The sequence below is a fragment of the Oculina patagonica genome, chromosome 10 (assembly GCF_052425735.1).
Source record: "Oculina patagonica isolate OP01 chromosome 10, crgOcupat, whole genome shotgun sequence".
NCBI classification, from domain to species: domain Eukaryota; kingdom Metazoa; phylum Cnidaria; class Anthozoa; order Scleractinia; family Oculinidae; genus Oculina; species Oculina patagonica.
The window spans coordinates 11618706-11901058 of NC_135767.1; the positions used below are offsets into that span (position 1 = coordinate 11618706).

Sequence of the window (282353 nt, forward strand, 5' to 3'; positions counted from 1 at the left end):
TGATGGTAGCAACTATCTGATAACAGTAGATGCCTTCAGTGGGTACTGGGAAGTTGACGAGATGCTGCAAACCACATCTCCAGCAGTCATCCACAAGACCAAACAACATTTTGCACCGTATGGCATTCCAGACAGAGTGTACACAATCATAACCGTGTCGACATAAAAAAAATGATTCTCAAAGCAGGTGGTATTTTAAAGCAAAAGATATTTCAATATGATTAGAAGCATTTTGATTTTTAGACGTGATCTTATAGCAATATTGTTTGTCATCATTATATTATTGAAAGTAGGACACTAATTTCGAAACCAAAAAGTGCGTATCACAAACATTGATTAGCAAGTTTAAATTTAGCGATGACACTAAAGCAAAGTGTATTTTTTGAAATTTGATATTAATACTATCCAATTCACGTAGACTGATAGCTAATTCGCTACGAACTGCAGTTTAGTTAAGAACTTTCAAACTATTTTTATAACCTGTATGTCTTTTTTGGCCTTTGTATCTTAGGGCAATTAATATTTATCTTGATCAGCTTCGATAAGAGAAGACCGACTAATCATTGCGACTACTCTTCAAACCTTCTTATTTATCATAAATTATCGTCGATAATTGGCTTCCGTCGAATTCATGTACATTCTTTCCTTATTATAACATTATTGAAATATATTTTCTTGGAATTTGAAGCCTACAATCTCAACTTCATTTCTACTTGTAAGAATAGCTTGATCGTTCATTTTTTTGGCAAAAAATAACCTGAGCAGAAAGAAAAGAACGTCCTTTTTACCGGGAAATGTTCATTAAAGCAGAAGCTGCAGTCATGGTACTCGTTTCACGCACGATTTAAACACCTAACTTAACTATCAAGCTAGCCGGAGATGTGATGCACCAACTTTTTTGCGGGCTTGCATATTGTGTTGTATTGTGTAATTGCTGTATTTCTCGATTATTTATATTGTTAATTTTAAATACATAGACTTGCAGTTGTAAATATATATTAGGTTAAATTATATTTTTAAATCAATTGTAAATATGCTATGTGAATATTTAACAAATAAAGAAGCCTAAGCCATGTTTTATACTGTCATAACTGAAACACGACGGGCATTTGAGAACACGAGGGAAATGTAGAAAACATGAGCCGCAGGCGAATGTTTTCTACATTTTTCGAGTGTTCTCAAATGCCCGGAGTGTTTTATGACAGTTTAATATACAATCTTCGTTCACTGTCCAAAATCCACGCGCGCAATTGGTTAAAATAGATCACGTGATTTTGCTTTACCTGTCGTCAGCAAACTCAGACAGTGCAGTATTGACAATAATGCACGAAAATCGTGCATTATTGAAGGTGTCTTCAGCTTCAAAGCTTGTAGAAGTGGAAGAAAAGTATATTCCTCAAATTATCAACGATCCAATACCAAACAAAATCGAAGAGGATAACAACTTGAAGCGCTTTCATGTTCAAAGGTAAACTGCAGCTCAATAAATACATTTTTGTGTGCGATTGACTTGCTTGTAGTTGCTTGATTGTGAAAGCCATCGACTTGCATTGAACAAGCTTCTCGCTGACTGTATTTATGAACGACCACAGCTGATGGACGATTTTATGAACCATTTTAAGTTTTATTTCTGTACGGCTAATTTGTGATTTTTATATTATTGATGTAATCCCGTGTAATTATGTACTACTACACTTCTTATTTTTAAACATTAAGTTTCAGTGTTGTTTGAAGTTCGTTAAGTCGATGATCGCTTGCAGTTCGATGCAGTGTACTCAGATTGTATATTAAAAGGGTTAGAGTCTGTTCGTTCGTGTTTTGTTGACAAATACACGCACTTGCTGGCCTCACAATGAACTCAAAATTTTCAATACTGCACTCGGCTACGCCTCGTGCAGTATTGAAAATTTCTCGTTCATTGTGCGGCCAGCACGTGCGTGTATTTGTCAACAAAACACTCACAACAGTCTCTAACCCATAAATAAAACATGGCTTAGGCTTCTTTCTTTGCTTTATGATATAGATTTTAGACACCGCGAGTGAAAAGTTTAATTAAAAATATGTACAACAAGAGCGAGTAAACAAAGATGAAAAGCAGAAAATAGTTTACGGGAAGACTAGAAAACTGACACAATTTCATTCAGTATTCGACGTAAAATAAGGCTAAGTATTTCAGGTAAGTTTGTTACCTTTTAATCGTGATCTTGTCTTTTTGAACTTCGATAAACTTCACCGACTGCACCGAGTGCAATTTCGTCTCAGCATAATATAGTAGTCTCGATGACATCCGTCCCTTGCTTCGTTCGACTTGAACAAGGCGTATAATTTCCAGAAAAGCTATTGCTTCAGATATTCCCGTAAACCTTAATTGTTGTCACAATCAAGTTCCAGCATGAACAGACGATTTAAGAGGAGATTGTCGAAGAAAATCTTCGAAAGAAAACTCTCTCGCTCGCTTTCCTTGCGAGTTTCATTCAACTCAAGCAGTGGACACCGCGCCACAATTTTTCCCGCCTCACTTCGTTTACATCAAAATGAAATGTCCAGTAGATTTATACTTAAAAAGGAATTTAATAAAAAAATTATTCCATTCGCCCTTGTTGGATACGAGTGGTTATAGCCAACGAACAGTCAACGACGCGCGAAGCACTCGAGGAAAGCTGACGTTTTTTTTTTCTATGTTTTATACTCTGATAAAACATAGGTTTTTAGCCAATCAGAGCGCGCGTAGACTCCTATCTATATTATAAAATGTAGTAAAGTAGCCACTGTTTTACAGACCAACTTATGAGGGTCTAAACTAAGCTTTTTCAGCCCCCGCATCCCACCATCCTTTTTGGCTCTTTCCCGCTACCCTTTACTCAGCAGCATCATTCTAATGCCGCCTGCTTATAAGACAAGCGTGAGCTCGCCGACGTCTCAATTCATTGAATACTTTGCCCATAACATGATGGGAAAGCTTATTGGACTCTACTGACCAGGGGAAACAAGTGATTACCGTGTGTTTATCACCCGAAATGGCGCGCAAGTCATACCATCTAGCGATATAGTATAATTAGTGGGTCCGGAAGCATATCACCTGGATGTTGTGCTTCTGGTGGGTCGTATAACTTGTCCTTCTCCTTGCTGCAGCCAATCACATTTCACGTAGTGAGAGATGCACGTCAAGCTATTGATTTTAGTAGAAATTTAACATGATCATCACGGGAACAACGTTCGTCCATCAGCAAAGATCGTGCCAGCTGAGGTCGCGTTACTTGCGGTATTTGATTCTCATACCGCCATCAATTTGAAAACATTCCTCTTCCCGAAAAAAAAGAACTCATCACGTTCTACCGTAAGATAATTTCATCCCGTACACCGCCCTATAATTTCCCGTCTGCCAAAAACCAGTTATTCTATGTCGGTCTAATAAGTCGCGCCGAAGATATGACAAAAACAAATGCCTGCATAACAACGCTCGGAAACCTAGTTGGCTAGTGTACGCGATATTGAATCGAGCGGCTCGGGATCGAGACAACCCCCCCCCCCCCCCCCCCACACACACACACACACACACACAACCTCCAACCTCTTCCCTCGTCCTGGGAGCTATTACGTTACCGGCCTCTCTTCACCCAGCAGGAGTGTTATTGAGCACCGGCGAATTAAATGCAAGGGGGTAACGATTGACCAGCATCCCATACAGAAAAGTACGTGGAAATACTCCTAGTCGCTTCACAATACTGAAACCGGAGCTTACATTTTACCTCGTTAAAGTGTACCTCCATTATCGATTACAACACCCTTCTGTAACAGACCCAGTGGAACCCGACCCAGTGGATTATTTTCCCCTACCCAGTGAAAATTTAGTCTCCCCGGTACCCAGCGAATATTTTGATTTTACCCGCCTATTTGTTGTGCTTCCCCAGTGACTGTGCGTTGTGACTTATGCATATGTCGAATAAACCTATTTAGAAACGAGCCCAAATAAGCCAACCCAGTGGGAAATTGGCCAACCCAGTGACTTTTTTCAGATTCCACTGGGTTTGTTACAGAGGGGTGTATTACAACTAATCTCAAACCATCTTTACCTTAGTTATTACCTCATGAACTAAGCTAGAGACATTTACTACTCAGAAACTGTGTATGATCATGAAAATCAAATAATTTTCATAAACAATCTTAGTAAATGACCGTTCGACACTAATATAATATAAGTCATGTTATATTTCTGAAATGATCACAGTTGTAATACTCAAGATATCTGCATGGTGAACACAAATCGTTTTACGCATTCTAGTGGGCACAACTTCAGTTATATAATTAACACGACACTTGAAATGCACAGACTCGAAGTATTTTGCAAAACAAGTGAGACTTAATGTCCTTTTTTGGGACTTAGGATTCTTAGATACTCACGCTGCTTTTTAAATGCACTACCACTGATTTTAAATTGAAAGATTTTGCACCAAAGGTATCCCAAGTTAAAATATATCCCATTTGGCTTCACAACAGATTGAAGGAGACAAGAGGTAAGTTAATTTAATCCTTTTAATTTACGTTTGAAGGTAAAATGAAATTAACGTTATGACAGTACACCTTAGAATCGACCACAAATAAGCGTGTGGGCTCCCTATGTTAAAACTTCAACTTTAATCTCTGAATTATTTTTGTCTAGCTTTTTTGTGGGAGGGGTACAAAAAAATGATATCAAACAAAACGAGTTTAACCGGCGCACGAGCATTTCTCAACATACCGTTATATGAGCAATTTATAATCAAAAGCAACTAGTAGTTTTCTTTCTGTATATTAACGCTTTATTTTCGGATGGTTTTTCATGGTTTTCGAGATTGGGATTACCGGAATTTCACGGTAAATTATAAATGCACGTGTCCATTGTTTACATTTGATCAGGTGGTACAAGTCGGAAGCCCAAGGGCCCAACACTGTGTGACGAAGGACTAAGAGAAACTAGCTGCGTTATTTTTGTTGTGGGTTGTAAGGTATTGAGACGAACCATAGCACGTCTTAGCTGGCTGGCAGATATCCTGAACAGGCGAACAGTCTCTGGAAGCAGACCAGAAAATCCAACTCGAGGAATCCTTCCAAGTTGATCGAACGATAGCTCTAAAAGATAAAAAAAATGATAGCCTAATGCACATGTTCATAATATGGACCTGCAATGTATTTTAAGAGTTCAAACAATACGTTGTCATGCAATTGCAACAAAGCAAAATCACAAGGTCCTAAGTAGAATAAAGTGTTAGGGTATGTCATGGTTTGATTTGACATCTCTCTGGTTGCCTTATTGCCGTTAGGTGTGCGATGTGTCACCATGATTTAGCCGAGCCAAGCCAAGCCAAACCAAGTCAAGCTAAACTAAATAAGCTTTATAGTCAAGTCTGGACGCCTGAACGTGCTGGACATCATTCCCAGGTTCAGATCATTCACATTGAGAGACGCGTTTCTCAACTGTTAGCGTTGAGACAACGTTGCAGGAACTCGTTGCAGCGACGCATGCTTTCGCAGCAACAAAATCACTTACTGTTCACAACAACATTTACACACCCTATAAAATGTATCAAGGTACGTTTCCATGCAACATGATCCCTGCTGTGTCAGCTGTTTTAATTTTATTTTCAAGATTAATTCTGGGGAAGTTCCCTGTTTCAAGAAAAATACTAAGTAATTGGTATTTATCTTACTTGCTAAAAACGTTTCCACTTTTGCATAGATCCGTGCATCCTGGTAGACCACTCTAACTCCGCTGGGCTGCCTGTTCAAATCGATCAGCTGCCGAGGAGTGTAGCTTGTGTTGTAAACGTTGCCATCGATATTGGGGAAGTGCGCGTTTTTATGAGCACTGCTTCTGCTCTGCCAGTCGTCCCAGATCTTATCGATCATTCCATGATGAAGGAAAAATTCAGGAGCGGCCGCTGCGTCCACCGAACACATTGTTCCACCGATGAGACAGTGCACGTTGTTATGAAAGATAGTACGAAGATCCTGCTCAAAGGTTTCAAATTGAGAAGCCGGTGTTCGTAGCAGTTCTTCCACAGCCACCGCATCCGGTGGCATTCCATCGAAGTTTCTAGTCAGGCAGTCTTCTGTTGCTGATTCAGGAAGGCTCCACCGGTCTTTTCTGAACAGTCCCGTTCTTACGCAGTCATTAGGTGGCATTCCGTTGCCACCCATACCAGAGCTACCACTGTGCCAAGGACTGGGTGCGGATGTTTGCCAGGGGTCAGCTGACACGAGGCTCCAATCCCAGAATGCTACTGTGAATCTATAAAAGTAAAAGAAAAAAGAAAAAATCAGCCTCATAATTATGAAGACAGAGCTGCCTTTTCACTGTTAGGATAGTAGCAAAGAGAAATTATGCGAGCAATATTCACTAATACTATTTAATTTGTGGTCAAATAGGGCGGAATAGTTAGTTCTGCAGTATTAAATGGTCACTATAGACTAGATGCGGTGTCCGACAAATGCAGGCAGACCTGCAGATTTCCAAATCTGCGGGCTTGCAGATCTGCAGACCTGCAGACGTGCCGCTCAAGTTAGCCTGCAGAATAACGTCCCCGAGCCGGTTGTCCAAGTAACGCTCCAGGTAGCCTGTTGTTGTACTAGTAGATAGTCCACGTCTGCGAGTCTGCAGTCTGCATTTGTTGCACAATGGAAAAGATTAGATGTCCATCTTATCATGTAAGCAGATATTTAAAGTCTCTTAAAAAGGAAAGGAGGGTTATACAGAAATAAAATTGGTACCTGCAGTCGATCCTTCTCATTAGGTTTTCGTACTGTAGTAAATAATACCTATGCCAAGTCAAGAAGTGGTCTCGCTCGTGAATTCTTGTCCGAAAAAGCCTTCGATGTTCAGTAATTAGATTATCATAAGTCGTTTTGTATCTTGGATCAGTTGAGGCTGTGTGGATGGTTTTTACGTATCGTTCCCTTTCAGAAACAGACATGGATGTGAATTCTTTCCGAATTCGCGTGCACTGTACGGGGAAGTTTCCTAGGCAAAGGCACCGCTGACCACACTGATCATAGACGAAGCGTCTATAGCCGTAGCGTCTATTTCTTTGACAACCTGAAGAATTGCAAGGCTTCTATCAGTATATATATAAAATAACTGAGATTATTACTCACGCACTAGTTTGTCCAAAAACTTATAAACTATTGTACCGGTAAAAAGCAGAAAAACCCGAGACCGACAGAAATTTCCTCTACGCGAGAGAGCGAAGGATTGCCCACACTAAGTTCAGTTTAATGTTAATTTGGTTTGTTAGTTGATAAAAACATAATTCCTCAATAATTCTTCTGAACGATTAAAGTGTTAGCAACTTATGACTATATACATGTCTTATAAACGTTGTCTTTGCTTTGATCCATGTATTTTGTGGGGGAGCTGAACCAGCGCTTTTCAGCTCTTTTAACCGCTATGATGATTGAGCTACCAAGTCAGCTACCGGACTCAACATTTACCATTATTTCTTTCCACAAACATTTTCTCTTCTTCATTAATTATTTAACCAGGCTTTTTTTATTTTATAGCCGAGAATGCGACCACGAAAATCGTCTAGCCTACGATTTTGATGTTTTGACAGGGCCACTCGAAAAAAAAGAGGGGGTAAGAGAAGTTTACTGCACATTTTGTCGTAAAGGAATTTTTAAAACAGATCTGTCCGACAGATTTAACGCGGCGTAAAATCTCGCCGCATATTATTTTAATAATTAACATTACGAACTTAACATGTAGAAATTTGGAAGAATGTACGAGCAATCCATGCACAGCCAGTCGGATATGATGAGATACAATAGGAATTGAAGTTCATCAGCCGTGTGAGAAAATTTTAACTGCTGAACAAAACTCGGAGTATTTTCGCAACAAGCAAAACGCTTAGGTCACCCATAATTCTATTATGGGCCCTTCCCTTTGTTCATTCTGACCGTTTGTGTACGTTAACTTTATGGTATCCACGTGTGATAAATAACCAATACCTACCATTTCTTCGACTATCGCATGACACAAGCATAGATGCCAAAAGAAAGGCAATACAGGCCACTTGGAACCAAGTTGTTTGTTTCATCTGTAAGGCAAAGAAAGCAATACAAAGTTAGTTACGTTAAAGGCCTGGCCCCTTTTCTTCGAAAGCATATTTAAAAGAACGGTAACCTCGGATTACTGCTGACAAGTTTTAAAGGTTTTTTTGTCTTTTAGTTTTGATGTATTTGTACAGTTTTAATGTTCAAGGCTGTCAAATGCAAAAATACAATGCACTTCCGCTTTTGGTTGCATGAAAGTTCGTAAAAGCTTGAAGCGAAAACGTACAAGGCCTTTGCAAGAACGTGTTGATGGTGGCAAACCAAATTATGGGAACTCATCTTTGAGATACTGTCTTATATTTTGGCTTGAATATGCAGGATTTCACAAAATTGAGACGTCAGCGTCAGTTTTCAGAGGAACTGCACAAATGCAAAGCGCGTCTCACCCCTGTGAATTGTTAATGGGGAGGAGCCAAGATAAAAAAACGTCTCTTGCAGTGCTTTGCTTCCATAAATTTACGGCATTTTACTAGTCACAATCACTCATGCATTGAGGGACTGCAGTAGTAGTTTGCAGTGCAAATGGAATAGGAGGAAAAGAAAACAGAGAGACCGCGTTTATTAACCAACGAGATTCTTAAGAGCATATAGTTATATTAGTTTTTTGAACGTTGTATACAACGTTCAGCATTTCAGTCAGTGTCAAACCAGTTAAAAAAACTTTGTCAAGCATATAGTAATTTGGCGTTTATGAAGTTTTGCTTTAAAACGCCAATCTGTCAACCGTAAGAGAGCATTATCTGGCTACTTTAAGCACACGATGTAATGCCTGATGACCCAAAAGCATAATTATATCAATCTGTCTGTTATATGCCTGAGATCTGAATGATATCATAAATGTGCGTACAACGTTTATCTACCTGTTACTTTATTTCTTCTTATTTAAGAATCAATCTTATCATGATTAGTAGATATAAGGTATATTTCCATCAACATCTCTTTGAGAGAGCTTTGCTGAAAAATTCAGGGTCACTCGGGATCTTTTTTCCTGCAATGTTATATTGTGTTAACGTACGTTGTTCTCTTGTGTGATCACAACAAATAAACCATTTGTTAATTAAGTGGAGTCTGCCAACTGCGGTCTGACAACATAAAAATGTCTTATCAATTGAATTATTTTGTCAGTACTCGTTCGGCTCTGATCATTCAAAAAAGAATTGTGGGAAGGGATGGCGAATGAAATTATTTAGGTAGTGGGGTTGAAGAAGAACGAATAGGCAAAATACCGACTGACTAACGTTACAGGAAGGTTCGGCACAACCATCGAACTCAAATACGGCAGGGTATCCAACATACGTATCCCTAAAAGATCGAAACGTTTTTCCCTAGCGTTTGTGATTAAATAAAGATAAAAACAGCGTTGACATTAACTGCACAAGAGTCCAAAACTGGATCAATGTAATGCTTCTTAAGATCATTTACATTCTGATTTTTTATGCGACTTTCACCGTCTTGCGGTTTTTTGTTGCCCTGCAACTCCAACTCGCGTGTGTAAAGCTCCAGCATGCTAATACCACCCTTTTTTACAAGACGTGTTTATTTTTTTTTTTTTTTTGTTTTTTATAAATTTTTTTTTTTTTCTTTCTTTTTTTTAAAAAACGTGCTCAGATCGCGCTGGAATTGCACCTGACTTCGAAAGTGCGAGCTCGACAAAAATCGGTGTTGAAATCGCAACCAAAAACACTTAAAATCGCCTGTGTAGATAAACTGTAGTCCTTCAGGTTTTTGCTAATTGCAAACGCGCAAAAAGGACTAAATAAAACGTACTGGCATAATTACCTGTTATGTAGTTTTTTTGTTTCGACGTTTTCTTCTCCTAGTTGGTAGTCAAGGTTTATTCAACCTTCGAATATTACTTGTTACTGAAGCACTGAAACAAATTTGTGTGTTAATTTATCCGCAAAGCTATTTGAAATCATTCCTTCAGTTCATCTTAACATCTCGTGTTACATGCACTTCATACATTCCATGGAATTAAAAGGAAGTTTAAATGACCGACCGACCGAAATTGTCCCTTATTATAACGTATTACGTCACGCTTTCCTCACGGAGTAGTCGAGGACTGCGATTGCACAATAATAACCAGAGGAAAGTGATAACCCAATCGGCCATGCAACCATCTCCCCTTACATAAAGAAACTTACTGAGCTCCAAGATTTTTTCGGCTACTATAGTAATCGATAGAGAGCAATCTAAAAGTTTGAGTAAAGGCAAGTGCCTGATCTGTTAAACATAGAATATTCATGAACATATTTATTAACAGTCTTAAGAGTCTTATTAAGAATTGTGTTACTGCTCATTTGTTTTGACCCCGTTTAACCTAAAGAGGTCAAAGAGCCGATGTGATGTTTTTTTCACATTGGTGAAAACCTTGAGCTGTAAGCTGATATTGCTATTTCTTAAGTCCTTACAAAGTTCCTTCTTTATCAACTCAATACGTTAAGCTGTTTATATTGTCGTTATGCGCGCTGATAGAAACTACACCGTAGCCTTATTGGCTGTCGCGTCAAGCCCGCTACGCATTATGCTACTTCACTGTTTCTGCTTTCTTCGAAAGAAGGTCAAAGAACGTTTAGAAAGAGCGAAAGTATTTTTGTCTTGGCACAAGCCAATGGAAGCATCAAATATAAATAAGACTGTGACTGTATTATTAAGGGATTTTGAGCCTTACTGAGGACTTTTGTTTCGGCTTATTTGTTTTGACTTAGTTTTAGTAATTTCCAATAGAATATATTCAGTTGTACTTCCTAAAGAGAATAAGTGAGACTCTCCATCTGCATTACTGAAAGCCCTTTTCGATCATGATCAAAATTTTACTTTTTAACGCATTTGCATTTAAGCGTGTTTAGTTTTGTAATATGGCAAAAACAGGAGCAGATATAAAAACCAGAGGAGCTATACTTGCTATCGCCACCCGCCTGCTACCATGTGATTTTCACTTTCTTCAACAGAGTTAAAGTTCCGGAGGAGGGGTCACTCTGTATATATATGATATTTTTTTTTAGTGGGGGGGGGGGGGGGGGGGGGGGAGGGGTTCACTCTGAATATTTTGGGGGGGGGCGTGGAACTCTGAAACCCTTACCCAATATCAGACCATGTTCAGCTTATTTTGCAACCCTATACTAGACTAGACACAAACTGAATCCCTACCCTATCCCAGACTTGCATAACTGTATAACTATCAGTGTTTTTAATGGGAACCCTTCTGCCAGCAACGTTGTTTTATTCACGTTTAAGAAAGCCTCTTTCTCTTCCGAGTTTCTATTTCTATTCTGAACTTAATTTGTCATATCACTAATCAGTTGCCCGGCAAATGATAGCCTATTCTAGACCAAAACTCTCTGATTTCTGTACCTTATCCCAGACTAAACTGCTTGAAAACCATACCCCTTCACGGCGGTGCATACCTTCATAGCTCATAGATTGGAGTGCTCCGGGATTAAATAACCCGAACTTTCAATCTACAAAATCGCACGTTTGGTTCAAATTTTCTTACTAAACTGAAGTTAGACAAAAATTGTTTAGCATTGCTTAATAATGTTATTATTATCAATTATTTCTAATCTTATGCTTACAGTACGACTTACCTTGTGCTCTGCATTAAATACGATGCGGTGTATATCCATAGAAAATGAAAGATAATCCGAATATGTTTACTGTGTCAGGATATTCAGACAACAAATGAAAAACCAAGGTTCGAAAGTAGTTTTATTTTAGTATTTACAATACCATCATTCGACTAACTGAATATTCATATATAGTAGTCTGATGATGGTATAGTTCATACCGAAATATTACTGCTTTCGAACCTAGTTCTTGTCATTTGTTGTCTAAATATTCTGACAAAATGAACATATTCGGAATATCTTTCATTCTTTATGTACTGAAACTGTCAGTAGGTACTGGGTACTGAAAGGGTTCTCAGAATCATAAAAATATGATATAGCTATGTAATCAAATCAGTGCCATTGAGCTGTGCGTGGAGATAGAAAATATGCGAAGGTTTGCGTGGTGTAGGAACGGGCCGTTTTATTTTTGAGAGAGGGGGGGGGGGGGGGGGGGGGGGTTTCTTGAAGTAAGATTTTTTTCCAGCATTGGTATTTTTTTAAGATTTTTTTTTTACCAGGTGGGGCTCGCCTGATTATTTTTCCCCGTGCTACTTGTGCATGATTTTTCTCTCCTACTTTTTTTTTTTTTTTTTGCAACAATTTGTTTTTCTTCGTTCTTGCTCGTACAATTCGAAGAAAGGACTGTAAGCACGCGTTGTTGTTTCTGTTAAATTCAAAATAAAAGTACATAAATTATAAGATAATTAATGGAAGAAGTCTTTTGTTTATTTTTAATGCATTTCTTTTTGTAAGCATCTATTTCATTTTTATTCCCACTGACAAAGCGATCGGAACCATGCGTAGTTATTTGTTTTCTACATCAATCAATCATGAAAAAACATCAGCCTTGCACAAGTTATAAAAGGCAATAACCTAATGGCAATTTAATTCACATAACAATATATGCGAATTATTATTTAATAAAGACGTATGGGATTCGAACCGAAACAAAACGATACCAATTGACAAACGTAACTCTACAGAAGATCGTGAAGCCTTTGATCTTCTTTATAATTAAAGCATGACCTTGCAGTAGCAGCCAATTAAAAAATAATAATAATAAGTCGTCCTCTCCTGTTTAGAATACGATATTTGGGGGTTATCTCCCCCACGCTTCTGGAGCGAGGAAGAATTATGCGGGCAAAGAGACTGACAGTTAACTTTAATTTGGAGTGCAAAAGAAACAGAATTGAAAGATCTATTTTCCTGTCAAAAAATTATTCGTTTTAAGAGAAGCAATTGGAAATCCTAACGATTTTTCCATCGAGTTTGTACTGCCAGGGAGTGTGCGGGACAGCGGCAGGAGCTTCAGACCCAGTCTTCTAGCTTTCTCCACTTCCGCTTTAGAGACGCTAAACAGCTTGATGGCTTGTTCACTCAGAACGGAGAAACGGCCTCGAGGAATTCGACTTAATGCACTCATGCTCAATTCTAAAAAAAGCGAGATAAAGCACTGTTAAATGATACACATGTAAATTAATGATGATCGGTCGAGAGCTATGGCCAGGGAGAGCAAATACCATGAAAAAAAAAGCAATCATAAAGACAACGTAAGGAAAACTTTTGGTAAACTTGAGAAATTGTCATAACTCTTCCTTACCCTCCCACCCCCTCCTTCCAAAACATTCGTTGGCTTCAAGGGAATATACCGCGCTTTCGAGCTGTCGCAGCGTCCGATTTCGCACCGATTTTTCGTCTTATTCGTTGGTAAATTTTCGGCGTTTTGCACTATTGTGCTATTGTATTAAATTACAGCATTGCATACCATGGGAATGGCACACAAATACACACATTTTTGCAGGGAAACCACACGTCTGCGACCTGTGGGTCCACTTGATGATATTTTTTTTCTATCTTTAGAACTAAAATTAATGTTTAATTACCTCCTAAACGCCTGAGCACACTTCTCAACTGTGGATTTTGTGTAGCCTGGTACTGAACCCGTACCCCTCCTGGTAATCGCAAATTGTCTAAAACTGCTCTAGCATGGAGATTACCAGTTCCAGGCATGGTTCCAGCGACTGAAGGATAGTGAGCATTCATATGCGCGTTGCTTTGTCTCTGCCAGTCCGTCCAGATCTTATCGACAAAACTATGGTGAAGCATAAACTCTGGAGCTACAGCTGAATGGAATGAGCACATGTGACCATTGATCAAACAGTGGACAGTGTCGTGAAGGTTTATTCGCAGACCAATTTCAAATGACTCGAAATCTGAGGCACGTATCCTTAGGACCTCCGCAACTGCGACGGAATCAGGTGGGTTGTCGGTTAAGTTGAACTGACGACGAAGACACCCACCGCCGGCTGACGGCACTACGTTCCAGGCGCCTCGCCTGAATGGACCACTTGTAACGCATTGCTGTGGTGTTTGCTCTCCATTCCCACCCAAACCACTGCTCCCTCGGAACCAAAGGTCTGACGGACCCCCACGCCACGGAGTCTGTGACACTACACTCCAATCCCAGTAAGGAACTGTTACTGTACAGTCGATACGTCGGAGAAGATTTTCATATTGCAAAACATACCAGCGATGCCACGGTAAAAAGTGATCACGCCCGTGAATTCCTGTTGTAAATATCGTTCTGTGTAAGGTGATGAGACTGTCGTAGTCTGGTTTGTATCTTGGATCTGTGGATGCGGTTAGGACAGTTCTTACGTACTTTTCACGATCAGGTCTTGGCATGGTTGTGAACTCGCGTCTGACACGTGTGCAGTCAACAGAGCGGCCACGTAAGCATCTACACCGCTGGCCACATCTATCAGTCACGATGCTTCCCTCAATACAACCTGCAACGCAATCAACAAGACACACTGCCGGTGTAAACGTGATTCTAGGCAAGGAATCGAAGATATTCTGAAAACATGTTTTACATCATTAAGCACCTTATATTAAAAAGAAAAAGCCTTGCTGTCATAAATCCCATTAGGTGAGTCAAAGGGTACGTTCGTGGTTCATGATCAATTGTCACTAGCTACATATGTACGATTTTTGACTAGTTTCATTTCGGTGTTGTTTTTGGTCATTTAACCATTTTGTGGATACTGAAAAAAACTAGAAACATGTCCCCAGCCTCTTGTTGTTGTTGTTGTTGTTGTTGTTGTTGTTGTTGTTGACACCACTACCCTATATTGACGTGATTATCAACCTAATGTTGATCCTTTAATGTTGAAAAGCTACACCGGTGTCAATCATATCTTTCGTGTAATAAGTTGGTATTTTGCACCATTAATCTACACTTTATTATTAATTTCAATGCTCACAACAGTACAGTACACCTTACCTGGACAGCGATTTGTGTTACATTGCCGGGCTTGAAAGGTGCTTCCTTGGCAGTTGGCACCTCCATTCCTTGGTGGGGGCCTGGTACATGTTCTTGATCGTCTCTGTGATCCCCCACCACAACTTCTGGAACATGAGCTCCAGGGTCGCCATAGTGACCATCCGCCATTTACTAACAAAAAAAAGTTATAGTATAGTTCGTGAAAATGTCTATGAAAGGTAAATTTCTGCAGTAATAGATTCCTGTTTTTTAACATTAACAGATTGAATTGGCCATACAAGACGATGTCTTATATAACTGATTACATTTTATTGCTCACATAATGGTTGATGATTATCCCAAAGCAAAAGCATTATAGGAAGCCATACGATGTTTGTATTTTTTTTTTGTAATCCCAGAACGATCGTTCGTTGACGCCGCGCAAACGGTAAATCCAAAGAAGTTGGTGAAACATGCCAAGTTTCCGTAATGTGATAGGATATTTTTTTCTTGTTGCCTCGTGTAGAATCGTCTGGATAATTTAAAGGTCAAATTGTCTTTAGCATCATGAACATGTAACTTTTATTTTTCGTATATGAATAATTTTCTCCAAAAGAAGTTGCATCAAGTTGACATTCTGTCAATTTTAAACCGTCAGCAACGTAGTAATAGTCAGTATGAGTGTGTCCGGGCAGCTTTTACCAACCTGCACAATTATTAGAACCACATCTTCGAGTCTGAGAATTTGAACCTGGGCAGTTAGCTCCTCCGTTTCTGGGAAAAGGGTTGTTGCATGTTCTGGTCCGTGTCTGTGATCCAAAGCCACAATTTCTTGAGCAAGAGTTCCATGGTTGCCAAGAGGACCAGCCACCATTAACTGTGGACATAGAATCATCATCATCATGATCGTCGTCATCATTATCTTTATTTACAAAATCACGGAGTCACGTTCATTAAAAAAAGGTTTTCAAGTGAACCGTTAGCTCTAAAACTTAATTGAAACCAAATTATTGCTACTTAACTATGATTACTTACTGAGTACGTGGCTTTCTTAATGAGCGTCAAAAACACATAAATAGTCAGAATAAGTGTGTCCGGGCCAGTTTTACCAACCTGGACAATTATTAGAAAAGCATCTACGAGTCTGAGAATTCCAACCGGTACCCGGGCAGTTGGCTCCTCCATTTCTGGGAGAAGGGTTGTTGCATTTGTGTTTTGTAGTTTTTTTTTTTTTTTTTTTTTTTGTTCTGTATTAGAAAACGACTGTCGAAATGCATCCATAGATAACTAAATTAAAAGCTCGACTAAAGCAGCCGCAAAAACAAATCGGTCATATATCGGTCATATATCGGTAAGTGTAGTTAAGAGCAAGGAATATTTTATTTCACATGTTTAACGAACCCTAAAAATATTATATTGAAACTTTTCAAAGGTACAAAATGTTAAAAAGGGAGAGAAAGGAATTAGATTAACGTTACAAAAGGTGCATTGTTTTACCAATATCGTTATACTACTACAAGTACTAAAAGCCAACATAGCGACTTCATGTTTTACAACAAATTTGCATGCTTAACATTTTAAAACGCATTTTAAATTACGTCCAAATATTATCTCACAGTGGAATCATACTTACTTGGACCTTGGCAACTATTGGTGTTACATCTCTGTCTTTGAAACCGAGATCCGCGACAAGTGTTGCGGAAAGTGAATGGTGAACGGTTGCGGCAGCTACGCACGCGCCATCGCGTCCCTCCACCACATGACCTGCTACAGGACCTCCATGAGGACCATGATGACCAGACGGCTGGTACTGATAACACACAGAGAAAAAATGACAGATATTGACAGAAAAGCAACAGGCATGACAACAAAAACAATAACACTCATCCCCACAACCAAATTTTATTTTCTACAACTGGGTCTACAATTCGAGACAAGAAGATGAGTAACACCCAAATTTATGAGCTGCTCCTCTTTCCTCCTTAGCTCTTCAAAGCTTTTTTGGTCGCAACATTGTATGGACAATGAGGGATCTGTAACCTTCATCGGTGAATGCGAATTCCACAACTTTTGGTGCGAAAATGTAGATATCTAGCGAACACTCTCTTAGTTGTGTACTTCATCTAATAAAGACGAGGTCAGAAGAACGTTTGCCTTGAATTGTAGGTGATGAGTCATGTGGACTGTCCTGTAGTACATGGAAGACAATTTACTCTATCGATGCCTCTCTTCGACTTGGTGTATTTAAATAGATTGAACCATTTCGTTAAAGAAGAGTAACATAACTCTGAGCTACAACTGGACACGATCTAGCAGTAGCCTCGAGAGAGAAATCAGTAGTATTACTGTCGCTCTTAGGACATCGAATCATCATCAAATTGAAATTACCTTTCTTTAACTTTTACTTAGTTACACATAACCATTCAACCCATACCTGTTATTTGGCAGCGGTGTCTGTTGCAAAGTTGAGTTTCCGAGATTGCTCCACGACAGTTTGTTCCACCATTGGACGGCGGAGGATTAGTGCAACTGCGCCTTCGTGAGCGAATTCCCCCATTGCATGTTGTGCTACATGAACTCCACCGAGACCAATTCGCCCAATGCCCATTTACTAATAAAACACAAACAGGACTTCAGCAATAGTAGTGACAATGAAAATAATGACAGCAAGGCACTACTGGCATGAAGCATTTTAGTAGATTGGGAGAACTAGATACAGAGGTTCTTATGAAAGGAGCTCTGCATAAAATGGATGAAACCTCTCACATTTTAAACTCTTTTGGACGTGATAATTTGACACTGTGAAATAAGGCGTCATACAAACTGAACATACTTCAGAATTCCCCTGCTACAAAACATAAAATATGATTTACGAAAAGATGAACGTTTATTCGTTTATCGCACGATAGAATTCCTTTGAGGTGTTTGATCGAGACGTTTAGGCTGCTATACTGCTAGTCTTCACCAGGCGATTAAACGTATACAGTCAACTTTCTCTTAACGGACGCCTCCATAAGACGGGCACCTGGTGTTGGCTCGGTCCCTGCCGTTTTTTCAGTCATTTTACTGTAACTTAACTCCCTATGAGACAGACACCTCTCTAAGACGGACAGTTGAGCCGGTCCCGAGTGTCCGTTTTTAGAGAGAGTCGACTGTAAAAGTTAATCTTCCCTAACATACACCACGATGAACAATGATGAACAATGAATACATCTTAATATGATTTTTAACTACTTGATGTTTTAACCGAATTCTTAGAATTCTATTAGCGACTGTATTTGAAAAATCGCAGGGTGTCTGTCATGTGTTAAAGCTTTGATGTTTGACTGACAACCTGCCTTGAGAATGACCAGGACAGGCCAGACCCTCCTATATAACAGAACGTCGTATCTTATAACAAAAACACAAACCTGGAGCTGAATTTCCAACTCTGAAGACGCTTCCAGAACCGATCCATCCCAGTCCTCTATAGCAATACCGGCCAAGACCATATTTGGCATAGTCTCGTTCAGCGTTCGGACCCCAACGACAATCCGCAAAGTCCTGAATTGAGAATATTCGGTATCCCCTAGCAACAGCTGCCGCGGCACACGCTCGTATGATATGGTTGCTATCTGGCCACCATCTCACGATATTGACTCGTAGAAAGACAGTGGAAAATACAGCTTGGCCTGGTTTTGTGACTCGGTCTTGGTAGCATCCTAATGACGTCACAGAAGCTGACCCTGGTAATACAATATAGATCAAGAAACAGGATTAGAATCTTGTCGACTACACTAGAAGTTAAAAGCTTAGCAACTTCTCTGGTGAAAACAATACAGAGGTTGGAGGTTGGTAAAAATTCAAAGAGCCCATAGCTAATCTCTATCACGGAAGATAGTATACATTTTCTCCTGAAATTTCCAATTACATTTTCACTTTATTTTGTTCATTTATCTTTTGATGCCATTAATTTCATATCAATAGCTCCCTGAAAACTACTTCGGTGAGCAGGGCCTCGTGTCTAAAGATTATCTTTATTATTACTTGTAGCTAGCAATTTTTGAAATTAGTGTATGGCTAGAACTTATTTCAAAAGATATATAATCGGCCAAAAGTCGGGGCCAGTTTTTCTCATAATGCCCACGGCCATTATGAGCGATGTTAATGGCGAGCTCGCTGGTAAAACGTGGGCAACAGCGCAGCAAGAGAGCCCTATAATAAGCCTTCTATTAACTGTCACTATATAAGGCTACAATAGCTCGGAGCCCCGTCTGGGAGAATATCGCGAGGTTTGTACCACAGTGAAGGACCTCACATACTTCTTCCAGCAAGTCCCTCACGCTCGTTTAATAAGAAGAATTTAGTATGGTTTCCATTATTAAATTAAAGTGTTTTTTTTTTGGTCCAGAGTTCCTCTAATTAAGGAAAACGACATTATTTAATTAACTGTATCACTTTCGACACCAACATCGCTCTTCCTTTAAATTAAACTTGTTGAGTGGCCGTGGCTTTTTGTGGTTTTCGTCATATGTGGTAATTTTAAGGATTTCTTTTTCATGCGTCCCCACAAACAATTTAATATCCAGGTTGGATGTCAGAATCTATTTTCCGCTTAAAATATATCAATACACATATCAAAGGACATGTAGGTCGTGATAATTGAAGAGAATATAAACAAAGGGAAATCGTTTTCATGTTTAGGCATAATCTCAAAGAGTCATGGCCTTAAAAATAAATTACGGGGACCGATGACGAGAATTTAAAATGAGCTGCATTTGGACTTAAAGGTTGATATTGACTATATTGGTAGGTTATTGGAACCTTGCAATGGATTTACATCAGTTTTACTTCCCATTTTTCTTTGTTTCTTTTGATTCTAGCAGATCAAGGCAGTGTACACAACTCAAATACAATAAAGTATCGATCATCTATGTTTAATTCCTATTTGCCTTTGACTAATTAAATTTTAGTTGAAGTTTCTAGACTGATCGCCGAATAAGATTTTAATTGAGCGATATAGCTTTTACATTGCCGAAGGGCAAATATAATGTACTCTTGGGCAGTTACAGACGTCAACAAAGGTTATGTTATATCGGTGATTTACTTTTGACCTTCGAAAGAAATTTATATGCTTAAGTTCATTCGTTTACGTACAGTGGTAAGCTTTTCAATGTACTCCCAATGTGCCCCCAGAGCGTGACGTCACGGCAGCCATATTGAATTGGTGTACTCTCTCCTTTGGGAAATTACTTCTAATTTTGTAAGACTATTATCCTATAATGTTTCAGAACTTATTTGAAAACTTTTCATTAAAGAAGAGCTCCTTTCTTTGCTGCCACTCAGTAAAAGTCAATCGTCGGCTAATCTCGCCTTACTTTCAAAGATGACAATAAAAAAAATAGTCAATAAAAGCGTTGAAAAGTTCGTTAGTTCTTGAGATTCAGCAATATCGCGAGGATGGTGAATGGCGGGATTCACCGCGGTCAAACGTCTCAGCCAGGAATTCTTTCTATTTCGCCGTTTTTTGTTCAAATTGAAGTGTTATTACGAGCAAGGATAGATAAAAATAGTTGCCGAGTGAAAGCATAATCCCATTCCCTCAGGTAAACCAGTGTTTTTACTTTTTAAATGTTTCGCATCCGAACCAAAGGTGCTTTGACAAATGGCGCCGACAAGTCCGCAGATCGCTATTTTCAAACACGTAGAACTTTTTTAGTAAAGCTCCAAAAAACTTAGTAAACCCTTAGGATACCGGTTATGTATCGAACTTTGAACTGTGAAAATTAAAACCTTATCTTTGCAGTACTTTTCTTATTTTTTGCATATTTCTGTCGTTTGACCGCGGTCGAATGGCGGGAGCTGTAGCCTTGTGTAAAGCGGAATTTACAGAGTTTTCTTCGCAATTCAGTGCAAAAGTATTACGAGAAGGCTGTTTCTCGAATATTGCGCGTTCCGTGGTTTTTTGATATATATATTTTTTAAGATAAAGAAATTCAAGCAAGTACGGAAATCAACCCAATAATCGAATAACCGTTAAAAAGAAGGAAAGCCATGCTGCATTCTTGTATTCCCCCTACGCGTTTTATTTCAGGCTAAAATTTCCTCAGTAAGCTCTCAAGGGCTTATTTTGGTCTCATGTTAATATAACATCCCGCAAATCGCCTCAAATCACAACAGTGTTATAATTATGATATTGAATACATTACCTCTTCTCTGTGAATTAACATCTCGGCAGGCCGTGAAGAAAATCACCAGAAAACACAAGAACTTCCGAACAGCATTAAATTCCATTCTGCAGACAATCTAAGAAAGGTACATTTTGACAAAAATAAAACGGGTAAGCGTTAATCTAAAGTAAATGCTAAAAGACATTCATGACAAGAAAATGCTACTTTATAGTCACGCAAGATGATTCGTCAGAAAAGCTGTCCAGAAGATTCCTTAACATACTCTCTCTTCATTTGCCGTTTAACTCTGGTAAATACGTGAATATTTCATTGTAAACGAAAACTGATCTATTTATGATGGAAAAACTTCTAATTTGACGTTCCTTTGCCAAAAGATTATTTTGAGGTTCAAGCACAGCTATATCCTAATGGTTTAATTTCCAATCCATCGGATAATCTCCTATATCTAAATTACTTCCGTTGAATAATGTAGAAGTATCCAATTAAGTAACAATGAAACCAATAGCACCTATAATAGTTTTTGAATTGAGCCTATTAACACTACTTCTATTAGAAACAAAGCATGTAATTCAATAATGTAAACTTACCTTATACAGTTCAAGCTACAAAGTTCTTCAATAGAATGAGATCCCAAAGTTCAAGCTGACTATATACATCAATGTCAATCAGTACTCATAGCCCTCCAATCAAAACGAAATCATAGGCGGGAAATAACCTCCACTTAAAATGCTAAAAACAAGTGACATATATAGATCGTATTTTGGTAAACGACTTCTCGGTTTTACCAAATGTTGTGAAAACTTGTAAGGATGCACTTTAAATCTGACGCACAAACTGTTCGTTTCAGTCGTGAAAGATTCCTATGCTATTAATATTGTACAATATTTACCTTTTCACTGTATCATTATGTATATTTGAACCCCCTGAAAGAGTCGATATTGGGAGTATGCTGTTGTACACAAGTTCTTTCAAGATTGATTTAATTATATTTTATTTTATTTTATTTTAAGATTTGACCAAACTGATGTGGCAGGGAGGTTCAAATATTTCTCTGTCTTGATGCAGCTATATATAGCTTGTACAAGTTTCTTCGGGTGCTAGAACTAAACTTATCTTGTGTTTCTTGGGAATTTTTTCTTTATTTGACTTCATTTTGAAATTTAACCAGATGACAGCTTAAGAGGTACAGCCTACCCCAACTCACTTGACTTATATTATCACGCAAAAATTGAGTCTAAAGTTGAATGGTTTATTTGTGAGGAAATCGAATATTTCTAAATTAAGTTAACGGCTCCAGACCTTTGTGAGAGTAAAACACTTTAGTCTTAGCGAAAAGGAAAAGACGAGAAGTTTAAGGCAAAAAAACGATAGGGTAAGCAATAGTTAGCATTATATGAAGCCAATTTTCTCTCTCCAGGTTCGACTTCCTTTGATAAAGGGCTAGCACTTGAAATGTCATGTTCACCAATCCTAGAAAAAAAAAAAATAATTTGATCACAGCCTTGTAATAAACCAAGTCATTGCCGGCCAAGAGCGATTCACAAAAAAAAAAAAAAAAAAAAAAAAAAAAAAAAAACGAGTGGCAGTAGTCTTATTGTTTTAGGAGAAACTCTGAACTAGTTGCAGATTCTGATTGGCTTAAATTGATCACGTGACACGATTGCGTTCATCGGCGTAGAGACAATATCAGCCTACAGTGCCCGTCCGAGAAAAATACCCGGGTGGATAGTACTCGTCCGGGATTTTTTTTTGTAAGCAAGCGGGCCTACAGTCATAAATGTCCACCAAATTCACTGCATTTAGTGATTTTCATGTCTGGTTTTGCTTCGTTTATTACATTTCGGCTTTCAATTAAGTCCTTTATCCTATAAAGTAGAAAAAAAAAATACAAGATGCGTTTTTTTTAATGGCGCGAGGAAAACAAATTCAGTAGTGAACAATAAAAGCGATAGAGTGTTTTTGCCTGGCTCGGTACTATCAGTCTAATAGTTGCCCCTTAGATATTTAACGTTCTTAAAACTAGCATATTAGCCCGAGAAGCGAAGCTTTTAGGTCTAACTTTGTTCCAAGAGCATCAAATTTCCGTGGGGCAACTATCAGCCGATAGTTCCTCGACAGAAACACAATACTATTTTAATAGAATACAATGGTAGAACCAATCAGATTCGCAGATTCCCCATAGAACACGGCCGAGTTTCTTCCAATAAAATATACGCCATATCTAGCGATTCCTTGTAATAAGGAAGTTGTGGTAAAAAAAAATTAATATTACGAGCAAAATGTTTGCTATATCTGTGTTCCCCTTCGGAAATATAGTAGTTAGCGTTACAAGAGACTCTTTATAGTTGGAATAACGTCAAAACATCGAATTTAGTCTCAAGGAGCATAAAAATCTACTACGAAACATTGAGAGAGACACTTTCTTTTTTAACGTCACCACATAGTTTCACTTTTAGCTGATAAAGAAGCGATCGTTTTAATATAATCAGCCAGCAAAATATTCCTGTTTGAAATGGCGTGTGCAAGTGGCAGATTTATTTTCAGGTTAGGCTGTATTTAGACGCAGTCAACACTTGAGTGGCAGACATTTAGGTCCTCGGTCTATCTTTCTTGTCTGAGTGTTTGAGATATTTTACTTTCACTAAAGGTACGGTACTTCCTTGTCACTTCACTTCGACACAGGGAATTAACCCACGTTATGATCACGCTGATGGGATTATTCACTATTAAATATACGCGACACGTAGCGTTCCTTGTAATAAGGAAGTTGTGGGCAACAAATATGCCGAGAAAATTGTTTGCTATATCTGTGTTCACCTTCGGAAATTTAGTAGTTAACTTTTCAAGAGACTCTCGATAGTTGACTGTCATATCGTCAAAACAACGAATTTAGTTTGAAGGAGCATCACAAACTAACACGAAACATTGAGAAAGTTGCGCTCATTTGAACATCAGCACATCCAAACATCCGTTACGCTTTCCTTATTTTCACATTTTTTAGCTGATAAAGAAATAATCGTTTGAACATAATCAGCCAGCAGGGTGCTTTTGTTTGAAACGGCGTGTTCGAGCGGCAGGTTTATTTTTGGGTAACTGTTTTCGGACGCCCTTTTGAGTGCGTCAGAAGAATTAAGTGTTTAAAAACATTTAATTAAGTGGCAATTTTTTTGGTACCTCTATCTTTCTTGTTAAAGTGTTGAGTTATTTTTACTTTTACTAAAATTGCAGTAATTCTTGGCTTCTAAAAAACCAATTTGCGATTGGCGAAGCTATAAAGACGCAATACCGTCCGTGCTGGCGAGGGGGGAGTGAGGTGATAATCATCCGTATAAGCTATATAATTTATAGGTGTGTGCGACACTGGACAATATGGTTTTGAAGCTGTTTATGTCCGAAAAAAAAAAAGCATCTTAAGTGACTTTGATATTAAATTTGGCAAAAGTTTCAGTCTTAACTAACTTATAATAAGTTTTTGTTCATCTCTCTTGCTTAAGTGAAGACAGGTTTCGCTGTATGATAACTGCCTAAAATAAATAAATTTATTTGCATTACGAGAACGGCAAGCGCGCCGGCTCTTAAAAGAGTTGTAAAAAAAAAAATAGAGTAATATTCCATAGATGTCTGACTGGAGCTCGGCTGCGAATACTGGCTTAGGACTGAGTCTCAGCAGGTAAACGATCCTATTGATGCATATACGTTTATTTATGATTATAAAATCTTTAGCATTTTGTGTTATAACCTTTGCAATACTGAAATGCCTCCCAGTCACATGAGATCAATTGGAAAATCATTGTCTCTTGTTGGTGAAACAACCATTTTTGAGTCTAATGCTTGCGTGCGCTTTGCGCATGCGCATTAGACTCTTTGTTATATGAAAAAAAGCTGTTAGCAATCCCAAGAGAATGGTTCGGGATCGATAATCGTTCGCTGTAATGTAGAAAACAATGATCAGCTGCAAGAACGGACTCCGTACGGACACGCACGATTAGTTTCAATTAAAAACAGCCAATCAGCGACACGTGTTCCCACGCATAATTAAAAGTTCTTTCTCAAGTCACGATTATTCAACACTTGAACAGGACGTAATAATTTTCCAGTTAAGACATTTGTAAGCTTTTTGTGAAAATAAATCTTCGTTTTCAGTTCAGTTAAGCACTTGTGTTTTCGTCTTGCTTAAAAAGCAAGACGTCTTTGAGAAAAAATATTTCGACGGCGACTCGCGTTTATTTACACAATGCGACCAAATATTTATTTTGTTTTAAAAAATAGAAAACTTTACCTCGTATTTTGTATTTAATTCATTCGAATTTTGACCAATTTTTTCTTTACAGTGCAAACAAAAACCTTCAAAAATAAAAGATGTACATGGATAAATGTAAATCAAGTTACGCGACTAAATCAAAATGCGTTTGTTTGGCCGCTTTGCAGTATTACACTGTCCCGGCCTTTGCCATACACTGAAATCGAATTTCATGCTTTTACGACTCTCAGAGATCTTAAGTTCTTCTTACAGCTAGAAAAATCATAAAATGGTTACATTGATATGGAAGTGATGATTCGCGAAATTTGTACATCATGATAAACAGTCTTCGCTCCTGTGTATGGTAGCTCGATAATAAATGCCTAGTTTCCAGCGTTCAAAAGGTCATCATTATATTGACGTGAGCATTTACACCCGTTTTTAGGAAAATCTGTCACTAAGTGCTTACAGTACAATGGAGTAACAGTCACTATTTCAAGTGTTTTTATTGCAAAATCTGTTTCAAGAGTCATCATCAAAATGGTGAAAAATCTGAAAGAAAACGATGTGAAGTTCTTCAACCCTTGTTGTAATGAACATGCTTTTTGTAAATCGTCACGCAATCTTGTCCAAATGTTTAATCGTTTCTGCTTTTACGGACAATACGGAAGAAGTAACATCAACTCCTGTTCATACTTTAAATTTTGTGAAGCATATAACATTTATGACTGTTTCGTTTTCATCCATAATCATCCACGATGCCCCTAGCTTGCTATAAGCATTTTAAATTAAACTCCCGAACACAAACCTCTAACCAATTTTAACCGGCTTACGAAAACCGCGCAATCTGTATCACTATGCCATACGGCATTAGACTCATGTCACCCTTGGTGACCTATTTTTTTTCAATCACAGAAGAGGCTTAAAAAAACATTAACCTAAAAATAACATTTTTATGCAATTGCAAAGTATGCGTATTTTGCATTTATGTTAGAAATCACATGACGTATTTTTCCTCAAAACATCTGATTTTTTTTTTTTTTTAAAAAAAGATGTACATGACAGGCAAATGCTGCTTAGACACAACAGTCTTTTCGTAAAAAACTTGCTTTTGTTCGGATGTCTTAAGAAGCATCTGCAGCAATTCAGCCAGCGGGAAATTTTTATGACGTCGTTATATATCGGACAACGTTAAAAGAATGAGTGTCAGGCTTTATATATTATTCCTTTTTTTTTAGGTTGCCCTGCATTGTGACGCACTTAAAACAGTTTAAATTTGTGATCAGCAGGATATTCTTGTTTGAAATTGCGTGTGCAAGTGGCTGATTTATTTTCAGGTTAGGCTGTATTTAGACGCAGTCAAAACTTGAGTGGCAGAAATTTAGGTCCTCGATCTATCTTTCTTGTTTAAGTGTTTGAGATATTTTACTTTCACTAAAGGTAAGGTACTTCCTTGTCACTTCACTTCGTCACAGGGAATTAACCAAGTTATGATCACGCTTATGGGATTATTCACTATTAAATATACGCAATACGTAGCGTTCCTTGTAATAAGGAAGTTGTGGGCAACAAATATGCCGAGAAAATTGTTTGCTATATCTGTGTTCCCCTTTGGAAATTTAGTAGTTAACTTTTCAAGAGACTCTTGATAGTTGACTGTCATGTCGTCAAAACAACGAATTTAGTTTGAAGGAGCATCACAAACTAACACGAAACATTGAGAAAGTTGCGCTCATTTGGACATCAGCACATCCAAACATCCGTTACGCTCTCCTTATTTTCACATTTTTTAGCTGATAGGAATATAATCGTTTGAATATAATCAGCCAGCAGGGTGCTTTTGTTTGAAACGGCGTGTTCGAGCGGCAGGTTTATTTTTGGGTAACTGTTTTCTGACGCCCTTTTGAGTGCGTCAGAAGAATTAAGTGTTTAAAAACATTTAATTAAGAAGCAATTTTTTTGGTACCTCTATCTTTCTTGTTGAAGTGTTGAGTTATTTTTACTTTTACTAAAATTGCAGTAATTCTTGGCTTCTAAAAAACCAATTTGCGATTGGCTAAGCTATAAAGATGCAATACCGTCCGTGCTGGCGAGGGGGGAGTGAGGTGATAATCATCCGTATAAGCTATATAATTTATAGGTGTGTGCGACACTGGACAATATGGTTTTGAAGCTGTTTATGTCCGAAAAAAAAAAGCATCTTAAGTGACTTTCATATTAAATTTGGCAATAGCTTCAGTCTTAACTAACTTATAATAAGTTTTTGTTCATCTCTCTTGCTTAAGTGAAGACAGGTTTCGCTGTATGATAACATTTCTTTGCATTACGAGAACGGCAAGCGCACCGGCTCTTAAAAGAGTTGTAAAAAAAATAGAGTAATATTCCATAGATGTCTGAGTGGAGCTCGGCTGCGAATACTGGCTTAGGACTGAGTCTCAGCAGGTAAACGATCCTATTGATGCATATACGTTTATTTATGATTATAAAATCTTTAGCATTTTGTGTTATAACCTTTGCAATACTAACCTGCGATCAGGCGTTTTTTCTTTTGCAAAGATGAGAGAGGGGAAAAGAACGCCTGATTAACCGGCCGCCAACCGCCCCCAAATTTAAATAAACTAAGGTGTCGTAGAACTGTCAAACCACTCTTTGTAGATGGCGGCAAATTCGGGTCTCGGATTTCCACCAGGCGTGAAAAACGTCTGCAGAATAATTATACATGTACAGCCTGTATTAAAACTTCGCCGTGCTAAAATAAAAATGCTTTCAGTAGCACGGAGAAATGACGCTTGCGAATATATATTTATCAGCGATAGACGCCTTACAACTCACAAAAAAAGGAATTTACAGATGAGCTGTTTCACGGCGCGGATAGCATCGTGTAGCTTCTAAGTAAACACTGTAAACATTCCAACACCTCTGGAATATTGTTTGGTGAATTTGTTTTCCCGAAACTCATTCAATGAACTGCCAAAACACCGTCACGAAAACAAATTACGCATTGTCAAACACTCTATCTGTTCCGCATTCAGAGAATTACACTTGAAATTTGTCAGGGCTTCAGCTAAAGTAGAAGAAAAATCGTCCTCGAAATTAACACGCCTCGTCTAAGCCATTAGCACCAGCTTTTGACCGGAAGTTTCGTTGAAATACTACAGCCAATCAGTCCACACCGCTTCATTTAGTATTGTTTCTCGACCAATCAGAAGAAAAACCAGAATTCCTTTCCGAGCAAATTCTTGGCGAACAAGCAAGACAGGTATGGCGAGCGAACTGGCTTTGTGTACATGTTTCGTGTGGAACACACCAAAAGGACTGTAGTCAGGCTGGTTGCCGATTGGGCAGAATAATACAAAGGGAATACAAAAGATTTTTCTGCCCAATCAGGAGGCAGTATTCAGAGAGCTTTTTGAACTGGTCTGGTAAGACTCTTTCCCAAGGGGCACTTTCAGTCAATACAACTTTTATATACTGATTTTTTTCTCTCGCAGTTTCGCGCTATTTTCTACCCGCATTTTCACGTTTCCCTCGCCCCACTAACTGCCCCTGGGTCTCCGAGGATGAGGCTAATGCTGCTTAGACACAATAGTCTTCTCGTAAAAAACTTGCTTTTGTTCGGATGTCTTAACCCTATTCAAACCGGGGGGGGGGGGGGGCTTTTGAGGCCCGCGCTGAATTTAAACTTTTATAACTTTTTTAAGATTTAACCAAACGCTGCCAAACTTTCTGAGTTTTCCTAAATTTTATCTGGCAACAATTTGGTAGGGTTGGATGATGTGTCAGGAACTTGACATCACGATGACAACGGCATTTTGACAGGCATGTTTTCTCAAATTCGTAATTTTGCGTGTTTCTGTTAATAAAAATCAACTTGAATGGAATTATTTTTACATTTTTACGGGTTTAACGCACATTTTTATTTATTTTGAGTACTTTGCAGTGATTTTGGGTGGTTTTCTGGCATTTTGGAAAAATTTTGAAATCCAAGATGGCGGATCCAAGATGGCGGCTGTTTTGACATCATGATGTAATTGTCACGTGATGTGACGTCACCATACCACGTGACGTATACCAAAAGAAAAAGTTTTGGACATACAATACATCCTATAAGATTCATGGTGATTGCTTAAATATTCTGGAAGTTACATAGGGGGGGCTTCCGAAGCCTCCCCCCCCCCCGGTCTGAGAAGGTCCAAAAAAGCCCGGTCTGAATAGGGTTAAGAAGCATCTGCAGCAGTTCAGCCAGCGGGAAATTTTTATGACGTCGTTATGTATCGGACATCGTTAAAAGAATGAGTGTCAGGCTTTATATATTACTCGTTTATTTTTAGGTTGCCCTGCATTGTGACGCACTTAAGGTGGCTTAATACAGTTTTGAGGAGATAAGTGAGCCCAACTTTTAACTCTCTTTAAAAATATTCAGGAAAGTTCTTTCTTTCTCTTATTACTCTTTTTTAAAGCATATAGCCATCATATGCGACATTTGACCAATAAAAATTTTAATGAACAATCAATAAGGGGCCAAAATGAATGGCCGAGCTGCGTAAGAGGGGACTGGGCACTAGTTGTTTTAACAGTGTTTTTCTCAAAATCTACCCGTACGACCCCACCTCAAAATTTCAGAAAATACAAATTGGCTTTGATTAAACATTCATGCAAAGTAAAATAAAAATCTGAAGACAGATTTTTCGCAAAATAGGAAAATGTGATATTTTGCCCCTTTAAAAAATAGCTCAAATTCTGCCTTACAGATTTTTATTTTACTCTGCATGAATGTTTAAAGCTGATTTCCAGTCCGTACTGCGCAGACTCGGGGTTTGTTTTCGTTTTTGTTTTGAATTCGTTGAAACGTTACACTTCGGTGACAGCATACATGAAGTTTTTTAGTCCGCCATTACAGTTCGTTTCGTTCAAGAATTTCCGATGAGCTGAAACGTCGGTTTGAAATAGTGTCTAGGTTCTTCTACTCGCTATTATTTGTTCTGCAAGGATATCTGGCGTTAACAATGAAGAAAAAGGTAAGTTTGTCGCGGAATGTTTAGTTTTGCTTGTAAACATTCCTTTCGTGTGGGCTCACATAAACATTGCAGCCGAGATTGCGCAGTACCGACTGGAATTCATCTTAGCGTGTTGTGCTTTGTCATTTACAAGGTTTATGTGTAACATAACATGGGTTCAGAAAATCAGTCCTATAGACTGTTGGAATCGATAATGCCGAAAGATAAATACATTGATGATGTATACATTGCCTAGAAAAAACTGTAAAACATCTTAAGAAAATTCGTTCAAACCTAAAGGTTTTAATTTTTATTTACATATTTGCATAAATTATGTATGTTTATCGGTTACCTTGGAGACAGATGCACATTATTTGTTTATGTTTTGGATCAAAGAATGGTACACAAGATTTTTATTTATTACCAAAAATAAGGTTTGTAGATCTTGAGTGTCGCAGGTACGAGGAAAGACAAAGCGTTTTGAATGCATTTCAGGTCTTTATTGTCTTAAAATGGTTTATTTATCAATCTAGTCATCGTCTTTCTCACAAATGTACATTAACGCATTATGACATTGGAAATCATTCCAGACTCCAATTTGTGGTTCACCGCCAGGCCAAAACACTCCATTCGCAATCTCAGTGCAGTCCTGCTCATCATCTTCGTCATTCGGTTGTTCATCTGCCCAATTCGTATAACTTGGACTTGTACCATCTGCCCATTGAAATGATCCTTCCTCCTCCTTATCCGTCAGTCCAATCCACGCTTCTCGGTTAACTTCATCTTCCGGAATTTGTAAGAATGTGTTCAGGATGAAATTGTTTTCATCTTTTGAGCCAATCTTCGCCAAATAAGCCTCGTTTCCTGCGCACGACGTATTTGCATCATTCCATGATTTCTTTTCGCCAAACGATTTGAAGCAATTGTTATCGAACGATGTCCATCCTTCGTCGCATTCTGTAAAGAAACAAAGCTAAAACGTAGTCGCTTATTAATGATGATGATGATGATGACGATGATGATGATGATGATGATGATGATGATGTGATGATGGTGGAATGGGAATGGGAATATCAATGTCAAAGGCAATGGAAATGGTAAGGATAAGGGTAAGAGTAGCGGTGAGGATAAGGGTAATGATATAATGTTGCATTTAACGATGCTCAATGCGCTTATTATCGGTTAGGAAAATAATAAAAAAAATTGTTTAATCTGATGGTCCTACAAACTGTAGAGATGAAATTGATGGACGCTATATATACAAACAGTTAAAATAGCATTGTGGGGCGGTTCAAAACAGAATTAAATAAAATTCAACTTCAGTGAAATTTTCTGAATCTGGCTTAGGCATTGTTTTTCTAATACTCTTCGGAATTAATAAAAATGCAACGAATGCAAAATTGTCTTGGTATTGCTTCGGGCTTTCCACAAGTTGCTCGAGATTTCCCAAAAAGGTTGCCCGTGATTTCTCAAAAAGTTGCTCAAAAGTTGCTCCAAAAATCAAAAAAGTTGCTTCTGATAACAAAAGTTGCTCGAAAGTTGCTCCAAAAAAATCCAGAACGCTGCTTCTAATCAAGATAATTCCTCTAAATATATGCTTATTTCCCTTTGAGGGTAAGATTTTTTAAGCAGTTTTATGCAATTTTACAGCAAAAAAAAAGTATCTAAATAACATATTAAGGGGAAAATTCGGTTAAATAACAAGGATTTCTTTAACTGAGAAAAATCGTGAAGATATCGATGACGTCATGTTTGCTGACGAGTTTTATAATGTTTTAATGTAGAATGAGCCGAAAATTGAAACGTCTTCAGATATTCGTCGAAAGTCTTCGGCAAATTTCCTAAATCTTCGGAAACGTTCGTATTGCCCTTGAACAACACTCGAATAACCTTCGGAGATCTTCGGTCTGTTTGAAATTGCTCAAAATGCAACAAGTTGCTCGAGAGGAAAAAAGTTGCCCGAAGGTGAAAAAGTTGCTCGAATCAAAAAAAGTTGCCAAAAAGTTGCCGAGCAACTTGTGGAAAGCCCTAGTCTTGCTGTAGGAGAGAGAGACCCTGGGGACGAGGTTGGGGATGGTACTGTAGTAAGAGCATTCGCTCCCCACCAATGTGGCCCGGGGTGAGTTGTTTGGGTTCAGTTTGTTGTTGGTTCTCGTCTTTGCTCAGGTTTTACTCATTCAAAATCGATCTGTAAACAGTGCATGAAGAGCCACTCTGTGGATATACAACTGTAAATAATTATTTATTTAATTAATTACCTGCTGCGCAGTTCGCTACAAGTACTGTCAATATAATTCCAAGGAACTTCATTCTTGCGTAAATCTACAAGAGAGAAACTGTGATTTTTTTGGCTCTTTTCCCCATCAGGGAACATCTCTGCAGGCTAGAATAAAACCTGTCCCATGCAGGTGGTACCCGTTGAGGTTGGATAGTGTTATGCCGGTGGGTCGGCCATCTTTTCTTAAAAAATATTCGTTTATTTACTTCAATTTATGCCTTGAGGTGTTGAAATGCCTTGAGGTTTTAAAACGTTCAAAAATTATACATTGTAGTGTCGATTTCGAGAGCTACGGATAATTCTGAATACAATGCCAGGCACAAAATGTTCTTGCACATCGACAAGGAGTTCTCGTGTCCACTTCCGCATTAAGCGAAATACACGGAGCATTATTTTACTTGCCCGTCATCGCAACATTTTCTTTGAAAACTAATTACTCTGTAGACCCAGAAAAGCACCCGGCAAAGTAAAGTTTTAAAAGGTATATCCAAAGTTGAATGAGCATAGAACCGTAAAAAGAAGGAGAAATTATTAGTGCTTATTACCTTTAATTATTTTCCATCACTTTACTTTAGTCGATAAACAAGCTTAGGATTCATGTCCCCGATGTTTAGAGTTGAAATGTAAACTAACTTACTTAATTTTTTGCTTGTTCTCAGTTGTGCGATCGAGGGGCTAAAATAATTTTTGCCATACAGTCGAAGCTCTCTAGCGGCCCGGGGGGGGGAAAAAAAAGAGAAAAAAAAGCGGGAAGGGGTAGTAGCTTTCTATCCTTATGTTGATCATTAACTTAGCTCTTATTTAAAGGTAAATCAACCAGCATTTTTTATTCAAACAGCTGTAGCTTCGAGTGTTAGGCGCTCAGTCAGGTTTTCCCGCTGTTAGTGCTGACTTTACTTTTAAAACGAATCCGTTGATAGATTTTATGCTTGCATAGCCAAACAGATCAAGTTGTACCAGGAGTTATATTGCTTATGAAAATGAACCGGTATAACACGATTCTTTTTATAATAAGCTATTGATCTGACCTCACAATCCGTAAGTAAACAAATTATAAGACGCGGGTCAAACCCCCTGGATACATATTTTGCAGAAAGATATGACCAAATATTTAGCTAGTGTGAAACAATATAGGATGCTTTCTACGTTCTTACAATAACAAATTTTACTTCAAGTAAGGGTACTTGATCGCAATGACCTTTTCACTTAACCGAGACAAATAATCTCGTCGACGGTGATAACAATACTACTACATTATTATAACCATACAATAAAGTGGAAACTCAGTCATAACTTTGAGCGGGTTTTCGATCCTCTCATCCTTTAAATGTAAGTTGTTATAGATCTAAGCCAAGGGGAGTTATATTTCGAAAAGTTATGTACTGGTACGCGACAAAATAAACGTAGCACGAAGTTCAAACAAGCAACTGTTAAACAACTCACAGTTATTATTATGTAGCACGATAATGTATAAAACTATTCGTTTATGATGCAAATTATCTCTTTTGTTGAACGTTATGGCAAGTTCGGAAATTTATCTGTTTGACTGCATTTGATATAAAGACTTGATCTCCTTCGACTACGTATACAATTAACGCGCAGTATTGATATTTACTGCTTTTATGACGAAACGTCTCTTAAAAACGGTAGATGAACCATTTTCAAGACGCAAAACTCTCATAATAACATTATCTCTTCGCAGAAAATTAGCAAAATAAAAATCTTGCAAAATTTTACCTTATAATCGTACCTTGGAAAGGTTATGTCCTTGTAACACGGATGTAATTCTTTGTCTTTTAATGAAATATAACATTCAGGACTGGCATAAAATAAGTAATTCAGTTCTACTCTAAAAATTTTAGCCGTATGCCAATATCTGTCGCTGAATGAATCAGGCCACCGGGAAAAAGAACAAAAGGAAAATCGACATTTCTTTTCTGGTCTAAAACAGTTCGATAGCTTTAAGTAAGACCACCAGCCTGACTAGTACTCAATTGTATTTTCCATTTTCCTATATTCGTTCCTCGCCAATTTTAAATTAAAAGTGTAAACCTTATAGTAAGTGATGTTTAAAGTGGAATTTATTTAATTTGGACGGGTACTGAGCAAAGGGTTTGATCATGTGCTACAATTTGACCTAAATTTCGTCTGCCGTGCAGCTTAAATAACATTTATTCTTTATTTTCTTTTTCTTGCACGGGAAAATAGGTTTGCTTACTCGGTGCGGGCCATGATTTACAATAATAATTTAACCTAAATCAATGTTTGCTGTGAAGTAATTGTGATATAAAAGCAGACACGTGTGTTTACTTAAAGGTGCAGTATCACCAAGACTTGGTGCAATTTGAAAATATCGTGAAGGTGTTGGTATGAAAAGTAAATCCACTCACAGAGGTCTAGCCTCACAAAAACGTACTTTACAAGTCTTAAAAATTATTAAACTTTGTTTGGGTCTTTATTCTTAAAAAAAAAACATTGATTGCGGTTGATTTAATGTAATTATTTTTACTTTTTCAAATGGTTTAAAACCTGTCGATGTCGCAATTGACCGGTTTGGGAAAGAAAGGGAGGAGAGGGAGGGGGCAGAGGGGCTCGCTTATTCTAGATATTCCCTTTAAAGGGATGGCCGTTAAGGCTATCTTGAAAACATGCGGGTTCTTATATGCATATTTTTACTGTACTTCAACTTGTGAAATCCCTTACCCTTTTGTAATTGTATACCCCCAGCCAGAAAAGGTACCTAACCACCTTTCAAGAGTAGTAAAGTAGTTGGCATGGTCGTTCGTCATAGAAATTTAACAGCTTAATGTATCCGCAATATTATCATACAGTATATTTACTTGAGTAATCATTTACTTTTCTTCTCACATAAATACATAAGTTTTGCATTACATTGGTAATCATTCCAAAGCCCAACTTGAGATAAGCCGCCAGGCCAAAAGACGCCATTCACAAGCTCTACACATTCCTGCCCTCCGTCCTCGTTGTTAGGTTGTTCCTCTGCCCAGTTGTTATAAGTTGGACTTGAGCCATCTAACCAGACGAACTTCCCTTCCTTCTTCTTATCCGTGAGTCCAATCCAAGCAGAAAGGTTCATCTCATCAAATGGAATTTGCATGAATGTCTTCAGCAAGAAATCATTTAGCTTTTCCGATTCGATTTTGACTAAGCGAGCCTTGACCTTTTTGCACGACTTTTCTGCATCCGGCCATGATTTCCTTTCTTGGAACAGTTTAAAGCATTTACCATCAAACAATTTCCACCCGTCATCACATCCTAAAAAATGAGTGAAGCAGAACGAAAAATGTTTGTTCATTAAATAAAGGAATATATTAAATACACCAAAAAAAATGCAAAACCAATAAAATACACCGATTTAACATTTATTTAGGAAATGTAAAACTCATTCCGTGTTTCTATCTAGTTATCCCTTTCACTCCCGAATTTTCCCCCCAAACCCTTTTTTTTACCCCCTAAACTCCTTTTTTGGTTCTTGAATTTACCCTAACGTTGCTAAGGAAGCACTAATTTACACTTTAGCAACATATTGATAAAGAATCCGTGTAAAAATGTACAAAATCTCACTTTGGTGCATGGGCGCCAAAATTTGGACTTCTGTTTATTTAGGAGTGAAAGGGTTTATAAGGACACGAGTGGACGTTTAGTGAAATCACTCTAATTTTCTAATTCCGAAACACGAGCTGCAAATGTTTCTAACAGTTTTCACAGAAGTGGACACAAATATGTTTAGGCAATATATATTATCATTCGATGCAATTTTTCCTTTCTTTTCATTGGCCAAGAGCCCACCACGTCATCTGCAAAGTAACTGCCTACAAATAATGGTTTGCTCGTGCGTATTAGCGTCTGACAGTGATTTTGCTACAAATAATATTCTGCTCATGCGTAGTTGTGTTCACTCCCGAGAAAAATGGCAGCTCGTTTTCCAGAGTTGGAGAGCGGTTTAATTTGTCTGCTAGACCCGAAGGAACAGAGCGGGAGTGCAAAAAAGGCAACGGAAATTTCCTTCAATGTATTTCGGCAATATCTGAAAGGAAGAGAATGGGATGAAGAACAGCTCGTATCATCAAAGTTCTGCTTTCGTCTGCATTTCTTAACAAGAAAGCGCACAGTTCCTGATTCCCGAAGTTAAGGGTTATACAAAAACAAATTCAGTGATCGAATGATAAAACAATTATTGAACTCGGTTTTCGCAAAATATCGTGATTTTTCAGGGTCTCGCAGATCAAATAATTGATCTGCTCAACCTCGTACCAATAATTGTTAATTATTTGCTGCAAAACCAGTGACAAACGGTAATAGGTACAAGAAAATCATTATTAGTTTGTAGGCATAAATTGGTAGCTCATTTCGTCGGGTTTCGCTCAAAAACAATGAAGAACGAATGCATTGAATGATTATTTAATTAGCCATCTTACCTGCAGCCAAGTTCACTACAAGAACTGGTAAAAGAACAGCAAGGAGCTTCATACTAGTACAAATCTGCGAGATAAATAAATATATCAAAAACTTGTTTTGGCTGTACATTCGACGATTGCGAGTGTAGCGAATTTTCGCTTCTTTTTTGCTGAAACGTTTGGTTTTCGAGATACAGACTTTATTCATAACTTCTGTTGTGCTATATACATTCAATAACCTCCGTGCATTCCGCATGAAGATATGACATGTATAGATATTAATATTTGCCCGAGGACATTATACATATTAATTGTGTCCCCAAATTAGTATGGGATTTTCCCAGGCTATGTGGCCTTGACACATTAATAAATTAAAGTTTATCTATCTATTCTTATTAATACAAAAGAGCAATCAGTTACGAGATCGACCCTTGAGGAAAATTGATCTTTCAAAAACTGTGTTCGTCCAAAGACATTGCCAGTGCGTACTTATTGTAAAAACAAATGGAAGCTACTGCGTTTATTATCCTTCAATATGTTTACACAGGGCACATAATTTGGGAGTATCACAAGGTTATTTCAATTAGTTTTGAACTTTTCGTTTTAAATTTTTAACCCTCGGACGTACAAGGGGAGGGGGAGGGGAGGGGATGCCCCCCCCCCTTAAAGTTTTAAGAGGATTTACTCTACAATGCTGAAACTTTCAGTAGCTGTTCATTCATCTCTTGCGAAAAATTTAATATGTCAATCATGTGTCCATGATAATTTATGTAGCCATGGCAACGTCATAATTACAAGCAGGTCCTGCCAAAAATCGTCGCTTTTAACACTTTTTGCATTCCATAAGCATTCTCGCTTGATTTTGCATCAATTTCCGTTATTTTCTGACTTTCTAAGAAAGTAGTGAAATCCAAGATAGCGGATCCAAGATGGCGGCTATAACGACGTCACGTGATGCCATATGACGTCACAGCCTACAAAAAATATGTCACCTTGTAGAGTTTGCTAGGGTTTCTACACAGTGCAAAATTGTTTCGCTGCGCCTTAATAGGACGAAAACTCTGGGGAGGGGTTCCATCCACCCCCCCCCCCCCCCCAACCCCCCCTGTGGGGGGGGGTAGGGGCGGACTTGCATCTTTTGTGTTAATTTTTTTACGAATTTTACTCTAATTTAGCGCAAATTCTGCCAATATTCGGTATTCTGCCGTCAAAATGCTCGCTATCGAGAATTGTTGGAGTTGTTAAGTTCCGCCCGATTCTTCCATGTGGATATTGTTTAGAAAGATATGTCTGTTTCATCCCTACCTGGCATAAGATTTCTTAAAATACTGTAACCACGGTTAATTAGAGATTCTTATAGGTAACTGACCTTTTAAACGTCAGTCCCAAGTCCAATATCTTGATGGTAGATTTTTGCCGGATATCTTTAAAAAGCTCCAGCTTAATTCGTACATTCATCAGAAGATTCTTTTCAAATCGTTAAAGTTTGAGAAGATTTTACATTGCTTAATTTGTGAGCACTAAAAATATTAACGTTGAGGTACATGCACTTTAGCCAAATTAGTTAATTCGATCACTAAACAGGTGATTTCAATGGTAAAAGGCTGTAAAATACGATAAATTGGTCTGAGTGTCAGGTAATACATGTAAACATAAAAACTTACGAAAAAAAATACGCTTGTCAAAAGATTTCGGTTTCCTCCCTCGTTGATGGTATTGAATAAACCAAGATTATACGTATCTCCTCAGGTAGCAACTAAATATTATTACAGATCGGTACCTTGCTAAAGTTGTCTGCGATAACACAGACCACGCTGTTTTTCAAAGAGAAGACTGTATACAAAGTCAGTTCAATATGATATGTTTCATGTCGTTTGTCAATGCAGCTGACACTGGTTATCGGACAAGCCACCAGTGCAACAAACAAATGAAAAGCCAACCCCCATTCGTATTTTGGAAATGTTCGACAACTTTTAATTGAGCCACCAGCCTCACAAGTCCTTCTGACTCTTTCCAGTTCCCTTGTCAAACTGCAACCTCGAATCGGTAGATTCGTATGTTGTGTCGCAGTTTTAATAAACTGGCATTCCTTTTTTTTTTTCTTTTTTTAAGCTGGCACAGTATAAAAGTGACAAGGAAAAAATCTAAATGCCAAAAATTAAACCTTATTCAATTCAGCGGCTATCCCAAATGGTTTTCATTTCATGACTTCATGGATTTGTGAATGCAATGTTCTTCACAACAAAATGGTCGTAACAAGTGGGATGGTTGGGGGAGCCGTTTACCTACCCCTGGAATTATTGCGCGATTATTGTGATTAGGGTTGTGATTATAATCTTATTATTCAAAACCGTTAAGGAAATTCTTCAAAAAAAGAATATTATTATTTTTTTAAGAAAAATTTAAAAAAAAAAATTTTTTTTTTTTTTTTTTTTTTAAAAAAAAAAAATAAAAAAATTTTTTTTTTTTTTTTTTTTTTTTGGGGGAAAAAAAAAATAAAAAAAATTTTTTTTAAAAAAAAAACCAAAAAACGCGGGAAAGGGTTTTTTTGAACAACTCGAGCCAAACGAGAACGAGTCCGTCAAACTATCATCGACTCTCTTGAAAATTTGAGCACTTTCAAAGCCGATGAGAGCATATAGGAGTCGATGAGAGTGCATGGAAGTTCCATGCCAAAAGAGAGTAAGATTTTGAACTCTAATCACTTATCATCCTCGTTTGGCCCGGGCTTAAGCATGAAATGTACTGGTAATTATGTTGTAAGCGCAATGCGTTTGGGGCTAAATAGATTAAAATTACTGAAACTTTTAATCCTAAGAGAAAATATGATCATCTACACCATACGTGTATCCCTTGATAAGTTGTTTAATTTGAGAGCTTTGAATATGATCAATATGACCGGTAACAGCTTTTGGCGAGAGAGGACTGGGTCGGGTTTTCCTTTTTTCCGTTCAGCTAGTGGCTCATCTTTGTATCAATTGCAGCAGAAACATTATTTTTGATTTTAAGGGATTGATTTGTAAAGAGGGGAAAACGAATAAAAGCGGGGAAAGGAGATGAAGAAATAATACATGTAATGGTGTTTTTTTTTATTCTATTTTTCCGTTCTTTTTTAATTTTTAATTAAATTACAGAATTCGAGTTATAAACGTAAATTTGACCCAAATATTTATCAAGGGAAACGAAATTTAGTTCGAGTTAGCGGGGTTCTTCGAGTTATCTGAGCTAGAGTTACCGGGGCGCTACTGTTTCAGTTTTAGTCGGTTGCTCATGTGTACATGTAATCATGATAAGATGAACTGGATTCGTTTATGCGTCACGGCTGGAAAACAACAGTCGTTAACAAGTCTCTTTATTAACATTTAGTTTTATTTAAGTAGTACATTGCTTAAAATAATCCTTTTATATATGTTAGAAATAATATTCTATTCAATAACTTACTCATCATTACCCTTTTTTAAGAGAGCGCGAAAAAGAAAAAACCCTGTGGCATCAAGGGTAACTCGTCATTTGGTGTTTTGGTTTTCTCGTGTGTGAAAAGGGTGAATGGGTTTTCTTACGATAGAAAACCGAGAAATCAAAACTCAGGAGAGGTGGAAAACAGTTAAAATAAAATATTGGGAGTTGAAGTGTCAGTTTTCGAAAGTTGGAAACAGACGAGAAAAAAGATAAATTATTGTTTTAATATCTAACGCCTAGTATCATATAGCCAGCAGAAATTTTTAATAACGTGGTTTTGGAAATTCTTCATTTGAAAGCGATTATATTAGGACAATCTCGATCTTTTTAAAGGAATATACAGCGTCAATTGACAAACAATAATATTGCAATAATTCTCTGTTATAGCCGGGCATCATGCGTGTATTACGTTTTATTTAACGAATTGATTATACTAATAATTTCTATTTTAATTTGCATTGTAATCGCATGAGGCCAGGCAAAATTAAGGATTAATGTCACGTGTGTTTTCGGAAGTTTCCGAAATAGTCCGACTCGCGGTGCAAGGGAAATTTATCCTTACTTTTGCGAGGAATCTTGCGTCTTACTTGTTTATGACAAAGAGGGCAATTTTTGTCTTATTTAATAAAAAGGCAAAACCTCTCGCTGTTGCGATAAAAGAAACTTTTTTTTAGAAAATGCTGAAAAAAATATTCGCCATTAACGAAATAATGTTTTTTAAGGCCAAGGTGAGGAGTTTTTAGTGCTTCAATTTCAAAATGGTTTACAAGTAACTCGGAATTTGTCAGATTTTCAATTAGAGTTCAGTAGTTTTGCCCTCTTTGTTATAAACCGATCAACCTAAGTTCCCTTTGACAAATATTAATCTCTGCTTTTATAAGGTAAGAACTCGATGGCTGAAGTAGCTTCTCCAACTCCATTGCTCTCTTCACTTCAGACGGCTTCAAGTGAAATAAAAAAAGTGACGCGAACAATAAGTGTCGCGAACATAACATGACGCGAAAATTAAGTGAATCACATGTCAATAGTCAATAAGCAAAGTTTAGTTTCACTGAAGAAGGGAATTTTTAATGTAAAGAGAAGTTGTCGTCAATTGACTCAAAAACAGTAACTCACGTACAAGCATGACCTACTTGTAGACATTGTAAGAACTGCTCTGTTGTTGCTATTGGCGAGATTTAGTCCTGCCCTTGCGTTTTCGTTAATTTTTACAATATTGATCCCTTGATGAAGTCATTTTACTTAATTCAAGGGAATGTTAAATAATATTGCCAAGAAAATGTAAATTGTGTGCTTATTAAAAAACGCGAAATTAAAGTGATTCAAAATACAAAATTTTGGCAAAATCGCGAAATTTAAGTGTCGCGAAATATGTGCACTTTAAAATCGCGAAAATTTAATAAGCGCCCAGCCTCGAATAAGCGCCCATCCTCAAGGTCCAAAAATTTAATAGTCGAATAAATACGGTAATTAAAGGAATTAGCTCGACCATTTACCTGGGCAATCTGTGGTCGCACATTGCTGAGTCTGGGAACTACTGCCCTGGCAGCCCTGTATTTTCGACCTGCACGTGCGTGTGCGTATTTGAGATCCTCCTCCACAAGTCTGGCTGCAATCACTCCAGGCTCCCCACTTTGACCAGATTAATCTTCTATTGCCTAAAGCGGGTCGAGGTAAACGAAACGAGAGTAAGGGAGAATGGAATATTTAATATTTGGAAAAAGAATAGGTAAAAAGATCATTGTCAAAATCTATAATAGAGTTCTATTTTTAGTGGCAACACAGTTGTTAACAAAAAAAATTCAAGTGGGTACTTTCCGAATGTCCATAATAATGAACTCAAGTAAAAACGTTTTAGAAACAACACAGCACCTTTTGAATTTGAATATGAAATGGCTACATATGGGAAAAAAAGTTAGACCGTTGTCTTCATTCATTTTGTCTTATCAGGATTGAGTTTTTCTAGTTTTTTTCTACTTCCATATACGCGGAATTGAGCGATTTTGTAATTAGTTGAGAGATTATGTAAGTAGCTCCAAACTAATGCAACTGATAACCTTTGTTTACTCTCTGTTCCTCTAACCAGACAACTAAAATGCACGAGAAAAGAACGTCAGACAGCTTAAGAGGGCTTACCAATCTTGAAAACAGAAACTAGCCCAGGACCTCCAATGCCAAAGTAACACGAATTCAGTTGTTGTCTTTTACTGGTTATCGACAGCCCATCAGGACCCCAGGAGCATTGACCGTAATTTTTGATAGCAAAGTACGAGTACCCCCTTTTGACGCCTCCCTGTGCACAGGCTTGGATCACGTCACTCATATCAGGCAGTATTGACCAATCAGTTTTGTTTCTGCAGTCAAGGTATACTTTGTAGAACAATTGGTTATCGTCTGGCTCTTTGTAGCATCCCAGGTACGTAACGGGGAGTTCCCCTTTATAATAACCTAATAAAAAAAATACGTGTGCTATTGTTAATAAGGGAAAAGCAATGCATGTAGTTACTACCGGTCTGCAATTCCGATATCGATTTAATGACAAAACACCTTTCGTTCTTGAGACTTAAATTAATCACCCACGAAAAAGGAAATTACGTGCTTCTTCAAAGTTTCCGATCCATTCCCTGTATGGAAGCTCTTAATTGGTTTGCTCCTTGTGGAAAAATGAAACCAGGCAAAATTTTGGCCGTTTTGTCTTACCGTATTTACTCGAATAAGCGCCGCCCCCGAATAAGCGCCGCCCTCGAATAAGCGCCGCATTTGGGACAAAAAAGTTAATAAGCGCCGCAGTACCGATGCGGCGCTCGTTCGAGGAATTCCGTTTAACTTAAAACAGCACTACAAAACAACTCTAAAACAACAAAAGCGATGTTTTCCAGTTCTAAGTGATTGTTTTACTGCTTGCCCATTAGTTCTCTAAATGTTGTGAATTCCTAACTTTGCCAGGATAGCTAGCTCCACTTCTTTCATTAGCAAGAGATGAATACTGACAATCAAAAGACGCTATTTTCAATAATTGTTAAAGATAAGATTCTTGGTTGTGTCCACATTTTAAATAAGCGCCGCCCTCAAATAAGCGCCGCCCTCGAATAAGCGCCGCCCTCGAATGAGCGCCGCACTTGAGGCGCAAAAAACTTAATAAGCGCCGCGGCGCTTATTCGAGTAAATACGGTATTTGCATCGCCTTTACTGAGCGAGAATTTTAAGTGGTTATTATTAGAATACAATTTTGTCAAAGCAGAAGTCAATCAGTTTGAAGAGTAAAGAATGTTTTAAAATCTGGTAAAGCTCGAAATTTACTTTTTCTTATAACTACATGTATTATTTTTTCTGAGTAACAAAAAACACGTAAATGTAATCATATTGTCTTGAGAAATCATTTTTCCTAGCGTGATCTCTGAAATATTTGAAAATTATATCACGAGCTAAAAATACAAAATTACTACGCATTATATAAAAGTATCAGCTTTATAATACGGTCGTAACATCACGCGACATCATTTAATCGGGGAAAAAATGATAATATAACGAGCATTTTTGTTTTGTTTACAAATATTCGAGTTTGACAATGTTAACACAGAGACTGTGTTTTCGGCACTAGCTTGGCAATGAATTCGTGCGCTGAGTAAAACACCTGAAAAATGTAATATTATATAATAATAAATTTAATTAACTTTTTTCCGTACCTATTATTTATATTTGTCAGTGAATTACCTTTATATACGCTTTTGTTAAAAAAACGAATGACTGCTGTTTTTCTTGAATAAGAATAATACAATTGATCATCGATTATTGCAAAATGATGGCTACTCATCAAAAAACTTCAAGTCCTTGAATAGATGATTTAAATTCACTTTTGAAAGCTTGAGAAAAATAAGGTAATTTGTTCTTTTAATGAACTTAACTACTCAACATTTAAAATAGTCAAGTAAAAGACGTAGTCCTGGTAGACGTAGTCAATACAAAAGCACCTGAATAATAATTCGTAATATATCACATGTTTATAATGATAATGGATCCAGACAAAGGACCGAAAAAGGAGCAATGTTACACACTAACTCTGATTGTCTTTCTCGCATTCTCACTAGTAACAAACTTTTTTTCAATATATAAAAACGTTATACCTATTTCGTGGCAGACTTTTTAGTAGAGATGTAATTTTAATCCTCATCCTGTGGTTTTAAAAATATATTAATGATTTTTTTTGTGTGTGTGTGTGAGTGTGTGCTTCTTGGAACAATGCAAGAGGACTCTTCGTGATATAGGCTATGCGAACTCCTTTTCGTTCTTTTTTTACGATATCGGTGTGTTGTAAAAGAAAATAATTAGATTTGACGTAACAGTTCGTTATAGAATACAAAAAATCGGTTTTCCGGGTGAGTGTTGTATGTTTTTGCATTTTTTAGATGATAACAAAGAATTTGAATGAGGTGATAATTCATATTATTATACATTAGAATTACTTTGAAACATGTGATTGGTCGAGAGCATTCAGTCAATATACAGTAGCATGTGAACTTGACATGATAACCCAATATCTGCTGCAGATATTGAGTTATCATGTCGAGTTCAAAGTCCGCCTAGTTTCCAAGCCCCTCGTCCGTGTAGTGCTGACAAACTTTTGAAAATATGGCTGAGCGATTCGCCTCCGTTTCCGAAGAGGAATTGAAAGTTTTGATCGAGAATAAAGATTCTAAAAACACCAAGAGAACAACAAAAACAAGTGAAAAATTCTGAATGATTATTTGAGGGAGAAGAACCTGGAGGAACCACAAGATAAAACCGCTTTGGCCAATGTTCTGACGAAGTTTTACGCCGGCGCTAGAAAAAGTGATGGCAAATTGTTTGAAAACGTTTAATAAAACAATTATTGAATTCGGTTTTCGCATGATATCATGAATTATCAAAACCTCGTGTCTGTGTTATCTGCCTCAGCCTTCGGCTTCGGCAAATAACACAGACCTCGATTTTGATAATTCACGATATCATGCTCAACCTCATCCAATAATTGCTTATTAGCAGAAGCAATTCCAACAGTTTACAGCTTTTATAGTTAACAGTCATTTTAATTACGGCATCTCTTAATTTCAGTTATTTTATTCTTTCTTCAATTAACCAAGTTTAATTTGCGTGAGTGCTCGTGTATTAAAATGTTCCAGTCCACTGCACTAACTGTAGAAAGATCTAGGACCCTCATCTAGCGTCAAATCACAATAAATCAACGAAGGTTTCGAGATGCTTATATAACCTCTCAAGTGAAATAATAAAGATTGCACAAGCTGAAATGAAGTTCAACCTTCTTTTTTCTTTATTTCTTCATAATATGGAACATGTGTCACTAGCCAATACTACATTCGGTCTCTCTGATAAGTTGAACTTTCTGAGGAAAATTTAAAAGACAGTACCGGTAAATATGATTTACATCAGTAGTTCATAGATGAAAGGAAAGTCAAAAATAACAGTCCAATTTGAATTTAAAAGAAACCAATATTTAAGGGTTATAATGATAGTGTCTGACGCTATAAAAGATGTTTACGATTTATGAACAAACATGAAAACACGGAATGTTTTTCAAGCTTGCAAAAGTCACATTAAACATAGGAAGTTCTCTTGAGATGTAGAACACCGCCCATATAGACAAAGTTAATAGTTCTTACATCATTAATGACTGGGCAATGGAAGCATTGATTTAATTAAAGATCACATGCAAGAAAAATCATGAGCATTAATCCTTAAAATATTGTGGGTAGGTTTCTCCCTGTTCCGCGTCAATTAAGAGTACAGAGTACCAACTGATAAATAAAAAAATGGAGAGATTGCCAAAAAAAAAAACGGATGGAGTTTCGTTATTTTGTTGATAACAAGTAAAATTCTTAAGGAACTTGTTAACCACGCAAGAACGGAATTTTACGCTTTATTTGATAAGGCCAATATCCCGAGTGTACATGCACCTAACTTTCCCTCGATCATTCCCATAGAACATATGAAATACACTCCTACCTTGAGCCACGCTTAATAAGCACAGTGAAAAAAGAATTTCCGTGAGAAAGACAATTTTATTGCCTGTCATTTTATAAAACAAATCTGAAAGAAGATAGAAAGGATGATTAGAATTAAAACAATAAACTAAGGACAAGATTTTTTTAAAAAAATATAGTGACCTCATTTAATATTGAGTTTTAGGACGGTTCAACTAAAAGTCTGCCTATTGTCAAGGAGTTAACAAAGAGAAGAGAACAATGATAGTATGGAGACTTCAATATTCCATGAGAGGTCACATTTATTGAACAAATTTTTTATCAATGCTTTTGCTTCAGACCTTAACGATTGATGATCCGCGGACAATAGCATCGTCAGAACTTTTACTTTCTCCTTTTGAACACATTAATTAACTAACAACAGTAACAGTTGTAACCCTTCACTATCGACACTTGAGCCAACGCAGTTTTCTCCGATACCTGTGATAAAACTTTCTGTTTTTATCCACATACGTGTGAAAAACGAGTAAACATTCATACTATGAAAATCATCGAAACACGGCCAAAGGGTAGATAACTTCCCAGTTTCTCTTTAATTAAAACATTATCCACCTTCTAAAAATACAAAGAATTAAGGCTTTCAACAAACATTTCAGGTATTGTGATACATAAGGCTGTTATCGACTCAGTATTTTTGGTATTTTATACTTTCTAAAATTTTGGTTGTGAGGAATGCGTCCACTTCCTCATGTTTGGCATTGGTTTATACTTCGAGAGGTGCTACATCAGGGAGCCGTTATATCCCCAGGCTCCGCGCGCTCACTTTTAACTTCTCCCTATTTCCCAGCCCTTACGAAAAAAGAGACAGGCCTCTGCGGAGGAAAGAGTCTTATAAACATGATAAAAGACATAACTTACTGCACTGCACTTTTTCTTCTTTGATGAACCTCTTCTGCGTCAAGTCAGATCTCCGTTAGTAGTTGGTTCTCTGTTGAGAATGGGATACGATCTTAGACGTCCTCTCTTTTAAGGGGTCCTAATAAGCCAATTAGAAAACAAAAACGACAGCTGAAGGCTAACAGTTGACAAATGAGCCATAAAGGTAAACGCGATCATTGAGCAGAGGTTTCTAGCACCAAATTGTTGCCTAGAAACAGCATATGCCAAATGGCGTTTCTTCAGAGAAGGCAGAGTTTTCTTCATTTAAAATACCTCAAAATTATTTCTTATCAGATAAATGTTAGTTCCCGATTCTTTAGAGAAGTCTTAAGTTACAAAAAATAAAAACGTGACGGAATGAAATATTTTAATAAAAAAAATAGAAAATTGCTGACAGCTGACATTTGTCAAATGAGTGATTAAGGTACGTGCGATCACTGAGCAGAACTTGCTAGCGCCAGATTGTTGCCTAGAAACAGCGCAGGCCTAGTGGCGTTTCTCTATCACTGAGCAGAGCTTGCTAGCGCTGGAATAAAATTGTCTAAAAACCTCACTTGTAAGCCAAGCGGAGAGTTTTCTACATTAAAAAGCCTAAACATTATTTCTTTAAGCAAGATACCGCACTTTCTAATGGTTTACTGGCGTAATAAAACCATGCGGGATGTTGGAAGAGAATTCAGTGACTGGACAAGGAGAACACGAGAAAAGCTCTATAATAACAATCTTTTATTAGGAAGCTCCATCAGTAGAAGTGGTTTACATAGAGGTCCTAACACTGGATATATATTATATAATGATACAATTAAAATCAATAAATAAGAGCTAAAACCGAAATATATAAATATTTACAACATCGACACTACAAGGATTAAAAATACTTTATTATAAAAAGCAGAAAAAAGACACCTTTTAAAAAATTTGCAAACTTGCTGAGTTTCTTACAGTTCTCTATAACACATTTAAGTCTTTGAAACAGTGGTACCGCGAACGATGTTTTCCCCAATTGTATTTGATTTTGGGGAGCTTAATAGTTTCTTTATTGCGAGGATTGTAGGAGTACATGTCACTCTATCTTACAATGCCCAAAGAATGATTAAGTTGGCCATTAATACAATGGTATTCATATATACAACGATGTCATTTCCTACGTTCTTCGATATTCGGCCATCTCGAGACTGTTAATGCATCAGTGGATGAGGAGAGAAGTGATCTATCTAATATCAACTCAGCTGCCTTCTTTTGCAGAATTTGCAATTCATTCATTACTCAGACATTGTCCTTGTCACCCCAGACTAAATCAGCATAGTCAAAAATAGGTAGCATATAAGGTAAATAATACTTAATCCTACGTAAAAGACCAAGGTTCTTATTAACCTTAGATGAAATATATCAAACATGGTCGGACCATGTAAAAGTTGAGGACAACATAACTCCAAAATATTTAAAACTAGTCACAGAATTTATATCAGTGTCAAAAATAGATAATAAGAAAGAGGAAATACCAACAAGTTTCCTATTACTGCCTATAATCATTGATTTCGTCTTAGTAAGATTCAAAGTTAGCTTATTTCCAAGTAGCCACTGAACAACTTTCAAGACATCATCATTAAGTGCCTCTTCTAACAGATGTGGCTCCTTACCATAATAGTACCGGACCGTGTCATCAGAATACAAAGTCACCTCGCAATTAGCCATGTTCAAAACGAGCAGGGGACTGGGTACGAATATTCAATATCGATTGCACTGAAAAACTGGGCCCGTCATCTGAAAGAGCATCCAAAAATTAGTAAATCAACCAAATTTGAGAGTTCTTTGTTTAAACGCAAAGGCATGGAACTCTTTTAAAAATAGTTAAAATAAGAGAGCTTAGTATGGCTGGATGGACAGCTGTCCCTCCAATCCATACTAAGCTCTCTTATTTTAGCAATTTCTAAAAGTGAACCATACCTATGCGTTTGAACCAATAACTCTCAAATTTGGTTGAGTTACTAATTTTTGGATGCTCTTTCAGATGTCGGGCCCAGTTTTTCAGTGCAATCGATATTGAATATTCGTACCCAGTCCCCTGCTCGTTTTGAACATGGCTAATTATTTATAGCCAGAGGAAGATCATTAATATAAATCAAGAAGAGAAGCGGACCCAAAATACTCCCCTAAGGCACCCCAAAGGTCATTGGGAGAGGGTCAGACACAGCATCACTACAGGCAGTCCGCTGTTTACGATGACTCAGGTAAGACTTGAACCACTACAGGGTACTGTGCGAGACACCGATAGCCGACAACTTAGACAGCAAGATGTTATGGTCATCGGTATCGAATGCCTTGGTCATATCTAAGAAAACTGCCGTGCATAGCTCTCCACTCTCCATGTGCAATAGGACCTCATCTGCAAAACTGGTGAGAGCTGAAGTTGTAGACAGCTTGGGACGGAAGCCAAATTTTTGAGGTTAAGCTTGTAAATCATTAGCCTCCTTCGCAGACGTTCTCTGGGCTCGTCACGCGTTTCTTCCCCACGAATTTCTGTTATACGATAGGTGCTGATTGTTTTTTTCATAACAGAGGCAAACCACCGACGAACAGAAATGGTAGCTCGTTTAAGCAGACGTTCGTGGGACAAAAACTCGCGACGAGCCCAAAGAACGTCTAGGAAGGAGTTTGGTAAATAACGAGCGTTAGGCGAGTGATTTACATGCTTTTAGAGTATTCTTCCAACATCTCAAGTTGTTTTATTACGCCAGTAAACCCCTGGAAAGTGCGGTCTATTGCATTTATGGAATACTAAACTATAGAAAACGTTGCTCGAAGAAATAGAAATCTTGTTAAAATTTCGAGATCAACTTCTTGGTTATTGGTCGTTATTCTCAACACACTCATCGAATGACTCGGTCAGAAAATTAAAGCGGCTGAAAGAATAAGACACAGGTTCAGCTCCCCGCTTAGAATTTTACTGATCAACACGACAAAAAATTTTAAAAAGTAATAAGCTATAATAGTCAAATGAAAGGAAAGGAAAATGACAATCGGTTAAAAGCAGAAAATTTGTTCAATGTTTTAAAAGTACTTTCACGAGGTAATTGGCCGGAGTCATTCTTAATTCGCGAGAGTAAATGCACGAAAAGTTTGGAAATTTACACATTTCACAGACTGGCGAAATTTGGAATAGAGGTTAATTTGCCTGTATTGCTTCGTCGGTTATTTGCCGAATGACAGACTTTACAGAAAGCACTGAAAGGCGCTTTAAATCAATTCAAGTGCGTACGAGGACTCGGCGTTTATATAAAAGTCTGACTGCGCTTTAAATCAATTCAAGTGCGTACGAGGACTCGTATATATGAAGTCTATAAAGTTTCTGGTAAGCTTTTATCGTGCCCAGTTTGTAGTAGTATTTTTCTTGCATATAAGGTTTTCGAGTGAATGTTGAATGAGAAGATATCAATGCTATCAATATCATGCCAGGCCAGTGAAAGCGAAAATTGTTTTTTGTGTTTGTTTTCGTTTTTTTTCCTCAAGGTCCTTTGCTCTATTTTAATTAAGTACGGCGGGTGGAAAAATTCTTTTTTTTTGTTTTTTTTTTTTTGTTTGCAAAAACATTTATTGAACAGTTCAAAAAATAATTTACATTTAGTTACTATTTACAACCACGAATAAACAAAAGGACAGCTTAGATTACATTGACTTGTAAGTTACAGACTAAAATAAAGAAAAGGAAGAAAAAAAAAAAATTCAATACAAGAATGCAAAAGTCAAATAAGGGCTTCTATCTGGTAAGATTTTTTTTTTTTTTTTTTTTTTTTTGATAACATGGTTTGCCGGACAAATTGTAATACAAGTTTGTTTTTTACTTAGTTACATTTGTAGGAAATGGTTAGCTTACGTTTTATTTAAAGAATGATTTGTGATTTGCACGTACTCTTTTCAATAGATAGTTTACTTTTGAGGAAAGCAAGGAAGGCTTCGAAATAGTACTGTTCTTGTTCTCTTGAAGCAGAGTAGATGTAATACTTGGCGATTATCAGGCAGAGGTTTAAACCAAGTTGTTGGCCAAAGTTGTTTGTGAAGCCGTATATTATGGTTTTGTCGTTCAAGTCAATAAAATCGTCGTTTTTAACATTCCACCAGTGGGAAAAGGTTTGCCAGAAAGATTGCACGTCCGGGCAAGAAACAAAAAGATGTTGTAAGGTTTGTTTTTGCTCGCAGACATGACATTTATCATGTTGAATGATCTTATCTCTGAAAAGGGTTGCATTAGTTGGCAAGATATAATGTATAATTTTGAATTGGAATATAGCGAGCCTAATATCCTTGGTCACTTTAAAAGGAATGCTGTAGATAGTTTTAATAGTTTTCTTATCAAAGTTTGCTTGCCACATTCTTTGTTCTGCTGTGGGAGGTATGAATTTCAGCCCGATTTGAAGTTTCGAAGCTGATTTACATGAAAGCTTGTCTAAAGGAATTTTCTCTGCATATTCTAAACAAGTGGGTGCGTCGGTGTCAAGTTCTTTTAACAAGCGGATCCAGTTTTGGGGGATAGAGTTGCATAAGCCATAATAAGTAAGAAAATTTGTTTTGATGGCGAACTTGCGGCAAAATTTATCAAATGTCAGGAAGTTGTTTTCGTAGAAAATGTCTTTGATTTTGGTTATTCCTGCAGCATGCCAACTATGATAATAAACAGAGAAGCCTTCGATCTTAATAAACCGATTGTTCCACAGAATTTCATTGAGAATCTGTTCTTTGTTTGCTGGAGTATGATTATTTATGATTTGCCAAATGCTTAAGGCATCCTTATAAAATTGTATAGGTATATCTAGTTTGAGGTACTTTAAATCATAGTTGCATTCTAGTAGGAAAATACCTCCTACCTGTTTTAATAGTGTGAGAGGTATATGGCACCAGCTTGCATTTTCATTGCTTTCGTGCAGCCTTCTTACCCAAGTGACTTTCAGAGCGTTGTTCATTATTTCGAAATCTGGCAGATCTAAGCCACCCTTAACTTTCGGGCCTATCATGGTGGTATGTTTAATTTTAGGTTTGTTGTTCCAAACAAACTGAGTAATGGTTGCTTGAACTGAAGATTCAAATTCTCGGGGAAAAGTAAGTACCGATGTATTATAGACTAGCTTCGAGAGAGCGAGGCTTTTAAGAATGGTTATTTTACCGTACAACGTGAGGTTTCTTGATTGCCAAAGATTAAGAAGGTTCTTCATAGACAGTAGTTTTTGTTCAAAATTTTTTTTGAAAGCTTCAGCTTCGTCGTAAGAGAAATAGATTCCTAGTGCATATATCGGCTCTGAAGGCCAAGCTATATCAAAAGGTGTCGTGGCGTCCTTTCTCCGTGACCCTATCCACATTCCTTCAGTTTTGGACTTATTTATTTCTAGTCATGAAATCTCTTGAAAGGCGCGTAATGTTTCGAACAAGTTCTGCGCTGACAACGCGTCGGATACAAATGCAGTAGTGTCATCTGCATATTGTGATATTTTGTATTCTTTGTTATAAATTTGTATTCCTCTAATATTCTTATTATTCCTAACTGCGTTCGCTAAGATTTCTGCACAAAGTACAAACAAGATTCCAGATAAGGGACAGCCTTGTCTGACTCCTCTTTGTAAGCTGAAAAATTCGGAGGCATGTCCATTGTTGATAACACAGCTAGTAATGTCGGTATAGAAAGTTTTAATCCAGTCGCGAATTTGTGGCCCAAAGTTAAACGCTTCTAGAACTTTGGATAAAAACTGCCAATCAACCGAATCAAAGGCTTTTTTAAAATCGACGAATATTGCCATGCCTGGTATATTTTCTAAAGATGTTATTTTCATTATGTCTTGTATCAGCCTAATATTTTGGCCAATGTATCGCCCCTTGACGTAACCGGTTTGGTCGTCATGGATAAGTTTGGGGAGAAAGTTGGCGATTCTGCTTGCTATGGCCTTTGTTATTATTTTATAGTCAGTGTTTAATAAAGATATTGGTCTCCAGTTTTCTAAGTATAGCTTGTTTTTCCGCTTTTTTGGCACAACTTTGATAATTCCTTGTCTCTGAGTTATATTTAGACATTTGTGTATTAGAGGGTGGAAAAATTCGTTGTAGTTACGTTAGTAAAGTTTGCATTTCAATCGTTCATGAGAATCATATCTTCTTTTTTTGTCAACTGAAAGGGCAAAATAAAACATTAAACAAATGCTAAGCAATTCTTCGTCCTTACGCGACGTAGAGTGTAGTTACATAGTTACATTAGGTTTCCGACCAATCAGCGAGCGCGTCGTATCTCAGCTATATTCAGATAAAATTTAGTTCACGATGCTTTAGGTAAGTCTTAAGTTACAAAGAAGAAAAAACATGACGGTACGAAATATTTTTGTGAGAAAACAGGATGTAAGAAATTGAAAATTTGCAGCAATGAGAAATACGCACGAAAAATCGTCAAATGAGCTATTAATGTACGTGCGATCACTGAACAGAACTTGTTAGCGCCAGAATGTTGCCAAGAAACAGCGCATGCCTAGTGGTGTTTCTCTATCACTGAGCAGAGCTTGCTAGCGCTATAATATTACCTAAAAGCAGCACGTGCGTTTCTCGAGGGAAAGCAGAGTTTTCTTCATTCAAAAATAACATAAAAATTATTTCTTAGCACGTAAATTTTAGAAGAAAAGACGTAACGTTACGAAACATTTGAATGAGAAAACATAATAATAATATTAGAAGTTGAGATTACGATTACGCCATCGTTAGTTAGCTATCGCGCGCTGTGAATTTAATCCAAATATTGCAAATTTGATTGTGTTTTTTCCTGATTTTCCAAATAATAGGCCGTTACACGTTTTAACCTTTATAGGGTTCTGCTTAATTCGCTTCTAAATCAAAACACAATCGCGTTTCGTTTCTATGTTTAATATGACGTAAAACATCATACAAAGGACACTGACTGTCGTGTCAACAAGTAAATTGTTATCATGCACTCGACGAACGTGCTTATGCATTGATCGTGGCATTAGCGGCGCCTGCAACTGGTATATCATTCCATCGTACATTGAAATCCAAGCCTGCGACGTCATGGAACGTGCCATGGAGCTCAAACTCGTACAGGCTCTCGTCGGTCAATTTGTCGATGATATTTTGTGACTCTGGTATGTTCTGCTTCAGGAGATGCCAAAGCCAAGGACTTTCGCCCCGCTGACTGACCTGCTTCAGAAACTTGTAGAAGGGAACGGTTGACGTGCCGATGATGTACTTAAAGGTCGGTCGATCACCTGATCCTCGGTATGTCTCGTGGCAATGCGTGTTCTTTAATGCAGATTTTTACTGTACTTCATCCTGTGAAATCCCTAACCCTTTTGTAATTGTATACCCCCAGCCAGAAAAAGGTATCTAACCTCTTTCAAGAGTGGTAAAGTAGTTGGCATGGTCGTTCGTCAAAGTATTTTAACAGCTTAATGTCTCCGCAACATTATCATACAGTTTATTGAGTTGAGTTATCTTTTATTTTTCTTCTCACATAAATACATTAGTTTTGCATGGTATTGGTAATCATTCCAAAGCCCAACATGAGATAAGCCGCCAGGCCAAAAGACGCCATTCACAAGCTCTACACATTCCTGCCCGCCCTCCTCGTTGTTAGGTTGTTCCTCTGCCCAGTTCCTCTGCCCAGTTGATATAAGTTGGACTCGTACCATCTAACCAGACGAATTTCCCTTCCTTCTTTTTCTCCGTGAGTCCAATCCAAGCAGATCGGTTCATCTCATCAAATGGAATTTGCATGAATGTTTTCAGCAAGAAATCGTTTAGCTTTTCCGATTCGATTTTGACCGAGCGAGCCTCGACCTTTTTGCACGACTTTTCTGCATCCGGCCATGATTTCTTTTCTTGGAACAGTTTAAAGCATTTACCATCAAACAATTTCCACCCGTCATCACATCCTAAAAAAGAGAGAAGGAGCACGAAAAATGTTTGTTAATTTAATAAAGAAATATATTGAATACATAAATGCAAAACCAAGATAAAATGCACCGATTTAACAAATATTTAGGAAATGTAAAAGGCATTCCGTGTTTCTTTCTAGTTATAGGAACACGAGTGGACGTTTAGCGAAATCACTCTCCGATAATTCTGAAACACGAGCTGCAAATGTTCTAACAGTTTTCACGGAAGTTAACACAAATACGTATAAGCAATATATATTATTTGCTGCAAAACCAGTAACAGACGGTAATAGGCAAAAGCAACCCATTATTAGTTTGTAGGCATTGTAGCTCATTTCGTGGGCTTTCGACCAAGAAAAAGAAAGAACAAATGCATTGAATGACGATTTGAATTGGCCATCTTCCCTGCAGCCAAGTGTACTACAAAAACTGCTAAAATAACTGCAAGGAGCTTCATACTTGCACAAAATCTGCAAGATAAATAAATATATCAAAAGCTTATTTAGAACTGTACATTCGACACAAGTTTCAACGCTAATTTTCTCTGCAAATTTTTGTATTTTGTATTATTGTGTTGATTTCATACAATAACCTCCATTCAGCATGAAGATATAATATGCACGGATATTTTTCCAAGGACATTATCTATTCCGAAGAGCAAACAGTTTAAATAACAAAGCCTTAAAACTAATGTCTCTCAAAATTTGTGTTTGTCCAAAGACAAATGCCAGTGCATATTTTTTGAAGCCAAATGGGGGCTATTGTGTTGACTATTCTTAAGTAAGTATGTAAGTTGCCTTTATTTAAACACGATAAAGTTAAAAGCTTACAAGCTGGAGTCGTACAGAAGGCCACTCAATTTGGGAGTATCGTAAGGTGTTTCCAATTAGTTATGAATTTTTCGTTTTAAATTTTTAATTCAACTTGTATCTTTTGTGAAAGATACTAATGAAAGAAACTTTTGTGAAAGAAACTAACATCTCACTTTACATGTATCTTTTGTGTTACACATTTTTCCTAATTAATATTTTACCCAAATTTTGCGCAAACTCTGCCAGAATGAGGAATTCTACCGAGCAAAATACTCGCTACCAAGAAGTGCTGGAGTGTGTAAAGTTCTGCACGATTGATTCTTCCATGCGGTATTGTTTACAAAGATCTGTCCGTTTTATCCTTACCAGCCATCAGAGTTCTTAAAATACTGTAACCGCCGTTTAAGATTCTAATAATTAACTGACCTTTCAAACGTCATTCCCAAGTCCGATATCTTCTCGACGTCGATTTTTGAAAGATATCTTCTACAAGTACCGCCTTTATTCGTACATTCCTCAGAAGATTCTTTTCAAATCTTGAAGTCTGAGAAGAATTTGCATTGCTCAATTTGTGAGCTCTTTAAATAGTAACACCTTAGCCAAAGTAGTTCGCTCGACCATTATTCAGGTAAATTTAATGGGAAAAGGCTGTTAAATTCGATAAACTGGTCTGAGTGTCAGGTAATACATGTTCACCTAACAAATGTACGAAAAAGCCACTTGACGAAACATTTAGGTTCCCCCCTAGTTGTTAGTATCAAATTATGAGAAGTAATTATCTCTTCGGGCAGCAATTAAATATTATAACAGATCGGTACCTGGCAAACGTTGTCTTCTATAACACAGAGCACGCTGTTTTTCAAAGAAAAGACTGTATACAAAGTCAGTTCAATATGGTATGTTTCATGTCGTTTGTCAATACAGCTGACACTGGTTATCGGACAAGCCACCAGTACAACAAACAAATGAAAAGCCAACCCCCATTCGTATTTTGGAAATGTTCGACAACTTTAAATTGAGCCACCAGCCTCACAAGTCCTTCTGGCTCTTTCCAGTTCCCTTGTCAAACTGCAACCTCGAATCGGTAAATTCATATGTTGTGCCGCAGTTTTCATAAACTGGCATTACTTTTTTTTTCTTTTTTTTTCAAACTGGTTTAGTAAAAAAATGCCAGAAATAAAACCTTATTCAAATCAGCGGCTATCCCAAATAGTTTTTATTTCATGACGTCAGCGATTTGTGAATGCAATGATCTTGACGACGAAATGGTCTTCTCAGTGAGATGGTTGGGAAAGCCGTTTACCTACCCTTGGAATTATTGAGCGCATTATTGCGATTAGGGTTGCTGAATTAGAATCTTATTATTCCAAAACCGTTAAGGAAATTCCTTCTAAAAAGAAGTACTATTAATTTTTTAAGAAAAAAATATAAAAAAATAACTTGCACAGTTCTTAATTTTTAGTTTTTACTAGGGGATCACCGTACTTGTTTTCTCACTGCATGGTTATAATTTATGGTAAATTTGAGGCTTTGCGGGCGAAATAATATGACAGCTAAATTTTTTTTTTTAAAAAAAGGAAACCCCTCACAAGAAGAAAATTGCCGTACAGTCCGGGTCAAACGAGGATGCGAGTTGATGAGAGTTACAGTGGAACCCCGCTTTACGGACACCCGCTTAATACGGACACCCGTTAATACGGACAACGGACACTTTTCCCGTTCCCGAGTGACAATTTCTTATACATTGTTAACCCCGCTTTACGGACACTAAGTATCTGTTTACTGTTAATTTTCATTGTCACGATTATTTGCTAATTGAACCCTGGTCAAATAATGACAGAATTTGACGAGTTAAAACAATTTTATTACAAAGAGTAGCTCAATAGCGTGACTTCCAGCGTTTGACCCTTGTACGTAAAGTCCTTAAATATGGTCAAGAGAGGATGAGGTTGATATGGTTTTCTGGCTGCTGTTCCTATTCAAAACTTTCACTTTTTTTGCCTTTTGCTGTAGCCATCGCTTGTAGGCTTCTTCCTCTTTGAGGTCCTTTGCTTGCCACTTGTATCAGCAACAGCCTCTGTTCGAACTGCTGGATTGTTATCGACGTCTATTAATTGTTCGAGTAAATCCACGTGTTTGCTTGGACCATCAAATATATAGACACACGGTATTTCCATACCAAGACCTCCACCTTGATTTACTGCCTTTCCACATACTTCAACCAATCCTCGGTTGGTAGGCTTTGAAATAAAATGAGTGACTATTCCAGTGCGGTTTTTGGTGTTTGCGAGGTAATATGGAATGTGGCCAATAACTCGACTCTCTTTTAGCACTGCGACTGCGTTTTTATCCTGGGCGTTTTCTGGCTCTGGTTGCAAAGGTAAAATTTCACCACGTGTAGGAGTCCACCAGCCCTTGTAAACATGAAATCCCCTTATCCAGGAAGAAATTTTCAGCGTTCGGTGATCGTCCATACTTTCCGGTTCTCACGCGAAACTGACTAGATCGAATTCCAAAGTGTGAGGTGTGAGGTGTAATTAGCCAGTTTATTAGAACTGAAAGTGCAAGTGACAGCTTGTCAGTGTTCACAATTTACCGTGAACCATGTAGCGTGCCGCCACAGTCATTGCATCATGGCTTCACGTCCTTCAGCTAAGCGTAAAAGGAAAGATTTTACTGCTTTTGAAAAGGTTCAGGTCATTGATTACAAAAAGGAAAACCCAAATGCTAGTGTGCGAGCAATTGCTGAGAAGTTTGCTTGCGGTTAATCGCAAATTCAGTCTATTTTAGCGAAGGGGAATGAAATACTAGAGGATTACAGCGCAAACAAGAATGCACATTCTAAACGAGCCAGAGTATCGCCGATGAAAAATGTAGACGAGGCAACGTACGAGTGGTACCAAAAGGCAAGAACCAAGAAAATTCCAGTTACCGGACCAATGCTGCAAGAAAAAGCCAAACGAGCGAGTGAAAAGCTTGGAGACTCGACATTCAAAGCGTCTAATGGATGGCTGGACAGATTCAAGAAAAGGTACAACATTACAAGCAAAGTTATTAGTGGTGAGGCAGGGGGCGTCAGTGAAGAAACTGTAGCATCTTGGAAAGAGCGTTTACCGAGTATTTTGAGCGGCTACTCCCCGGAGAACGTCTTAAATATGGACGAGACAGGGCAATTTTTTCGAGCACTTCCAAACAGATCTCTGGCCGAGGTATCAAACCAGTGTACTGGAGGGAAAAGTCCAAAGAAAGAGTCACGTGCGCTTTTTTTGTTAATGCAGCGGGCCATTGCGAGAAACCAATTGTCATTGGCAAGTCAAAACGTCCACGTTGCTTCAAAGCAATCAGAGATACGTCTCAACTACCCTGCTCATACTTTAGCCAGGCTAAAGCTTGGATGGCCTTTAACATCTTAGATGACGTGCTATCCAAACTAAACCGGAAATTAGCAAGGGAGCACAGGAATGTTATTTTATTCCTGGACAATGCCCCTTGCCATCCTCTAGATATGAAAGGCAAATACGATCAGATCAAGATTGTATTTTTCCGCCAAATTCTACATCAAGACTCCAGCCTCTTGATCTTGGAATAATCCAAACATTTAAGCTCAAATACATGAAACTGATGCTGACACACGTCGTCAGCAAAATAGATGACTGTGACTCTGCCACCGACGTGTGTAAATCTATGGATTTACTACAAGCCATTAGGTGGATTGGCCAAGCCTGGGAAAACGTGTCAGAATCGACTGTCAAGAAATGCTTCATAAAGGCAGGTTTTCTTTCAGCAGACGAATCTCTCGTTTCATTTCCTGCGGAACACCGGGAGTTTGATCCATTTGAAGACCTAGAAACAGGTGAACTGGTGCAAGTGAATTCATTGTTGTGTGATGCAAGTTCCGGGACAAGCTCAGACATACCTTCAGCAGTTGAAGCCTTAGAAGCAACTTCTTCTCTGCCAACGTGTAAAGAGTTAAGCGCCAATTGGGAGGTGGAATTTTTCTCCGATCTATCGGCATCGTCTTCACAAGACGAAGACAGTGATGACGATCTCATTGAGGTCAATTCCCAGGCTAAGGAAGTGAAAGTCAAGTCTATGAGAGAAGCAATGACCATGCTAGAGGACTTGACGGAATTCCTTACCACTGAAAATTCAACGGACACAGGAAATAGCCTTGCAAAAGTTTTGTCAAATCTTCAGTCCGCTTGGTTGAATCGCAAGCTGAAAGTTTCCGTACAAAGCAAAGTTACTGACTTTTTTAAATAAGTTTGTTACGGTCAGAGTTCCAGTTATAAAGGAAACTTTATAGAAAACGTTATGTTGCCGTTAAAATGCATTTCATTTCTTGCTTATAGTTACTGTTGAGTTTGTATTAAAGTTTACCTCGAGTGTATGACTCGGATCGTAGGGTCTTCGTAAAACCTATTGTAATTTTAGTTAGAAAGTTCAAAATTTGCATTTGATTCAGTTACAGTACAATTAAACAATGTTTTGTTGCCGTAAAGACGTGTGCCTTCGTTTTTGTGTCGCTAAAACATGCATCCGTGACTTTTTTCTGAGATCCCGCTTTATACGGACACCCCGTTAATACGGACATTTTGGCCTGTCCCCTTGGTGTCCGTATTAACGGGGTTCCACTGTAACTCTCAATGAGAGTTTTGGTTAACTCTCATCGACTATCATCAACTTGGGACAAACGAGAACGAGAGTCCGTCAAACTCTTATCGACTCTCAAGAAAATTAAAGCACGTTCAAAGTCGCGCGATGAGAGCGCATAACAGTCGACGAGAGAACATGAAAGTTCCGTGCCAAAAGAGAGTGAGATTTTGAACTTTCATCAATTCTCATCCTCGTTTGGCCCGGGCTTAAGCATGAAATTTACTGGTACCATTTTGTTGTAAGCACAATCAATGCGTTTGGGGCAAAAATATTTAAATCACTAAAAAATAAAATTCTTAGAAAAACTATGATCAAATGCACCATACGCGCATCTCGTAATAGGTTGTTTGATCTGCGGTCTTTGAAATTGACCAATTTGACCGGTAACAGCTTTTGGCGAGAGAGGACTGGGTCGGGGTTTCCTTTTTTTCGTTCAGCTGGTGGCTCACCTTTATATCAGTAGCAGCAGAAAAATTATTTTTGATTTTAAGGGATTGATTTGTAAAGATGGAAAATGAATAAAAGCAAAAGGAAATGAAGAAATAACACATATAACGGTGATATTTTCATTATATTTTTCCATTTTTTTAATGTTATTACAGAATTCGAGTTATCAGGGTAAATTTGAACCAAATTTTGATCAAGGGAAAACGAAATTTAGTTCGAGTTAGCGGGGTTGTTCGAGTTATCCGAGCTGGAGTTACCGGGGCTCTACTTTACTGTTTTTTTTTTTTTAATTTTCAGTTTGGATCGGCTACTCGTGTAACCATGATTCGTTTATGCGCCACGCTGGTATGCTGGAAAACAACAGTCGTTAACAATTCTCTTTATTAACATTTAATTTTAATTGAGTACTACATTGCTTGCTTAAGATCATTCTTTTGTATATGTCATAGAAATAATATTCTATTCAATTACTTACTCATCATTACCCTGGATACAAGAGTTTTTTTTAAGCGGGAACAAAAACCCTGTAGCAATTACAAGGGTAACTCGTCATTTGGTTTTCTCGTTGGTTTTCTCGTGTGGAAATGAGTGAATGGGTTTTCTTAGAATAGAAACTCGAGAACTTAAAGACTCAGAAAAGGTGGAAAGCAATAAAATGAAATATTGGGAGGTCAACTCAGTTTCCGAAAGTTGTAAACAAAAGACTGAAAGAAAAAACGATAACGTTTTGTTTCAATACATAACGCCTACTATCATATAATTAGCACAATTCTAAGTAACGGCTTCGGAATTGCTTCATTTTAAAGCAATTATATTAAAACAAACTTCTTAAAGGACTATGCAGTGTCAATTGACAAACAATAAATGGAACAATTCTCTGTCATAGCTGGGCATCGCGCATGTATTTACTTTTATTTGATATAATTATACTAATGATCTCTATTTTAATCTGCATGGTAATCGCATGAGGCCAAGTAAAATTAAGAATTAATATCACGTGCTTTTTCGGAAGTTGCAGAAATTGGCCAAATCACTGTGCAAGGGATATTTATCCTTAATTTTGCGAGGAATATTGTGCCCACTTGTTTATGACATAGAGGGCATTTTTTTCTTATTTAATTAAAAGGCAACACCCCTCGTTGTTGCAAAATGTCGAAGAAAACTCTTTCAGTGTTCAGCATTTAAACGTCAATGAACTGTAAAAGGCACGAATCATCAGCTGAATGGAGCTAATTTTGTACAAAATGTTGAAAAGATCTTTGCCATTGACGAAATGATGCTTTTTTAAGGCCAAGGTAAGGAGTTTTTAGTGTTTCGATTGCAAAACGTTTACAAGTAACTCGGATTTTGTTAGATTTTTCAATTAGAATTCAATAGGTTTGCTCTCTAAGTTTTCCCTTGATAATTATCAATCTACGGCTTAATAAGCTAAGAACTCAACGGCTGAATTCGCTTCTCCAACTCCATCGCTCTCTTTACTTCGGACGGCTTCAAGTGAAATAATTTGATGACCTTCTCACTTAGACCAGAAAATCGCTTGCGTGGGATGTGACGCACTCTGCTAAAACTTAAACCTGAAAAAAAAAAAATGAATGCATTTCGCAGGTCACTTCAACATATCCCTTACATAAGTTATATAGCATTTTATTATATTTGGCCCTTATGTAGTAAATGAGTTAAATTCTGACTGAAGCCTACCTCTTAGAAGCGGTAACACATTGGAAGCTCCCTTTGGTGGCTGGTACTCCACTCGAACGCCTCCCGGTTGGGAAGAAAGGTCGATCACTTCTCGAGGCAGCACCTGTGTGCCTGGCATAACGACGTTAACAGAAGGAAAGAAAGCGTTTTTGTGGGCGTCACTTTTCTTCTGCCAGTCGTCCCAGAGCTTGTCGATAAAGCCATGATGAAGGAAGAATTCAGGAGCGGCGGCGGAATCCAAAGAGCACATGGTGCCGTCAATCAAACAATGGACCACGTCATGGAGGTTGATTCTGAGCATGATCTCAAAATCAGAGAAGTTACCGGCCGTTATTTGCAAGACCTCTTGCACTGCTACAGAATCTGGAGGGTTTCCATTGAACATCCTTGCTAAGCAGCGTGGGCCAGGTTCCGGTTGAGATCCTGCCGGAAGTGGCACGAGGCTCCATTCACTCTGTCGAAAAGGACCCGTCTGGACGCAGGCAGTTAATCCCACGCCATTCCCACCAAAGCCAGTGTTAGCACTGTGCCAAAGGTCTTCAGGATTGGCCGTGCTGAATGGATTATCGGAAGCAAGACTCCAATCCCAGTATGCGATAGTAAAATTACAGTCGACTCGTCGAAGGAGGTTCTCGTAAAGTAGCATAAAATACCGATGCCACGAAAGGAAGTGAGTAGCCTCGTGAATGCCTGAGATGAAAAGTAACCTGTGATCATTGATGAGGTTATCATAGTCTGCCTTGAATCTCGGATCAGTGGAAGCTGTTCGTATAACTCTTATGTAACGCTCTCGTTCGGCAAATGTCATGGATGTGAATTCTTTCCTTATCCGAACGCAGTTCACCAATTGGCCGCCAACACAGCTGCATCTTTGACCGCAACGATCAAATGTGGTACTGCCTTCTTGGCATACTAAAGCAAAGAAGAAGAATGAATAACGTTTAATAATACCGATATTCTTTGGCCTAGTTTTAGAGTTGTTTAAATCACTTCCTGCTTCTACATGGTTGTTACATGCAAGTCATTTAGCTGTAGGTCATAAAATGTATGTGTTATATGATATCAAAGAAATCGCCAGCAATCATAAAGCAGTCTGGTTTGGGAATATATATTAAAAAATTATATATCATATAGATTACTTTTTTTAATTGAAATTAACAGGATGGCTTATTCTTTGTTGCTCTGATGCTTTTACGGAGTTGGCCTGAAAATCCGACATTTCTCTCTTAGAAAACGACACACTGCCTTTTAAAAAATTACGTGTATTTTCGGACGTACGATCTCGTACCTATGTCCAAAGCAAGCATGGCTTCTGCGCTGATATTTTTTAGCGCTGTTCATTGAGGAATTAAAATGCTCGTCAGTAAAGACAAATATAAGTGCATTTAAAGTACATAAAAAACGCCCGACTTACGAATGATTGTTACTTTATTTTAAGAAACGACTAAGAAAATTCCTTATTTCAAGTGATGCATTTACTTCATTGACGCGCTGGTGTTCGAAACAGCATCAAATGACGAAATGTTTTGTTGCTAAGAGATTGACTAGGCTCCAATTTTTTTTAATTTAAAATAGGAACACCCCGGATAACCACTCTTACCTGGGCATGCGTCACTGTTGCACGACTGAGACTGCGAGCTGGTTCCTTGACAATCAAGGCCTCCACTGCCAGGTGGGGGATTGGTACAGGTCCGTGTTCGTACTTGGTTTCCTCCACCACATGTTGCACTGCAGCTGTTCCAAGCTCCCCAGTTTGACCAGCCGCCATTGACTTAAAAAATAATTGCACCTTTAATCATTTATTCGGCCACGTGATGAAGGGAAACACAAATGGGCTAATTACCTGGGCATCCATTTGTGTTGCAAGATTGTGACTGGAAACCAATCCCTTGGCAATCAGCACCGCCATTGGTTGGGGGAGGATTGGTGCAAGAACGCATGCGTGTTTGAGCTCCACCACCGCATGTCACACTACAGCTGCCCCAGACTCCCCAACTTGACCAACCGCCATCGACTAGGATAAAGAAAAGTTGTACACAATGTAATTCAAATTTACAGATCTCACGTCTTGGATTTACTTGTTTGTTTATTGCTTTGATGCACTTTTGAAGTAACTCTCACCTGGGCATCCATTTGTATTGCAGGACTGGGATTGTGAACTACCCCCTTGACAATCAGCGCCACCGATGGTCGGGGGAGGATTGGTGCAAGTACGCGTACGTGTTTGTGTTCCACTGCCACAAGTCAGGGTACAACTGCCCCAGGCTCCCCAGTTTGACCAACCGCCATCGACTAGGAAGACCAGAAGAAGAGGTATATACTTTCATTCAAAATTAGAATTAACTGTCATTTTAGAGAGGGGTACATTACACAGAGAGTTTTTAAAAAGAGAAAAGTGTATGAATCGACGCCTGGCTTAGACCAAAGTCCTGGCCGTTCCTTTGTAGAGAGGTGAGCGTTAGAAGAGTTTCGACCGAACAAATGTTTCAAATTTGAAATACAGATCATACTCCTTGCGTTTACTTGTTTTTATTGTTTGGATTCAATTATGAAATGAATCTCACCTGGACATTCATTGGTGTTGCAAGATTGGGACTGGGAACTATTCCCTTGACAATCAACACCACTACTTGTTGGGGGAGGATTGGTACAAGTACGCATGCGTGTTTGAATTCCACCACCGCATGTAAGACTACAGCTGCCCCAGACTCCCCAATTTGACCAACCGCCGTTGACTAGAAAGAAAAAAATTCGTTCACAAAATCATTCGAAATTGATGTTTCACAAGACACAGATCACAATTTTTGCGTTGATTATTTATTGCTAAATTTCACCTGGGCATCCATTGGTATTGCAAGACTGGGACTGAGAACTATTCCCTTGACAATCAGCACCACCGATGGCCGGGGGAGGATTGGTGCAAGTACGCGTGCGTGTTTGAGTTCCACTGCCACAAGTCAGGGTACAACTGCCCCAGGCTCCCCAGTTTGACCAACCGCCATCGACTATAGAGGAAAAAGAAGAGAGTCGCATATGCGAGTGATTAGGGCGCTGGACTTAAAAACTGTTACAAATGAGTAATTTTTCTTAGTATTCCTGAGTTATTATTTAACCATGCCGATCGACGGTACTGACAGTTAGAATTCTTTAGTTAATAATGTTGTGAACTATTATCATTGCTTCATTGCCCGTTTAGGCCACGAAAGACTCAGAGGGGTATGGTCTTAAAAGCTTCTGTATTTACATCTAAAACATCTCTAAGGAGACATCTGTTCTTTTCTCTTGTGGGGTATACATTATATAGATACAAAGAAGTAAATAAAGATTTTTTCCCCTTACCTGAACATCCGTTGGTGTTGCAAGACTGGGATTCTAGACTACTCCCTACACAATCAGCACCGCCACTAGAAGGAGGTGGACTGGTGCATGTGCGCATGCGTGTTTGTGCTCCACCACCACACGTCAGACTACAGCTGCCCCAGGCTCCCCAGTTTGACCAGCCGCCATTTACTAAGGTAAAAAATAAATAGTTTCAAACTAAACTTGAAAGCCTTCGAAATTGTTTGCATCTATGGTTGTTGTTGATCCGCTTTCAAAAGGAAATGTTTCCTTACCTGGACACTCATTCGCGTTGCAAGATTGGGACTGGGAACTATTCCCTTGACAATCAGCACCGCCACCTGTTGGTGGTGGATTTGTGCAACTGCGCGTGCGCGTTTGTGTTCCCCCTCCGCACGTTTGACTACAGCTGGTCCAGGCTTCCCAGTTTGACCACCCACCATCAACTAGAGCGAGAAAGAAAGAAAGATTGATAACAAGAAATTCATATATTGTTAAAAAGCTGAATTTCATTTTTGGAATATCATCCTTTGACAACCGTGGCCATTACTTCCTGATAGAGTTACGTATGTTACCGAAGTTACCCCGACTTGACAATCCATAGTTAGCTAAAGACTACGGTTGTTTTTTTAAATTAAATTATTAGGACTAAAACTTATTTCAGGCTTTGAAAGTAATAAGTTTTTCGACTTTGAACAGCGTAGCATGGGAAAACTGTATTCCGTACCTAAACATCCATTTAGGTTGCACGATTGGGTCTGGGAGCTACTTCCTGGACACGCAGCGCCTCCACCAGATGGAGGTGGATTGGTACATGTACGCATGCGTGTTTGCGACCCACCACCACAAGTCAAACTGCAACTGCTCCAGGCTCCCCAGCTTGACCATCCACCATTGACTAAATATATAAACAAGCAAATAACGTTACAAATAAAAAAAAACTTGCAAGGACTGAACTTCGTTGCACTGTTTTTCTGCCCTGAAATTTTATAGTTTATAAGTTCAAGGTGAATGTTAAATAATGTTTTGTACCTGAACATTCATTCGTGTTGCACGATTGGGTTTGAGAACTAGCTCCTACACATCCGGCGCCGCCAACAGAGGGAGGTGGACTGGTACAGGTGCGCGTGCGTGTTTGTGCACCGCCACCACATGTTTGGCTACAGCTTTCCCAGGCTCCCCACGCAGACCAGCCGCCATCAGCTATTATAAAGGGAACGTTTTTAATTAGAAAAAGATAATTATTTTATTCTCATTGTATTGATGTAATCAGTTGCAACACCTTCTATACAGCTACTGTAGTGTTCGCCAGCTACCTAGAAATGCGAACGTGTTACACAAAGTGTTTTGGCTAAGGTAGCTCTTTTACTTCTTGCATTTTACGTCTGAGCAAATTCTTGCAGTGTTTTCTTAAAATTCCTCCAGTGTTTTCTTTAACATATATTTAAGATTAAGACTAGGGCACTCTTACTTGGGCAAATATTTGTGTTGCATGATAAAGTCTGTAAGCTATTTCCTTGACAAGGCGCTCCACCATTAGACGGAGGAGGACTGGTACATGAGCGTGTGCGCGTTTGCGAACCACCGCCACATGTCTGAGTGCAGCTGGCCCAAGCTCCCCACGTTGACCATCCGCCATTTTCTACAAACAATGCAGGTATAAACAACACTTCTTTATCCCTTACTTTCTGATTTTGATGCAGCTGATTACGAGGTTGGCTCAGACAGGTTTCAATTTGGAATTTTTTAAGCATTTAATTAGTCGAGTATTAGCAATGCTTATTCTGTTACTTTTTTTGAAAAGCAATCAATCTCTACACTGAGTCAGAACAGGAAACAGTTGAAAGGAACAACAAGAATATAGCAAGTTAAAACTGTCCATGTTCGGTTGTTATTAAATCAAAATTTAAAAAAAGACAAAGCCAAATTGAGATTGTGCTCCGGAGAATATCCCCACCAAGTTTAACGATAATTGGATGACAAAATAAAAGGAAGTAAACACCATTTCAGGCAAGACCTATTAATTGAAAGAAGATACAAGGTATATGCTGGTTAAAAACCTTCTGTAAGGTATCAGCAAGACCATTTACCTGGGCAACCTGTAGTCGCACACTGCTGAGTCTGGGAACTACTGCCTTGGCAGGTCTGTGATGCCGAACTGCAGGTGCGCGTGCGCGTTTGAGATCCTCCTCCACAAGTCTGGCTGCACTGACTCCAGGCACCCCATTGAGACCAGATTCCACCGCCTGAAAGTGGAACAATATGAAATGAAACGAAACTAGGCAAGAACAAAATAATTAATAACCAAACAAATAGAAGGATGGTACAAAGTTTATCTCATAGACTTGAAGTTTCTATTTTTCAAAGGAAATATAGTAAAATTAACAATAAGAGGCATTCCGTGTAAAAACCGACCGGTCAATTTTCAATGGAAAAAAATTCTTTTTTTTTTCTCTACAGGAGTCAAATACACTTGTATCATGTTTTAAATACAAAAATCGTATTTTTTTTCGCTCAGTTTGTATTGCGTTTGGCATTTTGTTCCGAAACGACCGTAGGGTAAGCTAATCCTTTGTTCGTAAAACTGACTTTTGCCTGAAACTCGAGGCACCGTATAATCATGTTTACATTTAGATTTATAACAACAATGAAGTTTATTTTAAGCGCTAAATCAACTTTTCCTTCACAATAAGTTATGCTTTTTTCGTACACCCTCCTACCACCACGACAATTATCTAATATCAAAAATAGCTGCATACCCAAAAATAGACTTTTTTTTTTTTATTTTGCGATTCAAGATGGAGATTGAGACTATCGACACATGCCTTCACCACACTGAAGTTTAATAAGTTGTTTCTTCTTCCCAACACGCGATATTGATAGGTCATGTGAATGCTCCAGACTGGTGCAACCTATCACCTTCGTATCTGTACCTCTTGCAAGGCAAGTAAAATGCATGTGAGCAGAAACGCAGAGACAAGTTCAGACTGCTAACTTACCTGTCGGATTATCAATCTTGTAAACAGAAACTAGCCAAGGACCTCCAATGCCATAGTAACACGAATACTGTTGTTGTCTTTTACTTGTTACCGACAGCCCATCAGGACCCCAGGAGCATTGACCGTAATTTTTGATAGCAAAGAACGAGTACTTCCTTTTGACGGCCTCCTGTGCACAGGCTTGGATCACGTGACTCATATCAGGCAGTTTTGACCAATCAATTTTGTTTCTATAATCAAGGTATACTTTGTAGAACAATTGGTTATAGTATGGCTCCTTGTAGCATCCCAGGTGCGTAACAGGGACGTCTCCTAAATAACAAAAAAAAAATAAAAGAGGAAACACGTGTACTTTGATTAATGTGTGAAAAGCAATACATATAGTTACATTATCGCTACTTATCTGCAATTTCGATTTGACTTTAAGGCATAACATTTTTCGTTCTTGAGACTTAAAAATTAATCACCCGTGAAAAAGGAAATTACGTGCTTTCAACAGCTTTCAGGTCACTACCTTTATCGCCGAATTATAATTTTTTTTGTTTTGCTCCTTGTGAGAAAATGAATCCAGGCCAAATTTTTGCAGTTGTCTTATTTGCATGACGTTTAACGAGAATTTTAAGTTTACGATAAATAGTATATAATGAATTAGGTCGCTATTTGTTCGAATATAATTTTGTCATAGCAAAATTCCATTATTTTTCAGAGGTAATAAGATTTTTAAAGCTGGTATATGGATCTATCGTGTTAAAATTTGATATTTACTTTATCTTTAAACTTATTTTATTTTTCTGAATTACAAAAACACGTAGATGTTATCAATTAGAGAGGTAAGCATCGCGGAACGAACGCAAAAATATTTCTCTTTAAAAAAAAAAAAAAAAAATAATGTCTCTAGGAAGCATCGTCTGGAATATTGAAAAACTATGTCACAGGCTAAAATTACCAAATTTCCATGCATTATATAAAATATTATGCTTTATAAATCGGTTGTAACGTCACGCGACATTATTAAGTCAGGCAAAAAGGAATACTTTGATAACAAGAATGTTGTGTTTACAAATATTCGAGTCTGACAATGTTAACACACGGACTCCGTTTTGTGCTTCTAAACAATAAGTTTGTCAATGAATTCGTGAATATAAAAGGCCACAAAAATGCAATAATAATATAATAATAAATTTGATTCACTTTTTTCCTCACCTATTATTTGTATTTGTCAGTGAATGACCTTTACATACACTTGAGAAAAAAAAAACGAATGACTGCTGTTTTTCTTAAATAAAAAATAATATTATAAATTATCAAAGAAAACGTCACGTCCTCGAATAAATGACTTTAATTCACTTCTGAATGATTGGGAAAAAAGGCAATTAGATCTTTCGATGCACTTTACTTTAAATGGTTGTCAAAGACCTTGTCCACGTAGACGTAGTCATTACAAAAGCATCTGAATACTGACTCGTAATATCACATGTTTATAATGATAATGGAACCAGACAAAGGACCTAAAATACAGCAATATTAGATGCAAACTCTGAGTGTCTTTCTCGCATTGTCAATACTAACAAGCTATTTAGTCTTATGTAGAAACGTAACACATATTTTGTGGCCGATGTTTTTAGTAAACATGTAATTTTAATCCACATCCTGCGGTTTAAAAAAATCTCTGAATCGTTTTTTTTTTTGTCATGTTTTTTGGTGTGTGTTGAAACAATGAAAGGGGGCTCTTCGTGATATAGGCTGTGCAAATTGTTTTCTTCCTTTGTTTTCTAACAATATTGGTGTGTTATAAAGGAAAGAATTAGATTTGACGTAACTGTTCATTCAAGAATACAAAAATCGGTTTTTCTGATTGTTATTTATATTTTTGTATTTTTTCTTATATAACAGAGAATTTGAAAAAAGGTAAAATTTCACATTAGCAGGAGTAATTCCAAAAGTTTACAGCTTTCGTATAGTTTAATTTTAACAATCATTTTAATTACGGCATCTTTCAATTTCGGTTATTTTATTTTGCTTCAATTAACTAAGTGTAATTTGCGTGAGTGCGCGTGTAAAAAAAAAACATTTTCCAGTCCAGTGCATTAATTCTAAAAAGATCTAGGACCCTCATCTACCGTTTAATCACAATAAAACAACGGAGGTTTTGTGATGCTTATATAAGCTCACAATGCATTAGATGGCATACGTCGAACCTACTTCTTTTTTCTTTTTTTCTTCATAATATGGAACATGTGCTACTAACCACTGCTAGATACGTTTGCTCTAACAAGTTGAACTTTTATTGGAACACTTTAAAAGACAGTACCGGTAAATATGATTAACATAATTAGTTCATAGATTAAAGGAAAGCCAAAAATAACCGACAGTCTAATTTAAATCTAAAAGAAACCAATATTTAGAAGTTATGGTGGAGGTGTCTAACGCTGTATAGGATGATTACGATTTATGAACAAACATGAAAACACGAAATCTATTTCCAGCTTGCAAAAGGTACATTGAACATAGGCAGCTCTTTTGCGGCATAGAACGCCGCCAATCTAGACAAATTTTATAATATTTTCACCATAATGACTGGGTATTGGGAGAATTGCTTTAATTAAAAGTTACATGCAAGAAAAGTTATGAGCATTAACCCTTGAAATATTGTAGGTAGTTTGATCCATGTTCAGTCTCAACAAATTGCAATCGGCGAGCAGCAACTGATAAATGAAAAAAAAATGGAGACATAATAATATAGTTTGTTGCGGACGGGGTCTCATCATTTTGGTGATAACTAGTAAAACCTGAAGGTACTGTCACTTCACACTAAAATGGGATTATACGCTTCAATTGAAAAGGGCAGTATCTCAACTGTAAATGCAACTTACTTTCCTTCATTCTGTTTCCCATAAAATATAGGAAAACCACTCTTACCTTGAGCCACACATGATAAGCACAGTGATAGAAGAATTCCCGCGAGAAAGAAAATTGTATTGCCTGTCATTTTATAAAACAAATCTGAAAAAGATAGAAAGGATGAATTGAATTACGGTATCTGAAATGGACGAAGTTCGAGTTTTTTAAAAAAATGGTTTAATTCGATATTGGGTTTTAGCACCGTCTACCTATTGTCAAAGAGTTAACAAAGAAAGGATAACAATGAGAGTATGGTTACTTCAATATTTCAAATGCCACGTCGGAGGGAAAATCTTCATCACCTTTCATCAGTAGCAAAACCCCTTTTCATAGGAAATATGACAAAAACTATAGCAATTAGCTTTTAGAGTATAGCAATGAAGCTATGAATTAAACACCTACATTCAATAAACTTTTTTATAACATATCCTCCATTACCGCGAAAACAAATTCAGTGTACGTAAGTGTGCACGTAATCAAATAGTGCACACTGATAGTGTGAGTAAATTAAACCGCTTCGCCAGGATTTCTTCTATATTTTTTTTCCTTTCTTTTTTTTCTCTCTCGCGAATTCACCGTTTTCCACCGGCAGTGTTTTAAAACAAATGTATCATGCTTTTAGCTGTGACTATCTAATTGTGGTGCAAGCGAGAAGTTTAGAGAGCACTGATGAAGTAAGAGTTCCTGACTACTGCCTTGGGGAACTCTTACGCTTCTTTCCTGCTTACCAAATTTCCGTCGAAGCATAACGTTTACGATAGGAAGAATTCATGTGAAAATCGTTTCAACTCTGCATCATCGGCATTAATTTTTTTGGTCGCGTTTGTCTCCGTTAGCCATGAACAATATGACTACAAGAGCAGCGAAAAGTTTTTTGAGGAAAACAATTCAAGCCGCTTTTCACGAATCGTTTTTTTTATTCAAAGATTGATTTCAAACGTAAATGTGACGTTGAAAAATAAATAAATAAACGAACGTGTATGGTTTTTTTTTTCATCTCAATTTATATTTGCAGTAAAATTTGTCTTTTAAAGGAAAAAAATTATTTATTCTCAATTCAGCACAAAAAATACTTACAAAGTACGTCAACAAAGTGGAATTTTTTTAGGGCGCTTGGTATACGATTTTTCTTTCTCTAATTTTTTCTTTCTTTCTCTATGATACAAATAGCATATATATGTTCCGTTATCTCTACTTTGAAGAAAAAATTAAAACATTAAAAACAATTGCAATAAATTAGTGGACGATTTAACTTACCTCAACTTGTGTTCTGAAGGCTGTCGAAGGACGACTAACTATCTGAGAAATCTGTATTGTTCTTTAATAACAAATTTTCACTGCATTACCAATTAACCCATTACGTACTAGGCCTTAAATATCAGACACAAATGTCATGCATTTTCCTCAATATTAGCTCTAAAGTTTTAGCACCTTGTGCATTTTTACAATATCCCGTCGATGATGAACTTACGTTTTCTCTTCGTTTATTTGCTTAAGGGTGCTTTAATATAATACGGAGAAAGTAAATTTTCACCATTTTTGAGAATTAAGGCGTTAAATATTAGCCAAGCATTGAAGTATGCCTTTGTTTTAAAATAACCCACTTGGCTTTAAAGAGAAACTAGATCAATATAGAGCCGTTTTGAAATATATTTTTGTTCCTTTTTTCACTTCAGCTCATTGTTTAAATTTCAATAGACTGATAATAGAAAATGCCTCGGGTTCTATACAAATCATGACAATAAATCAAAATGGCAAAGATATATGCTGTACATTCACAAGAAAGCATATCTAGTGACGGAACAAGTTGGGGGCCATCATTCTTTAAGCTTAAAAATAGAACATGGATATTTGTGCAAAAGATCCGATTTTACGTAAACGATTTCGTCAACAGTTAATAGCGTAACCTATGGAGTATTTTTGGCGAATGTTTTTGTCAACAAAATGCAGCTTTTCCTTTTAGCACTGGTACAATATCACACGGTCAGAAAATGTTTAATTCAATTAGCTCTCCGTGCCATTTACGGAGTTTTGGACATGTTAACCAAAGGTAATCCAACAGACATAGTTAAACGATCGAACGCTTAAGAGCTTATTTCCTCTATATATCAACGAATGTCACATTTTTTACAGTGAGTTGTTCCACATGTTTTTCCGCATGTTTGGGCACTTATATGTGGGCGAGTGAAGTTCTCTACTGTCCTAGATCGCAAGTATTTGGCCGTAGTAGCTCGTAGTTATAAATCATAGTATTCAGAAAGTAACGTTTATTGTTAACGGGATCTCAAACACTGAACGTAACGGGAACCTCAAAACGCCCGAACGTAGCGACCCTTTTAAGTTTACTCTTCAAAAACCATGCTGTTAATTGTTGTATTTAAGAAACATATTTTAGGTAATGCGGTGTGTGTCTAAAAAACATGACCTGGAAGTCAATTGAATGACTGAAAGGTAGTCTCCGATGAAGGAAAACTACAAATCTATTAGCCAAGTGTCGTCACGTTAAGTAGATCCCCAAATCTTTGTCGTAGTGCTTCTTACAAAATAGGTGTTCCTTCGCATATTGGTTTTTTCAGGGTTGATTTAGATCGTTACAGTAAGGTGCACTAGCCAAATAAGGTGTTGTGACGTTATTGTTTTATCCTTGTGATGGTGACGGTCAAGGGTCCATTGCTTAAGATGCTTCGATTTTCCTGTTTTTCGCCGTTTTCTATTTTAGGCCCTTTATGGGCAGTTTCTTTCTCTAATTTCTCTACCGCACAAGACAAACCAACCTTATTTTTCTTTATTGTGGTTTCAATCTACTTTCTATGAAACATAAGTGGTCATTTTAACGCCAGACATTTTCCGTTAAAAACTTCTTCGTGGCTCGTGATTCTTGCACGAATAAATGTACTATTTTTGAAGTGCATTTAAATTGTTGCTGGAGAACTACGAGTATCATAAGAAGGTGACTATAAAAGCCAATTGTTTATATGATCTTAGCAACCACTGCGTACTTAACTTTTTCTTCCCATATTGATTTTCAGGTTGATTTAGACCGTTACAGTAAGATACACTTGCGATGTTAATGATCAAGGCTCCACTGCCTAAGACACTTCCTGGTTGTGGCTGTTTTCTATTTTGGGCCCCTTTACGTGCGATTCCATCCTTGAATTTGTACGCCGAGCAATAAAACTCTTGTTTTACTTCATCAAGGTTTTAATCTATTTTCTCTTTCAACATGAAGTGGTCATTATAACGCCAGACATTCCCCGTTAAAAGCTTTTATAAAATCACTTTGCGGTTCTTCATTCTTGCAGCTGTAAAATTAAAGTGCTTTTGTAAAGTATTTAAAGTGTTGTTGGAGGACTGAGAGCATCTTAAAAAGAGGATAATAGAAGTAAATGGTTTTATGACCTTATATTTTTTTTTTGCTATCACTATGTATTTTAATTGCTTTCTCTAGTCGATCACGCACTGGCAACGATTACAATTTTTTTAAGCTAGCGAGGAACCTGCTGTAAGCATAACAAAGTGACAAACTTTTTTAAAACTCTTAGAATCACTTGCCCAACAGAAGCAATTTTTGGAGGGGGGGTATGACAATAGGGTTTTTCTGTCGAGGACCTATGGGTTGATGGCTGACCACGGAAATTATAAGCTTGAGAACAATGATTCAAGGCTTAAAAGCTATTTTGTGTTGTGATATATTTTTGTGCTTTGTACAATAGGAATCATAGGGAGTTACACGTTTTAATCCTAATGGGTTTCTGCTTTGAACGAATTATTCGCTTCTAAATTAAAACACAACCTCGTTTCGTTTTTATGTTTAATATGACGTGAAACATCATACAAAGGACACTGACTGTCGTGTCAACAAGTAAATTATAATCATTCACTCGTCATATGTGCTTATGCATTGATCGTGGCATTAGCAGCCCCCGAGACTGGTATATCATTCCATCGCACGTTGAAATCCAAGCCTGCGACGTCATGGAACGTGCCATGGAGCTCAAACTCGTACAGGCTCTCGTCGGTCAATTTGTCGATAACATTTTGTGACTCTGGTATGTTCTGCTTCAGGAGATGCCAAAGCCAAGGACTTTCGCCCCGCTGACTGGCCTGCTTCAGGAACTTGTAGAAGGGAACGGTTGACGTGCCGATGGTGTACTTAAAGGTAGGTCGATCACCTGATCCTCGGTATGTCTCGTGGTAGTTGGGATTTTTTCCATTGGGTCCACCACCCCAGATGAGAAAGCCTTCGAGCCTGGCAGTGAACTGGACTTGTATGGTGGCTTTGTAAGGTACGTCAACTTTCTTATTGGAGGTGGTTATGCGGTAAGATGAGGCTGCGTTGCCTTCTGTGGTCTGCGTTTCTCTTACTTGCACGATGTCCCACTTTATTTCACCGTTTTCGTCTGTGTTGAGTACAGCTCCTTCCCTTCCGCCTGACAGCGTCACGGACCCTTTGAAAACACCAGCGGCTGCACCGGCGATCAATCCGGGAGACTGGTAACTAAGTGTCACGGAAGCTTCAAAGCCAGACTTGAACCTGGTTGAGGATGAGTGTGTCACGGTGCGGACAGATTTGATTTGTCGAGCTATGGTCGACACCGTTGGTGAGGAATCTCGATTGTGTATCTCTCCGGCATCCTGTACGATGGGCTTCAAATCTTTAATTTCTGGCTCCAGGTATTCCATATTCTTCACCTTGAATGAAAAGTTCTCGTAGACGATCTTCAGACGACTTGTTGACATGTATCCTCCGCACCCATTCTGGTAGTGAGCCCTCCAGGTGTCTCCTTTAAAGGTAAAGGATATTTATCTTACGTCAAGTACACGGGGAGTGGTTTCCCAATCTCCTGAGCCTGAGGCTCATGATAAGAGTGTTTGACGATTTTGGTGCATAGAAAAAATGAAATGATATTAAAAAGATATAAAAACTACATATTAAAAATACATTATTAAAAAGATCTTAAAACTACATGTTTAAAATACAGGTACAAAATGTCTGTAAAGTTGCCATTAAATGCAAGTACTGAGTTGGCAATCACCAAAATTTATCGTCTTTGATAAAAAATGACACGTTTTGTGCGTTTTTCGCAGTTGATGGCAACTGATTCCAAATTCTAGAGATAATATATGAATACGAACCATGAAATAATCTACTATTATAAGGACCTTGTTCTACGTTCAGCCCGCTACTTCTAAGATTGTATTGGGTGACCCGGGGCTTGAATAAGTTAGTGATATAACATGGGCCATTTCCTTTAAAACACTTAAAAAACTATTAGAGATTGTTCTATACGTCTATTTCCTAGTGTTCTCATGCCCAGCATGAGAGCTCGTGCTCATTATTATTCGTAGTCAACAGTAGTTAGCGTCTTCCAGCTTCTTGCTGATATTTTTACCTATACCAATCAGTGAAGAATTACAATACTTAAAATGGGTCAATACAAAGTTCATGTATTGCTGGCTTGCAACCACGTGACAAAGCGGCCATGCTGGGGGTCAAAACAATAAAATAAATTTTCGCAAAATTTTTCAGATAAAAAGTTAAATTCCCAGTGAAGGGAAACGCTTTGTTCCTGTCCCCCAACATGGCCGCCGTGACGTCAGTTGCAAACCAGCAATAAAAGTAACAAGGTATCTGTACTCAGGTATCTGTACCTTCTCGTAAGAAGTCCTGACCAGCTCGTCTACCTCTGCAGCCACCAGCCCAACCATACCCAAGGTAATTAGCAAGAAGTGCCAAATTATCAAGCGTTACATCCATAACTCGCGTTTTCACTTCTAGTACGTTCTTGAGAGGAAGCTTCTCTGCAAAAAAGGTAAGATGGCATTGTAAATGTCTTGAGAATATTACCTATTTACTGCTTCAAATGGATTGACAACAAATGTCTATTTAGGACCTGGATTCTGCTGACAATATATAGAGACCTATGTATATGTGCATTGTCTCGATAAACACAAGCGCGTTTAAGAAATAACAGTAACTAGAGAAATGTTTGCATGGATGGTGGGAACATGAACGTGCGAATAAAATCTGCAGTAACTCTTTCCCTCTCAGATGGCACTTGTCCATCATGATACGTAGCATTTTCGTCGGGTTTCTCAGGCAAACAATTTGCAGATACCCACTGCAAAAGCCCTAAACTCACTGACAAAAAACATGAACATGAAACTATGCACAGGATGAGCTTTCGATCTGAAAATAGCAATATTCATAGCCATTTTTTCTTAGACAATTCTGCCCTAGGTGGGAAAGGCGCAACGAGGTTAACCCTATGTGAAGCACCAACCCGTGAAACAAGGCCAGACCACAACACCAGGAACTCCGTGCCCTACGCTTTGGATAAGTGTGTGGTTTCTTTAACGTCTTCTGTTTGCCGTATAACACTGAAGATGCAGGGGACGGGGACTACGGTTAATCGTGTCATTATCCGAGAAGACTACACATCTAACCATTTGCAGATTTCATTGCAAAGGCAGCACGTTCTCTTCAGTTCTTTTAAGAGCTTGAGTGTTTGTCCGGTCTGGAATCGAACCCGAGACCTTCCTCACAACAGTCTACCAACTAAGCTAGCCAGTCGGCGCTCTACCAACTGAGCTAGCCAGTCGGCGGTTAACCACTAGCCATAACACTAGCCATAAGTCCCGATAGCCTCGCATAGTAAGCTGTAAATACATACCATCATACATATTGCAGCATTTCAGTTTGTTGATGCTGGAAAGTGCATTGGACGCTCCTCGGTGGATTCCAACCACGTAGAAATTATTTCTACTGCATTCCATTCTCTCGCCATCGCCAACAGTTTGGTCATAACACTGTTTGTACCAATGTGGATGAAAAGCAGGCTTACAACAGGTAGCCCACTGAATGCTATTCAGCTGATGACCTCCCCCACGGTGGAGTCCGCGAATAAAATGCCCGGATGGACAGAAGGCCCAGCCCTCCCTAAAACGCAAAACATTTACTTTATCATTTCACTGTTAGAGTCGCCCCATGTGAGGGAATCCGGAATCCGGAATCCAACATATTTTTGCTCTTGGAATCCGGAATCCAGGCCTTTGGAATCCGGAATCCCGCCTGTGGAATCCAGAATCCAGCCTCATGTGGAATCCGGAATCTACCATCAGAGCACTACAAAAACTATGAAGCTAACCAGAAAGCGAACGTAAATTTTTGATATTTGGTTACTAAATTCAAATCAAGTTCTAAATCAACACGGCGGTGTTGTGGTCTTTGATCATCCTGGTAGGGCGCATGCATTATTTGTTAAAAAATACCATTTTATCATGCTGCGTTTTGACCTTTAAAAATTGAAATTTATACCAAGAGTAACGCAATGTCTCTCAACTGTCAACAATGCTCACAGGAGGTGTTTATCCTTTTCGGTTCCATGCGGAGCTCGCCATTCTTGTGACACAGATGAAAATCCCTGTACATTTTCCACAAATTCGGTAATAGTGAAAGCGGTAAAAGGTAAGTTTGATTGACGGTGAAATCTGGCGAAGTTAAACCACTGAGAATTTTTGTCCAGGAAGTTCCCCTGTGGAAGTAACACGACTCCCAGGTGCCCTTTCGATTCGGCGATCAAGAAATTCTCAGTTCGAGCTGGTTCTTCTTGTCGTTTGAGGAGATTGAAATACGTACGGAATTCGAGATGGGGAAGCATTAGCCTGTGACCAGGCTCTCCGGTCGAGGATGCATTAGAAAACACTAAAAAAAATGTATATTTCTAACTTGGTGTGAATTTCTAACTTGGTGTGGATTTTTTTGCGATACATCAAGCGGATTCGCGGATCTCGAAAGTACAGCAGATCGCGGATAAGCCAGGGGCACCCAACAGACCGTTTCGGTGAATATCTGTTCGGAAGACTTATAATTAATGGCCTACGATTTTCGGATTAAAGTGTGATGAGAAAACTGGAGTTCTCTTTAGCTCAAACATTCGTGACATGGGGAAAGTAATGCCTGTTGTTTTCTGAGAGAGAAAAATGTCGTTTTGGGTACGAAAAAAGGCCAGCTACGATTTTCGAGAAGGCAACAGCGGCTCGTAAATTCGGGTAATAATATTTCGTTCCCTAAAACTTTCTGAAGTTTGAAAATCCAGCTAGCGTATCCGAAAAGATACACTTTTCTTAGCGTTTAAAGATAAGGCTTTAAACCGCACAAAAAGGACACTTATAACGTAAAAACGGTATTCTGACACCTATAGTAAAATTTTCTCGTTGGGTGCCCCTGATAAGCTGACAGTTTTTGCCCAGATTCCGATCTTCTTTATTTCGGGAAGGTCGGATCGTGGATAAACGAAGTTCGAATCACTCTTGTCGGTCTTCGGCGATATGTTGGCGAATTGTCGAAAAAAAAAAACAAGCAATGAAACGTGGTGTTGCATCCCGATCTCGGATGCTTTATTCTACTTGTCCTCTAGTGTATGTAGGAGTTCCTTTTGTTAATTGCTGGGGCAAAACCGATGTGCAATTTATTAGGTGTCGTTGTTTTCAATTAAATCAGCTTTCATCATTTGCAGTTTTACTCTAGATCGTTGATAGTGTAACAGAAATTTTTTCTAACATCACCTTACCTTACCTTTACTTAAACACGGTGGTCTTTTTAAAGCTCAGAGAAGCTTGTGGGGCCGTGTTTTTCCAATCGAATTAGAATTTGGCAGTAGTGTTTTTCACAGTTGCTATGAATTGATACTGGAAACTTCGGGAGTGAAATTTTGAACGCTCTCCTTCAGACGCCACGTACACAGATGCGAAAGTAAAGCTACGTCAGTCTGTAGCTCGCTTCTTTTAAAGCCAGGTTGGGTTGTTATTTTCTTCAGGAGGTCTCTAATCTGGGAATCACAATTACTCTTATACCCGTGTAATTGTTCGTTCAAGAGTTAAAAGAATGCCCGGTATAATAATCAAACATGTCTCGCGTTGCCAGAATCTTAAAATGATAACACTGACATATAAAAAGAAGAGAAGAGAAAGGAAACCGTTCATCTTTTTCTATTTTATGAACTATATGATATATACATAAAATTTATGATCAAGCGGCCACGTTAATTTTGAACTCTTGTAAGACAACCGCCGTTGTCATGGTCGGAAACTAAATGAATTTTTAAACTTGGCAATATGAATACAAAAAATAATGTCTTTTAGTGTAATTTTCTTTCTTAAAAGCAACAGAAAACGCACAGAATTGAAAGGAGTCTATGGGCCTGTTTACATGATTCCGGAATGCTTTATTCTACTGGTCCTCTACTGTAGGTAAGAGTTCCTGTTGTTAATTTCTTGGACAAGGGGCATTGTTCTCTGGAAAGGAACGAGCCATTCATGTGAGACCTTGGGACAGGGTCTACCCGATCCCCTTAGGCAACCAATAACCTTATTCGAGATGTCATAACAAAGTATTAGAAACATCACATTTTAGCATATTCCCCATCATCACTTGAATTAAATAACCGTCCTCAAGATAGTACCCTGTACGCCTGTACGCTGTATCATTGCCGGCGAAAAATCAGGTAAGATCAGTTGAAGTCCCAAAGTTAGTTTTCAAATTTGTTTCTTTGCATAGACTTAACGTGACATATCAAGGCTGACCCAACCGTTAATAACGCGAATCGTGGAAAATGCGAAAACCGATGCGCAATTTTTATTTTAAAACGTAGTTATTAGGTGTCGTTGATTTTAATTAAATCAGCTTTCATCGTTTGCAGTTTTACTCTAGATCGTTGATAGTGTAACATAATTTTTCTAACATCACCCTACCTTACCTTTACTTAAACACGGCTGTCTTTTTAAAGCTCAGAGAAGCTTGTGGGGCCGTGTTTTCCCGATCGAATTAGAATTTGGCAGTAGCGTTTTTTTTTTCACAGTTGCTATTAATTGATACTGGAAATTGCGGGAGTGAAATTTTGAACGCTCTCCTTCAGACGCCACATTCACAGATGCGAAAGTAAAGCTACGTCAGTCTGTAGCTCGCTTTTTTTTAAAGCCAGTTGGGTTGTTATTTTCTTCAGGAGGTCTCTAATCTGGGAATCACAATTACTCTTATACCCGTGTAATTTGTTCGCTCAAGAGTTAAAAGAATGCCCGGTATAATAATCAAACATGTCTCGCGTTGCCAGAATCTTATAATGATAACACTGACATATAAAAAGAAGAGAAGAGAAAGGAAACATTCATCTATTTCTATTTTATAAACTATATGATATATACATAAAATTTATGATCAAGCGGCCACGTTAATTTTGAATTCTTGTAAGACAACCGCCGTTGTCATGGTCGAAAACTAAATGAATTTTTAAACTTGGCAATATGAATACAAAAAATAATGTCTTTTAGTGTAATTTTCTTTCTTAAAAGCAACAGAAAACGCACAGAATTGAAAGGAGTCTATGGGCCTGTTTACATGATTCCGGAATGCTTTATTCTACTGGTCCTCTACTGTAGGTAAGAGTTCCTGTTGTTAATTTCTTGGACAAGGGGCATTGTTCTCTCGAAAGGAACGAGCCATTCATGTGAGACCTTGGGACAGGGTCTACCCGATCCCCTTAGGCAACCAATAACCTTATTCGAGATGTCATAACAAAGTATTAGAAACATCACATTTTAGCATATTCCCCATCATCACTTGATTTAAAGAACCGTCCTCAAGATAGTACGCTGTATCATTGCCGGAGAAAAATCAGGTAAGATCAGTTGAAGTCCCAAAGTTAGTTTTCAAATTTGTTTTTTTGCAAGTATATATGGAGTTTGAAAGATCAGAACACTAAGCATGACATCAAGTGGTGCAAAGTTAAACAGCCTAGGTCTTATTCGAATATTACCAAGAGATGTAATTTGTGTTTGTGGGAGAAATGTTTCATTTTATGTAAACCGGTAACGAGCCCGTATCGTGTTGCAAACATGCTAGGAAATTCTTGCTGGAAAACGTTATCATGTAACTAGTGATAAAGTTCCCGCGTGACGTGACATGTGACACACAATGTATTGTATTGTTCTGTATTTTCAAATTTCTTTCAATGTAACCGTTTTTTCTGGCAGTCCCCTGATGATTGCCTCGCATGAGGCATGAAACTCAGAGTAGCGATTAAACAGATTTTAATGCCTTGGTTGAAATCGACTAAAAACAGATTTAACCTTAAAACCAATTTGACCTGCAACAGATATTTAACGAAGTCCGGATCACTTTGGTCGGTTTTCGTCGGTATGTTGGCGTAATTGTCGCAACTGACAAGCAGTGAAACGAACCTTCTGAAACAGTTGGCATAAGAAGCAACATCTACTTTCCACTGACTTTCCGTTGCAGCGAATCTATACCACACAAAGTTTTCATGTAATGCGGATTTGGACTTGAACGAGAACAGTGGCGAATTGGTTACGGCACGGATCGGCGGATTTGCGTACCCCGATTCATCTCCTCTTTAAGCAATATATCATTTTTACAGCAATATTTAAAGCGCTGAACGTTTATTTTCTTCTAATTTTAAATGCATTTTCCGGTATCTGAGAGCATGCCCCACGCTTCTTCACTCAAATTCTTGATGCGCGGGACTGCGAGCTAAGTTAGCGTATCGAACTGTGAAACAGTATTTACGGAATTAAGTAGCCTGTGTACAGCCGTCCCGCTCCCCTCAAAAAATCGGGGTGGGAACGGTTCCCTCCCGATTTTTTTTTAGTGGAGCGGGACGGCTGTACACAGGCTAGGGATTAAGCTTTTCGCATGGAATTATAAATGTAAGTCCAGCTGTTTTTTGTTCTATAGAAATACGTGCGTAATTTCGAAGTAATCAATATTGTAATTTAATTGAATTTTTTTCTCGCTTTACGCTCTATATTTTTACGTATATTTAAATTTAATATACTAAAAAAAAGGAAGAAAATAGACGACATCGCATCTTAACAGCTGAATATGCTATAAAAATAGCGTAATCTGCTGTTGAGGTACCACTAAAAAAACAGATTTAAAAGGTGTGGAATCCGTAATCTCGCACCTTTTGGAATCCGGAATCCTCAGGCATTGAATCCGGAATCCAGTCACTGGAATCCGGAATCCACGATGCGGAATCCGGAATCCAAGACTCTCTTGGATTCCCTTACATGGGGCGATTAGAGCGTTTTCAGTTACGCCTGAGGTTCTGGTATAGAGGTTGTCTAACTGGCAAATTTAAGCCTAACAGTTTTTTTTTTTACAAATTAGGTTCTTACTCGCGGATTTTGACTGCATTTTACTTTTTCACATACCTTGAAAAACTCATATCCCAGTCAGCCGAGGTGCACGTGTATGGTTTTTCCACATGCACTGGAGGTGGCTGGCAGCATTTCACCGTCTTAAAGTCTCTAAGGTCATCGTCTCTTCGCTCCCGCGTAAAACCTTTGACGTACAACAGGTCGTATTGAGGCGTACACCACGAGTATCCCTCTTTTGACATTTCTCCTTCAAACTCCTCGTCTTCGTAGCACCCTTGCAATGTGTAGCTTGGAAACGTGAAAAGCACTAACAGGGACAAGATTCTTAAGCCAACCGTTGCCATCGTGGTAGTCTGAAGCGAAGATAATTATTAAAAAAGAAATGCGTTTGTAGAACAGCTTGGCATTTTATTACGGCTTTCAGTGATATGCGAACTCTGAAATTCAAAATTCAACTAACGATTGCGTTTTTTACTGCCGTCAATCATAATTATGGCGACAGCCAACGAACCATAAAAAACAGAAACATACAAAAAATGAATCGAAAGCTACAACCGACAGACTTGACTTTTTAACCCAGTTGAAGTGAACTTCTTAACCCGGTTGAAGTGTTTCCCGAGAGGTCCGGTTAGATGATTGACGGCAGCAAAAAGCGTAAATCGTTGGTTGAATATTGAATTTCAGAGTCCGCAAATCACTGAAAACCGCAATAAGGTCAACATGACAAAAGAAAATCCGTATATTGTTTATTGTACTTCCACGATTTATTACTAGTTCTTAAGCGAGTAATTTAGTTCTGCCATAGCTCCCGTCTTAAAATAATAGGAAACGTCGCGAATGAATATATATCACTGCTAGCGCTATACACCTTATAAATACACCCCTCTGGAAAAAAAAAAAAAACTTGCCGAAACACATTTTTTTTACTCTACAATATTGACGACAAAAAAACATCAAATCAAAATAAAAAAAAGGCTGAAGCATTAGCGTTTAACCACAAAGGTGGTGCGCGAATGGATAGGAAAAGTATACACCCTCTTTTTCATTTTTTGCCAAGGAAAAAACTCGCCAGTAAATTAATTTTCTTCAGCTTCGTTACAGAGGGATGTAAAAATCGTGTTCGCCATAAAATTAGGAGTGGCGATTGAATACTTTACATTTTAAAAAGAATTTTCGTTGTATACTAATTATATACGACATTAACCAACCCCCCGTTTCCTCTGTCGTTATAGGAAAGTTCTTTACGTCTTGAAAAAATGTTGGTATAAGGTATTTGTTTGAACAAGAAGCTCCATGAGGCTATAACATTTCGTAACCATTGCTTCGAAATAAAAATGAAGAGCAGAAGTGTCCAAACAAGAAGCCAAATAGTTCGACAATTGCAGTTACGTTTTCCTAAAACAATAACTCCATCAGTAAAAGATGATGCTTTTTGACACTGAATTCCTTTAAAAAAGCTTTTGTTCATTTGGTTGAAATGCCACTCAATAGGAAATATAAGTTGAGTATTTCGGTAAAGCACGACTTACCAAAGCTCCACGTGTTCTGAGAGTCAGGAGCGTTTTCAAATCATGAATGAACTGAACAACTAAAATGTTGTAAGTTTTCTGTAAACCATTAAATTGGGTTATGTATTATTAACAGGACAATAGGCACGGAAGGCTAGTTCCATTGTTCCCTGAACAAAGTGCTGGTATTTGTGTACACAGTCTCTTGAAGCATAAAGTAGCACATGAAAATAAATTTAAAAATGTTGTTATGTCAACGCCGCCAAAATCAAAAGCTAAATTTCCCATGGTAAAATGAAAAAACAAAAAACAAAAACAAAAACAAAAAAAGGCTAAAGCCCGTTGCCATTGAAAAAGCTTAACTACATAACTTAAATTTAGTGTTTATGGCTTTAATTTAGTCAAACAATGATCTTTGATTAATTTGCTACAAACAAAAAAACAAATCACAAGAATGGCTCATAAGTTAAGTAAGACAAATTGTCGGCAAATTGTACTTTGTTCTTCCAATCCAATGAACCTTAAAATTACACATAGTGAAATGATTTTTGCCAGTTTTGCTAACAACAAAGCACTAATTAAATTTGAGGTTTTAAAATTTTAATTTGTGATTCGCCTATATGTCAATTTTATGGTCTGGAGAAGAAACCGACAAAAACTAAAAACGATCTTACTAACTATTAGTTCTGGTAAGGGAAGCTTCGATTCATATCTATGGAACAGTATTTCATTCGACTCGAGTAGTGCAATCGATTCATTGAAATAATGATAGAAAAAGAGATGAAGGTTTCAAAAAGTCCCTTTGTCGGAGGTCATGAAAGTATCACCCGCAAAAAGGATCGATGTTCATTGTCAAGAACACGATTTCGCTGCAAATAAATTTATTTTGAAGAAAAAAAAATATTTGAAAGAGCTATATTTTACCGTAAGCCAGTTTTAAGGCGGAAATGTTAATTTACAAACTGCCATATAACTTAATATTCGATTCATGAAAGCGAATGTAATTTTTTAGCTCACCTGACCCTGATTTTACGGTTGATTTTTTACACCAAGACAATGAATCTTCTATGAATACCGTGATACGTTTTATTGACTTTTTTCTATTACCCTGGTTTTGAACCATGAAGTTATGTCAAGGAAAAACGCCTGAATATATTCTTTTTGTCATATTTTTGGAAGGTTTTCGAAATGTATCATCACTTGTGGACTTAAACTTTGCTTCGATCCTTCTTTCTTTGATTCCGATCTGTTTGTGTGTTTGATGTAAACTCTTCGTGGTCTTATTAAGTAGACTTATCTAACATTTGAGTCCTTCTGTAGTTGGTTATTATACTTTCATAATCCGTTTCAGTAGTCATCATGGTTAGTTGAAACAGAATGTTTGGGCCGTTTGCCTGTTGGGGACAAATATCTCGCCCGCTTTGCTTCTCAATTAAAAGACATTTTATGCGCTTCCGTAAGGAGAGAGATGACCTGTTTTGAAGTTCCCTTTGTCGGAGTGAATAAATACACCACCAGAAATGCACTCTTCATGTCGACTGGCGGATACTAAATTTGATTTTTGCGGGAAAAAAAATTAACACCAATAGTATAAGTGAAAATTGTTATTTAAATAGTTTTATATTCAGCAAGTGTAAGAATTAGAGCACTGTATCAACCAATTTTGCGTAATAAACCCTGATTTCACCTTTACAACAATGAACATGACAATGTCTGGCTTTTCAGGACAGAAGAGAGAGACTAAAATCGATAAAAAAATCCCGGGCGAGTTTATGTGATTTTTCTACTTGTGCAGTTTATTGTTTTGCCATTTCGGCTAAATAAAATTTGTTCTTAAACGGGTAAGTTGTTTCAGAATGACACTTTTTAGACAAACCAATCGCTTTTTTTCCGTGATTGTCTATAATAAAGTACAAAAACTCGTTACAAAAACAAAAACGGAGCAATAAAATTAAATTACAGAAAATAATTGTGTTGAATATCAAAGCAGTCTGTTTGCGATACAATGAAAATAGTGAATGAACATTTGCATTGCCAGAAAGAACAAAGTTACCGTTTTTCAAGTCGACTATGTTCAAGTTTGTTTTCCTTTGGAGTGAAAGAAATACAAAACAGTAAAGACATTCAACGCAAGAACGGTTAATTTGTCTTTCAGGCCCCGGTTGTTCCAACGATTGATAACGCTATCCACCGGCTATGCACTATTCAGTGGATACTTATCTACTGGATAGGATTTATCCGGTAGAAAGTGTTATCCACGACTCAATTTGAATAACTGGGCCCAGTAACAAATCCTAGTGATATTGGAAGCATTCTTCCTGATTCTCCGGTGAAACTTTCCTGGAAGTTAACTGATATTTCGATTGTATATTCTCTTTTCTATTTTTCTAAGCTAAGGTGGTTTGATCATTTTAAAAGAAGAGGGACATTTTTAGATAAAGATTAGATACTGAAGACTACTTATAAAAATTTCCAGTGTCCATAGTGTACTATTTTGCTTAACAAACACAATCTCAAAGTCATAAAAATGAACACGCGAAATTAACAAGGAAAAGGCGAGGATTAATAGAAACTCAAAGTGAACGTACACTCTGTGTTGTTCATGGTATTGACTTTTACCCTAATACAGAGAGTATTGACTTTTTAACCACTTTTCTGAGCTGAATGACTGACAATTTGAAATTGCCAAGACTTTAAAGTATAGCTTCATCAATTGCAATAGAATTTTATCACCTTATAAAAACTCTTGCCCTTTTAATAATGGCGTAGGTTTGAGAACAAATATAAAGTAAAAACAACTGCCTAAGAAATTATGAGCAGATTTTATATAAGGCGGATTTGCTTTGAAAATTAAAGAAATATAAAGCGAATGAAAAGGCGAACAAGTAATACCTTAAGGACAATGCGTTGGCCATTTAGCAAAAGAAGTATCAAGGCATTTCTAATCAGAAAGTGCAGCCCGTAGAATTTTAAATGCCTTATTTTTTCACTTCGGTTGTCTTTTTTGTACTGATGATTACCATTGATGCGAGAGTCAGTTGAAGCTTAAAAACAAAATTACATTAAAATAATTGGACAACGATGTCGTAAGTGAGAAATGGCATCGCATGGTTCATTATTTTAAGCCAGGGGGCCAGTTTTTCATTTTCAAATTTACTGACTTCTAGCAATTGTTTTGTCTAACAACCAACCATTCATGCAAAGAGAGTTTCAATTAAAATCATTTGACAAAGAATACATAAAAGACAAGCCAATTTTACCACATGTCGGGAAACTTAAAGATTTTCTATTCTGGCGATTAATTTGCCAGTGATAATATGCTTCCCGAAATTAGCTACTAAGCGGAAGCAAAGCATTTATTAACTACGAAGAAACAATTATCATCTTCCATTTATGGAAGTACACTTCTTGCTCGATGGACCCTTACTTTGCGTGTATAAACAATAACACTAGTGACTTAACACACTAAGCGAAAAAAATGAGCAATGAATAATAATTGTGGCTTTAATATCCAAGAATGGCGTACGTGTGAGATTTAATGTTTATTTTCTTCTTTCTATTTTACGTCGTAAGTCTATAAGATAGCAAGGATGTGTTGCTTGCACTTTCAAGATATTACAAAATAACATTGTATAAACAATTCATGAACTTAGAACAAAGAAAATTCATAACCGTACCAAGTGTTAATTAGCTTTTTTCTTGGCTTATTTTTTCTTCGTTCTCCCTTTAGTTTGTGAATTGCTTAACGAAAAGTCTGACAAAAAGTTCGGAAAGGATGAGAGTTTTATTTGGATATCTGCCATGCTACATCGATATATTTTGTTTACATATTAGTTTTCCAAATAACTCCTCGAGGTTGAATACCATGAATACTCGGTCTCGTGTTTGACTTATTGCATGTCGTTCAACAATGCAATGTCAAGATGGAATTCACTGGAGTGTGAAATTAATAAACGAGGGTACTGGTGCCTGTAACAAGTTTTCATTGAGCCGTTGCTTTAGTTATACCTACATGTAAAATCCCAAACCCGCATAACCCAGCCTGGCTAGGAGGACGCAAGATCCTTAGTAGAAAAATTCACATATAGCGCATTGTGGTGAGTATTTAAGAAACTGTGTTGAATGATTTTTCTCATATTTTACTATGTTAATAAAGATAGCTGTATCTTGAATTTTAACTTTACACTGTTTTCAATCGGACGTAAGGTTGGTGCAAAAAGAGTCAAATAAGTTAAAAGATAACCAAAGTCAACTTGTTTTTTTTTTTTCATTTTTAACTTTACAAAACGCGGATGAATCTTACAAAGGATATTATTTGTAAAGTTCATTTTTTTATCACAGCCGAAAAAAGTCAATATAAGCCTAAGTTGTTATTGTAAAGATTTTTAAGTGCACCAGTCTATAACTAATTATTCGTTTTTGTATTACGTAATTTATTTTCTATAGAATACAGTCGCGACAAAATGTTTCGTTCTTCCGAAATATTTTATTCTTCAAAAATCTCTACGCTTACAAAAACAACCTCGATCCTGAATTAATAAAAGAAATTTCCTCGTCAAAAGCGCAAGTTATAAAATTACGCAAAAACGCGATAAAAAAATTATGCATGGTTGATATTCTATATGGGTACGCTTTGTTTGGCTTTATTCCTTTAAAGTTTTGATAACTTTTTGGCAACGAAAAACAAATATATAGCAAAGAAACAGAACCTAAAAGTAGTTGTACTTCTTACAACACGTTCCTTTGTACAACACATTCCTTTGTACAAAAATCTGTGATTAAATTTTTCGATTTAGCTTGAGCAAACAAAGATGACACCCATCCACAATCCGGATAAAGATACTGCACCGAAATCCGGATATCGCTTTTTAGGTTCCCAAATTTGCAATGCAAGTAGCCAATCAGAAGCGCGATCTGCTTTCATGATTATTCTTCGATATCAAGTCACTGACCTGATACGTCGCGATAGCATCGTCACTCGCAAGTACAGTTGTGTTACCGTACGATGAATTGAAAAGAAGTTTTACCAATAAAACAGAACCTCGTCATTTAAATTTAACTGGTGTTTACCGGTCGTAAAAGGAGAAACACTTTCCCGCCAAAACTAGACTTGAGCGCGCTAAAATAATCAGACTGAAACAATGTAGTCGAAATTTTAATTTTGAAAATTTAGAGAATGAAGCTCCAAAGAAATGAGTGAACAAAAAATGTCAGAAGCGGAACTTGATAAAAGTGTGTAAGACAAAAAAAGGATCAATACAAGCAGGTCAACACAATTTGCACTACGTACCTGGCAAGCATGGCTTCAACAGAGCGATTAATATTACCGGATTTTTGGCGGTGATTTGGGTGCGGTTAATACTTTATCGTACCTTTTTGGCGTACGCTTCGGCGGCACATCGGGCTCGTTTGGTCTCTCCAAAATAGGAGCCACTGCTTAACCAAACTCGCCTGATATGCCGCCGAAGCGTACCAAAAAGGTACGATTAGGTATAACAACAAAATATGATTGCTGAATGATCCGGTTAATGGAAATCCTTACTCTAAATGCCATTATCCGAGTATTTGAAATCCTTTAAAAATAAAATTAATGCAGAATGACTTTTCTAAAAAACGCAAAAATCTAAAATCCTAATCCACTTTTCAGGAATTATCACTACTTACGTAATCTGGAGTCATTAATGGGTGAATTATTTCTCAAACCGTCAGACGTTATAGCTCTCTTCACATGACATAAGGCTTTATTGATGTATTTATTCATCCTTTACGTACTATTCCAGCTATTTCGTATAAAACAGTACAGTGTTTCTGCTCATTATGAAGCCGACTTGTACAGTCTGGCTGGCATTTATGCTATTTGCCTCGTCTGCAACACTTTCAGGTAAGTACAAGCTACTTGTAATTTTACTGATTACGAAATTGTATTGGAAGAAAACGTAGGAACAGTGAATTCAATAAAATTAACAAATTGCCTTCAGTCGTTTGTTTGATAAAAAAAAACACAGAGCCAGAGAAACAATACCGGGTGCAATGAACACCGGAGCACTTGACATTTAAAGTAACCCCGCATAAAATGCATCAGTTGACTTAAACTGGTAGTGAAATGGTCACGTGCTTAATCCTCTTTTTGTCTAGTTGCTACTCGTTCCTGTTTTATGCAAGATTGGAGCGGAAGTCGGTTTAAGAAAAATGGGGAAACAGCGTGTCAATCTTCGAATGGATATTATTATCTTGTCGGCTTTGAACGGGATGGCACTAACAACTTGAATGGAATAAAAAAAGCCAAATGTTGCCAGCGAGATAAAACCTTCTGGAACACCCCGACCCAGTGTCAGATGCCTGATTGGACCAGGTCATTGGACGGGTAAGATTCATAACTCGTGGTTCCTAACTACTGTTTAAAATTTACAACACCTTCCGCCCTGTTAAGTCACTGCATAGGGAGCAAAGGAATTCAGTAAGTTAAACAGTGAATCGTTTTGAGCACCTTTTTTCAAACAAATCGACCACGGAATGTCATGCTTCGCTCGCAAAACTTCGCTTTCCGAAGACGCTCCGTTCGACTTCGTCCAACGAAAGTCACGGTCACAACAGTCAGCGGCACATATTTTTCAAAATAATGGCGCTCGAAACATTCGCACAGATTTTGTTGAGATTCGAGGGATTGGACCGCCGCAAATGAGTTCATTGTGGTTCGCATATGAGTTAATTATGGGGAAAATATACGCAAGAGTGCATTTCAAAGAGGTAAGACGTATTTTATTGATTAACTCGAACTGAACTCCTCTGTCTCATGCGCTCGCCAATGAAGCTCTCCTTGACAAGGAAAAAGACATCGGTGGACGATGAATTTGGCATCTGAATTATGCGACTGTAGCTCTGCGTTTTTAAATGCATATGTATTTAAAATATCAGGCGGTTTCTCTCATACTGGTCTCAGCCATATTATTTGAAGTTAAAATTATAATAAGAAGCGTTTTAATTTTTGATGTTGTCGTTGTTGTTGTTGTTTATCGTCGTTTTTGTTCCGTTGTTGCTGCTCTCATTGTTTCCATTGTTATCATTGTTGTTGCTGGTTGTTGTTTGGTTTTTGCTGTTTTGTTTTTTCTGTATTGTTGTTGCTGTTTTGTTGTTGCTGTTTTGTTGATATTGTTTTGGTTACTGTTGCTGTTGTTGCCGTTGTTGTTGTTGATCTTGATGATGATGATGACGATGATGATGATGAGGATGAGGATGATGATGATGTGATGATGATGATGATGATGATGATGTTTCTGTAGCTGATTATTATGTTTTGGTATTCCACGAAATAGGTTGAATGCTCTTTTAGTGCTGGAACAAGCTCTTGCCAGCAAGGATTCTTTCTCAGAGGCCTGTATCGCAGTAATGGGAACGACCTGCATTTTATCGAGTGGGGAAAATGCTGTAAGCCATCCCATCATCCATATCTCTATGGAGATTGCTATAACGAAGACGTAAGCAACACTTTCAATAAAGCTGGTCTCAGTGAGTGCAAGAGAGACGGTTATTTCATTACTGGCTTTCGGACACAAACAGGAGACAGACTGTCCAGCATCAAGTCTTTTAAATGTTGCAAAATGGTGGACGGTGAGTTTTTGTTTGTTGTTTTATTTGCTTGTTTGCTTACCTGGGCCCAGTTGTTCAAAGGGTGGATAATGCTATCCACCGGATAAATCGCTTTCCAGTGAATAACTGTCATACAAAACCTTCTTCGCTATCCATCGGACAATGATTTACCTACTGGATAGCGTTTTTACCATCTGAACAACTGTGGCCTAGAATGTTGCTGATGCTTTTTAATTCATTTTATCCATAGTGTTCTAAGGTGTGGTCGTATTTTCAGAAACGAAAATATGCATAAGGACCGTCAGATTTCAAAAATTAATGTTTTTAGCGTACTAACTATGTAATGTAGTACTTTAGATATATCTTTTTCATGACATACAAACCAACTTGGAATCGGTTGTCATCTGCTTTTACTCACTGCAGCCGCAACATATGTAAAACCCGAAGGACAAAAATGGAAGGAAAACTTAAAACCAGTGACCCCAAAATTTAATCAGTTCTTCTTATCTAGGTGTTTTACAGTTTTAGATTCTTAACAGACTACTGCGCCGTTAATGCAAATGAGTTGTGATTTTCAAAACGCAGGGATAGAGTTATTCAATGGACTACTCACTTTCGAATTAAAACTGTTGTTGGGTTCGTTAGCGAACATGGCACAAGGCCATGTCACCGTGATGTTATCACTTAAAGAAGGTTGCTTAAATTGATTTATCGAATCGATTACTTAACTTTTATAATACAAGAAGATTAACTGGTGCGTTATTTATTTCTAGCAATCCCCCAACTCGAGACACTGGACGGACTTAAGCAGCGTGTTATGGATTCAACCCAGTTTTACATCGGTCAGCTAGCTAGCATGATGGGATTTGCATGGTCTGGTGGATGTTGGGCCGAATACGCCGGAGATGATTTTCGTCGGAGAGGCGACAAATGGGAATCTGTATACAGATCGAACTGGTGCACTGGCGACGGACCCAAGAAGGACGTTCGTCTGAAGATAACTTATGAGAACTTTGCATTCACTATGAAAGATGTGACATTCGGAGAATCCATCAAGCAGACAATTCCCTTGGAGCAAGAACAGCAGTTGTTAAATTCCCCTGACAGAAGCTACAGCAAGGTTGCTTCTAACAACAAGAACAATCCAGGGTATTCTTCCGAAGTGGAAATTCAAATGCGTGTTGCAAGCACCCTGAAAAATGTCAAAACAACCAGTTGGGATTCCAAATTTGGAATTGAAGTTGGCGTCTCGTACGAGCCACCAAGTGCAACAGGCGGTGTTGGATTTTCTGCCAAATCCAGTTTCAGTTACGAGTGGGGAGGAGATGAAGAAGACAAAACTGTTGAAGAGGACTGGCACATCCTTTCAGTGAAGGAGCAGAAAGAGCTTCCACCGAAAACGTTTGCGGAATGGCATGCATTTAAAAAGCCCCAGAAAGTTACCATTCCCTACACAGCTACCGTCGTGCCCACATTTTCTGTTAAACTGGAAGGTTACATGGTTTGGGGAGGCGGCTACCATGGAAATAATCCCAATTTCCACCAGGAGCAGCGCGGTTCTGGTAATCGGGTCAATATGGAGTGGACCTTTGGAAGTGCTCAGAAACCGTTTTACGAGGACCTGAAAGATCAGATTGAGCAGAACATATACCCTTGGCAGTGGCTTGCTTTGAAGCAGCATTACCCATACGCACAATACTTCATCGATCAGCTGACAAACAAAGATCTTTACGCATTCACTATGGCGGGCCAGTTTGAAGAAACCACGGAAAACGAGATAAAGTCATATTGGTATCCATCTCGTCCCATCAGCGAAATGCAAGATGCAATGTCCAATTTAACAGCATTGCACGACCAGGCGGAGAATTTCCCAGAGTTTCCCCGTATCCTCCCTCCACCGCCCGAGGTTAAACCAATCGACAACAGCAAGGAGATGAAAGTCCCTCCCGCCAAACAATTTAACGACGGTGATGGTGGGAAGGGTGAGCCTCCGGTGTTTCCTCGCATCCATCCACCTGCACCTAAGGTGAAGACCATTGACAACACTAAAGAGATAAGGCCTCCTCCTGCCAAGCAATTCAACGAGTAAAACAAGGATGGATGCTCGATGCTGTTTGAGTGTTTCTTAGAATTAATGTATCCGCCACAAGTATAATAATCTGATTAAAAAACGAATTGTGAAGTTATGTTTTCCATCTTCATTGATAAAATCATGTTAGTGGACTGCTAGGCATGAATGCCCATAAGCGTTTATTCTTTGTTCCACTCAATATTACCACAGGCAACACAAGCCCTCAATGTAAGGGAATCGAAGCGGTAGACATGGCCTTTTTTCATGTTCAATTGCTCCTTTGTGTCGTTTAGCTGGTTTAACACCATTTCGTCCAGTGTTTCTTTTCCCAAGTACTTCCACTATCAAATACCTACATTAAAGGCTGTCCCACAGCTTCGATTCTTTCTGAATAGTCCTTTGAAAGTCGGCAGAATCCTTTTGTATTCTATCACAGCTAGGCCGATAGCGCGGTTAAAATACTGCTAGGATCAGCAATGTCGAATTTATCAAGTTTGTTGTAAATAATAAAGATGGTAAATTTTAAGCTTGGTAATAAAAAATGAAGATGAAGTATTCAACATGACACGAGTATGGGACAAAGAAAAATTCTGAGTCATTCGACATTGCTGATCCTAGAAGTATGCAAGATACGTGTCACTTATCAACCTAGTAAAATGGCCCAGCTCACAACGCGTCTCTCGTAGCTTAGTTGGTTAGAGCGCCCAACCGGTATCTGGGAGGCCATGGGTTCGATTCCCGTCGGGGACTCAGAATTTTTCTTTGTCCCATGCTCGTGTCATGTCGAATACTTCATCTTCATTATTTATTACCGAGCTTAAAATTTACCATCTTTATTATTTACTACAAACTTGATGAATTCGACATTGCTGATCCTAGCAGTATGCAGGATGCGTGTCACTTATCAACCTAGTAAAATGGCCCAGCTCACAACGAGTCTCTCGTAGCTAAGTTGGTTAGAGCGCCCAACCGGTATCTGGGAGGCCATGGGTTCGATTCCCGTCGGGGACTCAGAATTTTTCTTTGTCCCATGCTCGTGTCATGTTGAATACTTCATCTTCATTATTTATTACCGAGCTTAAAATTTACCATCGTTCCAAGTAATCATTACTACGTCTTTTATTGTTTTTGTGTTCGAATTATTCGCTGTTCTTCTTCATCATTGTAGACTGGGGTTTACTCATATATTCTTTTAAGTTTCACCGCTCAAAAATAATGTTGCTTGTTTATTTTCTTTAACATATCAGATACTGTTCTTTCCTCTCGGAATCACCGTCATTATTGCGAATTAAACATAATGGTTTCCACTTGTATGTCGTAATGGTCATGGGACCGTGTGCGGGGTCATACAGCTCTTCCAGCCCTATCACTTGGATGTTAAGGACCCTCCAACAGGGTGCTTTTTTTGTTTGTCTTTTCAAAAGCGAATCGGATATTGATGGTAGGATTATACTTTATTCGTATTTAATTTATGGCAGCCATATAATGATATTGGTGGCTCAACGAAGGACAGCAAAATGGCGGCTTCATACTAAGTATTGCAATTTGCCTAAAATTGTTTTTGCAATAACTCGGTTATTAAAACGCTACAAAGCTGCATTTGAACAAAGCGGAACGGGAAAACCCCGAATTCAAGTGCAGGCAGAACCATTTCGCTAAATGGTTTAATTTGCATTCATTGACAAAACACAAAATAACACCAAATCATTCAGTTCCTTGTACTGTTTTAATGTGATCTCATTGGATTACAAGCAAATTTTGAGTATTTTTTGCGCGCTACACGAGTTCACACAGCAAGCGTAGCATTTAAACTTGAAACTGGTTTATCATCCCACTGGACATTGAAATCCAAGCCAGCCACGTCATGGAACGTGCCATGAAGCTCGAACTCGTACAGACTCTCGTCGGTCAGCGTGTCGATAATACTCTGCGCGTACTTATTTCTGGCATCTGACCACTGTCCATGTTTGATCTGGTTCCACAGCCAAGGACTGTCGTCGCGCTCACTGACCTGCTTCAAGAACTTGTAAAAGGGAACGCTCTCCGTCCCGAATGTGTACGGAAAGGATCCTTTTCCTTTGCCTTTGTACGTCTCGTGGTAGTTGTCCTTTCGCAGGAAGCCTTCGAGCCTGGCAGTGAACTGAACTTGTATGGTGGCTTTGTAAGGTACGTTCACTTTCTTCTGGGAAGTGGTTATCTGGTAAGATGAGCCTGCATTGCCTTCGGTTGTCTGCGTTTCTTTGACTTTCACGATGTCCCACTTTATGTCGCCGTTTTCATCTGTGTTCAATCCAGCACTTTCGCTTCCGCCTGACAAAGTGACGTACGCTTTGAAAGTTCCAGCAGCTAAGCCGAACATACCAGGGGATGTGTAGCTGAGAGTCACTGAAGCATCGAAGGTTGACTTGAACCTGGTACTGGAAGAATGCGTGACGGTGCGAACAGACTTGATTTCTCGTGAAATAGACGTTTTGGTTGGTAACGAGTCTTCGTTGTTGATTTCTCCAACATCCTGAACAATCGGCTTCATATCAACAATTTCTGGTTCCAAGTAATCAAGTTTCTTTACTTTAAACGAAAAGTTTTCGTAAAAGATCTTCAAGCGATCTTTTGCCTTATCTCCACTGCATCCGCGCTGGTAGTGGGATCTCCAACTGTCGCCGTCTCTTATGAAATCTTGCCCACCATACTGACCTCTGCATCCTTTTGACCAACCGTATCCTAAGTGGGTTGCTAAGACAGCCAAGTTGTCAAGAGTCATATCCATAGTTCTCGTCTTAACTTCATCTCCCGACTTGAGTGGCAGCACTTCTGCAAGAAAAAGAGAAAAAGAAACGTGGTACAGGAAGTAAACATGAGCACCAGGATGAAGTATAATTTCAAGACAAAAGTTATTAGGCCAATGAACAAAAGAAGGCTCGATGATAAAATTTTTTAAGGTAGAAAGTCACCATCAACCCAATTCATGCTGCGCTTTTTTGCACCCTCGTAACTTCCAGAATATTTAAGGAATCACAATGAAAATCTATCTTTTGATATACGTCACGTGGGATGATGATGCAACATAAAAATGTGCAAAGGAATACTAACAAGGTGAAAATAGTCGCATTTAAGTTAATTTTCAGAATCACAATGAAAATCTATCTTTTGATATACGTCACGTGGGATGATGATGTCACATAAAACGATGCAAAAGAAAACTAACAACGGTGAAAATAGTCGCATTTAAGTTAATTTTCATAAATAGGAACACAAAAATTACAAATTAGTAGAAACATGTCTGTAAAAATGCCGTTGCCATGGAAAAGTCAAGTTCCCTACACGACAACCTATCCAAAAATTCCCAGATTAATTTTAGATAAACTCGTAAATTTTGGCAGCGTTTGGCTGAATCCTGAAAAAAAAAAAGGAATAAGCGTTCGAAATTAGCTCGGGCACTTTCCACACTCTACCCTGTTCTGGTTAGGGTTAACTATTCAAATTAATACCCCGCCCAAAAAGCGACGATATTGAACATTGTCAACACTGCATATCCCCAAGAACTTTTTGCAAATTAAAATTTGATTATCAGCTTGACTTTGGCAGGTTAAAAGCAGCTAGATCATGGTATTTTAGGTCATTGTATTTTATTTCGTAAATTAAGAGCTGTAAACCTCAAATTGGCAAAAGGAAAAGTCATTCATTGACAAAACACGGCCACAAAACAAACAAGGATGGTTTTCGAGCATTTTATATGACACTCATACAAATTGAGACAAACTTAAAAAAAAGTTTGCTTGAACGCAATCCGTTTCAATCTTCTTGAATTTTGCCCAACCATGTCAGTTTTTGGCCTTTCTGTGTTTCTATTGAGTTATTCTACAGTTTTAAGCCGTTATTTTAGTTAATTCTATGACCAGGTGGTCAGTGCCAAATTTGCCTAAAATTACGTGAGTTTAGATTAGGTCTGAGTTTTTGTACTGGAGCATCACTTAAAAGTCTCACGTCAAATGCAATCAAACGCCAGAGGGGGTAATAATTCCTTCGTCCCCTGCGGATCAGCACACCTCAGTTTGCGCAATCCCCGGACAACTACTTACTGTCATACATGCTGCAGCATCTAAGTTTGTTGATACTAGAAAGCTTCTCGGATGCACCTCTGTGTAGTCCAACTATGTAAAAGTTATCTCTGCTGCATTTCCATGTATCACCGCTACCAACATCTTCGTCAACGCATTCCTTGTACCAGTGTGGATGTAGAGCAGGTTTGCAACACTGGGCCCACTGGATGCTTTTTAACTCATTACTGCTTCCTCGGTGAAACCCATTGAGGAAATGCCCAGATGGACATGTGGCCCAGCCTTCACTAAAAGAAAAGCCATAGTTAAATGCCTTTTAATAGAAACGCAACGAATACACAGCTAGTAAAGTCGATACATTTTATAAAACATTTTAGTGTGAATTGTCCCTACAGTGGAAGCTCTCTTAATGGACACTCTCGTAAGCGGACAGTTCTACTTACGGCCGCCTTGTTTGAAACCCCTTTTTAACTCCCATACAAACACTGTATTTTTACATTCTCGTAAGCGGACATTCCCGTAAGCGGCCGCGGACACTTTCGCAGATAACGACTTAGACTTTTTCTTTGTTTTTAAGCTCCCTTAAGCGGACACCCCAAAGAAAATGCATAAAAAACCTCTGTATCATGTTTTTATCAATCAACTTCACATCGCCGTTCGTCACAATGATTTTACAGTAATTACAGTATCACATTTCAGTTTTTGTTTTGTCGTAATCCACGTCCGCCCGGTTATTGTTAGCTAGGCAAGCTGCCGTAAGCGGCCATCTATCCACTACACTTCTAATGGCTGCTTACGAGAACCTTTCTCGTAAGCGGCCAGCTCCAGTTACGGACACTTTTTTCGCGTCCCGAGGGTGTCCGCTTACGAGAGCTTCGACTGTATTTCGACTTTTGCTGAGCACGGCTCCCATAGGACAACAGTGGAATAACGCTGCAAGTTTCAACAGGCATTGTCACAATTCCAACCAAACCTTATATTTATATGGGAGAAAAAAATTGTCATGACAACCATTTTTTTCCCTGGTTTCAGTGCAACGTTTTGAAAGTATAACAACTGCTTACTTTAATCTAGATAAGTGAGACTTGTACTTTCACTTTTCGATATTAAAGTAGTGCTTATTCCTGGAAGAGATACCTTTTAAAACTCAAATCCCAGTCAGCCGATGTACAGGTATGAGGTTTTCCCACATGGATTTCAGGAGGCTTACAGCAATTGGCCTTCTTGATGCCTCTCAGATCAACGTTAGGGCCTGTTTCTCTTTTAAATCCATTAACGTACAAAAGGCCATGCTCTTCGAATGACTGGTAGAAACAAGTTGCATATCCTGATTTTCCCAAAGCACGGCCAAAAGAAGGGCTCTCGATACAGGACTGTGATAATGAACTAGGAAACACGAGAAGTACCACAAACGACAGCACTCCAAAGCAGCGGGACACCATTGCACGGTACCTTCCAATATCGTAAATATACAATAAAATAAAATGAAAATAACGTCGGTAATGTTTAAAAGTGCATTCTGTCAAGAGGGTCATTACCAGCTATTACCGGCTCTAATTATCATAATTTGCCCGAATGTTTTGTCAGACTTCTTTCTTTCCCAATAACTGTGAGAGTAGTGTCTTTTCTTGCTTTAAATGGGTTTGCTAGTGTGAGAAAAATGAATATTAGAAATCGCTTTGGATGTCAATAGACCATTTGAATTAACAGATACCAAAAAATATACATAAAAACACGTCTTAATTTAAAATATTTACATTATAAACATATTTTTTTTTAAAGGGAAATAACTATCTATTGCAGCCAATTCCGGTGACAATTTTTTATGTTCTTTTTCTTAATGCCACTCTTATAGTGTGCATGTTCACAGCAATAAACACGATAAATTACTTGAATTCGAAAATAGTTTTTTTTTAGCTGGAAACCAGATCGCATCTAGATCAGATTTATTTTACATTTAAGCAATTTTAGGTTTTGGCTACAGTATATTTCATTTTGAGTGATTACTTATTATTTTGTCATATTTGAGAAGAGGTAATGGGGGCACAGCTTCCAATAAACTCTGGAATCTAGTCACCAAAGAGCAACAAATTTACCCTTGCTGGCCAAAAACAATGAAAGCACATAATCGTAATCGTAGCACACGAAATAGACAAATTTGATGACTAATGCGTGATCTGCTGTGAAACAAAGCAAACAAATTCAAAACAATTATTTTGTCAAAGCTCAAAAAAATAACTCTAAATTGACTGAGTCGAATATAAAACTCTTGTGTTACATGTATATTTATTTGGTCAAAAGTTTATCTTCGTTAGAAATATCTTTTTGAACTCACAAAGACAAGGTGAAATCCCCTTAATATTTCATAACCCCTTGAGATCGAGATCTCTTTGCCCTTTTCCTTAAATTAATAAATTTCACGTACAAATTGCCAAGCTATAGACTTCGTCAAATTTAACAAATCCGTGATGTTAAGAATAGTAGACATCAGACCTGTACATGGAATTTAGTTGACAGTAGGAATTGCAAACTTCAATCCTTTTAGACGTTGTTTACATTTTGCATTGGCGTGCTTAAATACTTGACCACAAACTTTTTAAAGACGTTTTTTGCCATTGAACAACACGAACGGCGCTATGCACCGAAATAAAAGACCAATATATTTAAACAAAATCAATCATTTTTATGACATTATAGTATTTTCATAAAACGCTCGTTTAATAAACGTCTCATCTTGCTGGCACAAAATGTACCTTGTTAAATTATTTTCGCATCGTTTTTGTTTTGTTTTCAGGAATTCGGTTTTTGATTTGAGAATATCTCATTAATAGGCTCATCACTTACCTATAAGCGGTCGTACTTTGGAAGCAAGGAGTCGTTAGTGTTCAATATCTAGTCATCAAAAGAAAACAACAGATCTCTGTTGACAAAATGCATTTAAAGAAAATTATCAATTATTAATGGCCAAAAAAAATATTTGACTGGTGCTTGGATACAGTCTTGTTAACAAAGAGATGCCAGAACACTCATTTGTCAATGAATGCAAGAAAAAAAATCACACGTGAAAAAATGCAATATTTTCCATTTAACTGCGATGTAAAGAGATTAAATTGTTTCTTTTTTTTTCCTTTTTATAAAAATATTTTCAAAATAGTTATTTTAATTTATTATTGGCAAAAGTTGAAAGCATGTACTGAACGGTATGGCTAACTTGTAACGCTTCAATGATATTGAAAGAACAAAGATATCTAAAATTTTCTCCACCCTTTTGATTGAGCCAAACACGTTTTATGCTAAGAACTTAACAACGAAATACATCTTTCTCTGCAAATGGTCATTTTCAAGGTATTAGTTTAATGCAGATAAAGGTTTGGATTGAATAAAGGTCTTGTCTTCAAAAGAAAACGATGGAAATGTCGATTTTATTTAGGTGGGTTGACATTTAAAAACATAACTTTTGCGCTAGTGGCAATGAGGAGAGGTGACCTTGTTTTTAAAATCCTTTTATAAGAATGAATAAAAAGACCAAGGGAAATCACCTAATTTGTCGCCTGATCACGAAACTTTATTTCAAAACTCCATAAATTAAGAAAGGCACAGTGGTGCGAGTAAAATTTTAGCACGAGTAAATATTTATTTTGAAATCGCTTAGTTCGCTGTTGCTCTTTGAAAAGGTAATTAAGTACAAGTAATCCGTTTCAGAATGACAATTTTCCACCATTATCGCTTTATGACAAGCAACGGGTGTCTGTGGGCAAATAAAGAAAGCAACAAGACGCGCTTGAAAATAAAACCGAAAATTAGTAAGTTACAAAATAGTCACTGTTTTGGCCCTTAGGCAAAAACGGTCTTTGCTACATATAACTGAAATTGGACATTGACATTTTATCGTGAGTATGGACAAATCGTTTGCGAATTGCAGTTCCCCACTTGAAATATTCTTTTTGGCCAAAACTCTGTTTTGGAAGACTACCTTAGAAGGCTGCTTAGAAATGTATTGTCTTTTAAACTCATCTTAATCGAGGAATATAGCTTTAAGTGTAAAATCGAAATAGTAAACATTTTAAAGCCTGCAATGCTTAGACAGTTAGGAAAGAAATGGTGTCAACAAATTTATTAGCTCTTGGCAAAATAATCGTTTACTTTTAACAAACAAAAATAAAGTTTAGTACTGTTTAATTTGTAGTCGTTATAATGTCTTTCCTTTTACCAAAAATCTACAAGATTTCTTATAAAGACAATTAACGGAGTTAACTATATAATGTACGAGCGTACTGTGAAGTATCCCTCCGTAAAAATCTTACAGAGGTGACGGTAACTTTCAGAGCACGTGTCTCGGAAAAGTCTGAAGTTGGCATTTTTTTTTTTAATTTTTGATTGGGAAGATTTAATATAATTTTAGTTCTGGCTTGTATTCAGTGAAAGATCCTCCAAAAATCATTAAAATGGTACGTAAGCTACGTTTTATGTCGTAGTAGTCACAGCTCTTCCAGTCCTGTCACTTCGATGTATAGGACTCTTCACAAGGGTGATTTTTTTCTATGTCTTTCCAAAGAAAAAGCGGGATACTGCTGAATATTTTATAAATGGGCTTTTAATCTGGTGTTTTAACCTCTGTTGATGGGTTGGGAGAAAGAGGAGGGATTGGGCGCTTAACCGAAATGATCCTTTTCTTCTGTTGCTCATATAATGGCCTTAAAAACTTAACTATTTATCACCGGCTTTTATCGTGTAGCAATTGGCAATTTTCATGTGTCATCATCAAAATGCTTAAATGTAACCTGTTGATCCGGCAAAGCTATTCTTTCCACATACACTATAAACATGAAAAAAACCTTAGTCTCTATGGAGATTTTGTCATCAATTCCGAGCTTCGTTTCAAAACGGATATTTTATGTCATTTTTAAATTTACAAACTTGTTAAAAATGTAAAAGTGATAGCTTAAAAACTATCAAGAAAAAGCGAATCAGGATTTATTTGTAGAATTATACTTTATTCCTTTTAATTTATGCTCGCCATATTGGTGCCCCAAAGAAGGACAGCAATATGGCGACTTCATACTAAATACTCCTCTTCTTCGTGCATTGATGCACATAAGGCCTCCATACTAATTATATAAATACTGCTAGTGCCGATTTCAAGCAGGGGTCAAGAAGCACTCCACTAAGTGGTTCAAATTTTATTTATTAGGGAAGCAGGGTTGGCACGGTGGTGAGAGCGCGCGCATCCCACCAATGTGGTCCGGGTTCGATTACTGCCCGGTGCCATGTGTTGGTTGAGTTAATTGTTGGTTCTCGCCTTTCTCCGAGGGTTTTTCTACGTGTTCTCCGGTTTTCCTCTCTCCTGAAAACCCAACATTTCCAAGTTCAAATTCGTCCTGGATAGAGGACCCTTATTAAACTAGGAAGAGCTGATGTGGCTTCCTATCTAAATCTAGCAATTTAATTTATTGTTAAATCACAAAATACAACCAAATCATTCAGTTCCTTGTACTGTTTTAATGTGATTCCATTGGATTACAAGCAAATTTTGAGTGTTTTATTGCCACACTGATTCACACAGCAAGCGTAGCATTTAAACTTGAAACTGGTTTATCATCCCACTGGACATTGAAATCCAAGCCAGCTACGTCGTGGAACGTACCATGCAGCTCGAACTCGTACAGACTCTCGTCGGTCAGTGTGTCGATAATACTCTGCGCGTACTTATTTCTCGCATCTGACCACTGTCCATGTTTGACCTGATTCCACAGCCAAGGACTGTCGTCGTGCTCACTGACCTGCTTCAAGAACTTGTAAAAGGGAACGCTCTCCGTCCCGAATGTGTATGGAAAGGATCCTTTTCCTTTGCCTTTGTACGTCTCGTGATAGTTGTTCTTTTCCAGGAAGCCTTCGAGCCTGGCAGTGAACTGAACTTGTATGGTGGCTTTGTAAGGTACGTTCACTTTCTTCTGGGAAGTGGTTATCTGGTAAGATGAGCCTGCATTGCCTTCGGTTGTCTGCGTTTCTTTGACTTTCACGATGTCCCACTTTATGTCGCCGTTTTCATCTGTGTTCAATCCAGCACTTTCGCTTCCGCCTGACAAAGTGACGTACGCTTTGAAAGTTCCAGCAGCTAAGCCGAACATACCAGGGGACGTGTAACTGAGAGTCACTGAAGCATCGAAGGTTGACTTGAATCTGGTAGTGGAAGAATGCGTGACGGTGCGAACAGACTTGATTTCTCGTGAAATAGACGTTTTGGTTGGTAATGAATCTTGGTTGTTGATTTCTCCAACATCCTGGACGATCGGCTTCATATCAACAATTTCTGGTTCAAGGTAATCAAGTTTCTTTACTTTAAACGAAAAGTTTTCGTAAAAGATCTTCAAGCGATCTTTTGCCTTATCTCCACTGCATCCGCGCTGGTAATGGGACCTCCAACTGTCGCCGTCTCTTATGAAGTCTTGGCCATTGTGCTGACCTCTGCATCCTTTTGACCAACCGTATCCCAAGTGGGCAGCTAAAAGAGCCAAGTTGTCAAGAGTCATTTCCATTGTTCTGGTCTTAACCTCATCTCCCGATTTGAGTGGCATCTCTTCTGCAAGAACAAGTGTTGTAAAGGTGATACATGAAGTGAGATTTTGCAAGGTAAGCCGTGTACAATTCAAGACAAAAGTCCTTGGACATTAAAGAAAAATCCTTATCAACTGAGAAGTCATTCATAATTTTCCAATTTTCCTCTTTTCTCCACCAAAAAAGCATTTTTAGGACATTGTCGAAAAGTTGAATGGAATTAAATTAACACTGCAATGGGGGCTGGGAAGGCCGGGAAGTGAAGACAATTGAAATACCAATTGCCAGCGAAATGTTGAAGTGTACCGAGTTTAATGAACAGTACAATCCCAGCTCCAAGAGAAACGAAAATCGGGTAGCTCAAGAAATCGGGGTAAAATTAGCCTTTGACCCAGGGAAAAGGAAACCGTTTCTGGTTCAAGTTATCGAAAGGTTTAAAAAAATGAAGGTTTAAGAAAGTTTGCGTACACTTCAAAGCCTCAATCAAGTCAAACGCATTCAAAAGCAATTTTCCTTGGTAAACCTGTTACCAAAGTGGTGTCTTGCAGGCAACAACTCAAAGAGACTAGTTAACCGCCATCCACAATTAGGCTTTATCCAGGAAAGGCAAGAAATTTTATTAATTTATTGTAATTTTATATTGATCCAAGTAACATGCAAAAGCTTTTAGCCCGTTGCGAAGGCACGAACATCGAAGTGGAATAACAATTTGGAGTGATGTGTTTTCGGAGAGAGGAAAATTTGTGCAATGCCGCGGATAACTACTTACTGTCATACATGCTGCAGCATCTAAGTTTGCTGATACTAGAAAGCTTCTCAGATGCACCTCTGTGTAGTCCAACTATGTAAAAGTTTTGCCTGCTGCATGTCCATGTATCACCGCTACCAACATCTTCATCAACGCATTCCTTGTACCAGTGTGGATGTAGAGCAGGTTTGCAGCACTGTGCCCGCTGGATGCTTTTCAATTCATTACTGCTTCCTCGGTGGAATCCATTAAGGAAATGCCCTGATGGACATGTGGCCCAGCCTTCACTAGAAGGGAAATCACGGTGAGAGGAACATAACGAAAAAAGAGTTACATACAGCCACCTAATTCAAAATCTCTTGTAAGGCATTTTAAGTAGCTATGACACGGAATTTGAAGTTATTTTGATTACTTTAAAATTGAAGAAAACCTCAAAATAATTGTTTCCTAATTTAGGAAAACACCAACGGAGTAATAAAAACCTGGAAATAAACAACGATTGTTTCGCTTGACGAACTGGATTACGATGGATTGCGATTACGTAGGTCCTTTAAGCATGTTGTTTTCTTAAAAACCTGTCTGCACACGGCTCGCAAAATATAAAAGAAGAGTTAAACTGCAGTGGTACAACGATATAAAATCTAAAATTAAAAAATAATATAACGTCAAAAATGGAACAAAGAAATGAAATAAAGGAGAGCAAGTGACCAAATACCAAGAACTGTGCATTACGCTGTGCGCCTTTGGAGAACAAAAAAGGTTTATCTTCAACTTGTAAGACTAGTTTCCTACTGTAAAGGGTATCGTGAGATAACTGTCAGTGTACTGGTTCGCCCTTTATTTGTAATTCTCTGAGAAAAATCTCACGTCAAAGAGAGTCGAGTCCACACTACTCGAGAAAACAGGTTCGTACGTAAAATTTGCAAAACTTATGGCGATGGTTTTTCTCCGTAGCACTGATTTTTGAGGGAATGACGGAATTCATATTTATCTTTTAATGACATTTTTTCTGTGAAAAGCCTACCGTATAATCTCAGTCGTCGAAAATGCAAACAATATACTTAAGAACGAAATGTCAACGTTTCTCGGTAATATACCTGCCATCACTGATGAAATCCTTACTTCGACTCAGTTTGGCCATTTAGATAAAAGATAAATTAGGAAGTGCTTTCGGTCCGGCTTCGATCCCGGCTTGGTCTCCCCATTGTGTTCATGGACAAGACACTTTACTTTCCTAGTGCCGTTTTCCACCTAGGTGCATAAATAAGTAACGGCAAAATGTAATGCTGGGGGTAACCCTGCAAACATCTAGCACACAAGAAGTAGAAATACTCCAAGTCGCTTCATGCCACTGAAACCGCGATAAGCTCCTGTCTGTTCGGCTACCAGGTTCGAACACAGACTTTACCTTGGATTAACAAAGTTTGTATTGTTGGATGACATACCTTTTAAAGCTCAAGTCCCAGTCACCCGATGTACAAGTGTGAGGTTTACCCATATGAATTTCAGGGGGTTCACAGCACAGGGCCTTCTCGATGCCTCTCAGATCCTCCTGAGATCCCGTCTTTCTTAGAAATCCAGCAATGTACAAAAGGCCAGCATTTTCGTAATCTTCATAGTGGCACGTTGCATATCCTGATTTTTTAATATCTCTGCCAAAAAATGTGCTGTCATGGCAATACTGCAATGTTGAACCTGGAAACATGAGAAGTACCACAAAGGGCAGCATTCCAAAACCAAGAATCTCCATTGTACCTTTTAATATCGTGAAAGGAAAGAAATAACGACGTAAATATTACTTTCTAAGAAGGGAACGTTGTTGTTTTGTCAAACTATCGTATACTGTAGAATTCCGGTTATAAGCCCTGGGCTTATACAACTTCGTAAGGGTTTTTGGGTGGGCTTATAAGCAGAGGGGCTTATATTCGGGAGGGCTTATAAGCGGAAGGAAAAAAACGTTTCGAAACGAGCCTCGGGAGTGTTGATCGAAATACGTTTTTAAGTTAAAAACGCACAAAAAAGCAACATTTAGCCCTGTTCAGTACTGTCATCCGATAGAGGGGGGCTTATATCCGGGGGGGCTTATAACCGGATGTATTTTTTTGTTTCCAGGTTGATGGGCCTATAACCGGGGGGGGGGGTTATAAGCGGGGGGGCTTATAACCGGAATTTTACGGTATGTCAAACTATATCGTATCAAATGAAGATTCTTTTTTCAACATGACGCAAGCGTGGGACAAAGAAAAAATGTGAAAAAAATCTGATTTTTTCTTTGTCCCACGCTTGCGTCATGTTGAAAAAACATATTCATTAGTTATCACCGAGCTTAAAATTTACCATCTTTATTCTTTACTACACAGTTGATGATTTCGACATTGCTGATCCTAGAAGTATGCAGGACGCGTGTCACATATAAACCTAGTAAATGGCCCAGCTCACCACGAGTCTCTCGTAGCTCAGTTGTTTAGAGCGCCCAACCAGTATCTGGGAGGCCATGGGTTCTATTCCCGTCGGGGACTCAGATTTTTCCTTTGTGCTCGTGTCATGTTGAAAAAACATCTTCATTATTTCTCACCGAGCTTAAAAATTTTCCATCTTTATTGTTTACTATATCGTATCTAGTTTCCAAACTCTGAAACAGATCAGCAATACAATTAATTTGGATACTTTTTTTGGAAATCAGAGGGGCAAGTGGTCAAATCGACAAGGCACTTCGAGCCATTTGCCACTCAAGATAACCCTGACACAAAATGTAGTGACCAATAACCTTTTAGATATCACTTATATTATTATAAAACTAGGAATGAGATAAAAAATAAACTGGCAAACTATATCGCATGTATTTCAGATATTTTGCACATCTGAGTTATTTGGATCTCCGATGGAAAATAGTTTGTTAAAAGTGTTCACGTATTATTTTGTCATATTTGATTATCGGTAGTCATCATTTTTTTTTTTTGACAAACCTTGAATGTTATCACCAAAGAGTAACATATTTATCCTTGACGGCCAAAAGAAACGGAAGAACATAATCTTATTCTTAGCCCACGAAATAGGCAAATTCGATAATCTGTACATGCTTTGTCGATGAATACAGTGTGAGGAAAACAAAGCAATCAAATTCAAAACAATTCATTTGTCAAAGCTGAAAAAAATTATCATAAACGAATGACTGAGTCGTAGTAAAACTAAGCTTTTATACATGTATTTATTTGGTCAAAAGTTTATCTTGATTAGAAATATCGTTTTGAACATACAAAGACAAGGTGAAATCATCTAAATATTTAATAACCTCTTGAGCTCGAGTTTTCTTTAGACCATTTTTTAAATGCATATATTTCACATAAAAACTATCATGTAATCGTCTTCGTAAAAAATGACATTTCCACGAGGTTAAGTAGGAAATAGTCGATCTCAAATATGTACAGGGAATTTAGTCGACAGTAGGGTTATGAATAAATTTCAGTTCTTCTAGATTTTGTTCACTTTTAGCAATTAAATGCTTAAATACAAAAGTTCTCAAAAGTCGTCTTCTGTCGCCACTGAACAATGGCGCTCTACACTGAAATAAAATACGATTTTCCAAAAAAACTCAATTAATTTTATGAAGTTCTTTCATAAAACACTCATTTAATAAGCGATTTCCAAGGTTGGCACAAAATTTACCTTTTTAAACGTTGTTCGCATTAAACTTTTGTTTTGAATTTTGGCCATTAAGTTTTCAATTTTAGAGTATTTTATTTACTTACAAAGGCGGTTCGTACGTTCGGTCCAAGGCGGTCGTATTTTGCAAGCGAGGAGTCGTCTGTGTCTAATATCTAGTCACCAAAAGAAAACAACAGTTCTCTGTTCGTTAAAAGCTTAAGACATAATCTATTATTATATTTGAAAAGAGGGTAAATGTTATTGGCCTTCCCCGGTGCTTGTTTACTGCCAAGTGAACAAATAAAAAGGCAAAAGCACCGCCCCAAACGAACTCAAGTGAAAACACTACACCTAAAAATGAATTATTTTTCATATCACTGTAATTGTAAAGATGACTAAACTATCGCTTAGCTTGTTCAAAGGAGATTGTCAAAATTTTCGTTTATTCATAAGAAATTTGGGAATTCCATATAGAAGCGTAGCTATAATGTGCCACGCTTCAATGATGCTGAAAGAACGAAGATATCTATTATTTTCTCTTGCCCGTGGTCGGGTAAATACGAACCAAACACACACTTTGAAATTGAGTTAATTAGTTTCATGTCTGCAGGTATAGGTTTGGATGAAAAAAAGGTCACATCATTAAAGGAAAACTATGTAACAATCATTTTACTTTGTAATATCGGAATTTTCGTGTCAAACTTTTCTGATTGTGGTTGCATCGATCGAGAACGTGCATCGATCATCGATCGAGAACGTGCTTTATTTATTAAGACTATATACATGTATGAGACTAGATAAAATTATCGTATAAAGTTCTCCACAAGCAAGTACCAATTCTGGTTATCAAATGCCAAATTTAAGTCAAAAATTGGAAACAAGCATACGTTATTAAATATTGCCTTTTGAGGTGTAAACAAATTTATCAACAGCTGGCAAAATAATCATTTATTTTTAACAACGAACAAAAATACATTTTGGTTCCCAGTTTGGGCTGGTCTGTTTAGTTCCCAATCATTATATTGTTTTGTTGTTGTTGTTGTTGCTGTTGTTGCTTCCGAAAAATCTCCAAGATTTCTTACAAAGGCACTAAATAAGTCAACAGTTTATCTTGTCATCTCTCTTTAAAAATAAAATGTACTTCAGTACAATCGGGTTTCATCGAATTGTTAAGAGAAATGGCAATATCTTTTGGAGCACGTGTCTCGGAATAGTCCGGGGAACTCTCGGTTTTTGCGGATTTTTTTGCAAAAAAATTTTTGATGGATGAAAATTAATAGTGTTTTAGCTATGGCTGCTCAGCATCACCATATGTAATCTTTTACCTTTGTAGAATTTTGTTGATAATCAAGTTGAAAATGATGTTATGTTCATCTGCGGACGTTTACCTGTGCAGTGAAAAGCGGATGGACCATTATCTCACGTTAAACTTACCTAAACAAAACTTGTCTTCTTTTCCAGTCAACGTTGTGAGTTAAAAGTCTGCCAAAAATGACTAATGGACAACTGGAATGCTCGGATTCTTTGTCGGCGATAACTAATTACCACGATAAAGAATGACCAGCTGAGTTATTTTCTGGGGACGGAAGCGAGATACTGGTACCGGCTGAGAACTAGGTAATCTCTGCTGTTTATTTGCACACTCAGTGAACAAAAGCTCGCGAAAGTGGTACGCCTTGGAAGTTAATTTAAAGCCCTTTTTTGGAGTTAATTTTGGTTTTAAACTCAATTTAATGAGAAGGACAGCAGAAAGCCTGCATGTCCACTGATCGAAACGCGTTTCGTGAAAAGTTTGCCACTAACTGTATGTTACAAATTTAAAAACACTCTTTTGAAAAGGGACCCAATGAAAACAAACATATTGTAGTATAAAATATTTAAGTGCTTCACTTGCTCTACTCGTCGAACCTTGAAATCAAATTGTCGATTAGAACCTTTACTTACTGCAAGAATAAATCGCTAAAAGAATTAATGCAATTGCGACTTCAATAGAGTGTAAGATTTATTGCGTGAATAGATCAAATAAAATTGTGAGGGAATCAGTGCATTTGTATTCAGTTTTTCAAAGTATTTAGCGGTTATATCTTTTTAACCCCTTTAACAATTTATGAACTCAAAACAAAGGAAAGTTGTAATCGTAACGAGTTTTATTTAGCATGGATTTTCTTTTTTTATTTTTTTTTGAGAAGTTCTATCGAGCACCAGAGAGAGAGAGAGAGAGAGGGGGGGGGGGGGGGGGGATGGGGATTTCATTTCGATATCTATCATGGCAAATAGAGGATGTTATTTTTTTGGCAATCATCTTGGCAATAAATACCGTGAATACCCTCGAATACCCTCTCGTGTTTGCCTTATTCCATGTTGTAAAAGAAAACAGTGTCAAAATGGAATTCAGAAGATTGTGTTATAAACAATAGTGTGTGCAGGTGCTTGTTACGAGCTGTCACTGCACCGTTGGCTTACTTATAATACATGCGAACTACCAAAACGACCATAAACCCGCCTGCCTCAGAAGCAGCAAGAACTCAAGTAGATCTGCGGTAATCATATTTATTGTGGTGAGTGTTAGAGAAATGACAACCTTTTGCGGAAATTTAAAACTATCCTATGGAATCAAATTTCTCTCACCTTTTCGCATGATCTAAAAACTAAATTGGTGAAAAGTCAAGTGAAAGTTCAATATCTAAATCAGTTTAAAAAGAGAAAGGAACGTTTGTAATGGAACAACACTTTTACTCGAGAAGTTGCAAAGTTTTTTAAAAAAAAAAAAAAAAAAAAGGGCCGAAGAGACAATGTCTAATGTGTATGTCAAATTACCGTCTTTGATTGCTGTTGTGTAATTACTGTTGCAAGGAAACTAAATTGTGTTTTGTCCTGCCAAAGACACTTTAATGTATTAGACAAAAATAATCAGTTCTTCAAAAAGCACTTGAAATCGTTTATCATTAGTGCCAGAAAAATAGATGGAACTTATATAGGGTACACAAAAGCAACAAAAGTAACCTCATTAAATATGTAATATTTTCTCGGGTCAACCTTCTCTTTGTTTATGTGAGTATGTTTTAGTTTATTCCTTCTGTTGACGCTTTAATGATTTTTTGGCAACAAAAAGGTAGTAAAGACACACAACTAAAAACATAATTGGCCAATGTATATGAAACGTAATCCGACCAGCTGTAATTGATCTCCAGAATCAACCTGATCAAGGAAAGATAGTTACACCTAGAAAAGAATATTGGAATCATAATACATAATAAACTCAACAGCAAAACAGAATCCGGATCATAGAATCCCGGATTATTTAGATATCCGAATCTTTACCTTCGTTCGTTGCAGGACACGTCACAATCTCAATCAAATCCAGTCAAAAGCCAATCCGGATTCATAGGAACTGCAGAACCATTGAATCCAAATTCACGCCTATATATAGAATCCAAATAAAGTAAATCCAAAATAATCCATAGGGGCCGAAGAAACCTAAGTAAACTGAGACGCTACCTTAAATTTCTAACGTGAAATTATATTTTCTATTGCAGCTATATCATAAAGAAGAGTTTTCCTGATCATAATGTTGCCAACTAATTTAGTTGGGTTGGCGTTTTTGTTGTGTGGCTTACTTTCATCCTTTTCAGGTGAGTACTTAAAGTTTTATAGAGTAACCACTTATGTTCTAAAGGAAAAGGGATATAGCGTAGGAGTTGCAACAGTGAATGCGAAAAACTTGGATGAGAATGAACTGACTCATAGCATTTTTACAATGTTGGGTGGATCTATAATGCAGTGTCAAAATTTACCCAAAAGCAAATTATTGAAGCGCAGAGTTCAGAAGATAACAAAACCTATTTGAAAAGGACCCTGGTATGAAAACTGGTACCGGGGCACTCTTGGGGGTGGGAAACCTGAATAAAATGGTTGCAATGGCAGAGCTAATATATATATCCGTGGTCGCTACAGAAAACGGAGCATTCCATCACTTCTTAGTCGAAGTCGTGCCAGCTCTGACCGGCACCGATCAGAAATGTGACTCACAGGATTCCTTGGATTAAAAGGTTGTCAAACGTACACTAACCCTATTCAGACCATATGGGGAGGGGAAAGGGAAGCGGTGGGAGGGGGGTGGGGGCTTTTGAGGCCCGCTCCAGCAAAGAGGTGTTACAATTAAACAGCTAAAGCCATAACCACCAAATTTGGCGACTTGTTCCAAAATTGTAATGGGCGGGCCTCTAAACCACCACCCTCTCCCCCCCTCCCCCCTCTTCCCTCCCCTTCCCCGCACACCCCCCCCCCCCCACACACACACACAGCCCACATCTGGTCCAGGTGACTCAAATTAAATCCGGTCTGGTTGTAGTAATTGATCTGAGTTGGTGGTAAAAGCCTTACGTCTTTTTCGACAATTTTTGTTTAGCTGCTAGACGTACGTGTTTTATGCAAGATTGGAGTTTTGAAAAAAAAGGAGAAGCACGGTGTGATTACTCTAACGGGTATCACTATCTCGTCGGCTTTGAACGGGATGGCACTGACAACTTAAAGGGACTGAAAAAAGGCAAATGTTGCGCTCGAGATCAAACGTTCTGGAACACACCAACCCAATGCCAATACCCTGATTGGGTCAGGACAATGGACGGGTAAGAAGCACATTTACTTCTCGCACAGGTTGTATTTCATCAAATAGATTTTTAAGAGGCCGCCTTTCTGAAAAACACCCACTTAAATTCGCGTCCAAAAGTAATTGTGCCTGAAACTCTGGCAACTGAAAGACTTTACCGAGGCTAAAACTAAAACAGATTTGGTTTGATTTAAAATGATTTTCTGGCCGCGTTAGGAGCCATTAAACATTTTGCCCCTTCGGGCCCGCCGCAAGTTCTGAAAAATTAGAAAAATAGGCATTTTTCAAGCCGCTGTCAAATATTTCATTCGCATCGAACACCGACAATTTTTATTTCAATTTGCTCATAAACATTCCTTCATCTCCCATGTCCTTGGGAAGCATCTCTAACACTCACAATCCAAGAAATCGTTGGCTGCACAAAAAAAATTGCCAAAGATGTAGCACTCATTTCTGTAAATTGACGTTTCACTAAACATAACGCATTCCTGTCACCCTGCCAGGGTTACTAAATATATCACAGCCATATTGTTTGACGTTTTATATACTTTCATTCTTTTATTTTATATTCTTTTTGTAACCTATACTTACTAGTGACATTATTCAAACCCCAAAAAAATGTCGTCTTTGTGTTTACTTGTTGCTGTTGATGTAGTTTCTGCTTGTTGCTTTAGCTGTTTAGGCTACTGTTGTTGTTGTTGTTTTTGTTGTTTACTTTTATAATAATTGCTACAACAATTTTTAGTCTTAATAACAGTGATTACTATGAAACGCTCTTTAGAACTAGAACAAGCACGTGCCCGCAGGGATTCTTTCTCAGAGGCTTATGGCGTGGGGACAGCAACAGCATCGGCAGTGTCGACTGGGGCATATGCTGTAAGCCATCACATCATCCATATCTCTGGAAAGACTGTTATGACGAAGACGTAAGCAACACTTTCAACAAAGCTGGTGTCAGTGAGTGCAAGAGAGAGGGAAATTATTTTATCACTGGTTTTCATACAGTGAGTTCAGGAGGCAAATTGTCTAGCATCAGGAAGTTTAAGTGCTGCAAGATGTGGCATGGTGAGTTTCCGCATGAGGTTACACCAGTTTTAATATACTTTATAACGATGTTGATGCATTGACGTACGTACCTTTTTACCTCACTGCAACCAACGGCATAACGTACTCCAATATTAGGTAAAATCTACGGAGATAAACATGCAGTCTAAATTCCTCTTCTCACTACTGACGTTGACAGTTAACACTGTCGAAATACGTTTTCAAAAAATAATTCAAAAGTGTTGTCTACTTTTTTTGTCCTATTTTTTCGTTATACCGTGCTTTGTTATATGGCTAGAATTTTTGCCCCAACAGCGCGCGCACTTATTGGCTAATTCGACGTCACATGACACTAAGAAAAAACTATTTCCCGCCAAAGTCCTGAGAGGGCAACATGCTCAGACGTCAGAGGGTAACATCCGTGCCCGCGAATGTGACCAGAGCGTCATTTTCTTAAGTCTTCGCCGTACTGTATAACAAAACACTTAATGATGATCCCTCGGGAAACCAGTGTAATTTTGTGTCCCTCGAATCTTTGAAATTCTCGGGAAACACAATTAACTGTTTCCCTCGGGAACAGTCATTCAGTGTATAATATTTTATGGCTTACCTGTCATAAAGCTACCCCACTCCTGTTTTTAATGGTAGGTTCTAGTATGCCTCTCAACAAAATAACTGACAAAAAGCAAACAAATCTTGTGAAGCCAATTGTCTCTTTTTTGGCGTCATACTAGAGGAAATCAGTCTATGAGCGACTGGTCTCCCGTAGCGATTAAATGACTTAGTGTAATGACAAACGAGAATTAACTGGTCCATTATTCTTTCCTAGAAATCAAACAACTTACTTCACTTGACGAGCTAAAACAACGCGTTATGGATACAACCATGTCTTACCTCGGAATATTGGCTGGCTGGATGGGATTTGCATGGGCTGGTGGTTGCTGGAGTTACAAGACTGGGGAAGACTTTCGAAAGAAAGGGGACACCTGGGAATCTACATACAGATCGGATAATTGCGTTCTTAAAGGAGGACCCAAGAAGGACGTTCGCCTAAAGATTACGTATGAGAACTTTGCATACACCATGAAAGATGTGACATTTGGAGAATCCATCAAGCCACCAATCACCTTGGAACAGGAACAACAGTTGATCAATTCGCCAGACAGGAGCTACAGCAAAATCGCCAAAAACAACAAGACCAATACAGGGGGTTCTTCCGAAGTGGAAATTCAAATGCGTGTTGCAAGTACATTAAAGAACGTCCAGAGAAGCAGCTGGGATTCCAAATTTGGAATTGAAGCTGGGATGTCGTACGAGCCACCAACTGCATCGGGTGGTGCGGGATTTTCGGCAAAAACAAGCTTTACTTACTCATGGGGAGGAGATGAAGAAGATGCCACCGTTGACGAAGACTGGCACATTCTTAAGGTGAAGGAAAAGAAGAAACTTCCACCGAAAACATTTGCAGAATGGCACGCATTCAAAAAGCCCCAAACAGTCACCATTCCCTACACAGCTACAGTCGTGCCCACATTCTCTGTTAAACTGGAAGGTTACATGAAATGGGGAGACGGCTACTATGGAAAAACTACTAACTTCCATCAGGAGCATCGCGGCTCTGGGGATCGTAAAACTGTAGAGCACACCTTTGGAAGTGCTAAGAAACCATTCTACGAAGCCCTGAAAGAGCAGTCTGAGCAAAACATGTACCCTTGGCAATGGCATGCTTTGAAGCAAAGACACCCATACGCACAATCTTACATCGACGAACTGACAAACAAAGATCTTTACGCTTTCACTATGATTGGCCAGTTTGAGGAAACTACAGAAAACGAGATAAAGTCATATTGGAAACCATCGCGACCAATCGAAGAAATGGCAGATGCAATGGCAAATTTGACGGCACAAGCTGACCAGGCGGAGACGTTCCCGGGACTTCCACGTATATTTCCTCCGCCACCCGAGGTAAAGATCATCGATAACAGCAAGGAGATAAATATTCCTCTTGTTAAGGAATATGACGACAATGATGAAGGGGAGCCTGAGCCGACCATATTCCCTCGCATTCATCCTCCTGCACCAAAAGTGAAGCCGATCGACAACAGTAAAGAGATGAAGCTCCCTCCTGTAGAAACCCCTGACGAAAACGAATAAGGCAAGGATGGGGCCTGTTAAGTTGAAACTTGGCTATTTCAGCCTTATTGAAATGTAATTCTCAACTGTTAACTGATTAAAGAAAGAATTATGCAGTGATATTAAACCGCTTGGTTGATGATCTTATGAGCATATGCTTTTATCAGTTTTATCAGGGTATGCTTAGGTTGAATAATGCATCCTAACAGGAATTGTCCTTGCAATCAACCCAATCTTTTTAGGGAGTGAGCTTGTTTAACAGTTTGCAGCGTTTTTGCAGTTCACTTTTAAATTTGTCTCTGTGAGACTCTTATCCATTAATGAAATACATCGACAGTAAGCCTAAAAACGCCTTTAGACGTCCAAGGACGCCTAGACTCGCCTTCTGCACTATTTTATTAAGAAAAATGTGCAAAGGCGGATAAAGGTGACCTTAGATGACTAAAGACGACTTAAAGCTTCCTGTCGAGGTATTTATCAATTGATAAGTCTCAGAGACAGATTTAAAAGTGAATTGTAGAAACGCTGCACGCTGTGAAATTTGGCCATTACATGGTATGAGGTCTGCTCCGTACCCAGACGGCGTATTACTGTTGTTAACTGAGGCAACTAGCATTGGTGCTACTCCCGTTGAAGTGGTTACACAGAATACCTCTTTTCCCTCGATCCCCCAAAACATTTTGGCAGTTTGCTCAAACAGTACACCTGCCAGTACCAGACAGGGACTGTAGGAGCAAAGTTTGTGCCGAAGAACACAGCAAAATGAACCCGAGAAGCGCTCAAACCCCTCCCGCTACATCCAGATTCCGAAGAGCTAGCTTTTATCTTCCTGAATATACCAGTTCACCATGGTATTGATATTTATTTGCACAAAATGAGAAAATATGTACCTCTCAACCCATGTTCATTCTGTACCCTATGAGAAAGACAAGCCTGAGATTAAAACAAAACAATAACGTAGCAGAGAAATAGTAACGCTTGTCACTACCAAGATCTGGATACTCTCTTACAGTTCCCGCGGTTATATATAGTAATAAGCGATTACAAACAGATGGCAGATCATTGTATTACACTTACGTTTTCGCAATGTTATTGTCAACTTGAATCTTAGTATTCTTTTAAATATATTCCTGTCTGGATCCCCATACTACCGGAGCTTATCCCAGTCTCTGCAGCACTAAGCGTCTATGAATGGGATGCTAGTCCATCGCCTGGTTACCTCAGTAAATTTGCCGGTACCCATTTTTACACCTGGGTGGAGAGAGGCACTGTGAGAGTAAAGTGTCTTGCCCAAGAACACAACACATCGCCCGGGCCAGGGCCAGGGCCAGGGCCAGGGCTCGAACCCAGGCCGTTCGAGACCGGGATAAGCTCCGGCCGTACGGGCCACTTGGCTCGGACGCAGACTTTACCTACCTGTCTGGTTACATTTTAATTTAGTCAGGTTTTACGAGAACACGTGATTGACAAAAAAATAGCTACAGAAATAGCGATATAAGCTATAACATTAATAAACAACATCGACTATAACAAACTACAGAATAAACTGGAACTCTTCCTACAAGGTTAAACTTCAAACTACTTCCAGCGACTCTGGAAAGCTGGTACACAAACTAAGAACAAACAGTCAGCTAGGTGATAATCCTCGTCTTTTGAATAAGCTGTTAAATAGACAAAAGAGCCAAAGCAACTTTCGTGTAAACGAGGCGGGAATGAGAGGAATAATCGTCTTGTCGTTTAGGGGTATAAACTACGGATTTTTGCCTCGATGTCTTCATCCATGCGTTAACCCTATTCAGACCGTGCTTTTTGGCTTTTGGGGGGGGGGTTTTTTTTTTTTTTTTTTTTTTTTTTTTTTTTTTAAAAAAAAAACAAAACACCCACCCCCCCCCCCCCCCCCCGTTAAGGCATCTTTTAGGTTCGACTTAGATCGACCATTCATGACCAAATCTTTAAAAGCTCTTCTTTGATGAAACTATATGACAATGTCAAAATAGTCCTTAAAGTCACTTGTACTGGTGTAGTTATTTTTTCTGTTTAAGAAGTACCCTCAAAAAGTCAACAAAGCCCCACGCAAAACCAATCAAATAATCTCCCTTAACTCTCCTGTGTGTGACAGGTAATATTATAAATTAAAAGCCGTCGGAGAATTATACGAACTCTCATGTGGTACTGTTTATTAACATACTGATGAAAGAGCTAAGGTGGTGCACTTACTTTTAAGTGTCGAGAAGAAACCTTAGTTCGATTAAGTGTATGAAAAATTTCATGGAAGCATTAAAGTGCACCTTCCTTTAAAGAAGACTAAAAGGATGAAAAGAAATAATATTAAACATAGAAAAGTACATAAGGCGTGGTGAGGAAGCAGGTATCGCTTTAACGAAAACCCGCCCTCCAATATCAAAACAAAGAACAGCAAAAAGAAAGGCAATCAGTGACCGTGTAAACCTGGCACTGAGCAGATTAAAAGATTAAGAAGAAACATTTTCCTTCCCTTAGCAGAGAGAAAGCCAGGACAAGTGAGTATTCATCACTTTTTATTAAAAACTGTGAAAAAATAAGATGGATCCCCTACCACGCTCCATAATTCAAAGATCTTCAAACGTCCGCACAAAAATAGGAAAGAAATTTGGCGTACGTTCTGTTGTCGCCGTTGTTGTTGTGCTAACCGTTTATATTTTAACAACTGATGAAAGAAAAAGTAAAGTACAATTAACAAATCTTATGGCATTTGTGAGTTTGATCTTATTTGTAATGTGGATTTCTTCGTCCCAGGTAACTACATTCTCGAACGTACGGTAGACTAGGATAAAGACGAGAATTAATGTTAAACTAACGTATATAAAAATAATGGCAATCACTTAGTTCATAAATCGCACTTGTGTAATTATAATTATAACAACAGTGGCAAGACAGGGAGATTCGGAAATATTTTCAGCCTCTTGAAATATAAAGTGAAAAACTCCCGTCATAATGACATAACAGATTAATGTTCTGGCAGGTGAAAAATTTAAGACGTCAAGGAAAGGGTGAATCTTATAAATTTCCAAAAACAAAAAGAAAAATACCAAATCTATGAGTTATCGTGAGAGGAGCTTAACCTTGTTATTAACCTTGAGATATGGACAATCTAACATCGACAACTTTTGTTTCGATTGGCCGATGTATAGGTAGCGATGCCAACAAGATGTAGTGTCTAGTACATCACTACATATTTGTATAGGCCGTTTTTGTAATTTTTGCTTCTTGAAGGCTACTCCGTAGCAGTCTGCTTTCTAGGCCCAGTAATTCATTGGTTCTCATTTATATCACTGATTAATAGAACTCAGCTGTGTCTATTGGAATCCGCGAACTGATTGGTTCTCCCACTTTATCGCCGATAGAAAACAGTCGCGCGCGCGTAGCTCTTTAAGCGGTAGGAGTTATCTTGATTTTTGTTTTCAAAGTGCATCAATATTTTAGGTTTTGGACTGCAATCCCTTAGAGTTTCTACTAAAATAATTAGACTACTCGCCCTCGTTTTCTATGAGCTCATAGAAAACTTGGGCTCGTAGTCTAATTGTGAAATAGCGTGATCTATGGGGATCGTTTTTGCAACGGTCACTTTTATTTAATGATTACAGGTCGATAACGCTATTGTTATCTGTTCCTCGTTTTGTTAGGTATTATTGCTGACAATGAACTTTACTTACTTACTGGCCATTTCGCTGCTCGCGTTGCCGAGCTCGACATCCCAAGAAAGCATATGTTACTCGTCCTCCCAATTTGGTGAAAGTATTAAGAAGGAAGGTTATGCAGAATGTCCAACAGGACAACAGTTCTTGTACTTAAAAGGCTTGGGACTGACAGGTACCAGCGACAACCTGAAGGACATTTCGATGGCAAAATGCTGCCAGCCACCGAGCCTGCATCAGGACTGGCCTTACACTTGCCACTCAGCAGATTGGCAACTAAGCTTTAGCAGGTAACGTTCGATTTAGAGGTCTTTTAATTTGCGTGGAAAAAAAGCTTGCCCCTTGGACTCACTTGGTAGTTTGAGATTCTACATAGATGAATGTAAAACGTTTAACGACCAGGAAAGATGAATTGACCGAGGTCGTTATCATGCAAGCCATTTTGACATTCAAGCGAGATGAGTCGTAAGTTACTAGGTGATGAAGATGGATTTTTCTTGCGATAGCTTGTGAAGAAGGCGAAATTTTTCCTTACATTGCAGCTCATTATCAGATCGGTTAATATGGCGCTAAGATACTGAGTTTATTGCCGCCACTCCTCAGTTTATTTTTTTGACATAGCTGCTACTTTATCGCATTTTCACGTTACACAACAAATCACTGCTACCCATCAACAAACCCACAACCGTAGACAAAAGTGGTTGGAACGCTTTATACACAAAGACGATAATACTGCAGAAAATGTTGGCTTATACTTTATTAATGTCACACGCAAACATTTTTAGAGGGCCCCCTTCCCATTTCAAGGTTGAACTCTTCGTGGATAAGGATTGTTTGAGCAAAATGATGTTGGGAGCTCAACATTGAGAAGGGAGGGTGGGGGGAATAATTTTTTAATCGTGCGAACACTTTGTAGGATGGTTGTATGTTGTTATAGACGCACAGTGTGAGCTAAATATCGTGCCAGTAAACACCAAGCAACAACCAAAATATAAAAGAAATATGTGTGTTCTCATTACAAAGAAATTTCCAAGTACTAGAACGCAAATACAATATGTATAATTTGTCTTCCTATACCTTTTTTACTTTGTTGTACCCAATCTTTCACTGAAAACGTTCCCACAGTTAGTTTCTTTCGTTGCAGCGAAGGCTGGGCCACATGTTCGCCTGGATTCTTCCTTCGCGGGTTCCACCGGGGGTCTAGTGACGAGCTTAAGAGCATTCAATGGGCAACCTGCTGTAAACCTGCCCTCCATCCATACTCGTACCCAGACTGCTATGATGAGAACGTGGGCCAAGGGAATCTGCGACAGTGCAGTAGGAACGGTTTCCTATTGGTTGGAATGTACCGAGGAGCTGGAGAGCAATTATCGAGCATTAAAAAGCTCAGATGCTGCAAGATGATCGAAGGTTAGTGGATAGTAGATCCTTAAACTTTGTAGTATATTACCGATTACTGGTATAAGGCTATTTATAATGCCGAAGAAGAACTAAGACGACCTTTTACGACCTGAATGTGGAACACAGTGGAAATTTACGTGTTAAATTACAGCTTACTTTTAAGCTCGACATTCTGTTGGATTAAGTACTTGTAGTATTCATGTCACTTGCTCCCTTATCTACACAAGACAACTCTTAAGTGACATTTCCCTGGCGAAGCTCTATTTGATGGACCACAACTAACAAAAAAATTGCGATACTTTGGCAACTCAATTGACAATGTGTTGTCAAAATAACCTACCAAAAGAAAAGAAGGCTAAAAAGGTAAGTATAACTAAAAGCTACGAAATAAATAGGGAGGAATTGGAGTGGCAAAAAGCGGTCGTCCGCTCAAAAGCCGATGACAAAGAGGCAAATGTTATTTTGAAGTAAAACGTGTTGTACGATAGGTTTGTTTTGACATGTGTCTGTTTGCCTTTAATTTAATTTCTCAAATGAAACTAATGGAAATCGCCAGCATGAAACCAATACATCAGAAAAATAAAAACAATGGCAGATGTATTGCTGTTTTTAATTTTGTTAGGCGCAAGGCCTCTTACGTCACTTGACCAAGCCAAGTCCCGTGTAATGGATGTGACTTTGACGAACCTGGGAACATTAGCCCATGCTATGGGCTACGGCTGGACCGGAGGTTGTAGAAACAAAAGGCCAGGGATGGACTTTAGACGAGAAGGGGATACATGGACAGCCAATTATCAACGGCCGTGCGAGGGATTTAGGTCAGAAGACCGCTTGAAGATCAATTACGAAAATTTCTCTTTCAAAGTCAAAAACATAGAATATGGCAAGCCTGTTGTAGACACTATGAAGCCAATTGTCCAAGATGTCGGAGAGATACAGAATAAAGATCCTTTACCGGTTGAAACGACCATCACCCGAGAGATAAAAACCGTGCGGACCGTGGTCCATTCCTCATCAAGCAGATGGAAGGGTGGAGCTGGTGCATCCATCTCGTTGAAATACAAGTCCCCTGGTGCTGCTAGCGCTGTAGCTGGGTCCTTCAGTGCATCAGTTACATTGTCAGCTGAAAGAGAGAGCGGTCAGGTGAACAAAGACGAGAACGGAGAAATATCCTGGGATATTATGAGGGCACCCGAGACCCAAACTGTCGGTGGCCTTGCTGGAGCAAGGTACCAGTTCAACGTCGCGAGGAAGAACGTGACCGTGCCTTACAAAGCGACGATACAGGTCCAGTTCAGTGCTAAACTTGAAGGATTTCTCCGCTGGGGTGGCGGCAAAGGAGGCTCAAGTCCAAATTTTCACGAAACATACCAAGGATCAGAGGACAGGCCTGACTTCCCTTACAGCATAGGAAGCCCCAGTGAGCCACTCTTTAAGTTCTTGAAGAGAGTGAGTCAGAGAGATGATAAGCCTTGGATGTGGAATGACATGAAACAGAAGTACGAGTGGCTACCAGAGGTGATTGATGCTCTGACTAATGAGAGTCTTTACGAGTTCGAGCTGGAAGGAAAGTTCCACGATGTATCCGGATTGAATTGGGATGTCAAATGGTCCGATTCGCCAATCAGTTAAGAACATTTGCACAAGACAAGAACAATAGTATCCATCGAGAGAAACAAAATCAACAGCATATCTGTAACTGCTTCTTGAGAAACAATTAAAAACAATGATTAACGAATAGAGTATTCACAATCGCATATGTATTCAATCACTTGCTCTTAATCCCTACTTGGAGCCTCCGTATCACTTTGCCTGTAAACGGGCTCCGAGTGTTGGGGTAGTGAAGCGAACTGAACCACAGGCTCCCCAAGCGTATTGTGTGTAAAAACAGACTGAACGTGGTCTGGGAAGCGGTAGGTCTGGAGAAGATCTTTTTTTCCGCCATTATACCTACACAAGTAGGAGGCGCGGCGGCTTAATGGTTAGAACGCCGGATTTCGGATCGAACGGTTCGAGCCCTGGCCGGGGTCGTTGTGTTCTTGGGCAAGACTCTGTACTCTAACAGTGTTTCTCTCCACCCATGACCGGAGTATAAATGGATACCGGCGAGTGGGGCAACCGGACAGAATACTGGGGAGTAACATGCGATGAACTAGCATTACATCCCGAGAAACGAAATGTTTGGTGCTACAGAAACCAAAATTAAGCGCCGAGTGCTGAGGCAATTGGGCTTAAAAGGCTTTACTAATACCCCATTAGGTAACCCCCTGTTGATCGATTGATTGATTGGTCATTTGGCCAAAGGGGCACAGTTTTGGTATTCCTCTTGATGGAATTAAAGGGTTCATATAGGTTATGACCAAAAATTAAAAAGGCACATTCCGAAGATTTATTTTAAATTTTTAAACCATTTTATGCCTTCTAAGCATTCAAACAAAGCTCGAGTGTATCCAGAATTTGCCGTAAGCTTCAGTTGTCAAACAAATAACACGAAGTACACCGAGCCAACGCGTTGTTAATTTTTTGGGTTTGTTTGTTTTGCTTTTTTTTGTTTGTACGACCGAAGGCTAAACAAATTGCGTGACTCATCGAAATTTCCGCTGCACTATTCACTGAAACATCTACAAAAGAGGGAAAGAGCGAGTTCACAACAAATAGCACCAAGTATTTTAAGCAACGACCAGGGACAAACATGGCAGCAAGTTGAAGATGCGAGTCGCACGGCAGTTGTTGTTGTTGTCGTTGGTTAGGAGACTGCATGAGAACGCAGTTTGATACAAAACGAGAGCACAAATTCAAATAGCCAGCGAGCAGGCTCTCCATTCGGGGGCAAGGTGAATTGAACTCCTCGAGAGCCAAAGGCGCGATCCCGCGAGTGTCAAACGCCCAGCGGCTCGCTTCGCTCGCCGACTCGCGCCTTAGGCACTCGCAGGATCACGCTTTCGGCGTTGGAAGGGTTCAATTCACGTTGCCCCCGAATAGAGAGCCTGCTCGCAGGCTGGAATTCGAATTATCGAAGAATCGCGCTCTCGCCCAGGCCATCCTGTCTGGTGTGGGCCTAGCGCGAGTTAGATCCTGGGCGCCATTATGTTGAGTCACGAGTCAGATGGAACAAATTATGCAAAACGAGAAAAATAGTATCTTTATTTTGATTTAAGTTATAAATAGTTCCTCATTCTCTTTAATTTTTTGTCGTATTTACAATGTTGACAATTATATACCTTTTCTTAGTTTCTAACAATAACAGTATTTAATACATCTTAGAAAAATATACTAGCTAAAGAAACGAGGAAACAAGATAAGAACTAAGAATATTACTTGCCAAGAACAATGAACTGGAAATCACAAAAATAATTCTTAATTCACGTGCGTCCCATTAAGCAGAGAAAGTTTAGCAGATCATGTTGTCCTTATTACTACTCAAGGAAAACTGTTATTTCTAGGGTACATAATTGCGGGGAGCGACCAGCAACAGTTTTTGTTGCTTATTTTATGCTGCACTAACTTCTAGAGGATAGCCATTATGCAGGGTTTTACAGATCCCAGAATGGTACTTTAAGATCAGCACCTTAGAAAGTCTCGTTCGCAGTATTCTTTTTGACTAACACGCAACAGTTCTCTTTGCGTGATGACTTAAGACCGCTGTGAAAGGAACTGTCTCAAATCAAGTTTAGGTTTAGCTAAATCTCGTTATCTACCTACAGAACATCGCATCTTTTAGAAACAGTTTTCACTGACATCCTTCGACAAGTGAGAAGAAAGCATAAGCAACATTGCGTAGGCCCTCTGGGTAAATAAGAGCAGCAAAGTCTTCTGACTTCGCAAAGATTAGTTTCTGCTACTCTGTGCGTTGTTACTGTGCGACTACTTTAACCAATTCAAGGCCTGCTGACAAAATCTGCGCAAAATAGGCAATGAAAACCTTGCATGTAAACACTAGATTTCCCACAAATTGGGGATATACACCGGCTGTACGCTACAGAAGCAATAAATTTATGACCATTTTTAAGTTAAAGAAAACACTATTGGTGAATTTGTGAAGAATTTGATTGGGTGGCCTTGGCTGGAGTACTCGCACTGTAACAGCTCTCGAAATTAAACCTGTGGAAAATAGTATCCAAGAAGAAACGTAGACAGTTTGCCGAAACACAAAGATTAGTTCAGGAACTATCATTTTCTTCAGATATTTGAATACCGTTCAACATAAAACGCAAGTTTGTTTGAGGTTTAGGCGCACAAAAAAATAGCTATCGCTTAGAAGAAAATTATATGTACAAATACGAATACAAATGCGGATACTAATTGCATGTAAATTCAGTATAAACAACAAAATACTGTATAAATTCCAGAGATGCACTTTGTATCGTATATTCTTATGTGTGCATATAGCACATAATATCACCCTTCTAAAACTCTAAATAATTCTTCCGTTTTCCAGCATTGCGCGAACTTTAATTCTAAACACACTATATATATCATCATTTTCATCGAGGACTAGGTTTGCAGTCTTCAACGTTTACGTAAGCAAGACATCCTACATGAGGTATTTTCATCAGCGCACATGAAGCGCAAAGAACACCGCCAGCAACTTTAACGTTTCCACCCTAGAAAACAAATAATTAAACAAAATGATTAAATAGGCTACAGATACGGTATTTTAGTTAATTCTATTTGTTTTCGTTAATTAAGAGCTCAAAACTTTAAATTGACAGGGCAAAAGTCTTTTCTTGGCAAAATCACGACCATATACAATCAAGAATGATTTTCGAGCATTGTAAATTACACTTTCATACAAACTGAGATAAACTTGAAGAAAGTCGGGCCTACGCTTTTCAAGTTTACCCGAACGCAATCCGTTTCAATCTTCTCGAAATTGGCACATCCATGCCCCTTTTTTGGCCTTTCTGTGTTTCTTTTGAGTTCTTCTACAGTTTTAATCCTTTATTGTGATATTTCGGTTAATTCTATGAACAGTTAGTCAGTGTCGAAATTGCCTCAAAAGAGAAGAATAGAAACTAGTTACGAGAAACAGGCAATATGGCCTTCTTACTTACCAAAGTTATGTCTTCTTTTTGGATTAAAACATGAGGACGCGGAGAAAAGTCGATTGGTGTCTTGCAACTTACACAGATGGCCGGCTGAAAATTAAAACGAAAAAGTAACCGTCACTGCACTCGGCACTTCCACCTTGACCCTCGAGCCAAACATATCCCCGTACAGCCCTCTCACTCAGTCAATAAGTTCATAATACATGAAAACACAATAGCACTAAACAGAGTGAAAGACATTTTTCTTTTAACTGATTTTTAACTTGAATCCAGATAACAACCGAAAAATGGGCATCGTTTTCACTCTCTTTCTCTCAGTCTTAACTTCAGTAGATCAAAATGACAATGAATAATTTACGACAGAGCAACGTCCTTTTGTCTAAAATTCGGGTTCATATTCCCATTTATTTTTGCTTTTCATTTTCGAATTAAGAAATACGGTGTACAACATCAGATATTGGTGATCAAGTTCTACAGTGTCGTGAATGTATCTATTCAGTAAGTTTGTTATTACACTTTGAGGAAAATTTAATGTTGATTAATAAAATGGCTGAAGTTAAGGAAGAACAAGTACCTGAGTAAATTCCTTCGGTGATATTGCCTTCACAAAATGCTCCTGTCAATGAAAACAAAAAAAGTCCAGCTTAGAGATCCCTTTTTCTGTATGTGAACTGATAACAAAGAAAACACTGAACTATTCGTGTATTGTTAAGTTTTGTTGAGCCAAGGGTCGTGTGCGCCTAAATGTTTAACATTCACAGGTACGAAGCCTATCAATAAAAGCCAACAAGAAAGCGCAGAATTCATTGGAAGTGCAGCAGTTTGTCTTACCTTTCTAGAGCCAAGAATGCCAAGGATTGTACTATTTAGTTGAAGGCACTTCTTTGCACGACTAACGGCTACATACACCAGGTTTTTCTCGTCCTCTCCGTGTTCATCTAAAGATATTCACGAAGGTTTTTAATTATAAATGCGGAGGTGTAAAAAATAACCAGCCTAGATGGCTAGGTCAGGATTGATTTTTAAATTACATCTCGAGTGAATATTAACACACAGTGGATACTTCGGAGCAAGCAAGTACATACAGGTGTAAGTGGTAGCTGCCTGACACAAGTCACCTTCTAAGTATTTTTACTTTACGACCGACTGCTGCACGAGATAAACAAGTACCTTATTACATGAAATTTTCGCGACACGTTAATTTCGCGAATTTCGCTATTCCAAAATAATCGCAAAATTAAAGTGACGCAAACAATTGTCGCAATTGTCGCAAACAAGTGTCGCGAACATAACATGACGCGAAAATTAAGTGGCTCACATTTATGTCAACAATCAAGAAAGAATAAGTTTAGAACCACTGAATGAAGGAATCTTCAATGTAAATGGACGTTGTCGTCAATTGCATGACTCAAGAACAATAACTCACATATAAGCAGTACCTACTTGTAGAAATAGTGAGAACTTTGTTGTTGCTATTGCCGAGATTTGGTCCCGCCCTTGCGTTTTGGTTTTTTTGACGTTATTGTTCCTTTGATGAAGTCGTTTTATTTAATTCAAGGGCATGTTAAATAATACTGCCACGGAAATGTACATGTGAAATTAAAGTGATTCAAAATACAAAATTTTCGCGAAATCGCGAAATTTAAGTGTCGCGAAATATGCGCACCTCAAAATCGCGAAATTAACGTGTCGCGAAAATTTCGCAAATGTCGCGAAAATTTCGCAAAGAGTAGGGCACGAAGCTCCCGGTGTTGTGGTCTGGCCTTGTGTAGTAAATTACAGTATGTGTACAGCGCATTTGAACATATATATATATATATATGAAAAATGCGCTATATAAATTCATTATCATTATCATCATGTAATAAGGGCTTCAACTGACAAAACCATACAATCGCCACATGTGGGGGGGGTGGGACGGGCAGTAGCTCTTTCAAGGTCTCAAGTGAATGGTTCGCTACATGTACCTTTTGAGAAAACAATTGAACAGCCCCAACAGAAGCAACTGGTACACTAAAGGACAGGTTGAATTACAAGCTTACGAAAGCTGCTACACTACTGCATCTGGCCCTTGACAGCGCTAATGACTACTTAGAGCTCGAAGCAAATCCGAAATGGTAGCAAAACAACACCTACTACAACGACACTGACAACCGCCTGACCACCACCAACAACAACACTCGGTGATTGGTGTGGGTTTTCTAAACTTGAGAAGAATAATTGTGTATGTCAGAAAATGTTGCACGAGTTTTTGTTAAAAATAAAATAAATGAATAAACTATCTTTATTTAGACACGTTGAGGATTAAAGCTATAAGTTTGTCGTGGGCCGTGTATTCCTGATTGAATTGGAATTTGGAAGTGTTGATTTTTGTGGAAGAAGGAAAACTGGAAACCTGGAGAAAAACCCTCGGAGCGAGGACGACAGCCAACAACAAACTAAACCTACATATGACACCGAGCCAGTGTTCTCACCACTGCACCATCCCTGCTTCCCTCAGCTGTGTAACCAGCTTAGCCACAACCAATCCAAATGGTAAGCTGCTCAAACAGCCCCTATTGACAATTGGTTTAACTCACGCATTGTCATCCCAATGTCTGATCCTGGTAGAAAGTCATCAGTCACTCGAACAGTATCGAACTCAAGTCCTTTGGCTTTGTGTGCCGTGGAGAAAATGGTATCTGGAAGGGGAAGAGGACATAAATAAAACGAAAATAGCCATGGTGGCGTAATGTTACCGTGCTGGGCTTGGTATTTGACCCATTACAACGGTCTCTGTGTTGTGCTCTTGGGCAAAACGATTTACAGCTCAAGAAGAATTCTGCTTAAAGTTCGAGCAATGAGTGCAAAATCAATTACCAAAAATCTACTAATAGTTCAGTTACATTTTGTACACTGTTTGAAACGTCTTACTGTATTCCATTTCTCAACACATTGACCCCGCTTTTAAATTCTAAAGCATTCTCGAGAAAGTCAGTTTCAAACCTCGTAAGAAGAGCTTTAAAACGTGTGTTGTTTTGTATTTAACTGACGCAAAACGTCCATTTTACCTAACATATGTATAATTTCAAATTCGTTTCTCTCTAGCGGGGTCAGTTTGAGAGCTAAAATTTCTATAGGTTCTTGTTAACTGTACATGTTTTAAAACTGTGACCATGCTATACATGTAAGGACTTTTAGGTAACTTTATTTTAAATTTTGCCTTTATTGCTCAAATATTTAGCGGAAACCGTCTTTCCTCTTTCTCCTTTCCTTCCGGGTATATAAATAGGTACTGGCAATCTGGGGCCTAATCCTGGAACGGACGGGTAGATCTGGGAGGGGTTGTTTTTTTTTTGTCACGTTGTCGGTCTGATGTCTTCAGTTATTTCACTAACCTGCTTGCTGTAAGTTGGCAACGGCTTTTGACTTTATCTTCTCGATTCTATGCTGCAACAGCACGTGGTGCGTCTCAACGATCTATTGTATGAATAAAAAAATGTTAACCCTATATTTCCCAAGAGTGATAACACAAAATTAATTAAATTGAAAAAAAAAAAAAAAAAACTAAATAAGTAAATGCAAATTAGGAGGTAAAAATGGATTTAAGAGTCCTGTCTGCAGGTGGAGGAAGAACACGGGGGTCAATTATTTTTTGGAAAAAGAAAACAAACTTACAAAGTGTTATACATTCGAATTATTGTCCACTGATAAAACAAGAGACAGTTTGATACATGTACATGAACGGTAGTTGGTAATTACCCTGACTGACACAAAAACAGCTGCTTAGAAATGTCACATTTCTCAAGATTCTTATGTCACAATATCTGGAATGCTCACATGATTTACGTAATAAAGGTTCTTCGGGTGCCTGGGAAGAAGATTTGCCATAAACAACCTTAATTTTTGGCATTAAACAGGGTCCTGGTGGCACAAACCTTAATCTTGCCAAGCAGTTCAGGGTCTGGAGCAACTTTGGCATATTTCTTTAACTCCGAAAATGACCTGAATTTCTTGATCAAAGGGTCCTTGATACCTAAATAAGCTGAAAGAAAACAACGAATTTCTCAAGGGCGAAACACGTTAATTGAGCCACAGTTAAAAATATAGTGTGTGCATGTATAGTTTTCCCTATAATTTTTATATATCCAGTTATCCTGTCACCCATTTCTTTCTTTTCTTTCTTAAAACATTCCTAAGATCAGCAAACCGTCAAAATCATCATCAAAACTAGGCAGGTTTAACTCTTACTAACAGAGCTAATAACTATGACTATGACAAAATGATGCAAAATGATGAGTCTACATGTAAATTCGCCAAACTCACTCACCTTGATTTGTACCAGCAGTAAAGAGCTTGTGAATATCCAACACGCGGTCAAGAGCAAGGCCTTGTAAACCCTAAAAACAAAACCATTGTGATAAGCAACACAATTAACATTCTAGTAACACGATGTATTTTTAGCAGTTACAGCCCATGCAGATTCAACCGTAAATAAAAAAAAAAAATTCATCTAACAAAAGTTCAAACTATTTTTGTACACAACACTACACCATAGTTACACTTAAAATGAAAACTAACAAAAATAAATTAAGTTCTCGAACAAAAGACTAATCATGGCTTACCCCGACAAAACCAACTTTGGTGTTATTATTTGCACAACAAACGTTGACCGCCTCATTAAATAGTGTGTAATTACAGCGTGTAATAATGCACAGTTGACCAGATCTCTCGCCCATCACAGAACCTTTAAAATGAAAAAAATAGCAATACACCAATCCAGTTGAACAGTATAAATCCTTTACACAGAGACTTATGTACATGTATGTACACGAGGGCGGTGAAATGCAAACTAGTATAAAAGTCAGGTGAAGTTTGTCTTTTTTCCACAATCTCAAGCTCACAGCCTCATTTGGATATTTACAAAGTTGCACAAATGTTTAGGAGGGCATGTGTCGGCCATTATTATGCCTTTCAGTAGCAAGCATTGATTGTTGGTCATTGATTTAACTACACTTGTCGCGATCACGTACATGTAAACAATAAAAGTATCATCAGTATAATTCATGCTATCTTTGGCGTTTCAAGAACGAGGAATACCGATGCATGTGCAACCCACCAAAAACAATTCTTTAATTAGTTACTTTAATTTGGACCAAGTGCAAGTTTCATTTTTGTTTTGTTTGTTTGTTTTTGCAGTAGCCTAATAACCAAATGTATATGTTGTGGCTCAATTTTATCCTTGGTTCAAATTGTATTTCCCTTTGTTTAAAACTCATTTTCATACATTACCATACCCAAAAACAAAGGAAAATAAATTTTGAAAACAAGATAACATTGAACCACCACATATTCACTGCATGGACGAGCAAAACAAAATGGTACTCACCTCTCTTAGATCCACCAACCAGAGTCTTGTTTCGTATGCCTTTCAATACATCCAGCACACAAGATGCCACATAGGCTATCTCAGGCCCAAATCTAAATGACTATAAACCAAATGAAAAGTTGAAAATAAAAAGACAAAGTACAAAGTACACTGCTACAGACTTGATGTATTTAATAGAGCAAAAACGTTCACGTTAGCTATGCCTTGTTGTAACATACAGCTGACGCTTGACCATTTAAACTTATAGTTACTGAACAGTAGTTTTATGGGGTGCTGTTTGTTTTAAAATTTTAGCGGAGCTCCCCAGTGGCCCAAAGAGCAGCAGAGTGGTGCCCCATAACCAAAAACAACAACAAAGAAATAGCAAAAGCATGCACTTGATTTTGCATGGTCATCATCCCGACATGGCTAGCAGCATGGATCGCAGGGACATGCATACAACAGAAATACCGGTACATTAGGCTAACATGAAGGTTAACTTAAGCTAACAGATTTGATACTAGGCTTTCATGTTATGGTCACAGCTGTCGATACAAGGTATCTGCTGACCATATTGCAGGCTCAGGTGCAGAACTCATCGAGATAGCGTGTTTTATTAAAGTTGACTGTTGACCAAATAATGGTTTTCCAAGATCGCGGGGTCAAGTTCTATTTTTTTCTTCTTGTCTATGATTAAAATAAAGGGCAAGGTAAAAACCGGGGAGCTCTGGTTTTAGGCTCAGCTTAATCTTTTTAGTAAACTTTTTTAAATCATAAACGACTGACCTGAGTTAGGTAGAAAGTGTGAGTACTCGCCACCTCCTGAAGGGCATTTCTTGCTCCTCTAAAGGAATAAATCTGTTGATGAGGATCACCAACCAAAATCTTGGCACAAGACTGTCTGAGAAGAATGTCTGAAGCAGCTGCAGAGTTCAGATAACAAAAAAGGTCAAAATTATTCCAATTCAGGTAAACTTACAGCAACATTTCCTAAGCAATTTACTGACAGCCAATTATACTCCCATGCGGAGAGAGGTATTGGAAGAGTAAAGTATTTTGCACAAGAACGCAGCCTCTTGATCCAGATTCCAACACGTTAACCATGTGAAAATAGGGATCTTTAAATCGGAGTACAAGCCTGAATACGAGAAGGACTTGACAACCCTAGGGCTTGTGCTTCCGATTATACACATTTCGCACACAAATACTGCATTGTTAGTCTCCTTTTCAAATGGTCAGCCAGTTGTATTTCCACCCCTGGGGATATGCTAACTTTATGGTGATGCACATGTACTTGTGTACATCACATTGAAGTTAAGTTCCAATGCTTTGTACCACCTTCAGCTCAGTCAGTATAAAGCCAAACTCAATCAACTTTTATATGATAAATGCAAGTGCAGCCATACTACTGAAAACCTGAAAAAAAATTTCAGGCTATGGCATGAGCGGGAATCGAACCCACGATCTTTGCGTTATCGGTGCAATACTCTACCACTGAGCTATCAAAGCCACATGAGAGCTCACCTCGTATATGGGTTAGCGCTTTATATGGACATGATACTCAACCAAAGTATACGTGTATGTGAAATAAATGAGTGTGTGTCCAGCAGTAGCTGCAATGAAATAATTATATATTTTCTTCTCAATAACAAAGTTCTCACCAGGAGTACAATCCTGAGCTTCGTCAACAAGCAGGCAATCATATCCATCCAAAACTGGTCTGTTAAGCTGAAAGATCTTGAGGTAACCTGAAAAAGTAATATTAATAACAAAATGATATACCGATATTCAGGATACTACAAAATGTACAATATCATATACATGTACCTCAAATGAAGGACTTCAAGGTTTAATCAAGTTTTTTATATGCATGGATAAAATACTTGTGAACTGTACACATTGTAGCCATTGACAGCAGGCCAGGAGAAAAAGGAATAAGGTGAAGTGAAGTGAGGTGAGGTAAGGTAAGGTATACTGAAACTTGTGAAGTGAAGTGACAAATGGAACCTACCATCATGGGTGATAGGGAAGTCCTTATCTCTCTGATCTCTCATTCTTTGCCACAGAAGTTCAGCATGGGAGACAACTTTCTACAGTTACAGTACACAGATTGAAATAATTGATATTACAATGTTAGTTTTACCTTTTAGGTCATTATGGTTTGTTCAAGTACATGTACAATGTACATGTTGTGGTTTAAATTTGTCTTTGGTTTAAAATTTTTCAAACCAGTTTGATTTATATTTTCTTTTGTTTCAGAATGTTTGTGAAGGAAAAAGCAGAAGGAAAGGAAAAAAAAAAAGGAAAATGAAAGTTCATGAACTAAGATTTAAAATTAGGTACATGTACGATGACATTTAGAATGATATTAATTTTTTTGTTGATAACAGGACACAAAAACACTGAAGAATACCCCCCAATCCTGAAGTGATTATTTGGTGTTGTTGTTGTTGATTGCTCATATTTTTTTTCTTCTCATTACTTTGTTGTCCTAATAATGTCCTAATAATTTACAGGTTGGTTACTGAAGAAAACTGTTTACTGATAAAACCCAAGCTACAAACCAACCAACCTGAATGTACTTGTCACTGTTCAAGTACTTCATGTCTGCACCATGATTCCCAAAGATTGACTGAACTATGTCACTTCCCTCTGATAAAGACCCCTCCACGACTGCTCTGTTGGCACGAGGCACATGTTCGGGTCTTACAGAAGTGTCAGCAGAGGCTATGAAGTTTTTGAGAGTATCTTCAACTCGTCTTGCATGCAGATAGCCACACTCGTTTGGGAGGGCATTCATGATGGTGCTTATCCGCAGGCCAAAGGCAAGCTTATGTTTGTATCTGCAAATATTTTTTTTATTATTATTATGAAAGGATTATTTTGAAAAGGCAGATAAACAAGGCATTATTTCATGCAACTTGTCTGGCATCTGAACATGATGCATTGCACCAAACCATGAAGAGTCGCATGGGGGATGTTAGAACTCTTAGAGAGTACCGTTGTATTATGATGGCAGGGCTAGCTGTCGTTAAGTTTTTTAACCAGCCGTCACATTGACGTTTTCACTAACATCCTGTAAACTTATTAGCCCAAACAGGTGTTACAGGTTATGGCTCTTAATGACAGCCCTGTGATACTGTATGGTATGCCTAAGTTACTGCAATGTATATTCCTTGCTCATATTTGAAATAGTGACTGACTGAAACTCAGGTTGTAACTGCACAATGTCATGTATTTGTAACATGCTAAAATTCAAAACACAATCTATTCAAAAAAAAAAACAATGTAGACACTACATATATTAATCTCATGTGAATATTTTTGTCATCGAGGCACATCACGAGAAGTACATGTACATACAGTAATGTGAATAGAAAGTTCATGTTGAATCTTTGAAGTCTATTGAGTAAGAAATAAATTACATGCACTTGTAATTAAGCTAGCTAGGTAGTGTGCTTATGCACATAAACAAAACGAGGAACAAAGAGAAGAAGCAAACAACATTCCATCTTACTAACCGGAAGCCCACACCTCTGAAAGCCAAGGAGTGGATGGTTCGAGACTCAACATTGCTGGGGAAAGTCTTCAGTGCATGTTGCTGAATTGATCTGTAAAAGTTGGAATACAAGTGACAAAATTCAGTGGAAAGTTGTACAATATATGATAATTATGGCTGCCAGTGGGTAATTTTACAATAAACATTTAAAGTGTACTTAATTAAACTGTATTTAAAATAATAACTGTATTTACAGGTATTTAGGTGCAAAATAGACTGATCATCAAAATATCTAATATTGTTTATTAAACATTCAAATATCATAATTATCATAACATTACTGTAGTTTGCATACAGTGCATATATACAGTCTAGGCTTTTTTAGTATTATCATAGAGAAAGGAGTACATTATTTTGCACTTTCAGGGGTTTCAAAATGTTTTGAAGCTGCAGGCATCAGCAACCAGTAGAGTTGGCAGCTGCAACAATTTGTGCCAGACTTGTTTGTTGTGAGTTGATTGCTATGACCAGTGAGAGTAATAAGTGATATATAATCAAGTAGTCGGCAGAACCCCGGCAGTCGTCGGCTTGTTTTGAAAACCATGTACCTCACAAGGTGGCTGGGTCACGAGCTTCTAAAAGGGTGATAATACAGCATACGAGAATAAATTTGGTGGGTATTCTGTGCAAAATAATCTTCACTCACTTATTGTATGCCACATTGAGGAACCGTTCCATCGGCCTCATCTTGGTGTACTCAACTAACGTTGTTGTCTTTCCAGTTCCTGAACAAACCAAATAATTTCAATGTATTATCATGTGTGCTTTAATTTATTATTATTAATCATTCTATAACTCTAACAAGATTTGTCCCATAGAAAATGCATCGCCGAGCCCTCCAGCAAGCATGATGCATTAACACACCCCTATGTACCATGTATACTTTAAATTACTGGACATCAAATTAAACAGGGATGTTTGCAAAAAAAAAAAAATAATAATAACACAAGCCAGTTTGTTAAGAAGACCAGCCAGCTCTTACAGCCTTTATACATTGAACATCAAAATAAAGTTTATAAATTATCCCTAACAATTTTGTTTCCTAGTGCATTTTAATTAAAAATAATCTTGAAATCTTTACCCGCAAATGCTACAATTTTTATGATCTCTCCTGACTTAACATCATGCTTGATGATTTGCACTTGTTCATGCGTGAGCTGTAGCTTGTCAGTGGCAGATCTAAAGAGTAGATATTAAAAAGTTTACAATTTATATTTATTATTAGTAACATACCAGTAATTATCATTCTTGTCTTTAACAAAGTAAGCTGCCCATTGTTAGGAGCTCCACCCAGGAGTATATTAAATTAATGGGTACCAGTGAATTGCTGAGTAGCCTGTGATGGACTAGCATCCCATCCAGGAAGAGTAGCAATACAGTAAAAACCCGCGTATAAGAACCTAGGTTTTTTTAAAGTTAGCCTAAACAGGTTCTTATATAAATGGTATTTTAGTGTAAAATTAGGCTAACTAGGTTCTAAATTAGGTTCTTAACTTTTGTTCAAGAAATAAAGTAGAATTTTTAAATAATCTGCTCTTTAATGTCCAATAACAGTATTCTTGGAGGCTTCGGTAAGCAAAATACTATACTATTTTAATCTGATTCTGTTAAAACTATACTGTAACCTTCACTATAATTCCCAATAAATCTTGTATAGATCTATGCTGTAACTATGATGTGTACAGACTGTGTTATAAATATATTTTTGAGAAGATTTTTTAATTCTATATTTTTGAGAAGATTATTTTACATGTAATTTTCTTTTTTGAAAATAAGAACCTGTTTTAGAATCCAGCCTAAAATGGTTCTTATGTGAAGGGTGCTTAAAAATGAAATTTTAGCCTAACAGGTTCTTAAATGTTAGGTTCTTATATAATTATGTGGGTTTTTACTGTACTCCTAGCCGCTTATTGCCACAAAAGTGCCAAGAGCTATGAGCAAGTTAGGCTTAAAAGAATTTACTTTATTTTTACTCTTTCAAATCAAGTGTGCTCCTCATGTACCTGTATCTCATCATTGACTGCTGTCCAGTAGAATTCTGACCAAACACAGAGCCAATTGAGGCACATGTGGCTTCAAAAGCATTCTCATACAAATACAATGTGTAAAAGACTCTGTAGTGAAGCCTGATTGGAGATAAATAATGCATTGTATGAGGCTAGGGAAAAACACTTACTTATATTTACATGTAGCAATAAATTATAAAATAAATTATTAAGATTAAAAGTGCCCAATGAATTAAAAAGTTAAAATTAAAAAATGTCCAATGAAAATCAAAATTAAAGTGCCCAAAGAATATAAAATATGACAGATACATTTTTGGCATCCAATTCAACTTTGTGAGTGTAGCTATAAAATAATAATCATCTCCTATCCAGCAAGTCATGGTAATTAACATACAGTGTCTGTACATCAGTGAACAGTACACATGCTGTATGCCAACATGAAGTCAGTTTACTTGCTTTTCATACTTACAGTATATAGAGCTGGCATACAGATGAGCTAAAGTTTCGGTATGCTGCAGTATACACTTACATGTGTGTAAACTATGTAATGTTTAATAAATGAGCAGCAGTGTTTTATCAAGTATAAAACACGAGGCGCAGCCGAGTGTTTTAGACTTGATAAAACACGAACTGCGAATTTATTGAACGGCTTAAAAATCTTCTGATGTAGATCTACTCATTCTTGCACTTATATTTAGATTTGGGGTTATTTTGGCCTAGAAAATTGGACGTAAAGTTTAGCCGTGTCTTTATCAGATATAAAGACACTCATTAAACATTAATTTCTTTTGTATTTTCTTTATGAATTATTAATGAGTTTTTTAAGCACTAATTCAACATTCAAGAAAACAGGGAAAGAACAATTAAATTGCACAGGTTTTTGTTTTTTCATTTTTTCTTTCTTTTTTTTTTTTAAATATCACAGTCAACAATAAGCAGACTTATAAAGCACATTGGAGTGAGGTTGGGGATGCAACTTACACTGTATGTACCCCACCCCTCCCTCCAGGACTTGAAAAGAATCACACGGGTCTCTTATCTGAGGACAAGAATGGTAACCCTTAACAATACAAAGCTAAGTTATGTATTGGGCAGGTACAGAATGATTGATATCCAGAATATGGTCAGGCTTCAGTAATCACCAGTTGCACATTAAAGCTAACTTCACAGAACAAGTCAGACATACCCACTTCCAATTCTGTGCTGTGAGTCAAGGTAGAAAAACACTGAGGCCAAACAGTAAAAACACTCTAAAATATCATGTATCAGGCAGGAAGTGGATTTTGTCAGGCAATTGATGATGCCTTGTACTTCACGGACTGTCTGGCAAACTAACGTCAGAAGAGCAACAACAGACCATGGACTAGGATCCTGAAAATACAAACAACACGGTTACATGGTTTCAATTAAAATACATGTAGTCTACATGTACATGACTTGTACATGACTTACTTTTATTAGTATAATTAATTCAAATCAAACTGTACAATTTCATTCCCATACCATTTTAGATTTGTCAGTAAGAGTTTCCAAGAACGTTTCTATCAATGGGAACTTGCAATGTGTTTTCAAATTTTCTAACAGTGATGGCCATGAGTGCCCTTTTCTTTTAAAATTGTCCATAAATCTAAAAACAAATTAAAAAGACAATGCAATGTTTAAATGCGTTTAATAGTGATAAACATTAAAATCAACCAACAGGGATTTGTTACATGACTTGTCAAATAAACTTGTGCTAATTAATCAGATGGTAATAAATTGTGACAATAATATTATATGGGTACAATGTTCAGCTACAGTACACATTTGGTGCTTATGGCATTGCTACACAACTCTCCAAGTAAAGACCATAATTTTAAGTCGCCATGGCGACTAAAAATTTGGAGCTGGCGAGTAAATTGGAACCAAAGTCGCCAGCCTGGCTACTAAAATTGAGAAGAAGGATTGAAAGTGTGAGCTTAATTTAAGTAAAAATAAACGATAATAACGAACGACGTTTCGGAGTCGTCATGACACCATTTTCAAGTTCAAAAATGAAAAGAATAAACTGTCAGAAAAAGTTTGCTTAAGATTAACATAATAAAATATGCAATGTCACGCAAATAGTTTGGCTACGATTGAGTCTGATTGGACATTTAGAGATGGTGAAAATCCTCTGATTACTAGCATTTCATGCACTAAACAATCAAACTTATTCTTGCACTTCTTGCTGACATGAAACTGTTTGTCAAGGTCTTTTGGGAAAATACAGTGTTTGTCTCTATAATGCTTGCCAATAGATGATGTTTTGTTCTTGTGCTCGTCCACGCGCTGATGTAAATGCCTCAGTGTATATCCTACATAACTTGCATCACACAAGTCGCATTGAAATCTATATACAACACACTGCTGGTTTACAATAGGTGGTTTCTTCTCTTGTACTTTAAGCTTTTGTTCGATTTTGTTGCTAACAAAAACTGGTTGAATGACTGTGCGCGTTTTGTGGCTTAGGTCGTTGAGTTGTTTCCGTACAAAATGTGCAGAATCCTGATCTTTGAAGGGTAGTACTATCCGAACTGTTGGACTCTCGCCAGTGGCTGGTATTGGTTGTCGATCTTCGGTCTTTGAACTAACAAAACAACGGACGGTGGTATTGATGAACTGTTCCGGATATTTCAGCCGGGAGAACAGTGCTTTCAATCGGTCACATTCTTCGGAAAAATATGTCCAACACATAAAAATTTGCCATCCCGCAACAGGTTTCCCCCGTCGACGTGAAAGCCAGCTTTGAAAAGGCTTATTGGAGGCTAGAGCCCAACCTGCCCGATGACCTTAAAGAGCTTTCTGCTGCAACCCTACGATCTGTAGCACTAAATTTTATCCATCGAAGAGGGCCCAAACCCCCCAAATCGCTCCTACAGGCCATTGATCAGTTAAAGCGACGAGACGATATTATCATCACGAAACCGGATAAAGGTTCAGGAGTGGTCATCATGGATAAGTCTGAATATCTACGCTTGCTATCCGAGGCATCGATCAATGATACAACAAAATTCAGAGCAATTGATCAAGAAAGACCAAAGTCTAGAGGCAGACCGCCCAAATATTATCATCCACTTCTTAAAAAGGAGAAAGACCTGGAATCTACAGTCCGGAGAATTCTACCCAAATCGATTGCGGATTCCGTGCGCCCGACAGGCTCCCGGCTTGCACACTTGTATGGTTTGCCTAAGACCCACAAAGAACGTCTGGCTATGCGCCCCATCTTATCTGCCACACGAACGTACAATTATGGATTGGCGAAATGGCTAGAGGAGAAACTACAACCCCTGTCCTACAACCGGTACACAATAACCGACACCTTTGAGTTTGCAATCGAAATTTGCGAGTTAAAGATCAAAGATGGTGATGTCCTAGTGTCGTATGATGTTTCCTCGCTATTTACCAATGTGCCGCTGGAGGAAACCATACAGATACTGGCTGACAAAGCATTTACAAACAACTGGTTCAATGAAACACACCACTTGAACCTCAGCAGATCGGACCTCGTAGACCTCCTCAGAGCATCCACCAAAGACCAGCTGTTCCAATTCAATGGGCAATTATATGAACAGACCGATGGCGTCGCCATGGGTTTGCCACTGGGACCACTGTTGGCCAACGTTTTCATGGGTTACATTGAAGAAACTCTTGAGCATGAAGGTAAAATGCCTTCATTCTACAAGACATACGTCGACGACACTTTAACCATCATGCCAGACCTAACATCAGCGGCTACATTTCTTCAAGTCCTCAATAATTGCCATCCATCAGTAAATTTCACCATGGAAACAGAGAAAGACCGAGTGCTTCCCTTTCTTGGTATGCAACTGCTGAGCAGAGCCCCAAACATCGAGACCAAAGTTTACATAAAACCTACAAACACACTCAGGTCATTTGCTCCACTATCAGAGCCATGTCGATATTCGATATAAACGAGGGCTCCTGAAAACCATGCTTGATCGTGCATATCGATTATCATCGTGTTGGACATATTTTTCCGAAGAATGTGACTGATTGAAAGCACTGTTCTCCCGGCTGAAATATCCGGAACAGCTCATCGATACCACCGTCCGTTGTTTTGTTAGTTCAAAGACCGAAGATCGACAACCAATACCAGCCACTGGCGAGAGTCCAACAGTTCGGATAGTACTACCCTTCAAAGATCAGGATTCTGCACATTTTGTACGGAAACAACTCAACGACCTAAGCCACAAAACGCGCACAGTCATTCAACCAGTTTTTGTTAGCAACAAAATCGAACAAAAGCTTAAAGTACAAGAGAAGAAAACACCTATTGTAAACCAGCAGTGTGTTGTATATAGATTTCAATGCGACTTGTGTGATGCAAGTTATGTAGGATACACACTGAGGCATTTACATCAGCGCGTGGACGAGCACAAGAACAAAACATCATCTATTGGCAAGCATTATAGAGACAAACACTGTATTTTCCCAAAAGACCTTGACAAACAGTTTCATGTCAGCAAGAAGTGCAAGAATAAGTTTGATTGTTTAGTGCATGAAATGCTAGTAATCAGAGGATTTTCACCATCTCTAAATGTCCAATCAGACTCAATCGTAGCCAAACTATTTGCGTGACATTGCATATTTTATTATGTTAATCTTAAGCAAACTTTTTCTGACAGTTTATTCTTTTCATTTTTGAACTTGAAAATGGTGTCATGACGACTCCGAAACGTCGTTCGTTATTATCGTTTATTTTTACTTGTCTATGTATATCAAAACCCTTGCTTATAAGAGCTTAATTTAGCAACTAAAATTTTTCACTGGCAGCCAAACTTGAGCAGTCAGTGGCCAAATGACCACTGAGAAAAAAAAAAACTTGAAGGGTTGTAGCCTGCGTTGCACATGTGAACAAAACTCAGGTATAGTCCGTCTGCGAATCAGTGCAGAAGAGCTTTAAATGTTCCGGCCACCCGCATGTTACCAGGGTTTTTTTTTTATAATAACCTCTGATTGGCTCTTGAATAGAGCCGTTCTTTTGTGCGCCATGATTGGTCGAATGAATCTCGTGAAGCCATAGTTGTGCTTTTGATGAATAATGGATACAAAATAAACTGGGCGGCAATCATGGCAGATCGGTGAGAATTAGCGTTTGAAACTGTGAAAAAGCAGCCCGTTCGAACTATCTGATAAAAAAGGAAAAGAACAATAACAACAAGAACATTCACAACTGACAAGCAAAAAAGTCGTGGAAAAGTGTTTAATAATCTACATTTGTCTTGTGCTGAAAGAATGTCACACAACAAACATGATCCGTCATCTGTGATGAGAAGCAACACACCTTGCAACACTATAAACAGCCGGAACCGGGTTAATGCAGAATGCAAGTAGTCGACATTTTCACGGAAAATTTAGGACCAGAGAGAACATTTTGAGAACTCAAAGATATCTTGCAAATGTGAATGATCCAAGACTAACCGCAATAGTATTTACATACGACAAATTTAAAACAGAGGTGTCAAAATATACAAACGGGAAACTGTGCAGACCTACATGTATGGCCTCCACACATTTGCCTGGCACATTTGCTATTATAAAGCAACAGTCTTACGGCTTTACTTAACTAAAAATGCCTTCAAATAATGCAGCTGACTTCATGTAGTGCCCTTTTAAAACAAGTGAGAAGCGAAATAAATTGGATGACCAAATCCAATACAGAACGGCAAATGTATTAATTATATGACACGAACGTTTTACTGTATCTGGTATTCATCGAACGTGTAACTATGGTTTCACGAGATCCACTCGACCAATTAGGGCGCTTGAAAGAACGGCTCTATTCAAGAGCCAATCAGAGGTTATTATAAAATACCCTGGTAACACACGGGTGGCCAGAACAAGCTTTTGTGCACTGATTTGCAGACGGACTATACCGGGGTTTTATTTGTGTGCAACACAGGCTAGAAGGGTCGCTACAGTGTACATTTACATGTGATAATCACGGAAAATTAAACCTGACAGAAGGTGCAATGCATCTTGAGAGCTATGTTTTTGCAGGTCTGTAATACCAGGTAAAAATGTAAGTGCAGATACCTACTATGTGCTATGTTTATTTCACTTAAAATATTTGCAGTAACCGCAGATACTGATGTTCCTGCTTTATGCCTAAATTAAACATTTTAAAAAAAAATATATAAAAAATATATATCATACCTTGCAAGATGTAGTGGAAATAAATCAATATCTAACATGCCTGTGTCATCCAAAAGTTTAATCATCTCATCTTCCGCTAAGTTGTCTTTCTTCTTCAGAAGAAAGTATTTTTTCTTCCAAGGAATAAACTGAAAGTAATTTAAAAAGTCAATTTAACAAATACATGTAGATTCCATTTTGCCGTGCGTCTGTTCAGTTATAGATCACAGATGACGTCAACTGAATGTGGTATGAACAAAAGAAGTGGCCCACGAGCCGAAGGCAAGTGGGTCACTGATGTTCATACCACATTTTGACGTCTTCTGTGATCTATAACTGAACAGACCCACGGCAAAATGGAATCTATTTGTTTTATATAATAACACAAGACTTCAGCACACCTCAGTGTGAGCAATGCCGCCGTGCCGATGATCAAAGTTGTTTTGATTTCACTATTAAGTTTTCGTTAACACGAAGCACTGTTAATCCGATTGAATAAACAGAAAAATGGTCAATTGAAAGTCAATGAAAAAACTAACCTTTATTCCGATTTGGAAAGTTGTTCAAATCTGAAAGTATTAACCGAAGCATTCAACCGCAATTCGTTGGTTTCCTGTGGCGTCGTCCAACTGTACAACATCGGTCAAACTTTCATAGAGATTTCGGATAATTCTCGAATAATTCACTGTCTTCTTCAAGCTTGTTTCGCCCAGTTAAATGCTTCCAAAGGTGAAGGTGTTTTGGGCAGCATAATTAAATACCGGTAAGAGGACTGCACTCAACTTTTTTAAACAGTTTCTTTGGCTCAAAAACAAATACGAAACTCCACATATCTGTATGTGTTCTACATTGTACACATACAGTGCAAGCTGTACATACTCCACTTAGAGCAGTAACTGTTGTCAGATAAAATAGGGACTTAATACAGTGTATGTACATGTATCCTGGTTTCTGTAGCATTAAACGGCTACAGATATTTCTATCCCCCCCTACCAATCTGAATGGGATACTAGTCCATAGCAGGGTATACAATGTAGTACCTCCCCAGCATTATGTCGCGGGTACCCATTTATACACCTAGGTGGAGAGGCACTATGACAATCAAACTTGCCCAAGAACACAACACAGTGACCCCGGCCAGTTAAGCCCCACACTTTCCTTAAAAAAAGTTGGCCTTTAACCCTCCCCCCCCCCCCCAACCCAACTCCCTTGGTATTTCTAATGACCTTCCAAAGCCTGGGTATGGATATTTTCAATGATGGTTTACTCCTACATGTAGTCCATATATTCTTGCTATGCAAACTCAGGGGATGTATACGTAGCTAAGAGCCGGCCGGCTACATACATGTATAATTTCACAGGCTGAAAAAAAGCTGCTTATGACTGCCTGAAATTTCACTAGAAATCAAAAGACTTAGGATAGTTTCGAGGATAAAAAGACTAGCAAAGTGGGCTAGGCTTTTTAATGAGCCGCCAAATAAAAGCTAACCGCAAGCAAACCAGGTAAAGCAAATGGCAAGCAAACTAGTGACATTCCATCGCCCCACCATTCCACCACAATTATAAGGTCACCTGCCTGTAATAAAATATACATGTAATTTACGAAAATATGTTATCATTACCGAGTCTCTTGATATTATGGTATACCACTTCTTGCAAACCAAGGAACAGTTCAACATAAGATCGATTACAGGAAGCTGGCAGAATATATTCTCCAAAATCTCTACAGGCAGTTGTGCAAATTCGCTGTCACACTTCAAGTCGTCATCATCATCTGAGTCACTGACATCGCCGCCAACCAGACCAAACGTTGATCTTGCTGATGCTCGCTTTTCAGTTTGCCTGGCAGAATTTAAGGATGATGATGACTTTTTGAAAGATGCAGTATTCTTTTGATCAGATTCACTAGTACAAGAACTTTGGGAGCTACTTTCTTCCTTGCTAGCTTGACTACTTTGACTACTTGATTCAGTAGATGACTGAGAACAGCTTGTAATTTCTACCACTTCGGAATCACTCCTAGCTCTCCTGTTACCCACTACATTCACAATAACGCAACAGTCATCCTCGCTTGGACATTTCTCGTCTCCGCTGTCGACAGTAATTGTTTCTGGAGCACCTTTCTGTTTTTTTGCAGGCCTGCCTTTCAAGTGATTCTGTGCTCTTGAACTCGATCTGCGCGTGTGTCTTACATTTTGTGGTTGTGTACTCGACGAAAAGGATGAATCAGATGTGAGCGTACTTGAACCTGAAGAAGTTGACGACGCCATGAGGTCAGCTACACGTGTTTTTGTGTCAATGTGCGTTTGTTGTCCTTCGATAGAACTATTTTTTAAAGGAGAACATTTCCACGAAACATGCTCCGATTCAGAAACTGCAGATTTGCAAGTTGAGCTCCCCGAATTGTGCTGTCGAAACAAAATTTGCTGGTTTTGAGCCCCAGAACACCACTTTCCAGCTTGCTGATAAATCTTTGCTGCAGACGTGAAACCAAACGCCGGGGTAACTGTAATTTGATCCGGGGGTCCGTCGACGCCAGTTGCCCGACGGGTTTTTTGGCCGCGGGACGACGGATTTGCAATTGGCGACACGAAAAAATTCACTTCTTCTTTGCTGATACCACTCCTTGGAGTAAAATATTGTGAAATTATCCTTTGTTGTGGAGATGAAATAGTCTTCTTTCGCTTTATACGCGGGGAAAAATTGCGAGCCATGAAAAAGACCTGTTTGTAACGGAATTACCCGTTGGCCGCCATGATGGTTTCAATTCTCTTTCCCAGTGTCGCTCGACACTCCTAGCCGGTGGTAACGTGGGAACGTGGTAATGAAGTACTATGTAGGGAGGGGCTAGGGGAGCGGCGGTATTAAAGATAGGGAAGAAAGTATTTAGGATGATCAGTTCATTAGAGTTTCTGCAGAAGACTGACGTAAAATGAATATTGAACATTTTATCTCAATGTAATCGGTTAGGCTAGGATTTTTTTACTAACTTCGCTTGCCATCCTCTACCTCACCCTCCCTCCCTAAAGCCACTTGTTGTTTTACCAAGATGGCGGACGTGGAAGACGAATCAAGCAAATGCTATGAGGATTTAACCGAATACCCTCTCCCTCTACGCCTAGTACAGGCTAACAAACAAGAAGAATTTATCAGTATGGTTAACTGTGATAGAGATGCAGAGACGATTTTGAACTGTGTTCATTCGAAATCGGGTGACACACCTATCATTGTGGCTTCCCGCCATGGACATCTAAATTTGATAAGGTTCTTAATTTATCGTGGTGTGGACATCGAACAGCGTAATAAGGACCTAAAAAGACCTTTACATGAAGCAGCTGCTGGCTGTCATTTAGACTGTGTCAAGTTTTTGGTTGAACAAAACGCTGAGATCGATTGTTTGAAAAGAGCCGACTGGTAAGATGGCCAGTAAGATATTAACTCTTCAAGGCATTTCCATTTTATAACCCGCCCCCCTATAGGTGAGATTTTCTGAAGGGGCTTTTATCTTTCGAATCTTTCTGAAGGGGTTAGGGAAAAGTTGGCTTTTCTGAAGGGGTTTTGAAAAACTGGGTTATTTCTGAAGGGGGGGATCATGTCGGCACCTCATTAATAGAGGAGGGGGGTGGATATTAAATGGAATGGCCCTCAACTCTTTATAGTTTAATAGGGGTTGGGATGCCTTTGAGCTACTTACCGGGTAAATGGAAGCAGTCATCTTAAACACATAAGCTTTTCTTCTGTAGTACAGTGTATGGTACTGTCGTTTAAGTAATGATTCTCACAAGAAGTAGGCAAAAATCAACAGGCCGGATCCAAAAACAACCGTTTGGCATCACAGTGTTAATCCTTTAATTAAATAAAAATCCCTAACAGTGATTGGCTAATTACAATTGAAGCGCGAAATTTGAATTTCAATTCTTGAATTATTCACAACAATAGCATTTTCGATCGTTTGAACTATACGAATCGATTTTAAATGTTAAAAACTACAAACATGTCAAAGGACAAGGCCTTACAATATGGGGAAGACAACTTTTTCAATCAATGTTCGAACACAATAGCAATTAGAGTAATGCGACACTGCGCAAGTAGCCGCCTTCATTGTTCTTCGTCACTGATCTGTCAACAAGCGCACGTGTTGTTGCGCGCACCATCAAACTGAAACTAGACTTAATATGTATCCACAAAAAGAAAAGACAGCAAAAGCCACAATTTGTTTTCCATCACCTCACAAATGTTCTTGAAAAAATGTCAATAAAAGTTCTTAATAAAAGATTTCACGTTGAAATGAGTTCACGACGTCCATAGCATTGCATCCTTCCTCCATTTCAAGACGTAACTCGCCGCTTCCAATTGTGTAGAATGTCTTAGATAAAAAAAGAGTTCTTCTGCGCTGAACTCGAGCCCATGTGCTTCTATCGTCACAAGTTCAGGACAGGAGCACAAACACGCGATGGCGAGAATAGTGAATTGCGTATTCCTGGAGATCGCGATGTTCACCAGTTCTCCTATGTTTTCTTTGGCCTTGAAAATGGCGATTTGTTCCAGCGCTGGGCAGTTGGAAATATCCAGGTGCTGTAGCCCGGTCGCAGATTCCATCATTTGCTGGAAATGACGATTTGTAAGCTGTGTGGAAGCCATATTGAGGTTTGTGAGCGCTTCAAATGCTCTTATCGGAATTTCCCCACGTGTTATGTTGCGGACAGCAACACGAAGCGTTTGGAGGCATTCTTCACTTTAAATTACGTTTTACATTCCGAAAATTAAATAATATCTGTCTATTCAGCTTCTATTAGTTTTAAACTCAAAAAAGATACTGAAATTTTAGCGAAAAATGCTGATATCAAGGTGAGAACTTCACGCTGATGTCTCGATCCAATATGGCGGCCGATATGAAAAGACAATTCTTCTCGATTAGAGCCAGTTCCCCATATCCCATGGTAACGAAACTCGGTATATACAATGAAAATGATGCTGGGACCTAGTTTATCGCCAAAAATAGAACAAAATTTAATTTCAAAGCCATTTTTACGCCAATTTTGACTTTTCAGCCAATCAAAGGCCAAGAATTTAATTCAATTAATGGATTAGCTGTTGACAGCTTTGGATTTCGGATGCCTACGTCTTGTGCGAATCATTACTTAAACACATTGAGCAATCAAGTGCAACACAATGTATTGATAATTTAACCAGTACTGAGGGGCTACAAATTAGCAAAGAATACATGCAGTGGTATTCCACAGGTGCTCAATGAGAGGGGGAAGTGGAGATGGAGGGGCCCTTTCTTTCTTGAGATGGTGAGGGTGTCAGGGAAGGGGGTTCCAAGGGATGGAGTGAGTTTGAGCACTTTTTGCTTCTATAAGGAGACAGTATTTTTTTTCTGGAAAATAGAGGGGGGGGGGGGGGGAGAGCCCCACCACAACATATAGATCCACCTTATGGTGTACATGGATAGGAGGACTTTCTATGTCAATCATGGCTAGGCCTGATTCCCAGCAATTTTGGGAGCTGGGTTGCATCCTCCTCCAGAAGGAGTGTGGTGAATAAGGGTACGCAAACCTGGCAATCCATGCTATTTTTGGCCCAATCTGCCTATCTGCCACTATTTTCATTCAATTCTGCACATTTAAAATAAGAATTGACAAAATGCCAATAACAGATCAAGGCCAACAGCTGATCCACGATCTGCCATATTTTCAAAATGAACGTATCCCAGAGCAATGCTCTAGCTGAGCCCGGATGCCACACTCTGCCGATTATAGAGTTTTGACAGGCGACCTACTTTTGTCTTTGGGCAACTTGTATGATTTTGAACACAGCTGGAAATCAAGCCTAACATTGTGTTGATCCAGAAAATATCTGTACCCCTCCTATGGAAAGTTTTGTTATTATTATTATTATTATTATTATTATTATTATTATTATTATTATTATTATTATTATTATTATTATTATTATTATTATTATTTGAATCCCTTACCCCTCTGGAAATTCCAGTTATGTGTAAACTCCATACTTTCCTTTTAAACTTTTGGCTTTTAACCCCCCCCCTCCCCCACCCCCTCAGAACTTCCAATGCCCTTTTGTGGGGTGGGTATGGATATTTTCTGGAACTGCACATTTGACAGCCATCTTTCATATAGTAGGTGTTCTCAAGACTCATGTTACATTATTTATTGTCCTGCCAGTGTAGGACACCACTAATGTTATCCTGTGCCAAGTTGAACATTGACGTCATTAGAGCTTTGGTTCAGAGTGGAGCCAACTTGAGACTTATCAATAAAGATGGCTGGAACTGCTTTCATATTGCTGCAAGGTAAATTGTGTATGGTAGATGATTTGAACCAGTAGAAGTTCAGTGCACTTTCTACTTAAAATAAAGTCCAGAAACTGATTTTCCAAAATAGAATTATAATGGTGTTGCATTAGGAATGTTCTAAACAGGAAAATGTGACTGCCTTTTAGAAGTTCCTTTTTCTTTTAAGATTTTTTTTTTTGACTAAATGCTGGTGGGTAACCTACAATGGTCAGTAGTGCTCTGCTTCAGTTCACACTATTAGAGTGATGATGATGATGACGAACCTACCAGGAACTATCCCATCAAAGAGGAGTAGCTTACTTCTAGTCCCATTATGCTAAGGAAACCAGGGCGATAAGTGGTAGTAACGAAAACGAAGACCCCGAAAACGAAGACCTAAGACCTAAGACCCATACGAAAACTAAGACCCGTACGAAAACTAAGACCCATACGAAAACTAAGACCCGTACGAAAACTAAGACCCATACGAAAACTAAGACCCGTACGAAAACTAAGACCTAAGACCCATACGAAAACTAAGACCCATACGAAAACTAAGACCCGTACGAAAACTAAGACCCGTACGAAAACTAAGACCCATACGAAAACGAAGACCCGGCCAAAACCAGCGTTACCCAGAGTTGCGTGACATTAATAATAATGACAGAATAATATTGAAGCAGACTGAGCGTACTAAGAACGTACTACTGATCAAAAGTCTAGACTTGATCGAAAACTAAAACCTGATCGAAAACGGTTGCTTCTGCGTCACAGAAGAGACAGCCAAAGTCCCCCAGCAGTAATGCACCGTATCGAAATCTTCTCGCGCACAATACTTGCTTAAATAAACTTCGCTACCCGATTATTATTTCTCGCTTTACATCCGCGTAGAAGGGCGTGGAGAGAAAAAATTAATACAGGTGTCAAAATGTACTAACGGGAAACTGTGCCGATCTATCACCTCTTCACATCTGCTGAGCGGCAGTCTTTCGACTCTACTTAACCTAGCTAAAATCGCCTCCTTATAATACAACTGACAGAGCATAGTGCCCTTTCTAAACATCTTTGAGGCGTCAAAATAAATTGGACGACCAAATCCGATTTTACCGAACGGCTTACTTTGTACAAATTTATGTCACGAAATAGGAGTCTGTGTAGGCCTGTCATCTGTTTTTTGCTTAGTAAATAAAGTTTTTGTTAGTGCTTCTTATGTGTAGTCATATCAATAGTGACCTTTCATTCATTTGCCGGGGCCGACAGGCGTACTTCCCAAGATGTTTTAATTTTACTCATGTAGCGCGTAGCGAGGCGTACTCACTTCAAAATGTAGGATTTCAATGAAACTTGATCGATACGTCTGCTTCAATATTATTCCAATCCAACACTAATTCGTAGAGTACAAACATCGCGCAAAACGAGTACAAATGTCACACGATATTTGACCATATTTGTACTTGTCTCATTTCCCCGACCAAAAGATTAAAAACCTTGGCAAGTCATGTGTGACCTTAGCCTGCGAGAGCAGACGCATTTCCGGCCGTCGCTGTGGACGTGTGACCTAGGCTCCCGCAGTGCTATCAGAATGGAATTTTCAAAAGGAACAGCATCTTTTCATTCCGTTTACGTGTTGAAGTAACTGTAACGTTCCATTTGTCGAAAAATTCTCACCGAAAACTCCATGTAAATGTAAAGCGCTCATTGATTTTCGATCTCAGTAGTACGTTCTCAGTTCGCTCAGTCTGCTTCAATATTATTGTCACTATTATTAAGGTCACGCAACTCTGGGTAACGCTGGTTTTTGCCGGGTATTCGTTTTCGTATATACGGGTCTTCGTTTTCGTACGGGTCTTCGTTTTCGTTAGCCTGCGTTGCAGACGAACAAAACCCCGGCACTATACCGGGGTTTTGTTCGTCTGCAACGCAGGCTACGTTTTCGTATGGGTCTTAGTTTCAGGGCGGTACGGGTCTTAGTTTTCGTATGGGTCTTAGTTTTCGTACGGGTCTTAGTTTTCGTATGGGTCTTAGTTTTCGTATGGGTCTTAGTTTTCGTACGGGTCTTAGTTTTCGTATGGGTCTTAGTTTTCGTATGGGTCTTAGGTCTTAGTTTTCGTACGGGTCTTAGTTTTCGTATGGGTCTTAGTTTTCGTATGGGTCTTAGTTTTCGTACGGGTCTTAGTTTTCGTATGGGTCTTAGGTCTTAGTTTTCGTACGGGTCTTAGTTTTCGTATGGGTCTTAGGTCTTAGGTCTTCGTTTTCGGGGTCTTCGTTTTCGTTACTACCGGCGATAAGTTGCATGTGTGCATTTGGCTCACAAATGTGACGCTCTCTGTACCTTAATAAAGTACCTTTAGTTTACCTTCTTCCCAATCACATACTGTACATGAAATAATCTGATCACCAAGGACATTTTGCCCTTTAACTTGATATTGCGACTTTTTACAGTGTTAACCTGTGCATGTGATGTCACTCTTGAATCCCAAACTTTGTTTTACTTTGACTTTTAAAAGGGAAGGACAGACAGAAATCTTGAATTATCTCCTTAATTGCTGCAGCGACATCTGGGACAGTCGCAGCAAGAATGGACGGACACCACTTCACACTGCAGGTGTTTGGCTTTTTTACAATTTTAACATAATTTCATAAATATACAGATGAGGCGGTCACGCTCTGCGGATTTGTTAGCGCTTTGCTTAAATAAACCAGGAAACATTCACGTCTGTAAATACGCTAAACAGACAACAATGAACATGGCATCAATCAATGTCTGCTATAAAACACGCGTACGCAATTACAGTTTCAATTGTCAGGCGGGCCGAGAAAAACAGCACTCTTTAGAGGATTTAAAAAACTATATGCACCTTTAGAAAGTACGAGTTTGTAGCGTGTTTATGTCAGCAAAGTTTCTTTACATTGCGCCTATTTCACAACTGAACATGTCCCCAAACGTTTGCTTGTACTGTACAAAAAAAAATAATGGTCTCCGCATCCAGCGTCTACAGATTCAAATGAAATGCGAAAAGACGTAGGCTTTCTCGCTAATCTCTTGGCAGTCTTGAAGAAACAGAACTATTAAAAGAAGGCATCTTATAGGAAGCTCGATGAACAACGAGTCCGAGCAAAGGCAAAGTTATCTCACTTCTAGCATGGGCATATGTCCTATTACTATTTACTGTTCGGTAATAAAGACCAGTAAAGTGCTTACAACCAAGTTTGCCTCCACCCATAAGTTGATCGTTAACTAAATTTCTACAAATTTGTGACTGCAAGCTTGTATGATATTTTATGATTTTACTGTAAAATTGCAAGAAATACTGCAAAAAAAATTTTTTGTGTGTGTTATTCATTTGAAAGCTGTGTACGTGACCGGTCAAAATGACCGCCAAACCAAAATTTTGTCCGGACAAATCGTCATTTTAGCCGGATGTTGTCCGTTGACCGGCCGTTATTTTGAGCCCTGTTCTCATTGGAAAAATGGGATTTGGGTCACTGGGACTTGGTCACTGGGAATGGGTCAATCACAGACAGAAAAACAATTATAGAACTGCGACTGATATTTTGACTGAGATTTTTAGGAAAACAATAGGCTGAGAACGTGGGATATACATGTATACCCCCCTTCACCTTTCAGGACCCTCTTTAAATCCTGGCTAAAAGTCTGCCTGGAATTGAATTTTGTCCAGAGAATAATCTGAACTCTGCTGTTTGTATATTTTTAGCTCTGCATGGGAGGGTGGATGCCGTGAAACTCATGATCACCAGGTATGTCTATTTTCACTTTTTTGACTCTCTTATTAGACTGTCCTTTGCTTAACTCATAACTGGTCTACACTATACTATCCTGAATGTGTTACATGTATTAAACTACTTAAACACAGAAGTCATTTTTTTTTACAAGTTACTAACAATACTTACTGGTATATTGCATTTCAATTATATTTTTATAACTTATAGCTTAAACAGGTAATAACTAATTACAGTTCAGTTACATTCAAGTATTCTTTAATGGTCCAGCATGCGATTACAAATCCAAACTTCATCAATGGATGAGACACATAATTGTTTTGTCTGTCAATAATATTTCTTTTGTTGTTTACAGATGTGGTTACCCACCAGACAGTCCTGACAGCTGTGGTTCAACACCTCTCATGGATGCACTGCGTGCAGGACATGTGCTAGTTGCAGAGACTCTTATCAGTGAACACAAGGTCTTACAGAGCAGTATAAACGTTAGACACAAAGGATGTCATATTAAGTTCAGTGTAGTTAATTTCACTTGGGGACACAACCCCATCACTATTACTGAACCTTCAATAAGAGGCAACCTCTGCTTAACAAAACAAATGTGAAAAGTTTTAATGCTAGGTGGGGGGAGGGGTAACCCTGTGATGGACTAGCATCCCATCCAACTGAAAGTAAGCCTTTAAGCCTTAAAGAGAAGTAGAAATACTCCTAGTCACTTCATGCTACTGAAACCGGGATAAGTTCCGGCCTAAAACCCTACACTTGTATAGATAGTCCTTTAGAAAGACAATTTACTCTACATTGCTTTACTCCGCCGAGGTACATTATTCATCATACCTTTTTCTATAACTCTACACACATTGCTCATTATGAGCAGTCTCTGCACCCATTGCGGACCTAGAGTATTATCTGTCTAGTTATTCACAATAGTTTTTTCATTTTGTTGTGTCCTTTTAGGCTTCCATAACTGCTGAAGATCAACTGGGCAGACAAGCCATTCATTTAGCTGCTCAAGCTGGTTGTAACAAGTCTGTAGATTACATAATCACACAACATGGGGCGGACGTCAATGTTTGCACTGGAAAATCCAAAATGGCGCCCCTGCATCTGGCTGCTAAGGTATATTCCTGATGCAAGGATGACATTTTATGTTGCTGTTCTTTTTTGCTAGTTTACTAATCAATCTTTGACTGAATTTCTTTCAACATAGTCGTTCTAACAAATGTACCTGCCATCTCGAATAGCTATGCTAATTGTGGGAGGTGAAAAACACTGTAAATATTTATGTGTGAAATAAGCTTGATTGTTGTATTATTGTTGTAATCTTTTAATAAACTCAACATATTGTATCTGAGCATATAAACAAAAATGTGCAATATAAACCTTCATTGAATATTTACTGAGTTGAGAAGATCTAAATTTATTCTCATCATGAGCAGCGCTTGTTGAAAAAAAAATTGGCCTTTTTCAAGTTTATAATTCGTACTCCATGTTAATCTTTCTCAGGCCTAACCATCTTTGTTTATTTTTAGTTCATTTTTACTTCTTTCTACCATAGAAAAGTATTATTTGAAGATATCCTTCAATTTGAGAGTAATTGTGAAAATCAAAAAAAATATTTGTGTCTATTGTGTTAAAATCCTTAATCAATCAAAGGTAGCACAAAACGGCTGATCATTCCTGGGCTCTTAAGGCGCGTTTACACGGCAGAGAAATTTGGGTACGGACAGTCAAATCGGCCCGGACCTGACCACTTTTGTAGAGTCAAATCAAAATGGGGCCATAGGCGCCTATGGCCCCGTTTTGCTTTGACTGTTTCTGTACTGCAAAAGTGATCTGGTCCGAACCAAATTTTTGGCGGGTCCGTACCCAAATTTTTCTGTCGTGTCAATGTGCCTTGGATATTTCATTGCTGCCGGTTTTTCAACACTGAGCTATTCCCTTGGTGTTCAACCAAATTCTCAAAGCTAACATTACACGAATGGTAATCATTAACTGAATCAATGTCCTGATTCTTTTAAAGTCCGGTAACTGAAAATTCCCTACAATGTAATAATGCGAACGTGTTTTGTGATTTTTGCAGGAAGGTCACACAGAAACTGCCCAGTTTTTGCTGGACAAAGGAGCACCAATAAACACACAAGACAAGAACGGAAGAACAGGTAATTTTTCACATTTAAAGGAGCTACGTCACGGGAATTTCACATATGTTTGGTCTAAACTCGTCTGAAATTAGTGGCAGGCAACTTAACCCATGAAAACATTATCTTTGAACATCTAAAGGAAGATTTAAGCTCAATTTGCGGAGAGAAATCGAACTTCGGCTATAAATATCGGGGTTTTTTTTTTCAAGACCCGCGGAAACAACTTGAAAAGTTTAGCCTCAATTTTTCAAGTTGCAATCCATTTCCATCCTAGCCATCCGCAGCCAAAGACGCTTGTTAACAGTTTCAATTCTCCAATGTAGCAATTATTAATAAAAATGGACTATTATTTTTAGGTTTCCTACGTCTCAAATTTAAATTTTGGCTGTTCAAAAAACCGTGACGAAACCCTTTCAATGTTGTATATTTTTTAGTTGTTGTTTTGCTGCCAATTTTAAGGTCTGGGAATAGCTATTTCTCGGTTTAAAAACTAGAACACGATTTCTATCAGACCAGGGATCGAGCCTCGTTTTGAAACAGAGGTAAAAAAGCAACTCAGAAACAACCCGTATTTAGTAGCCATTTCCATCTCTCCCCAGCTCTCCATCTTAGCTCAGCTGCTGGACACGAAAATTGTGTGGATATTCTATTACGCTTACATAACGCCGATAGCGACCTCAAAGACTGTTCAGGACAGACGGCTCAGGACCTTGCTCTCAAGCCTGCAGTGAAAAGACTTTTTGACTCCGAAGCAACGTGACTGCATCTGTTTTCCTTGATGTAGCCTGCGTGACATGCGTCACACTCTCTCCGCGTGACACAGGCTGGACATCAACAGGAAAACAGCAAGCGAGAAAAAGTCCTATAGTCAGCGAAATTTTGCCGAATCTCATTACAAGGAGAAAGGAAGCCTCGAGTAAGACGTATGCGAACTGGCGTCGTGCGTGACGTGTTGCCACTGAAAATAACGTCTCTTTTCACGTGCAAAGAGCGTGTCGATATTGCCTCGTCCGTTAACTTCTGTGTTGGTTACGTTGTAATTGGGCTGCAAGACAGTCACAAAGAACAGTCGCAAAGGAAGTTGTTGTTAAAAATGCTAAGATTGCGATCAGGAATGGACATCAGTATTATACATCTAAACGTTAGAGACAACGTTGATAACAACTTAAAAAGACGTTTGACCATGCAAAAAACTTCGGAAGCCGGTCAATCAATTGGCTTTTCAGAACCGACGAAGGCCTACAGGCAATTTAGGACCTGTGTGGTCAGACCGCTAGAAGGGCGGGCCACCTTCCGTGATGCGACCACCTGGGCTTCACATTTTAGGTGGTCGCCTCCGGGAGCTTGGACTGTAGTCGGTATGAATATTAAAGTTGCAATCTTGGAATTCAAAGGGGCTTTATACTGTGCTAACACGCGCGGCCTTGAAATTGTAACGGTTATTTTGTGTGCAGTCACTGCAGTGTTTATACTAGACTATACACAAACGCCTACGGTTTCCACGAGTGTCCTTCCATTGTTAAGGTTTTGTAGACAGCAGCTCGAGACAAACAGCCTCCTCAGTTTCTTTTTAGATCGTTGATTTTGGTTGAGTTAAAACCGCGATCAATAGCCGTAGAACAATAGCATTATAAACTGATGACACATTCTTTATCATCTTAATTGATGAGATCTTTCCAGTCCTCTCTTCTATTTTTTTTTTCTTTTATCGCTCCATAATAACTTATTTCTGCTTTTGTCTGCGTGGCTATCAATTCCCGCTGTTTTGTTTTGTCCAGGATTAGGATTACCTAGCTTTATCCGGTCTTAAACCACATTTTTGAAACTCGCTTTTGTGTCATGCGTTAAAAAAAGTAAGTAAACGGCCGATATAATTCTTGACAGGTGTACTTAGCGAAGCGTGTGTTCTATGAAACACAAGCTCAAAACCTCGACAATAGAAAACACTCCACTTTCAAAACAAGGCTGTTATATACGACGATTTAACCCCATTCCACTTGTTTTAGTTGAACAAATCAGCGCTAAACTCGCGACTTTATAAAAAGAATTTAAATTTTAACCCAAAATTGTTCTTGCATTTAAGTGGTTTCGTTGCGTGACCGCCTCGCTCTTTTTGAAACCATTTAAATGCTAATGCATTAATTTCAAAAATAGATTTCTTGTTTGTGTTTTGAATTACAATATCTTACCTTGTCTTATTTGACATTTTTGTGACTGCTCGGAACCCTGTGACGATTAGTAAATATTTCCATAAAACTGTTGTTATAATGATGTTTTAAAATTCTTTGCGTGAGTCAGGTTAATTGAAAATTACACAATACCCTTAATACATCCAGCAGGCCAGCAGGGGGAAGTTTGGAAGGAAACCACAGCGCTGAACTTAAATTCTCCTTTCAGATGAATATACACATGCAGCTTGGCGGATAGGAAGTAATACGCGATCTTTGGGCAGCAAAGTTTCTGTTTCAGAAACAGATTTCGCTTGCATTGTCAACTGAAGATGTATCGACGATGGATCCCAGATTTATTATTAACGAAGTATTTACTGCTGTTAATGCTGGACCTTCGCACAAGTAAGTCGAACTAAAATTTTCGTTTATATTCGTTACTGTTTATATTCAAAGTAGCCCAACGATCGACCGCTAATTCATATAAAATTTCTTCGAATTTCGTTTCAGTCGCGGAGTCTTCACGACACTGAAAGCGCGGGAAGTCAGTAGCTATATAATTTAAAGAAATGTCTCGCTAAATTAAAACTGGCTCAAGTCGCTGTATTTTAGGAATGGCGGTTTAATTTTAAGAAAGCTGAAATCAGAATAATAATGCGTACACCATTTTTGTCGCAAACAGCGGAACAGCATCGGCAAGTTTTTTAGTTTATTATTATTCAATTCTACAACCAATGTTTTCATTTTCCAAATTTCTAGACAAGAATGAAGCATAATGCAAATTTCTGTGCATGTTTTCAGCCGATCATTTGAATTAAACTTTTATGATCGGCATAATATTATTTAGCATCTTTTAATAACTCCACTAAGGCGATTAGAAGTCACCAGAAGTTTGGCTGGGTGCACGTGGTTGCTGACTGTTTGACCGAGACTCGTTTAATTTTTATTCAATTTTCTGTCAAAGTTGACTTTTTCACAAAGCCGAGGTGAATCAATTTCTATTCAAATCTTAGTTACTTTGTACTGACTATATTCAAATTTAACACTTAACACTTGTGACACTCTTGCAAAAGCCGCTCGTTCGTGAAGATTTCAAAATCTTCAAGAATCTCGTTTCGTTTCGTTTCGTTTAACGGTGTTTATCGCTGTTCAAGTCGGCCGCTTTATACAAACTGTTTTAAACGCGTGCCGCTTGCTAACTTGACCGGCGTGTTTGGGAAGAATGGTCTATTTTCACCGCTATTTTTCGTATATCGAGAGTTTTTTCTGAAACTGAAAGACCGTATCGCCTTAAATCAAGCAATTGTTTCGCTCCACTTTAGTTCTCAGCTTTAGAATTGACAGCTCGCTTTTCTTGTTATATTAAACTGCCATAACCTGGCTGAGCGCTGTAGGAATTTTTATATATCTTTAGAGTTTTTATTTTCTTTATGCCTTCAGGCTACAAAGTGAACACAAGACGACTAGTAACAATGAAAACAAATTTCTCATGCTGGATTGTATTCAGGAGTTGTTTCAACTCCTAAACACCTTAAAATTAGATTTAACAGGGCTGTTCTCTAAGTACGTGCCTGTGTTACACTCTCTCTGCGGAGACGTGCCTCGTTTGATTTAACATACGTAAATGTTTACACGGCAACACAACGGAACATTTGCAAATCAGCATAATGCTGCACTTAAATAATTTTCTTTACTTGACTAGCGTTGGTCTCCTAGCAACGCTGACAGCTGACTGTCAGCGCTGACTGTTATGACAGCTTGAATGATCGACAGATCTTCGTGAATTAGGCACCAATAATTTTCTTCTCGAAACCACTTGTGGCTAACTACAGCAGATATGAAGGGATCAAGGTTAATGGGGTGTAAAAACGCAATGCAAAGTTAACGAAATTTCGAATCTTGATTTCACGTCCTCGAAGGGAAACGACAATTGGTTCCACGGAAATCGGAGAGTTTAAGGAATCGGGGTAAAATTACAGTGTTTGACTGAGGGAAGAAAAATGACTTTTAGTTCGAGTTATCAGAAGTCTCGAGAAATCGGGATCAGTTAACTGTGTAAGGTTAAATTATATATACAAAATAAGCAAAATCTTAAAGAATTGTGACTGCATGTTACAACAAGACCAACAACATGTTTTAAAATAGTATATAGGAAGATGAGCTAATTTGAAAAAGACGCGAGCCTCTAGCTCGATACATTTAGATGCTCGTGACTTCCTTGTTGGCATTCGGACATGCAGTGATGTCATTGATGGTGATTACTTCTGATATCACGTATACACTACGACCGTATTTTCTGCTGTCACGTTAAATAAGTGAAAAACTCAAGGTCCAGATTTGTGCCATACATGAATGGTTGAGTCGTTGGCAAATTTGTTCGATCGTTATCTGACCCGACAAGCACCTTTATATTTGGAGTATACTGACACGACAATTTTGGTTGCGCTTTTGAGTGATTTTGCTATCATTTGATTGGACAATGAGTAATCGGAAACCCTTCAAGTGCTTCAACAAGGATTTGCATTTGCTTTTTCGAGTACAAGATGATTTAACATCATTAACAAGAAAGGCCAATTTAAGTTAACAAAAAAAAATCCTATCAGTGAAGCATAGCGTAGACTTTGGAAGAGTGAAAATGGTAGTTGAGGAGCTAAATTTAGATATACACTTAATGGGCGAATGCCATAAGTGCACCGAGTCACAAATTTGGTTGCTTGATGTACTTTGCTTTCAAGCTAGAAAAGTACTGACTTCAAGCGAGAAAAGTTATTTATTTAGTATGGTTGAACAGCATATGATGCATGACTCGATGCACTCGCCCATGAAGTATATACCTAAACTTGCTTTATTCAAATCGATCTCGAAAAAATTTGCAGCCTTTTAAACTTCAAACTTCGTAAAATAATTCAAGAATAAGCTTCGTAAGCGGAATTTCTGAAAATAACCATTCGGAAATTATTTAAAAGAAGCTGGCTGACTTATCCCTGAAATAAACTCATCAATTCCTTAAAGGCCGGCAAAATAAACGGATTCCATTCCGATCATTCCAATAATATAAACGCGAGAAATTTGGCGCGCATTGTAAAAAACAATATCATCCATAGCCTTTCCCAAAGCTTGGGGAAGTCTGGTATATTGGGTACGTATTCAGTTCGCTGGCACCAGACGGTAATAACATGTAAGGTATTTTTAGTTGTTTTGGATCGCTTCATTGTTTAAGGCAAGCTAGCTATATTTTGCATAGGATATGAGATTGGCGTAGAATATCTGTGAAATGAGCAGGTACCAGTAGTTTATTTTGTGAATATGCTACAGGTTGTTTGTTTTAAAAGTCATCACGATGTAGAATAGATGACACTCGCAAGTTTTAGACTGTCGAAAAATTCACTTTCACATAACTCCAAAATCCAAATACTTTTTTGTATGAAATGTAGTACCAAGAATATTGGCGCTTCTAAACAGCAAATTACGAGGATCGGTCATCGAATATTACGTAATGTTGATTGCTTTCCAATTCCCTCTTTGCGGTTAAGCTGTTTATTTTCGGTATCGAGTATAGTATCATCAAAAACTGTATTATGTTGTCTAGAGTCATCTGAAAAAACGCTTACATCTGCATTTTGACTAGCGTCCAGTGCTCCTCAAGATGAAACGCATTTCATTACAGTCAACGTGCAACATCCTGCGAACGAGACGGATTTCCGGTAGTCACGCCCTACACTAAATGCGTGCGTAGAAACAGATAAAGAATTCGTTTTAGCGTCTTTAAACACAAAACGCATTGAACCCTTTAGTTTCTTTTGGGCGCAGGCTTTAAGTAATGTACGCAGAGAAGATATTCAGATGAAATTTTAAAGTCGACTATCCATGATATGGAATACAGAACAGCTTTGGTAATCGTTCAGTTGACGCTTGTTTCTGTTTATTCACGTAAGTATTCAGATATTGCGATATTTTTCTTCTGGTAAAACCTTGAGTGTAATCGTTGCCTTACATTCATTTCTTTTTCAAAATAACCTCATGCTAGCTGATATTTTCATAAAAAAAACACTCGAAATTGAAAGGATAGGGGAATGTTGGCAATGTTAGTTTTAAAAGCGCTATGCAAAAGTTTATGTTGATATATTTGTCGAAACCTTGTGTTTAATTAATGTTTTCATAACGCGTAGCGTATGTTATGACGATAACTGTCTGTAAATCTCTGGATAATCCCGGCCTCCTGATGGTATTTGTGTTTGTATATTACTTTTCACTGTATATTCAACACTTTACGTTGATGATTATAATAAGCTTTTTTACTTGATTGTAGTTCGAAAAATGAACATAGCACGGTACTTAAAATAACTTTGCAACTACTGCCAACTGGTTTTAAACGTTAAACCTGCTCTCGTATTTTAAACCCGCTCTCTTATTAGGCGACCCATTCGTTGATAGCTTCATATTTGCATAACAATACAAATTCAGTTAAACAAAGCGAAGCAATTTTGGGCACAAGCTTAAGATCCTTTTATTATATTAAAAAAAGAGTTTTAAAATAAGACCAGTCTCCCCTGTTTATACAAGTTTCTTTACCGTTTTAAACCTGTTTGCGTACCCACATATTACAAGGAGGTAAAGAAAATAAAGTTGCATATTTTACGGTTTGTACCCGAAAATTACTTCGGTTTTATTGTTTTGCAAATATGACAAGTGAGGGACAAGGAATCGGGAATCGAGGAGTGAAGGGGCAGGAGGTCAAAGGAAGGGGGGAACAGAGGAACAACAAGAGGTTCTCCAAGGTGACGGGAACAGGTCACAACATTGCGTTATATTTTTCATTAGTAGCCACTTGACGTGTTCTCAGTATTAATTAGTAATCCGCGAATCTGATTGGTTCTTCCATTGTTTTGTGTTCGCTGATGAATTTTGGCTTAAAATTCATAAAAAAAATTCATAGAAAAAGAACAAAGAGGCTGGATCCGCTTACAGGAACCGGGAGGTTTAACCCCCCTCCCTCCCTCCTCCTTTTCTCCCTCCAAGTTACCGTGGAACGGTGCGGCCTTCTAGAGTGCATTTCAATTTGACATATAAAACGTTAACACAATTAACTTGCTGTTAGAATTAAATTTTGTTTCTTGGTAGGATACAGTCAGTTTTTAATCAAAAACCAAGTTGATTTTGTGTGGGTGCCTGGGGTTTTTTGATTCCCTAATATGGTGCTTTTGCTTCGTTTTAATTGTTTTTTGTCAATCAAACCTGCACTTGCTTATTTTGTTACATTGCATTATTTTTTCGCTGACTCATCACTTCTCTTATTTCACAGGTAAATCCTTTCCAACTTTAAGTGACAATCGCATAAGTCTACAATGCTTACACGACTTTATGCTACTTGAAATGGACCTACAAGATATACCAAAACTTGAACCAACTTCGTTACATTTACGGCACTACTCGTGTAGACCACAAGTCACCAATACACGCGCTATATTTCGGGTACCCTTTCAAGGTTGCGGGACGACCCTCGGGACAGAGCTAGAACATATTGTTTATGAAAATGTCGTGGACAACTCGCCGCAGATAAACGGATCACGTGTAACTGTCAGACACGCACCAGAACTTCATTATCCGTTTGCGTGTCGTTACCAAAAGAAATACATTGTTACTTTGAAAGAAGGACAAGAAGGCAATCAAGGGCATGAAAATGGCCAAGAAAAAGGAAATCGGACAAGAGAAGGTATCTTTATATTTGTTATCGCTTCAGTCCCAGAGGCACAAGTTAATTAAATTGGTTGCAGCTTAAGTCTAGGGCTTTAAAGTCGGTGATTTAACCTTTTAAATCAAAGTTACTGAGTAAAGTACTTTCGTCTGTGTCATGTGGTGTATGAAATCCAACTTTTCTAAATTTTAAATCAAGTGAATCAGTAAGATGAACTAATTTATAATGGTACCAAAAGGAAATGCTGCTCTATGGCTTTCATTTGAATGGTCAAACACTAGGAGGTTACCCGGCCTGACCAATCGATGAAAATCGATGATCGAAAATCAATCAATCAATCGATATCAATCGATGATGGTTAGTTAATATCGATTATTATCGATATCTTGCGGCGTACTTGGGCATCCCCAGGATAATTCTACAGGAAATCCGGAAATAAAATTTCGCAATCCTAAAACTACTGATCGTGAGCTGAGTGCACAATGTCTGAAGAAGCGGATAAAGCCGGGGATAAAGCAACGGCGTAGTCAAAGGCTTCCATCTTCTCAAGTAACCTATACGCTAGTGTAAACCTTGCCCCTTTTCTTAATAACGTTTTTGCTGCATAACAGACATAACATGAAAATGAATAAATGAGGTATTTATCGCTTTTAAGAGCCACTGAGTTGATGTAATAACACCCATATTGAATCAAACCAAATAAAAAACGATCGATGATAATCGATGAAAATCGATGACAGTCGATGAAAATCGATGAAATTAAAAGTCACAAAATTTTCCGTCATCGATTGGTCATCGATTTCCAATATCAATCGATTAATTGGCATCGATTATTATCGATTGGTATCGATTATCATCGATTATCGGTTTCATCGATTGGTCAGGCCGGGGAGGTTACCAACCTGAAGATGAGAGACGCTGGGAACGAGGTTGGGAGTTTACCAGGTGGTTTACTTTTAAATCTGGGCATGAAAATCTGGTGTGTGACCATTCACGAAAATGGTCTACGAAAACGAAACCCAAGCCATGCATTATACCGTCATGAACGCGACGGGAATTTAATTTGGAAAGTGGTGTGGAGTTATGACGGTAAACTGATACATGGCTTTGTTTTGTTTTATTTGTTTTTTGTATGCTTTATGATACAGATTCGTTTGCCTTTGAAACAGCAAAAAATATGGCTTTCCATGTTTCATATTTTCAAAAGAACATCAATAACAAGAATCCAAACCTATGAAATGGGTGAAATATAAGTGTATAGTAATGACCTTTGGGGTGCCTCTTTTATGTTTAGGGTGTATAATGGTCATTGTTGGAAGCAAACTTGGATTATTACAAACCATAAAAAATTCAATTTCCACAGTTTAACCCCCCCACCCCCACCCCAGACTGTTTCTTTATTCTCTCTTTAAAAAGGCCTGTTCAAACTAAGAAAATTGACACTGATTTTTTTTTCTTTCTTTCTATTCCTTTCAGATGCAGCCACAAGCAGCGTCTCAAGTTCTTCCTTACATCACTTTAGTTATCTTTTCATTGGATTTCAACTTCTTGGGACATTGATAGAAGCCATGCATTGATCGGGACCTTCCGTGAACTCCCGTCGAGCCCGTAAGGTGCCACACAGATGGTTCATTATCCGGTTCTCAGAAGCACTGGAACAATTTGAACCTTCCAGTCTCATTAAACGATTGGAACCTTGGACTTATGTTCGTGCTCTGGTTCAAGTTCGTAGTTTGCATCCCGTCTGAATCTTCTCAATTTTTTATTCTATCGTTGCCTTTTTGGTGTTTATTCTTCCTAACAAAACGATTATTTTGAAGACACTGTCGATTGAATCGCCGTAACTTTCAACATTGCAAAGAACGTACTTTAATATTATGTCGTGAATTAACTTCTTTTTACTTGTTCCTTTAAATATATCGGCACGCAGTGTCTCGAATCGTGGAAGTTATTTTTTTTGGATGCAGACAAGTTACGATGTAAAACTCAGTAACGAGTCTTTAAATGAAGTGTTTTTTAAAGAAATGGTGAGCATTGAGATTTTTTAGAAAAAATAAACCCTCTTTAAATTATTTTATTTTGAGGAAAAAATTTTTCCTTTTTTTTATAAATCGCTTTTGATGCGATAATGTGTCAATTGGAATGTTATTTATTTTAATGAATAAATATAAAGCAACAGCATTTTTTTTATATTTAACGTGTGTTGTTGTCAGACATACTTCAACCTTAGAAGTGTACAAGCTAGATTTCAAGTTGAAGATTATGCCGAATTCGTCAAAATTTATCGACTCCCACATGAACACGGCTCAGGGGGGGGGGGGGGGGGGTTTTTTTGGGGGGGGGGTTGTATATTGTTTTTTTTTTGGGGGGGGGGAAAAAAAAAAAAAAAAAAAAAAAAAAAAAAAAAAAAAAAAACATGGCTACAAGACGATCATCTCAGTCGTCTATCTGACTGGCTTTTTGAAAATGCAACGACCGTTTTGAGAAGGTTAAGTGTTAACGAACACAGTACAGTTTTATCAAATGCTTCAGAAACATATTTTTCACCGTTGCAAGCGACAATGTTACTAGGCAGAAGCTAATCTAGTGCAGCCACGCCGCTACTACTCGCACTGCGGGTGCAAATTTTCGGCCGAAAAGAAACCCGAAATTTATAAAGACAGGAAATATAGCATGAGAAGCTGTACGCCTCTCTCCCTCTCCGCATTTTCAATTCTTTCTCCGGCTCGTTAGACGTGGAAGTCGACCCAAAACCGTTTCATAAAAATGGCGTAGCTTTGAAAAAAATCTTTCTGGTGTCCCTAATTGGTGCTCGGTTTTAAGTAACGACTTGGTTCAGAGAATCTCGCTAGCCTGTTTCAGAGGGGGGAAAGGGTTTATGCGTGACACGTGAAAGGGGCAAAAATTAGTCCGTGACGCGTGAAAATAGGGATATAGACCGTGACGCGTGAAAACTAGTTAGAAAAGACACGTGATCCGTGAATTCTGCTGTTTCAAGTATACGTGACACGTGAATTTGGTTAAAACTTGTGCGTGAAACGGGATCACTTTTTAAGGAACCCCCCTTTGGTACCCTCTGTTTCAGACCTCGCCTTTTTGGGATCTTCTTCCTTTGCTTTCTGCGAAAAGGAACAGGTGACGTCTGCAACGAAGGCTCCATCTCAAATGCCTCTCGAGCGAAAGCATCGAAGTTGTCACTAGTATCGTAGAAATGCAGTTTTCCAGACATTCGGCCTTTGGTTATTCGAAGTATTTTTAAACAGTATTTTGTTGCGCTACTCACCGTCTACACGTCCAGACCTTAAGCCAAATATGTTACTGACCAGTCCTCCCACTCAGTTAAAGTTATCACGTGATCGCACAAACGCATGGAAGACAATACAAGATCAGAACACCCTAAAATCAGTAAAATTAGTCTGATCGCAGGTTAATTTACATTTCTATTATAGGTACTTACTTACTTACTTATCCTCATCGGGCCCATGAGGACTCTTGAGGCCGGTCTATTATAGCTATTGACATAAAAATTTATTGATCCTCTGTAACTATTAATAATTTTCATTAATACTTCAAAGAAAGAGCAAAAAAAAAGAGAATTCATCACCCATATAATTTCCCTTTTAAGGGTTAATTAACGGTCGGATCCAGGGCTTTGGAGCGGTGGGTTCAGAGACGATACGGAAGTAAAAGGCAAAGCAAACAAGAAAAGTGCAGCGACCTTTTGGAGGAATAAAACAATGAATCGCATCACTAAGAAGGAGATGCACTATTTTCCCTGTTTCCGTACGTTACGATATGCTTGAGGTTACTGTTTTTCACACGGGGTCTCCCTTTATACAAAAGGCATTGCAAAGGGATTGCTTTTATAGGACAGGCAAAAGGGTACTCGGAAAAGGCCACCTTCTAACCGTTTAAATATAGTTCCTTTCTCTGTTCGAGTCTTCATTTGACTTTGGATAACGTGATGGCGAATTTAAATAAAGAAAACACCGTCTTAATAATTGATCCTGTCTAAGCGTTACAATCAACATTTCTGACGTGCATGCCCGTTCTTTTCATGGTTGAAATGATGATAATCGGAAAACTCTTTCAGAGAACTCATTTTCCATTAAGGACGCGACACACTAGGAGACAAGTCGCTGCAACATGTTACCTCGTGTGACATGGTGCATTTTTGCGACAATCTTTGTCCCTACGACAGAATATTGTCTCTGCTACTTGTCACACGAATTCAAACCAGTTTAAATTCGTGCGGCTGAGTCGCCTCAACAAAATGAGCGAAAGCAGCGTTGTCACAGCGTGTGCACACTTCTTCGACGAGTCGCTGCGAAAAATATAACAGTGACCAACGAGAGAGCGTCATGTATTTTCGCCATATTGAATTGGAAAACTAGGTAGTTCACATTCCCACTTTTCCAAATTCGCTGCGCGTGTACCGAACAAGCGCCTTGTTTCAGCGACTTGTTTTGAAGCACTGCAGACGGAGCGACTTGTCGCCTAGTGTGTCCCGACTTTTAGCCTGGCAAGTCATCCTAGTAGTACATGGAATTTTTCAGCATTTGAACCTAGTTATGCGGCAGAGCTCTGGTAGGTCGGCGCTGGCCTGTTTCGAGATCTCGGACTTTCTCCACACTACTGACTGACTTACTTTCCCATGACCTGCCAGTTGCTATCAAACGGCCACTTAGTCAATTTTTTCTCATTCACCTAGATCGTTCGACCTGCTTCCGTGTTTGGGCACTAAATTGAGTAATTGTAATCAATATATTAATCACTTAAGAAACATGTACGCAACTTAGTTTAAAACCATACACGGTCGGCATTTCATGCACGTTGTTTCGGCCCGTAATCCTTGGGCAAAACGCTGTGCTGTGTTCCAGTATCCTCGTTCCCTTGCTTCGCGCGAAAAGAAAATAGGAGACGACGCCTTCACCCAAGCTTTATCTCAAATTTCTTCCGAGCTAAGGCGTCGTAGAAGTCTAATAGAAATGCTGTTATCCAGACATTCATCTCTTGGTTATTTGTACAATTTTGCAACAGTCTTCTTTGGTCATGAGGCCATTTTTACTGAGAAATACTGGTCCAAAACACACCACCGAACTGAATGACGTCAGACCCCTAAACACATAACAGAGAAAAATACCAACGAAATTCCATTTTAAAGATACTTTATTTTCCAGGCAGTTTGTTTCTTCCTGCGCACAGTAAATCTTTGCATTTAATTAAACACAGTTCAGTTAGTGTTCTTCTTAACATCTTCATTTCAGTAACTTTCATGAGCTGATCATTACCATTGGGATTGCTTTCCCCTTTCGATGGTTCCAGCAACCTTTTTAACAAAAAAAACGTTGTCCCAACATCAGTTCGAGCCATGATACCGGAAGCCGCCTTAAATAAATAATTATCTATCTATCAATCCCGTTGCTTTAATGGTTTTGCCAAGTGTTCCAATCACCTACCTGTGATTTTTTTCGGAACTATTTCTCTTATCTTCTACTAACAAATGTTCTTAACTGATTGGCGAATCGGACCATTTGACATCCCAATTCAATCCAGACACATCGTGGAACTTTCCCTCCAGCTCGAACTCGTAGAGACTCTCATTAGTCAGAGCATCAATCACTTCTGGTAGCCACTCGTACTTCTGTTTCATGTCATTCCACATCCAAGGCTTATCATCTCTCTGACTCACTCTCTTCAAGAACTCAAAGAGTGGCTCACTGGAGCTTCCTATGCTGTAAGGGAAGTCAGGCCTGTCCTCCGATCCTTGGTATGTTTCGTGAAAATTTGGACTTGAGCCTCCTTTGCCGCCACCCCAGCGGAGAAACCCTTCAAGTTTAGCACTGAACTGGACCTGTATCGTAGCTTTGTAAGGCACTGTCACGTTCTTCCTCGCGACGTTCAACTGGTACCTTGCCCCAGAAAGCCCTCCGACCGTGTTGGTTTCGGGTGCTCTCATAATATCCCAAGATATTTCTCCGTTTTCGTCTTTGTTCACCTGACCGCTCTCTCTTTCGCCTGACAAGGTAACTGAGGCACTAAAGGACCCTGCTACAGCGCTAGCAGCACCAGGGGACTTGTATTTCAGCGAGATGGATGCACCAATTCCCGCCTTCCATCTGCTTGTTGAGGAATGGACCACGGTCCGCACTGTTTTGATCTCGCGAGTGATGGTCGTTTCAACCGGTAAAGGATCTTTATTCTGTATCTCTCCGACATCTTGAACAATTGGCTTCATAGTGTCTACAACAGGCTTGCCATATTCTATGTTTTTGACTTTGAAAGAGAAGTTTTCGTAAGTGATCTTCAAGCGGTCTTCCGACTTATATCCCTCGCACGGTCGTTGATAATTGGCCTTCCACGTATCACCTTCCCTTCTAAAGTCCATGCCTGGCCATTTGGTTCTGCAACCCCCGGTCCAGCCGTAGCCCATAGCATGCGCTAATGTTGCCAGCTTTGTCAGAGTCACATCCATTACACGAGACTTGGCTTGGTCAAGTGACGTAAGAGTTCTTTCGCCTGTGGACAAAATAGTGACAGAAATTCTTGCATCAATGCGAACTTCATAAGGCAAGGTAAAAGCATGACGTGATATTCTCTTTTCTAATAAAGAAAATTATTACCTTGTTTTCGAGAGTAATGGTACAGCAGTACTTAAATTTTAGTTACCAGACGTCTAATATAACTGTGACAAAAATGGATCAAAAATCAGGTTTGAAACTTGTTTATAAATACCTTCCAGCATCTTGCAGCACCTGAACTTTCTAATGCTCGACAATTGCTCTCCCGCTCCTCTGTACATTCCAACCATTAGAAAACTGTTCTTACTGCACTGTCGCAAGTTCCCCTTGCCCACGTCCTCGTCATAGCAGTCTGGGTACGAGTATGGATGAAGAGCAGGTTTACAGCAGGTTGCCCATTGGATGCTTTTTAGCTCGTCACTAGACCCCTGGTGAAACCCGCGAAGGAAGAAACCGGGTGAACATGTGGCCCAGCCCTCGCTGCAACAAAATCAACTAGCTGTTATGAGCAGTGGATTATAATTTTTAGAAAATACTTAACGTGTAACTATAAGGAGATGAACATTGATTTACGAGACTTATAAGTCCGAAGTCCTAGAGATAACTGACACACAAGGCAAACAATCCTATAAGTCATGCCTTTAAACGATGATCAGTTTCTTTAAAATGTGGTGTCGTTGCCTTTAATCGAATTAAACTGATCTAAAAATAATGGTTCGAAACGACAATAGCCGAAAGGCAACACTGACGAACCATACAGGCCTTTACTGATGGTCTGAATGGGGTTTAGTGTTAAGCGTTATTTACCCACAATTTTTTAGTGTTTTCTGTTACATTAGCCATTTTTTAGTTTTACTGTTTTCGGAAAATTGTTGTGTTTGACGAAACCCCAGTCAATGTGATTCTTATCTGCCCGAATCGGTGAATCTTGAACTTTTCGGACCCCGGATTTCGGTAGACTTCCGACATCTTCGGAAATCGTCGGAAAATGGCCGAAAACTTCTTGATAAACTAAACAAAATAATATTTGCCTTGGTGGAGCCGTTTTTGTTTTTTTTTTTTTTCTGGATAAAATTTACTGTTACAGCCGGAACTTTTTACTGTAAGTGTACAGCGCGACGCGCCTTCCGTGGCCCCCAATTTTTTTTTTTTTTTTTTTATTTTTTTTTTTTTTTTAATTTATTTTTTTTTTTTTTTTTTGGGGGTTTCAATTTTACCATTAAATTTTGTGGGGGGGGGCGGGGCTAAAGTCCCCAAAATATAACTGTTCCATGTAACAGAGCCAAAAAATTGTGTTTAGTGTTATCGAGGTACCCCCATTCAGACCCTCTTTATTGTAAGGATAAACAAAGATTCCAGTTTTTATACAGAAGATATTACACAGAGTAGACAAGATATGAATTTTACAAAATGTTCCAATGGCAAGAGCTCAATGAAACCACTGCAACTTCTGAGCGTTACCTGCTAAAGCTTAGTTCCCAATCTGCCGAATGGCACGTGTAAGGCCAGTTCTGATGCAAGCTCGGTGGCTTGCAGCACTTTCCCTTTGTTATATCTTTCAGATTGTCGTTGGTTCCTGTGCGTTCCAGTCCTTTTAGGTACAAAAACTTTTGTCCTGCTGGGCACTCTGCATATCCTTGCTTGTCAATATCATCGCCAAATTGAGAGAATGATGAACACTCGCTCAACTGCGATTTCACACTTGATATCGCGAGCAAACAAATTATAAGAGTGTACATTACATCCATCGCTAACATTTGATGCCTGTCAATGAAAGGCATAATATCAAAGAATATTTATACCTAGTGGTACCTTTCAGGACAGGACAAGACGAGACAACACAAGACAAGACAACTCATAAAAATCGAGTGAATCTGAACCCTCGGCCTGCAAATGGATCGTTTAGTTGTGTTTTGGGGCAAGAAAAGGAATTTTTACAGTGCGTCCACGCGTCCAGAACTATAAGTGGGCACCGACGAATTTTCATGCCACCCTGTCAAAATGGTGGACAAGTAACTTTCCTAAATGGGATACATTCAATCCAAAGAGAGTAATTACTTAGTTTAAGCCTCAATTTCTTTCTCATTTCGACTTACCGGTATTCGGACTTCTGATCGGTTTAGTTTGGTGATTACGCTGACGATATAATGGTATAGAGATGTAAAAAGTGATAAATCCTGGTTGGAAGGGAGTCAGACACTAAACGTTTTTCTCCCCTGTTGTTTAACTCGTTGTGTCTTAAAATTGTAATAATAATTATCATAACTGGTTTTCATATATTTGTTTTATCCTTTCTTTTAAGATTTTCATTTGGCAATTAAATCAAAACAATAATTACAACAACCTTCAGAAGCGAGATTAGTAAGGTAAGACAGGATAGGTCGAGTACTTGCCTCGAAATAAGAAAGTGCCTTTTAAAGTTTTTGATCTGTAAAGTTGGTTTATCTTCATTCGCTTCTCGCGGTTCTGATCTGTTTCCAATTTGAAATTAGATTTATTTTCACAGTAAAAACGTAAATTGCTTCACTGCCATGTACTTCTTATCTGCGCGCTGTATGTTTAATTTATTTCTACAAGATGACCTATAATGGGGTGAGGAACGCTTGAAGATTCTTTATACAAACCTTGTACTTGCCTATATTGAAAACTATTACAAACCTTTATTACTGTTAGTGTTAAGAATCTCAAAGAATTACTCAGACATTCTGAGCTGTATAGCAGATATACGCTGCTACTTACCGTCTAGAAAAATCGGTAACTTTTGTTGCCCAGTCAGTCTGTCATTAATTAAGTGACAGAGGTGTCAAATGCTTGTTCGATACATTTTTCTCAATCACTCAACTTGAAGGAACCTGCTTTTAGGAAGGGCGACTATCAAGTGGTTACCCGGTGAGGAGATGCTCGTCGTCTCGCTTAGGGGGTGTAAAGTAAGGATTTTGGTCTCAGTTAGGGTGTTTAGAACATGTTTGTAGGTACTGTAGCCTTTAAGGTATCGTTTAGGGTTGCACGTGAAAAAAAAAACAACAACAAAAAAGTCATTCTTCTGTTGGCGATCTTGACCGATGATGCATAAAAAGGTGACATCTTTGAAGGGTCAAAAAGAGAAGGCTTGAGCCATGCATGAGCAAACTGGTCTTCTACAGGCGTTTAGTTCAAGCTCCGTTCTAGAGAGCTCATCTGACAACTCAATCTGCGAGCATTTTGTCGCATTTGAAATAAAGTTTCTGTTCTATTCTATAGTTATGTTGCCCAGCTCCATTAGCGCAGTGGTAGAACAACGACTGATGTGTGGAAAGTCATAAATTCAACTCCTGTTTGGAGATAACGGATTTCTTTTGCCATCCCCTTGACTGACTTTCTTTTCCATAACCTGGCAACTGCTGTCAAACGGCTGTCTTGACAAGTTTTTCTTATTCGCTCAGCTCGTCCAGACCTGCTTTAGGGGTTGGGCACTAAATGGAGTGATTGTAATCAATAAATTTATAACTAAAGAAAACATGTACCAAGAAAATTGTCAAAACTTGTAAATTTCAAACCATACATGGTTTGACATTTCATACACGTTCTTTCTGCGTAGCTAGGGTTCTAGAAATTTATACACCTAGCTTTCGGCCCGTAATCGTTGTGCCAAATGCTGTATTGTAATATTTGAGTGATTTGTGAAAAGTACTCTCGGGTTAACAGTTTTACATCAAAAGAAACCTTGCTTATCTTTTGATTTCCGGATTCCAGGTAGGAAACGATACTTGCTCATGTCATGATATTTGTTACGTGATGTGTTTCTTTATGTCAAATACCGTGCACTATTGGCAGCTTAAAAAACCGACAAAGATGGTAAGGAAACTCTTTGTTCCAGCCAAGTGGTTCATCAGGCCGGAGTTTCTCCCGGTTTACGTAGCATGACGCGAGTATGAGTATTTCTGTTTCTTTTTTGGATTGGATGATAGTCTACAGCAGGGTTGCCCCCAGCATTAAATCCGCCGGTTCGCGGGTACCGATTTATACATATGCACCTGGGTAGAGAAAGAACTGTGAGAGTTGAGTGTCTTGTCCAAGAACACAACACAGTGACCCCGGCCAGGGCTAGAATCCAGACCGCTCGTCAGGAATCTAGCGCAAAATCATTACGCCATTGCGTCTCCTAAAAGACCATGCCTACCTTTGGCTACAATTTCAGTACTAAACTGTAATTATGGCGAGGTTTGATGCCCGCAGTGCTAACGAGGATGTATGAGATCAAAAAAGTTTCGCTCTCATTCACATTTCTGTTTGGCCTTCAGGTCAGTAGAGAATACTTGAAATGAAGAGCGTGGCAGCAGTGGTTTCTCTAACATGGTGCCTATCGTTCTTTCACTACGGTAATGTATTTCACAGTGCATAGCTTACCTACATTAGTTGTGTTTTCTAAAGTGTTCAAAAGGCTTGAGGTACCTTTTTGATCAAATTTTACCTGTCCTAAGTCGCACAAAATTGACTGGATTTCTTTGATATTTTAACCCTTTTTTATTTTGAAGAATTTTAAAGGGGAACGTACATAGAAAAAAGACAAATTCAGATGTTCTTGGGCCCAAAAAAGTGGCTGTTACAACAAGGCTATAGGTGGCCTCAGTACAGCGTAGTTCAATTTATATGAATTTTCCTCACTAAAGTTGAATGCTGGAGAACCTTGTTGGAATCACACCCCATATGAAATCAAACACCACATGTTTGTTCCTAACGTGGAGTCTTGATTGAATGCCATCATTGCTCTTACTGGATTCGTTCCTGTGTTCCCTTTTCCTTTGATCAACATACAACGCTCATTGTACGCACATTAGCGAGGAATACAACATAATTCTATTACCAAATGGTCTTTTAGTCAACTTTTTTAGCAACTATACATTATTAGTGTGTTTCCTTTTTCATTTGTTTTTGTTTTGAGAATAGCTTTTATCGATTTATTCCATTTGCTGCTGCCTTTAAAAAATAGTAAATCTAAGATGCAGCCGTTTTTATGACGTCCGTTAACGTCATATGCCGTTACGAAGTTAACAAATAGATTCTATTTTGCCGTGCGTCTGTTCAGTTATAGATCACAGATGACGTCAAAATGTGGTAAGAACAAAAAAGTGATGAAGATAAATCACCTGATAAATTGTTCAACATGACACGAGCATGGGACAAAGAAAAATTCTGAGTCCCCGACGGGAATCGAACCCATCCATGCATATGGCCTCCCAGATACCGGTTGGGCGCTCTAACCAACTGAGCTGCGAGAGACTCGTGGTGAGCTGGGCCATTTACTAGGTTGATATGTGACACGCGTCCTGCAGGACGCGTCGTCCATAGGTTCAGAATCGGACAAACTCTTACAGATTTCGATAATTTCTCGAATCATTCGCTGTCTACTTCAAGCTTGTTTAGGCCAGTTAAATGCTTCGAAAGGTGAACGATACTTGGCGGATCGTCTCTCACTGTATATTTACAATTCAGCTGAACTTTTTTGTTTTGTTGTATCTTCGCGGGTTTTGAAAAACTTTGCCGACAACACTGATTTGGACTTTGAGCTCTGATTACGCGCGCGAGCCACACCACTCAGTGACGTCATCTGTGCGTCTGTGCGGTTGTCTAAAAATTTTTTTTTTTTTTTTTTTTGTGTTTTTTTTTTGGGGTTGGTTTTTACTCTAATAGATAACAGGCATCAACCAATCACAACGCGTGTAGTAGCTTGGTTATTGTATAAAGCTTAACAGATAGCGATCTGATTTACATTTTTTTGTAGATTTTGTAGAGAAAGCTACTGGATATCTCTCAAACAAGGTGTCTAATATGCGGAGAACCCAATTTTTCTCTGTGCCCCCTAACCACGTTCGTTAAACATATATGATATTTCATGTTAAGGTTAAACCATTAAATGTTAAGGTCAAATTCGCTCCACTTAAACTTTGCAGCTCATTAACGATAAATAACATTGGCGCAGTTAACCAATAAATGGCGTTAAACTTAAACTTTTGGGCATTGTTTTCTTGAAGGTTCGGCAAATACCTGCAACATGGAGGATTGGAGTGGTTCATTCAGCAAGCTCGGTATCACAAGTTGTTCATCAAGAGATGGGTATTACTATGTCACCGGTTTTGAAAGGACTGATGACGACTCTCTGCTGGGACTCAAGAAAGCAAAGTGTTGCAGACGTAGCCAAACCTTTTGGAATGTTCCAACCCAATGCCAAATGCCAAACTGGATTAACACGATGGGAAAGTAAGAAACACAGATTTTTATCAAGTATAATAATAGTGGGTTAAGCGCGGGTCCAAAATAAGCTTGACAGGATGCGGAATTGGGCCTAAATTCGATCGTCACGGGAATAACGTTCGTTTATCATCAAAGGTCGTGTTAGCTGAGCTCGCTGTACTTGCTGTTTTTAATTGCCATCTCGCAATCGATTCAAAACATCATACCTCCCGCCTGGAAAAAGGAACGCTTTCCTTCCCACCCCAAGATAATTTCATCCCGTATTCGATATCCCCCCCCCCCTTAAATTTTAGCATCCTTAAACATTGCCCAAAACTGATTTAAGTATCCTTCAATCCCACCTTAATTTCTACTAAAACAAATAGTTTACGTGCATAGTTCACTTCGAATTCGGGAAAAGTGATTGGCTGCGGCAGGTAGCAAGAACAAGCTATGCGACCCACTTATATATTATATTATATCGCTAGGTAGTATGATTTGTCCGCGATTTCTGTTTATCAAATCGCGATAAACCCCAGGCCTTTTTTCCAACTAATAAAGAGTCTGAAATCAGCTTGCATTTTTATTTGGGGAAAATTAATTTTTTTTTTTATTTAAGACGACAGGGGAAACACGTTTTTTTGTAAGCAGACGAGATTGGGATGATGCTTCTCTGTAAGGCGGGATGGTGAGAAAGAGGCAAAACGGGTGGCGGGTTGCGGGACTGAAAAATCTTGTTTTTGACCCTCTTAAGCGCCATGAGAATAGAATGATGGCTTTTCACATTAAAACTACCACTGATAGCACAATGCAGAGTGAGATGTATTGTAAGAGATAGGCCAGCAATCTTTTTGAATAAAATATATGAGAGCAGCAGTAGACTTTCCAAATAAGGTTTTTTATTCTCATTGTTTCTTAGTCCAGGCTGGAGTCTCTGCCCTCAAGGATTTTTCCTTCGAGGACTCTATCGAGGAGCCAATCATAACATTGGTAACGTTGAATGGGGCAAGTGCTGCAAGCCATCCCATCACCCATATGAATATAATAATGGCTGCTATAATGAGGATGTTAGCAACACTTTCAACAAAGCTGGCCTAAGTGAATGCAAGCAAGAAGGGCACTACATCGTTGGGTTTAAGACAACGTCGGGAAACTACAAGCTCTCCAACATTGTACAATTAAAATGTTGCAAGATGGCTCCAGGTAAGATGGCATAAACGCGCTACGCTTTTCTTTTACCACACTGTTTCACTGTCCCCAATGGTCCTGTGTTCATCTCCCCTGCTGCACTTTGTAAATTACTATGATTTTGCTTAAACCAATAGAGGGTGAAATATCTCACTCTCCTTCGTTAAGGAGTTTTTTTGTTTTTTGGGTGTGTTGTAAAAAAAAAAAAAAAAAAAAAAAAAAAAAAAGAGAAAGAAAATCCGGAAAAAAAAAAAAAAAAAAAAAAAAAGAATAAAAAAAAAAAGGTTTTTTTTTTTTTTACTCAAAAAAAAAAAAAAAAATGATTTTGCTTGTTTTCTACCACCCCCCCCCCCCCCACCCCCTTTGAAGATTTCGAAAGGCTTAGACACCTATTTAGGCACGTCACTGAAAAGAGGTCTCGCATTTTACCCGAAAAGTTCAATGCTGATGATGTGCATTACAAAAATTTTATTAAGCTGATTGGTTATTGCTTGTGCACCAAAAAATCAAAAGCAGTCAGCAGCCAATCAGCGACACTTCATATGGATCTGTACAGAGCTACGACATCATCGAATTTTTCGGGTCTATTGTCATGAAGCCTCCTTTAAAGCGAAAGAAGAATTGAACGTATGAGAAGATATTTTATTCTCTAAGCCCAGTTTTTTCGAAAGGTAAATATTATTTTTTTTTTGGGGAGAAACTTTTTTTTTTCTAGATGTAACCCCCTCAAAAAAAAATTTAAAAAAAACACCCCCCTCGGTTTTTTTTTTTTTTTTTTTTTTTTTTTTTTTATTATATATATCTCTCTCTACACACACAAAAAAAAAAAAAAAAAAAAAAATATTTTTTTATTTTTTTTTTTGGCGGAAAAAAAAAAATTTTTTTCTTTTGGGGTTTTTTTTTTTTTTTTTTATAAAAAAAAAATTTTTTTTTTTTTAAAAAAAGCTGGATGAACAAGCAATAATTCAACGTGCAATGGAACTTTTGCATTTAACGATCACATTGTACAAAGTAACGACTTCGCTGGAGGATAAGTCATGCTAGGCTTTATTTGTTTTGAATGCCCCAGGGCGGAGCTTGCTCTCCTGCTTGGCGGATTTTGTACCATGTGACCGTTTGCTGCAAAGGGCCCATTTACAATTAAAATGTATTGTCTTTTGCAAACAGAAATTCCTGCACTAACAAATATGAGGCAGCTAAAAGAGCGCGTTATGGACACCACTATGGATTATCTTGGTCAGCTGGCTGGTAACCTGGGATATGCGTGGGCTGGCGGGTGCTGGGCGCAGTATACAGGGGAAGATTTCAAGAGAAATGAAGAAACTTGGGAATCGAGCAACAGAGATCCGTGCCTCGGAGATGGGCCAAAGAAGGATGTTCGTTTGAAGATCCATTTTGGCAACTTCTCGTTTGGTATGAAGGACGTCATATTTGGAAAGTCTGAAATGCAGTCGTTTAGTCTGGAAGAGGAAAAGTTTCTTCAAAGTTACACTAAAAAGGCAATAAACAACAGAGACACTCCTTATTCGCCGAAAGTTGAATTAGAATTTCGAAGTGCTCGTACGTTGAAGAATGTCAAGACGACTACATGGGACTCCAAGATTGGGATTGAGGTTGGTTTGGAATATGAGCCGCCAAGTACGACTGGTGGAGTAGGATTCTCGGCGAAGACGAATTTTAAGTACGAATGGGGTGGAGATGAAGAAGAATCTACAGCCGACGAAGATTGGCACATCATCAAGATTAACGAAGCAAAGGAGTTACCTAAAAGGTCTTTCTCCGAATGGCGCGCTATAAGAAAACCCCAAAAGGTTACTATCCCGTACACAGCAAAGATTCTGCCCAAATTTTCTGTCATTCTAGAAGGATACATGAGATGGGGTGGGGGCTATGATGGACAGTTTACCAACTTCCATGCAAAACATCGTGGCTCAGGAGACCGTGTGGTCGTGAAGCATAGCTTTGGCGACGCACAAAAGCCGTTTTACGAAGCCTTGAGGGAACAGAGCGATGAAAACATGCTTCCCTGGCAATGGCACGCCATGAGACAACGTTACCCTGAGGCCAGGAACCTCATTGATATCTTAACAAATGAGGATCTGTATACATTCACCATGACAGGTCAGTTTGAAGAAACCACAGAGTACGAAGTGAAGTCCACATGGAGTGCCTCCAAGCCTATTGACCAGCTTCAAGAGGATGTGGGCCTTAACGCGACTGCAGTGGCAGACCAGAACAAGCCTCCAGAGTTTCCACGGATCAAGCCTCCTCCACCGAAAGTGGAGACAATTGACAACAGCAAGGAGATGAAACCTCCCCCACCTCAACCAGTTGGATAAGGACATAAAAAAAAGTGAAGAAAAAAAGCCTACACATATGTTAGCCAATAAAATTATGACAAATTGAAAAAATGTGAAAAGGAACAAGATAATGAGTCTTATATTTCATTGGTCAATATCGTTCAAAACGTACGCACATGTGATCGACTTGTTGAAGCGACAGACAAATTCTTTATGTTTGCTTATGAAGAGTAAAAGTTGCAGCTTGTTAAACACCGCAGAACACGTATAAATCTTTCTTCATTTATGATATGTGATTCCGCATCTTTTCATAAAACCAATGTTGACTGACTGTGTGTGTCAGAGGCTCACGACCGCGCACTGATCAGAAAAATTTTTGTTTGTTTGTTTGCTTGTTTGTTTGTTCACAAATGGAAGTAAAAAAGCCTAAGGTATCGTTCAATGAGCAATGCTCTGTCGTTGAATTCGTTCAGTGATTTGAGTGCAAGAAAAGTAATATGAGCGAAAGAGAAACGATGTTAGTGAATGAAAAGCAATATAAATCAATATTTGAGCAAAATACAACTCGTTTTCTCAGTGTAAAGTGCACATTCCTAAAACTATGGGAAATTAATTTAAACATTTCATCAGTGACGGGAACTCTCTTTTGTAATATTATTGTTTACAGACCTGGCAGCTCAGCTCCTTACATCGCGACTTAAACAATTTCCATCAAGAATGCATTGTTAAATAGATAAGTGATTGAAAATTAATGAAACGATCACTTGAGGGTAAAAAATGTATCGATATTTCAAATATTATTTTTCTCCCAACTAGTTTTTTAAAAAAAACCATGCAGGTGGACTTCCTTCCGACGCAAGAAAGCAAGGACGAACAAAAAGAAGAAGAAGAAAAAAATATTTTTGCGCATTTATATTCAAATGATTAGGTTTTGCGATGGAGAGCTTTTTGTGCAATCTCGAGAGAGAGCTTGTTCTTGATAATATCGCTTGAATTTTTTTTGTTGAATTTTACTCGCTCAGACTGAAAAAAATTATACATGCATCAAATTGTTTTTAGACATATACAGAGCTTGTTGTTTCTATGGGCACCATTCTTGACAGGCATGTTTACCCAAAGCTATTTCTGTTTAAAAGATTCTTTTTCCATTTTCTTGCTTTTGGACATATCTACAATAGTTTTTAATTAATTTTTTGGTAATTTTACCATGACGTTTGAATTCAACTTACGTGATGCCACAGTTGACACGTAATCAAGTTGTGAATATTTCAGGTGTTTTTCGCATCTCTCGCAACTTTTGTTTGGTAACTACATAGTGCACCCCCCCCCCCCTTCCTACTCCTGGGTCAGGAAGACCAAAAATACCAGGTTTGTTGACTTGGGTAAATGTTATACTTGCGTGTAAAGCTATTTAAATTTTACTGTGTCGTTACGCTATAAGAGGGAGAGAGGGAGGGGGTCTCTCTCCATTCATCACCCCCTAGGAATTGTTTAAACTTCCCGTGCCAACAATGAAATATGATATGGCATCGATATTGCAGAAGGCCTTCAAAAATTCGGGATGTTTTTCGAGCACGCAATTTCCTTTCTCTGAGTTTCTGTAGACGACATGAGGACTTTGGCAATTATGCTCTTGCTAACTACATCGATGTCGTTAAATAACACTGCAGGTAGGTGCTTAATATAATTATAACGAGGTTTGATCGTTGGAGATAAAATATAAGTATTATTATGTATAAAGTTCTTTATGCTCAGCCAAGATGGTGCGTTTCGAATATCTGATACATATCTAAAACTCTCTAGTTAAAATTTTCTTAAACCTTTTTTCTCGCTAAAATGTTTCGTTCACAGTTTACCACTGAAACTTTTTGCTCCTCTTCTCCGTAGCTATCCATACTGCAGACAATTATAGAAATGCGTGCATTTAGCATGAGCATTGTTTTCGAATTTTCAAAACGCATAGATTCCGTGACTATAAGAGAATCTTTCCAGGAACGCAATATCATATCATATCATGATCATGCTACAGTGTGCATAGCAAATCAATTACAGCAAATTATTGCTACACTGCGGTATCGCTTGGATTTACTAAGAGCTGAAGTTTAAAAATTAAAAACTCTTGGCACATTTTTCGAAACGATTTTCTTAATTCGAGAAAGAAAAAACGCAAATACTTAATTGGAAGCTATTTCATAATATCACTGAACAAGCTTATAAAATCGTATTTAAATAGTTTTAAACATTTTAATGTCGAAACCATTTAACTTAAGAACTTTTTTAAGGTTTTTGTATTCGCAAAAAAGCATATTGGCAGTTAAACGTGAAAATTGTCAATAATAAATGATCAATTGGCTAAGGAAGCCGATATATATACTTAAAACATCCGAGAAGCATGCTGTAAGATATTCGCGTGTTTTCCGAGGAAAGAGTTGTTATTAGTAATGACAGGAATGTCAGTATCGCCTTGGAAAATATATGCTTTGAAAGTGAAAAATGTTGATGGCTAGAGCGGAGAGCATTAATTGACTTTAGTTTGTTAAAAACAGGAAATTACCGTCATAATTCCCACTCATTTGGCTCACGCAGTTTCAATTATTCAATTTTTAATCCCAAATGTCTAAGTCGTTACAAACTATTGTCTGGATTAAATGCAAAAGCAGTATCCAGCAGCCTGGTTACTGTTGGCATATTTTTATTTTGCGGGGCCTTCGTATTTTTGAATATTTTAGCAAAATATAGTCTTGTTACAAAAGGAATAATTCCATAAATTAAATATATTCATAGAACGAGTTGTTTCAGAGTACGCAGATTGTCTGCTTTCAGTATTATATTTTACTGATGTAGAATATCGAGTGAAGGTTAATTGTACGACACTTCTCTATAGTAATCGTCTATATCTTAGTGTGAAGGGGTCCCAGGGGTTTTTCGGGAACAAGCCTGGGAGCAGGATAGTTTATTTCAAGAGACCTTTTTCAAAGGCGGCGGAGCAGGAAGAGGGGGAGAGAGGGGGGGGGGGGGGGGGGCAGCTCAGCCCCCTCACCTTTCAGTGCCGAAAGAACCACTAGTACAGCATAAAATTGGTTTGTAAAGAAAAAAATCGTGTTATCAGATCGTTCTTGACGAGTATTGGGGGGAACAACGAGCCTCCGACGTCCAACAACCCAAAATTGAAGCACCATGCAGCAGGATCGTCTGAACCGCCTAGTAATGTATTGCCAAAAATCGATTACAGACACACTGTAAAAAGACACTGTGAAAGACATTTTAGGATATTTGAGAAGGGGAATTCGCCCCAAACCCCCCGGGGGTTTTGTTGGCGACAGACGGTGGGCTCCGCTGCCTTTGGGTTGTTGGAGATTATCGAGGCGGATGCTTAAGAACAGTGGCTTTTTATGACCGTTTCACGCACCGTTAGTTTCTGTCACGGATTCAGGAAAACGGTGATCACTTGATGATGAATTTTGGCTTTTAAATTCTTAGCTGTACAAAATGGGAATTCTTCAATAGACATGACCGTGAAAAAGTCCAACAAACTTGCAGAATACTATGCAGCATCTTTACCGACACGAATTGGTCCGGAAAAAGAGTTCACCTACAATACCCGCCATGCTGGAGAGCTACACGATAAGACATCAAAAACAAAGCGACGTAGTTCAGTAGTCAAGCTTGACTTTTCTTTGTTTTGGTGCGTAGCCTGTTCTCCAGCAAGACGGATTTTGTGCCAAGTGACTGTATGCTGCAAAGGGCCCATTCAGGGACGGATTGAGGATTTTTCTTAGGAGGGGGTGGACCGATAAACCGCATAGGTTTTTTTTTTCTTTTTCGCAGAATACCAGTTGTATTCTGAAAGCAACATGTCATCTCAGAGGGAGGGAGGGGTGTGCGCATCCCCGCACCCCCCCCAGATCCGCCCCGCCATTCCTCGAGGTCGATCAAAGATCACAATTACTCACGTGACAGCTTTTTCAAATTCGCGGAAGGAACAAACGGTGCGTGAAACGGCCTGAGAAAAAGAGCACGACTATTATTATAAGTAACCTACTTGCATTTAGATTGCTAAGAAAAAATGCATTTTGATGTTACAGCTCGTTCTTTCCAATTCTTACACAAGAAAAGAGTTACCCTACAATGTCTTAATGATTTCATGGTGTTAAAAATGAACCTTGAAGACATCCCAAGCATCAAACCATCTTCACTTCATCTACGACACTTTTCATGCAAGCCATATCACGTGACGAACACTACTGCCCTGTTCAAAGTTCCTTTTCAAGGATGCGGGACAACCCACGTGATTAAAGACAGCTATATTAAGTTTACGAACATTGTGGAAAATTCATTGTCGAAGAACGAATCGCGTGCGAGTGTCTCGCCACGCGCGTTAGTCTCGCACGCACTCGATTTGCATTTTCCATTCACCTGTTATTACCGTCAGAAATATCTCATTACCATTCAGGAGGGAGAGAGGCCTGGGACAGAGAATAACAGAGGAGAGAAACAAAGGCTTGAAGGTGAGATACAGCTGAATCCTGATAACTGAAACCCTCAATAACTCGAACCTCCCGCTAACTCAAACCTTTTTCGATTCCCCTTCAGGTCATTTTCTTACTAATTTTGCCCTCAATAACTCGACCTCCCGATAACTCGAGCCTAATTTAATTTCCCTTGAAGGTTCGAGTTATCGGGATTCAACTGAAATGTCAATATCGTCTTGTTACCATGGTGATAGCTTGACTTACAGTTTGCGGCATTTTGATGCACCCTTTCTTTGTTTTGAAAATTTGTTATTAACCACGAATGATCGACTCAGAAAAATAGTCCTTACAGTATTTTGATGTTTTGTGGAATTTGACAATATAACCAAACAAACTTTACGACTCAGTGCATTGAAGGATTTTGTAGGAAAATCCTTACAGTACTTAGACTACTAACAGTCTTTAACAATACCTAAATACAGCTTACAAAAAACGCTACTTGGACTACAAGCAATTACAATAACACCACAGGGAAAGAGAAAGAGAAGGAAAATACAGGAAGAGATTATATAAAGTGAAAAAGAGTGATTGCACTTAAGATTTTAAAAAAAAGTAACCTATGTTCCTGTCAGAGATTAGGAGTAGAAAGTTAAGTAGGAAAAAAAGAGAAAACAACAGGACGTAAGATATTAAACATACCTTATGAATCCCGCAAAAGGTTTCCATTTTTTAATTTCTCCACTTTTTGTTTCTATTTCACAATAAGATTTGAGTAGACCTTATGAAATACGTTAAGTTTGGGTACATTTCCTTTGTTTTAGCTAGCCATATGTGATATGTAATCTCTGGTCTTTTTTTTCTGTATGTATTGTTGCACTTCAATAAAAAAAAAAGGAAAATCCTGGGGTGCCCCCTCCGTACCGCGGGGAAAAGCCTGCGCTTTGAAATGTTTACATTGATACCACAGAGGTGTTTCTTCATATTCCTCTTGGGGCTATGTTCGCACTGTATTTTCATGTCCATTGTTCAATGTCTCATTTCCTTGTTGCTCATCTTCTTCAAGGCTAGCTCTATTTTCTCCTTGTTCTACATTAGCAACGACTCCAACCTGTCTGGGTCCAAAGATTTTCGTTTCGAGTTCCTTAGATTGTGCAACAGTTTTTCTTGTCAACAACTGAATAAAAGCTACACAAAAATATTTTATTCTAACAGCGTAAATCAACGGATTAAACAGCGAATTCAGTGCTGGCAGGAAAGTAACAAGAGAAAAAACAATGTTTTCTACATTCGCAGGAATTCTGTCCTTAAAAGGAAATATTAATAACAGCGCAGAAGCGCACTGGGATATAGCACAGAAAAATTACAAGCAGAACAATAGTTGTCGTATAAAAAGCTTTCTTGTTTTTGAGTAATTTTTCCTTAGCTTCTAAAGAAATTTGGTTAGCCGCAATTTGTTTCTCGTTGCGGCGGACTGCCTTGTAAACAGCAATATTAAAGTAAACCATTACGCAGAGATAGAGCAAAAGTAATACAGAACTTACTATTATTGTCACAAAGTGTTTGTGTGTCATCAAGAGATATTCCATGGGCAGGAGGATCGCTGCAGCCCACGCCAGACCAGAGGCTATGAGGATACGAACTTCAGTTACCCGGTTATCGTGCGTGAAAGGGTGTTTTATCGCGAGATAACGCTCTGCACTCATCAAAAGCAAATGATTAAATGACGCTACCAAACATTTGCCAGTAACACTTAATTGTACGGTAGATAAAGTGCAAAAGCTTTGTTCTTGACCGTTAAGAAGTAAACTTGCTCCAGCGATATGCAAAGGTTGAACAACAAGTCCAACTACAAGGTCAGTTGTGGCTAACAAGGCGAGTGCTATGTCAGATTTTGTGCGAAGCTGTCGGTTGGTTTTCACTGCCACAATCACCAGGATGTTTAGCAAAATGATGAGAGGACAGGTGAGAGCGTTAACGGCGATTCTGACGGTCAAAATGGGGTGAAGATCGGGAGAATTCTTCGTAGGATTTACAGCAAGAGAATCGAAACCACAACTTGGTAATGTGGCGTTGTCTGTGGTGTGATTCATCTTTGATTGATTACTGAAATCAGTCTGCGTGTACTTTAGTTCATTTAGCGCGAACGTCCTTATCTGGAAACTACCAGAAAATGTAAAACCAAAGTGTAAGGCATTTAACGAGTAAAACAATAGTTACACTGGAAATGAAACAGGGTTGTATAATACATATTTACTGAAAAGCAGTTTCATTCTCCGGCCAAGGTACTAATTTCCCTAAAGGAAACTTGAGATATTCATTAGTATAGAATGTGAAACAATGGTTTTCAAACATACTATGAGAACAGGAGGAGAAGGCCGTGAAGCGACAGCAGACTGGCGACGGAGAGACCGGCTGGAAGCTCGAGAACGTTTTATCTTTTTATACAAAATCTAGTGGGATTTGGAACCGGTTATGGCACATTCGAGCCAATCTGAAAGGCTTTTTTTGAAGACAAGACTTCTGGAGTGGGGGCGTTATTCTTTCGATTTTCCGCCATCGGCTTTTCTTCTTTTTTTTTTCTTTTAACGTAACGTAAAGCAGCTCTTCTTTTTCTGCTTCACAACTGAGAAAAACTTACTTCAATTCAATGTTAAAGAGTTCTTTAAGGCTTGCCAGTGGTTTATCACCTTTGAAACGGTGCGTTATGTGACCTCGCCACAATACAATGCATTGTTTTGAACACTGAAAACACCTGTTTTGTACTGTATTGAATTCTTTACAATATTCATTCAAAGTATTGTTTATGTGTGTGACATGCGCCGTTTCTATTTATCTGCATGTAACTTTAATTTAAAGACAAGGAAATTTTTTTCACTAGTTTTCCTTTCCTTTAACTTATTGGTAGATTTTATGTTGCCTGACCCATAGAAAAAGTAGAGGGCTGGGTCAGGGGGATCTGAACCTCCCGCTTCCCGTACTTTTTACTCACGCTTCCCGCCTCTTTCCGAGGTGGTTCCCTCCTCTTTTTCTCATATCTATTGCGAAATATAACGAAATTTTTCGGGATTTTACTCGTTTTCCTTCCAAGTCCCGCCACTTTAAGAATCCCGCTTCTCGCCCTCTCTTCCTCAGCCTCCCGCCCCTTTCATCCCGGTCTCCCACCCTCCAGTTCCCCAGCAAGAAAAAGGCCACTAGAAGAATCGAGACATCCTCAACAGTGACGGTTACAAAAGAGGTGTATTTCCGAGCATGCCCTCTTCTATTTTTTCGCACCTTTTCCTTTTATTTAGATTTGTCCAGTATTGAGCTACAATGTAAATGGAAAACTACTTTTAGGCCTTTAAGTTGAGTTGGTTAAGTAAAAGCATTGATGAATATAAATGACTGTTAAAGTTTTTCCACTGGAAAATCAAAAATTTTGAACCTATTTCTAATTCAAATTAGTCCTAACCAAGTTTACAGTCGATTGAAAAGCTAACCAACCCAACCCAACGATAAAGGTTGATTCCATTATAATACTACCTTAGGTGCAATTAAAGTGTACATTGCGGAGGGAATGTAAACAAATTCTGAATCACATTCGCTCTTTCTTTCTTTTTTCCCAGGTCATGCAAACCAGTCAAGCTCAGAAATAAACGAGCCATCTTCCAATGGGAAAGTGATGTTACATTCTTCTCGTTACGCCGTATCAACTGTACTCGTGTTCTTGATTATTATCTTCAGCTAGCGAGCAGTCTTAGGGTACTGTTCACGCGCGAGTTATATGGCGTAGATGCCATTGAAAGAACATTAAGAAATTCATTGAAAGGATAAGCGCGAGGAAGAAAATACAATGGAAACTCTATTGAGCGGACAGTTACTAAAGTCCCGAAAATATTGTCAGTATAATACTGTAATTAAAACCCCTTTTAAGCGGCCACAGGGCAAACCCCTGTTAGCGGTCAGTTGCCATCTCCCTGAATTTCGAAGGTGACCGATTAATAGTGGTTCTACTGTAGAAAAAAAGAAAAGAAAAAGAAAATGCGGGAAATAAATATATGTTATTTGCCGGCCGGGAGGTCCGTATTGGGAAAAACTGTACCCGAGGTCTTGCGTACGGCCTGAGGCCGCAGGCCGAGGGCCGTGCTCAAGACCGAGGGTACAGTTTTTCCCAATACGGACCGACCTAGGCCGGTAAATAACGTTTTTATTTTTTCCTACTTAAGTTTGTTTGGATTTAAGAAACCGTGAAAAAATCTGTCACAAAATCTTTGTTTGTATACGCGCGGATTTGATTTCAATGTCGAGTCCGACTTGATCGACAAGCAAGAGTCGAGCATTAAGCAAGACAAACATTAATTCCGAATAAAATAGCTTCGCTTAAAATGAACCGTACTCAAGAAATGTTAGAGCTTAATTTACACTGCAGAAAATCAAGAAAAGTAAATGAAGTCATACTAAAATAAAGCACAAATATGCCACAAAACCTAACACTTTTAAATTGATTTCGGCTTCCCGAACAATTCCCTATAAGCTTAAATGTTTTGAAAAGTCTTAATAGAAGCTTTGCAACTTTGCTAAGCCTATTTTTCTGATTCAAAAATACTCTTTGACCGAAAAGCAGTTTAACAAGCTATTAATACACTTGTATTTAACAAATTAATAATCTCTGCGTTGATTCTTATTCTGATAAACAGGGCCAAACTGAATGAAATGCGTAGCGTCTACGTACGGCACAATATTGTGGTAATTAATTTGTCCGTTTTTAATCAAAGAATCTCATTTCCTTGAATGATGGTAAATAGTGTTCTGTTTAAGCAAAAAGTGACAGATAAACAATGCAGTTTAGCACATAGATAGAGTCTAAAAAATCGAATGAATTTTACCGCAATGGCGTGAAAATCATCGCGAGATGAACAAACAACGGCAAACTGCGAACGGTAAACTACAACTCGATTTTGTTGAGAAATAAATAAATACCTCGCCTTTTGAAGAACTTTGAGGCCTTTAATTCCACTGCTTTTTTGTCCTTTAGCATTAACAATGGATGGTGAGGCTATTTTTGTCTTTGGAGAGCAAAACTTTCATGTGTTCGTTAGACTCAAAGGTGCAAAATGATTTCGCGCCGTGAGCGGTCCGTATGCGGGTTCTGGATGAGAAAAACCGGACTGCTGGAGCGCGCGCAATTAGCCAATCAGATTAAAGGATTCAGGATTCCGGACCGCTGAGATGCTTGAGAAAAAAATAATATGCAATATTTATAGCCGTCGAGGTTATCGAGGGTTTCAGGTGAAGAACACAAATGCAAAAAAAATATAAGTATGGTAATTTTGCTAATTTTATTGCCCGAGCTTTTGTAAAAAGAAGAATGCATTGAAAATTAGTGTATTTTACACAGTAGTGTAGCAGCACTCGTAAGCTTGTAATTCTACTGGTCTGGTCCTCTAGTGTAGCAGTTCCTATTGATCGATAAATCTTCGTAAACCAATCAGAATCCATTTCCACTCCAACAAGAATATTTTAAAAGATGGCCGCCACGTTCGCCAGTGGACTCGATTTTCAAAGCCAAAGTTTCGCATCATTGGAGTGTTAACGTACATTTAAAAGATTGAAAATGGAAAGAAACAGTTTAAAAAAAAAACTCAATTCTCGCTACGATAGCGAGAGAATTTGCCAAAGAAATTACCGAACTCAAAACCGTGGTACAGGAGCAGAAATCCGAGCTCGATAGCTTAAAAAAAAAGGATGGAAAAAACCAAAACCCAAAACAACGCCCTAGAAGACGAGCTTTTTGCCGCTAGGAACAAAATAGATGAGCAAGAGGAGGAAATCGCTGAGCTCTATCAACTTCAGGACAATCTAGAACAATACACGAGGAAACAATCACTTGAAGTTTGCGGTATTCCGGCGAGCGCATATACTTCGACCGAACAAGCGATACTTAAAGTTGCCAGTGTTCTTGATGTTCCAATGACACCTGAGGACATAAACATCTCGCACACAATCAAGAGCAAGGGTGCAGGTACCATTCTGGTCAAATTTCAGAGTCATAAAGCAAAGACCAGACTTTACAAAGCCAGAACAAAATTGAAGAACCTAAGGTTCAATGATTTATTTCCGGACGCGTCAACCGCTACTCGTGTTGCAGCAGGAACGGGACGAATCTTCATAAATGAAAATCTCACGGGCTTCAGAAAAGAACTGCTTAGGAAAGCGAACGTAAAGCGCAAGGATGGACTAATTATCAGTGCCTGGTCAATGGATGGAAAGATCTTCGTAAAAACCTCGCCGGAAGGCACCCCCATAAGGATTTATGAAGAGGAAGATCTGGAAAACTTATAACATTCTCCACAATGCAAACATTCGATCATCAATTACACTGAACGGACCAAGAAAGGTACATGTACGACTATATTACAAAACGACATAAGGACCAGACTTGCAATTTCTTTAACTATTATCATTTAATTCGGGTAGGGAAACGGATCTGGCGAAGGAACACTCACTCACTCGTTTGTTTTGTTGTTGGTTTGTTTCCTTTGTTTGCTTTTCTTTTTTTTTTTTTCTTTCGAATTCGCTTGTGGGTTATTAAGTGTTTGCTTTATTATTTTTTGTACGTTACTTATTTACTATGCAGACGTCTGTAAAATTAGATATTTTATCGTTGAACGTTCGAGGGATACGGGATCAGACTAAGAGAAGGAGTATTTTTTCGTTCTTGAAAGACTTTAAAGCAAATATTTACTTTCTTCAAGAAACTTACTCTGACCTGAAAGATGAAATTATCTGGAAAAATGAATGGGGAGGTGATATATTTTTCTCTCATGGCACCAACCACAGCAAAGGTGTCTGTATTCTGATCAACCCTACTATTTTTTGTCAGGTGGATTATTGTTATAGCAACAATTCAGGGAGAATAGTGCTAATTACGATTACACTTGGCTCGCAAAAAATATCTCTTTGTAACATCTACGCGCCAAACAACCAAACAAATCAACTTGAGTTTTTGCAGGAGCTGAACAACTGCATAATCGACAAAACAGAACTGACCACATTAATTGTTGGAGGGGATTGGAATTGTACGTTGTCGAAAAAAGATAAAATTGGAGGCACGGCATGGGCATCAACAAACTTTAGGAATTTGCTAATAACTACAATGGATATGTTTGATCTAATAGACATCCAGAGAGTACGCCACCCAATATTACGTAAATTCACGTATGAATCAAAAGCAATAGGAATGAAATCTAGGATAGACTTCTTTCTTTTGGCTAAAAACCTAACAAAGAGTGTAAAGAAAACAGAAATATATCCATCAATTGCACCCGACCACAATGCAATTTACATATCTTTACTTTGGTCCTGTGAAACCCCAAGGGGACCCGGACTCTGGAAATTTAATAACACTCTTTTAAAAGATGAAGAATACGTGGAAATGGTTCGTGAAACGTATTCAAACACCGTAAAATATTATCGTCAGGTAACAAACAAGGGCCTACTGTGGGAATTAATTAAAATGGAAATTAGGAATGCGACTATCTCGTATATGAAATACAAAGCAAAAGTATTCAGAGATCGGGCAGAGGAAATTAGACACCAGCTCGAAGAGCTAGATGACACTATCTGTAATAACTTTTTCTCGCCGGACACAAATCAACTTCTGCTACACTATGACAAACTTAAATCCGAACTTCAGTCTCTGTATGAAACAAAAGGGAAGCAAGCGATGTTCAGAGCGAAATGTCGTTGGGTGGAACAGGGTGAACGCCCAACAAAATACTTTTTCAACCTACTGAGAAAAAAGAAACTATAATAAAAAGACCATTAGGGAAATATGCATAGAAGATGAATCAACAACAATCAATGCTAAACAGATTCTCGACCAAATCGAAGCTTATTTTAGAGACCTGTATACATCAGCAAAAACTTTCTCTCATGATGAATACAACGAATTTACACAACATCTACAAATCCCAAAACTTTCAGATTAAGATCGGGATAGCTTGGAAGGTCCTCTGAGCTATGAAGAGTGTAAAAATGTACTAGAATCTTTTCAAAATGATAAGTCGCCAGGTGAAGACGGATTTACCGTAGAATTCTATAAATTTTTCTACGACCTATTAGCGGATGACACAAATCTCTTTTGTGCAGATTTAATTTCAGTGGAAAAAGCTTTAAATATAGTCAATGACTTCGGTAGGATAGCTGGTTTACAGCTAAACATGAAAAAAACAAAAGCGATTTGGCTTGGAAAATGGGCCAACAATAAAACCAACCCCTTGGACATGAAGTGGATGCATACTCCTGTGAAGATTCTAGGAATTCATTTCTCGTATGACAAGAAAGGCAATGATGACCTTAACTTTAGCTTGAAATTAAGAAAGCTACAAACAAAACTGGATATGTGGAGTGCTAGAAGTCTCACGCTAATTGGGAGAGTATTAATAACCAAAACGCTGGGTATCTCACAGATCATTTATTCCGCGTCAAGTATTGAAGTCCCAGATACAGTTGCAGGGACGCTAAAAAAGAAATTGTTCAATTTTATATGGAGAAAAAAGAAGGATAAAATAAAACGAACCGTTCTCTACCAAAATTTAGAGAAAGGTGGGCTACGTATGACAGATGTAGATCTTATGTTTAAAGCCTTGAGACTAGCATGGATCCCCAGACTCTTGAACGCTGGAAATACAAACTGGTGTTCTGTGCCAAACCACTATTTCAGAAAACAAGGGGGCTTATACTTTCTTTTAAAATGCAACTATGACACAAAGTACTTTCCTCAATTGCCAGCCTTTTACAAGAACATTCTCAATTTCTTTCAAGAATTAAAAACGCTTTATGGTTACGACCAAGCAAGTGATTTAGTATTATACAATAATAAAGAAATTCAAGTAGATCAGAAACAACCTTTCTCAGCAACTGGATGGAGGAAGGAATTGTTTCTATAAAAGACTTGTTGAAGGAGGATGGTAGATACCTTTCATTCCAAGAATTTAAAGAAAAATTTTCATGCAACACAAACTTTCTTCAATATTTTCAGGTTATCAGTGCCATACCTGACCGGTTACGGTTGAAAGCGAGACAACTAGAGTCGTTTAATAAACAGGTCTTCACAAGTAATGACCATCTCTTCCATTTTAACAGTAATTTCACTTTCAACCTTGATAAAGCCAAATCAAGAGACTTCTACAATCTCTTCATTGATACAATTCACACCGGAGGTCCGACCGGTCCCAAAAGATGGAGTGAAACACTTTCTTTAAATGATGAACATTGGGCAAAGATATTTAAATTAACACGAAAACTTTGCAAGGAAACGAAACTAAAAGAATTTCAATTTAAATTGATTCATAGAATCGTTGTGACAAAGAAAGAACTATTCAAATACGGTATTAAAACAGACGATAGATGCTGCTTTTGAGGGGAAAAAGACTCTATCAACCACACTTTTATTCACTGCTCTTTTACGAAATCATTCATACAAAAAGTCATTCTGTGGTTTAATACAACGTACAATTTACAGATCTCTCCAACAATAGAGCAACTTTTATTTGGAATTACCTCTAACTTATATGAGAAAAGTATGACCAACAAATTCAATTACTTTACACTACTTATGCGCTACTATATCTATAATTGTAAATTAAATAATAAGCCTATTGTCCTCCATGACTTTGTGAATGCTGCACAACAAAGAGAACTAATTGAAAACACCGTTGATAACTCAGGAACCAATAGAGGGTAAAATATCTCATCTCTCCTTAACGTGTAAGGAGTTATATTGTAAGTAACAAAAAAGAGGAAGAAGATTGTCACCGTAGCTGACTAAGTAACTAAGTAACTAAGTAACTGTACATAGAGTAGTTAAGAAAAGTAGGGTAATTTGTAGTTTGTGTTTAAGTCTGCGTAGTATTGTAAGTAATTGTATTGTTGTGTGTTATTAATAAAAAAAAATAATAATAAAAATAAAAAAAAAGAAGAGCAGCAAGCGATGAAAACTTGTTTCGACAAACTGCAGTCTTCATTTGAGATTCGATGCGAACCATCAGTGGAAGCGATCTTTAACAGCTTTTAAAAGCCTGTGAAGATGGTTTTTAAGAACGAAGATGATCCAGAAGGTTTTTTCAAGTGTCAGAGAAAAGAATCTGGACGGTTAGCTCGAAATTTGAAGCGAAAAACTAAGGTAATTTTTCTTTTATTTTGCTTCGCACGTGTTTGGATCTATTCGCGATATGAGCACATGTTCTTCAAAATGCGACTAAATACTTTTCGGATCGCCAATTTTATATGTTAAGAAACTCGCCTTTACCACAAATAGTGTCTTTCGTCCTGTTTGGGAATGTAAAGCTTAATTTCTTTGGTTAAAACTCGTTTTGTAGGGATTATGCAGATGTGAGTAGCGACACGTACACAGATTCAATGTAACATGAGCTCTGACCAGCCGTTGCCATTGTAACTGAAATGATATCCTTCTGTTTACGTAAAAAATAACAGCCCTCTAAGAGGTCATGTGGTTACCAATATTTTAACAGACTTGTGTTTACAGTCAAACTGAGGAAATAGTGAATAGCTAAAATGGGTCTGGAATGTTCATAGTGTAGTTATGATGAAAGTAGTCCAACCCCCCTCCTCCCCTCCCCCCCCCCCCCCCCCCACTCTCGCCTTCAATTATTTTACAAGAAATCAGATCGACAAAAATTTGTTAAAGATTTTCTTAGAGATTTTTGGTGAACGTAGTTGTCGTAGGCTTTCTTGCAAAACAAATAACCGATATTGATGTTGGCGGGTCTATTAAATCGGAATCATATTAAAGGCAACGGGTTGACCCTTTTCTGCAAAATATAACGATCTCCTTATACTCAGAGATAAATTCAGACATTGATTCCAAGCAATATAAATGTAAATAACATCTCACTGCATTTCAGACCATCTGCGTTCGTATTGTACGTGGTACACAACTCTTACCTCGATTTGATCGATTCATCGGTTGTATTTCGCAGTTGACGATCAAGATCAATAGACATTCTATTATTACTGCCTTCTTGTCGTGTAGGCCACATTCAAATTTGCGGGGGGATTGGGTAATAACCTTGTCACGCATTCTACCAAAATTTGTAGCGATCGGACGAAGAATAAATTTTTGGTAATTTGTTTAGCCATCGTTCCTGAAGAAACGATATTTAAAGGGCAGTACGGGAAAGAGTTTTATGGCCAGAAGTTATTAGGTAAATCCTTGTGCCGTTTCAGGTACGCTTTCGTTCTTCCTTCGTGCTTCGGAAAATATTACTTAGAAGCAATATCCACTTGCGAAGAATCATGTTCCAACTACGTTCGGCCATATGCACGTGGCAATCATCATATTCTAACTACGTTCGCCCATATGCACGTGCCAAGCATCATGTTTCAACTACGTTTGGCCAGCGGCTCATCAAAGCAGTCGATTCTCGATCGTGGACAGTTCGAAAGCGCCATAATGATTGTGAAAGTAGCTTTTTTTTATTCGGAATCCCCATATTTAACTAAATCCTAACAATTCATCACCGTAACTCATATATCCTTCTAAACAATAGTATTGTAATCGTAAAAAGCTACCTGGAGAACTTGACAAATCCTCGTGCCGTCTCGGTACGCTCTCGTTCTTACTTCGTGCTTCGGAAAGTCTTACTTACATTACTTACACATATAGTAGCATTATGGTTACCTTGGTAACCACAAAAATCGTAGTTCAGAGCAGATTTGGTCGTGTTTTGTCTGCTTTTCAGGACCGATTTTTCTTAGAACAAGGGAAATGTTTTTTTTAATAGACCTCAAAATTTGCACTGAAGAGCGCTTTTGCACAATTTCAGTTTTGGCTAAATTTTGTAACTTTTTACTTGGAATAAAATAGAACGTGCAACTGGTTAGTTTTGTATATTTTTGTTGTGACAAGAATGAGTTAAATTAATGGCGAATCACGCTATTACCGCAGTGTAACATATAATGACAACAAACCATGAGATTGCACAGTGCGCTAATCGGACTGAAAATCATCTTCAACAGATGCATGCAAATTTTTTTAAAAAAACTACCCAACGCGATGGCCAAATAAAATTTTAATTCTCGATAAAAGTTTTATTTAAAATCCCTTAACTCAAAAGCATTCTAGTCCGCACTTCCTAACCGTTGGTTACCACTAGTTTATGTATTTATTTAGATCTATAGGCCATAAAATAATTCAGTCGTTTATTTTGCCTGTCACGCAATATTTCTTCCCAACGAATTGCGTTCCCGCCATCTAGTTTCAGAAGTTGTAAAGCGGCGTTCACACGACAAAATAAAGTTGGCAAACTCATGTTGGTGTGTGTGAACGACACAACAACAGTTGGCAAACAAGTTGGCAAACTGTTGGTGAGAATAGAAAGTTCTATTTTGTCGCCAACAGTTTGCCAACTTGTTTGCCGTTACGGTTGTGTCGTTCACACACACCAACTTGAGTTTGTCAACACGAGTTGGCCCACCTTAGTTTGTCGTATGAAGGCCGCTTAAGAAAAACACTCGCGTAAGTTTTTCTATTTTCTTCATAATCTGAGAAACTGCAAAAACGCTGTGTCATCTCATGCGACACTTGTTAAAGAGTGATAATTTGCGGTTTGTGTCCAAACAGGAAAATAAACTAATTAGTAACCATGGTGCCGTGAAGAAGTATTTGTGACGCAGGTGACCTCTTTCCTTTTAATACCAAGTTGTTTTTCACTTAGTGGGGGAGGGTGAAGTTTGTCTGGAGTTCACTATTAATTCAAAGCATGTGACGAAACACAATGCATTTCTGGTGATGTATCAAGGTTTCATAAAGACAGTGTCTTTTCTTTACGAGAAAAAAACACGAAAATGAAATGAAATCAAACCTGGTGTGATAAATTCGTTTGACAAAACCCCCCAGCCCCCACCCCTCCATCTTGGGCATCCATGAAGGCTAATCATGTGTACGTGACCTGCTTCATTCTGTACAGTGCAGATCAAGTTTTGTTCTGATAAGAGAGACGTTTGTAGTGTGTTTACTTGTTCTCACAGAAAAGACAACATGAAAGTCGCTTTTTTTGTTTTTTTCGCATTCTTCTGTTCCCTTTGGACCATTGGTAAGTTGTGCTGTGAACGGTGCAAGAAAATGTAGCGGGAACATGCCCCAGGGACATGTCGCAGCGACACGTCCCCTCGTGTGTGCTGGTTGTTTTTGGCACGCGCAACACGAACTTTAAAGCTAATTTGTCTCCGCGACATTTGCATGGAATTCAACCCGTTCTTCGTGCAACATGTAACATGTCGCACGTACGGACAAAATGTTGCAGGAATTCGTGTTGCACGTGCCAAAAATTATAAGCATACACGAGGGGACGTGTCGCTGCGACATGTCTCTGGGGCATGTCCTCGCTACAGTTTCTTGTGTGTGTACACATTTTGCTACACGTCCCTGCTACATGCCCCCTCAGTGTAAATAACACATGGGGCGCTTTCCATTCGACCAAAAATTCTGGTTTGAGTTTCGGAAAATTCCAGTGGCGAATGGAGCATCATTTTCCAACTTTTCCGGTTGACTGCACGGAAGGCAAAACAAAATTTGCATATGGTCAGGTAGTGCTTCTAATATGGAAATTTCTACGGTTCATTAAAATAATAGACTGTCGCCGGTTTCCTACACATATAACTCGATATTGTTGCAAATAAAAAGCATTCCGAGCACTGAAATAAACGCCATGAATGACATCGTGGCCACAAATACAGGGACCTTTCAAAAGGCACACTACAAGCAACGAAAACGTCGCCAACCTAAAATGTTTAATGAGCAAAACAATGGCGTAGCCTGCACGCGCGTTATAAATATTTGTACATTTCTTTGTTCACCTAAGTTTTTTATTTGGAGTTTCAAGAATGCTTCCTTAAGGACGTTCGCGCGAAAATCTTCCAACATTGCAATTTTTCTTAAAATTTCACCAGAGCTAGTTTATTAGTTACTTTTATCAGAAATGTAAAAAAAAGTGGGGGTCACCGACTTCGTTTCCGAGATACGATAAGCGAAAGAGGGCGCGTATTTGGATAAATTTCACTTCGTCACTCGATATGACCTCAGCGGCTTCGGGCGACAAAATATTTTAAATTAATTGATGTAGGCTAACTTTCTTTGTCTGAATTTATTTTAGTGGGTCAATTATACAAATATATTTCGGTTTTGAAGTCCCTTAAGGAAAATCTTGCCTTAAAGAATTGGATTTGCGAACACTCGAGACTGGAAAATTTGACTAATTTGGTCGCGCGCGAGGGGAGAAAATGAAAAAATAACAAAGTTCCAACATTGGAAATTCGCTCATTTTTTGTCAATCAGTAGAGATTTATCGGTAAAGGTGGTATATCCCGAAAAAAGTGGGGGTCACCGACCGTTTAAGAGAGGAAACTGCAAGCGAAGTTAACGCAACGGCTACCAACCCTATACGTGTTTGGAAAGTTTTCTCAGCGCGCGCGCTCGTGCATGACGTGGCGTGACGTTGCGACATGAATAACGTGCGCAGTAAGGATGCGCATAAACAATTAGCGCGAACGTCCTTAACACATGTAGCTGCTTTCAGCTGCACAAATCGCTAAATTTTCTGCCGATGGAACTTAGGCTGAGTGTGAAATGGTAGCTTTTTCCAAAATTTCTGGAAAAGAGGACAACCTCGCAAGGTAGACCCAAATTTTCGAAAACAATTTCCGGGAACTTTCAGTTCCATTTGGTTTTGCTTCTGGAATTTCCGGGGTTTTCGGTTGAATGGTTCGCATTTCGGAAAGTCGACACTTTCCGGATTTTCTGGAAACTTTCCCAGGAAATTTCTGTACCATTCGTCCTTGTTCCGAAATTTCCGGAATTTTTTGTCGAATGGAAAGCGCCCATGATTTTGTCGCTGCTACATGCTGCTGCAACATGTCCCTGTGTCTTGTCCCCACGTGTGCGGAGACCTTTACAAATGTGCGAGGCACCGAGGCGTGCGAGGCAAGTCGGCGAGGCAAGGCAGCGGGGCGTGCGAGGCAAGGCAGCGAGGCATGCGAGGCAGAAATCTTTACTCCAAATTAAAAGGCTTGCCGCAAGCTACCTAAGCTAACTGTAGGCTAACCGTCATTTAGGCTTACCGAAGTGCTACTTAGGCTAACCGGAATGGATCGCCGCATGCCTCGCTGCCGCAATTTTCCCTTTCGTAAACAAGCGATGTCATTTTAAACAGTCGATGCCTTTCCTGACAACAGTCGATGTCATTTATAATGGTCGATGCCTTTTCCTGTAACAGTCGATGCCTTTAATTTGGACCAAATCGCGTAATAATCGCGTGAAATATCCACTGAAAGGTTCTTTCAAACTTCTTGAGAGTATCAGATGTTTGTTTAGAAATGTCAAGGGATTCCAAAAATTATTTTGGTTTTCTAGTTGACGAAATATCCGAGCTTCGCTATGTTCTCGACACTTAGAAAAACTTTGGCTCAGCCCGGAAGTAAGAAATACTTCACGCAAACGAACGAATGGATGAATATCTCGATAAAATTATTTTGGTTTAGAAGTGGACGAATTCTTCGAGCTTGTGAATACCATACATCGCTACGTTCATGACACTTACACCCGCTCATCTTTCGACGTGCAATACAAACAAGACGGATCGAAATCCGCCAATCACAGCCCAATAGCATGACCTTCTGAACTTGTAGGCTCATTTGCATACTGAACCAACACCGGTTTCAAGTGTCGAGAACGTAGCGATTTATGGTATAATTTTGAGAATCGCTTGGCATTTCTAAACAAACATAGAATATTCTCATTGGGTTACTTAAGTAAATAGAGATATTCATCCATTCATTCGTTTACGTGAGCTTTTCTGTCTTTTTTCTGTTTCAATATTTCTTACTTCCGGGCTGAGCCAAAAATTTTTTTAAGTGTCGACTGAGAACATAGCGATTTTATGGTATACCGAAGCTCGGATATTTCGTCAACTAGAAAACCAAAATAATTTTTGGAATCAAGAACATGCCCAAGGCTGAAATTTGGTTAAGAACGAATTTTATTTTTTCCTGTTTGTTGCAAGAGACAAATATATGTACTAAATAAATAAATCTTTATTCGAATCCTGACTTGTGACCACTTATTGGTCTCGTGAACATGTAGATATCGGTTAGGAATGAATTACTGCAATACCACTTTGTTTTTAAATTTTAAAAAATAAGAAAGTTCTAAAAACATTTTAGGCTCAAATCTTCGAAAAAAGTTAAGAACGTTTAGCCTCGGTCAAAAAATTAGACGTTCTTATATAAAAAAAGAGTGTATAACTTTTTGCTGATCATGAACTCATTCAGCTTCGTTTGATTTGAAAGGTCCTGTAGATACGATATACAAGTTTTTTTTTATCTTAAATAATCATGCAACTTGCTTATGAATGTCATGGCACATTTATGTACATCTAAAGGGACTGCCCTTTTTCGTTCGATAGTCAAAAGTAAAAACGATAAAATCTATTAATCAGCCTAAATACAATGGTTGTGAGCAATAAAAATGTTAATAAATGTGTACACCAACTTGTCTTGAATTTAGTGGGAGTAACAATTTTTTTCAGTCGCTTTGTGCTGCTAAAGAAACTGCCTGGAATATTCTCCAGGAGGGTGGCAACTTTGGCCTGAGAGTTACATGGTATTATTTTGCCAAACAAATAAATGTGAAAGAATAGAGCAGCATGGTGTTTATTACAAAATATTATGTAGAATAAGGCCATTATATTGGGGTACCACATGGAAAATTTTGTTGTTGCATACTGATAGGTTGTATTGCTGTCTTTACAGGTTCATTTTTACAGCGCTGGGAATGCGTCAGTTCAAGTTTATATGAAGATTGCCAAAATAAGTCAGCCATGGTCAACTGCACCAGATTTAATTCTGCATGTTTTCAAGCAGAGCTCATGTTTGAAAAAGGATCAGTGAAAACTCTTCACTTCCAAAAAGGATGCGTGAATAAAGACAATTGCCAAAGGTACGAAAGAGGGGATATTGATTTATGTAATACCCAAAAGTTGAAAGGATATACTGTGGACTGCCAAGCAAAGTGCTGCCATGAAGATGAGTGTAACAAGGGAAATCTTCTTGTCGAGAATAAAGGTAAAGAAGCATGTGTGACGCAGTTGAGGTCACTTTTCTTCTCCTTTCAGTTTGTTTCTCACTTAGTGGGAGAGAAGCGGGGTTAAAGTTTGCCTAGAATTTGACTATTAATTTAAGGTAGCTGAACTGGGTTTTTAGGGGTAATACCGCTCAAGTTTGAGAATTAACTTTGTCGCCATAAACAATGCTATCAAAAATCGATCACCACAGCTGTATAAGAAAATATAAATATTTTTATGACCAGTGTTATATTGAAATCGGACTTAGCAACGAAATGACGTGATTACGTTTTTTTCTTTCGCTCGTATTCCTCGGCAACAGGAGATTTTTCGCAAATTACTCAGAAGCTTGAACCACACATAGCCGCCTCAATGTTGGCAGAGTTTGATCAAATTCTATGAGAGCGCTTTAAAAACATTTGTGAATGAAGTTTTTGGGGCTCTAAAAACAGTCAAAAACATAGTAACGAGAAAATGGGGGTATTATCGAAAGCAAAGTGTAACAGCGTTTGGTAGCTGCCAAAACTCTTTAATTGTACGACGAAGTATACGGTTATTCCAGCTCGGATCGTACGAGCTAACAACGACTTACCGCTGGCCTACGCGGGCACAATACGGGCATCTCGAAGCTCTTACAACAACAACTGAAGTCTAAAAACACATATCGTAACATCTTTTCTTAATTGAAACAAAGTTAGTAGGTTAGTAAATGTTTCTAAGTTCAAAGCGTGTTCAGTGTTCACAGATCCGTTCCAGATCAATTGCCATAGTGTTCAAATGTTCAGTTTAGATGGAGGTTTGATAATCCTTCCACTGCGGGTCATTTGCATGAGCGGCTGGACAGGAGAGCTTTAATTATAATAATAATAATAATAATAATAATAATAACTTTATTTATCCTGGAAGAACATTTAGGGGAGGTTCTTCCTCGAACGGAGTTGGGTCTCCACTGCTCGCGGCAGGGTGAACGTCTGGTGAAGTCGTTGGTAAGTCAGTCGTAGTCCGTGGTGGTAAAGCAGTTAAAAGCAGTTAAAACGGGGGGGTCCAGTTGAGGCTCGGGTGCCTGTGCGGCAGGGTTTGCTTGAACAGGTTCAGAGACACTATCCTTTAATTGCACTGTGTAGAAACTTGCGATTTCTTCGATATATCGTCCCGCCAACCTCTACAAGGTAGGAACGCGGGGCCACCTTCTTAATGCAGACACCTCTTCTCCATTTCTTACTTGTGTCCTTTGAAGATGGTATCAATCTGATGGGCTGGCCAATTTCCAGTTTAGGAAGTTCTTTGGACCCTCGGTCAAAGTATTTCTTTGCCCTTCTTCGCTTTTTTGTTAGTTTTCTTTCAACATCTGACTGTATCTCAGGCTCAAGTAGGTGCTGTGCTACTGGCAGTGTAGTCTTGGTTCTTTTGGACATCAGTCTTTGCACTGGGTTGCTATCCATTCCCTCCGTGGGTGTATTTCTGTAATCAAGAAAACTCAACCACTGATCTTGATTATCCTTCGCTGCTTTCTTCTGAAGTGTTTTAGCAGTCTTCACAGCAGCTTCAACAAGCCCGTTTGACTGTGCATGGTATGGTGATGACGTGTAGTGCTCAAACTGCCAGTCGTGGGCAAATCTTGTGTATTCAGCACTGTCAAATTGTGGGCCATTGTCTGTGCACAACCTTCTTCCACTGGGAAAAAAATAGAAGGTACAAAACAAGAGCTTTGTAAGATATGTTTTGCATCTAATAATATATAGAGGATATGACACTTTGGCGAGAAGATATGAATTTTATGTTCGAGTGGCAACCACAATATCTCACGAGTGAGCGCAGCGAACGAGTGAGATATTGTGTTTGCCACGAGAACAAAAAATTCATATCTTCGAGCCAACGTGTAATGTTCTTTTTATTATATGGAGAGAAAATATCGGAAATTGCCCATTTTATTCTTTCCAAATTAAGGTTTACACAAATACGGGTGGGCTTCATTAAAATATAAAATACACTGAAGTGAAAAATACAAAATACCCGGTGCCAAGGATATAACATACAGCTGTACTCTAAACTAATTTTACAAACTAAAATTAATGTCATTGACTCTGACTTGAGTCATCTAAAACAGTGATTTTTAGCCTTTTTTCAGAACGAATCTTTGAACACTTTTCGGTACGACCGGGCTGATACACTTGCACATTTACCGTTCCGATTTGGCAGTTTTGAAATAAACTTCCAGAAGCTGCACCCGCTAAATAGCTATCCGACTTAGTTTTCTCCTCAATGGAGACAGCTGACAAGGTTTGGCTGGTATTGGCATCGTTAGACAATACAGCGGAAATCTGCTTCTGTTTCTTATCGGACAGAGATGAGTAGTTGTTTAAAGAGTTCACATTTTTATGTCCAGTAATCTGAATGATTTCGTTGTGTGGTATCTCGTTATCCACCAGCTTCTGGACCAAATGCTCTTGTGCTGTGATTTACGAGCTTTTTGTCTGAATCCAGGCCTGAATCTTGTACCTTGTTCTTCAGCATACTTCTCAAGGAATTGATTCCAAGCGGTGAGCATTTGAAGAGGGTCCTGAAGGGGTAAAATGGGAGCTGGGATTTGCTTCTTTTTGGGCTGGGAAAATGGGATTCGTGCACTGGGACTGGGATTTTACCACTGGGAATGGGAAAAAACACTTTGAATCAAAAGCCCTCTGGGCTTAGTGTCTCGTGTCACTTTTTAGAGTTTATTTAAAAAAAGAGATCGCTTTTCACGTCTATTTATTGCTTGTAAAGTTGATCAGTTATATAACTCCAATAACAGCAGAAAAAGATGACAGACATTGCACTGTATTGCACTTTGGTTCACTAAGCATACATTCTACTGTATACTTATACTATGACTTCCATGTGCTTTCTTCACGCTATATGAGATATCGCTTTGGGTGTTTATTCGTGAACGCTTAGCCTGTTAAGTGATAATGACATGCGAGTGGTGATGATTTTGTTAATTCTTATAACCTCTTCTCCTGATTTAGTATTGATATTGTGAGGAGAAATTTGGTTTTGGTCACTCTTGAGCCGGTCTTAATGTTTTTGTAACGCCAAAGCTACAACGCAGCGGCTGATGAACGTGTAAATTACAGTCATTTTCTTCGCTATTTAAATCTACTGAATGAAATATTTTGCTAGGTTCTGCTTAATAGAAAACATTCGATCTTGCTTGACATGTGATTCCGCGCGAACGTACGCAATAAACTATGTAGTAGTGTTTAACTCGCACAAATCTCACTTTTAAAGAGAGACTTTAACTTCTACACAGAGCTTACTATGCTGTACCATAACTGATCATAACTTTAAAATGGTTGGGTATTCAATCGACTAACGATTCAAACGATTCAAACCTTTTGTTCAAACGACATGTGTTATGTGTGCAAGATTAACTTTGACATTCAATCCCGACCAACTAATTGCTTAGATTACAATCCCTCTTTAACCCCGATACAATCTGTTGCCGCGGCTAAATTTAAAAAAAGTTGTCTACACAAAGATAAGAACAATGCTTACCGATCGAACAACTGATATTTACATCGTCCTCTCTTTCAGCAACATTTTTACCATATCTGCTATATTCCACGACTGTAATCTCTATAAATACAGTTGTTACAGTAAATATCCCGTTGAAACATCCACCATTTTCCTACGCTTGGTAAACAGAAATGATTTTCAACTACTTTCCAAAACTCTCAAGATAAAATAATAGATATCAAATGAAAGCACGCTATTCTTTAAATTGGCAACGTGAAGCTGTTATTCTGATACATCTCACAATTGCACAAATTAAAACTTTACAAGCGACCACAAGACAAGACACTCCAAAGAGATTTTAGAGCTTCATGTTAAAAACTGCTTTTCTCGCTCAATTTAAGTTGCGGTATACTAGCGTTATATGCACAACAACGACAACGAAAAATTTACAGGCAGGTCCATTTAATGACATCTTGTTGATTATTAGACACTTCTGCTTTTCAGATCCGTTCTAAAACTCATCAATATAATTTCTCTCTTTCGGTTAGTACATTGTATTATGTGTTTGTAATAACCTGGTGTATTTCATTCTTCTTCTACGCGTTTTCTGCTTGAGTTACAATTAATTTCATTGATTTTCAGTACAATCTTGTCGGCAAAGGTTAGAATGTTATTTTAAGAACGTAAAACTTGTCTGTATTTTTCTTGATAACTGCTGGCTGCAGCTCAAATATATCCAAAATTGAAAAGCGTACAGCTAATTTAAAGAAAAAAATGCGTCACATCTACGTGTATTCCTCTTAAGAGCTTTATTCATGCACTGAAAAGGCTGTTGTTGTCGTCAAAAAAAGTTGTGTCCATTGTAGCGTGGAATTCACAGCAGGATATATGAAGCTACATGCAGTGCCTCTTGACTCAGGTCAATCTTCGGGTCAAAAAAATAAAAAAGCAATGTATGTTTTGCGCTTTAGATTGACATTTCTGCTCTTCAATCCTAAAAAAACTCATCAAATATAATTTCCCTCTTTCGGTCATACATTGAGTTCTACCTTTACCTCAGAGCCGAGTGTAAACGAGGCTTTGCAAATCGAAAGTGTAAATGTTTCTCTCGATGAATCAGAACCGCCTGAAAAAAGAAAGGCAAAAAAGCCCTGGGGGGGGGGGGGGGGGACTCGCATATGAAAGTCACGGGGATGCTCGTCGTCTCGCTTAGGGGTATAAATTTCGGACTTTTGGTCTCGCTTAGGGTGTTCCGGGAAAAAACGCCCTAAACGCCAATATTTTTAGCCAAAATGGTCTCGTTTAGGGTTACACACGAAGAAATATACAAATATAAACTCCATTCTTAGTTTTTTGGTATCTTTTAGGGGTCAAGAAAGGCTTGAGCCACACCCAGATTGGTCTCTTTTAGGGGTTCTTTTCAAAATTTCCGACGAGCATCCCCGTCCGTTTCATATGGGAGTCCCCCCCCCGGGCAAAAAAGTACGACTTCAGACTGGCAGAGTTCTTTTATTGAAATGTGGGAAAAAGTATGGAACAGCACAACGCTAGATTTGAACAAAAAAACGCCACAGTTGACATTTTTAAAGATTTGGCATCAAAATAATTGTCTTTATCTAATCGTTTATCTTCTGTTATTAAATTGTTGTTATTCATGCCACAAAGGTCACCCCTTTCAATACAAAGTTGTGCAAAAGTCACGTAGCAATCATAGTCTTTTTTAGGATCATGATGCTCGTTTTTGTCTCGTGTCGTCATGACGACGTTGTCATGACGACACGAGATAATTGTACAGGGGGATATTTTCCCGCCATGTCAATATTTTTCCCGCCATGTCAATATTTTTCCCGCCATGTCAACATTTGCTTTGTGAGGCCGCGGAATTTTCCCGCCATGTTATGAAATTCCGGCGGCATCCGATCACAAAACAAATGTTATCAAAGAATAATTGTTTCTTTACAAAGGTCGCAACTAAAGCGCTGGTTTATCAAACAGTAAGTTAGGAGTATTTATTGTAAAGGGCTTATTATGTTAAAATACAGGCACGCTATAAAAAAGAGATGACGTTTTTTTCTGAACTTGCAGCAAACGAGCAAATTTTAAGTGGTCTAACAGGCAAAAGTTTAAAACCTAAAGTTCGGTGCGCTACGATCTGTAGTGGAACGAGCATTTGGCATGTTGAAAGTTCGTTGGAGAATTGCGTTGAAAAAGGTTGAACAAAAAACGAGCATCTTAAAAAAGACTATGATTGCTACGTGACTTTTGCACAACTTTGTATTGAAAGGGGTGACCTTTGTGGCATGAATAACAACAATTTAATAACAGAAGATAAACGATTAGATAAAGACAATTATTTTGATGCCAAATCTTTAAAAATGTCAACTGTGGCGTTTGTTTGTTCAAATCTAGCGTTGTGCTGTTCCATACTTTTTCTCACATTTCAATAAAAGAACTCTGCCAGTCTGGAGTCGTACTTTTTTGCCTTTCTTTTTTCAGGCGGTTCTTATTCATCGAGAGAAACATTTACACTTTCGATTTGCAAAGCCTCGTTTACACTCGGCTCTGAGGTAAAGGTAGAACTCAATGTATGACCGAAAGAGGGAAATTCTATTTGATGAGTTTTCTTAGGATTGAAGAGCAGAAATGTCAATCTAAAGCGCAAAACATACATTGCTTTTTTATTTTTTTGACCCGAAGATTGACCTGAGTCAAGAGGCACTACATGTAGCTTCATATATCCTGCTGTGAATTCCACGCTACAATGGACACAACTTTTACAGACGACAACAACAGCCTTTTCAGTGCATGAATAAAGCTCTTAAGAGGAATACACGTAGATGTGACGCATTTTTTTCTTTAAATTAGCTGTACGCTTTTCAATTTTGGATATATTTGAGCTGCAGCCAGCAGTTATCAAGAAAAATACAGACAAGTTTTACGTTCTTAAAATAACATTCTAACCTTTGCCGACAAGATTGTACTGAAAATCAATGAAATTAATTGTAACTCAAGCAGAAAACGCGTAGAAGAAGAATGAAATACACCAGGTTATTACAAACACATAATACAATGTACTAACCGAAAGAGAGAAATTATATTGATGAGTTTTAGAACGGATCTGAAAAGCAGAAGTGTCTAATAATCAACAAGATGTCATTAGATGGACCTGCCTGTAAATTTTTCGTTGTCATTGTTGTGCATATAACGCTAGTATACCGCAACTTAAATTGAGCGAGAAAAGCAGTTTTTAACATGAAGCTCTAAAATCTCTTTGGAGTGTCTTGTCTTGTGGTCGCTTGTAAAGTTTTAATTTGTGCAATTGTGAGATGTATCAGAATAACAGCTTCACGTTGCCAATTTAAAGAATAGCGTGCTTTCATTTGATATCTATTATTTTATCTTGAGAGTTTTGGAAAGTAGTTGAAAATCATTTCTGTTTACCAAGCGTAGGAAAATGGTGGATGTTTCAACGGGATATTTACTGTAACAACTGTATTTATAGAGATTACAGTCGTGGAATATAGCAGATATGGTAAAAATGTTGCTGAAAGAGAGGACGATGTAAATATCAGTTGTTCGATCGGTAAGCATTGTTCTTATCTTTGTGTAGACAACTTTTTTTAAATTTAGCCGCGGCAACAGATTGTATCGGGGTTAAAGAGGGATTGTAATCTAAGCAATTAGTTGGTCGGGATTGAATGTCAAAGTTAATCTTGCACACATAACACATGTCGTTTGAACAAAAGGTTTGAATCGTTTGAATCGTTAGTCGATTGAATACCCAACCATTTTAAAGTTATGATCAGTTATGGTACAGCATAGTAAGCTCTGTGTAGAAGTTAAAGTCTCTCTTTAAAAGTGAGATTTGTGCGAGTTAAACACTACTACATAGTTTATTGCGTACGTTCGCGCGGAATCACATGTCAAGCAAGATCGAATGTTTTCTATTAAGCAGAACCTAGCAAAATATTTCATTCAGTAGATTTAAATAGCGAAGAAAATGACTGTAATTTACACGTTCATCAGCCGCTGCGTTGTAGCTTTGGCGTTACAAAAACATTAAGACCGGCTCAAGAGTGACCAAAACCAAATTTCTCCTCACAATATCAATACTAAATCAGGAGAAGAGGTTATAAGAATTAACAAAATCATCACCACTCGCATGTCATTATCACTTAACAGGCTAAGCGTTCACGAATAAACACCCAAAGCGATATCTCATATAGCGTGAAGAAAGCACATGGAAGTCATAGTATAAGTATACAGTAGAATGTATGCTTAGTGAACCAAAGTGCAATACAGTGCAATGTCTGTCATCTTTTTCTGCTGTTATTGGAGTTATATAACTGATCAACTTTACAAGCAATAAATAGACGTGAAAAGCGATCTCTTTTTTTAAATAAACTCTAAAAAGTGACACGAGACACTAAGCCCAGAGGGCTTTTGATTTGTTCAACCTTTTTCAACGCAATTCTCCAACGAACTTTCAACATGCCAAATGCTCGTTCCACTACAGATCGTAGCGCACCGAACTTTAGGTTTTAAACTTTCGCTGCTCCTGAGTCAGGCGTCCTCTGTCCGGGTAGGGTTTCACTAGCCAGTTCGTTAGCGGATAGGCACTGTTGCCAGCTAAAAGGGGCCTTATTTCTGTTCCATTTTTATTGCCTGTTAGACCACTTAAAATTTGCTCGTTTGCTGCAAGTTCAGAAAAAAACGTCATCTCTTTTTTATAGCGTGCCTGTATTTTTACATAATAAGCCCTTTACAATAAATACTCCTAACTTACTGTTTGATAAACCAGCGCTTTAGTTGCGACCATTGTAAAGAAACAATTATTCTTTGATAACATTTGTTTTGTGATCGGATGCCGCCGGAATTTCATAACATGGCGGGAAAATTCCGCGGCCTCACAAAGCAAATGTTGACATGGCGGGAAAAATATTGACATGGCGGGAAAATATCCCCCTGTACAATTATCTCGTGTCGTCATGACAACGTCGTCATGACGACACGAGACAAAAATGGGAATGGGATTTCACTTCTTTGTAAAAATAAAGTAAAAAACAGGTCTCCACGGACTCCCCATGTGCCTTGTGGTCGCCGGCGTCGCATTAGCGCCTTCAAATTATATTTTTTCTCTCACAAGCATGTATTAAAAGGATTTACCCTTTTTAGGCGATGACGTCAGTCAAGCCTTATGCCAGAGTCAGTGGGCGGAATTTGTACCACTTTCTGTTTCGATTCTGTTGCGATCGACCGATCAATAGGACTCAATAGAACCGAATGAGTTAACAAGAAATCGCTGCAAAAAACACGAAGCAAAATACGCCTGGAAAATTAGAAAGGACTGATGCAAAGTATGAACGAAAGAGATAAATTATGTATTTGCGAGTTTTATTGAATTCAGTGAACAGACATGATCACATCTCTACATTTACTAATACAATGGAAACGCTTGACCTTACTGTCGCTCGCGAGAAGTATTGAATATCGTATATTGAATGTCACACTACAAAATAACGCAACTTTTTGTTGAACAATCATTCAACACAGAAATTGTCAGCTACTTTTATTTAGTATACGTTTATTTTCCTGAAAATTAGCTAAGACCCCCTTGGGAAACGTCATCGCCTCTGCATGCACTGCATGCCGTTTATTAAAAAAAGAGCTGATCGGAGGGTTTTTTAAAATTTGTTTTCAGCATTAATTTTGTATAAGGCTCCAATGCTCTCATTTAATTCAACAAAATTGTCAGGTCAGACATGTCAAGGTCGTAGTTTTCGTCACTGGCACGACCGTCGTCTTTGGTGGTGCGATGTCGTGATAATCTTCCATAACCGGCGGAGCAGGGGGGAAGGGGAGCTGTGGCCCCCCCAAAACGAAAATTTGGTGGGTGCACGCAGCCCCCCCCCCCCCCCCCCCCACGTTTTGGTGCCAAAAATATCGCAAACACAGCGTAAAATAGGTTTGTCAAGCTATTCCGTCTCGTAAGTGAGGTGAAACATCTTTGAAACGTCCTTGGACATCCCTGGAAAACTTCGTTTACCTTCATAATAGTTCCAAAATGATCGGAAACGTTTGTATGGACTTCGAACAACAATCGGAGATTCATCGGAAATCTGCAGTGTAAGAAAAACTCAAACAACAAAGGTTGATAGAACGGAAAAAAATTGCTCCAATATGATAACCTGTCGAGTTTTTTGGGACAGTCTCAGCCCCCCCCCTCCCCCCCCCCTCTCCACGTTCCAAAACGCTACGCGCCGCCGCCTCTGTCTTCGACACCGTTGTTTAGAGGTATTATGTCAGAGAGTCGTGAACGACAAATATTTCTGCAACTTTTTACAGTGGCTAACAGTCCTGGCGGTTTCGAGTCTTCGCGATTCTCTTCAGCTGTTGAGGTAGAAATGTGTTCTCAGTTCTATTCCCGGCAGTAGAATGTTTTGTGACCTTTTTATAGATAGACCGTTAGGGTTGAGGATCGAATGTGAATCCTTTAAAAACATAGACCGGCGACCACAAGGCACATGGGGAGTCCGTGCAGACCTGTCTTTTACTTTATTTTTTTGTTTATGAACTGGGATTTCGACCAAAATTAGCCTGGGAACGGGGATTTAATGCCTGAGAACTGGGATTTGGACCAAAATTGGGCTGGGAACTGGGATTTAGGACCCCCCTTCAGGACCCTCTTTGAACCACATTTGACCGAGTTTCGGCCTTTCGATGTTAACAGCAAGATAGAAAGGTGATTCATCGCTCATCATGACAGCGGGCCGATGATCTTTGTAGGCCAAGAAGGCATTGACAGGGCAGCGATCTGCATTGCTCTTGTTTTCGTACATTTGAGGTTTCTTCTCTCTGATATTTTGAGGGTTTTCACCGGTACGCGTTTTTGTTTGTCTTTCTTTGTTGAATTCGATGAAGCGGTTTCCCTCCGAATCTGTTTTTAACTGCAAATCGCCCCAGCAAAGGTCCCTCTGCTCTTTCCCTGACCTCATACCAAAGAATGTACAGTTGTTCATCCAAAGGGTATTTAATAGAGCTCTAGGAGAGTGAATTCCTAGAACTCCACGGCTGTAAAAAGTGGCGATGTCTTCATCCGACAACGGATCCGCTGCGTTTGGCCGGTTTCCTTTGCCCACGGATTTTAACTGTTTTTGTTTCTTCTTTAAAATATCTTAAACCTCATGAAACTCTTTGTCGTTGAGGACGGAAAATCCATAATTGTTTTTTCGAAGATGCCGGTCGATGCTTTGTATGAACGCCCTGATTGACGAGGGTTCGTACTCTTCACCATTTTTCTTTCGCACAGCGAGAACAAATTTTTTGATGATCAGTCTTGCAGCTCCACAGGCGCAATATCCTCAATCTCTCTCTTCTCGTCGCAAGTGTCGAGAAATTCTTTGAAAACCTTTAAATCGTACAAGGTCTTCTTTTTCGTGTTTTCGTTGTCGAAGCTTTCGGAAAACTCTTTCACTTGTTCATCGTTTAGCAAAACAAACCTGCTTGCCACCGCCATAATTCTAAACACTGAGGCAACGACGCATTCAGTTCATTCAACAAAGTAGAAAAGGCGGGAATCGTGACGTCATTGAACGATATGACACTCGAAAGCGTGACATACGGAAAATACGCCACTCGGGTCCCGGATGGAGTGGCGTATGAAAACTACGAGTGGTTTAGTTCCCAGTAAAACACTCTCCTCCATATAATAATATTGTTTACCCTCTGCCACAATGATTTATGGGAGTTTTGGAAATTTGTTGAATATTTGGCATTTCCCCGTGGTTTACAAGTATATACAAGTTTTGCTACCCGACATTTTATTGTCGATAGGTTAACTGTATTACATGCATAATTAAAGAGGTTGATACGGATAAAATTGCTATCTTGAAAACTGGATATCCCTCTAATGGCTCGATTCCGTCTCATAATTTGTATCCTAATGATTGGTGCTGATATTAAAGAATCAAGTCAATACGGACTGAAAACGTGTGCTGCTTATTATGTGCTTATAGGAAAAATATCAACGTACCTTTTATATACATGTACTAACAATATGGGAATTTATAACAGAATAAAATTGCAATGCCAAATTTGGCAGCCGCTTTATAAAGCCGATCCCCTTCTCCCCAAACCTAATTTGATGAACAGAACATTTGTCGTATTGTGGATTTTACCGCTTGTCTAACTTCACGGATCTTGAAGCAGTACAAAAATGGGTTTAGAGACGAGCTTAAGAAAATTAAGATTGTCGTGAATTCCCAAGCAGTATAAAGCGTTGTGGATCGCCCACTTGTGTTAAAAATAACAATTGTAGTAACAACAATAAACGGAATATAACAAGCTTCTAATGTACCTTGTACCCATAGTGCACTATATAAAATCTTTTTTAGGCGTGCTATATTAGGTAGAAACCTTGCACCATTTGTATGCTCGTGAATTTGATTTTGATGGTGGCGGAGAGTCAAGACAATTTTTGAGTAACAAAAGGCCGAGGTTAGAAGAGAAACTACAGCAATTGATATGGCTATATAGCTTACACTTTTGTGCATAGTAAATTTCCAAAATGACACAGAAGCAAGAAGGATGCTCAGCGACAAGAAGCAAAGTTCAACTGCCAAGGTTCTCTTGAACGTTACAACATGCCTGTATCGCAACCCAAGTAACAAAGCCAGAAGTCTGTCCACACTTATGGCCGCTGATGTCAATAGCGAGACTCCGTACAGAATTGTGGAGGTGGTTACTGTGAAGTATGAAGTATAGAGGCACAATTTAACCCCTTGGTCACCCATCATCATTACAGACACCAAATAAAGAACGTGTAGTGGATGCGAAACGAGATCAACCAGGATGTCGGTGACGGCCAAACAACGAAACAACAGTTTTGATGGCGGATGAAGCGAATATACCTTGTTCAACGCAACTAGGATCAGAGTATTTCCCACAGTTGCACTAATAGCCAGTAAAATGTTTAGAGCTAAAGGGATTACTAGATCAGCCACATGTGCATTGCGTACTGGCGAGGCATAACAGAACAAAAATTTAAACGTATTCTCGTCACCACGAGCGTTTTTGTCATCCATATTCCACGGCGGTTCTGGTGCTACGTTGTTTTTTGATAAGTAAATATAGGATCCACAGATGGCGGAAATGACATTGTGTCAAATTAATCACGAAAAAAACAAACAATCTAACATGTAATCAATAAAGAAAATAAATGAAAAAAATGGCATTTAACCCTATTCAGACCGGGCTTTTTTTGACCTTCTCAGACCGGGGGGGGGCTTCGGAAGCCCCCCCCTATGTAACTTCCAGAATATTTAAGCAATCCCCATGAAACTTATAGGATGTATTGTATGTCCGAAACTCTTTCTTTTGGTATACGTCACGTGGGATGGTGACGTCACATCACGTGACAATTACATCATGATGTCAAAACAGCCGCCATCTTGGATCCGCCATCTTGGATTTCAAAATTTTTCCAAAATGCCAGAAAACCACCCAAAATCACTGCAAATTACTCAAAATAAATAAAAATGTGCTTTAAACCCGTAAAAATGTAAAAATAATTTCATTTAAGTTGATTTTTATTAACAGAAACACGCAAAATTACAAATTTGGGAAAACATGCCTGTCAAAATGCCGTTGCCATGGTGATGTCAAGTTCCTGACACATCAACCAACCCTACCAAATTGTTGCCAGATAAATTTTAGGAAAACTCAGAAAGTTTGGCAGCGTTTGGTTAAATCTTAAAAAAGTTATAAAAGTTCAAAGTCAGCGCGGGCCTCAAAAGCCCCCCCCCGGTCTGAATAGGGTTAATTGATTGCTATTATGCCGACTTTCCGAGCTATTTTCTGCGCGAGGAAAACATATATACATTCATAAATTCATAACGAGGAGGAAGGGGTTGTTAGGTAAAGTCCACCGTCCGACGCACGTCAAGAGTGAGTGGAGATGGTGTACTCTGCCATCTTCTCCTGAGTTTTAATATTTTCTGATCATACGCTGGACGTTTTTAAAATCACAAAGAAAATATTAAAAAAAAAAACAGTCAGCGCGTTTTAACACGTCGATTGGGAAATACTCATGTTCAGGATTGATGTCAAAAACAGCATGGGAAATGTGACAGCTTCAAATGGCATACGCCAAAGTGTTAAAGCCAAAAGCAAACATTATGATCAAGTCGGCAACGAAATAATATCCCCAGTAGATTAAAATCAAATAAAATCTAAATAGATTAAAACATAGATAAGTGAAGCAATTTTATTTCTTGTTTATTCGTTTAATAGATTAAAACATATAATTATCTTTTACGTTGATATAACTAGAACTGCAAATGTAAATTAACTTCTTCGTTGTGTTGATGCATCTTTCTTGTAATATCGTGTTTGGTTTTCTACGGTTTTCTTTACGTAAAAAGCTGAATATACGTTTTTTTCTTTTTTTTTCTGCGCTCTCGAGCGGCTTTTGCATCAAGTAAGTGACCGATCAAAGTTGAACTTAGCTGTGTATACCTGCCCACCTCGCTCAGACGATCCTCTTCTTCCGTCCCCTGAGGAGGTTAATATGTCTGCTTGTTTGTGTCGTTGCTTGAGTGGCGGCCATTTTGGTCCGAGGTCTGAAACCGAACCAATCTATAATTTGATGTAAATGACCAGGGACAGGGTACCGGTGTATAAATTGTTTTGCGGTGCCTTTTTGTGTCTTCGAAATTCAGCTTTAAATTTGGTTTTAGTAACAAAGCAGAAAGTACTGTGAAAGTGTTCCAAGTCAGTGTTCCCTTGCGTAGCTTAAAAGTGAGGACTGCAATAAATTACGCAAATTACAGTATATCAACGGAACAGCAGTGCATTTTGGAGTGATAATGCCTTGTTTTGCAAGTTTATGTTAGGGAGTAGTTTCATTAAAACTTTTTAGTGAAGCTTCAGAAACAGTATTTAATTATAACTAAATGGAGCTTTTTTGTTTAAACTTTGGAATTTTATTTAATTAGCATTGAGGATCTTACTCTGATTTATGCGAAATGGATCTCAAAACGTATTTTGTTTAGCAGAATCGAACGAGTCGATTGGCTCCACGCTTTGCCTTGCAATGGCCCTCTTACTGAGATCGATAGATCTTTCCACTTTCTTTAAAGACGAATCTCAGTTGAAGACACGGATACGATGATGGTGATAATGCCTAATACGTATTTAGACAGGTATAATGGCTTTAATGGCTTTGATTGATTTTTTGCTTAAAGTTTGACAGTTTTAATTAACATTGCTTGTACAAGGTTCAAACATTTTTTTTTTGTGCACACAGGATAAATACAGCTTGATCTGCAGATTTAGTATGATGATCACGTCCGTCTTGTAACTTAATACGTGCCTTTAATTATTCCCGTAATGCCTCGCTAATGTCGTTGCTGTTGAAAAATATTCAAACAAATCGATCATTTGAGACTGTTGAGTCCACAACCATATAATCAACTTTATTTTTGCTTGTTTATTTTATATCTTGTTTCAACATATATTATTTTACTCTCAGGCCCACGTATCACGAACGTGAGCTGCCTAAATTTTTCAATTGATTTATTTACCCATGCATGCAGGCGCGTAGCTGAGGTTTTTGGAAGGGTGTTCGTATTGACAGGAATATTTATTATGGGGTTATTAAATACGAGCGCCGAAGGCGCGAGCCTCTAGGGGGTCTCGGGACATGCCCCCCCCATAATATTATGAAATCTAGAGGCCCTGAGCATTGTGCACGTCAATATTTCAAACTCGATGGAGTGTTTTAAAAATAACAGGTATTTTTAGTCATAACAACAATATTACCGGCGTTTTGTTGAATTGATACATTCATACATACATACTGGCTTAGTATACTAAACGTTTTACAAAAGCTTGACGTATGCTGCAAAGGCATCTCAGGGTAAAAGCTTAAGCCCCCCACCTCCCGGCTCCACCGTCAATGTACTAAAAGCAGCGTCAATATGCACTAAATACACGTATCACCTGGGTCCCCCGAAATTGTATTCCCTGCCTTTCGTCTATTGATACCCCATTTATCAAATCCCGAACGCCTGTTAAGGAAATATTTTTCAACGATGAGATTATTTTGACTGCATATAATACTAGGTCAAGGCCTACTCTGGGACCCAAAGTCGCCGAAACTTTGGGCGACTTAAAGCGACTTTAGGCGATTTTAGCTTATTTTGTCCAAAATTACGGGCGATTTAAGGCGATTTTGGGCGACTTTAGGCGACTTTGGGCGATTTTGAGCGACTTAGGCAATTTTAGATGACCTTTTAGGCAATTTTAGTTGACCGACCTAAGTACAGTTGTGGTATACATGTACATGGGAATCATCATGGTTCACCATAAAGCATTGTTACAGAAAATATCTATACTTAGAGCGACTTTGGGCGATTTTGGGTCCCAGAGTAGGCTAAGGTCACTAGGATGTATTGAGGCCACTTACTTACTAATTCGCTACAGGAATATTCGTAAAGCAAACTTGACAACTGCATCATCCTCGGGTAGAGGCCTTGAAATAGATTGACAATTTCGTCCAGATCGACAGGCATATCATACTTGAGAGGAGAGCCTATTCTCCTAACAATTTCATACTTTCCCGTTATTTTTAGCGTTTTTTTTTTTGCACGGTAATTTAAAAGCTGCAACACTCAAAGTTTGCTTTCCATCACCCACTATTTGCTAAAAGCTGAAAATCATCAGTTTGTGTTTTCAGTCCTCCATTATTGACCTCCAAAGGGGGTTCGTTCGAACCCCTCGAACCCCCCCTCCTACGCGCCTGGCATGTTGATAAGAACGTATGGCAAAGCTGTCTTGAATAGTCACGTTCTAAAAGTTGAAAATGGCAAACCTTACTGAAGGTGGAAGACATTCTGCAGTTGAAGCTGGACTTTGCGTTGCGGCTTTGAATGAAGTACAAGTATTCTATACCATATTTCTCTTGGTCCTAAACATTCTGCTCTTCCTCACAGCATCTATAGGGAACGGACTAATCCTCTACGCTCTTCGCAGAGATTCACTACTTCATCCGCCATCGAAGCTCTTGCTTCGCTGCCTGGCCACAACGGATCTCTTGGTTGGCCTCGTTTCGCAGCCGCTCTACGTAATATATTTGTTGTCACTTATCACCACGAAGGAACATCAGCGAAATGATCTTTGCGTATATTCTGCAACCCTATCAACTGTTAGCTCAAGCATTTTGTGCCTGGTATCATTAATGACTTCCACAGCGATAAGTGTGGACAGACTTCTCGCTCTACTGTTAGGGTTGAGATACAGACAGATTGTAACGTTCAAACGCACGTTAGCTGTGGTAATCTTTTACTGGTTGCTGGATATTGCGTTTGTGTCATTTTCTTCGCCAACGTACACGATCGACAAAATTAAGGTCTTTGCAGCAGTGGCAGTATGCCTTGGAAATTTGGTGACATCAGGATTCTGTTACACGAAGATCATTATGAGAATACATCATCATCAGAATCAAGTACAAATGCAAATGAACGTTGATCAAGGGAGTGCAAACGGAGGAGGAATGGGCATAAACATAGCACGGTACAAGAAAACAGTATCTAGTGCATTGTGGGTACAGTTGACATTAACCGTTTGTTATCTTCCATACACTATAGTTGTAGCTGTTATTTCTTTCCGCGGCCTAACATTATTTCTCGACACAGTCTGGGGGATTGCGGTAACTTTAGTTTTTGTGAACTCATCTCTAAACCCGTTTCTTTACTGCTGGAAGATTAGAGAGGTTAGGCTAGCAGTTAAAGATACGATTCGTTCATTTTGTTACTGATAAGAGAAATGATGCTCGATCGCGATATCTCAAGACTTTTTGGACATTCTTGTAAGTTTTGGAAAGCTGCTGATATGTTAGTTTTGTTATTTAGACACTAAAAATATGGATATATACCCATGAGAATAATTTGGTTATTGACATGCATGGGAAAATAAATGAGAGAATGTGTTAAGCAGTTGTAGAGACAAAAATACAAACAAACAGACATCGACAACAGATGAAGAAGCTATATACACCAACATATCTGCCAACCTCCTAGCAATCTTAACAGCAGCTTTTAACCCGATAAGGAAACGAAATATTTTGTTTTTAAATTCGGACCACAATCAAAACGACTGGCAGCTTCTTAAAGGAGAAGTTCACTTCAGAATGGCCATTTATTTTCTTTACGCCAATGAAAAGTTTATACAAAGATATGTTATTCACAAAAATTTCAGCTCAGCAGAAAATTTAAATACTCAAAACTCCTTGTTTCTTCGTAGCGGCTTTTGTTTGTCAAAATGCCTCTTTTTGCAGCTCCATTTTGCTCAAACAGAGCTCCAAGAAATACAAAAAACAAGGAGTTTTGACTATTAAAATTTTCCCGCCAAATGTCAGGCTGAGCTCTTTGGCGTCACGCATACATTACCAGCTCCAAGATGGCGGCGTTCAGTTGTCGAGTTTTGGGTAAGATTTCGTAGGGTTATGGCGAACGATGGAGGCTGAAATTTTGGTATCTTTGTGTAAACTTTTTATTGGCGTAAAGAAAATAAATAGCCATTCTGGAGTGAACTTCTCCTTTAAATGGGCAGTATCACAAGATTCAGTGGAGGTCTTGAAAGCCAGTGGAGGTGTTGGTATTAGTTGGAAATCCACTTATAATGGCCTGCCTTCTAAGACGTACTGTACTGGTCATGAAAAATGTTAAAAAGTGTTGTGGCTATTGATGGCTAGGAAGAAACAAGGTCTAAAACTTGAAAAAAGTCGGGCCGACCTTTTTAAGCCTGACAGTGTTACTTGGAAGAAAATCACATAAAATTCCATTTAAGCCTTTATATTTTAAGGTTATTTCTGTTGACCAGCGACTGTGCCGTCACAGTACTAGCATAGTTTACACTAAAAGCTTGGAAGACTTCTCGTGACACTGTCTATTTGAAAAAAAGATCGAATTTGTCCCCAAATACTTGTTCTTAGTACATGCGTAATAGCATATTTTTTTTTTGGCCCAGAAGCTAATGTCATTATGCTTTAGGTTAACACCAGGAATTGCGACTACAAGCCATCCTAAATTTGTCCAAAGTCCAAAACAAAGGAAAGTTAAAGGAATCAAAGGAAAATTGACTTTGCGGCTCAAACAAAGTTAGCGTCGGAGAGAGGCGTTGATGTTGATCAAAATAACCGCGGTTTATGTGGACGAGAATGCATGGCAGGGGCGGATACAGGGAGGGGGGGGGTGGATAGGGTGGATATCCACCCCCCATTTTTCAGTAAAAAAAATCGAAATGTCACTTTATTTGAAATAGAAAATAAATAAAGAAAGAAAAATTAGCTCTCGCTCATGTCTGGTTGTTGTTACGCCACGTTTCGCCGTCTAGCGCCACTTAGGGTTAGGGTTAGGCCCTAATGGTCTGCCATCCACCCCCCCCCCCCCTTTTGAAATCCTGGATCCGCCCCTGCATGGAATACTCTCTGTCTCTCTGTGTTGATCGTAGCGTTGCATGGAAATGAATTGACCAAGCCTAAGTCACAAAAAGTGTACATAGAAAATACAGGCCTTTCAAAAATTAGTATATCCTACCATTGTAAACTACTAAACATAATGATTGTACTTTTGATTATTGGCGTAGAAAAAGTTGATTGATAACTTATTGATTATCTGTAACTTCAGCGTTACCAGGGTGCTAAATATATTAAGATAAAAATCCACATCATTGGCCGTAGGTCAATTCTGAATTGAGAATGTTCTTGACTGAAGATAAAAAAACAAAAAAAAAATAGTAATCAAATTGCCAGCTCTAACTACAAATCTTTTTGTAGCTGTCGTATGGCGTTACTTTTGCGTTACATTATTTGCGGTTACGGCACAAGTCATGTGCAGTGAAGCGTAGTACGATCTCGTGCCTTCAGTTGCCGGCTTAACGATAGCACCAGAAATTCTTCAGTTTTCTTGTGATATTTCTGTTTTGCTGCGTCCGTTGTTCGCCCCAAGATCGGGATAGAGGTATGCACATTATTATGCTATTGACTTGTAATTGTTCCTAGTTTGTCAATCGTTTTTTATTTGCCTCAAATACAGTGATTTCACTAGCAATCAGTTTCTTTGTTATGCAATAATTTATCAAGCAGCTTAAGTGATCTTTATTATATTATACCTCGGATTAATTAAGCTGTAGTTTAGCGCAGTTGGTTATTGTATCCTCATTTCAGTTTTTACGTGTTGGACCATAATTAAAGATCACCGCATTAATCGACGTCGCGGTGCTGTGTTTTTTCGCAATGGACTTCAACTCAGTAAAGAACCAATATGAACATCGGGAATAGTGTGATCATGAAGTGAAGAAATTGTCAAACGTGTTTACGATTTAGCAATCTTGTGAAAACCTGGATAAAAAGGAAAACGACCTCTAGGATATCGGTGAATGGTGATTCTTTTTTGCTCCAGCTGAGTGTGATACCGTTGCGTGCACCGTTAATTAAGGCCCCGTCCACACTGATCCGGATAAATTTAATAACGGAGTTCTCGCCTCAAAAACGGATAAAATGTTTTCCGTTCACACTGATTCGGATAAATTTGGAAATGCTACGCTATATCGCACGCAACGTTGCAACGCACGAACAGAGCTATTGTAAAGCTAATTAAGCCTTCTGTTTTTGGCAGAGAACACATGACTATTTGACGTCAGCCTTTTCGAAAAGCTCCGTTTTCGCCGTCCACACTAGACTGTCCACAACCTCTCTATTTTTCAACACAAAAAACTGAAAGAATAGGCCAGCAAAGCGAGCGCAAGCGCGAAGCTCGAAGGAAGGGGGAGGGTGGTGGGAGCGAGCGAAAGGAGCGAAAGAAATTGTTTTTTTCGCTCCCCTCTCCCCACCCCCATCGCGCCTACTGTTTTGCGCTGAAGGCGTCCAGTTCTCTCATCGTTCGTTCCCCGCGCTCATCGATCGAAAAAATACGAAAAAATAGAGACCTGGGAACAGTCTACGTCCGCACTACACCACCTAGCCGACGTTTTCAAATCTCTCCACTCTGTAGACCGTTTTCGAAATGCTCCGTTTTCGGTGATCGAAAACGCTGTTTTAATGTGGACGCGGTACGGTTGGCCTAACCGGAAGAAAAATGATGCAATTTCAAATTTATCCCTACAAGTGTTGCCTAAGAAACCATGAACACTTTGATGTATCTTTGATATTTAAATTTCTGTAGAAAACCGTCGAATGACAGCTCAAACTGCAGAAAAAATATACAAACGGACAATGATGGAGCTAATTGGTATTTTTTTAACGAATAATTTGACAACTTACCGTAGCAGGTGTTCTTTTCAAATCTCTTCCTTAAACAAACTTTTGTACTGTGACTATTGTACAAGTACTGCTAAACAGTTCAATAAGTCTCTTCATATGCAAATTCTGATTTTGTTTGCCCTTACTTAGGTAGGAGACTAGTTATCTCGAGACAGTTTCTTCCTGTCCTATTTGAGAAGACAGTTTAAATAAGTAAAACGATAAAATCAGTCTTAGGGAAGCTTTGGACAAGGTGAGTCTGTTGTATAAGACAGCTTTCTGAACACTGCTGTATTCTGTGCTTAAAACCTTTCCCAAATGGTTTTGTTTCGTTCGGTTTCGTTAATTTCATTTTGTTTTATTAAGTACGAAAAAAAAAAAGATTTAGTTGTAGACGAGTTTATAAATTGTGATTTTTAGAAAATCTACAACCTCGAGCTCAACATAATTAATGTTTAACTGATAGATGGTTTCAAAGTTATAGATAATACTTGAAGGAACTCTGGTCATTTATACCTTCTTCATATAATGTCTACAATAAAGCAGGCCTATAAGAGAAGCTCCCCATTAAGATTTTTTAATGGCTTTAATTTATTTCTAAATTTACGCGATGACGCTATTAACCGCGACGTTGTTGTGTTTATTACAATTTGTGTAAATGTTAAATAATAGATCGGTGCTGTGTAGCACTTTGTATTGTGGTGTTGTGAAGAAGTAGTTTCTTGTTAAGTGCTTAGTTTTCGATGCGAGACGTTTCAGGAATAGTCACTTCATCAGTCGCAACGCCGGTAGTGTGCTCAAAGCCGTTGATTAGAACTTGATTAGAATTTGTAATTGAAAGCGCTTTTTTGTGTTTTTCTTTTGTTGTTCTTTGGGTACTCGTAAAAATTTAAAACTTTTCTTTAATGAGTCGTCAAAAACGGTAACTGTACACAAAATTCGCCTCTACACGACATAAATGCAATAGAAATGGAATGTAAGTTAGTCTAAAGCAGTTTTTCGTGTTTAAGAGAATTTGTTTATGGCAGTTTGTAATCGGCAAGGTGGCGTAGTCTTGATTTGAACCGTTTTGGTTTGGTTAAATACTTTTTTAAGGTCAAAATGTCCTATGTGATCGTTAGAGAATTTTAATTTATGTAGGTAACTGCATGATTCTCCTTCCTTTCTAATAAGCAATATTTGCGGTTTGGTTTCCCTTTTTTGTAATCTACGAAGCACTGCAAACGGCGTAAATCTCGTTTTTGATCCAAGCTGCTGAATAATTTAACCTGGGACGTATAACTTTGTTTTATTGTTGCTCAAAAATTAAGGGAATTTCATGTAGATACTGAATAAACTTTCTTCGTTTTTTGTTAACAATGGGAGGTAGAAAAACTCAATTTAATATATTCAGATCCCAACAAAACTGTGTGGAATATCAACGAGTGTAAACAATTATCTTAGAACACGCTTAATGATTGAAAAAAAACAAAACACAAAAACAAAAACAATCAGTCAATCAGTTAAAAATGCGTCATTTCTCAGGTGACAGTTAAAGTTTTGACCAATTATTGGCTATCAGTTAAACTGCATCCGCATATGCATAGCATTTGTCTTATTAACATGAACGTATAAGGTAGGATCCCAGGAATCTAGTTTCCAGTTAATCTTCTTAGGACATAGTTTACTCTGCAGCTGTATGAACAGCCAAAATCTGTTTAAACATTAAAGGGGGGGAGCTTACACTCGATCACTTAACTTTTTAACATAATGAACTTTTCAGCAAAAGAGACAGGGGCGGGATAATGCGGAGGCTCGTTGACTTTCATGGGATGTTTAAAGACTATTTAGGCGTTTGGCGGGTGGTGTTTTTCATTCTACGTCAGTTAATCTTCGTGTTCGCCCTCTTTTTCGCTACCCTTTTATTTCGATAGATTGTCTACAGATTGTAGATAGATAGTATATATTGACACACATTGTATAGATTGTATATATGTATATTTTGCCTCGGGGTCTCGAGCCCCTGCAATAGGGGGGTGTTTCCATATTCTTTTGGCTTTATCCAAACGGTGCTTTAATTTAAGTGTTTTTTTGTATCTGGCGTGGTTCAGGTTCTGAATTGAAGAAGCAATGTTTAAGGGCCTGTTTACATGGAAGGCGGAATTTTCAAGGATACAGAAATATATTCTGCATCATATGACACAACTCATCCTAAAGGAACTTTCAACATTGAATGGCTCGTGTTAGTGAATTCAGAATATACTTACCCTAAAGTAGGTGCATTTTAATTTATGCAGTGGACCCCGATATGTTTATGTTTGTTTTTTTCTATTGCCCGTACTAAGCAGAACTTTCAAAATTTCTCGCGGCACTTTTGTTGCTCATTTATATGATGTCAAACAAAGATACCAGTTTTTTCCTCATCTTTTATCTTACCGCTTATTAAACTTGGCGCATTCCTTTGGCGTCTTTGGCATCAGCACGTCTCATCTGTGTGATCCATGAATTAAAGAACCCATTAGCTAATGTGCTTCTTTCGCAATTCCTAATCAATCCGGCACCCACGTGCTTATTATTAATTTAATTATAAAATATAGTGTTGATTAATTGTTTTCGAATGATGAGTCAGCTTCTCAACTGGTTTAGCTTCAAGACAGCCTCAATTGCAAATGGATAACATTACCAGCTATTGAACAAACCGGTAGGGCTCTTTCGACATCAAACTGTATTTGGGGAGGCATATGTTTTCAATGTCGTGTATAAACATTTTTTCTTTTTGCTATCTTCGGCTTAAAATAATCTCCCACACGCAGGCGATACCTGGGTTCGCCGCCCGTCTTAGCTTGCGTAGGAGTCTGTTTCAATATAATATAGAATGAGAGCACTGAAGTAATAATAATTTTGAATCGATGTGAAGCAACGCACGAGGAAAAGGCTAAAAGACGACCGAAAACGGGCGCTAGGATATTGATAGCAAAAATCGGTAACGAATTCATGTAAATAATTCTCTTTTTCTCCTATTCTAATTATGCAAAGACGCATAAAAGCTTAATATTAATAACTCAATTCGTGACACAAGTGGCAATAGCGAACTAAAATAATACCACTTTTATCATTTGTTGATGATTGGCGATAAACGGTAAGCTTAATTTACTGCAGCGCCAGAAAATGATAAAGATAAGGCCACCTGGTGATGAAGATTTGACAGTTACTAGCTGTCCTTCGACGAAACAAACACAGCGGTAGTTGTGAATAATAATCATCAGAGTTAACGTTTCCAAGTTGACGAGAAAATGTGTTCCGGGCATGTATAAATTATTAACATGAAGTTATTTTTAAAAGGAAAATGCCAATATTCACATCATAACAATTCTATTGCTTGCTAGAACTGTAAAGGCTGTGTAAACTATAGCTGGACAAAGACTTCATTTGTTCAAGGAGACGGCCAAACCAAGGTAAACTAACGTTTGAATAATGCTTGAGCCTTGTTTCGTCATTTTCTAACAGTTGCATTTAGCTAATCTCAACTTAATACAAACTTTGCTTGTGTAGACTTAAATTGCGACAGCAAAATCCGCTGTGCTCCTATTGAAACCACATTGACTTCCTTTTTGTCAGTTTTGAGAATTTTTTAACAACTATGGCTGAACTCACTGCTCGAAAAAAGCGAGAGCATGGCATGCGACGTCGAACAAGCACCTGAGACTTAGGCCCGGTTCAGACGCCGTAAAATAATTCGAATTTGGACCGACCCAAATTGACAAAAGTACGCCTCTTGATTCAGACGCCGTACTTTTTTGCCGTTCCGAGGCCGTTCCTAATACAGTTCCAATGATTGAGGTAAACTGCTGGCAAAATACATGTTAATAATTTATGAATTAGGATCGGCACATGAAAAGTACGGCGTCTGAATCAAAGCCGTTCCAAAGGCGTTTCACAGGCGAAATTCTCGGCCAAACCAGGCGGGAAGAACGGGTGAGCCGTTCCAAAGTGACATAGCCGTTCTAATTTGATTCAGACGCCGATCTTTTCATGTACTTAATTCAAGGAATTAGGTTCGGCTCATGAAAAGATCGGCGTCTGAACCGGGCCTTAGTTATAGTTTATGTTAGCGAAAACCGGAATAAAAACAACACGGTGAAATTCATGTTCTTAAATGTTTTTGTGAACGTTCTTTTGTTTTGACAAGGGTAAGACATAAATTATATTCCAGTAAAGTGTTCGCTTAAAGACTTGTATTGCTTGTTATCAGCATCCTCATATTTAACAGGCAAACGGTCTTTCTCGGTCCGGTTGTTAATTTTAGAATTTATGTCCGTTTTTATAGAACAAAATTTATTGCTTTGTTCTACTCACTAGCGTGTTCGAGCGCTTATTTATTACAAATTGCGCGCGCATCAAGGAAAAATAAAGTCCGAAAAGTTTTATCTGAAATTAATTTCGGTTGATCAGCAAGTCACTTCTTGAAAGAAAAAAAAAATGCCTAGAAGAAAAAATTGTCATTTTATTTAAACCACAATATGGCTTAAAATAGTTCATTAGCCTCAGGGTACGTTTTCTGACCAAACAATAATTATCGCAGAATTATCGTAGTGTCACGGATAGCATATATTAAAAGCCGTTCTAGAAAAGATTTAAGATTATCTGTGGCGTCCAGTTGTTTGGAAAATAAGCCCGTTCGCAAGCCATTTCATCCAGCGTGATGCAAATTAACCCCAATTTGGAGAATTGACGATGAGCACTTGAAAAAACAGAGCAAAAGACGAATAATTAGCTGCCTGCCAAGGTCTCGCTTAGTACGTCAAGGAGTTTTGGATTAATCGAGACCTCTTGGCGGTCACGATATGTTTTTATCTCTCGAGAATTTCATCAGGTAAGAAGCTTTCTAGAAATTTTCTTCTGTCGAGAATTGACAATAAATCTAATAAAACAACTTTGAACTGCATTTGTGAAATACCCAGGAAACTTCTGCTCTCTTCCTAAGTTACTCACTCAAGACATTTTGATCCTTCCGGAATATTTATTGCTATAGTCTTGAAGTGCTAATAAATAAACAGTTTTACTGCCCTATAGTTAAGTTTAAATAATTAAAAAACTTAGGAAATCCTACTACCTGTGGCCCAAAGCTTAAGGTTTTCAAGTTGAAGCCGAGAACCTTGTTTCAGGCATGTATTAATTATTTACATAAGATTATGTTTTAAAGAAAATGCCATATTCACAGCCTAACAATTCTGTTATATTCTAGAACTTTAGAGCCACCTGTGTGAACTGGAAGAAGATTTCTCTTTCGTCAAAGCTTTAGGCAGCCGAAAGGTAATAGTGAAAACAGTGTTTACACTTATTTTTTTGTAGACTTGAATAACAACATGATAAAACTGAGAACAGTATGTTCTTAACAGAACCATGTTTAATTTCATTGGAATTTTTGGCTATTTAATTTTGAAACAAAGAGATCATAAAGTCTATTTCCTAGTTTTATCTTCTTCAGTCTGCGTCGAAGATAGGGAAATTGTGACTCGCGACATCATTGCTCGAACATAGCGATTCTGAGCTAGCTTGAACTGTCTGTTGTATTCTATAAAATTAACATGATGATGATGATGCGAAGTTGAACGACCAGACTGAGACAGGAAAGACGGAATGAATACAAGATTGCGAAACTCGTGTTCTTAAATGTTCCTGTAGGGACGGTGAATGGTCTTTCAAAAAAAGCGTGTGACGCAAAATTTTAGCTAAATTTCAGGGTCTCCGCCGTCGTCTCGGATTTCCTTTGACGCCTTCTCGACGTCTCGCTTTCTTTTGCGAGGATAGGGCTCACAGAAAATATGTCAGTATTGTCGTCTTGCAAAGTCTTGCATTTACCATTTGACACCCCTTCCTGTAAGCGACCTTGTGTATTTACAATTGCCTTGCAATTGCATCCAAGGGCAGAACATACATTCTGCGCAAATAAAGCAGTCCCTCTGAGGAGTGTACAAGTTGTTTTTGAGGCCTGCAGCCTTACGAGGTAAACGGCTCTCTACATGTACGTCCAGTTGTTAAACGGAGAAATTGAGGATGTGACCGTTTTCAGTATGCAGCAACATTCATTACTTTGGCCTAATGATATAGGTGCTTATATAGCGCATTTACTAAGCTTAATGCGCTTCACAGTTAGAATTTTATTGGATGAGACCGGACATCAGCATATCAGGCGCCTTTGGCAGTTGCTATCCGTCCATGTATATGATCTCATCACACCACCAAACTCATAGAATAGAAACAGACCACAACACCGGGAACTTTATGCCCTACTCTTTACGAGTGAGTTCTTTAACGTCCCCTGCTGATTGTAACACTGAAGATGCAGGAGACGGGGCTTACAGTTTATCGTCCTTATCCGAGAAGACTAGAAAGTCTAACCATTTGCAGATGTAATAACAAAGGCAGCACGTTCTCCTCAATTATTTTAAGACCCTGAGTGTTGGTCCGGTCTGGGAGTCGAACCCGAGACCTCCCGCACGACAGTTCGGCGCTCTCCTAACTGAGCTAACCGGTCGGCGGTGTTGTGTTACCGGCTGAATAAAACAGTGTTATTTCCTAATGGTTGCAGCTGCAAAGAATAAGAGATAAAAGGCCAGAAAGCAGTAAATTTATTTCAGTTGATCAGCAAGTCGCTATACTTCGATGTCCAAAACACTGGTTAACAAACTGTCATTTTATTCAAATTGGATGATGGCCAGAGAACTCCATTCGCCCCAGGGCGCACGTGTTCAGTTCTGACATTATAATGCAGAATTTTTAATGCGTAGTAGCATTATTACACAAAATGTTCTAATGTTGTACCGAAAGTGATCATGATTATCCGTGGGATCCAGTATTTTGGAAAAAAAAAAAAATAAGGCTGGAAGTACGCTATCAGCCAGCAAAATGTAAATCTACATGTCTAGAAATGACAATACGCGCGTTTAAAAACAGCGCAGCAGACGAATGATTATAATCATGACCTGTCAAAATAATAAATGGGTACTTCGAGAAATTTTTAATCAACAAGACCGTTTGGCTCTCAAGAACAAAATATTTAAAATTGTTCGAAAACTTTTCATTAGCTAAGAAATTTTTCAGATATTTTTATCGGTTGAGAATTGCATTATAAAAGCGCCTCAGAAACTCCTTGTTCCTTTCGACTTTACTTTTTTATCATTCTATTTTTTTTTTTTGCCTTTCGAGAAATTTAAATTTATCGTTTGGAAAAAAATTCATCACAAGCTTTGTTATTGTTATAATTTATGAGTTTTGTCAACGACCAAATTTTCCATTAACCGACTGCCTTGCTGAAATGCTTCTAAAACTTCTGATTGTGTACCTATAATTTGAATCGTTCTAGAAATTTTTGCTGGTCGAAAAAGTTTTATTAATTGAGAAGATTTGTCTGTTTAGGTTGAAAATTGACAAAAAAGCCGTATGGCTTAAGAAGTGTCTGATAAAATCCTTTTACCTGTCGCCCTAAGCTTTTATTTATTTATTCAAGTCGCGATTTTAAGCTTTCTAAAAATAAAGTCATTAAAATGCCTCAGAAACTTCCGCTCTATTCCCAGCCAAATTATTCACCTATCAGTTGTGAATTTTCATCGTACGCGTTCCAGAACATTTCACCAGCAAACAGCTTTTTAATAATAAATAATAATGTGTGGAGAGAATGAACTCAGAAAAATGGGATGGGATTTGAACCCACGACCTTCCGTACACTAGTCGGAAGGTTTCTCTGTAAAACAATTTTCATCGGTCTAAAACGGACAATTATCGGTAAACAATTTTAACTGCTCATTGAAATGCCCGCGAAACTCCCGCTCGCTTTTTTTATTAATTGGCCGCGAAATTGTAAATTATTTTTTGTCTGTGAAACATTGTCATTAGTCTAGAACTGATACCAAACAAGCAAACACAGAGTCTTTACTGTTTTTGTGAAATGGCCGAAAAGCTCAAGCCACGAATCAAGCTTTATCGCTCGACAATTTTTGTAAGATGACAGCTTTTTCTCTGTCGAGAAATGTCCATTATTACAAAACTGACATTAAAATTTAAAACCATTTAACTGCTTTATAAAGGTTCCAGTGAAAATCCTGCTCGCTTGCTTGATCATTTATTAATCAGTCGAGGAATTTCCATCGTTCGTGAATTTTTTATTGGTTACCGAGAATTATTCGTTCAACATCCAAATATTTTTTTTATTAAGCCAGAACTACTTGCCTTAACAGAATGATTAGTTTTGTTCTGTGTACTAAAAGACATTCCTCCATTCGAGAGGTTGTCATTTTTCAGCCGCCTAATTAAAATGAGTCAGGAAATCCCGCTATCAGTATTCCTAAGCTGCTCAGGCTTCTTGGGTAGTATCAACTCAACTCAACTCAACTCAGCTTTGTTTTATTTATTTTATTAAATATAAAATTTAGAAGTGTTTGCTTCCGCCACAAAGGACAAAAATAATTGAGGGTGGAGGCAAGAGTTAAAATTATTATAATTGTTTTCCAGCGAGTTTTGCGTGTTCGAAGAAATTTCATAGGTTACGAATTCACACATTCTAAATAAACAGCCTTTTAGTACTGCCCTATTTAAGTGCCACTTGTTCGGTAGATTATTCACCCAGAGCAGAAGTTCCTCTTTAGGCAGCAAAAACTGTTACAATTTCCCGACCCATTTTAAGACACCGTGAGTAACTAATAAGTACACAAAGCAGTGGTTTCCTAAGTATTTTTTTTATAAGGCGGTTAAAACTACTGTTTTCTTTATACTTAATTGCGGACAATTGAAAATAACCTTACATTTTTATACCCCCATCATATCGCTGAAAGCTCGGAACAAATTTAAACCACAAAGTTGCAAACTAGCGCTTAAAAGTACAAGGTCGGGTGGGTGGTTTTCTATTTCTATCAATTAGAAAAACAGGAAGATAAAGCCCATCTCTTTTGGTTAAGCGGTGGCGGTGGCGGTGTCTGTGTCGGTGTCGATGTCGATGTCGGTGGCGGTGGCGGTGGCGGTGGCGGTGGCGGTGGCGGCGGCGGTGGAGGTGGAGGTGGCTGTGGCAGTGGCGACGAAACCAACACAAGAACATTTATACATTAATGACTGAAGTCAAAGGAGACGTAAAAAAATCGCTTAAAATAACGTTGTTTATATACCGTTAAAAAATACTGTTGAAAACTGCCTTAAGGTTTATTGAAATTTATGGAAGCAAGATTATAACTGGTTACCAGAACTATAGCAGGGCATTGGAAGATTACAAACGGGATCTCGAGTTATGTTTTTTTTAAATTTAGCTTAAAGCATTTCAAACTTCGCTGATCCACCCGCTATAAAAAGCCAGCCGATAGCACTTTTAAAATGGAGGAAAACGAGTAAACTGAGCTCTACTTTTTGTCTGTCGAACTACAATTTACAAGATTTTAGTTCATTCTCAGTAAGATTGTCATTTTTTGTGAAATATCTCATTTACATCTTGACGCTGTCTCGAATTATTCCATGCTGAATCAGAAAAACATATTTCAACCGAAATATTCATTTCATAGTTTCAAAAAGGGGTGTACCCTATTTTTTTGTATATGCGAATGTAAATTAAACTAGTATCAGTAAATCGTTGTTTGTTTGAACATGATCCGTTTTCACAAAAGCCATCATCGAATGGGTTTACTTCGGATCGCTTTATTGACTTTGATAAACCAATTTACAGAAAGTTCTATGTTCGATTGTACACTATTACTGTAAACTCAAATGAGCTCAAACCATTATAGTTCGAATGGTTTTGTAGCAGACCAATCGAAATGGAAAAATTGGATAAATGGAAAAAGAGGAATAACCTTCGTTCAAATGTTTTTTTTTTCTCTCTTAGGATATCTGCAATTTCAATTGAGTCACCTTTCTTTTTTCCAGCAACAGCAGCAGCGTCACAGAATCGTCGTTGAGTAACAGTCTGTAACTGGTTTACATCACGCTATTTCAAGATGTCGAGGGAGACTGACCTAAATGGACTAAAGGGTAACTTTTCATCCCCTTCAAACACAACAGTTGGACCCGTTGCTGAAATGACCCCACCCAAGGCGAAGCCAAATTACCAAGTTATATATGAAGTTTTGCCTATTGCTGTTGTAATCATTGTTGTGAACAGTATGGTCTTCTACTTGTTCGCCAAAAGTAAGCGGCTCCGTACCCCGACCAACTGTCTTCTCCTTAGCTTGGCTGTGTGCGATTTTATGGCCGGGTTCATTTGCATCCCTTTGTTTATCATTGTTGTTATACCAGTTTTCAAGCCCCCACAGCTGCATCTTGGACGTTTTAACGTCGTCTTTAACAATTTTATGGCCATAACAGCCGCTTACCATATTCTCTCCATAACGCTTGAACGGTATTTCTGCATTACTCGACCATTTGCCCATCGTCGGTTGACCAAGAAGTCGATGCTTAAAGTCGCTTTTTTAGTTTGGGTTGTTGCCGCCGTCATTGGATTCATGCCTTACGCTTGGTTCTCATTGCAGCTTAAAGACATCGTTGACTATCAAAAGACACAATCCGGCTACGTAATTTTCTGTTTGACTTTTGTGTTTGTGGTGCCGTGTGTCTTGATCGTTGTTTCTCAAACACTCACTTTCAAGGCCATTGCCAAAAGTGGCGGAAACGGCCTGACTGCTACAAAAGCCGCCCAAAGAAAAGCGAGGAACGAAAAGAAATGCCTCATCATTTTTGCCTTGATGGCGTTCATATATGTGGTTTGTTGGCTACCGTGGTTTGTACTCTACCTTTATTTTTCGTTCTGGTTTCCACTCAGTCAAGAAACCTACCATGTTTTGGGTAAACTCGCCCAGGTATTTGTCATTTTAAGATACATAACATCAATTGTCAATCCACTGCTGTATACTTTCTTCAAACAGGACTTCCTTAGGGCTTTCAAACGGCTTGTCTTAAGGATAAGACCGCCTGTTCAGCGTAATCATTTTTCAACAACTACGAGCACCATGCTTCCTTCAGCGACTTTGCATCAGAAAAAGTTGATTGCTTCCGTGCCAAACAGCAATGAACATTCAGAGGAGAATGAGTTGATATCCACTGTGTAAACAGAAACGCTGATGAAACGCTCAAAATAAAAATGATGAACATCTTCTTGAGCTTGTCTCAAAGGTACTGCACTTGACTTTACACATCCAAGTGATTTATAGTAAATGGTTTGTACCAAGGAGTATTAGTAGTTTTCCAAAGCGTGTAGTGTGATCGTCCGGGTGAAAGTAGTTCTAAGAAGAACTGTTGTTGGTGACTGACGTTTCGACAACCTGAGCGGAAGTCTTCTACAGAGGAGAATGAAGTCTAAAGTACTTCCGCCCAGGTTGTCGAAACGTCAGTCACCAACAACAGTTCTTCTCAGAACTATTCTCACCCGAACAATCACACTATGCGACCTACCCAGTGATTAAACTAGCACATAATTTCGAATAAACAGTGCTAGTGCTAGAAATAAGACACAGGTTACGGTGACATACCTAGATCACATCTCCTGCCTATTTGCCGCACGATTCCATAATACCTTTGTACCTAAAAGTGACTAAAAAACTAGGTCAGTTTTAAGTTTAATTTAAAACAATAAAGTCCTTATTGTTTGTCTCACCGTGTAGTCACTTGTGATGTGAACGCACATACACTTACAGCATACTGCAAGTCTTCATCAGGCGACAAGGTTGACCGGTTACGCGTAACCTTATAAAGCACGATGCTCCGCTGTGATCGTCGCATTTTGATCCTCAAAATATTGGAAATGCACCAAGACGAAATTTCTTTCACTTTAAACTGAATGCAAGAAATGGAGCGAACATCTCAAGTAACTCGGATGCAATATAGGTCAGTTTACCTTTACCCATTTCCTATCATCTTTTAATCGTGCTAGACGGTCCTTTGAGAAAATAGATGGTAGATGTAAACTGACTATGAAAAAAATAACCGAGATGAAATTATGTTGATTGTGGGTGGGGGAAGGTGAATTAGCCGAAGCAATTTACTTTAGGTAAATTAAAATTCACCCAAGTAAAAATTATCTTGCATTTCATTTTTCCTGGTGAAAAATTTTCAATATCCGCAGCACACGGAATGTCACCAGGGAGAAGGGGGTACTCAGTTATACTTATGAAGGGGAGGTGCGAATAACACCAAATTGGTTGATCCAAAAGTCCTGTTAGGCTGAAACAAGAATAAAAAAGTTCAAGTTCCTTTTATTTTCTCTGACATCCTCATCCTTGCAGAGTTTTTGTTGGAAATTATCGTAGAAACGCCTCAAGCAATGACTTTACCATCTGCTGATTTTACGCATCTGAACCGATTTGAACAAGGCCGGCTAGCGTACCCTCAATGGATAGCCCTGCATGGGAATTTCGTGACTTGCTTGGACGTTCTTGGTGCGCAGAACACTTGCATGCTGTTCTATGGCGCCACAACTTTCCACAGATATACCTATGCGTGGCACGGACATCATATTTGTTCGACAATGGTCTAAGCTAGCCCTACCTAAGACAAGCATTCGGAAAAAAATGTTTGCAGAGGTGCATAAACTAAAAAAAAGTTTGCAGAGGAAAATTTTTCTTACCCCTCTGCAAGAAGATAATGGTCCGTCCCTTATGGTACACAATTGTCAGTAGGGAGCAGGGAAGTAGTGGGGCGGAGCGAAACACCAACAGCTTGCATTTTTTTTTACCACGAGAAGCAATGCAAGTGATAGCATAAATTAGCATTGCAAGGAACTCTCCAAAGTCAAATTACTGTGATAAGGTAGCTATAGTGCCACAAAGATGCAAATAATACAGATTTTCTTTGTAGATTTGCTGTCATTGACAACAGTTAATTTTATTTTATTTTGAATTACATTTTTACATTTTTCATTGTTGTGCTAAAAAATTATGTTAAATTGTAACGTGACATCGGGGGAAACGATACACGAGCAATTCTTCTATTACTGTCTTGTTTACACCGGCCCCATGTATTTAACGAATTTAGAAATTTCTGCTCACTTAATCCAATAGAAATCACCAAATACAATTTGTCTTCTTTGTCTATACTCCGTATTAGTCCATTCTAACTGCAATGAAGCCATTGGTTAAAAAAAAAACTGTTCTTTATCACAATGTAAGAACTGATAGATATGACGTAACGGTTAGCAGCATGTGCGCGTCATTGTCACTGTATCGCTACATAAAGTTACTGTATCGTCTAAACATCACTTATTTCCACTCTTCCCGTAACAGTTGCATGAAAGGAACAAACGTTAACCTCGTTTATATGTAACTACAATCTGATTCTGATCTGTGCATAATTTTGCTTCATCACATTAGGCTAAAAGAACGTCGGCGACGGCTCGGCGGCTCGGTTCTTTCTAAACCATCTCGTGAGCGAAATGACCTGTCTGATATTTATCAGTATACAGATATAGCCATGAAGTTTCAATCCTTTATATCTAAGCACATATTGCGGGCATGACTGAAAATTTTCCCTTTTAAATGGAATATGTTTTTTTGTTTAATAACGCTTGTGCCAAGACTACTCGTTGAACATAAGTAGTTTATAATCCATGGTGAAAGAAGCTCCTGGATTGAAGGAATCGCGTTGAAAGAACATATTTCCATATTTTTGTTTCATTTGAAGAACATAATATTTCTATAATGAACCAACCAAACATCAAGTGGAACATGAAGTTTTAGAGTTAAGCCGTTTTCAAAAGAGAAGGAAATTGATTATGGTAATGTTGTCAATGAAACCGATTTAATCGTTTTGAATGATTGTCATGATTTATAACATCCAAGCACCCGATTTTTGCTAAAATTATGCTACTTGTGATTGTGCTCATTTATGTGAATGATGATCAATAGTTTAAACTTGTATCGCAACTGCTTTGCCTTGAGTTCTGCTCTAATATATATCATTACAAAGGTATTCAATGAAAAGTCGTCGCTTTCATCTGCAAACGAAGTTGGCGCGCAATCTAAGCAAAAGCCCGATGATATGAGCCTTAGGCTTTTTAGTATGATAAAGCAATGAAAAAACATCCGTAGAAAGACCCAGAGAATTTGTGCGGAGGGGGAAATATACCAACAGTTCTGCTTAGGAAAGTAACTTCAACAAAAAAAGTGCCAATAGAATGCTTCTTATGTAAACGTATGGCTAAACATTATGCACTTCTTCTTAATCTTTGGCTTTCAGATGTTTATCGCGCTCGATATTACTCGACTAAATGAAAAAGAAAACAGCTATTGCGATTGATAAAGCAATAAATATCAAATCCAAAGCTGGCCAAACAATTAAAAAAAAAACAATTATTAACGGCAAGTGTGATAAATATCAAAATGGAAACAACTAAAGCACGGAAGATGAATTGCTAGGCCATTTTCTCTTTTTAAAGGGAAAAGGCCATTTAATAGCTATTTCGATAAATGTAGATCGATTAAATATTAAAATATTTACAGAGAAACGATATTTTGGCAGTAAACGAGCTCTCGTCGTTAAAGCTTGCAAGGTAGGGCAGAAAATTTGGAGACAAATCAAAATGTTTACTATCTCTTATCGATTTCGTTGATGGATTCCTTTTTTGAGTTTCAATTTTGCATAATCTATTTTTAAAACCGCCAACACTTTGCGGTGCCCTGATCTCTTGCAATTTTCTCTTGGCTCAAAAAAAACGCAAGAAAAAGAAAATATTCAAGAAAAAATTCGTTTGAGCGTTTCCTTAACTGCTTGTTGCAAACTTCTGATTTTCCAGCAATAAAGAAACGGGTTCAAAGAAGAGTTTAGGTATACAAGAGCTGCCGAAAAACCCCAAAGGGCATCAAGAAATGCAGATGACCCGTTAATGGTTATTATTGCTATAACAATACTGTATGGCAGGTAACAAATAACTAATGCCAACTGCACCCAAAGAGCTGTAGACACTGTTTTTCTGTATCGAGCAATGTTAAGTGGAATATTTTCTGTTGGCGGTTCGTGCACTTGGTTAATGTGCATTCGGTGGCGCAGAATGAGATAGATTTTCAAGTAGCAAAACGCTGAAATCATGAGACTCAACAAGATTATTCCGTAACGAAAACTGAACGGGATTTCGTATTTCCAGACCGAAATTGAGGCAAAGCCGATGCTGGAAATCCAAAACAAGCTAAGAAAGGCTCGGGTTCTTCCCATTGTTACAATGTGTCTGTATCTTACGCCTGATAACAAGGCGAGAAGTCTGTCCACACTTATAGCAGCCAACGTTAACAGAGACACTGTGCACAAAATTGTAAAACTGATGGTACAAATGGTAGCAGAATAAAAACAAACGTCTAGCCAATGCCTACGATCTCTTTCTATTCCCAGCGTCATTGAGTAGACAGCGGCACTTGGTTCCGAGATAAGGCCAACGAGGAGGTCCGTCATGGCGAGGCAACGATACAGAAGTTTTGATGGCGGATGAAGAGAAGACTCCTTGTGCAGCGCAATTAGTATCAGGGTATTCCCGAGAATTGCAGTGACGGAAAAGAGACAGTTGATAACCGAGATAAGAAGCTTGTAGTTTCCTGACGACTGGCTCGTGCAAAACAGATTTTGAATGGACAAGTGTCCTTCGTTGGTGAGGTTTTTCATTTTTTTTTTTTTTTTTTTGAGCCTGTTGCGATGCGTGTTGATGCGAATTAATTTTGATTCATTTGCGACTTCGACAGAATTGTTTCACGTTAGTTATGTCAGCTTTGACTTATAATGACGTCTGCCAATGTCAATTTATAAGGGTGTTGGTGGTTTAGGAGGTTCAAACAGCTGTCTGTTAAAAATAAGGAGACTGTCACCTTTGTCAACCAGATGGAAACTTCTTGAAAATTATTCTTGCACATTTACAAGTGAAAAACCTGTGTTTATGAACATTTGCGGATTGCTTCTTGACCGTGGCTGTTTGTGATATTCTGTTTTAATACGATCTACATTAACTAGAAATACGAAAATTGTGCTAATAGCTTTTTGGTTTCCTGATATCTGATCATCAATAAACAGTGGGAATGTTGTTAGGTCCACAAAGATTTGAAAGGATTATTTTTAAAACAGCAAACATTAAAAGCTTGGAGTGATGCCACTATCAATAAGATACTTTTATGATGTATTCTTTTATCATACACTCAGACATACACACTTCAAATATGCGACTAAACTTTAACTCAAACTTTAAATCAAACCTTTATTCTGATCGAACCGATGTTTTTTTTATTTGTTTTAAATTGCAAATCGTTAAATTTTACTTTTTGTATCTTAAAAATGATTTGAAAAAAAATATCGTTGACATACGTGCTCTGAATTTAAAACTTTTCAATTTTGCTGTTGGGATTTTTGTCACTCCATGACATTTAATCTCTTAACCTTAGGAAGTAGTGCCTTTAAATTGCATTTTAAATCCCTCAGCATTTAGAATTCAGGAAATGTCGGTTTTAGTAGGAAGCATGACGTTCTCCATTGTTTACATTTACTTTCCTCTACAAACATATCAACTTTTTATGCTTGAACCAACTTGACTATCACTAGGTTTTTTGGCAAAATTGTTTTTATTACAATCAAGACTACAATTTTTAAATGTAAAAAAAAAGATTACAATGTACCGGTCAATTTTACACTCTATCTAAATAGGTACATGAGCGCAGAAAAAGGTCAAAAATAGAAATCAGCAATAAATGTTGAACATGGTATGTGAATGCTGAAAAAGTACATTAGTCCCTGTGACAAGGTACCTTAAAATATTTACACATTATATTGACGAATAATACGATCAAACAAGGAAGTAACTACAGAAGAAAACAAGGAGCGTTGCGCTTCGCTCCAATACCTAAAAGTTCTTGTAAAGCTGGTTGGCCGGTCAACGTTTTTATACAAAGAAGAGTCAGCCTGTAAACTTTGGTAAAAAAAAAAAAAAAAAAAAAACAACTAAAAGATATCTTAAGAGCACACCACGTACGTAACAAGACAATTCTATGACATCATCGCGGCAATGATCGCTCTAGTCATGACATTTTTTTTTTCTGAAACCCGCATGATCCACGAGTAAGCTGATTTCTATATAGTTTCCGATGCTACATTGGATCGTGTGTTATCTGTTTATTGGGTGAAATTAGGTAAGATGTTTCTTTAATTCTTGCAGTTTTAAAAGATGTACAACATAATTTAAAGGAACAGTGTCCAAATTGCTGCCCCGGTGCGTCAAGATTTTTGTATTTTCCCGCGCTTTTCGGTTTCGCGCGACTCTTTAGGCGAGTATTTTTTGACCGTCTGTCATATTATAAGCGACGCGCACGTTGGACACTGTTCCCAAATATGTTGTCCATCAAAAGAGAAAAACATAAAGGAAACACTTCACCTAATCCCCGGAAAACTGATAACACACGATCAAATTTAACATCGGAATTTTTAGAAATCAATTCAATAGTGAATAATGCAGGCCAAAAACATTCATGACTAGAGTGTCATGCCGTATAGTCAGGCAAACTTTTGTTTCTTCTTTTTTGTTGCCATAAGTCTCCGGACTGTGAACAGCTGACTTTTTCTAGAGCGAGGTCGACGTTCTTCTTTTCTGAAGTTCTTCCTTGTTCTTTTTATTTTTTTTTTTAATCGTATCCTTCATCAGCAAAACATGTTAATATTTTAAGGTACCTTGTCAAAGGGACTAACGTATTTTTTCAGCATTAACTTATTATTTCGGTTGCTGACCAATTTTTGCGCTCATTTACTTGTTTAAGATAAAGTGGAATATTGCCCGGTACCTAGAGATCTTTTTTCTAACTAAAAATAGTAATCTTAATTGTAACACGACTACTGCTTTGCCAAAAAACTAGATATCAAGTTAGTGCAATTCTTAGTTGTTATCGGTTTGTTGGAGGAAACGAAATGTAAACAATGGACATCGTCATGCTTAAAACTAGAATCGACATTTCCTGAATTCTAAATGCTGGGGGATTAAAAATGCAATTTAAAGGCACTACTTCCTTATTCTAAGAGATTAAATGTCATGATCGTGCCAAACAGCCCAGCAGCAAAATCTAGGGATTTTAAATTCTAATCACGTATATCACCAAAATATTTTCAAATCTTTTTTCAACGTGCGAAAAATCAAATTGAACGACTTGGGGTTAGTAAAAAAATCATTGGGTCGATCAGAATATAATGTTAGTTTAAAGTTTAATCGTATAGTTGGAGAGTGTATGTCTTAGGAGAATACTTCGTAAAGATTAAAAGTATCTTGCCGATAATGGCAGCACTTCCTTGCTTTCAATGTTTGCTATTTTAGAAATGTTCATTGCAGACCTTTGTGGACCTAACAACATTCCTATTTGTAAATGATCATATATCAGGAAACCAAAAAGTGATTTCCACAATTTTCGTATTTCATGTTAATTAATGTAGATCGTATTAAAACAGAATATCACAAACGACCACGGTCAAGAAGCAATCCGCGATCGTATACACAGGTTTTTTGCACTTATGAATGTGCAAGGATTATTTTCAAGACGTTTCCATCCAGTTTACAAAGGTGACGGTTTCCTTGTTTTCTACAGACAGCTGTTTGAACCTCCTAAACCACCAGCATCGTTAATTGACATTAGCAGACGTCATTTTTAGTCGAAGCCGACATTAAATAACGTGAAACGAGTCGGTCGAAGTCGCAAATGAATCAAAATTGATTCGCAACAACACGCATCGCAGCAGGCTCAAATAAAAATGGAAAACCTCACCAACGAAGGACACTTGTCTATTCAAAATCTGTTCTGCACGAACCATTCGTCGGGAATGTACAACCTTTTTCTCTCGGCTATCAACTGCCTCTTTTCCGTCACTGCAATTCTCGGGAATACCCTGATCCTAATTGCTTTACACAAGGAGTCTTCCCTTCGTCCGCCATCAAAACTTCTATATCGCTGCCTCGCCATGATGGACCTCTTCGTTGGTCTTATTTCGGAACCAAGCGCCGCTGTCTACTCAATGACGCTGGGAATAGAAAGAGATCGTACGCATTGGCTGGATGTTTGTTTTTATTCTGCTACCATCTGCACCGTCAGCTTTACAATTTTGTGCACAATGTCTTTGTTAACGTTGGCTGCTATAAGTGTGGACAGACTTCTGGCCTTGTTGTCAGGCGTGAGGTACAGACACATTGTAACAATGGGAAGAACCCGAGCCTTTCTTATCTTGTTCTGGATTTCCAGCACCGGTTTTGCTTCAATGTCCGTCTGGAAGTACGAAATTCCGTTCAGTTTTCGCCACGGAATAATTTTGTTGAGTCTCATGATTTCCGCGTTTTGCTACTTGAAAATCTATCACATTCTGCGCCACCGAATGCATGTTAACCAAGTGCACAAACCGTCAACAGTAAACATTCCACTAAACATTGCTCGATACAGAAAGACAGTGTCTACAGCTCTTTGGGTACAGTTGGCACTAGTTATTTGTTACTTGCCATACAGTATTGTTATAGCAATAATAACCATTAACGGGTCATCTGCATTTCTCGATGCCCTTTGGGGATTTTCGGGGGCTTTTGTCTACCTAAACTCTTCTTTGAACCCATTTCTTTATTGCTGGAAAATCCTAAGTTTGCGACAAGCAGTTAAGGATAGGCTCAAACAATTTTTATCTTGAATATTTCCTCTTTCCACGGTTTATTTGAGACAAGAGACAATTGCAAGACAGTATTGCAAAGTGTTTGCGGTTTTAAAAATAGAATATGTAAAAACTAAGCCTCAAAACGCAATCGTGAAGTCGATAAGAGATTGTAGACAACCAAGCGCCTTATTTCGACCTCCATTCCAATTTCCTTTCGGACTTGAAGGCCTTATGGTTGAGAGGTTCAAGTGTTTTTTTCTGTTTTGCTATCTTTTCTCTATAAAGATTCTAATATTTAACCATTGTATATTTATTAGAATTGCCTTCATTAAAGGGGAAAAATGGCCTAATATTTCATCTTCCGTGCTTCGTTTATTTTCATTTAGATGTTTATCACACTTGCCGTTTATAATTGGTGGTTCAATTGTTTGGTCAGCTTTGGATTTGATATTTATTGCTCAATTAATCGCGAAAGATTTTTATTTTTCATTAAGTCGAGTAATATCGAGCGAGATAAACATTATTGATGTTAACGTTATGTCCAATGATTAAGAAGAAGTGCATATGTTTAGCAAAATGTTTACAAAAGAAGAATTATATTGGCTTTTTTTGTTAACGTTGCTTTGCTAGCATAACTGACAGTGTTTTCCCATTTCCAGAGCTCATCATTAGCAAAAATTAAATTCTACCGAGACTCTTTCTGCTTAGTAATCTGTTTTCCAGTGACTCGCTGTAGTAAGAAGCCGGAGGCTCATATCAGTGGATTTTTGCTAAGATTGCGCGCCATCTCCAATTTAAAAAGCGACAACTTGCATTAAATACCCTTGTATTAAAAAAATAATTATAAGAGCAGAGAAAATGCGATGGCAGAACAATTGCAATACAAGATGCAACTAGTTTTATTAACGGTTAATCACAAACAAAAATAACATTTCCATAAGATATAGATTGGCACAATTCTAGCATAATTTTAACAAAAATCGGGTGTTGATTTGTTCTAGTTCCCATTATCATTTAAAAGAGTTCAATTTGTGGCACACGTCATTGACAACATTACCATATATTTCATATTTTCTTCTCGTTTGGAATCGGCTTAACTCTAAACCTTCCTGTTGCCCTCGTCGTTTCGTTGATTGATTATGGAAATATGTTCTTTCAGCCCTATTCCTACCATACAGGAGCTTCTTAGCCCGTGAATTGAAAACTACTAAAGTATATGGGAAAAAAGTATTTCTTGGCACAAACGTTATTAAACAAGAAATTCCCCATCGAAAAGGACAATGTCAATCATCCCCACAACATGAACTTAGATATTAAGAATTAAAATTTGTATACTGATAAGTAGATAGGTCATTTCGCTGACGACATGGTTTAGAAAGCCCAGAGCCGCCGAGCCGCCGTTGACAATTCTATCAGCCTAATTCGATGGAGCAAAATGATGCGCAGATCAAAACAGTTCTGACACTTAATAAATCAAGCCTGCGATGCCCTGCAATAGTCATTTCGAATCCTTAGCCATTAAAAATGTTGTATTTGGAAACAAAATATCCGCGGCATATTCATGTAAATATGAATAAGCGTTGTGATCGTTTGTGTTTCGCTGACTTCTTCAAATTAGTCTGAACATTTGAAGTTCAAATATTTGAACTGGGGAATGAAGAAATAAATTTAAAGAAGATCCCCACGTTACGAAAAGGTAACTTGAAAAAGTCAGGCTTGCTGGGATTCGAACCCTGACCTCTGCCAGACAGGTGCGGCGTTCTAACCAATTTAGCAACCAAGCCAACAGGACGTTGGTCATTAAATTGGTTCACAATATACCCGGGAAAGATGATATAAAAAATTTATATCGATTTGAACTGCGGAATGAAGAAATAAATGAAAAGAATATCCTCGGAGTTATTAACGCAACTTATGCAGTTGCGAAAAGAAAGCCGTATATTGATATAATAATTTCGTCGTCACTTTTCCAGGGTATATATATCACAAACCAATTTAATGACCAGCGCCCAGTTGGCTTGTTATCTTATTTGGTTAGAGCGCGGCACCGGTATCGCAGAGGTTAGTGTTCAAATCCCGACAAGCCTGATTTTTTCAGGCTTTTTTTCGCAACTGCATAAGTTGCGTTAATAACTGAGAGGATCTTCTTTACATTTATTTAGTATCCCATGCACTGACTATTCAGATACCTCTGGAAACTAGCTGGACATTAATTTCGATGATGCTCAATTTTTCAACTTGTCTTTAGTTAAGAAGGTTTTTTCAAACAGGAACTCTTATCGACTGTCATATGTCATTTAGCTCAGTTTAGTTTTCAGCCCTCAAGTATTATTTGAAAAAATCGTCGCCATGTTCACTAATGACTATTTTCGTGTCGTTACACGAAAATAACTCCATAAAGCGCTTTCCACTATTATGTGCCAGTTCGGACAACAATATGTGGGTGTACTGTATGATTTGCTTCGCTTGCAAATGCCATGATGAAGATATATGACGCATATGTGATAAAGAAATTTAATTATGCGGGTTATTGGTTCGAATAAAGTAAGGGGTGTAGCCACGGAGCCCCTTATTATTCGTTTTTATTTGTCGAGTCCTTTGTTTCCGTTTTTGTCGCGCATATTTTTCTTGTAATTAGCTTTGTTAGTTATTTTTAGGTTACGTTACTTGTTATATTTTCGTGTGCATTTTTTATCTGCCATTTCTATTGTTTTGCTTAGCGTTTTCTGCGGTGTTTTTTTTAAGTTTTCGTTGTCAGTATGTTAAAGTCGCCGAAGTGTTCGCACAAATCTTGTAAGTTTCGTATTTTTCCATTTTTTTTTTTCGCTTTCTGTTTTAGTTTTCCGTTTGTTTCTTTCGCTGTAAGTTTAGTTTGTCTGTGTTGTTTGTTATTTCAGCAAATCGCTGGTTAAAGTGCGTATTTTGAAGTTGTGCGTGTGGTTTGATTACATATTTCATTTGAAGATTTATATGGAACTTCGTTATGGAACGCGTTATGGATGAGTTTGGTCGAAGGAGAATCCATTCCGCAGAAGCCCTCGACAGTCTTCGATTAAAGAATTCAAGATCGGGACATTAATTTGTCGAGAATTACAACGTTGTATCGGGCAACTGAGGCCCTCCTTGTGGATGCGAGAAACGTCGAAGAAGTCTCGAAGAAACTGTTAGAAATAATTAATGAAGCATTTAGCCGCTTCGAGGAATCCCATTATTCATACATCGCATCGCTATCCGGAGATCTCGAAGAGTGGGCAAAAAAAGGACGTTATTTCCAGGAACATTGTCAGAGAAAGGACCAATTCGATCTAAACATCAAGCGATGGATCGATGATGTCAAAATTCGTTCTGAAACTCGTGAAGAAACGGACATCCGTCCTGAAGATTCCGTAAGCGCGGCTGGCTCTCGTCGAAGTCGCATCTCTTCTGGTGTATCTATTAAGCAGTTAAAGGCCAAGGAAGCGTTGGCACGCCTCAAAGTGAAACAACTGTTAGAGGAACAAGAACTTTTAAGAAAGCAAGAGGAAATGAAAATGGAGCGTCAAATTCTGGAGGCGAAATATGAACTAGAGCAGGCGGCTCTTCAAGTAAAAATCCTCGAAGAAGATCATTCCGTTATTGATGGAGCAATACCGAAAATGTCGAAGCAAACTGGTTCATCTTTTGGAGAACTTGGTTCACAGCGCGATGGCGAATCCAAAGTTAAAGATGTCGGAGTTGAGACCAAAACCAAAGACGAGCTCAAAAGAGTTCCTTACGACAATGATGTTATATGTTCTCGGCTGAACCCGCACGCGAGGGAGTTTACGTACGCCCCGCCGATTCCAGATAATGAACTTTCTCAGACTGATTCCGTGGATTCCGAATTTGCCATCGTTGAAGACGTGCTTGATAAACTGGGCTCGACAATAAGACAGGGATTTGCCTTGCCTAAACCTGACCTCTCCACCTTTGATGGCAACCCAATGGAATATTGGAGTTTTATCCGGTCGTTTGAGAACACTATTGAACGAAACATAACGAGTGAAAGTGAGAAGCTCATGTACCTATTGCAATACACAACGGGCGAAGCGAAGAAGACGATTGATTGTTGCGTTGTTATGGATCCTTCAAGGGGATATCAGTCCGCGAGGAAATTGCTGAGGGTGAGCGAGATTACTGAGAGTCCTCCAATTAAGGCGTCTGATCGTTCGGGATTACTTGCGTTTGCCGACCAGCTAAAAAACTGTGAACACACCCTCGAGTCCATAGGCTACATTGATGAGGTCAACAGTGCTGACAACCTCCGAAGAATAGCACAAAGACTACCATTTCATCTTCGTACAAAGTTTGTCGAAGTCGCAGACGGTATCCAGCAATCTGGCAAGAGACCAAACATCAAGGACATCTCATCGTTTGTTGCAGTCAAAGCAAGAGCAGCAAATAATCCAGTATTTGGAAGCGTTATGGACGTTACGCCTGACAGCAAACGGGGAACTTTAAAACAAAAGCCACCGAGTTCAAAAACGAGTGAACCATCGCCTAACCATATCACTACGCTTAACACTCAAGGAACTGTTAATTCAAGGGTGAAGACCCGTGTTTGTCCAGCTTGCAGCGGCAATCACATTTTGATGAAATGTCAGAACTTTGGAAGAAAGACCTTTGATGAACATGTTCAGATTATGAGAAGGGCTCATCTTTGTCACAATTGCTTCCAATATGGTCATATCGCACGGGGTTGCCTGTCCAGAGGTGCATGTCAAGTTGATGGTTGTACGAGAAAGCATCACACTCTGCTCCATCCTCCCTGTCAACAAGTTCCGAACGGTAACCATGCCAGTGGAGGTAACGCTACTCAAGCTACCCAGATACCGCAGGCTCCCCAAGCTACTCAAGTTACCCAGAGACCACAGGCTCTCCAAACTACTCAAGCTACCGAGATATCACAGGCTTCCCAAGGTATCCAAGGTACACAAGCTACTGTTCCTACGCCTACTCAAGGTGCCCAAGGTGGACAGTTAAACAGTACCCAAGCGGGAAGTGGTAAAGTGTGCCTCAGGACCGTGCCAGTGAAAGCCCAATGTCAGAACTCGAGCGAGAAGTTGTTAACCTACGCCCTTCTTGACAACGGGTCGGATGTCTCCCTGTGTACTAAAGGCTTGGCAGCGCGGCTGGGGGTTCAAGGAGAGCAGAAAACGTTTTACTTAACAACGCAAGAGAAGGAAGACAGTCCGAAGTCGGGTCAAGAGATAAGCCTTATGGTTGAAGCCTTGGACGGGTCAGACAAGTTAGAAATTCAGAGACTTTGGACAGTTGACAAAGTAAATGCATCTAGCCACAGCATTCCAACTAACCAAGACATTAGCAGTTGGCCTCATTTTGTATCAATCTGCTAAGCATCGAAGAGACTAACATCGAGCTGATCATAGGATGCAATGTCCCAAAGTCCTTTTGGGTATTGGAAGAAAGGCGTGGCAACAAAGTTGACCCGTACGCTATTCGTTCACCGCTGGGATGGACGTTAATGGGCAATAGACAGAATGGAATGTAAGAAAAGCCATCACTGTGTTAACTTCACGAGAATTGCAAATGTTGAGAAAGAAGATGTCCTCATGTAACAACTTGTAAGATTCTGGAAGACTTACAATGCTGGTCTGATCCCTGATTGCAAGGTTTCCATGTCCGTTGAAAACAAAAGAGCTCTAGCAGTGATGGAGAGTTCAGCCAAGTTAGTTGACGGTCGTTATCAACTGGCTCTTCCCTGGAGAGAGCAAGTGCCTAACCTTCCTAATAATCGGGTTTTGGCGGAACGTAGGTTGATGTCGTTGAAGAAGAGATTCCTGCAAGATGCCAAACTGTTTAAAAAGTACAAAGCAACCATCAGAGATTACGTAGACAAGGGGCACGCAAAAAGAGTTCCAGAGAATGAGCTTGTAGTCGAAGATAAACCGTTGTGGTACTTACCTAATCACCCCGTGTTCCATCCTAACAAGCCCGGAAAGACGCGAGTGGTCTTTGATTGTGCAGCAAAGTTTAGAGGAATGTCTTTGAATGATCATCTCCTAAGTGGTCCAGATCTAACAAGCAGTATCGTGGGTGTGTTGACAAGATTTCGTCACGAACAAGTCGCACTAGCAGCAGATGTGGAAGCCATGTTCCACCAGGTGAGAGTGCCACCAGACGATTATGACGCGTTTAGATTTCTATGGTGGCCGGACGATGACCTGGATCAGGAACCTGTTGAGTACCGCATGGAGGTTCACTTATTTGGGGCCACGTCGTCGCCGGCTTGTTCCAACGTCGCCCTCAGGAAAACTGCAGAAGATAACATCAATGAATTTGACAAAGAGGTTGTAGAGACTGTAAAGAAGAACTTTAACGTGGATGATTGTCTCAAGTCGGTAGAATCATCTACTCACGCTGTTAACCTTGCGGCTCAACTACGAGATCTTCTCTCCAGGGGTGGGTCCGTCTTCACAAGTGGCTCAGTAACAGACCCGAAGTTATGGAGACGATACCTGAAAGTGAGAGAGCTTCGTCAGTCCTCGACCTCGACTTGGACAAGGAAAGACTTCCTGTTGAGCGGACCTTGGGTCTAAGATGGGACATGCAGAAGGATATGTTCATTTTCAGTGCTGTTCTGAAAGATAAGCCCAACACGCGCAGAGGAATATTGTCTCTGACAAGCTCGATCTACGATCCACTGGGGTTCCTGGCGCCAACCATTCTTCCTGCGAAGAAATTACTTCAGGATTTATGCAAGCTAAAGCTAGACTGGGATGATCCGGTTGGCGAGAATGAAAGTCAGAGATGGGAGAAATGGAAAGAAGAATTGCCCAAACTTTCACAGTTAGCTGTCAAGAGGTGTGTCAAACCTGCCGATCTCGGAGAATTGAAGACCGTCGAGTTACATAACTTCGCCGACGCCTCGCAGTTTGCCTTTGGCGCTGTCTCGTATCTAAGACTGGTGGACACGAAGGATAATGCTTGCTGCTCGTTTCTCATGGGTAAGTCCCGTCTTGCGCACGTCAAGCCGATGACAGTTCCGAGACTAGAACTTTCAGCTGCGGTTCTGGCCGTCCAATTGGACAAGACCCTCAAGACCGAGCTTGAAATACCAGTGCACCAATCTGTAAAATAAATAAATCAACTTTGTTTAACGAGGGTTGCACATAACAGTCTTTCGACTGACAAACCTGTGGCCCTCGGATTCCCGATCGAATTAGAATTTAGAGGTGTTGGTTTTTGTGGAGGGAGGAAAACCGGAGAACCCGGAGAAAAACCCTCGGAGCAAGGACGAGAACCAACAACAAACTCAACCCACATATGACGCCGGGTCCGGGAATCGAACCCGGGCCACATTGGTGGGAGGCGAGCGCTCTCACCACTGCGCCATCCCTGCCCCCCCCCCCCCCCCCTGTATTTTTGTCAGATTCTACTACAGTGCTCCAGTACATTAGGAACGAGTCTTCCAGATTCCATACGTTTGTATCTAACCGCCTCACGGTAATTCACGAACATTCCGAGCCAAAGCAGTGGAAATACGTGAACTCTGAGCTTAATCCCGCTGATCACGCTAGCAGAGGATTGACAGTTGATGGGATGATCTCAAGTAAATGGCTGTGTGGCCCAGAGTTCCTGTCGAGAGAAGAAGACCTTTGGCCTCGTGATCCTTCCCACCAACTGAAAGAACTATCTGCAGACGATCCGGAACTCAAACGAGATGTCCAAACGTTCAGCCAGGCTGTATTAAATCAACCAGCAGAAGATTTTCTCTCAAGGATATTTCATCAGTATTCCTCCTGGGATAAGCTGAGAAAAGCATTTGCATGGCTGCTGAGATTCAAGAATTGGTCGGTTCAAAGGCCTCGTGGTCTTTCAGTGAACAGCAGTTCCTCCGTTAGTCAATCACCTCGAGGGGAATTGTCTGTCGATGAAGTTCGAGTAGCCGAAAGGGAGATAATCAGGCATTTACAGAAGCTATCCTTCCCGAAAGTATTTGAAGCTCTTCGAAGAATTTCCAGAAATCAAGTATCAGCACGCCAAGTTAAACCCCATCTAAGGAAATTGAAGTCTGCCTTGCCCTTACGCAAGCTCTGTCCAGTGCTGGATGGCGACGGAATTCTTCGGATTGGAGGAAAGCTAGAGAATGTTGGCATCAATTTTGACGCAAAACACCAAATAGTTTTGCCTTATCGTCATCACGTCACGGACCTGATTATTCAAAAGTGCCATCAAGATGCAGGTCATCCCGGACAAGAATACGTTTTGTCCAATCTCCGTCAACTATATTGGATTGTTAAAGGAAGATCGGCCGTGCGTCGAGTTCTTAGTGAATGTTTCCTGTGCAGGAAACTTGGTGCAGCCCGTGGTGAACAGTTAATGGCTAATTTACCCAAGGAAAGGTTGTCTCCTGGAGATCCTCCATTTACCTCTGTTGGCCTGGATTATTTTGGTCCCCTGTACGTTAAGCAAGGGCGTTCCAACGTAAAGCGTTAAGGCTTTTTGTTTACGTGTTTAACGACCAGGGCCGTTCATATCGAGATTACGTGCTCTATGGATACAGATTCCTTTGTTAATGCTTTGCGTAGGTTCACCAGTTTCAGAGGAAACCCAACGACAGTCTACAGCGACAATGGTTCCAATTTTCGCGCCGGGGAGCAAGAAATGCGTATAGCCATAGAATATTGGAATCAGAGAGCCATCACTGAGTTTCTCCGTCAAAGGAACGTCACCTGGAAATTTAACCCACCATCCGCATCGCATATGGGCGGCGTTTGGGAGCGCGTGATCAGATCAATCCGCAAGATTTTGACGGCGTTGTTAGGGCAACAACTGGTAAACGAAGAGATGTTGCGTACCGTGATGGCTGAGGTGCAAGGAATCCTTAACAGCAGACCTTTAACGCCGGTCAGCAATGATCCCAAGGATCTAGAGCCCCTGACGCCCAACCATTTACTGCTTCTACGAGCAAACCCTAACTTACCTCCTGGAGTCTTCGGAAAGGAAGGCAATTATTGCAAGCGTCGTTGGCGACAGGTGCAATACATGTCAGATGTATTTTGGAGCCGCTGGCTAAAAGAGTATTTACCATTTCTTCAATTGAGGCAGAAATGGTGCACTCCTTGTCGTTGTTTTGCGGTTAACGATTTAGTCCTGGTCGCGGATGAAAGTGTTCATCGAGGCAAATGGCCTTTGGCCAGAATTGTTGAAGTTCATCGTGGAAAGGATGGATTGGTCAGATCGGCAAGAGTTCGCACAAACACCTCGACATTCGTTAGACCGATTTCAAAACTGTGCTTTCTTGAGCATGACGAGTAACAAGTCTACAGTGAACTGACCTCGTTTAGAGACTATTTCAGAGAACTTTGCGAAAACACTAAATTAGAACATTCATCGTTTGGGACTCATTTTAGTTGCGTATTTATTAATTCAGTTTCTTAAGGACAAGCTCGTGTCTATAATTATGTTTATCAGTTAATGAACAATTAGAATTTAATTGGTTCATTGGGGCCGGTATGTAGCCACGGAGCCCCTTATTATTCGTTTTTATTTGTCGAGTCCTTTGTTTCCGTTTTTGTCGCGCATATTTTTCTTGTACGTTAGCTTTGTTAGTTATTTTTAGGTTACGTTACTTGTTATATTTTCGTGTGCATTTTTTATCTGCCATTTCTATTGTTTTGCTTAGCGTTTTCTGCGGTGATTTTTAAGTTTTCGTTGTCAGTATGTTAAAGTCGCCGAAGTTTTCGCACAAATCTTGTAAGTTTCGTATTTTTTCCATTATTTTTTCGCTTTCTGTTTTAGTGTTCCGTTTGTTTCTTTCGCTGTAAGTTTAGTTTGTCTGTGTTGTTTGTTATTTCAGCAAATCGCTGGTTAAAGTGCGTATTTTGAAGTTGTGCGTGTGGTTTGATTACATATACAAGTATAGGTAACTAAGGAAGACTTAACAGAAACAAAAGAAGTACGGAAATAAATAACTAAAGAAGTCTATATCGTGTTACTTACTTATATTAGCCTATTTGCGTATTGGGTGCATTAGGCCTTAGAAGTGTAATAACGTGTTACGTACTTACATTAGCCTCTTTGTGTATTGGGGTGCATTAGACCTTAGATGTTTAATAAGGACTTGAAGATGTCATTTTTGAAAGTTTTTATTGTTACGAAGTTCACTTTATTCGTCCACTTGGTTCACTTGGCTAGCTTGTTTCAAGAAAGACAGGCCATCAATTTTAAGCGGGGATAATAACGTGACTCGATCGGCACATATCTTTAAAATTGTATAGACAATTGTTCTTTTAATTACTGCAAAGAGTTATCAGAAACTCAATGTGTCTAACCTCCCAAGACAAGAAACAAGAAATTATATATTAATACATAGGTCATTACACTTTTCATTATTTAAATGTATATTAACGTTAACGCATCCGTTGGACGAAAGAAAAGATCGGACACACTACAGCTGCTATTGAATAAAATATTTAATATCCTTCATGCTCGTTTCACTTTCCATAAGCTTTCAAATGATGGCCCACGAAACTCGTCAAAAGGAAAAGAAACTTTGTAAAACAAACGTAGCAGAAGAACTGGATGTTTGCCACAAAAAGAACTGTTTTTAAGTGGGTTTCACTACGTACTAAAAAAAACTATATTGCTTTTGCCTTTCTTTAATTATTAAGAAGATTTCAGATGTAGGCCCGGGGGTAGATGATGGGGAAGGGATTCCATTAATATAAGCCACAAAAGTTATGGAGGTTCGGAAATCTATACCTTTAAAGAAATAGTACAATTAATGACATGTTTTTATAAGGTAGATCCTGAAAAACACTTTCTTAGGATGCGTCAAATGTTTTCAAGTCCATTTTGCTACTAAATTGGACATGCCTAAATTGCCATTTCTAGCTTATAAGAAATGTCGATCATTTTCAAATACATAATGTTGCGACGGAAATAAAACGACCTTCTTAATCATGCGAGCTAAAAAGCCCTAAGATCGACAGCTGTTCTGTTTGATTACGTGCTACACGTCTGCAATATTTTGCTGTTACCGATAGACAGCTGTTTGAGCTTGTTTTAAACAATTGTAGAACCATGGAGACATGACTCAGACAAAGCCCACGTAGAAACATGGAAGCGTGACTCAGACAAAACCGGCCCACGTGACTCACTACTAACAACGTCCTTTGGTAAACTGAATAAAAACGTCCAGATACTTTCGCCTGTCAAATCACAAGGACTTCAACTGGCAATGGAGAACTCTACCGCCTATGCAGACTACAACAAGAATCTTCAAGTTCTGCTTTGCACAGGTCATTCCTCAGGAAAACGCTGGTATTTTTTTTTCTGCTTTGGACATTTTGTTATCAATTACTGCAATCACAGGGAATATGCTGATACTTATTGCGTTGCATAAGGAATCGTCTCTTCATCCGCCATCAAAAGTTCTGTATCGCTGCCTTGCGGTTACTGATCTTTTAGTTGGCCTTATTTCGGAACCAACCGCTGCTTTATATCACGCAATTTTGGTAAAAGAAAACCATTCGACCGATCTTTGTTTTTACACTGCAATCTTTTGTACAGTCAGTTTTACAATATTGTCCGCGGTGTCTTTGCTTACCATGACCGCAATAAGTGTGGACAGACTTCTCGCACTTTTGTTGGGGTTGAGATACAGACATATTATAACTTTGAGACGAGTTCGAGCGTTAGTTATCTTCTTTTGGATTTCCAGCTTGCCTTTTTCTTCAATGATGATTTGGAACTACATTGTTGCTAAAAGTTATAACTATACATTAATATTACTTTGCATTGTTGTGTCATCCTTTTGCTACTCGAAAATCTTCATCGTACTCCGCCATCATCAAAATGCCGTTCAGCAACATCGAGGACAGTCGAACGGTGGAGGAATTTCCCTGAATATAGCACGATACAGAAAGACAGTGTCTACTGCATTGTGGGTAGAAGTTACATTACTAATTTGCTATCTGCCATACAGTATAGTTTTAGCTATAGTTACTATTCGCGGATCATCTCCATTTGTTGATATCATTTGGGAATTAACAGCATCTTTCGTTTGTTTAAACTCCACTTTAAATCCAATTCTTTATTGCTGCAAAATAAGGGAAGTTAAACAAGAAGTAAAAAACACGTTAAGGCAGGTCTTACGTTTGTCAAATTAGGTCAATTATTTTATTTTAACACTTCTATCAAGAGAGCTCAGCTATAAATGTAATCTTTGTAGAAAGGGCTTACATACCTTTAGTTTCGGAGTTTTTACAATAACTGTTAGATTTTATCGCTACTTTTGGAGGTGTCACTTTTTCTGGCATGGAGTTTAGTTTAAGTTAACAAAAGCGCTTAACTTTATTGTTTGTGAAAAACTGCTTCACTACACAAACCATAGAAGAACAAAACAATAATAATAACGATGATTTACATGGAGAACATTGCTTGTAGTTACAAAACGAAATAACGAAATACATGAAAATATATTGTGTGGATGATTGACACTTTATATTAGCCGCCTTCGACTATTATAAGTATCATTGTTTACCCTCGGGGATTGGGGGGAGGGAGTGGTGTGGGTGCCCCACCCCCGTTGAGTTTTTTCGCAATTTTGAAAAGTGAATTTACTCTATGATGCTGAAACTTTCAGCAGCTCTCCAATCATCCCTTGAGGAAATTTTGATATGTCAACTAGGTGTCCACGAAAATTACAAGCTGGTAAAAATCGTTACATACACCTAGTTGCAATAAGATTGTCTCAAAATACGAATAAATCAATTTATACTGTTATAGCATAAAAAATTGAAAGTGTACCGATAAAAACTCGTGAGTTTTCTGTAAAAGATATACGGTAATGAAACTACGCTAATTAATTCCTATTAACCTTTTTAATTTTTTCTATGACAACGTTATTGCAATTAGATGTATTTCTTAGGCCCCGTCCACACTGAACCGGGTAAATTTGAAAACGCATCTTTTTAACCCGGATAAGCTAACCGTTCACACTGAAACGCGTTTTTGGTCACCGAAACGGTACTTTTCAAAAACGCTCTCCAAAGTGGGTATCGTTTTCAATGTGGACGGAAAACATTTTACGCGGCGTTTTCAAATTGCTCCGTTAAACGGGCCTAATTTCCTCAGTTATTTTCTTTAAACAACGTTGCGCGATTTGTTTAAGATTACACTCCAAAAGCATTCTGGCTTGATTTGTGTGTCAGTTCTCGTTTTTTTTTTTTACTTTCTAAGAAATTGGTGAAGTCCAAATTGTTATACCGACAAGGTTCCGATTAGTCACGACTTTTCCGGTTAGCTTTGGCCAAAGTCCCTTAGCGCAACCAAAAAAAAGGGTTATTGTCTAGTGCTTAATCCAAAAAGTTCAAACACAACAATAGACAATTTTTTAATACGATAAGGAATCCAAGAGGGCGGCTCAAATGACGTCGCATGACGTCACATGACCGCCTGTCAACAAAAAATGTCATCTTGTAGAGGAGGCTAAGGGCTTTCTATTCAATGCTAAATAATTTCGCTGCCCATTAACAGAACGAAGACCTTAAGAAAGGGAGCCATCCAACTCCTGACCCCTTGTATCACAGTGGAGTTAAGTCGGTGTTGCACGGGACAACAACGATTTTTTGCGCAAAAATGTTAGGCAAAAAATTGAACACACTCTTACACGAGCCAACATTCTAAATATTCTTCATCTTGCGTTGATAGTTTTTTACTAGGGTTCAAAAAGTCGCAATGTGTTGCCGAGTCAAAAGTTGCGCGAATATGTACTTATTGACTGAATGGGAGGGCCGGACGGGAAATTATTTGGCTCGAGGTCAGGACGTACGGAGAAATTTCATGGAAGACTTTTGCTAATCCTCCTTGTCTGACGACTGGATAACATGGCAGCGATGTTTCTTTGAGGCTGAAATGCTAAGAGCTTGATGACTAGTGGCTTCGGGAAGAACAAGATTCTGTATGTTTAGGACACCAATTCTTCCTCCTGAAAATACGCTGCTCGCTGGCATGGATCCTTGGACGTTGCTGCTACTTGACTGAGCTTGATGATTTTCCTTCGGTGCGTTTGGCTTCGGGTTCGGCTTGGCGTTGTTTTGCTTGCCACTCAGTATTTTTGACATCTGGCGTTGCTGCTCACGGGATGCCACGGCATAGCTATCCAAACTTTTAAGGCTCTTGTGGCCACTCAGTTGGGCACATTATTGTGACTGACTCCTGAATCTAGAAGCGTCTTGATACATGTTTTGCGTACTGAATGGTTAGTAAATTTAGTAAATTTACCGCTCGTCGACATCGGTAAATTTATTGTAGCGCTGGTAAGGAACTTGCCAATCTTGTTCTTTCCTAGAAGGCTGTTAATAAACCAAATTTGATCTTCTGGTTTTTGTCGGTGACGAACAGCTAGGGAGAATGGGCTTTCTGGTGATTTGGCTTCCTCTGGTCTCCAGTAAACAAAATCTTTGAAGCAAGGTACTGGACATTTTTTGTTGCCTCTTTCGTACACTTTTGCACGGAAAGAGTTGTTGTGTTTGTTTTCGTCGCCGTGGTGGGTCTTGCTTTCCCTCTCCCTTGTCTACTCCAGGTATTCTTCACCACTAGATTCATCTTTTTTTTCAAAGCGATATCATGGCGCCAAATTTCATCTGCCTTACTTCGTGTCTTGTCCGATGCTCAAAGTGGAGCGTCAGCAAAAAGCACATCGTTCGTGAAAGTACTTCGGGATCATGGATGCCAAACTGAGGGCATCTGTGGTGTTTGGTTTGTTCCCTTTACCCTACTTCCTGAGTTCACGACGCTTGGATTTTAGAACTTCTCTTGAAACCTTAAAATATTCGTCCTTCAGGATGTTTATCTTTGCGTTGTCGTTGTCCAAGTATCGCTGGATACTTCGCGAGAAGGAGGACAGCGTCAGGTTCGTACTCTGTGTTGTCTTTTTCTATTTGCGTTGATATAGAAATAGCGTCGCGCACAAATTCTAAAAATAGATTTGGTCTCATGAGACCCCCCGCGTGACTCAGACGAACATTGCAGTCGGCCATAAGCGAATGTATGCGAGAGAGCGTCAATACGTGAAGAAAACATGTGAAAAGTTAGGTAAATCGGAATGTATGCTTTCTCAAAGGGTTAAGAATGGTTAGTACAAAGCACTGCTGTCATGGTGAGTGCAAAACCGACTCAAAGTATCCTGAACATTGGCCAAAATTGCTCTTAGAGCTAAAGGAATCGGGGAAGAAAGTCTTCATTCCATTTGGCTTACGGTACGAATTGCGAAACGAAACGGTACTTTACGAAATGGTACTTTGCAAAACGGTACTGAGGTAAAAATATTGCAAAAATATTGAATGTGGCAAATAAACATTGATTGCAAAACAGGTATAAGTCATGATAAGTCGACCCAGGTATGAGTGAAGGATAAATGTGATGCCTGCTTTTGAATCGAAACTTGTCGCGTCGCGAAATAATTTATCAAAAATGCAAAACGTGAATCAGGGTGAATGTAAGTAGCATCAAAAATCAGAAATAAAGACGCCTGTAAAAGCACTACTCTCGCTTTAGTCATCCGAAAATGAAGGATGCGAAATTTTTCCGCCGCCGAGGATTTCTTATCTTTATTTTAGTGCATGAATGTACGCCGCCCGGCGCGCCAGGTTGTAAATAAAGGTCGCGATGGTCACGTTTGTCATGCTTTCTTGTTATGTGTAGTCATGAAAACAAATGGATTAAAAGTCTGTTTTTTAACATGGCGAACGTTTATTAAGATCGAATAAAAGTTTCACAGAAGGTTCGTGAATTTATGGCATTTTTTTCAAACGCCGACAACTGTGATTATGCAAATGACTGCTATACCGTTCAGCTACATTTTTGCCGATAAGAATTATTTCGAGCCGATCAAAATAGCTATTTTCGGTCAATTCTAAATTTGACGCTAGGTTCGTGATTAGTGTTTAGTAATACGATTTTTACGGCTCGATAGTTGTCCAGCCTTTATACATTCCGTAACACATTTCACAATTAAGATCGTCACGAAGGGTTGTCGTTTTCCGCTTAATTTTAGCCCTCTGCACTTCAGCCATCGTTTTAACTGATCCACATTATAGTTCTCTGCTTCACTTTCAAATTTCGAGCCAGGAACGCCATCATCTTGCGTGAGAACGGCCAAAGACCGAAGCGAAGTGCTCGCGAGCGACATAATTTCTTCATATCGCTCTTGTAGTTTGTCTGAGTCAAGTGGGGGGTCTCAATTTTGGTGACGTCATTTGTGCGCGACGCTATTGCATGGGAGGTTGTCGAGCTCATCCAGTGGAATTTCCAAGACCTTCCGTCTCTCGCCACATTCAGTGATAAATCTTTTAAAAAACGTTCATGTCATAGCTTGTTTTTGACAGTTTTTGCTTGTTGTTGGCTTCTAATAAAATTGTGAACTTCTTCATTGGTGAGAAGTTTTGACTTTTTTTCTTTTTTTTTTCTGAGTGAGTTCGTACTTGAAGAAGCTCTGCATTGTGTAGTTCACCAGGATAATATAATTTTTTGTCGGAATATTCACTTTCATCGTCAATGTAAACAATGGGCAACGCCATGCTTTGTACTAGAACCGACATTTCCTGATTTTAAATGCTGTGGGATTTAAAATGCAATTTAAAGGCGCTACTTCCTAAGTCTAAGAGATTAAATGTCATGATCGTGGCGAAAAGCCCGACAGCAAAATCTAAGAAATTCAAATTCTAATCACGTACCATATCACCAAAATATTTTCAAATCTTTTCCAACGTGCAAAAGTCAAATTTAACGACTTCGAGTTAGTAAAAAAAAAAAAGAAATCATTGGGTCGACTGGGATGAGAATATAATTTTGGTTTAAAGTTCAATCATATGGTTTGAGAGTGTTTGTCTTAGGAGAATACATCATAAAGATTTAAAGTATATTGTCGATAGATAATTTTATCGATAGATAAAATTGTGAACTTCTTCATTGGTGAGAAGTTTTGACTTTTTTTCTTTTTTTTTTCTGAGTGAGTTCGTACTTGAAGAAGCTCTGCATTGTGTAGTTCACCAGGATAATATAATTTTTTGTCGGAATATTCACTTTCATCGTCAATGTAAACAATGGGCAACGCCATGCTTTGTACTAGAACCGACATTTCCTGATTTTAAATGCTGTGGGATTTAAAATGCAATTTAAAGGCGCTACTTCCTAAGTCTAAGAGATTAAATGTCATGATCGTGGCGAAAAGCCCGACAGCAAAATCTAAGAAATTCAAATTCTAATCACGTACCATATCACCAAAATATTTTCAAATCTTTTCCAACGTGCAAAAGTCAAATTTAACGACTTCGAGTTAGTAAAAAAAAAAAAGAAATCATTGGGTCGACTGGGATGAGAATATAATTTTGGTTTAAAGTTCAATCATATGGTTTGAGAGTGTTTGTCTTAGGAGAATACATCATAAAGATTTAAAGTATATTGTCGATAGTCTCAGCACTTCATAGCTTTCAGTGTTTGCGATTTTACAAATAATCCTTTCGGACCTTTGTGGACCTAACGACATTCTTATTCTTTATTAATGATCAGATATCATTAATCTCAGTGCAGTAGTAACAGACAGGAGAAAAGTGTTTTTTTTTTCCCAAGATAAACTTGTATTCTTATATAAGAAATCAGTACTAAAAATGTGCATTCATCCTTCAGTACCTTCCTTAATTTTAAACGGTTCTGACTCGAAATTTGAGAAGCCTGCAATAAACGTTTTTAAACTAAGGCTTTTAAAAAAGCCTTAGTTTAAGGCGGGACTTAACATAAAGGTTCTTTTTCTGCCGCGTTTCATGAGTTTTTTTGGAAATATCTCTTTCGCTTTTTAATTAATGCAAACACCCTATGCTCGTACCATAAATCTATGTTTAGGGATGTTGTGTAAATATTTGGGTGACTTTGGGAGATTTTTGGGAGGTGATAGTTTTTCTTAAAGGAGTTGTAAAATTTAGAGAAATAAGAAATATTGAAGATTTGGTGTAGTTTTAATATTAGAATTTGAAATTTAAAACTAGTAGGCGGACACGAGACCGTCTCCTAACAGCCTGCAGAGCTCTTACGTGGGGGTCAACTGTCTGTTGGTGTTCAAAAAATAATTTTCTTCCCTTTATTCCTTTTATAAATTGCTATCAATTTCACTCAAATTTACGTTAAAATACGTATTCAATCTCAAATCCACTAAAATGCTTTATTTGAAAACATGTTAATGCACAAGCCTTTGGATTTTTGTTTTTGTTTCGGTGTTTCGGCAACTTCTTTAAATTAGTCTGTCAATTTGAAGAAGTGACCTAACTCTCTCGAATTCGGAAATAGTCCGTTTTGGGGAAAAAATAAAATGAAATAAAATAAACATGAACAAAACATAGAAGCGGTCTGCTTTCATAAAAAATGTCTTTATTGCCAAGAGAAAAAAACAGTAACCAATACACTAAATGGCTACTAGATACCTATGATAACTAACTGATCATAACCGTGTAATTCTTCTTTTCAACTCGACTTTATTGAAGCTGTTTGCTTGAGAGCTGTTTAAACATGTTTCAAAGGAAACAATTACAGTCAACTCTCGTTAAAGCGGACACGCTCGGGGCGTCGTTTAGTGTCCGTTACCGCGAGAGTCCGTAATGATGGGGGTCATTCCCAGTGAAACCTCTTTCGCCGGGGATCTGGATTTTGTCCGTAATAGCGAGTTTCCGCAATAGCGGGGTGTCCGCAAGGCGAGAGTTGACTGTAGTAGGTTCACCAAGTTTTACATCAGCTACTGAATTTAATGACTCCACACTGCCAGAACACACCGGTGAGTTCACCATCGTCACTCTTCGGAATCAATTGCCCAAATGAACCGATTTAAGCCCTTGGAGTATATTTCACTTATGATCAGAAACTGCTTAAAGAATAGAATTTCATTGAAAGAAAAAAAAACCTTATCAACATTGGTCCTCGAGGAGGCTATCAATTTACGGAAAGGTGACAATAATAAAATCTTTTTTCATCCCAAAATTTGTTTACACATGCTCGCTTTTGCCCACACCTACGAATTTGTTAAACAATCGAATCAATTAATTGCTATTTAAATTCCTGTCGAAAGGAACAGACAAAGTAACACGCTTGTCAGCAATAAATGAATACGGGGAAGGCGGCTTAAAAAAATGATCGACCTAGAAAGCATGGTTAAATCTCAAAGAATAGCATGTCTAAAATGTAAAGTACTCAACAATATATTTTACACGAACACGAAATTACAAGAAATTGGTTACAGAACAAATGAGTTATGAACTATCTGTGAGGCTGTACCAGAAACTTCGTATCATTTTTTTTACCTGTGTCCCCACGTCAGGCAGTTTTGGAATAATTTTTATTCTTACTGGTACCTCTAATCAAATCAAGTAGTTCGTCTTACTTTTACTTTTTTACAAGATGTTTTATTTGAAATAACATCAAAACAATCCCTTCATTTGACATACTAAATTAATTTGTTATTATTGGAAAATTGTTCTTGTGGGACTGCAGAAGAAACTAAACATATCCTAATTATATAGTTCAAGGTTATCAGAAAAAAAAAGTACTTACATATGAAACTAAAAAGAAAATTACTAATAAAAGATATTTCGAAAAGAAGTGGATATATTCTCCAAGGTAATTAAGTAGAAAATTATAGTGTTAAATTCGCTTTTTTTCCTTTTTTTCTCGTGTGGTTGCTGCTGTTGCGGTTTTTCTTTCTTTTCTCCTTCGTGATGTTGCTTGTTTAATTTAGATGATTTTAAAGTTCAATCCACTTATGTAAATTTGCTATATGACAATTGTTATCCAACTGTTACTTAATTGTAAATTTAACATGTTATACCTTTTATTCCAATTACCTATGTGATGTAAACTGTGTAGATATCAATAATCAAAAGCCCTCTGGGCTTAGTGTCTTGTGACTCTTTTCAGAGTTTAATTTATTTGAAAATAGACAACTTTTCACGTCTATTTATTGCTTGTAAAGATATCGAAAATTAAAAAGCGTGCATCTAACATAAAGAAACATTTAGACTCCTCACCCCTAAAATTTAAACTAAAACTAAAGCTACTTTTGTCGCTCGATAAAAGTTGTGACATTCACAACACGATATACGAAACTCTTGATTCACTTGTCAATTCAGAAACCTTTGTCGTGAATGCTTGCGCTGAACTTCACGATTTCACAGCTAAAGATAAAAACAAAGGTTTATTCCAACTACAAAAGGTTCTCACGCGAAAGGCTTAAAATCCAACTAAAAAATATATATAAGATTTGGGACCTGAAAGACAACAACACCGAATTTTCGATCAAGTGGTCCATTGTCACGAGAGCAAGCGCTTACAGGGGAAACCCGTCACGCTGCAATTTGTGTCTGACGGAAAAGCTCTGCATACTATCAGCTGACAGATCCACCTTCTTGAACAAAAGATCTGAGCTTGTTACCAAGTGCAGGCACGAAAACAAGTACTACACGGCCAATCAGAGACAGGATCGTTCCAACCGTCCTCCATGAACGTAGTTTAAATTGTATTTCACCACATCTAACGACACAGTCTGATGATCGCTTCGTGCGTGAAACTCTGAGTAACTGTCCATGAAGTTTCTATCTTTAATTATTGTATAAGATTACATGCTTAAAGTTTTGAAATCGATGCCTTAATAGTATCCATTCCGATCACTATCACGGTAATTAAGCGTCCTTCTTGATTCATACTAATTGATCGTTGCTATTTCTGTCAGGCGGATAATGTTTGTACTTATTATTGTCACGCGACTTGTTTCCGACACCTTATCAAAAGCGATTTTTCCAAGCAGCCGAAAGTAGGCTTGACTTAAATTCAAAGTACACTCCAGCATGTAGCCGTTGAACAGTTATAGGACTCCGATAACAGCACAAAAAGAATACAGACACATACAGATTCATAAGCATTTATCTGTCACAGATAATTCTTAAATATCTTAAAAAGGTCAACAAAGTCACAGATTCTCCTTTGTTGTTTTGTGTCTGTGACTGATAAGAACGTTTTCAGCCTCACGTTTCAATAAACTCACGCACACTACCAAGCAAAGTTTCATGGTTGACCTTTCGCGTGTGTCTTCGAGTAATACTCAAATTGAAGACACGCAAGGAAAATAATGTCCACGGGATCAGTTGTTTTGAACTAGTTTAATCAGCACAAATTCTAACTTGCCTAAGCTAGCTAGTCAACTGAAGTAAAGGCACACATGTGGTTCGACTACTACGGATTACATCTTTGAAATAGGATCTAATCAAAAATGGAAACGGCAAAAAAAAGGTTTTCCTGACATATTGTCGGTCGACATACCTACAGTTCTGTAAGGCGCAATCCTGTTTAAGACATGCTTTTCCCCTATTGCTGTACCAAAATCATAAAACACATTGTTCTCACGAAACGGTAGCTATTATCTGATTGACTAATATGACTAGAATGGTGGGAATCTCGTGTGATTGCTTTTATCACTAAGAAAAGCAAACAAAAAGCTTAAAAATAAACGCAACTGTCAGTGTAAACAGCATCTGCAGACCTCTCAAGTCTCACGATTTTGTCTTGAGACTCACGGTTTTCACTTCAATCTCACGATGAGAAACAGAAATCTCACGAAAAAACAGAGTAACAAGTCATTTGATTAGCGCCTGGTTTAAGGACTCTTTTAGCTATTTTTGTCCGTCAGTTGATCAATCTCCCGGTTTTTACTGAAATCTCCAGATTTTTTTACCTCAATCTCTAGATTTCCAGTGCTTTGAGGTTGAGAAGTCTGCATCTGTTTTGTTTAAATCTGATGATCGCATTTTTCGGCATTTACTAAAAAAAGAAAATTTTGACATGGCGGGAAAAATATTGACATGGCGGGAAAATTCCGCGGCCTCAGAAAGCAAATACGCATGGAATGCACCTTGTCCCCTGTAGTATTATCTTGTGTCTTCATGACTACGTCATGACGTCACAAGACAAAAAGAAAAAAAAGGTCCTGCCCACGAATTAGCACCAAGCGTGAGAGTCCCTCGGACAACAAAATGTCAACATATAGTGCTTTGTGTCGTTTCGAAATATCAGGATGAAACTATGTGACACAAACATGATAAAGAAATTGATTCAAATGGTTTCCTGCTTGAAATAAATCGTGCAAATAGGTAATACGAGCATCAGTAAGGAGGTCTTTACAACGTGTGTAAATACGGCCTATTTGAGCCGAGTGGTATTTGAGAGCCAATTGTGTAAATAGGATTCAACAAAGCTGCGTTAGCCAGGGATCAAACACAACAAATTTACTGTAGCCTGGGTTGCAGCCGGGCGTGTTACAGAATCCTCGATATAGTCTGTCTGCGTAACGACTTCCAAAAGCTCGTTCCGATATCCCGCAGGTTTGCAAGGAACTGTGTATTCACTTTTGTTTGGCTAGTTTTATATTACTGTCATTACTCTCTAACGCGCTTTTGTTTTGCGGTCATGCTGACAGTCTTCCTTTGTTTTTCCTGTGGAAACGAAATGTTGGAGATTTCTGAAGATGGTTTGAAAAAGCCGTTCAGATTAACCTGCATAATTCCTCTGATGTCAATTCCTCTCCAAGCACACGAAGCAAGCGAGGAAACGGCTAGCGAACGAGCGTGCCTTGACTGCAACGCGGGCTTTGTTCAAAAGTGTAAAAAGAGCAGTTTGAAATTAAGTTGATCATCTTCGTAATACGCTGGACGCAGCGTTCGAAATAAACAGGAGGACTCACTGCGGGAATTTTTTAGAGGTCACAATGTGTTCGTAAATTGCCAACAGGATACATCCGAATGATAATAACAATAACGCCTTTATATTTATCCTAGAAAATAAAATTTTTCGGCATTAAAGGGATGCTTAAAGGGTTGCCATAAGCTCAAATTATCTTACTTCACAAACAAAACATTTACATAGTCCAGTAGACTTTTCATTATATATAACTTAGATGTTTGTTAATTGAGATAAACGTAGCTGTTATGATGAACGGAAGGAGCGGGTACACATAACAGCCGCTTTTGAATAAATATTTCATATCCTTAATGCCTCTTTTCTACTTGTATACCGTTTCGAAGGATGGCCTATGGAATTTGACAATGGGGGAAAAAGAAACCTAAAAACATCTAAACAAACCAAGCGGAAGAAGTTTTTAGAGTTTTAAAGTTTTAAGCCAGCGTGGTTATTGAGGGGTGGGAACATATTTTAAAAGTTTACTAATTTATATGCAAATATAACAAATATTCGCCCAGTAGGGCCTCAAACGCACCGTGGACGTCCGGAAATTTTAACTCATTTTTGTACGAAACTTTACAATCTTTAAGTAACTTCTGTCAAGTTTTTAAGAAATTTTGTTTTCAAATACGTCATATTTTGTCACGAAATTATTCATTCGAATACGTGAACAAAATAACCATTAAGGGGGCAGTATGATGGGGATTTTGATGCATTTGTGTCCACAACAGAGCTACAATTATGACTTAATAGCTTCGCTCATTCATTCACAATACGCGCCTAGAACACAAAGGTGAAGATAAAAAGTGAAACATTCAAAGGAAAGCAAAGTGTAATTAGTTTTTAACGATTTATTCAAAACACATAAGCAGAGTTTGAAACGTGCGCAGATGATACTTATGATTATACCTCTTTTTTCACTTTTTTTCATTTTGTTTTTAACAAAGCTAGACCATATTTTAGGTTTCTATTAATGTAAATATTTCTTTTGACTTTTGACTTTTCCAAGTGGTACTCATGATACTGCCTCTTTAAGATCGACAATTATACCGTTGAATTGCGTGCGGTTTGACTCATCTGTTACAAAGACAGCTGTTTGAACTGTTTCAAACAATAAATTGTAGAACCGCGTGACTAACTACTAACAATGATATGCGTCTCAGGTAAGTTTCATCTTCCAGAACAAGCCGATCTCAAGTGACAATGGAAAGCTCCACGGCCTATGCAGAATACAAGGATATTCTCCATGTTCTTCTTTGCACAGACCATTTATCAGGACAACATTGGTTTTTAATTTCTGCTATAAACTTTCTGTTCTCCATTACTGCAATCATTGGGAATACCCTGATACTAGTTGCATTGCACAAGGAGTCTTCTCTTCATCCGCCATCAAAACTGTTGTATCGCTGCCTCGCAAACACTGATATTTTGGTTGGCCTTATTTCAGAACCAAGTGCTGCAATATATCAGGCATTCAGGGTAACTGAAAACCTCTCGACTGATCTTTGTTTTTACTCAGGAGTCTTCTATACAGTCAGTTTCACAATATTGTCTGCAGTGTCTTTGCTAACATTGACAACAATAAGTGTGGACAGAGTTCTTGCTCTGTTGTTGGGGTTGAGATACAGACACATTGTAACTCTGTGGCGAGTACGAGCGTTAGTTATCTCATTTTGGATTTCCAGCCTTGCTATTTCTTCAATGATAATTTGGAATTTCACGGTTGCGAAAAGTTATAGCTATGCATTGATATTACTTTGCATTATAATGTCAACCGTTTGTTATTCGAAAATATTCCTCACGCTCCGCCATTATCAGACTCAAGTTCACCCGCACCAAGCACAATCGAACGGAGGAGCAATTTCTCAGAATATAGCACGATACAAAACGACAGTTTTTGCCGCAGTGTGGGTACTAGTTGCATTAGTGGCTTGTTATTTGCCATATAGTATAGTCATAGCTGTAATTACAAGTTATGGATCATCTCCATTTCTCGATGTCATCTGGGAATTAACAGCAACTCTTGTTTATTTAAACTCGTCTTTAAACCCGATTCTATATTGCTGGAAGATCCAAGAAGTAAGGCAAGAGGTGAAGAACACGATCACTCAGTTTCACTGCTGGGCAAATGATGTGTGAAAAAAAATTATTTCGCTGTGTTCGGCTTTAATTTGTGCTTCGGCTTTTAAAATTTGTGTTTCGGTGAACTTTACCTTGTTGCTCGATTACTGAAAAGTACTCAAAATCAGAAGACAATTTTCATTAATAGGAAACACAAAATATACAAATTTGGTTAAACATGTCTGTCAAAATGTAGTTGCCATGGTAACGTAAGTTCCCGATATTTGTTTTCAAGTTTCCTAATAAAATAATTAATTTCCGCAGTAAACTTCATCCGGCGACTCAAGCTACACAGATTTGAATATTTTATAAGCAAGAGACCGTTAAAAAAAAATGGGTTCATCGAAAAGAGAAAATACAACTTGGATGAAACATGGTCACCGGGCCGAGAAAAAAAGGAACTGAAAGAGGAAGATAATCGTTTATTTCTATTGTGCAAAACAAATTTATAAATTTAGACCATGAAGTAATAATGCAATCTTGACAACATTCTAGATATTATGTTGTGCTTACTAATACAGTTCATGCAAGCCGTGTGACTTACGCAAACTTCGGACTGAGTGTTACTAAACTGACTGCTTTTAAAGTGGTATTTGCTGTTCTGCACCCTGCCTTTCAAGCCAAAGCGGGTAGATAATTATTAACCACCTGATTGTAAGCTTCTCAAGCTTCTTGTTTAAAGTATAAGTTCTTAAGGCAAAGAAATTTATTTGAAATGACTTGCAAAACTCTGAGGCAGTTTGTATCCAGAGCTCCCGCTTGAGCACGATGGGGCAAACATGACGTTTTGAAAACGTTTGGTAAAAATAAATCAATTTGGTCGAGCTTTATTCTTTGTCTTCGTTCAGCACTTCAAAGAGCTTAAAGTAAATATACTGTATGTGCTTCTGTAGCGAGAAAATTTACAGCTTAAAGTCTAGATAGACTCGCAGTAATAAGAAAAAGACTCACGTCTCACAGGACATCACGGCATGGGATCAGAAAATCAACTTACGGTCAAGGAAAATCAAGTCATTTTCGTTATAAAAGCAGGCTTAGCAATTCAGTAGAGTTTACTACCTTACATCTGAGATAAGCTTCCTTTCACCACAATCATTTTAGCCTAATTGTACCCTTAATGATGACAGCCGCAGATTCAAATGCAACCAAACAAACTCGAATTGCACAAGGAGTCCGAAGTTATCTATCTATATCTGTTCAGCTGTCGAACGTAAATACCAAATTAACGCACTGAGGTTCCGTTAAACTCACATATTAAAAAGGCAAATAGAAAAGAGCAGTTGGGTAATAACTTGCAGATGTTTTGCCGTGTAGCCGTTGACGCTGAGTAATGTCAACCGTTGTCTGTATTTTGTCTTGCCCTGCGAGCTCTATTTGTAGTCTACAATTTTTTTAATTTCCATTACACACGGAAACCTCGTACCCAGACCTAATGCGTGCAAACGTGCAGACATACGCGACCCCCAATATTTTGTAGATTCGATGGATGTACCAATTTTGCTTAGTTATGGATGCTCCGCTAAAAAAAAAAATATTGCCACGAGAGGAAACAGTATCCAATGCATTGACTATCAGATTTCTCTGAAAACCAGTTGAACATTTTCGTGATGCTGAATTCTTCAACTCTTCATTAGTTAAACAGTAACTCTTTTTGACTGTCATGTGTCGCTTTATTCAGTTACCATCTTGTTGCCATGTTCACTGATGACTATTTTCGTTTCATAACACGAAATTAACTCCAAAAAGCGCTTTCCGCTATAAAGTGCCAGTTAGGAGAAAAATACAATGACAATATGCTTTGTGTCGTTTGCAAATGCCACGATGAAAATATATGATGCATTAATAATGCGATTTACTGCTTCAAATGAAGACTGAAAGGAGGTTCAAGTATAAATTACTAAGGAAGTCTTTAACAGAAACAAAGGAAGTTTAAGCATAAGTAACTAAGGAAGTCTATCTCATAATGTGTTTAACTTACTTCCTTAATAGGCCTCTTTGCGTAATGTGGTACATTAAGCCCAGAATGTGTAAATAGGCTTCAGCAAAACTCTACATAGCGGTCAAACATGGCAAACAGCTTGTCAATATTGTATTTAAGTACTTTAATTTTCTTATTTTAGTTTCCGCTCTAATAAACAGAACTTTTAAAAGTGTCTCCAATATCACGGATTTTAAAAGATTTTTGAACAGCTAGAATGATATATTTGCGTCGTAGGAAACTTTATAATGATGGTCCATTTTTATTGCAAATTGCTATTTTAGAGCACTCAAACTGTTTAAAAGCGAGTTTGGCTGCGAATGGCTCTAATGGAAATGGATTGCAATTTTAAAACGTTAACCAACGTTTTCAATTTGTTTCCGCGCGCCTTCAAAATGATCGATAATCATAGCCGAAGTTTGATTTCTATCCCCAAATAAAGGTTATATCTTCAGTTAAATATTCAAAGATAGTGTTTTCATGAATAAAGTTGCCTACCACTTATATCAAAGCAGTTTAGACCAAAAATCTGCGAAATCCTTGTGACATGGTCCCTTTAACGCAGTTTCATCGTTACGAACTTTAGTCGTTTACTTCATTTGGCCGCTTGCTTTACTTGGCTAGCTTGTTTGAAGAAATAGAGGCAGTCATTTTTAAGCGGGGATGATAAACCTACCTAGGTTTATATCTTTAACGGAGAATGATTTTTTTTTTTGTTTCGTTTAACGAGTTATCAAAAGCTCGGTGTGCCTCACCTCCCGAACCAAGAGACAAAAAATTATATATTAATACATAGGTCATTAGACTTTTCATTATTTAAATGTATATTATTCGTTATGACGAACGAAAAGCTCGGACACTCACTCCGCTTTTGGATGAACTATTCAATATCCTTCACGCATCGTTATCCTTTGAATAATCTTTCAAAGGATGGCCTACGAAACTTCTCAATAGCAGGGAAAAAACCTTAACAATGATTAAACATACTGAGCACAAGAAAGTTAATTATGATAAAGATGCCAACTGGATGTGTACCACAAATAGAACTGTTTTAAGTGGTTCTCACTACGTACTAAAAAAAAGAACAATATCAGCATGGAAAAATGGATTTTTGCTTTTTCTTTACTTTAATTATTAAAAAATGATTTCAGTTGTAGGCACGGGGGTAGAAGATTGAGGAAGGGGGTCAAAAGTTATGGAAGAGCGGAAGACTAGTCTTATTTTAAAGGTAAAACGTCTATTTAACAATTAGATTATGAGCTCGAGATTTCTATCGTGTGATAGTTGATGAGGGCGAAGCCCGAATCAACTATCACACATAGAAATCGAGAGCGAATAATCTAATTGTTTTAGTATAAATCTACTAGACGTTCAAAACTTTTCAAGACAGGCTCTCGTTTTTATTGAATAATGATGCAAATAAGTCACACAACACGCGGATAATAGACAACTGCACCACATTGCATTGGCTTCTGTTGCATTTCATTCACGATTTATTGAAACCGTTATATGCCCGAAACTGAAGGAAAAGCCAAGTTTTTTATTGTAAAATGACGATTGAAAGATGTACTGACGTACAAGGGCCCTTGGAAGTCAAGTTTTTTTAAATTCGAAAACGTAAAAGATTAAAAAAAAGTTAAGCGAGTTGTTCGCAAGGAAGAAACCACATTGCACTGTTTAGCTTCTGTGTGCGCCTTTGCATTTCATTCACGATTTATTTAAACCGTCGTTTGCTCGAAATTGAACTAAAAGCCGGATTTTCATTGTAAAATGACAATTTAAAGATAGACTGACTTACAAAGGCCCTTTGGAAGTCAAGTTGTTTTAAATGTAGGAAATGTGAACGATAAGAAATTTATGAAAAGTTGAACGAGTCGCCCGCAACCTTGAATTCGCTTTCAATTTTGTTGTTTTATTTAAGTCTCATTGATGCATAAAAAAACTTGCAGGTCGAATCTGTTTAGCCTTTCTTTTACTGCTCCTCGATGGGACGATGAAACTGTGTTAGTTTGCAAAGACATTTTAAACTTTATTTCCACAAAATGTCTCGGTGAAACGCATCTCTGAATGTTATAAAATTATAGATTCGCCCGCTTTTAAAAGCGTAAATGAATATTAATTGCTTTTCTTACCGTGTAAAATCTTCATTACATATTTCGGTACAGTCTTTATCTTCTCCAACATCGCCTGGAATAGTAAATAATCCAAGACCTTCTTTACGGTCAATTTAAAAGCGAAAAAGCGGTGACCATTCTGTCGACAACCGCACGCTGTTTTGCTACTCACCTTCTACAACAGAATAGATAGTGAGTAGCGTAGCCAATCAGAGAACAGCATTCGTGATAGAACGCTAGTAGATTTATACTAAACCTAAATAGTATAATAAATGCCGTGTATTCACCAAGTAGGTACTTATGATTAAACCTCTGTTTTTCACTTTTTTCATTTTGTTTTTAACAAAGCTAGACCATATTTTAGGTTTCTATTAATGTAAATATTTCTTTTGACTTTTGACTTTTCCAAGTGATACTCATGATACTGCTTCTTTAAGATCGACAATTATACCGTTTAAATACGTGCGGTTTGATTAATCTGTTACAGCTGTTTGATCTGTTTCAAACAATAAATTGTAGAACCGCGTGACTAACTACTAACAAAGATATGCGTCTCAGGTAAGTTTCATCTTCCAGAACAAGCCGATCTCAAGTGACAATGGAAAACTCTACGGCCTATGCAGAATACAAGGATATTCTCCATGTTCTTCTTTGCACCGACCATTTATCAGGAAAACATTGGATTTTAATTTCTGCTATAAACTTTCTGTTCTCCATTACTGCAATCATTGGGAATACCCTGATACTAATTGCATTGCAAAAGGAGTCTTCTCTTCATCCGCCATCAAAACTGTTGTATCGCTGCCTCGCAATCACTGATATTTTGGTTGGCCTTATTTCAGAACCAAGTGCTGCAATATATCAGGCATTCAGGGTAACTGAAAACCTCTCGACTGATCTTTGTTTTTACTCAGGAGTCTTCTATACAGTCAGTTTCACAATATTGTCTGCAGTGTCTTTGCTAACATTGACAACAATAAGTGTGGACAGACTTCTCGCTCTATTGATGGGGTTGAGATACAGACAAATTGTAACTCTGAGGCGAGTCCAAGCGTTAGTTATCTCATTTTGGATTTCCAGCCTTGTTATTTCTTCAATGATAATTTGGAATTTCACGGTTGCGAAAAGTTATAGCTATTCATTGATATTACTTTGCATTTTAATGTCAACCGGTTGTTACTCGAAAATATTCCTCACGCTCCGCCATTATCGGACTCAAGTTCACCAGCACCAAGCACAATCGAACGGAGGAGCAATTTCTCAGAATATAGCACGATACAAAACGACAGTTTTTGCCGCAGTGTGGGTACTAGTTGCATTAGTGGCTTGTTATTTGCCATATAGTATAGTCATAGCTGTAATTACAAGTTATGGATCATCTCCATTTCTCGATGTCATCTGGGAATTAACAGCAACTCTTGTTTATTTAAACTCGTCTTTAAACCCGATTCTTTATTGCTGGAAGATCCAAGAAGTAAGGCAAGAGGTGAAGAACACGATCATTCAGTTTCACTGCTGGGCAAATGATGTGTGAAAAAATTATTTCGCTGTGTTCGGCTTTAATTTGTGCTTCGGCTTTTAAAATTTGTGTTTCGGTGAACTTTACCTTGTTGCTCGATTACTGAAAAGTACTCAAAATCGGAAGACAATTTTCATTAATAGGAAACACAAACTATACAAATTTGGTTAAACATGTCTGTCAAAATGTAGTTGCCATGGTAACGTAAGTTCCCGATATTTGTTTTCAAGTTTCCTAATAAAATAATTAATTTCCGCAGTAAACTTCATCCGGCGACTCAAGCTACACAGATTTGAATATTTTATAAGCAAGAGACCGTTAAAAAAAAATGGGTTCATCGAAAAGAGAAAATACAACTTGGATGAAACATGGTCACCGGGCCGAGAAAAAGAAGGAACTGAAAGAGGAAGATAACCGTTTATTTCTATTGTGCAAAACAAATTTATAAATTTAGACCATGAAGTAATAATGCAATCTTGACAACATTCTAGATATTATGTTGTGCTTACTAATACAGTTCATGCAAGCCGTGTGACTTACGCAAACTTCGGACTGAGTGTTACTAAACTGACTGCTTTTAAAGTGGTATTTGCTGTTCTGCACCCTGCCTTTCAAGCCAAAGCGGGTAGATAATTATTAACCACCTGATTGTGAGCTTCTCAAGCTTCTTGTTTAAAGTATAAGTTCTTAAGGCAAAGAAATTTATTTGAAATGACTTGCAAAACTCTGAGGCAGTTTGTATCCAGAGCTCCCGCTTGAGCACGATGGGGCAAACATGACGTTTTGAAAACGTTTGGTAAAAATAAATCAATTTGGTCGAGCTTTGTTCTTTGTCTTCGTTCAGCACTTCAAAGAGCTTAAAGTAAATATACTGTATGTGCTTCTGTAGCGAGAAAATTTACAGCTTAAAGTCTAGATAGACTCGCAGTAATAAGAAAAAGACTCACGTCTCACAGGACATCACGGCATGGGATCAGAAAATCAACTTACGGTCAAGGAAAATCAAATCATTTTCGTTATAAAAGCAGGCTTAGCAATTCAGTAGAGTTTACTACCTTACATCTGAGATAAGCTTCCTTTCACCACAATCATTTTAGCCTAATTGTACCTTTAATGATGACAGCCGCAGATTCAAATGCAACCAAACAAACTCGAATTGCACAAGGAGTCCGAAGTTATCTATCTATATCTGTTCAGCTGTCGAACGTAAATACCAAATTAACGCACTGAGGTTCCGTTAAACTCACATATTAAAAAGGCAAATAGAAAAGAGCAGTTGGGTAATAACTTGCAGATGTTTTGCCGTGTAGCCGTTGACGCTGAGTAATGTCAACCGTTGTCTGTATTTTGTCTTGCCCTGCGAGCTCTATTTGCAGTCTACAATTTTTTTAATTTCCATTACACACGGAAACCTCGTACCCAGACCTAATGCGTGCAAACGTGCAGACATACGCGACCCCCAATATTTTGTAGATTCGATGGATGTACCAATTTTGCTTAGTTATGGATGCTCCGCTAAAAAAAAAAAAATATTGCCACGAGAGGAAACAGTATCCAATGCATTGACTATCAGATTTCTCTGAAAACCAGTTGAACATTTTCGTGATGCTGAATTCTTCAACTCTTCATTAGTTAAACAGTAACTCTTTTTGACTGTCATGTGTCGCTTTATTCAGTTACCATCTTGTTGCCATGTTCACTGATGACTATTTTCGTTTCATAACACGAAATTAACTCCAAAAAGCGCTTTCCGCTATAAAGTGCCAGTTAGGAGAAAAATACAATGACAATATGCTTTGTGTCGTTTGCAAATGCCACGATGAAAATATATGATGCATTAATAATGCGATTTACTGCTTCAAATGAAGACTGAAAGGAGGTTCAAGTATAAATTACTAAGGAAGTCTTTAACAGAAACAAAGGAAGTTTAAGCATAAGTAACTAAGGAAGTCTATCTCATAATGTGTTTAACTTACTTCCTTAATAGGCCTCTTTGCGTAATGTGGTACATTAAGCCCAGAATGTGTAAATAGGCTTCAGCAAAACTCTACATAGCGGTCAAACATGGCAAACAGCTTGTCAATATTGTATTTAAGTACTTTAATTTTCTTATTTTAGTTTCCGCTCTAATAAACAGAACTTTTAAAAGTGTCTCCAATATCACGGATTTTAAAAGATTTTTGAACAGCTAGAATGATATATTTGCGTCGTAGGAAACTTTATAATGATGGTCCATTTTTATTGCAAATTGCTATTTTAGAGCACTCAAACTGTTTAAAAGCGAGTTTGGCTGCGAATGGCTCTAATGGAAATGGATTGCAATTTTAAAACGTTAACCAACGTTTTCAATTTGTTTCCGCGCGCCTTCAAAATGATCGATAATCATAGCCAAAGTTTGATTTCTATCCCCAAATAAAGGTTATATCTTCAGTTAAATATTCAAAGATAGTGTTTTCATGAATAAAGTTGCCTACCACTTATATCAAAGCAGTTTAGACCAAAAATCTGCGAAATCCTTGTGACATGGTCCCTTTAACGCAGTTTCATCGTTACGAACTTTAGTCGTTTACTTCATTTGGCCGCTTGCTTTACTTGGCTAGCTTGTTTGAAGAAATAGAGGCAGTCATTTTTAAGCGGGGATGATAAACCTACCTAGGTTTATATCTTTAACGGAGAATGATTTTTTTTTTGTTTCGTTTAACGAGTTATCAAAAGCTCGGTGTGCCTCACCTCCCGAACCAAGAGACAAAAAATTATATATTAATACATAGGTCATTAGACTTTTCATTATTTAAATGTATATTATTCGTTATGACGAACGAAAAGCTCGGACACTCACTCCGCTTTTGGATGAACTATTCAATATCCTTCACGCATCGTTATCCTTTGAATAATCTTTCAAAGGATGGCCTACGAAACTTCTCAATAGCAGGGAAAAAACCTTAACAATGATTAAACATACTGAGCACAAGAAAGTTAATTATGATAAAGATGCCAACTGGATGTGTACCACAAATAGAACTGTTTTAAGTGGTTCTCACTACGTACTAAAAAAAAGAACAATATCAGCATGGAAAAATGGATTTTTGCTTTTTCTTTACTTTAATTATTAAAAAATGATTTCAGTTGTAGGCACGGGGGTAGAAGATTGAGGAAGGGGGTCAAAAGTTATGGAAGAGCGGAAGACTAGTCTTATTTTAAAGGTAAAACGTCTATACCTAAATAGTATAATAAATGCCGTGTATTCACCAAGTAGGTCTGGAAAAAGCACTTTCGTAGGATGCGTCAAATGTTTCAAGTCCTTCTTAATAGTAAATTGAAAAAGGCTAAATTGTAATTTGTGGCTTTTAAGAAATGTCGATCATTTTCAAATGGATAATAATGCGACGGAAATAAAACGACTTTCTCATTCATGCAGGTTAAAAAAAGTCTTAGATCGGCAGCTGTTCTGCTTAATTACGTGCAGTTTTACTCGTCTGTTTCCATTTTGCTGTTACGGATGGACAGCTCTTCGAGCTTGTTTCGAACAATTGTAGAAGTGAACCATGGACGAGTGACAAAGACAAAGCCCACCCGACTCACTACTAACAATGTAATTTGACGAGTTGAATAAAAAACGTCTCAGATACTTTTATCTGTCGAAACACGCGGACCTCAAGTGGTAATGGAAAACTCTACGGCATATACAGAAAACAACAAGAATCTTCAAGTTCTTCTTTGCACAGCCCATTCATCAGGAAAACACTGGTTTTTCTTTTCTTCTTTGGACATTCTCTTCTCCATTACTGCAATCACAGGGAATACCCTTATTCTAATTGCGTTGCACAAGGAGTCTTCTCTTCATCCGCCATCAAAACTTCTGTATCGCTGCCTCGCAATCAGTGATCTTTTAGTTGGCCTCATTTCAGAACCAAGCGCTGCTTTATATCATGCATTCTTGGTAAAAGGAAACCTCTCGACTGATCTTTGTTTTTATTCGGCAATGTTTACTGCAGTCAGTTTTACAGTATTGTCTGCAGTGTCTTTGCTAACAATGACCGCAATAAGTGTGGACAGACTTCTCGCTCTATTGTTGGGGTTGAGATACAGACACTTTGTAACTCTAATGCGAGTTCGAGCGTTAGCTATCTTATTTTGGATTTCCAGCCTTGCTATTTCTTCAACGATAATTTGGAAATTCACTTTTGCGAAAAGTTATAACTATGCATTAATATTACTTTGCATTATTGTGTCAGCCTTTTGCTACTCGAAAATCTTCATCATACTCCGCCATCAACAAAATGCCCTTCAGCAACATCGAAAACAGTCAAACGGTAAAAGAAGTTACTTTAATGTAGAAAGATACAAAAAGACAGTGGCTACCGCAATGTGGGTAGAAGTTACATTACTGGCTTGTTACCTGCCATATAGTATAGTTATAGCTATAGTTACTTTTTGCGGATCATCTCCATTTGTTGATATCGTTTGGGAATTAACCGCAACTCTTGTTTATTTAAACTCTTCTTTAAACCCATTTCTTTATTGTTGGAAAATAAGGGAAGTTAAACAAGAAGTGAAGAACTTGATAAGACGGTTCTTGTGTAAGTCGAATTAGGTCAGCTTTTTTAACTATAAAGAAAAAAATCCCCATAGTTTGGCTTCCTTGTTTCGAACTACTCTCGGGTACCTGAAACTTAACGTGTACCGTATGCGAGCCAATCCACAGTAATGATGTAAAAAGAATGTGTGTTTTTGTTGATACCTTAGTTGTTGTTATAAGGGAAGTATTTTATGTTATATTGCCTTCTGAAATGAGTTAATCTAGAGAATTTATCAGATCAGTTTGGTACAACTTTCTCCAAAACAAGCCGCTATTGCTCATTTCTTTTGAGGCTTCGTTTCTTAACTGTAAAATGAAGACGCTTCACTTCAACAGTTTATCGAGGCTTACTTAAGTGGAAAGCAGATTCTTTGAAGTCGAGAACGGCGCATTTTTTTTATTTATCTTTTCTAAAGAGGAATCACCAGTTTCCATGTTCGATAATAGATCAGTAATATTTACTGCTAAACTTCACAAACAATAGATAAACAACAACAACAACAACAACAAATTAAAATAATGTATCTAACATATAGTTATTAAGGTGGCTCGACCCAGTATTTTTCTAGCGATACCTACCAGCCATGTCACTTTATATTCAACGACACGCAAGGCGATACTCTTGCTACATAATACACATTTTTTTTTATTCATTTCTAAGTACAAGTTTATCAACTGCACGATAACCTGCAACTCCTAGACAAGAATAATTTTGCAAAAAGTTGCTTCTTTCTTTGTTTTCTTTTACTTCCGTCTGCGTGAAAATATATTGCTTGTATATTAATAGTTAATTAAATAAAGTTAGTGAGCATGGATTCCTGTGTGTCCAAAACAAACAGTGAAGTAAATAGGTGGTTTGGTGGCTACGGGTATAAGGCATGGATCGTTTTTTTTTATTATTTTTTGAGGGGGGCTGGGCAAATCTTTTAGCTCCATTTTTTTCCCTTCTCTTTTGTCGACGAATTTTTTTTACCTTCAGCTAATACAGCTTCTCATTTGGCGTGCTGATCAGACCTTATGCTTTTGGCAAAGCGTTTTAAGTTTTCAATTTGCTTTCGATATGAAAGAAACGAGAGGAAAATCTCACGAATTTCCCCAAATTATAAAAGTGAGAATTTTTTTATACGTTTAATCGTATTTATAACAAAATTCTCCATTTTGATTGGTTCTGCATGCACCTATTTGTCGCGTAATCGACGCGAGATCACGTGGGTGTCCAATTACAGGTATCCAATTTGAGAACACGTGCGCCATTCACGCGTCAATCACGCGCATATAAATGGGTTCTTTCTTGCTGTTTTCCCACTGTTTGCACAACCAGTTGAATTTACCGTTGACTTTTTCACACTAAAAAAGATTCTCAAAGACTTCCTAACCTCGAATTTTGTTATTGATACGATTAATAAGTAATTGGACCTCGTGTCGTACAATTCAGAGAGTAATCGTGCTCGTAATTCAAATCGTCCTCGCGCTGCGCACTCGGCCGATTTTGAAATTACTCGCCCGACTACTCCCTTGAATTGTACTCCACTCAATCCAGTTACAATTACTAATTAGTTGTGGCTGCATTCTAGCTTCTAAAATGAAACCTTTTGCCGCTTCAAGTGCCAAACGTAAGCCAACAATAAGACTCGAAGATTTAAAGAATGAGTAAGTTTTCTCACATTGATGCCGATACTTAATTGACCTGGTTGTAATTGTAAGAAATGCTTAAAGCAGGGGTATACCCGAATTTGAATGGAATTTTAGGAGGTTTAGAGAAGGGGTTGAAGAAAGAAAAAATTTGAAACACCACCAGACAGTTGACCCTCATTCAAGAGCACTCCAGGTTGTCAGGGGGACTAGCTTTTGTCCGTCTACCAATTTTTAACTTCAAATTCTGATTTTTTAATCACATTAAGTCTCCAATTTTTCTTGTTTCTCTAAATTTTACTAATCCAATGAAAGAAACTATCTCCTCCCAAACATCCCCCCAAAACACCCAAACATGTACAAAACACCACAATACATAGATCTGTGTTTTGAGCATAGAATTTTGGATTGCTTGAACCGCGAACATAATATTCGCATAAAACCCAAGTTAAGCGGTGGATAAACGGCTTTCAGGTGTACCCTCATCTTAATCGGATTCTATACGTGCAAGAGTCTTTGTCTAATTGGTTTCATATGATCATAATTTCAAGCTCAGTACGAACATCCTTGGTAATTTCTAGAAGGTTAATTTCATTCAAGACGTAACAATGACTACGACAAAACGTCGGATGATTTTACCATCATTCCATTTTTTGCTTGTCTGTATAGCGAAATAGGAAATAAGTATGGAATATACTTTCCACAGAAGGTAATGCACTGCGCGCGTTAAAAATTTCCTCTGTTATCGTGCAACCAATTATCTCAGGTGTCAACAATTCGAAAAATTTTCCTCAATGATTCTAAAGGGAAAATAATTACCATTTTTTTTTTACATTACTTCTACTTACTCGAATATTGCATTTTAAAAAAGAGTACTTTGTCTTTAAAGAAATGTTTTATTACGTTTTGATTTCGTTTTATTCACGTGTTTCTTGTCACTCTTGACTTAATTTGCTTTCTCCGTACCATTGAACCACACAATACTGAAAAAAAAATGTAGTGGAGCCGCCCTGATTTCGTAAATTTTGTTCTTTACATCCAGTGGTATTATGAATCACCACTTTGGACAAAAAAAGGAAATTTTTTAATACATTTTCAATAAAAAATGGTAATCCTTTTAACGAAACTAAAGTAGAAACACTGCATATTCTGTCTTCACCTTAGCTGTGGGAAGACAACTACAAGAATAATTTTCTAAACTACTCCCATATGTATACATTATAACCATGTATGCAGTACTAATAAATCAGTTGTCTATTTGTTAAATGGTAAGGAGAGGCATAAACAACCTATCAATTTTTTCTCCTTAGAGTACAAAAGCGCATATGCATTTTTTAACCAAATTCGTGGTATAACACAGGCACACGGATTTTTACCCTGAGAAACATTATTTTCCAGACATGTTTTCCCATATCGTTTTTATGTCTGCATCGTTTTACAAACAAGAGACATATCGGACATCAGAATAAACAAAGTCACGTATCTAGTGATGTGAGTGCTAGACAATTATTGCGAATTTTAAATTGTTTGAATCTGTAAAGCACCCGATAGTGCCATTTGCCAATCTGAAAAAGAAAGTGAATTGCGCGAACGGTCTAATGTCTGGCTGGTGGTGTATAAAAAAATTAAAATTTCGTGCAATAATCCTTATTTGAATAGCCTGTTTGACAGTTTAAACTGCTGTGGCTACAAATGAAATATGTATTTTATGAGAGACTCGCGATATCAGCACACCAGATCAGGTGTGTTAGAACAAAAACTTCAACATTCAAACCCTTCACGCTTTCCACGTTCATTCAGTGTTTGAACTTCCCAAGATGGTTGACGGTATTTTCGATACCGTCTGATGCTCGTCTGGC

General features: G+C 38.4%; 29 protein-coding genes, 1 long non-coding RNA gene, 1 other non-coding gene and 3 pseudogenes across 51 annotated transcripts; 19 read left to right on the plus strand and 15 right to left on the minus strand.

Annotated features, from left to right (window-relative positions):
• Positions 1–4576: 4576 nt before the first annotated feature.
• On the minus strand, positions 4577–11752 carry LOC144628510 (tyrosinase-like). Of its 3 annotated transcripts, XM_078486623.1 has the most exons (6): positions 11676–11721; positions 9856–9958; positions 7988–8072; positions 6748–7072; positions 5688–6268; positions 4577–5109 (listed from the first exon to the last, which is right to left on the minus strand). In XM_078486623.1, exons 2-6 carry the CDS (start codon positions 9859–9861, stop codon positions 4883–4885), a joined length of 1224 nt encoding a protein of 407 aa, XP_078342749.1. In that variant the 5' UTR covers positions 9862–9958; positions 11676–11721; the 3' UTR covers positions 4577–4882. The 3 variants fall into 3 exon arrangements, with proteins under 3 accessions (XP_078342749.1, XP_078342748.1, XP_078342750.1); XM_078486622.1 differs by lacking the exon at positions 9856–9958 and having other exon boundaries at positions 11676–11752; XM_078486624.1 differs by lacking the exons at positions 9856–9958; positions 11676–11721 and adding an exon at positions 8315–8409.
• A 654-nt stretch (positions 11753–12406) lies between these two features.
• On the minus strand, positions 12407–22378 carry LOC144628477 (uncharacterized). The gene is made up of 9 exons (XM_078486582.1): positions 21716–22378; positions 21147–21243; positions 18369–18683; positions 17393–17569; positions 16592–16768; positions 15665–15835; positions 14980–15150; positions 13580–14485; positions 12407–13127 (listed from the first exon to the last, which is right to left on the minus strand). Exons 2-9 carry the CDS (start codon positions 21229–21231, stop codon positions 12895–12897), a joined length of 2235 nt encoding a protein of 744 aa, XP_078342708.1. The 5' UTR covers positions 21232–21243; positions 21716–22378; the 3' UTR covers positions 12407–12894.
• An 8465-nt stretch (positions 22379–30843) lies between these two features.
• Positions 30844–34491, minus strand: LOC144628543 (alpha-N-acetylgalactosamine-specific lectin-like). 2 transcript variants are annotated; one of them, XM_078486660.1, is made up of 3 exons: positions 34394–34491; positions 32624–32687; positions 30844–31322 (listed from the first exon to the last, which is right to left on the minus strand). In XM_078486660.1, the coding sequence occupies exons 1-3, from the start codon at positions 34454–34456 to the stop codon at positions 30895–30897; spliced, it is 555 nt and encodes a 184-aa protein (XP_078342786.1). In that variant the 5' UTR covers positions 34457–34491; the 3' UTR covers positions 30844–30894. The 2 variants fall into 2 exon arrangements, with proteins under 2 accessions (XP_078342786.1, XP_078342787.1); XM_078486661.1 differs by having other exon boundaries at positions 34381–34466.
• Positions 34492–35397: 906 nt separating this feature from the next.
• LOC144628546 (C-type lectin LmsL-like) lies at positions 35398–37174 on the minus strand. The gene is made up of 2 exons (XM_078486664.1): positions 37083–37174; positions 35398–35919 (listed from the first exon to the last, which is right to left on the minus strand). Exons 1-2 carry the CDS (start codon positions 37132–37134, stop codon positions 35492–35494), a joined length of 480 nt encoding a protein of 159 aa, XP_078342790.1. The 5' UTR covers positions 37135–37174; the 3' UTR covers positions 35398–35491.
• A 3008-nt stretch (positions 37175–40182) lies between these two features.
• On the minus strand, positions 40183–72332 carry LOC144628471 (SCO-spondin-like). Of its 10 annotated transcripts, XR_013566259.1 has the most exons (16): positions 72227–72332; positions 69308–69619; positions 68399–68554; positions 67780–67950; positions 67341–67511; positions 67036–67206; positions 66584–66754; positions 66309–66479; positions 65804–65974; positions 65534–65704; positions 65091–65261; positions 64813–64983; positions 64570–64740; positions 62970–63881; positions 62405–62845; positions 40183–41159 (listed from the first exon to the last, which is right to left on the minus strand). XR_013566259.1 is itself a non-coding variant. In XM_078486566.1 (15 exons), the coding sequence occupies exons 1-15, from the start codon at positions 72294–72296 to the stop codon at positions 62700–62702; spliced, it is 3306 nt and encodes a 1101-aa protein (XP_078342692.1). In that variant the 5' UTR covers positions 72297–72332; the 3' UTR covers positions 61646–62699. The 10 variants fall into 10 exon arrangements, 9 of the variants coding, with proteins under 9 accessions (XP_078342692.1, XP_078342696.1, XP_078342697.1 ...); XM_078486566.1 differs by lacking the exon at positions 40183–41159 and having other exon boundaries at positions 61646–62845; XM_078486570.1 differs by lacking the exons at positions 40183–41159; positions 66584–66754 and having other exon boundaries at positions 61646–62845.
• On the minus strand, positions 41200–47498 carry LOC144628544 (ectin-like). The gene is made up of 5 exons (XM_078486662.1): positions 47417–47498; positions 46521–46604; positions 42657–42968; positions 42017–42178; positions 41200–41461 (listed from the first exon to the last, which is right to left on the minus strand). The coding sequence occupies exons 2-5, from the start codon at positions 46588–46590 to the stop codon at positions 41454–41456; spliced, it is 552 nt and encodes a 183-aa protein (XP_078342788.1). The 5' UTR covers positions 46591–46604; positions 47417–47498; the 3' UTR covers positions 41200–41453.
• On the minus strand, positions 54910–55813 carry LOC144667235 (C-type lectin LmsL-like; annotated as a pseudogene).
• Positions 72333–75927: 3595 nt separating the features above from the next.
• LOC144628496 (uncharacterized) lies at positions 75928–85988 on the minus strand. Its single transcript, XM_078486604.1, has 5 exons — positions 85915–85988; positions 84440–84738; positions 78883–79148; positions 77861–78010; positions 75928–76992 (listed from the first exon to the last, which is right to left on the minus strand). Exons 2-5 carry the CDS (start codon positions 84727–84729, stop codon positions 76103–76105), a joined length of 1596 nt encoding a protein of 531 aa, XP_078342730.1. The 5' UTR covers positions 84730–84738; positions 85915–85988; the 3' UTR covers positions 75928–76102.
• Positions 81666–95663, plus strand: LOC144628483 (uncharacterized). 5 transcript variants are annotated; one of them, XM_078486590.1, is made up of 6 exons: positions 81666–81714; positions 82559–82884; positions 91674–91774; positions 92029–92257; positions 93224–93501; positions 94254–95663. In XM_078486590.1, exons 3-6 carry the CDS (start codon positions 91711–91713, stop codon positions 95567–95569), a joined length of 1887 nt encoding a protein of 628 aa, XP_078342716.1. In that variant the 5' UTR covers positions 81666–81714; positions 82559–82884; positions 91674–91710; the 3' UTR covers positions 95570–95663. The 5 variants fall into 5 exon arrangements, with proteins under 5 accessions (XP_078342716.1, XP_078342717.1, XP_078342715.1 ...); XM_078486591.1 differs by having other exon boundaries at positions 82559–82645; XM_078486589.1 differs by lacking the exon at positions 81666–81714 and having other exon boundaries at positions 81948–82884.
• A 1608-nt stretch (positions 95664–97271) lies between these two features.
• LOC144628498 (uncharacterized) lies at positions 97272–102505 on the minus strand. Its single transcript, XM_078486607.1, has 4 exons — positions 102454–102505; positions 100747–101061; positions 99631–99896; positions 97272–98362 (listed from the first exon to the last, which is right to left on the minus strand). Exons 2-4 carry the CDS (start codon positions 101049–101051, stop codon positions 97338–97340), a joined length of 1596 nt encoding a protein of 531 aa, XP_078342733.1. The 5' UTR covers positions 101052–101061; positions 102454–102505; the 3' UTR covers positions 97272–97337.
• Positions 102506–105088: 2583 nt separating this feature from the next.
• On the minus strand, positions 105089–111898 carry LOC144628497 (uncharacterized). 2 transcript variants are annotated; one of them, XM_078486605.1, is made up of 5 exons: positions 111883–111898; positions 110662–110730; positions 108358–108667; positions 106934–107199; positions 105089–106189 (listed from the first exon to the last, which is right to left on the minus strand). In XM_078486605.1, exons 3-5 carry the CDS (start codon positions 108660–108662, stop codon positions 105165–105167), a joined length of 1596 nt encoding a protein of 531 aa, XP_078342731.1. In that variant the 5' UTR covers positions 108663–108667; positions 110662–110730; positions 111883–111898; the 3' UTR covers positions 105089–105164. The 2 variants fall into 2 exon arrangements, with proteins under 2 accessions (XP_078342731.1, XP_078342732.1); XM_078486606.1 differs by lacking the exon at positions 111883–111898 and having other exon boundaries at positions 105089–106186; positions 110662–110780.
• Positions 111899–112084: 186 nt separating this feature from the next.
• On the plus strand, positions 112085–118465 carry LOC144628482 (uncharacterized). The gene is made up of 5 exons (XM_078486587.1): positions 112085–113115; positions 114094–114189; positions 114966–115185; positions 115948–116231; positions 117040–118465. Exons 2-5 carry the CDS (start codon positions 114126–114128, stop codon positions 118362–118364), a joined length of 1893 nt encoding a protein of 630 aa, XP_078342713.1. The 5' UTR covers positions 112085–113115; positions 114094–114125; the 3' UTR covers positions 118365–118465.
• A 2306-nt stretch (positions 118466–120771) lies between these two features.
• LOC144628502 (uncharacterized) lies at positions 120772–125156 on the plus strand. The gene is made up of 4 exons (XM_078486611.1): positions 120772–120862; positions 122006–122307; positions 123162–123427; positions 124041–125156. Exons 2-4 carry the CDS (start codon positions 122021–122023, stop codon positions 125048–125050), a joined length of 1563 nt encoding a protein of 520 aa, XP_078342737.1. The 5' UTR covers positions 120772–120862; positions 122006–122020; the 3' UTR covers positions 125051–125156.
• Positions 125157–126545: 1389 nt separating this feature from the next.
• Positions 126546–148317, minus strand: LOC144628469 (F-box DNA helicase 1-like). Its single transcript, XM_078486565.1, has 22 exons — positions 147178–148317; positions 145577–145704; positions 140882–141005; positions 140565–140749; positions 139376–139498; positions 138454–138551; positions 138019–138097; positions 137335–137424; positions 136386–136656; positions 135825–135903; positions 135475–135561; positions 134600–134736; positions 133835–133934; positions 133071–133192; positions 132776–132845; positions 132384–132490; positions 131844–131925; positions 131046–131147; positions 129298–129404; positions 129041–129082; positions 128473–128556; positions 126546–128022 (listed from the first exon to the last, which is right to left on the minus strand). The coding sequence occupies exons 1-22, from the start codon at positions 148267–148269 to the stop codon at positions 127903–127905; spliced, it is 3429 nt and encodes a 1142-aa protein (XP_078342691.1). The 5' UTR covers positions 148270–148317; the 3' UTR covers positions 126546–127902.
• Trnai-gau (transfer RNA isoleucine (anticodon GAU)) lies at positions 135251–135323 on the minus strand. The gene has a single exon. It is a non-coding gene; the product is annotated as a tRNA-Ile (tRNA).
• LOC144628692 (uncharacterized) lies at positions 142236–143998 on the plus strand (annotated as a pseudogene).
• A 287-nt stretch (positions 148318–148604) lies between the features above and the next one.
• On the plus strand, positions 148605–158500 carry LOC144628514 (ankyrin repeat domain-containing protein 16-like). The gene is made up of 8 exons (XM_078486631.1): positions 148605–148969; positions 151749–151871; positions 154361–154458; positions 155570–155612; positions 155950–156058; positions 156552–156713; positions 157678–157756; positions 158338–158500. Exons 1-8 carry the CDS (start codon positions 148605–148607, stop codon positions 158496–158498), a joined length of 1140 nt encoding a protein of 379 aa, XP_078342757.1. The 3' UTR covers positions 158499–158500.
• Positions 158501–160178: 1678 nt separating this feature from the next.
• Positions 160179–167602, plus strand: LOC144628540 (scavenger receptor cysteine-rich domain-containing protein DMBT1-like). 3 transcript variants are annotated; one of them, XM_078486656.1, is made up of 3 exons: positions 160179–160311; positions 165209–165619; positions 167078–167602. In XM_078486656.1, exons 1-3 carry the CDS (start codon positions 160239–160241, stop codon positions 167176–167178), a joined length of 585 nt encoding a protein of 194 aa, XP_078342782.1. In that variant the 5' UTR covers positions 160179–160238; the 3' UTR covers positions 167179–167602. The 3 variants fall into 3 exon arrangements, with proteins under 3 accessions (XP_078342782.1, XP_078342783.1, XP_078342781.1); XM_078486657.1 differs by lacking the exon at positions 160179–160311 and adding an exon at positions 163500–163836; XM_078486655.1 differs by lacking the exon at positions 160179–160311 and adding an exon at positions 163850–164697.
• A 3430-nt stretch (positions 167603–171032) lies between these two features.
• LOC144628501 (uncharacterized) lies at positions 171033–174920 on the minus strand. Its single transcript, XM_078486610.1, has 4 exons — positions 174862–174920; positions 173584–173886; positions 172337–172602; positions 171033–172120 (listed from the first exon to the last, which is right to left on the minus strand). The coding sequence occupies exons 2-4, from the start codon at positions 173877–173879 to the stop codon at positions 171111–171113; spliced, it is 1572 nt and encodes a 523-aa protein (XP_078342736.1). The 5' UTR covers positions 173880–173886; positions 174862–174920; the 3' UTR covers positions 171033–171110.
• A 796-nt stretch (positions 174921–175716) lies between these two features.
• On the plus strand, positions 175717–182366 carry LOC144628492 (uncharacterized). Its single transcript, XM_078486600.1, has 5 exons — positions 175717–175854; positions 176403–176480; positions 178134–178359; positions 179252–179535; positions 180688–182366. The coding sequence occupies exons 2-5, from the start codon at positions 176423–176425 to the stop codon at positions 181857–181859; spliced, it is 1740 nt and encodes a 579-aa protein (XP_078342726.1). The 5' UTR covers positions 175717–175854; positions 176403–176422; the 3' UTR covers positions 181860–182366.
• Positions 182367–183235: 869 nt separating this feature from the next.
• On the plus strand, positions 183236–190738 carry LOC144628542 (uncharacterized). 2 transcript variants are annotated; one of them, XM_078486658.1, is made up of 3 exons: positions 183236–183490; positions 185906–186328; positions 189898–190738. In XM_078486658.1, exons 1-3 carry the CDS (start codon positions 183430–183432, stop codon positions 190017–190019), a joined length of 606 nt encoding a protein of 201 aa, XP_078342784.1. In that variant the 5' UTR covers positions 183236–183429; the 3' UTR covers positions 190020–190738. The 2 variants fall into 2 exon arrangements, with proteins under 2 accessions (XP_078342784.1, XP_078342785.1); XM_078486659.1 differs by having other exon boundaries at positions 185932–186328.
• Positions 187273–188600, minus strand: LOC144628516 (beta-1 adrenergic receptor-like; annotated as a pseudogene).
• An 8511-nt stretch (positions 190739–199249) lies between the features above and the next one.
• LOC144628547 (uncharacterized) lies at positions 199250–204256 on the plus strand. The gene is made up of 2 exons (XM_078486665.1): positions 199250–199389; positions 203102–204256. The coding sequence occupies exons 1-2, from the start codon at positions 199335–199337 to the stop codon at positions 203497–203499; spliced, it is 453 nt and encodes a 150-aa protein (XP_078342791.1). The 5' UTR covers positions 199250–199334; the 3' UTR covers positions 203500–204256.
• A 15513-nt stretch (positions 204257–219769) lies between these two features.
• On the plus strand, positions 219770–220723 carry LOC144667236 (histamine H2 receptor-like). Its single transcript, XM_078528637.1, has one exon. The coding sequence runs from the start codon at positions 219770–219772 to the stop codon at positions 220721–220723; it is 954 nt and encodes a 317-aa protein (XP_078384763.1).
• Positions 220724–226738: 6015 nt separating this feature from the next.
• Positions 226739–228289, plus strand: LOC144628262 (uncharacterized). The gene is made up of 2 exons (XR_013566227.1): positions 226739–226886; positions 227572–228289. It is a non-coding gene; the product is annotated as an uncharacterized LOC144628262 (long non-coding RNA).
• A 5806-nt stretch (positions 228290–234095) lies between these two features.
• On the plus strand, positions 234096–235813 carry LOC144667393 (5-hydroxytryptamine receptor 2A-like). Its single transcript, XM_078528788.1, has one exon. The coding sequence runs from the start codon at positions 234163–234165 to the stop codon at positions 235267–235269; it is 1107 nt and encodes a 368-aa protein (XP_078384914.1). The 5' UTR covers positions 234096–234162; the 3' UTR covers positions 235270–235813.
• Positions 235814–238537: 2724 nt separating this feature from the next.
• Positions 238538–239827, minus strand: LOC144628938 (adenosine receptor A3-like). Its single transcript, XM_078487059.1, has one exon. It carries the CDS (start codon positions 239801–239803, stop codon positions 238886–238888), a length of 918 nt encoding a protein of 305 aa, XP_078343185.1. The 5' UTR covers positions 239804–239827; the 3' UTR covers positions 238538–238885.
• Positions 239828–242805: 2978 nt separating this feature from the next.
• Positions 242806–243997, plus strand: LOC144628867 (adenosine receptor A3-like). Its single transcript, XM_078486969.1, has one exon. The coding sequence runs from the start codon at positions 242912–242914 to the stop codon at positions 243827–243829; it is 918 nt and encodes a 305-aa protein (XP_078343095.1). The 5' UTR covers positions 242806–242911; the 3' UTR covers positions 243830–243997.
• A 5486-nt stretch (positions 243998–249483) lies between these two features.
• LOC144667237 (uncharacterized) lies at positions 249484–250371 on the plus strand. The gene has a single exon (XM_078528638.1). The coding sequence runs from the start codon at positions 249484–249486 to the stop codon at positions 250369–250371; it is 888 nt and encodes a 295-aa protein (XP_078384764.1).
• An 8-nt stretch (positions 250372–250379) lies between these two features.
• Positions 250380–250913, plus strand: LOC144667238 (uncharacterized). Its single transcript, XM_078528639.1, has one exon. It carries the CDS (start codon positions 250380–250382, stop codon positions 250911–250913), a length of 534 nt encoding a protein of 177 aa, XP_078384765.1.
• Positions 250914–251374: 461 nt separating this feature from the next.
• Positions 251375–252271, plus strand: LOC144667239 (uncharacterized). The gene has a single exon (XM_078528641.1). It carries the CDS (start codon positions 251375–251377, stop codon positions 252269–252271), a length of 897 nt encoding a protein of 298 aa, XP_078384767.1.
• Positions 252272–255036: 2765 nt separating this feature from the next.
• LOC144667240 (adenosine receptor A3-like) lies at positions 255037–255948 on the plus strand. The gene has a single exon (XM_078528642.1). The coding sequence runs from the start codon at positions 255037–255039 to the stop codon at positions 255946–255948; it is 912 nt and encodes a 303-aa protein (XP_078384768.1).
• An 11806-nt stretch (positions 255949–267754) lies between these two features.
• Positions 267755–268897, plus strand: LOC144667392 (adenosine receptor A3-like). Its single transcript, XM_078528787.1, has one exon. It carries the CDS (start codon positions 267755–267757, stop codon positions 268688–268690), a length of 936 nt encoding a protein of 311 aa, XP_078384913.1. The 3' UTR covers positions 268691–268897.
• A 4465-nt stretch (positions 268898–273362) lies between these two features.
• On the plus strand, positions 273363–274298 carry LOC144667241 (trace amine-associated receptor 9-like). Its single transcript, XM_078528643.1, has one exon. It carries the CDS (start codon positions 273363–273365, stop codon positions 274296–274298), a length of 936 nt encoding a protein of 311 aa, XP_078384769.1.
• The last annotated feature ends 8055 nt before the right edge of the window (positions 274299–282353 follow it).

Coding starts and splice junctions, on each gene's coding strand:
- LOC144667237 (XM_078528638.1), top strand. CDS start 249,484: ATGGAGAGTTCAGCCAAGTTAGTTGACGGTCGTTATCAACTGGCTCTT.
- LOC144628469 (XM_078486565.1), bottom strand. CDS start 148,269: ATGGCTCGCAATTTTTCCCCGCGTATAAAGCGAAAGAAGACTATTTCA. Junction 138,552..139,375: donor CAGTCAATGATGAGATACAG/GTACATGAGGAG, acceptor TCTACTCTTTAG/ATCTGCCACTGACAAGCTAC. Junction 133,935..134,599: donor ACACTTTCTACCTAACTCAG/GTCAGTCGTTTA, acceptor TTTGGTTTATAG/TCATTTAGATTTGGGCCTGA.
- LOC144628544 (XM_078486662.1), bottom strand. CDS start 46,590: ATGACAGGCAATAAAATTGTCTTTCTCACGGAAATTCTTTTTTCACTG. Junction 42,969..46,520: donor CTTATTAAGCGTGGCTCAAG/GTAGGAGTGTAT, acceptor TTTTTTTATTAG/GTTATTATAAAGGGGAACTC. Junction 42,179..42,656: donor AGTTTCTGTTTTCAAGATTG/GTAAGCCCTCTT, acceptor GACCCGCTTTAG/GCAATAGAAGATTAATCTGG.
- LOC144628938 (XM_078487059.1), bottom strand. CDS start 239,803: ATGAAAAACCTCACCAACGAAGGACACTTGTCCATTCAAAATCTGTTT.
- LOC144628483 (XM_078486590.1), top strand. CDS start 91,711: ATGAAGCCGACTTGTACAGTCTGGCTGGCATTTATGCTATTTGCCTCG. Junction 91,775..92,028: donor CTCGTCTGCAACACTTTCAG/GTAAGTACAAGC, acceptor CTTTTTGTCTAG/TTGCTACTCGTTCCTGTTTT. Junction 93,502..94,253: donor ATGTTGCAAAATGGTGGACG/GTGAGTTTTTGT, acceptor ATTTATTTCTAG/CAATCCCCCAACTCGAGACA.
- LOC144628497 (XM_078486605.1), bottom strand. CDS start 108,662: ATGGAGATTCTTGGTTTTGGAATGCTGCCCTTTGTGGTACTTCTCATG. Junction 107,200..108,357: donor TGGGACTTGAGCTTTAAAAG/GTATGTCATCCA, acceptor TTTCCCTTCTAG/TGAAGGCTGGGCCACATGTC. Junction 106,190..106,933: donor ATGCTGCAGCATGTATGACA/GTAAGTAGTTAT, acceptor TTGTTCTTGCAG/AAGAGATGCCACTCAAATCG.
- LOC144628510 (XM_078486622.1), bottom strand. CDS start 11,714: ATGGATATACACCGCATCGTATTTAATGCAGAGCACAAG. Junction 8,073..11,675: donor TATTTAATGCAGAGCACAAG/GTAAGTCGTACT, acceptor TTTGCCTTACAG/ATGAAACAAACAACTTGGTT. Junction 7,073..7,987: donor ATGCGATAGTCGAAGAAATG/GTAGGTATTGGT, acceptor GCAATTCTTCAG/GTTGTCAAAGAAATAGACGC.
- LOC144628867 (XM_078486969.1), top strand. CDS start 242,912: ATGGAAAACCTCACCAACGAAGGACACTTGTCTATTCAAAATCTGTTC.
- LOC144628543 (XM_078486660.1), bottom strand. CDS start 34,456: ATGTTATATTTCATTAAAAGACAAAGAATTACATCCGTGTTACAAGGA. Junction 32,688..34,393: donor AAGGACATAACCTTTCCAAG/GTACGATTATAA, acceptor TCTCTCTTGTAG/ATTTACGCAAGAATGAAGTT. Junction 31,323..32,623: donor TGTAGCGAACTGCGCAGCAG/GTAATTAATTAA, acceptor GTTTCTTTACAG/AATGCGACGAAGGATGGACA.
- LOC144628477 (XM_078486582.1), bottom strand. CDS start 21,231: ATGGAATTTAATGCTGTTCGGAAGTTCTTGTGTTTTCTGGTGATTTTC. Junction 15,836..16,591: donor CAATAGTTGCCAAGGTCCAA/GTAAGTATGATT, acceptor CTATGTCCACAG/TTAATGGTGGCTGGTCCTCT. Junction 14,486..14,979: donor TAACACAAATCGCTGTCCAG/GTAAGGTGTACT, acceptor ATTGCGTTGCAG/GTTGTATTGAGGGAAGCATC.
- LOC144667239 (XM_078528641.1), top strand. CDS start 251,375: ATGATCTCAAGTAAATGGCTGTGTGGCCCAGAGTTCCTGTCGAGAGAA.
- LOC144628540 (XM_078486655.1), top strand. CDS start 164,589: ATGACAAGTGAGGGACAAGGAATCGGGAATCGAGGAGTGAAGGGGCAG. Junction 164,698..165,208: donor CTCCAAGGTGACGGGAACAG/GTCACAACATTG, acceptor CTTATTTCACAG/GTAAATCCTTTCCAACTTTA. Junction 165,620..167,077: donor AGGAAATCGGACAAGAGAAG/GTATCTTTATAT, acceptor TATTCCTTTCAG/ATGCAGCCACAAGCAGCGTC.
- LOC144628492 (XM_078486600.1), top strand. CDS start 176,423: ATGAAGAGCGTGGCAGCAGTGGTTTCTCTAACATGGTGCCTATCGTTC. Junction 176,481..178,133: donor CCTATCGTTCTTTCACTACG/GTAATGTATTTC, acceptor GTTTTCTTGAAG/GTTCGGCAAATACCTGCAAC. Junction 178,360..179,251: donor TGGATTAACACGATGGGAAA/GTAAGAAACACA, acceptor ATTGTTTCTTAG/TCCAGGCTGGAGTCTCTGCC.
- LOC144628514 (XM_078486631.1), top strand. CDS start 148,605: ATGGCGGACGTGGAAGACGAATCAAGCAAATGCTATGAGGATTTAACC. Junction 156,714..157,677: donor CCCTGCATCTGGCTGCTAAG/GTATATTCCTGA, acceptor TGATTTTTGCAG/GAAGGTCACACAGAAACTGC. Junction 157,757..158,337: donor AGACAAGAACGGAAGAACAG/GTAATTTTTCAC, acceptor ATCTCTCCCCAG/CTCTCCATCTTAGCTCAGCT.
- LOC144667240 (XM_078528642.1), top strand. CDS start 255,037: ATGCAGACTACAACAAGAATCTTCAAGTTCTGCTTTGCACAGGTCATT.
- LOC144667236 (XM_078528637.1), top strand. CDS start 219,770: ATGGCAAACCTTACTGAAGGTGGAAGACATTCTGCAGTTGAAGCTGGA.
- LOC144667238 (XM_078528639.1), top strand. CDS start 250,380: ATGCAGAAGGATATGTTCATTTTCAGTGCTGTTCTGAAAGATAAGCCC.
- LOC144628482 (XM_078486587.1), top strand. CDS start 114,126: ATGTTGCCAACTAATTTAGTTGGGTTGGCGTTTTTGTTGTGTGGCTTA. Junction 115,186..115,947: donor TGGGTCAGGACAATGGACGG/GTAAGAAGCACA, acceptor AACGCTCTTTAG/AACTAGAACAAGCACGTGCC. Junction 116,232..117,039: donor GTGCTGCAAGATGTGGCATG/GTGAGTTTCCGC, acceptor ATTCTTTCCTAG/AAATCAAACAACTTACTTCA.
- LOC144628502 (XM_078486611.1), top strand. CDS start 122,021: ATGAACTTTACTTACTTACTGGCCATTTCGCTGCTCGCGTTGCCGAGC. Junction 122,308..123,161: donor TGGCAACTAAGCTTTAGCAG/GTAACGTTCGAT, acceptor CTTTCGTTGCAG/CGAAGGCTGGGCCACATGTT. Junction 123,428..124,040: donor ATGCTGCAAGATGATCGAAG/GTTAGTGGATAG, acceptor TAATTTTGTTAG/GCGCAAGGCCTCTTACGTCA.
- LOC144628547 (XM_078486665.1), top strand. CDS start 199,335: ATGAAAGTCGCTTTTTTTGTTTTTTTCGCATTCTTCTGTTCCCTTTGG. Junction 199,390..203,101: donor CTGTTCCCTTTGGACCATTG/GTAAGTTGTGCT, acceptor CTGTCTTTACAG/GTTCATTTTTACAGCGCTGG.
- LOC144628546 (XM_078486664.1), bottom strand. CDS start 37,134: ATGAAGCTCCTTGCTGTTCTTTTACCAGTTCTTGTAGTGAACTTGGCT. Junction 35,920..37,082: donor TGTAGTGAACTTGGCTGCAG/GTAAGATGGCTA, acceptor CTCATTTTTTAG/GATGTGATGACGGGTGGAAA.
- LOC144628471 (XM_078486566.1), bottom strand. CDS start 72,296: ATGACAGGCAATACAATTTTCTTTCTCGCGGGAATTCTTCTATCACTG. Junction 69,620..72,226: donor CTTATCATGTGTGGCTCAAG/GTAAGAGTGGTT, acceptor TTTGTTATTTAG/GAGACGTCCCTGTTACGCAC. Junction 65,705..65,803: donor CAATACCAATGGATGCCCAG/GTGAAATTTAGC, acceptor TTTTCTTTCTAG/TCAACGGCGGTTGGTCAAAT.
- LOC144667241 (XM_078528643.1), top strand. CDS start 273,363: ATGGAAAACTCTACGGCCTATGCAGAATACAAGGATATTCTCCATGTT.
- LOC144628496 (XM_078486604.1), bottom strand. CDS start 84,729: ATGGCAACGGTTGGCTTAAGAATCTTGTCCCTGTTAGTGCTTTTCACG. Junction 79,149..84,439: donor TGGGATATGAGTTTTTCAAG/GTATGTGAAAAA, acceptor TTTGCGTTTTAG/GGAGGGCTGGGCCTTCTGTC. Junction 78,011..78,882: donor ATGCTGCAATATGTATGATG/GTATGTATTTAC, acceptor CCTTTTTTGCAG/AGAAGCTTCCTCTCAAGAAC.
- LOC144628501 (XM_078486610.1), bottom strand. CDS start 173,879: ATGTTAGCGATGGATGTAATGTACACTCTTATAATTTGTTTGCTCGCG. Junction 172,603..173,583: donor TGGGAACTAAGCTTTAGCAG/GTAACGCTCAGA, acceptor ATTTTGTTGCAG/CGAGGGCTGGGCCACATGTT. Junction 172,121..172,336: donor GTGCTGCAAGATGCTGGAAG/GTATTTATAAAC, acceptor TTTTGTCCACAG/GCGAAAGAACTCTTACGTCA.
- LOC144667393 (XM_078528788.1), top strand. CDS start 234,163: ATGTCGAGGGAGACTGACCTAAATGGACTAAAGGGTAACTTTTCATCC.
- LOC144628498 (XM_078486607.1), bottom strand. CDS start 101,051: ATGGTGTCCCGCTGCTTTGGAGTGCTGTCGTTTGTGGTACTTCTCGTG. Junction 99,897..100,746: donor TGGGATTTGAGTTTTAAAAG/GTATCTCTTCCA, acceptor CTTTTCTTTTAG/TGAAGGCTGGGCCACATGTC. Junction 98,363..99,630: donor ATGCTGCAGCATGTATGACA/GTAAGTAGTTGT, acceptor TTTTTCTTGCAG/AAGTGCTGCCACTCAAGTCG.
- LOC144628542 (XM_078486658.1), top strand. CDS start 183,430: ATGAGGACTTTGGCAATTATGCTCTTGCTAACTACATCGATGTCGTTA. Junction 183,491..185,905: donor GTCGTTAAATAACACTGCAG/GTAGGTGCTTAA, acceptor TTGATGTTACAG/CTCGTTCTTTCCAATTCTTA. Junction 186,329..189,897: donor AGAGAAACAAAGGCTTGAAG/GTGAGATACAGC, acceptor CTTTTTTCCCAG/GTCATGCAAACCAGTCAAGC.
- LOC144667392 (XM_078528787.1), top strand. CDS start 267,755: ATGGAAAGCTCCACGGCCTATGCAGAATACAAGGATATTCTCCATGTT.